General features: G+C 44.4%; 3 protein-coding genes across 6 annotated transcripts; 1 reads left to right on the top strand and 2 right to left on the bottom strand.

Moving 5' to 3' along the window:
• The first annotated feature begins 37,713 nt into the window (after nucleotides 1-37,713).
• On the top strand, nucleotides 37,714-59,250 carry NAA30 (N-alpha-acetyltransferase 30, NatC catalytic subunit). Its single transcript, XM_052783535.1, is given in 6 exon segments — nucleotides 37,714-37,824; nucleotides 38,124-38,372; nucleotides 38,374-39,060; nucleotides 46,513-46,636; nucleotides 48,680-48,735; nucleotides 55,934-59,250. Coding segments are annotated over 5 exon segments (1,251 nt in total). The 5' UTR covers nucleotides 37,714-37,824; nucleotides 38,124-38,126; the 3' UTR covers nucleotides 56,072-59,250.
• A 17,818-nt stretch (nucleotides 59,251-77,068) lies between these two features.
• Nucleotides 77,069-89,246, bottom strand: CCDC198 (coiled-coil domain containing 198). The gene is made up of 6 exons (XM_052783765.1): nucleotides 88,935-89,246; nucleotides 85,693-85,769; nucleotides 81,574-81,660; nucleotides 80,802-80,900; nucleotides 80,208-80,373; nucleotides 77,069-77,804 (listed from the first exon to the last, which is right to left on the bottom strand). Exons 1-6 carry the CDS (start codon nucleotides 89,131-89,133, stop codon nucleotides 77,557-77,559), a joined length of 876 nt encoding a protein of 291 aa, XP_052639725.1. The 5' UTR covers nucleotides 89,134-89,246; the 3' UTR covers nucleotides 77,069-77,556.
• A 7,860-nt stretch (nucleotides 89,247-97,106) lies between these two features.
• On the bottom strand, nucleotides 97,107-226,024 carry SLC35F4 (solute carrier family 35 member F4). Of its 4 annotated transcripts, none has more exons than XM_052783531.1 (8): nucleotides 225,719-226,024; nucleotides 120,875-121,063; nucleotides 116,460-116,757; nucleotides 108,633-108,852; nucleotides 101,741-101,866; nucleotides 100,301-100,493; nucleotides 98,536-98,625; nucleotides 97,107-97,558 (listed from the first exon to the last, which is right to left on the bottom strand). In XM_052783531.1, the coding sequence occupies exons 1-8, from the start codon at nucleotides 225,819-225,821 to the stop codon at nucleotides 97,317-97,319; spliced, it is 1,461 nt and encodes a 486-aa protein (XP_052639491.1). In that variant the 5' UTR covers nucleotides 225,822-226,024; the 3' UTR covers nucleotides 97,107-97,316. The 4 variants fall into 4 exon arrangements, with proteins under 4 accessions (XP_052639491.1, XP_052639494.1, XP_052639492.1 ...); XM_052783534.1 differs by lacking the exon at nucleotides 225,719-226,024 and adding an exon at nucleotides 121,387-121,570; XM_052783532.1 differs by lacking the exon at nucleotides 120,875-121,063 and having other exon boundaries at nucleotides 225,719-226,020.
• Nucleotides 226,025-254,917: the final 28,893 nt, after the last annotated feature.

Genomic DNA, 254,917 nt, shown 5'->3' with positions numbered 1-254,917 from the left:
GAAAGCTTTCGGTGTCTCACTCCTGGCCTGAAGTCAAAAGAATCTGATTAGACCCCAGATTAACAGGACAGTTAAAAGCAAGAGTTCTGGTATTTTCACGAGATGCGTACAGAATACATACGGGTCAATAATTTACAAGAATTTTAAGAGAGGGAGTATGGCATGAGTGATGCTTCTAAAAGTGGAGACGTTACAAGAGTCTTTATTGCCTCTGTCAGCAGAAATAGTGAGTTCCCTTTCATACATGCACATGAACTGCATGCTCTGAAAGCTAGTGTTAGTGATGATCCAGAGGTGTGAACCTAGTTTTTCAAATCACAAGACTAGCTTTGAGCAGGCAAAACCAGCTAAGTTTGCTGGAGATTCCAAAAACATCACTGAGCCGTTTTCCCTGGAAAAATAGGTGGAAAAGAAAAGAACTCAGTTTACAGAGGCAGAGCTCTAATTTTGAGAAGAAAATTGGTATCTGCAGGAACACAGGAAATGGACTTTAAGAGAGTTATCAGGAAATGAGCAAATTCTGAAAGGCTGGTGAAAAAACTGAGAGAACCTGGAGAGCAGCACAAAAGAAAAGAAGAATGCTGTCTAATAACTGAGCATGTCAGCTGCTCCTGCCACACCTCTTGTTTAACTGTACGCTGTGTGATAAATAAGATTAGTGATTATGTAAGGAGAAAAGTTTTAAGCTATAATTTAAAAAAACGCTTAGATTGAGAGAGCAATCTAATTGGTTGGTTAAATGTTCTAAAGGGTGGATTAATTCATGTGAAACATGCCATTCAGCTGAAACGGCTATGCAAATGTATAAAACAGAGCTATGCTATGACCCATTTCACAGAGATGATGTGTCCATTTTGATTAGCAGGCAAAAGGTGAATTAATGATTTTGCCCAGAATCCAGTTCCTACCTGTTACAGTTGTCCGCATGCCTAGACACCACAGTGTGAGTGGGGAGATGGGGTGTCTCTATTGGAAGAGTTTAGATCGTGTTCTGTAGGCTGGGCACCCACCAGAGGATTTCAGTGTGCAGTGTTTGCTTTCCACCTACCCATGAGAAAGATGGGAGCTGTCTATTCTGCGCAGCAGCACCGTGGAGGAATGGCTTTTCTTCTTCGCAGCATTTCCCCAAGAAATGCTATGAAACAGTGGGACTGTCAAAATTCATAACATGTTAGAAGAGAATCCCCTTGCGCTTAGTAGCAGGGTGTCCTTCCCAAATCGTGTTCCTTTTTGTTTCCCTCTTGTCCATGTCTCTAACTCTCTCAAGTTTAGGAGAGCTGCAGTATTCAGGAATGGGAGGGGGCTGCTGCTTTAGATTACTTTGTGCACACCTATCAATGCAGGTTTGGATGGAGGGAAGGGGTGGGTGATGTTTCTCTTCTAGCCCTGAGCAGTTTTCTACAACTTCATGCAAGCCATCACCTGTTTCAATTTATTATAAGGGCTTGCTCCATAAACCTCTGGATTCTGACTCTAGCATGCTTTTGCTGCAGCGCTCTCCCCCTGCTCAGGGATAGCTCTATAGTAAGAAGTGGGGAAAGGAGGCTGTGCCTGCTTTTTTTTTTTTAAAAAGTGCAGCTAAGGTCTCTCTGGCAGGTTTGAGTATGCAGCATGCCCTGTTCTTTGGAAAGCACCCATGAATGAGTCAGCAAAACAGATCGGGTTAAACTGGCACATGCCTTAAATCCAGCAGTCTTGTGCAACAACTGTGAGACACCTGTGCTGGTGGAGAAAGAGTCAGATGAAGCCTTTCTCCTGGCCTGACAGCTACACTGGTCTTCTGGGAAGGGCCCATTCTCATGGGTGCTTCATAAATCTTAGTAAGCTAGTAAACTAGTAAAGTAAGCCTAGTAGTAAACTTAGTAAGCTTAGTAAACTAGACAGCTAGCAACTCAGGTCTGTCACAACTGAGGTACCTTTAGGCATGACCTGCAGAACACAAGGCATGGAGAGAAACGAGTGATGTGTGTAGAGGTTTCAGGTGCCTCCAGGGCTGGGCAGCAAATGGGGACACTGGGGAGATGACACTGGAAGCCAGAGTTCAAGGAGTTACAAATGACTAAACCCTTCTGTGCATCTCTGTGTGTTCCCTGGTAGTTCCCCAGACAATTCCAGTGTTTCTCTATGTGCTCTGACCATTTTTCCTGCTTTGAGAGGGAGAAAAAACACTTCAAAAACTCAATCAGGAAAATATGATTGAGAGCTCACGTGAGCCTGAGGACTCCATGGCAGAGGTGGTTCTACTAACAGTAGTTCCTGTGGGCTCTAGAAGTGATTAAGCCCTGGGTCAGTGGTATTCCTTTAGCTCTTTAAAAAAATCAACAAGTGTTTAATGCAGTAGTTTATTTAAAAATACTCTGTGTTAAAGGGAGAAAATAAGAATTGTCTTTTGGTAGAGTGCTGTCTCTTCTAGAAGAGTGCTTGCTGCTTGAAGTGCTTATATTTATAATTTCGTCACAGGTATAGACTGTATGAGATCTATGCAGGTAGCTTTGCACAAAGACTTTCAAAAGAGGTAGCCAAAGAGTTCTCCAGACTTAGTATTGCATTTCAGAGGGCTAGAAGAAAACTAACATGCAAATAGTTTAAAAGAATAAACATAAGGACTTTAAATACTGGCTTGTCAACCCAACATTTTTCCCAAACAAAATAATGGGTATAAATAAGAAGTTAATATAGAACTCACTTCATTAATAGAATGAACTCACTTCATTTCATTAAAATTTTGGGGTAATGTAACTAATGCCAATTAACATGAATTTAAAGCAAATATGTACTGTCAAACAAACTTTCTAGATGAGACTGCACATTTAGTTGGCAAAGAGAATTGATGTTAACGGACCTCCAAGAATTAAAATAATCCAAAGTCCATGTATAACCCATTAAACAGTGAAAACTGGCTGACGTTTCCAAATGCAGTGGCAATGGGGAACCATCATCAAACATGTTTTGGATCCCAACTGTGTTATTTAACACTTTGTGGAAGGTGTGGAAGGAAGTGGGGAATTTGCATTAATGAAGTTCATAGTGGGTGCAATGGCTGAGAGGCAGTAATTACTGAAGGTGCTGAAGCCCTCGTTCAAACCCCGATGGTTTGAATGTCTCAGGAAAAAAACCCAAACAAAACAACTAAAAAAATAAAAGTAGATGTTCCAGCACAAGCAGGTGCAAAGGGGTGGATCTGAGAACAGATGCCATCAGTACAGGGTGAGAGAAAAAGGGGACCAAGGAGTGTCAAAAAGACCTAGTAAGTATGTGTCCCAAGGTATTTGGTGACAGCTCCAAGATGGTATATGCCAGTTCCTCAAGTGCTTTGGGGTAAATCCTGCTGCTTCAGATAATTTGTAAGCAGCTACTTCTTCAACATAATTTAGCCCTCCCTTCCTCTGCATTTTTATCCTGTTTTTACCCGTGTTAACTACTTTGGCCATTTGTTAACAAGTAAACATTGAAACAACAAGGCATTAAACATTCAGTGGCAGTTCTCCTCTGTTTATTCACACTGTCCTAGAAATTTGCCACATTTTGTCCTATTTATACAAGCCCTGCTGAGTTTTAAGTCATAACAGAGCTTGTGAGTAAGTCCATGTTTGTCCTTCACTACTTTTGCTGTCTCCTTCACCACCGCCTTGTTCTCTCATCCTTTAGAGGATGGCAACACTTCAGAAAATACCCGCTCCCCTGGGCAGCCTTGTCTCTTTGACTTATTGCCTACAGGCTCCCACTTAGCAACTTTCTGAACATACTGAAATTTGTTCCCATTCCCCCTCTTTCCCATGGCTGGAATTCTCCAAGCTTTACTTTACTGTCACCATCTCCCAAATTGCGTTCTGCTGCCCCGTCGTCTGTTGGCTCCTCAGTCCTCAGGCTGGGATCTGAACCTGGACCACGCTATATCTGCAAGAATTTACTGAATAGTCAGCATGGATTAAATACAAGGTATTACCACCAGCATCTTTTAGGGTGGAGAAAACCAAGCCCACCTGAAGCCGTGTCCATCCTTAGAGTACCATGGCAGGAAATCCCTGCAGCCCTCAATCCCGAAGGAGCCGTTAGATGAGAGTTTTGTGGATCCTGGTTTGGGAAGTGCAAGCTTCCTTGGAAAAGCTGCTACAGCACTGTATGGCTGTCAGTGGGAGTCCCATAGGGGCATCTTGGGGTTGTTCCTAAACTTTGTTCCCTTCATGCCACCTCTGGTGGGTTGACCCTGGCTGGAGGCCAGGTGCCCACCAAAGCCGCTCCATCACTCCCCTCCTCAGCTGGACGGGGGAGAGAAAATGTAATGAAAGGCTTGTGGGTCGAGATAAGGACAGGGAGAGATCACTCACTAATTACCATCACGGGCAAAACCAGACTTGACTTGGGGAAAATTAACTTAATTTATTGCCAATCAACCAGAGTAGGGGGATGAGAAGTAAAACCAAATCTCAAAACTCCTTCCCTCCACCCCTCCCTTCTTCCCAGGCACAGCCTCACTCCCAGATTCTCTACCTACCCCCCCCAGCGGTGCAGGGGGATGGGGAATGGGGCTTACGGTCAGTTCATCGCACGTTGTCTCTGCCGCTTCATCCTCTTCAGGGGCAGGACTCCTCACACTCTTCCCCTGCTCCAGCGTGGGGTCCCTTCCACGGGAGACAGTCCTCCACAAACTTCTCCAACATGCGTCCTTCCCACGGGCTGCAGTTCTTCACGAACTGCTCCAACGTGGGTCCCCTGTGGGGTCACAAGTCCTGCCAGAAAACCTGCTCCAGCGTGGGCTCCTCTCTCCATGGGGCCACAGGTCCTGCCAGGAGCCTGCTCCAGTGTGGGCTTCCCACGGGGTCACAGCCTCCTTCGGGCATCCCCCTGCTCCGGCGTGGGGTCCTCCCCAGGCTGCAGGTGGATATCTGCTCCACCGTGGACCTCCCTGGGCTGCAGGGGGACAGCCTGCCTCACCATGGTCTTCCCCACGGGCTGCAGGGGAATCTCTGCTCCAGCGCCTGGAGCATCTCCTCCCCTCCTTCTGCACTGACCTGGGGGTCTGCACCAAGGGTTGTTTCTCTTACATGTTCTCACTCCTCTCTCCGGCTGCAGTTGCTGTTGTGCAGCAACTTTTCCCCTTCCTTAAATCTGTTATCCCAGAGCATGACCACCATTGCTGGTGGTCTCAGCCTTGGCCGGCAGCGGGTCCGTCTTGGAGCCGGCTGGCATTGGTTCTGTCGGACATAGGAGAAGCTTCTAACAGCTTCTCACGGAAGCCACCCCTGTAGCCCCCCCGCTACCATAACCTTGCCATGCAAACTCCATACACCACCCCAAGTTATTCAGGTGCAGGGAACAGAGAATAGAGTTTTAACTCTCAGTCTGACTCCCATTGACATCAATCCTAAAAATTTGTTGGGCACAAGTAGGACCCTATACAGGCCCAGCATAGGCCACTTGGATAGGTGCATCTCCTTGATTATCTGAAATTTTTCTTCCTTATTTCCACAAATCTCACGTTGCCCTAAAATGCACCAAGATGCCAATTTTTGGAGGAATAAGGTGATGATTCATGAAGGGGAGCAGGTTCTGAGGGAAAAAAAGGCTCTGTTCTCCTCAAAATGTGAATTCGCTCTCTTGTGAGCAGACTGGCAATAAAGCCACCGGCTCTCTCTACCCACATCCAGATCCAAAGGACCACAGGTTCGTTGCTTACTGCAGCCCTCCAGGAGACAGAACAACTAGCGGCGTGTTCCCAAGAGGCTTTCAGAAGAAACCCAGCATCCTCAGAACTTGAGTGTTGGTCCATAAGGAGCTGCTGCACGTGCGGGATTTCTGGAAGGACAGCAGTCCCACCAGTCCATCCCAAGTCAATGGGGCTGGTGAGAAGCTGGAAAACAGAGGAGCTGTGCTTCTCCCAGGAGAAGGGATGGCCCCCTGTGCCCCAAACCTCACCTTTCCACCCACAAAGGGGCTGCAGGGCTCTCCCAAAAGGCTTCCCATCCAAGATGTGCCCATTCGCACAGATGCCTCATCCTCAACAAATCAAGCCAAATGCTGATGGGGAGGTCTCAACCCTCATGGTTTGTTTGTTTTTTTTTCAGGGACTCACAACCCACAATTCAACTAAAAATCAGATATTTTAAGGCAAAGGCCTGCCCCTGTTTCCCCTTCTTGCTTTCACAGAGCCTTCTAGAAACCTGGTTGAGCTCTAGATAATTTTTTGAAAGCCTGATGCCATCTCTAGCAACACGTAACAGCAAAGAACTAAACCCAACCCATTTTCTTCCCAATGCGATCAGCTGATCGCTTTTGATTTTCTCTAGAAACCTATCTCTTCAGGATCTTTTTTTTTTCTTTTTTCTTTTTTTTTTTTTTCTGAAGTCAAAGTCTGTTTCCCGTTTGGTAGGTGACCTGTTTAATGTTTTCCCTGTGTCTGGGAACTCCTTAGTGTAATTAGCGACCTTTGAACTCCACAACTAATCCTGAGCTATTTTGTATTCCTTACTCATCTTTAAGGCTGGACCTTTCTTTTCTTTTGAGTCCGCTGCCACAATTAAAGAAGAAACAGCTGCATTTCAAAGGGATTCCAATTCCAGAAGCTTAATCGTGATTGACATGTTCTTATTCTAAGCTATAAGAAACTCTAAGAGTCCTTTCTTGGGTTAAAACTTCAATCATTTTCTAAAAAATTATCTCAATATGGATTTTATTCATTTTCTTTGATAACCATTCTTTGCGATTTTTTTAACTTGAAAGATGCTTTGAGTTTGTGATGAATATGAACTGCGCCCACTGAAAGAATGAATGGTGTCAGGCGCAGGCTAGATGCAGAAGTGGCTAAATTCCATTTATTGTCAAAAATCTGATTATAAAACCTGACGTCCGCCATGTAGCTTGACATCCTTCCATATGCCCAAAAGGTAGGAGAGGTGGAAGCGCTTGCAAATGAACCCCAGGAAGGCTGGAGAGGGAGGCGGGAAGAAAGCATTCTCCAGAAATCTACATTTTTTTAACTGTTTTTCCCAATTTTTATAGCACAGATTAAAAAGCCGTTGCCTTCCAGCCCTGGAATAGCCTTTCTTTTCTCTTTGAGAAATGAATTCTCCATGAAAAGTCACAGCAAAAAGCGACTGCCATAAAACAGGGATAATTCATATGGTTTAAAATCATTGCCACAACCGCACAACAAACCCTGAACAAGGCTACGGTGCTTAAATCTCTTCCGAGGGCTGATCCTAGAAAATGATGGCAGCCTGTTGGGTCCCGTTATTTAATTATCTCCATCTCACTTACACTCACATTCAGCGTGACCTCCAAAAGACGGGCTTAAAAAGAAAAAAAAAAAAAAAAAAAGCTTGAAAATCTGTTTGTGTGCGTGTGTTTGCACAGATCCACACGCGCCGTGGGCACACCGATCCACGGGCATCGCTTGCAGCCGCCGGTATAAACCTGTACGAAAGGGTCCCAAAGAGCCCCGGGTAAGGCAGCAGGCAAGACCCGGTGTTTCTAAGACAAAGGTCAAATAAAAAAAGGATGTTAATAAACAGCCCTCTGGTTTAAAGGGACTTTTTTTTAAGGATTACATCTTAAATTCCAACAAATCAGATTTAGGAGTTACTGAAAGTGAAATTGATCCATCCCTCAGCCAAACTTTGCAATACTTTCCTGTTCTGACATCATTTAGATAGTTAGCTGTATTATCAGATTAAAAACCATTGTACAGGGCCGCTGAAAGGAAAAGGAGCCAAAAAGCTAAACACTGCCTGAATTCTGAACCTTTTAACCTGGCTGAAGTACGTTGGTCCCTGTTATGCAAATACCTTCAATCCTCTGCTAAGTTCAGTGGAAATAATTTTCTTGAATGACAGGTTTATTCAGCAAGGATTCAGTTGGCGATTAATCCCCCTTTGATCTAAGGTATTTCACTTAACTACCAGTTACCTCGTCCTGACAAAGTGCAACCGAGATTAGGGAGATCACTAGAACACGACCAGGGTGTGCGTTTATTCTCCCCAACCGTTCAAAGCAAAGGGCCAAGAATGCAATCTATTTTCAGTATTTGAAGATGGAAAGTCCTGTCTCCTAAGTTAGAAAGTCAATTGAATACCAAATGGTGTTTGGTCCTGGCGGAACACGACAAACGGCTGAGACATCGTCTTCAAAACTAAGATATTCCCACTAACCGTGATTTTTGCTATGCCCTAACCCAGACCCTGTTTTCCAGCCAGGCTTTTCCTTGCCATTATAAAGCTGCCTCTTTATTTCAGATCAGCGCGTGGCGCATGTAAAAGATCTCTGCTTTTGAAAAAGCAGATAAGGCACATCATTTTCCAGTTTTAATCTGTTCAACATTATTCATTGGGATTCACCTTGCTTTTTGCTAAAAAATCCCTTTTCTACTTCTCCAGCAAGTTCAGGCGTGGTGCAGTATTTTTGTGCCAAAACCTGCTCATGAAGGAAAATACATCATGACAGATTACAGAAGTCATTCACTAAAAGAAAAAAATTCAGGCAACTGATCTGTGGTTGTCTGACATCTGAAGTAATATTTTTTTTCCTTTGCTTATTCATTCGCCAATATGTTGTCCTTTTACTGAATTATGACATCATTTTGTAGAAGCGTAAACTGCAAAAATGCTGCAGCGACCCAGATGGCACCACGGGAGCGTAGTCCTGATACAGGGCTTAGCTGGGTCAGCCCGTGAGAAGCTGATTACAGGATTGGGCGTAAAGCTGTATTTTCTTATTGCAAGTGGAAAGGCGGAACAATATAATTTGTGGGATTTTTTTTTTTGGTTAAAGTGGCCGCCAGGATTTTCACTCTAAACGTGCTGATTTGAGGGGAGTTGTTTGTATGTAAATATGCCTGAGAGAGGGGAGAAAAATTATTTTATTCCACTTTTAGGACTTTACCCATCCTGCGATATTAGGCAGTTACTTAAACAGATTCCTTGTCTGTAGAATCTGTTAAAATCAATCTCCTAAAGCAAAACCGTGTACATACGTCCTTGCAGAATCGGGGCTGTATTGGGCATATCTACATTCCACAGGCAGCCTTTAAACCATCCTTCAGATGTGTTGTGGGGTTTTTTATTCCCTTATGTTAAATACTTTGAGTTTTTAAAAAGCTGCTCTGCAGGGTGAGTACTTGCATGTGAAGGGGCTGTAGCCTGCACTGGGGTCCCCCCACCCCGGTTGCGTTCTCTCCTCATATACTCCCATTTCCAATGAAAATTTCCAAGGCGTTTCCTTGTGGGACTCCTTGCCCACAAGAGCCGTAAAATCCCCCCAAAGGCTCATCGAAGGCCCCCATCACACTTGATCAGGTCAATAATACACAAACTAAGAAGGATTTGCACTCGAGACAGTACCAGCTTCTTAAGAGCCATTACAGTGTAGTGGGTTTAAGAAAGAAATCCCTTTTAAGAAATGCCAAAATCTGGAGTAACGTGATAGTCTGTAAGGCTTTAGGGTCTTTCTGGTAAATATAATGTTACATGTACTTATGAGTCAGTAAAAATAAAAAGGGAGGATTTAAAAATATTTTCTTTATTTACTATATGAACTCCACAACAAGCCAGTGAAGAAAAGAAATTAACCTTTGAAAATAAGCCCAAACTGTTGTCTGCCTAATGTTATAGCATAACAAATACAACACAGTGACCACAAGCAATCAAAGCAAAGCCCCGCAAGCCCCACGCTGATCTCTGTACTGCCTCGTTGGTGATAGATAATTGATGACTCGATTTAGCTAATGACTACATTGAATTATTTAGGAAGATTGGGTTGTATTTATATGAGGTATAGAAAATACCTCTACTGCATCACTTGCATTTTAAGCAAAAAGAAAATGTGGAGGGGGTGCTCTTTCTTTGCAGTGGTTGTGTGAGTCTGTGTTCATGTATATACGATATATATGTATATAAGTATGTAGTATAAGTAAGATGGGAAATATCTTAAAGCAAAATATCTGTATGAGATTTATCAGTTTCCCTGGGTATTTTTCCGAAATCGAGCAATAACAAACTTTCATCAAATACGTAATATAGGATGATATTCTATTCTGATTACATTAAAAGCTATTTCCTAATTAATCACAGTAATCTGTTGCTTAATTTCTTAAGAAATAGGGGTTTGTTCAAAACCACAAGGCATCTCCAACATCCCCAGTGTGCAGATATTTTCCCTTTTCAGCCCTTAGCAGCATTTCTAGAGGACAAATACTTTAAACCACTGCACAGAGCTCTGTTTTAAATGTAGTGTACAATAGGTCAACCTCCTAATTTCAATAAAGGGCAGGGATATATTAATAAAGGAAGAACTTTACTTCAGCAACGCTGCAGTTTTCATGGGAAAGGCTGATATTCTTCAAAGGCCTTTTCTGCCCCCCGGTGGTGACATTCAACCAGCACTTCAGCTGCAAAAACCAGTCTTGCAGGAAGGGATGGCTTCTTCTGTTTCATTTATTTATGTTGCTTATATACGTCGTGTGGGTTATCCGGCAGGTCACTGGTGCAACTGGTTTGCTGCACCCTTATACCGTGTGAGCATTGCAAACTCCTTTGCTCTGCTGCCTTGGATTCGGCCATCCTGCTCTTCACCCTTTTTATTTTATTCTTCCATTTATTGCTCCTCTAGGTAGAGGTGTCCTCAGAGTCTGCCTGGGGGGTAGCTTCTTTTTAGGGCTGGGAGAGGGCTGGGAATGACTTTGTTACTGAAGCGTGGCCTTTGCAGGTATTTAGGCTCATTCTCAGCTTAATGCCGCAGCAGATGCCATCCACTCCGAGCCCAGAGCAGACCCGTCTTCAGCCCGGACCACCGCAGCGCTCCGGGACGGTCCAGGTGAGCAGAGGTGCATCCTGCTGGGAAAAACCTCTGATGACTGCAACAAGCTGTGCAAAGCTTTGAAATGGACTCAAGACTGTATTCTCAAATTGCTATGAAATCACTTTGCCACTTGCAGGACTTCTCCACGGTTTTTTCCAGGTGCCACACCTGCAAGACTCAGAAGTGCAATATTATGTGGGTTTCACCCTTACACCCCATTAAAAATGCAATAGCAAGCACGAACTATGATTTTTTTGTTTCCATTTATCTATTTACTGGCAGACAAAGTGTGTCCATACTTAACCCTGAGCTTAACTGAAAGCCAGTAGAAACAAGGTCAGACTCCAGTTGGTACCATCGTATTTATTGATAGCGGTGGGTGAGCTGAGATTGCAGACTAAGCAATTAGAAAAATAACGCTTCGCGTTGCTACAACAGACACATTTGGCCTCAAGTCACAGAGCAAACAAGCAGCATGAAACGACATCAATCCATTCCTACAAAATCACTTTTCAAATCACTGCACTCCCAATCCTTGCGCTAATGCATTGATTATGCTTCTCAATCTCATTTGTGTTTGTCCAAGGAGCAAGCTGGAGAATAACCAGTGCCAGATGAAGGGAGTTTTATTGTCTGACCAATTTGAGAAGAGAATTGGGGGCTATCACCGGGGGAATAAGTCATCTCTAGACATTTCTTCACCTTCTCAACAGGTGCACATATCTGTTTCTGCAGCCGAAGGGAGCTGCTTTCCTACATGAAACTGTAGATGTGCAGGCAAGCTCCTGGTGGCACTTCTAATTCAATTAACTTACTCACTGGAACTACCGGAGAAACTAAATATGACGAGAACAAGAGGGGAAGCTGGGCCAAATTAATAGGACGAGATCCTTTTACAGGCTGGCCAGCAATCCTGATCAGCAGCCCTGAAAAGCAAATTGGAACAAGCAAATTGCTGTTGAAAAATTCTTTCAGCACTCAGCTGTTGCTACTCAGCCGGTCATTGCCGGGAGTCAGAGGTTGAAAAATCCCGGGTTGGTGCTGACAATGGAGGCATTATTATGACAAACATTTACATTTTATTTATTGAAATGTTGGAGGTAGATTAGTCTCATCTTCAACTGCTCTGGATGGACTGCACCGTTCTGAGGGAAGACTAGCGGAAATAAGCATTTTATTGTGGGGAAAAAAAAATAAATCATATTTCCCACTCCCAGCCTAATGAAAGAAAACTTGGGTTTTGAAGATTACACTCAGGAGAAAGCTTTTGTCCCCTAGGACTCCTTCTTTTTAGGAAAAAGCACAGTATGGGGGATTTTTCCTGATTCCAAAACAAGTTCTCTTGAAAAGTAATGTCATTTTATGCATATGGCTGACTTGACATGTGCTTTATGTAAAAGTCCTGCTGCTTTCCTTCATGGAGACCAGGGTACACAGCAAACAATCCGTTCAAAGTGTCCAATCAAAGCTTTATACAGATGCAAACTAGTGTGTGGGTATTGTTTAAGTGGTTGTGTAATTGAATATAGTGATCACATATGCATAGGATATTCGTTAGCTTGTAAAAAGAATAATTGCATGTTCATGGCTGCAATTTCCACTGAACCTTTTGACTTTAAATAAGCAGTGGAGAAGGAGAGGGAGGGGAAGCTGAGCTGAGGGAGCGGGGACAAGTAGCAAATCATATGCTCATCATGCAACATCCTTCTTCTGACTTATGTCCCGGATTTTATTTTATAGATAATAAAACACCAATGCATCTGTAGCATAAAATATTGGGGGAAAGAAAAGGGAAATATGCCCAGTTAGAGCCCAAGTGAATGGTTTCAACTGGAAGAATAATTACAGCGATTAAGCTGTAAGTTCCTCTCTCTCGTGGCAGTGCTGGCTCCGACGCGGCGGGTCCCACGCCAGGGCTCGTGTTTCTGGGGAGGGCTCTGACATCAGATGTCCAAGCGGGGGGCACCATCTCCGGGAGTTTGACCTAAAAATCTTGGGGCCTGCTGCTATAGAGGAACAATATCCATTGCCACTTTCCTCCTCGGCTCTTGTGTGACGGGGCACACAGCAGAGAGCAGGTCTGGTGCTGATGCTTTTCGCAGTAATGACCTCAAATCCAGCTCTGTCCTTGTCAATTATTTGGGAAAGCTAAGCCCCAAATCCTTTTACTGTCTCCTGCCATTCGTGCCTGCTGGCCCACAGACAAGAGCCAAGGGAGCACTTGTTCATAGGAAGATTTTTTTGATTTTTCTGAGGTTTCCTCCTCTTCTCCTTGACATTTGGGGGCAGAGTGGAAGGAAAGACAAGAGGGCAGCAGCCAGTCCTTGATCTTCATGTCAAGAGAGTGCTGGCCCCAGTGCCAGGCTCAGCACAGACCGCAGAGGTAGGATTTGTGCGTTGGGTGCTCATGGCCAGCAAGGCTACTGGTGACCTGCATGCCCAGGCCCTGCCTTTCTCTAGAAAACTGTGAGCCTCCAGTGCTCTTCTTCATGTCATGGCATTTTGGGGGTGACCTTTTGCCTGTACATCCCAAAGAGGGACACTCCATGGGCCACAACATCTGTCCTGCCCCACACTCCAGAAGCAGCAGAAGAGTAAGTCCCAAATCAACCCAGCAAGGTGCAGCTTGCAGCAAATACGTGTTTGTTCACTCTGGCTCTTCCTAGGCAGCAAAGGCTAGAACAAGCTGTAAGAACTCCAACCTATGCTGGAATTTTGATGCCATGCTCAGCCAGCCCTAAGATCTGGAATGATGGCCAAGGTCCATCTTGATCTCCAAAGCTGCACCAGATAGAATTGCAATGAGACCACTCTGGCCAGCAAAGCTACTGCTACAAGACCTGCATGCCTACAAGGACATGTTGCTTTTGTTTTCCTTCCGATGGCCCAAAACTGGCATAAAACATCCTTTCTGTCATGCCCTTCCATGTTCCCTCTTCCCCTCCTGTGTCTGGGTGACGGTGCAGCCCCAAAGCAAGGACCATCTTTGCGTTGTGTCTTGCACAATGCTACCAGCAAGTTTCACAAACGCACAACCTAAACAACTTGCTCAAGCAAAAATCTACAGGTGCTCCTGTCAGTGTCCAGCTAAATTGTATTCTGCAGTGAAACTTGGAGCATCATCATGCACTAAGGAAGGATGGAGAGGAAAGGTGTCCACTGGCTTTCTTTGCAAAATCATGACCATGTATGGAAGAAACTGTTCCACCTATTTTAGATGGGATTAGCAAGAAATCTTTATTTATCCCCAGAGAAGGGGTGTAGGATCCCTTTACACACCCTTGTAAGCCTAAAGCAACCCTAGCAGGGTGAATAGTTGGACTACTGACACCCAGTCCAGAAAGTAAGGTCACTGTATTAAATTCTTTGCACCTTTTTAATTCCAATGACTTTATTTAAAGCGTTCAATATTTTCATTTTTTTCGACTTATTTTTAGCCTTTTTTTCACTGTCAAAGGTATTGAAGCTGACATAATTATCGCTCTGACTTCCCCAAAGGCATGTATTTACCTACTTGTTAAAAGGCTTTTTCCATGCTGCCATGCTGTTGCTGTGACAAGATGACTTTGAAGGCACAGTAGGTAAAATAATATTGTATATTGCACAGCAACCCCAACAACGAAATGTTAATTTAACCAATAAAGTAACCACATCATAATTATAATAATCACTATTCCTTATCTCTTAACAGGGCTAAAAGTGGAATTCAGATTTGCCATGTAGTGCCTGTCAGCTCTGAAATTACTACACAAATCACTCAGAGCAGTGAAGTTTTTAGCCGCACCGCCTCTAACGCAGGGAAAGTGAGGAAAGGATTCTCTGGAGGAGACTGATGTGGTCTCATAGCCATCATCTTCCTCCTCCAGCTCCCTCCTGCTCCAGCTTCCCATCCTGCTGTGATTTTCCTTGTCAATGAATGGGATATTTGGGTGGATATTTGAGATTTTTCCATCTTAGTACTTCTCCAACTGCTGTTAATGCAATCCCTCTGCTCCATAGTACTAGGAGTCAAGCAAAAGAACCTTCTCTAAAGCAACCAAATTCAAGGTATTAACCCTGAGGAGCAGGTGAAGGGCAACACCGTCACCCACAGAGCAAGGGGAGCTCTCAGTTTGGCTAAACCCAGCTGATTTCACAGGTTGGACCTACACTTCCCCATGTTCTGTGCTGGGCCATGCTTGCTGTGCTAGGGCATGGTGACCCTCGCCATCCAGACTGGACCAAATTGGGGGAGCATGTGGTTCCTGTCTCTTTTACACATTTTCATCTTCCTTCCATCAAAATTGAGGTTCAAGAGTAGCAGTGCTCAGGCAGGTCTCACTCTGGTAGCAAGTCATCCAGGGGGTGTGCCGGGACATACTCTCTGATCAGGTAATTTGGAATCAGCCACAGGATTTAGCTATCATTCTTTTATGCTTCTAAACCTCTCTGCTGGCTTTGAAAGTCCCATCCTGATTCTCATTCCCAATGTCACATAAATGATTGGATGCCAAGTTCTCTTTTAGACTCAGAAATGAGTTACTGAAAATATAGTAAATCTGTAGCAATGATGGACATTTAGGAAGGCAGAGAGCTTACAGTGGGAAAGAAAGGGAGAGAGAGAGATGGAGAGTCTTTTTGTGTTTGTAGGCATGGCAAAGAGATATGACAATGCTGCAAAAACTGTGCTTGCCCTTTTGCTGAGCAGCAAGTTAGAAAAATTGTGGTTCAGTGTAGCTTGAGGGAGGATGATCTAAAGCTGTACAAGGGAATTAGCATGTCTTAATCCATGGCTGCTCCCCAAAATGGCAAGGCAGGAGCCATCTCAGCGTGGTTATCTCAGCCCCAGTGAGGAAGAGTCTGGCACTGAAGATCTCACTGCTTGGACTGGCAGCGAAGGGGCAATTGGCCCCAGCCTGTGCCCAGGGTCCCACATGTGGTATGCAGAGACCCACAAGCAGACCCGAGAGGTCCAGGGACTGGGCTGTGCTTGGGAACCGTGTCCAGCTCAAGCAAAAGGGGCTCATTTTCCTGCCCTTACAACCCCCTTCTGTGGCAGAGACGGGACGGCCGAGCTGAGCACTAGCTCAGCCCTCAGCAAGGACAAGCTCAAAAGCCTGCGCTGGGAAAGTGCCACAAACCCTCCTGAGATGCGGGGCAAGACTTTTAATGCAAATAGACCAGGCTGGACAGGAGGCAGCTGCAGGCAAAAGACCCCACAGATCTGTCAACACAGTGCTAAGCCTGGACTAATATCTGCTCCTGCTCCAGGACGTGGCTTCCAGACCAAAGATGCCCGGGGTCCCGCTGGCCAGGAGCCCCTGTGGTACAAGGGGGGCTGTTGTTCCCCTGAGGGAACGGTCTGTAGGTGATCCCAGGAAGGTCTTGACATCCTCTACAGAGGGGCTTTACGAGGATAATTATCTTACAGGCTGAACGGCGTTGAGATACTCTAGCACCACGAGCCTGTGTGGGGTCCGAAAACAGATTTTTCCCTTCTCACTTTTTATGGGGTGTGGAAAGAAAGCCAATCCACATCCCAGGCCAAATCCCCCAGTCAGATGCCAATCTGGCTCCTGACTGTGATCCTCAAGCTAATATTAACTTGTCACAGAGGCAACAGCAGAAATGAAAAATGTGAAGGGAGGGCCTGGGTCCACGTTAGCGTAGGTTTCGAATTTTGCTCCAGAATTTTTGACGTGAAAATTGATCCATGACTTTGCAACACACCTTAGGAATCACCATTAAAAATCAGCATACCTAACACTTGACACAGGCAGGTTTTCAAGATACCATAGTCTCTCCCTTGCCTTAAAAAGCCATGGAAACAGCAGTATTTCAGGTAGCAGAGTGCAGTAAACCTTGGTAAATATTGGACTGCAGTCCTTAAACTGCACTGACCAAATCACCCCGCAAGAAATGAAGCAGCTCTTGTTGAGGCCAGTGGATGATGTAAGCCAGGGCTCAAGCTGTCCTTTTGCACTACTAGCCTATACGAATCCAGCAAGATATTTCCTATATTTCCCATTGCTACTTCCAAAGCTGATCTTTCTTCTTTCTTCTCCTGCAGGGATATCACAGGGGCTGAACACCAGAAAATTACCCACAGCGAATCCATCCTTTCCTCCGGCTAATGAGGAAATGTACCAGTAACTCTTTCCTCTGTGTTAAAAGAGAGGGGGTTTAAGCCATCTCCGCATGCCTTCTCATCACCCCAGTGCTCCCAAGAGCATTTAACACCAAATCCGCAACACACATGGCATTTCCCAGGTCTCAGTGGTGAGAAACCTTCATTGTCACTGGCAAATGCCACATTGTACATTCTGGGGACTAACGGTGAGAAAATGTAACCGTGCCTCTTTTTAATTTTCTCATCAGGTTAGAGGCATGTACATCATAGGGGTTCATTGTCAGAAACTTTAATTGTTACCCTATGACTCCTGCTTCCCTTGTGTGTTAGTGGCACGCAGTCAGGGCTAATAGTGAGAAAATTTGACTGTAGCTTTACCACACTCTCTTCATTAGGCTAATGGAACATTTTCCTCTCATTTTCTCCCTAGGGTAGCTGTAGGAGTGCTACCTTATAATTGTTGCTCTTACTGTAATTGGCAGTAGTAGGAGGATGTATAATCTCATTGTCTTTCCTGTGCGGTGGTAGATTTATTTATGACCTATTGACAATTCCCAGCCAGCAGCTGTAGCGCAGTGAGTATTGCATTAGCCTTTCCCCCCAGCAAAGGGAAGACTACAGAAAGGCTGTTATTAACTAGAAAAAACATGAACCCAAGATGTCCCACAGGACCAAATATTAACATCAGTAATGGCAAACAAAGGCGCTGCTGACCCCGAAGATACATTGGTATCTTATTCCCAGGAGTAAGACCAACCTTTGTGGATTCACTTTGTTTCTGGCATGCCTCACCTCACCAGTAAAACACAAATAGTTAAATTAATCTCCAGAGTTTCTTCAGCACATTAACACCAAAGATGGACCAGGCTGTCTTCATGCAGATGACACAGTGCACCTTGCACCATAGTTTGGTGAGCAAATGAGGTCTTGATTCAGCAGAGCCTGTACGTGAGGGGGGATATTCCAGCCCCACTTGGCAAAGCACATAAAGACGTGCTTAATTTTCAGTTCCTGCTTTGGGATTTTGCTGAACAGAGACCTAAACTGGTTTGGCATGAATAAACCTGATCCTTCCTCCCAAACGTTACTGTTAGGATCCAGAAGCAGCTTGTAGGTCACAGCTGCTGTTGCCAGGTTGCTGAAAGATGCAGCTTTCCTGTGGATGACACCCTGCAAGCGGCTATTTCCATCTGAGGCTGTCAGTGAATTTATTTATGTCTCTGCGCCCTTCCTGTCTCGAAGTTGCTGATCCTCTTGTCCCCAGCTCCAGGGGAAGGCTCTTTGTGCTTACTCACGGACCAGCGTTTTCATAGCAGCAGCCTCAGACCTTTAAAAAAAGCTGGGGTCAGTGCAAGCCGTGAAGCTCTCCAGGCTGGAGGACCATCCTCCTGCAACAGCCTGTGGACAGGCGCTTATCCAACGGGCCCAACAGAGCCAGGATCAGGCCCTGAGCCATAGTGTTATACTGTGTTATAGCAGCCACTGCATTTGTACTGCTGCTCCATGACCACTTAGGGTGGAGAAAATAAATAAAGGGAAGCAGTGGTGTAAGTCAGTGCAGGATCAGAGCCTGAATGAAGCTAATGCGGACCCCTACCATTACCTGTTTTTCAGAGGGTGAAGTGATGCTCTTTTTTCCACCTCTCAGCCTCAAGGCTGAGGCAATCAAAGCAACATCTGGAAAATCCCTGTGTCTCCAAAATAGGGAGTACATGAAAAGCAAATCTCTTTCCTCCACCCTACTAGCTTGCTTTATTTATTTTTCCATCTTCTCTCTGCTTTTCAAAAATGCAAAGAAGGGAACAAATAAAAAAAAAGAGGGAAGGAAAGAAAAATAATACTGACCTAGATTCACTGGCAAAGCAAAAACAAAAAAAAGAGGAAGGGAACCACAAGATGTTTGCATCCCGATTCTGCGTTCATGCCTACGACAAGGGTCCTGCTCACCTTTGTGCTGCTCAGACGGGTCTGTCTGTGCTCCCGGCTCTTCACAGCCCAGGAAAATCAGGTTTAGAGCTGGGCAAGGGCATTTCATAGCAGGCAGAATTTTCTCTCGCGGAGGCACTTGCCAGCTACGCCCCAGAACGTGACCCAGGTAATGAGCTTTGCCATTTACCACATTGCGTGCGGGAGCTATTTTGGGAGCTGAACCAGCTTTCTTCTGCTGCTGAAATGCTTTGAACTCGGAGGGGTTGTCTCAGGGACACCTCTAACGATGAGAGCCGTTACACTCACCCTGACGTATTTAGTGCAGTTTGCGGTAGAAGCTCTCCCAAGAAAGGCTGGGATTTTCAAAGGAAACCTTGTATCTTTGGGTAAGATAGGAGAGCTTGCCCATCCAGAGGCAGAGATGCTGGAGACAGGGTTGCCCGTGCTCGGCTGGAGCCTGGTGTTAATGCAGTGGGGAACTGAAACATGTAGATGCTTTGCAGGAGCGAGACCCTGGGCTGTCCCACGAGAGCAGAAGCCACAGTGGCCCTGGGGAGTCGTACCCTGAAAACAAAATTTTCAAAGAGAAACAGGCACATGGCCCATCCAGGAGGAGAGCGACGCAGAGCCTATGGTCTTTGCGAAACCCCTCTTGAGCCTTGCGTAGCCCAACACAGGGACTGCCCTGCCGTATTTCTTAAATCCCACCATCGATCCCACTCCTCGCTCTTTGTCTGTGCCTGGGCCCGAAGCTGACTGCTTGTCCTTCCCACCACTGTAACAGGGTCCAGTCCTCCCAGTCTGAGCCTCACTGCGTGCCAGTGGAAGTTTTTCTTGCACAAGAGGGAAAACCAGCCCTTATCAGCACAGGATCAGCCCCTACCAACAGCAGCACACACGTATCGATAGACAGGATGGATTTTTGGTGTCAGAAGAGTGGTTTTGCTTATCTTTCACTGCACACAGATGAGCTTATTAAAGCAAAGTAGGTCAGGCACATGATATAACAGTATGATCTATGTAAAAGGCACTGGGAGGTGTTCATTGTGCTGAGACACTCCACTCCTGACAGATTTATTCCTCTTCATACATAAAGACTCAACCAGAGTCAAATCTCCCCAACAAAGCCAGTAGCAGACTCCCCACTAACTTCAGTGAGACCAAGATTTCAGCATCATTCACTGGTTTGTGCAGAGAATATTTTAATGAGTCCACAAAAGGAATTTCTCTGGAAAGTATGGAAAAAAGAAGAAACACTACATAAAATACTTTACATACGGTAAATAAAAGCTAGAACACAATGGTGACTTCAGAAGGAGGATGAGTTTATTTCCCCAAGCTGTAACAGTTCATGTCATCATTGAACAGAATCTCTGTTGCTCTGCCAGACCCAGCCTAGCAAACCAGAGATGAGCCAGATGATCATGTGTTTCAGACTCACACCTGGGAAAAAAAAATCTAACAATTTTACAGGCTCCTGAATCCAGGAAAAATGATTTTGCAGTACATGAGACTCATCTGCATTGTGGCTAGGCCTTATTCTTCCCGGTGCAGCTGCAGGGATGTGAGCAGCCACATCTGCCCCCTCATCCAGCTGAAAACTAACCAGGTTTTCTCCTCCTTCCTTTCTCCTCCTGCATCTTCTCCCTGACCTGGCTGGCCAAAGAATGGATGCTGATACAAGCCTGCAGGCTGGATACAGCCCAGGACTTCATTTTGCCTCCTAGATAGAAGATTATTCTCATTTAGGTATTAGCTAACCCTGACTTCTCACTGGTGGGCAGCTGGAAGTGGTACCCCCTTCAACTGGTGTTAGATCCAGCAGAAGATGCCTGCCTCCGGCTGGCAGAGATAATCTCCCTCTCGTGTGCTCCCCAGCGACACGCACCGTCCAACGTTATCAAATCCAGCTGGTTTGCGTGACTGGCTCTTGCTCAATCAGCAGCTTATTTAGAAAAGTCAGTTTGCTAATTGAGAAAAGTTTAATGAATTTTTGGTGTATGAAAAAAAAAAAATGATTACTTTATATTACCAATGTGTTCATTTGAAAAATTCATTACATTTATGTATTGTGTTTTCATGTAAATACCTCTGCCAAAATGTATTAGCAAAGAATACAATATTATGGTTCATGGTTCATGTGGTATCTGAAAGGAATAATTGTATAACTAATCAGTGAAAACAAAGTAAATGTTCCTCTTGAGCTTGTACAATAAAAAACTGAATTAAAACTATTCAGGCTCAAAAATGCAAATATGCCATGTTTCCCATCAGCAAGAAAATAAAAAATTAATATTTAGAAACCTTATAGGAGATCCAGAGTCTCTGGGATTTTCTGACAGTATCATCAGAAGGCACCGGTCCAGTCTTTGTTCAAACCACTTCGCCGTAACACCGTCGTACAGCCCCACCAAACAGTCCAGGGCTGGTTTGGGTTTGGGTAGTTTATTTTTGGGGGGTGATTTCTAACTGCAACTTTCTCAAATGATCTCTCCAGTGTCAGGAAAGAACAGGAGAAGGTGATACAGCGAAACAACCTGGGGGGTCTCTCGGGGAACAACGTGCTGTTGAAGTATATATTTGAATATATTCAAAGCAGATAACTAATGCTGGCATTTGTAATTCAGAGTCAATCCTAGGGGAGGAGAGCTGGGGGAGGTGACTCCAGCCCGAGCTGCAGTCACCATGACTGGGTCTGAAATGGGGCAGAGCTAAGGGAACCCCAAATTTTCCCTCTGCTCTGGGCACTGCTGCATCTCAGCCCAGCTCCGATGGCATCTCCGAGGAGCAGTGGGACTTCGGTGATTCTCTTTTCTCCTTGTGACAGCAAGTCATCTCAGATATGGTATGGCACCAGGGCATGACAGTCTGTCCCGTTACCCGCACAAGTCCTCACCCCAGACCCAGGAGGGAGCGGGCAAGCAGAGGGAAGGGCTTGGGAAGGATTTAAACTCCCCGCTAAGAGCACAGCAGAGTCATGCCCACTGCTAAGCAGCTGGTGGCAATGGCCATTCGCTGGGGAAGAGTTGGTGCAGCTCCTATCCAGACCCTCAGGGGTTATCCGGGGTTACTGTAAAATACAGATAGGAAGCAACCAGCAATACCTCTGAGTAGGAATATCAATGACTTAAAAGTCATTTCCCAGTTGTGAAGCCACTCATATATACCTTTTCATGTATATGTAGCTCAGACTGGAAGCATGAAACAGCCTTTCTCATTGATCTCGCAGGGATCCCTGTCCTTACACAGACTGCTCCAAAAAGTCACAGATCAGAGAGCTATACCAAGATGGTTTGGGGGAAGCAGAGAGGCTGGATAAGCAGCACAGCCCATATAATTGGTACAGCAAGGGCCACAGCCTCCATGTTTTCCAGCTGATAGGGAGATGTAGCAAGCAGGTCAGAAGGAGGGAGCAAACTAAGGGGAGTCCTCTTGACCCTGGGCACTCCCAAAAAGTAGGAGAAAAGGAAGTTTTGCTCAGACTACAGAGAACTCAGTGTGGCCACTGATGCTTTTCCTCTGATGAACCCCAGGCAATGCACAGATGGAGCCTCCTGTATGGCGGCTGTGTGTCCTGACAGCAAAGGAAAAACAAAGCATGAAGCAAAGGAAAAAAAAAATCCACTTTCAGCACCACTTTGGGACTTTCTGATTTTCACAGCCAAGTGTCAACACCTTTTTCATCACTCAGGTACTAGCAGGGCTGATGGGCTTCACCCAGGCTGCCAGCGAAGAAACAGCCTCTTTCAACAAAACCACAAAAAGCAGAGGTGAAAGGAGATGGAGCACAGTGAGGCCAACTGCCAAGGCCACGGGGCATGAGATGGGAGGATGAGTAGGCAGAGCTGCCTGTTCCCAAGATAAATAAAGTCATCCAGGATGCCCTATGTGGGGTGCCATGAATCCCGACCCCCTTAATCGAGTGGAGACCCCAAACCCCCACCCCTCGATCCAGCAGCTGGGGTGTCCCATTTCCCAGAACCAGGCTCATTCCTGCAGAAATGTTAATATCCGCAGTGCTAAATTATTAACCACCTCACGGCACACACCGTGGTCTGAGCCGAAGGTGGATAAAAGCATTCATGCAGGCTTTTAAAGCATTTTGAGGGCTACCACAATAGCCTTGACCATTACGGATGCAGTGGCTGAAATGTGTTTGCTGGTGCTTTCTCGGTGGGGCGAGTTCAGCGCCGGCCGCCAGCCTGGACCCTGAGCAGGCAGGACAAGCCACAAGGCCACCTCTGCTCCTCTGGGCTGCTGTGTGCAGAAATGGCCTGGTTCAAGTGTGCACTAGCTCTCTCTAACCACAAGAGTGTGCCTGGACCACAGTTTTGGGAAAGTGTTAGCATTTTGCTAAGATGATGTTAAAACCTCTTCTCCTCATCTGCAAGAGAAGGGTCCTGACTCTACTCTCCTACCCCCACGGGATCCCCCAAAATATCACTGTACTCCCTGGAAGCACCCTGCTCCTCCCAGCCCCCAACCATTACTGTTCCCCCACCCCCCCATCTTGCACCCACTCTGCCCCCAGCAAAAATGGGTTTTGCCCAAACCACTAAGACGAGGTCTAGCTGTCCTGGGAGAGTCTTGGTCCTCCTCTCATTAAGGACCAGCCACGATCCCCTGTAGGCTTGGAGAGAAGAACTGAGATCCTGGAGCAGGCACTGTCTTTTGTGACTTGTCTGGGTAGGGGGTTTCTGCCCCAATGACATTTTTATTTCCAGGCATATAGCACTGGGCATCAGTAATGTTCCTTAAAGCTGTAAACTCTGGAGATGAGTCCCTGCGTCTGCAGAGTGGGATTCTTCTCACCAGTCTTTAAGGGGTGTCCTAACTGCTGACTTCATCTGAGCTGGTTAGTCAGGTTCTTTATTATAAATAGGCATTTCTAGGGCAAGACCCATCTGAACTGCTTCAGTCGGTGGCTGTAGGATAAGCATGGACCGCAAGATTAGAAAGCATGTTTTAGCTCAAGTAAAGGGAGCCAAGGGTGCCTAGTCCAGCTCTAGGTGTCGGCACTTGTAGACATTGTGTTTGGTCAACAAATCTCACCTCCACTGTCTGGATATGATATTTGTTTGTATGACACTTTGGGGTAAGGTATCACCTGGGGGATTCTTTTAGGGGAAGCCAAACTGATTTGGAAATTCATTCCTGCTTTTTGAGACCTGCTTTCCATGCAGGACTGTTCATATCCATATATCACTCACTTATCTGGGAATGACTGCTCTGAGCATGGCTTGATCACAGATCATTTGAGCATCATCTCCGACCCCTTACTTCAAGCGTTCTGTTCTGCCACTGTCCTCTGAATCAGCTCGTGCCGGTTATTGCCAAAAGTAGGAGGTGGTGGAGCAGTGAGTCAGTGCCGCACGGCTTTGCCTTCTGCACAGATGGACAGCCTTCTGCAGCCAACACCAGCTGCAAGGCCCAACACATAGGCAAGAGGTTTTTGCCTGCAGAGAGAAAATGGGCTTCGGAGTAAAGCTCTGTGCCTTTAAATTCACAGCAATGTATGTACCAGACCAATAAAAGTGATTGCTGACCTCCATAGGGTTGGGAGTTTTCACAGCACCCGGCTCCATATGGTGGGCTCACACTGAGGATCTGAGGTCTGATTTGGAGCTGAACACTCCCACGTCCATGGGGATTTGGATGGAGCTGTTCGGGAGCCACCGCAGGAATCAAGCCAAGCTGACAAGTCTTGGGCTTGGTGCAAAGCCGAGCTCTCTCAAAGCAAGGGTGATGGGGAAGATGGATTCGGGTTGGCAATAGCTTCCTGTCATTTTCCATTTGCGAATGAAGACCAAACTCTGCCGGCAGTTGCCATCTGTATCAGCCTACTTGGACACAGCCATTTCTCTGCATGAGATCCAGGCAAAATAAGACAGCCAAGATAAACATTTGGTTCAAAAAGTGCTCACAGCCTACCAGGAGTAAAATGACATATTGCTCATCTGAAGGCCAGGGTACCTCCCGGTCCACTGTCTAACCTCTCCAAAATGGGACTGCTGGCCTGCCCTATCTATTCATTGGTCTTGACATCACCTTTTCTTACGCATATAGGTGGGAGGATTGAACATAATATACATGCTATGAAAACATGAGAGCAGAGAACATTTTGCAAGCTACCTGGCTATTTCATCAGTGGTGGTTTCCTGGCTCTCCATCTAGCAGGCTTCTCGAATAAGCTCATTTTGAACAGCTTTTGTTGTATTAATTCAGCAGAGTTGTTTCTGTGGGCCCTTCATGGGTTGAGGTCGTTGATGCCCTCTGTGCGTGTACTTAAATGTTTTCTCCCTGTACTTTGGGGTGCAGCAGACTTGGGGAGCATATTCTGACCAGGTTTCCCAGATCCGATCTGCCTCTCCCAGCAAAGGATGGATTTGGACAATTTTTCTTTCCCTCATCCCACTTATACAAGACTGAAATATTGTAGCCAATAAAACAAACATGGTGAAAAAAAATTCTTCCATATAAATAAGCATATATTACTTTCAAATGTCCTGAATTACACCTTACAAATGAGGTAGTGCTGTCAACAGCACTGGACTAGAGCAACAGTTATATTCAACAACAACATCTGGAATATAAAGTAGGCTGACAGATAACTGAGTGTTAAATTCCTATTAGTTACTCTGATGGTCTTTTAAAAAAATTTGTGGATTATGTTAGGACACAGATTCTGCCTTCTCTTTCTCTGCCTAGTGTATTACTTATCTGCTTGAGTTTTTCTGGGAATTGAATTCGTGTTTCCATAGAATTATCAATACTGCCACCCAGATTTCTTTCCTGAGCAGGTAGTAGCCATTGGAGTCTATCATTACATATATATTGTTAATTACTTTTTCCTGTGTTTATTATTTGGTACTTACCAACACAGAATTTCCCTAGAGTTTACCCTGCAGTCACCAGGTATTGGGATCTCTTCTCTTCCCTTGACACAAATCTTATCTTTGACTATCCCAAGTAATTGTGTACTACCAGCAAGCTGTGGCACCTCAGAAATCCCCTTCTTTTTTGGTCAGCTCCTGGACAGTTTGACTACACCTTTAGGGGACCCTGCTTGATAACCTCTTTGTGGTGAAAAATGACCATTATTTCTGTATTTTCTTTCCTCTCTTTAAACAACTAGTAATTCCGGACAGGGCTTCCCTCTTACCCCACAATAATGTCATTTCTTAAAAAATTTATTGCAATAAACCTGCTAAAAAGCTTTCTGTAGTGACTGACCTTCCCCAGTCTCCAATATTTCCAAGTATCCTACTGTAATATTAGATGATATGTCTTGCCAATTTGCCTGCTACAGAAACAAGACCTGCCAGCCTGTGGTTTCCAGGGCACCCCTTGCATCATAACCACACTGAATCAGACTGATTCAGCCTACACCTGCTTTTTATCTTGTCTCCAGTGCTGGCCAAAGTGAACATCTAGGAGAAGTACAGGAATGGGGTGAGCATAAATTGATGTTTCCTCTAATACTACCTCAGTCTCCAACAATTGGCTTCTTGGCAACTTCCTGAGCCAAAGATGCTTGCAGATAGTTAGAAGCCCTCAGTGTTTCTCTCTGGCCTCTTGAACCCACATAAGCTGTTGTCATTCACAATTCCACTTTATCTGTAGCCTGTTGCCATCCCCCTATACATACATACATACATATATATATATATATGTATATATACCCCCCCCCCCCATATCCATAAAGGAGCAAGAACTGAGGTACTCAAGATGGAGCGAGTCATAGATTTACATCATGACATAACAATGTTAAAATCTGGTGTCACATTTACCACTTCCCATTCCTCTGGTAAGCATCACTGTGTTCATAAGATTTTTGGTTACATTTCTGATGCTTATTTTTTCTCTTTATAATATTCAAATTCAGGAAGTTTGACATTTTCTACCCTGAATGTTTCAGAGGATGCTGGAAAACATCCAGTACTCATTTTATCACTTTACTTTTTGGCCAGATTTCAGTGTAGCCTTTTTTCTTTCATGCAGAATTGAAAGTTCATACAACAGGTTAGTTTTTCGTATGTTTTATTGTTTTAAATAATTAGTTTAATTTAGGCTCCCTTTGTGTTCTCTTTCACAGACTTTGCAATCAATGTTTACTAGCAACTGAAGACATCATGAATATAGGTGTGTATTAGCAGATAAATGCAGAAATTACATTTTGAATTCACTGACACGAGCATTCACCCCTACAACACGATTTTGAGAGTTTAATCAAGAAACAAAAACTTGTGAGCCCAAACAAAACATCTTGACTTTCTCATTTCAATTGCTAAATACTCAGCCAGGCTGCATATGAATGAATTACCGACCCGAAATTATGTGCATAAATCATTTGGCAAACAAGTCTGAGTAATGAACAAATGTGGGTGAATTGCTGTGTTGGGGAAGAGAAAGCAAGGCATGATTCATTCAATCACCTACTCGTTATGGCTGACTCCCTAGGCTCAAATTAGGCAATAATCAAGGATCCTTCAGCACGGTGGCTGGGGCGAGCTCGGAGGGGCTGTGAGCCTGCAGACACAGGATTTGAGGGCTTCTGCGCAGCTGGGGCCGCTGCCTCTGGCATCTGATGCTCCTTCACAGCACTGAAGCACCCGGCCAGTTCTGATGCAGACACTTGGACACCCCCCACGTCAGGAAATCGCAATTCCTGATCTCACTTCAAAATACTCTCAAGTGTCTCTGTGCCAAATTATAGTCAATACGTGGCCTAAGCCAGACCGACTGCTATCTTGTAAGTGTAAGCAGAGTTATCACATAGGCACAGGTAAAACATATCTTGTGTTGTATCTGAGTTTCAGTACTTACACTGGATACAGAACATGCACTGAAGCCTCACGAGGATAGCTCCTACAAACTCTGCTTTCGGCACATCCCACAGGATAAACCCCAATGAGGATTTGTTTGCAGGAAGCCCTGTTTTCCAGCCTTGGACGGAAAGGGCCACCCTAAATATCCATCCATAATCCTCATCCTTGCAGAGTGGTGGGGCAGAGGGATGAAGGGCTCTCACTGCCGCTCCCAGGACGTCAGCCTGAACCCTTCTGAACGCTCCCTCCAGTCAACCCAGCGGTGAGTACCGAATCACACAGGCTCAAGCAGTCCCACCACCCTGCCACCACGCCATTGCCTGCAAAGGTCTCCCCTGTGCTCTATGACAACAGGCTTCCCAGTAAGCTGGTTATATTGCAGGATAAATTATCCCTTGTTCCGCTACCTGCTGCGTGATGACTTCCTGCTATGCCAAGGAGCAAGAGGTAGTTATCATTATGCACATCCACAGGGCGGAATAGCCATTACCTGAAAATGTGAAAATGATGCATAGACCAAATTGGATCCAAATCTATATACCCAGTTGTAATTACAGAAGAGGTTTAAGAGTGATTTAGGAGATCTCTACCTCTTGAATAAAGCTGTCTTCTAACCATTTCTTCAAAGGCAAGTTCTTTTTCCATGCAGAATTATTGGTCACTTGGATTCTGAGGTTTGCATGGGATGTCTGGAAACCTTGTTCTTGATGAAGGATCCTGACAAACTTGTACGCAGCTTACACATTAAGCATGACCTCTAACCAACAGCTGCTCTCCATCTAACCATGCCCTCAGCCCCACCGCCTGCCTGCTGAGCCAACGCAACACACAAAGTTCAGCTTCACAGCTTTCCGGCTGCCCTTCGGCCTCACCAGGCACATGTTTTATAGCTCTGATGTTCTGGGGAGAAACATTGCACCACTAGCTGTGCTAAGTGGTTACTCTGTGCATGTACTAAACACAGCCGGTATCCAGAGATCACCCAGGAAGCCAAGGATCAACAAAACATCCTCTGTTCTGAAGATTTTTGGTTAAACACCTCCCCAGTCAGACTTTTGGCTACTTAGTCTTCTGCTGAATTACTGGACGCAATGTACACTGTAGTGGAGAGCAGTAGGTGGAGGTTTTCTATGCAAACACGGGGCTAAATAGATTATTAGCATGGGTCAAAATGAGCTATGTTCTCTTTTTGCGTGTCCCCACCACATTTTCAGGGTCTGCCCCTGAAATGCCCGTGGCTTTGGTTTTGGCTAGCAGTGCTCATTCAGTGCCTAGGCAAGGTGGAATGTATGTTCAAAATACCTTGAATAATGTAGAAGCTACTATCCCCATTTTAAAGGAGAGGAGAAATAAAAGCAGGAAGGAGATTAAAACCAGCAGTCACGTAGTGGAGAAAGTGGTTTCCTCTGTACAAGTCCACTGCCATGTTGACAGCTTTACCATTAAATGTCATCTGTTTGTTGCAAAGGCTGCAGCAGTCGTTTTTTTTCCAATGCACAACTTTTAGATCAAGACCATAATTGTAACAGTTTTGTCCAGAGTTGTGAGAGGGCAACAGTGAAAGCACAGAGTAAAGGCATTCAGAGCATCAAGGGTCCTGTTATTTTCCTTTCAGGGAAAATATACAGCAAAACAAGATTGAACATTCAGCTAAATCTGAATTTTTGTTCTGCTGACCATTAAAACAAGTGCAAAGGTGAGATTCCCACGCAAATTTTACTCCAGCCGTCCTCCTCCAGCTGCTCCTGCCTTCCTGAGTATCAGTAGCAGGTGGTGCAGGTGATACTGCCAAGCTCACTTGGAGGATAGTTTTGAAAGCATTAAAAAAATTCCCTTGAACTATTCTGAGCACTGCAGGCAGCACTTTTCTGCCTCAGAAAGGAATGTGGAAACTTGTATTTCCTCACTAAAAGCAAAATACCACTGCCTATCTCTGGCCCTGCATGAACCAGCTAAGCCTCAGTGTAGAATAGGCAGTATGAGTTGAATTCTTGCCCTGGGGAAATCAGAGCTGAGTTATTGTTCAGTGGCATCAGGATTTGATTCAGTGTGAATGGGAGAAAAATCAAGGCAAAACTATGAGATCCCAGCCAGCAATACACTTAAACCCACATCTAAGCTTAAGGTCATGAATAGTCCCAAATCAAATACAAGTACTGGATGTACTGGTCTTAAGTGAATAAAAATGGGTTTATGCATGCACAGTAATACATTTTAAGAAGGATGATGTTTTAAGTTGCCTAATTCCCTGCAGCATTTTGGAGTTTCTGTTTCTGGTTATCTTAAATATCTACACCATGATGAAAAGAGAGTGACAAGATCAGCATTGCTGCAGTGTGGTGTGGAGCAAGCAGGAGTTTTGCTTCCCAGGCCAGCTATTCTCCTTCTCTGCGCCCTGAAGGAGTGCTGTTGAAGGGGAAATTTGCCCCTGTAGTGTCATACAAGAGAAGCGAGCAACAGTTTCATATGCCACTTTACACTGAAACATTTGTTTAATACTCAGCATAACGTAACTTTTAATATAATTAGATTAGCAGTCACAAAATACTTTGCTAGATCTGTTCTCAGTGCCCTGCCAGTGAAGTTAATAGAATGAGTGATATGGCGTTAGCTTCCCGTTTGACACACGTGCCTGTGATGTAAAATCCACTTTTGACAATAAAAGATTATTATATTGCTGGAATTTTAATAAAAGCAGAGTACGAAAAGACCTCAGGAACCTTCTCTAATCTATTCCTGTGTAACAAGAAAGGATCAGCTATACATTTTTTGTTCTTAAAAGCTTTCCATGGTAACCTTCTCCAGGAGCTTATTGCAAGACTTCATTGTCTGCACAGTTAACATATTTTTCAGAATTCTCTTGGTCGGTACTTCTTGTCCTGTCTGTCATCGACATGAAGAAAAGATGATGGTGTCCCGTGTTAGTTGACTCTTCCATAAGCTGAAGAAGCCCAGCATGCTCACTTTTCCATCACAGGTCCTGTGTTTGAGCCCTTTGCTCACTGCTGTGTGCTACTCTGCACACTTCTGAATTAGCCCCCATTGTTGGAGCAAAGCGCAAAGCTGGGCTCCAGCTGGTGCTTCCTGACAGCTAAGGGAAGAGATAGGGTTCCTCTTCCTGCTCTTTTCCAAAGAGCTCCAGCTGTTCTCCAGTTCTTCTCCAGCCTGTATCTGTGCAGCTGTTTGTTCCTTCCTAAGCCTAGCATCTTGTGCTCGTCCTTATCAAAGTGTATTATTTCTGTACTTCTCAAGATCCTTTGCAACTTTGGCCCTGTCTTTGCAGCCCATCCTTGCACAGCTTTGCCCCCAAATATAAAAAAATATCCTTTCTAGTCCATTGAAAATATTGAATAATACACCAGATCTCACACAATGTCTCTCACACTTTACTGGTGAACCACTGAGAATTATTCTCTGAAACATTTTCCACTCAGCCCTTTGTAACTTCATATATACCACGTTACCTTGGCTTGCTTATGAGAATGTCCCATCAAAAGTCCAACTAATGTCAAGACTTACGACTTGAACTGTTTCTCCTCTGTCTCAAAGCCTGCTACCCTGCCGTGTAAGGAAATGAGATTGGTTTGACATGATTTGTTCTTGACAAATCCATGTTGACTGTCACTAATCTCCTTGTTTTCACTTAAATGCTTACAAATTGTTTGACTACTTGTTCCAGGATTTTTCAGGGAACTGAAGATAAGCTGATGTGTCTATAATTCCCTAACTCCTCCTTCCAACCCTCCTCTTTTTTAATAAGTTTCCATCCCCCCCTTCTACACCCTCCACAGTTTTTAAAGGTACTTACTTCACCAAATATTTCATACCATAGGGAGTCTATCAGCAAAAGAAAAAGAGCAACTAGCAGAGGACTGTCTAAAAAGATTTTCATACTTTAATGACCATATATGCTAGATGATATTTTAAACAGTTTTAGGTAGGTTATTACTGGGCTTTTCAACAGACTATGGTTTTGGTCTGTGTCTATTGTACAGCTTTCAGCAAGCTCACTTAAAAAGATACAGAGTCACATGATTTTTTAACATGCTGTAACTACATTCTCCTTTTGCTTGACAGCTTGCCCTGGTTTCAGCTGGGATAGAGTTAATTTTCTTTCCAGTAGCTGGTATAGTGTTATGTTTTGGGTTCACTAGAAGAAGAATACTGATAACACACTGATGTTTTCAGTTGTTGCTAAGTAATGTTCATACTAAATCAAGGATTTTTCAGCTTCTCATGCCCAGCCAGCAGGAAGGCTGGAGGGGCACGAGAAGCTGGGAGGGGACACAGCCAGGGCAGCTGACTCCAACTGGCCAAAGGGGTATTCCATACCATGTGATGTCATGCCCAGTATATAAACTGAGAGGAGCTGGCCAGGGTGGGGCAGATCGCTGCTCAGGAACTTACTGGGCATCGGTCAGTGAGTGGCGAGCAATTGCATTGTGCATCACTTGTTTTGTATATTCCAATTCTTTTACTATTATTATTGTAATTTTATTGTTATCATTATCATTATTTTTTTCCTTTCTGTCCTATTAAGCTGTCTTTATCTCAACCCATGAACTTTACTTTTTTTCGATTCTCTCCCCCATCCCACTGGGTGGGGGGGGGGAGCGAGTGAGCGGCTGCGTGGTGCCTAGCTGCCGGCTGGGGTTAAACCATGACACAGCTATAAAATAAACCCAACTGAAGTGGTCAAACTGAGCCTAAAACTGTTGACGAGCGTTATTGCAAGAAAGTATGCCTGAATTTCCTGCCAGTATGCTCCTTTCACACAATAAAGTGGGATGGGTCAGAGTGTGTGGGTGAGCAGTTCATGCAAGAAGATCAACATTTCGACTTGCTCAAGTGAAAATACCTCCTTGTGCAATAGTGAGAGCACCAAACAATGATGGAACAAGCAACCAGCTGGATGAGAAAGCCAAACATGCGTAATTCTCATAGCACTTTCCCTTCTGTGCCAGGGACTGTTTTCAGTGGAGTTGGGTCTATATACACCAGCTGAGATCTTAGCTACCGACTTTAGCTTTGCAGCCATACATTGAGCTTTCCCGTACATTTGCAGCTGTCCCCTGAACCCTTCCTTCTCTGCCCCTTTCCGATAAAGGGTTGGGAAGAGAAGAGCGGTCTCCGGCTATTCACACTGCAGTGCATCATTTTAAATTAATCATTCCCTATTAGCTTCACAGGCCAGATGCCAGGCATAGTGGAATCAATCCTCTTGTATGAAATCACCTCTAAATAAGCCTCTCTGCTCTTAAGTACATTTTCACTGGGTTTCTAAGCACACATCAAGCCTGGGTTCAACAGAAAGGTGGGGAGATTCCCTTTGCTCTTTCCGTTGTTTCTTCTAATACTAGTGAGGGCTGCTGTGTCCCCATGAGACAGACAGAAGTGAGAGCAGTCTTGGCAGGGTAGCAAAGACAGAAAGAAACTCTTCCTGAAAAGCTCAAGAGCTCCTTATTAGAAGGAGCACTCTTGAATGCGGTTACCGACACACCTTTTACTCTTCCTGCTGAGTCATGATTTCTTCCTGCCATTGACAGTAGGCATGGGAAAGAGAAGTCAGCTCCCAGTTAGTTGTTATCAGACCCACATGATTTCACCTACAGTAGGAAAAAAAAAAAAAGGTAAGGCCAAGAAATGGAATAAATATTGTCATGAATGACTCATCCTTCACAGCTCTCTGCTTTTTTTTTCAACCTGTCAAACTTCTCTTATTGTCATTTCACACTTGGTTTCAACGTAGCTACAAAGGTGGAGATGGCAATTCTGCTGCTGTATTGATCTTGACACTACGAGTCCTTGTCTCACACGGAGAAAAATGTTATCCTCCCAGGGACTGCTGTCAGAAGAGATGCAGGCAGTGACTTTGCATCTTCCCCTGGTAAAATAAACTTGGTTTACGGCACAGGGTCACTGCTGTGGGAATTGCAGAGAGGCTGGCTGGAGTGCTGTACAACACTACCCCCTTGTGATTTCTCTTGTTACAACACTTTCTAAACCGCGGTTTTTCCAGATTGACCATTTTACATGGAAGTTCCCTCACTGAGCACGAATCCTACCATTAAACAGCCAGTTTCCTCGGTGGGAACTGAACAACACTACTTGATACATACACACACATTTTGCGTTTACTGATTTCCCCTTTTCCTGTGCCTACAACCTTGTATAATTTTTATATGATTCTGTATTTGCAGCTTCAGGAACTTGGACAGTCCTGGTATTTCCACCCCTGCCAGCACATGTTGCATTTCCCCTCTTACTGCAGAGTTCAGTGCAGAAATATCAGACTTGCATGTACATCTTTGCTATCATCTTGTATTTATTTGAGCTGCAGAGGACCAAAGCCAAGCTGCTTTAGTTGAATGACACCATCTTTGCCCACACAGTTCATGGCTGGGCACTGAAGTGATCACAGCTCAGCTACAGCAGCTGGTGCAGCACTGGGGACATGCTAGTTCAGCTCCTGACCCAGTACCGGTGCATGAGTACAGCACCCAAAGTACTAAAGCTGAGGACACTTAGTAGTAGCCCCACTTCAGCTGGGTTCACGAATCTGCATACCCTGGGCACTTGTTCATACCCTCTCTTTATCCTTAAAGCATCACAGAGAAGACAAGGAAATTAGCACAGGGATCCCTGGTCTCCATCACGAGGTGCAGGCATGCTCTTACATATGGCTGTCAAGGAACAGCAAAGTTGGATGCTGGTCCAGAAGTGAAGGGGAGCCGGAGACTGAGCGTGACAGCAGGGTGGGCTGGGTGGAAAAGGTGAGGACAGCAGGGTGGCCTCGCTGCCAAAGGTACAGTCCAATAGTACCTTGGCAAGGCAAGCAGAGACGCTTTGGTGACAGTGACCAGGTTCAGCTGAGAGTCCAGATCACCAGACAAGTCCATGGCGATGGGGCAAGTGCAAGGTGAAGCAGGCATGGTTGCACCAGTCAGCCATCAACCGCACCATCTTAAAGCTGTCCCTGAGCCCAAATGGGCAAACCCCTGGGAAGGGCGGTGCCCTCAGGGGCTATAACACTGACAAGGCCCATGAAAAACTTTTATTTGCCTACCGGAAAAATCACATTGCAAAATATCTCATTTATTTTTGACTTGGACAAGTGGAAAGGAAAAAGAGACATAATTTTATTATTGATTTGCTGCTGAACTCAGAATTCAAGTAACATGGTCACTGTTACATGCTGGGTAACTTTTTTAAAGAATCGTTGATAAGTGAAGAACAATGGAGAACATTTTAGTTGGAAGGAATTTTACTTCCATGTCAAAAGCTCACGTCAAACTACTTCCCCTTCTTTGAGGAAAAAAAAAAAGAATGCTTCTTTGTTAAGCATTGACCTGCTCCTACTGTTTATTGCCCAGATTAAGTACCTCTCAATATTCTGTCTCCAACATCCTTATTTCTGGTGCAGCTGGGATGTCACCTCTATTATGACAGGGAACACAGCATGTTTAGATGTCCATTTTACACCAAGGTTTCCTTGAGTTCAGATCTAATGTCGAGCAGCTGTGAAGCTAAATCAATGTGTAGGTACTTGCCTTAAATACTTAAGAGAAAAAGAGGAAGGCCATCAATAGCTCCCTTTCTTTTCATAGATAACGGAACTAAGTTTCCTAAGTGTATGCTGTTTTCTTAACAAACAAATAACCCACAGAAACCCCCAAGGTCACAGAGTTACTGAACAAGGAACTAGAAGCAATGAGGCTTGTGTTCAAGCCACATCCCTACTTCAGAAGGTGAGGTTCCCAACAGCATGAGGGTGCTCAGTGCTGCTGGAGGTTCAAAAAGCAGTGAGAGGAAATCTAAGGAATAAAATGCACCTAAAGCTATTTAAAAAAAGGTGCCGCTTCCGGTTCGGAACATTAATTTAAAAAGCAGCTGTTGTCATAGTAAAGACAAGAAATAAAGACAACTAAGAGGCACAGTAGGCACTCAGACTGAGAACATCTCAACAACAGCCATAGGACACCTTCCACCTAACTTCAGAGAGTGACGGTGGGGGTATCTGCCCGAGATGAACTAATTATGCTGAATTCCCTTTATTTAATGGGATGATGGTACCTTCAAAGCAGAATTCACCTGACCTGCTTTAGAAATCTACCTGAATCCCAGCCCAGGAGTGCCCTTTCCTCTCCACTGACATTAACGGGATTCAAAGGCACCAGCTCAGAGGTGTCTGTCCTACCCTTGTCCACCTTTGGTCTGACAGATCCTAACTATGGACAATGAACTGTTAAGATCAACATCAGAACTAGGACCTTCTGAGTTTGGAAGCAGTTCAACAGGTATTGGAAGTGGAACACAAAAAGTTACCAGGGTGTTAGAGAGCACACAAGAAAGGCTTTTTTTCCATGGTACCTGTAACCTCATTGTAGGTAACAGAGTGTTTTCACGATAAGTTAGATCATCTTCACTCTAACAATGTTTGCTGGTGCTGGATCATCTTCGTAACACAGATATCACCCTAACACATGGCTCAGACACTCTCAGTCACACTGCCACAACATGGCAAGTGAGAACAGAATTTGGGCCATCCCTACACTGACATTTGTTAGCTCTTTCTGTTTAAACTACCTGAGGACAGTGAACATAACAGCACTGCTGCTGTGCCGGAGCAGTTCTGATCAGGCCCACAAGCATCCTTTGGTGCCTGAAAACACACACAAAACTCCATTAAACCCTTGAACAAAATTATGTATGTGAACACCTCTGCACAGCAGATAGAAGTGTCTAAAAGCAAATCTGCAGAGCGACTGCAGGACACATAAAGCCAACATGAATAGAGATAATATGCATTAATCTTTCTGAACAGAGTCTTGAGAAAGAATTAATAAATCTAAAAGGATACAGAGACCCATTTCATTCTCAGAATGTAAGTATTTCCATCAGTGATTACATAGTAAAAGCCTTATAATTCACTCACTTTCAAAAAGCTATTTTACTCTTTTCCTATGTTACTTCAGAACTCAGCAATCCGTAAATGGAAGCCTGTAACCCCATAGTCTCTTTTCTTCCTAATTAAAGAATCCTGTTAGGACACGTAGAATAGTTGGTGGATTTTCCTTTTAAGTCCAGACCTGTCACTTCCTTGAAAAATAACTGTAGCAAATAAAAACGAGAAAGACTTACAACAGCCCTGCAAGGCTTTCATGGGAGAAAAGGAAAAACCCACTATTTCTCTGCATTTTGAGGGGCCACGTGTGCATGTTAATAGAATCCTCACGTCTAAAGGCGTCGTTTGTTGCTGCGGTATCTAGTAGCATGTTCTTAAAACAGAGATTATCTAACGCAGAACAGCAGCGGAGATCGCTTGAGACTGCTTCTTTCAGCATTGCCAAGTTTCTACTGTTATCAGTTGCACAACGCAGTCCAAGGCCTGCCTTCGCCTATCCAGACGAGGAACGACATCCCTCACGCTGCCTTTGAAGGAAGAGGAACAACTCCTGCGCTCTTCTCTCATCTGCAACAGAGCGTCACCAAAACGCTGCTGGCTCCTGTCCCTAGACTAAACAGCGTGGCAGCGTCCTCGTGGGCAGCGCCCGTGCCCGCTCAGGTTTGGGCTGATCAAATAAAGAAAGCGCAGACGCTAACGTGAGCCTCGCCTGGGGCGTGAGCGAGGGCAGGGCAGGCAGCCAAGGCAGACGTTCGAGGGCAACGCCGCCGTTGCCGGAGCATTCATTGGCACAGCTGGCGAAACCTGCGTCCGCCGACCCCGGCGCCCAGGCAGAGCCCCAGCACCGGGGCACCGGCCTAGGCCGAGCGGGCCCCAAGGCCCGAGCCTCACCCCAGGGCCGGCCTCACCCGGGCAGGCCGCGACCCCCACAGCGGCCCCGGGAGCGGCTGCCCCGAGCCTCCTGGGTCTGTCAGCGCGGACGACGTGCCCGCCGGGCGGCAGGACCCCGTGAGGAAAAGACGCCGGGCTCCGGGCGGCGGGGCCGGGCCGGCAACGTGAGGGCGGCCGGGTCCCGCCAAGCGTCCGTGTCCCGCCCGGCTCCGTGGCGGCTCCGCCCCGCCGTCGCTAGGCGCCGCCGCCAAGGGAGGAAGTGTCGTAAGGGCTGACAGGAAACTTGGCGGCGGGTTACGGCAGCGGCGGCCGCGCTTGGCGGCCGCTGGATGAGCGGAGAGTGGGAGCCGCGGCGCTGAGGAGACGCGGGGGTGAGTGGCCGCGGCGGCGGGCGGGGAGGCCGCGGCGGCGGCGGGCGGCCGCCCGGGGCCCGCAAAGGACCGGGGAAGGGCCCCGGCGGCGGCGGTGGGGGGAGCGGGACAGCAGGAAGAGGCGGCGGCGGGGCGGCGAGGCGGGGCCCGGGCACCGTCTCTGCCTTTGTTCGCGCCCCCCCACACCCCCCACCCCCACCCCCGACCGCGGCCCGTGAGGCCGCCACCTCCCCCCCCCCCCGTCCCCGTCTCGTCTGACGCCCTCCTCCTCGGTGAGTTTGTGTCGGTCTCTCCCGTAGGATATGGCCGAGGTACCGCCGGGGCCTAGCAGCGTCCTCTCCCCGCAGGGGGACACGCTCTCCCCCTTCCCCGGAGGAGGAGGGGGGCTTGCTTCCTCCTCCTCCTCCTCTTCCACCTCCGCTGCTGCCGCCGCCGCCGCCTGCACCGGGGCCCAGGACGAGGAAGCCGAAGAGGAGGAGGAAGAGGAGGGACCCGCGGGCGGACGGGAGCGGCAGCAGCGAGGAGGAGGAGGCAGCGACGGCGGCAAGGGGGGGGCCGCAGCAGCACCGCCGCCACCACCACCATCCCCCGCACCACAACCACCAGCTCAACGGCCTCATCAGCCCCGAGCTGCGGCACCTGCGGGCCTCCCTCAAGAGCAAGATCCTCAGCTCGGAGGCAGGGGCAGCCCCCGAGGGGCTGGAGAACAAGCGAGCCAGCAAAACAATGGGCTCCGGACAGCAGCAGCAGTCATCGCCCCCGACCACAGCACCGTGCTCATCCCCCCTTACCAACCACCTCCCTTCCCAGGGAAGGACTGCACCCTCTCCTCCTCCTTCTCCCCCAGCAGCAGCAGCAGCAGCAGCAGCAGCAGCAGCAAGAGAGGACAGGAGCCAGCCTGCTGCCACAACTACGACTGCTGCTAAGACTGCAGGCCGCAATGGACTGGCAGGAGAGACTGGCTTGGAGGAGGAAGAGCAGGAGGAGGGGGATGAAGGAGGGGAGGAGGAGGAGTCCTTGCTGCTACTCTCCGGGTCCTTAGCAGCAGCTTGCAGTTTGAAAGGCTCGGGAACGGACTCTCAGCCCGAGGAGGACATAACGATACGATACGTCCGATATGAGTCAGAGCTGCAGATGCCCGATATCATGAGACTGATCACCAAAGATCTGTCTGAACCCTACTCCATTTACACATATAGGTATTTTATCCACAACTGGCCACAACTTTGCTTTTTGGTAAGTGCCAGAGGGGGCAGGGAGGGCAGGAATTGGGAGTGGTTTGGGGCTGGGGAGGAGAGGATTAAAGGGTTGACGGTTGTGGAAATACTTATAATAATCTTTTTGTGGATAAGGCCAAGCTTTTTTGGAAGTACCTGTCTTCCTAATGAAGTCCCCTTGTGACCTGTGCATGTATAGGTAAAGCATATGCCTGAAGTTCCTACATTTTTTAAGTGGTGGGGAAAGGGTTTGAGCACAGGGCTAGGATCCAGGAATTCAAGGCTTCTAATCTTGGTTTTGACATTGACTTTTGTGACCTTTGGTAGCTCATTTTATCATTCTGTCTCAGTTCCTAGGTTTGTATTTAAAAAAGAAAGTACCTAGTCCACTAGTGTCTTACAAGTGCTTAGTAATTCTTGCACAATGGTTTTAAAACGGAATTCAGCATGGCTAGCATATAAATGTTAGGTGGTACACGGAGAGACACTGTAAAAGGTTTTGTAGACTTTTTATCTGTGAGCTTGCTTTGAAAAAGACAAGTACAACTGTTTTGCTTCTTACAGGTGTGATAGTGTACGCAGCATGCCGAAATTCTTGTGCTGCTTAGATTGTCTTGCTGTACTAACGATGTGTTTAGTTTTATATGCTTCCTACAGCACTATTGGAAAGACTGATTTAGCTGTCACCCTGTCTTTCTAAATCTTTAGCACTTATGGAGGAACTTGTGTCTCAGTTGGAAAGCATGCTTTTAGGATGATAATCCGTCCACAGGTATATGAAACTGCGTATAAGTTGGCCTGAGGGGAGTATATGTGTATAGTGGGAGCTTAGGTGTGTTTGATTTACTCATAGGAAAACTTACGTCTGCAAAACAGAACACTGATGGGAGTGTATGGCACTTCCTTGCTAAGGTAAATGATGGATTCTTCTCTCTTGATGTTTTAATCAAGGCTGGACACCTCTCTGAAAGGTATGATTTAGCCAGAGCCAAGGCACCCTTCAATTCTAGAGTATCTCTGTAAAATTTTAATAGGATATGAGTACAGGAGGTGAGGCTAATGAAATCCATCTGGCCTTAAACTTCCTGAATGTTCTTGGTTTAGGGTCTGGTATAATTTATAGTGGGATTTATATGATTTATAGGAGGATTTTCAGAACCGTGCCTCTTAAAACCCTGAAGAGGGAATACAGTAGGATTATAGGAAGTTGAGCGAAGCATTGCCGTCTGGAACAAAATAGAGATATGAAAATATTTGAAAATGTTGTTTGATGCAAAGTCATGTTTGCCATTGTAAGGGTGCTGATCAGAGCAGAATGGTATTTTTCGAGCACTGAGCTATGTGTATGACTGATTTACCTCATACTGAAAATAAATGCTTGTGAACTAGAAATGTCCGTACTTTAAGCACCAAGTGTATCACTGGTAATGCCAAGGTAATGTTGGATACTATTAGATCACAATGCATTTGTTTAGACTTTAAATCTTTATTTTTTTGTCGGGGACTAACTTGAGAATTTTGTTACAAAAAGAACAATGGCAAGTTGTTTGACAGAGCACTAAAACGGATGATTTTTGATAACTGCATTCAAAGAATAAGATACCACTCAAGGAAAAGAAAGTGTCTTAAGCTTATTTTGTAGTGACAGCTTTTTTTTTTTTGGTAGCCTTGAAGAATCAACAAACCTTTACTTGAATTCTGTGTATTTGCCTTTTTTTGAAGGGTGGAACAATGTAAAGTACATAAAACTGCAGAGAAGACTATGTGTCTATGAATGTTTAAAGCCAGCAAGTTGTTATCTACTTAATGATTTGAAGGTCTTGCAGTATGTTGAGTCAAATTTGATGGGGTTTTTTTGTGACTGGTTTTAGTATTTTTAAGGTTTGTTTTTTAGAGGTTGTCTTGAAGACTTTCTGTTCTATAAAATTTAATTTGTTCCTGTGGTTAGTGGATTACTGAACTACTTCTATGTATTAAGTCTCTTTAAAATATTTATCTTCAGTCAGGGACTGCATATTGCAATTAGCAAGAACAGTGTCAGGATGGTGAACGGAGGCATAGTGCCTGATCTCACAGAATCATTTGTCTTTAATGCCTTACGGCCGCACACCCTTCTGGTTTCAGGTTTTGTGTTGGTTTTGACTGGTCTTGGGGAGAGGGATTAGACTGCCATGTGATTGTATTTGAAAAAAATATCTGTAGGGGTTCAATCAATTCCTTTACTGAATTTCACCATCACCGTTTTTAAAAATCTTACAATGCATACTCACCTGTCTTCATTGCACTGTCATAGACTCCCTTCCCTTTCTCAACATGTGAGGGGAAAGTACTAACACCATTTCAATTGAAGATGGGATGTGTATTTTCCATGAATCGTCAGCAGTTGTCCCTTGCTGGTATTTATTCAGTAAACCATCTTAAACACCATAATTTTGCTACCTAGCATTTTGGATACCTGACAATGCAGAGCTGTTTTCTGGGGGCATTATTAACATTATTCCTGATGATGATCATCTTGTGAGTTTGAAACTTGCTGAGTTTTGGCTTGGCCTTCCCAAGGTGCACCGTTGCTCTAATGGCTAGTGCAACCAAAAGGCCTGCTTGCTTTTCCTTTCTGTTCAACTACCTCTTCCTGGCTTGTGCCAACCCTTGTGTTTCTCTGATTTGGGAAGCTAAGATAGCCCTCCCACCACCACCATATATTTACAAGTGTGTGCGTATGTATATATTTTAGGGTCAGGTTTCTATTGGTTTAGAGCTCCAAATATATTCATAGTAGGATGTCACAGGCACTGGTGTTGGTGCAAGAGAAGAGCTGGAGGGAAGGTATAGGACCAATCCTAATTAGTTACTAGCATGGTTTTGCCGTATCAAACCATTTCCTAACTGTACGCTCAAAAAAGTGGTTCATATTCCACTTTAAAAGGACCCGGAGATACTAGGAATCATCAAAACATGTTCATTTTAATGTCAAATTCATCCGTGTAACTGTCTTCCTGACTTTAGGGGTAACAAATTGGGAATACTTGATGATCAGTTCTGATGTGTTACACTGCAGCGTTATGTGACTGAGCTGTTGCAAGGTAATAACCTTTTCCTCCATAAACTGCAACTGTCTGCTTAAACGCAGGTTTTGCCTGTCTTTGGAAGAGCAGGTTTGCACTGTGTGCAGGGTGTGGATTCCCTGTGAATGCCTGGTTTTCACTTATTCCCAGGAGCTCTGTCAGCCCAGTTTCTCTTCAAATGACTTATGATAACCACTCCTCTGTCAAAAAATAACAGAGGAAAGGGGTATCTTTTGTTTCACGTGAAGCATTTTTAAGCATTGCTACAGCTTTGTCCCCATATGGATTGTAAATGCATTTTCAAAGTTGTAGCTTCCTTTTAAAGTGTTTTTGCAGCTTCTAGTCTCAGCAGTGTTAAAGTTCTAAAACTTTCATTTAGAACTGATACATTAAATATTTCAGAAAATTGTTTTCAAAATACTTTAGCATGGGAGAGGTGAGCTTAGGAAACCTTTCTGTGTGCCAGAGTTGGGATAAGACAGGATGTAATAAAAGCAGAGTTCTGACTGAGTGTTGTAACCTCTCCTGTAATTCACAATACTGCACCGCTCAGCTGCCTTTTAAGAAAAATCTGGAAAAATCTGTGCTTTTATGGGGTTCTTAACTTTGCCACCAGCTATAGCAGCATTTATAATTTAAACTTTCACAAGTTTAAAAATAACCTATTAATTCCATGTAAGTGGTTTTAAATGTGTTGTAAATCCTAAATGACTGCAGTTCAGATCTTGTTTTATACTAATGCTTTGCCTTTTTTTCTTTTTTTTTCTAATTGTATTTTATTCAAGAGTCTAAGCGTACTTCATGTTGAAATTAAGACTTGTAAGACATTGTCCCTGTTTTTCAGTTGCGGAAACTTGGGGCATAAAAGAACCAGAAAAGTTAGGAAACTGTCTGGGAAGTCTTCCTAGCTTCATGGCAGACGTAAGAAGAAATTCTGTAACATCCATTCCCAATTTGCAAACTCTCTCTGTATTCTGGTTTCCTCTTAGGAGTGATCGTGGTTTCAGATACGGGCTTGCTGTGCTACTTCTCACTGTTAGCGGCTTTGTGAAAACTTCAGTCATTGCAGCATCTGAGTATTTAACAACAGCTAGTGTAGTTATTCTGGCAGTGCCCTTGCACAGGAGGGAATTACTCTTGTCCAGTTTCATAGAGTGGGAACAGAGCAACTTAGTGATTTGCCTGGTGTTGTAAAGAGCTCTGACTGAACTGCCAGACTTTAGGTTAAAACCATTAGCCTAAATGTATCCTCTAATGGCATTCAGTAACATGATCGCTAAATGTAAGCCAAAAGATTCATACAGAGCTGTTTCTGTGATACTTTGGGATGGATTTTGGTGTGAAAGGGAAGCTGTATTGCAGTAGCACAGGTTCTACTGCATTTGAATCGCAAAATATTCCTCTTTCAGGGGCTAGTTGGTTGTTTTAATCTTCTTTAAATGAGAACAAATGTCACAGGATCTGGGTATTAAATGCATACTCAGACTGTGGCTGACAGACTTAATGCCATCTTCACTAATGAAATTAATGCCAATTGTTTAATTTTGTGAAAAGTAATGTTCTTGCTGATTTACAGACATTTCTGTGCTAACTCTTCTAGTAATACATGGTTGCAGTACAAAGATACTAAAATCTAGTTTGTTTTAAACATTTAAACTTATTCATAAGAACAAAGTTGATGCAAATATTGGATTTGAATTCATGTATGTTAATCCTGCTAATGACTTAGATTGAAGTAAATCTTATAGTACTCTGTGGGGTTGTTATATATAATAGTAACTTGGGCTGAATTCTGTTTGTAGAAACTTGTATGTTTAGAAGTACTCTCATATACCTGAAAAGAAAATTTGGCCCATAATTGTCTTTTCGTAAATGGTGTTGTGTGGGAACTACTTTTTCTCTCTCCTTCCCACTGTCCCTATTTCAGCCTGGCTTTTTTTACTTACACAGTTTAACCTTCTCCAGGGATTTAAATTACAAAGTTTTACATCACATTTTAGGTTCATTTCCAGCTTTAGATGACGTTGGAGAGAAGGAGAAAGGAGAGGCAAGGCAACAAAAAAACATCAAATTGAGGGGGAAATGCAGCACTCCCTCTGTAAGTGGAACAACAGTAGATTAACTGGCAGTCTTACCTGCCTAAAGACAGAGAAATAGATTTAAGTGTTTGGGGAACTGCTAATAAAGTCATACTTTATTCAGCTCTCTGGCAACAGTGGTAAAACCAGTGGGTATTCGCTTCTTTGATCACTGAAACAAAATTCTTTGCTGTTCATTTAGCATTTTAAATATATGATTCATGAACATAGCTTTTCTGCAAAGTGCCCTAAAGAAGGAAAAACACAGATATGCAATGTCTAGAATGTCACTACTCTTGAAGTGTGTAAAAGATGTATCTTAAAAAATTCTCCACATGATGGTTACAATCAACAATTTGCACGTGTTCACTTCAGGGCTAGTTAGTGGTGTGCTTTTTTTTTTTTTTTAAGTGAGGTATAAGATTACATCTAGGTACTCTGCATAATTATAGCAATGTTATGAACAGTCTGTCTGATGATACTCTTTATTTAACTCCCTGGTTTTCTCAGGTCTGAGCTGAGATACAAAACTTGCCTTGAGCTGACACTTTGCATAGACAATTTTAGTATAAGTACAGCTTTTCTTTTCTGTGGAATAAACTGTATTTTAGAACAAATGAAAGACTGCTTAGAGGCTGTGTATTTCAGTCCATTTAGATCATGCTACAGTTTTTGTTTGCTGTTTTAAAACCCACTTGTTCAGATTGTTCAGGGTTGTTCTTGGATACTGCTAAAAAATGTGTTTTCCTGCCAAATAAAAATTTAGCAATAATTGTATTTGCCTGATGAGCTTAAACTATATTAGAAATGGCGTTAGGATCATGCTGTATCATAGAGCTTTGGAACTCCAGCTCGTACATTTCGGGCTGCTTCATTTCACCTTTGATACAGCTCCTGGTTGACAGCTAACTTGGTTAATAACCCGCCATCCAGGCAGAGATGCTAGAAGACATTATTATTCTTGGGGCAAAAAAACTGTCCGTCTGTGCCTGCAATATGATCTGCATGAATATATCTTCTGTCCATAGAGTCTTAGCCTACAAGCTATATACAAAAAAGTTCAGGTGGTTGGAGGCTATGGAGTATATACCATAGGCTTTGGAGAAGCGAGCACTGGGTTCACAGGTGGCCTGCGCCGAGGCCTGGCAATACTGGCTCTGGCAAGGCCTTTTCATTTGACGTGTCTTACTGTTGTAAATTTGGATTATCCAGAAGCACTTGTGCCGGCACATGCTTGTGCCAATCATGTGCTGTAGTCCCGGTTTAGTTGCTACACTTGAGCCGAAGGCTAGTTCCCCCCTGCAGATACAGGTCTATCAAAGTCTGTGGATCCACTTATACACCCATACGTACAATTATGAGTTTCTCTTTTATCTCTGTCAATCTTTCCTGAATGAATAGTAATTCATTCTCCCCTTGGATGCTATCCTACTCTGCAGCATTATTCAGTTTTACTGCTGCAGGTTATAATGTCGTTAATCTCTCATGCTGCCTAATCCTTCAGTTAACTTGACTTAGTTTTTCTTACACTCTTTCTCTAATATATTTCATGGTAAAATTTTTGTGAACACAGTGGTTGTGCAAGTGGTTTGATAAGTGTTTGGGGAGGAGTTAGGTTCTTTTCTTTTTGTTTTTTTTTTTTTCCCCCAATATTTCAGAATAACTACATCTCCTTGACCATGCTTTTTGCGACAATACCATTGGGATTAACTGTCAGTGCATAGCTCTTAACAAATGAAATCTCCGAACAGTTAAAATGTGTGAAATTAACTGTGTGCTTTTTTTGTTTGTTGTTTGGGTGTTATATGACTGAAAATGACAGTTGCTAAAGATTAAACACAGCAACATTTTTCTCTGATCCTTTGTGGCCTTGACATTAAAACCAGACAAAAATTAAGCGTGTTATCTGCCACAGCCCTTGTACATGAAAATTCAGATCACTATAAAACAGGAATGGACTTTTTTTCCCTCTGTGACAGCCCATACGAAAGGATGATTTATGCCTTAACGTGGTCTTCCCCCCCGCCCCTTTTCTATCACACATGTTCTTGCCTGTAGACTTCATGGAGTAATAACGTGGTTCTCTCCAGGACAGTTCATTGGTTGTTAATTGACTTGTAACTTTGTTTGAATGTAATGAAGAAATAAGAGTCCTTTAACCTTATTTATACTTTTGGAGACGTTTTTAAAATTTATTTAGGGTTTTTTTAATAGCTTTATGCAAACAAATTTTGTGTGGCTGTTTCACTTAAAATGAACTGGTTTACTACTTTTGGTAGCACTGTAGATCACAAACTGAGAATGCATACGTGTATGTTTGTCTTTAAGGCCATGGTAGGTGAGGAGTGTGTAGGTGCCATCGTCTGCAAGCTGGATATGCACAAAAAGATGTTCCGCAGAGGTTATATAGCCATGTTAGCAGTGGATTCCAAATACAGAAGAAAAGGAATTGGTAAGAATAGCCTTTTTTGTTACTTCTTACTTAAATCCTGTAGTTGGGATAACTGTAGCTGTCATAAAGATTTAAGCAGAACTGAACTTCTAGATGTGGTGGTTTGTCTGTCATCCCCGCCTTACTCAACCACACAAGCTCCCCAGTAGCTTTTTTTATTTTGTTAAAATAGCCTGAAATGCCCTATGAGATTTACATCAGGGATATGATAAAGCTAAAAAGAAAGGCAGGCAGCAGCCCCTTACCTCTGCCTATTACAACTGTCAAATAACAACAGTAGGAATTGCTTTGCGTTTTTATATGTGCCCTCATCACTGTATTTCTGTGTTGTGTTCAGTCTATCTTTTTTCAGTGAACTTATCCCCTGGCTTTCCCCTATCAATTACGCATATATTGCCCATCGAGGAGAATGTATGTACCTCATTGTATTAATAAGTGAAAAAAAATAGTTGTGTATTGCTACCTGAATGACTGCAATGGAGATCTGTTTTGTGGGAAGTTACATGACAAAAGAAATCACTCTTGGCAGGGAGTTTGCCCTCCCTCAATCAGTTTTGCCCTGATGAGGGGATTTTCATTCTAACACCAGTTATTCCAGTTGGCTTAATTAAAAACCTGTTCTTATGGAACTTTATTTTTTTGTGTTGGTTATTGTGAAATTGCATCTTGTAACATTTTTAACTTAAAACGTAGACATCAGCTTTAAAGGCTAGAAATGAGCTTCACCACTCATTCACACTGAACAGCTCATACTTTTGTGATTGAAGACAGAAAATTACTTGCAATGGAAAAATTCGGCCATACATTGCAGAATGGTACCATTGTGTTTGTTCTCCTCTTCAAAAAGAAAAAAAAACCTCCAAAAGACTTGAAGCACTATGTATTATCATGACTATTCAAGCATGTGTGGGTTTTTTTTTTTTTCTCCAGTGCAATTCAAAAGCCCTTGTTGGTTTCTATAGTGGAGCAGAGGGAAGAGGATACTGAGAAATCACTGTCTCCTTTCCTTTTAGCTGAGTCATGAAGGAACCTGCCATAATTTAATTGCAGGTGCTTGGATTCATAAGTAAATAAGAACTAATGCTGTTATTATGAAAGTCTCTGCAAGATTTTTCCCTTGCTTTAGTCAGTTCATTTTTTTAGAATAATATAAATAGATTTTATATTTAAAGCCTTACTTACTTTAGCATTATGTATGTTGACTTTTTCCTACATTTGCCACCTTGCTGTTTCTCAAAGTGTGCTGTTAATCTGAAGATTTGTTTTCTATGTAGTACGGTTTTGTCATATGTTCAATGAAAATCTTAATTTATTAAAGTTTTGAGAATACTTTAAAACATTCTCTAGATTCCTTGGGGTTTTTTTTCCTTTTCCTTAGCCTTCTTATGGAAGTGAGATTTATGCAATTTCATTGAACAGCAGTTTTTTCCACTAATAACTTTGAAATCAACTTTCAATTTCACCCCAATTCTACAGACAGGTAGGGATATTACATTTGTAGAACTGTTGTGAAATAGATGAAAAATAATGATAAAGAATTAAATTAATGCTTGACTGAGGGGAAGGGATGGGCTTCAACCATATTATTAGATACTAGCAAATCCAAATGGGAGTGAGCCACAAGAAAAGTGGTTTCATAAGTTCTGTTACTAATAGAAGTATTTGTTTTAGTAAGAGGAAATTCCCTTGGAAGATGAATGTCCTTCAAGTACGTGCCAGCAGATTTTTACTTTAAATGCAACAAAAAGGAATGAATCACATCTTGGAAGGCTATATATAACACTAAGTTAAACATAGAAGCCTGTTTCTAATATCCTTGTGTTAGAAGAATCTTGCGCTCAAGCTGAGTCTCTGGATAACTTCACAGATTATTTTAATGTTCAATCTTGAGACTGCAACTTGACTGCAACTTCTTGTTTCTTTCTTTCTTTCCTCCCTGCTTTCCCCAGGTGTCGTGTCATGTAGGTAGCACACATGTTAGTCATATATAAACTAGCATCTTTTGCCTTGCAACTCTGACACTTACTGAAATCTATATTACAGGTACAAACTTGGTTAAGAAAGCTATTTATGCTATGGTTGAAGGAGATTGTGATGAGGTAAGATTTTATAATCAAAAACTTTCATAATGTAAATGGTTTGCATTCTCCTATATGTGGATTCATTTCACAGGTTTCTCTCCTACAGGACTTTTTTTTTTTAGGTGGGGAGTGGGTTGGTAAGAAGCTGTTCCTTTTATAATAAAAGGAAAAATAGCCTCAGAAAAACGTATGGCACAAATAGGAGAAGGATTTTCTAACTTTGTCATAAGGGCTCAAATTCAGTGTTTCAGGTTTTGTCTTACTTTGCAAAGCTGCCTCAGCCTTCGGTTGCAGGCATGTTTTCCTCCAAAGACTAGTTTAAGGTGCTACTGACTAGTGTAACTTGCATGTTGTGTGTAATACTTCCGTACTTAAAGGGTACACAGAGGTACTGGAGTAGTATGTGCTGTAGTATTGCAGAATGTGGTTTTATCACAGCAAGTCATCAGGCTATTCTGACAGTGCGTACGTAGCACTAACAGAACTCTAATGATCTAGCATGTCAATGAAAACTTGGAAGGAAAGTGACTGAATCACTGTCAGACTTTCTCTGGCCTATGTGTTAGTAGTCTTTCCTTTTACCAGATTACAGTCCTTTTTTTTTTTTTTTTTTAATATATATATATATGAAGCAACTAACTATCTTTATGCGCTATGTTTAACTTCTGAGGAACTCTCCCTACATCCCTTAATCTGGTTATCTGTCCCTTTAACTTTCATCTCCTTGGTACAATGCAATTGTTAGCTTGTTCCTGATAAGTGAGCACTGTGTTGTTTCAGTGTATCATAGTTAATGATCCTTTGATCTCTCTGTTATCTTGTTTCAACTGCTCCCTCAATTGTCCTGCTGCGGTGCGGTGAAGTTTCTTATGCAAAACTACAATTTTTTTTGCAGGGCTTCTGGCACATAACCTGTTTATTTTTCCACTTGTGTTATGCCTCTTGAAGCATCACTGCATATGTTCTGACTTCATTCATTGTTTGAGATATTTGTTCTTCCCTTCAGATTCTTTCATGTCTCTGCTTACTGGTGTCTTTTTTTTTTTTTTCCTCTCTCTAATTTATGCTGTACTCTGGCAGTATACTGCAATCTGATAGTTCTGTAATTCTTCAAGTTCTTTGTTTTGGCTTGTTGCATCTGTCATCGTATGTAATATGCTTTGCTCTAATCTGTTTTACTACTTGATACATTGAACTAATCAAAAAAAGAGTTTTTGTTTGGGGTTTTTTTCCATTGCTTTCCACTACAGTCTTGAATTCATTTGCCATTGCTAGAGTATTCAAGATTAAAAAATAATTGAGGAATAGTATCACACTGTTCACATCGCAGTTGGAGAATTGAGAAGCAGAGAAGTGAAGCGAATTGCCTACTGTTGTTAGAGTCAGCAGTAGAACTGGCTATTTCCACTCAAGCTACCAGAGTTTCGATAATTACCATATGATTTATGAGTGTATGTGTACTACTTCTCATGTAACTTTATTTCGAAATTGGACTATCTAACAGGTATATGCATAATGATCTCTCCTGTGTCTGTCTTTTTTCCTACCACTGTTGTATCAGTCCAAGAGCCCTTCTTACTCTTTGTCTTCATAAAAATGAAATAAATGTGATAAGGATTGCAGGCTAGTCTGCAGTGAGACCTCATTAAGTCTTAGTCACAGATGTTCATCTATGGTGCTGTATAAATGCTTTGTACTAAGCGCAGAGGGCATTTTTCAGAGAGTGTTGCTGTCCCTCTTTAATGGAGGGTGCTACAATTCAAGCTCCTTGAACTGTGTGCTGGGCAGGTGCAGGCATGTTTCAGTTCCAGTTTGGAAACTGTGTAACTGTGTTTGTGGGATGATGACTCTGAAGTAATTACGCCCTGCTTCTTGGTGGCTTTTGCATCAGCTGAGTCTTGTGCTGGCAAAGAATTTTGAAATGGGAGCTCATGCCTGGGCAGCGTGGAGAGCAAGCAGAGTTTATTTCTGACTTTCTGCTTGGTCAGTAGAGGCATACCCACACTGATTTGATATATTTATGTTGTTCTTTTTCACATACAGGTCGTCTACAACCAAATAGCCAATGTTTTCATGTTTTCTTCTTTTCTTTGCCACCAAGTGTAGGCTTCTTCCAGATATACGTGGTACAAAATAATGATGTTGGTTACTTGTACCACATGGTGGATCGCCGAGTTTTCAGTCATGACCAGAAACTGAAAAATCCAACCAGCCACCAATTAAAAGCTCTGTCTGACAGAGCCAAGACGCTTGCCCTCATCAGTTTTTGCAACAGTTGTTGGGAGAGTGGTTTCTGGCTGTCTAATTGATGCCTAGAGCTGATAAAAAATGTAGCAGTACATCACAGTAATTTGTCTTCGTGAGGTGTGTAAATAGTTTAATCATCTCCGCTGCTCTTAAGATATTTTTCTACATCCCTTAATAAAATCAGAAGCATGATGAAAATAAAAAGATGCTGCTACTTGATATAAGATGAACTGCAATTAAAAAAAATGCTATTTTCTGAAACTTGCTTGGAATAGGATTAAAAACATGAATATGCAGCTGTGGGTGAAAATTTTCAAAGGCTGCTTGGAAACTCCTCCCTTCAATCTAATTATGGAATAGATGCAGTAAGTGTACTTAATTTTAATAACTTGTGGCATATAATCTGATAAATGTTTCGTTCAGTGTATTACTCTTCAAAGTACTGTAGATTGGACTTTTGAGGTATCGACATTGAGTCCTGAAAAATAAAGGATTTTTATACAACACCATAGATGAAAATCTTGAAAAATCATTACTGATGTGCTGGCATTTTAAAGTATGCTGCAATATTTTAATGCTTAAGGAAACTTTTTTTCCTATAAACTAATTTTGTGGGAATAAACTAAGCCAAACCTATGGAACGAGTGATTTACAGTGCAAGTTTCTGTGGTCAGCCAGCTGCCTAAGAGGTAGTTTATGCTATATGCAATGCTTCAAAGCTGAGAGGCAATATCCTTCTAGCCAGGGGTTGTTTCCTGGCTTGAGGAAGCTGTGGGGTGAGTAAGTGAAGAAGTGAATTGTCTGGAATGGAATCTGTGTGGAGAGGAGGAGCTGGCCATGGCGCTGGCCATGGCCTACATTAGAATAGAAACAAGGGAAGTGATCTGATGTTGGGGGTGGGTGGTTGAACTAGAAATAACCTTCAAGCCTGAAGAAAGTACTCAACAGCATGCTTTGAGCTGGAGTGTCTGGATATAACATTACAAAACTTGAGATATTGGTTTTTTGGTTTTTTGGTTTTTTTTTACCTTGGTGACTTTCTCAGACATTTGATGTTAATGAATTCTAATATTTGGGGTAGTAAACTGAAGGTTTTCGAGATTATAATGGCCTGAGTGTCCAAAGTTTCCAATAGGTCACAATGATTTAGAATAACTTTATGGGCTGGTTGCATAGAAGATGCGAACTATGGAAATAAATGAGGTGAAGGTGAATAGTTTTGCTCCCATCTCCAAAGTTTTGAATAGATTTTTCTTCCAGTGTAAAAAAGGAAAGCATGTGCTAACTCCAGCAAGTTGGGTGTCTGGTTGTTTTTTGAAGATTTGCTTAGTTTTTACTGACAAGCAATTTTCAAAAACTATACTGCTTAAGACCTTCATGTGGAACTGTTTCATCCCTTAATCACAATTAGAAAGGAGGAGTTGTTCATTCATATGTAGGTTTTCCATCCGTAACAAAGGACTGCAAGTAATCTGCATACGATTCATTCACTTTGTATTACTGAAATAATGTACCACGTAACTGGTAACTAATCAAAATAAGGCTCTAGTAAGTGGGACTTTTAAAAGCTTTTTTAAGCAAAATGTAGAATGTAAAAAGGAGTTGCAACTTCTCATGAGAATTTCCATTGAAACTTTAGGGTGATTTAAAGTGGGGTTTTTTGACCACACCAGTAGGTGTGTCATTTTAATTCAGTACCCCGCTTGTAAAAATTAAATGTCAATAGTTTATATAATCCTATTTGAAATGGTTAAAAACATACATCTTAGCTTTTTATTAATCTACAAATCATCTAAGGTATTAAGTGTTATATTTTGGGTGCTAATTTTCTTTAAAAGTTAAGGCAGTTAAACTGATTAAGGACACTGGAGAAGCAGCCATAACTTGAGTCTGATGATACACCAGACTTAGAAGTAAGAATAGCAACGTCTTCTGTGAGTGCCGAGAGAGTACGTTCTTCATTTGCTTATTTGATCTGGCTGTATTCATTCTATGATTTGGTTTTTAAACTTGATTCATTTACAGTTTGAACTGAAGAAGCAAGAAAGCTTGACCTCTCTATTTTTCTTCAGTTTATGAAAACATAATAACAAGAAACATTGCACTCTCACTATAGAAGATTTCTTGCTTCTAAACCCAGTTAAAATTAGACGGTTGAGATAAAATGTTAGGTTTATGAAATTTAAGACATAAGAGAAAATAACAGCCTTCAGAAAGTTGCAACTTGTTCAGAAAATGCTGTTAAATCCGATCAGACCTTTGCTGGTCTCCAGGGGAGGATGTGGTTGTGTTATGAGAGGATTGAACAGGCATATGTGTACAACAAAATAGACCCTATGAGACGAGAAATAAACGTAAAGATTGAAGGTTTGCAGCTTGATTGAAAATCTCACACAGGAAGAGATGAATCCCTCACAAAATGAAGCTAATGGAATTTGGATAAAATATGACTGTGTTTCCCTTTTAGATAATAGAAACGTGTCTTTAGCCCTTTGAGATCAACATAATATGTTGAGATCAGGGAATTATTTTTCATTGTGCAGAGCCTTCCTTAGAAATGCCAGAGCAAATCTCTTGCATTTGCTTTCCAGACGAGCATTCACTCAGGTAGTGGGATTCCAACAAACCTGATTTTCAACATTTAACCACTCCCTTAAATTCAATGATCTGCAGTGTTGGAAGTCTTTTAGCATTGCAAGGTGTTCGAGCTTGCAGTTGAATACAGACTTGTTATATCACTTTGCCAGGTTACTGAACTTTTATGTGACTGAATGCCATTTGTAGCTAAGAGTTCAAATAATAGTCTCCTGCACTGTGGATTTACATGGGTCAGATTTCCTCTTTGGTGTAATGCTTTGTTTTAATTTGAATTAAGAAGTTGTACAATGCGCATAATTGTGTAGAAAATAGCACTCTTCAGGAAAATTATTGCACTTCCATAATTCGTTGGAAATAATAGTTATCCATTTTAATGGATTAAGGATGCTAAGAGTACTCGATCAAGTCACAAGACTTGATAGTAGTAGTCTATGAGGTGCCAGCTAGAGAAATTCAATCTCTTCATTCATGCCATAAGACTAAGAATTGAATTAGGTTGTCTTAAGTGTGCAGGTACAACAGACTGTCCTGCTGTAATTTAAGAACTCTGACTGTTAATATTTTAATGCGTGACTCTTAGTTCCTTTTCGGAAGACGAACTACTTCTAAGTCTTATGTTGTTCGTTGGGTTGTTAGCCCAGGTTTACTATTCCTTCAACATTCTTACACTGAGAAGCGTAGGGGGAATTATCCATTGGAATGTGGTTAGAGTGGCTTGAAACTTGAGTAATGGTCAAATATATACATTAAATGGATTTTTAAATCTTATTGAAGGTGACCAGTCTAACTGCTGGCTGCTTCCCTCTTTTACATTGGCTTAGCCACTCCTCAGACTGCAGGAAACAAACCTGACAGAGAAAAAGGGAAGGTTTTTTTTACCAGGTTGCTTCTTCAAGTAGCTCAGCAACAAGCCTAGTGAGCTGGCAGAAGAGGTGAGGGGGGATGGAAATGTGTGCCTGAAGGCAGGGGGGCCACAGAGTCCTTAAAGTAGATTGATTTAAACTGCTGTACAAATACAGGCTAATATTTTGTTCCTGGTTTTCAGGGCGGGGGGGGGGGGAATGTTAACCAGTTTTCCTGCTTTTATGGAAGAGAAGAGAGTCCTGGGTTTTGAGGTGGGGTAGATGACTCTTTTTGGACTTGGGGAGTTTTATATATGTAGTTCTGACTACACAGAGTGGGTATCAAATGCTGGTTTAGAAATAGCCACTAGTGGACTTAACACCAGCAGTGATCACTGGTTTGCTGCAGAAATTGCTTAGGCTGTATTTTCATTGTGTGGTCTTTCTACAGTGTCCATCAGCTCTTGTTTAATATGTGAATGTACATTGTCATGGGACTGTATGTAGTCTAGTCAGCTTATTAGTTCAGCCTGTGTTCTTGCGCAACCATGATCTGTCCTTAATAGCAGAATCCTTAAATAATTGAGTTGGACAACAGTAAAGAGGCAGAACAAGTTTTTATTATTTGGAGTGGGTGCACGGCTTACCAGTTATGGCAAAGCTCTGTTCAGTGTGTTTGGAGAAAAGAGGGGAAAACAATTCAGAGGGACATTCTTCAGCAGTTTTGTAATTAACTTCTTGTTAGCTCCAGTGTAGTTATTTGCCTGTACTTGAGACTTCTGGGACAATTTTGAGTCTTTGCTTAATTTGGACTACTCTTACACTTGAGTTTGGTCTAAGCTCTTTATGACAGGACTTATAAACACGGGGGGGAAAAGATGGAAAAAGCTGCTCTTTCTTCCTGGTGTGCACTCTGATTTGAGGTTGGGATACTTGTGTTGAGCACAAATATTCATTGTAAACATTGGGTCTGACAGCTAGTTGTAGAATGCTGAAGCCTGTATCTAGGTCTAAATCTATCGAATTAGAGGTCAAAGATATTAAATGGCTAAAGAAAAGCTCATGTGCCAAGTTCTTGTGACATGCAAAAGTTCAGTTACTCATTCAAAATTCAAAGTATGTTTTGGACCCTGACCTGTTTGGTAGGTTGGGGTTGGTTGGTTTGTTTAGTTTTGGTTTGGGGTTTTTTTTTGGGGGGGGGGGGGGGGGGGGGGGTGGTTTTGTTTTTTGTTTGTTTGATTTTTACCCTAGCTATTAAGTAATGAGTTGAAATACTATTTACAGCAAAGAGCTAGAATCTTGATGTGAATGAAACTTATTTACAATTATGATTGTTGGTTAACTGCTATTTTTTTTTTAAATATTGTAATGGAGATGGGTTGCTTAAATAAGTCAGGACAAGAAAAAATTAATTCCACTCATTGCTAATAAGTGTACCTTTAAATAAAAGCTTTGAAATTGTTTCAGTAGTCATGTAACTGCAACTGCTTTCTAATATGATATGTTTTTTTTCTTTTTTTTCCTTAAAGGTTGTATTGGAAACAGAAATCACAAATAAGTCTGCTTTGAAACTTTATGAAAACCTTGGTTTTGTGCGAGACAAGAGGCTGTTCAGATACTATTTAAATGGAGTTGATGCACTGCGTCTTAAACTATGGCTGCGTTAAAAGAAACCATCACATCAAGCAACTGACGTCCCAACAGCGCAGAGTTGTCCTTTGCATGCAATGCAATTTGTACAAAATTGCTTTGCAGGTGGACTTAGTAATTTCCATGCAGCTCTTAATCTGTCAGTGTCTCATTGAGTGTCGCACATATTTGTTGCACTTTGGCATGGCGCATTTGTTCAGAATTAAAACCGATTGTTTCAAACTTCCGAGTTCTTTTGGTACCAGCAAGATGTGCCAGTTGATAGCCAAGATATGTTCATTCATTTGCAAGTCTACTGACTATTACATACACAGTGAACATTTTATCAAAGAACCTGTATGTGGAACGCGACTTTTGGTTCCAGAAAAAAGCCAATGTAGATTGTAAAATTCTATAAGTATACTAACATTTCATACAAAAATTGCCATAGTTTTCTGGAAAAAGGCTTCAATTTTAGGTTTTATTTTTCAATATTGAATTTTCCATTCTTAAATATTGGTACCTCAGTGATTAGTGAATGAAAAAAAATGTATTGTAGGGTGGGGTGTGTGTTACAATGAGTAACAGTAACAATTAAATTGCGTCTGCCAGTGCCTGTATAGATAAGTATATTTGTCTTCACCTCTAAGTTTGGAGTGCATGCTTTTATTCTTTTACTTTCTTCAGTTGTCTTTGCAAGAAAATTTCTGCTTTTATTTAAATTCTGGATTTGATAATAAATTATTTCAGATTTTTATAATTTGGATACTTCTCCCAAACGAGAGTTTGGAAGGCCCTTCTTTTCTTATAGCAAGAAGTGTAAGCTATTTTGAAAACCTTGAGTAGCTGCTAAAAGAGAACCTGATGTCACCAGTAATTCTCTGCTGGTTTTGGATGCACTTTTTTCATTAAAAGAGTGAGGGACTTTTAAAAGAAGATATAGGAAATTACTGTAAATTGGTATGATTTTTATTTAATCAAAATTATTGCTAGAAGCTCTGAAAAACAGCTATTTTAAGATAGTTGGAACAATTTTTTTGCAGATTCAGATTGCTTTGCTTCAGTGTTCTAAAATGCTTCAATCTTTGGTTCTTGGTCTTGGAAATAAATTTCAAGGTGCATTGTATCCATTTTTAGCTGCTCTCATTTTCTCTAAACTTATATGAGCTAAATTATTGGGGGATTTTTTCCCTCCAGAATCAAAGCAGTGGGGAAGGACTTCTTTCTTTCTTTCTCCCTCTTTCTCGCATTCACTCTTGCTCCGTTTTTCTCTATTTTTTTTTTTCTCCTTTCTTTAATTGGGCTTACATAGGTTTTACCAATACCCATCATTTTTTTTCAGTAATTACAGTGTCTAGGCTTTCTTGTTCAGTGTGATTATATAGCCCAGTTCTATGAATCAGTTGGGTTTTTTTCACTTTGGAAAAAAAAAAGTATTAGTTGACTTGTGGAAGAACCTATGTAATCTGTGAAAAAAGGATGAACTCTCAGTGAATCTGCTCTTCTGTAGTTGAGCATACTCTTCAGATTTGCCTTACTACACTTTTTTTTTTTTTTTTTTTTTTAGGGTTTGGTTTGAGTCATGGGTTTGTTTTTTTTTGTTTTCTAATTACTGTACATTTAAAAACAAAACCAACAAAACCCCTACCTCCAGTAACATTTGGAAAAGAGCCCTGTGCAGGAAAACTGGATTTAAAGGAAAGCCTTATTTTGCACAGACCAATCGCACATGGTGATGGGCATTTCTTACCATGTACAAATTATGAGTTGTATTTGAAAATAAAGATTTTTAATGGAAATTGGCCCTTCGGAGTTTTCTGCTTATAGACACCATTTGTACTTTTGAGGGGGTTTGTTCCCCTCAGTAAAGAAAACTCGTATTTAAAATGGTGCCCAAGACAAAGCGTTACAAACTGGAGTCCGTTATTCACAGAACACGTTGGAGTTCAGCGTAAAGCCTGTATGTTGCCACTACTGCCTTGTGACATGATAAAACCTTTTGTTCACATTATCCCAATGCCTCAGGTTTGCCAGTTGTTCTGGGCAGCTTTTCAGGAGGTTTAATTCATTGTTAAGACTTAAATGTTGGTAATGTTAAATCAATCGAAAGAGATTTCTCTCAACCATGTTCCAGTGGTCCAGGACGTAGTGACTGCTCTGGCTTGCTTGAACGAAGGAGACGGATCAGGGAGGTTTCATACCTTGTTAACAGCTGCTGGACTTGTATCGCAAATTGCAAACTGCTATCTTGTGTGTCTGCTGATGTTTAAAAACTGAAAAGCCAGACAGGCAAGTTTTCTATTGGTTAATATTTAAGCCGTGGGTGTCTTCAGATTCAAAAGCCGACTCGGAAGTTAGCTGAAATCACTTTTTGTGAAGGCACTGCCAAAACATCGCTTCTGAGCAAACTTCAAATACAATTCTGTTTGTTTATTGTAAGAAGTAATTGTCGCCATGCACGTTTTGAAAATACTGCGCAAAATAGGTGCACGTTTCTTTTAAAAGAGCACATTGCCTGAAAGGTTCTGATATTGCTGCTGTGTAACACACAGTTCACTACAGAAGATACTGAAGCTGTATGTGTTGGTTCGTATTAAAAGAAACAGATTTGCTCTCTGTGTTGCTTGGGATTTGGATCTCCAGTGGGAAGTTCCGAATTTGCGAAGAGATGAAAATACGTTTTCAAAAGAAATCTAGCAGTGAAAAGTTGGTTATTTCTCATGTCTGTTGCTAAAACACAGTCCTCTCCCCCTCACCTTTTTGCATTGACAAATCTAAGGAGTTGATCGCTTTTATATTTAAATTTGCCCAAATGTTGCTATTGGCTGACATGTCGGTATGGATGTTTGCATTATATTGTGTTTTTAAGAACTAATCAGGTTGATCACTTCAAGAAAAGTAGGCATAATCTAATTGGCGTTGCATAATACGTCACAAACTATTTTTCAGGGCACTGCAAGACATTGCTAAAACTGAGTGCTATGATAAAAAAATTTCAGGTCTTGTATAAACATTACAACCTATATTGGAGTTCAGGTATCAGGTGGGCATCTATGAAAATATCAAGTGTATCTCAAAATACTGGACTGCTGTTTTGAGTGGATTATATTCTTCTGTCCCTTTATCCTTTTTGATGAGAACAAAAACAGTGGGGTTATGAAATGTACAAGCTGTCTAAATACAATGCAGTCAAATAAATGGTTAAGTTGTTTATCTATTTCCTTTTGAATGGAAATGTTCTAATGATTGTTTTGCTTTGTCTACAAAATATGAATATATGCTTATTCTTGAGAGAGAAATGGTGGAAAAAATTTTACAAGAGACTTGTTTATCACTACTTGATTTTCATTTCCATGCCTGTGTTGCAAGCATCTTGAATAGCATTTCAGTGAACATCAGTGTCATAGCTGAACTAAAATGGATCCTTTTTTCATGTCTGTTAAGTTATGACTAATGTAGTCATTCTGGACTTTCCTGGGAGATAAGGAGTGGGTTTTTTATTATTTTAGTTGTAATACGCAAGAGTCAAGAACTGCTCGCAGCCCTTGCAAAGCTGAGAACTCTCTCTCCTAAAAGCATACGGGGGATCCTATGGCTTTTAAAAATCCTTTGTGCTTTATTCCCTCTACAATTATGTTTAGGCTCCTAAAACTTTCTGAGAATTGGCCCGCAAGTGGTGTGCCTGTTTGGCTGTGTATTTGTAAGAGGTGTGCAGATCAGAGTTGTAGCCAACTTCTGCTAGAAACTGCTGGTTGCCTGACAGCAGCTCCAAGTCTTTTGTTCTTCCAGCTTCTTTTCTGATTCCTTACAGCTAGCCTGGCTGATTACTAGAGTTCGTTATGAATTAAGGCTTCACAGGTGTTTTACCACTTCTTACACTTCTTTCTATTTGTCCTCATAGTGGAAACTGTTGCAGGTAAATAGAAATTTCTTTCCAACGTCAGGAGCTGGATGCTGGGGGTTGCATGTAATTTTTTTATCTGGTCATAAACCACTGACAAACATCCCTGCTGCTTATTTTACTCCTCCAATCCCTCCAAGTATTGAATTCTGTGCAAGATAAGGGTTAAATTATTTTTCTTTGTCTTGCACTGCAGTGTATTTATAGCCCTAGTATATCTAGTTAGTATGCATGGGCTAAAATAGATTTGGAGAGGCCTAGCATTTCTTTTAATGTGAAATTATAAGAAGTATTTTTCTCACAGATAGTCCAGACTATGCAAGACTGGTTAGGTATTATTTTTAGGAATGAGCGTTTTATGTGTTGCCCACCAAATGCGCACTTTAAAAATCTATGATTTCTTTCAATATGCAGTGCAGAGGGATCCTGAGCTATGACTTGTACAGGGAAAAGAGAAATGTCTCTAGGACTGCAGAAAGTTTTTTGGTAAGGAAGCTGAGGCTTTTCTCTTTCTATTGCTATCTGACTCCCCGTGGGTAAGACAGGACTGTGACTACACTTTAGTCTTGATCATTGCTCTTCATTGTAAGGCTCAAGGGTAAGGTAAAAAAGAGTGAAATTCAAAAGAATTTAGAGTAGATGAAGTATTGATCTTCTAAACTTTATGTCCACCACAGGAGGACAGTCCCCCTTCAGTGAAGTCTGTGTGAGCCCTCTTCAGAGGAAATCGTGGATACCTGCAGTTTCTGTGGATTCAAGGAGAGAGTGAGCAAATACTCAAAAGAGGGATCTGCTGAGAGGTGTTAAGTAGACAAACCGCACGAGGCTCAGGAAGCTTCCAGAGCGGAAAAGCCCCAACAGCTGGGAGACCGCTGGGTGAAACGTCACCCACTGTGGATACTTGCCCCATCTTTCCTTTTCCCAAGACATCTCCTTGTGGCAACTCTTCCTGTATTCCCGTTTTATGGCCCATACTTGAGATTAGAGGCAGGACTGGATGGACACTTGGTCTGAGCCAGAGTACCAGTGTAGGACAGCGATGCTACCACAGGGTAGGGAACTGGCCGGCTCACAGGGACTGCTTTCCATCTTTGCAGGCATTAGAGGCTGGAAAGGCTCTTGATTTGTAGACTTTGGATGTGGGGCTCTGGAGGACAAGCGGTGCTTTTGTTCAGTAATATTCCTTTGCCCTAACACAGTGCCAGGAAAGCTGCCCTGGGGATAAATGGAGTTTTCTATGCATTTTCCTACTGGACCGGGGGTCTTTCCTCCTGCACAGTCAGAGAAGAGTGCAGTATCCTGTTACAACTAAGAAGTGCTTTCTGACCTTGGATTTTTCTAAAATGTGCCTCGTTAAATGATGATCAGTTCTTGCACCTTGCTAGGATCGCGTTTGGTGCGAACCGTTGCTAAAACACAATTGTTTTCTTCCTTCCTTCACTGAACATCTGTTACCATTTAGAAAACACAGCTAAAGAAAAGAAACATCCCCCTGTCTCACTGCCAGCAATCCCTATTGATCTTTCTTCAGCTACATAAGATAGGAAAAAGGTCAAATTCAATGTGTGATTTATGGTTTGCACAGTCCTCTGCCAAAGCTCGAGGGCAGGTCACTGCACGATTTTGTCATATGTATTTGTATTACCTATAGGCCTTAGGTTGATGATTCCTTGATTTTAGGTGATTGAGTAGGAAATGAGAGATCTTGGTTTTAAAAAACCTGAGGAGAAGCAATAATGTACTGAAAAGTTTTAGTAAGACTTTTTCAGAAATTTTAAGGTCACTGGGACACACACACACGTATGACCCCTCAGATTCAGATTTTGTTAAATCTCAGTATTTGACTTCCTTTTAAGCAGGGATGGAGAATGATTCCCTGAATTTTTAGCCATTGCCTTGCAGGTGGCTGGAACACGTAACCTCCAGGTGGGAGATGTGGATTTAAATTCCGCCTCTGCATCCATCAGGAGTTCCATCCTGGACCTAAGAAATTCTCCAACAATCAAAACTGAATCCAAAGAGCAACAAAAAAAAAAAAAAATTGTCCAAAATGTTTTTTGGACTTTGCTGATAGACGTCTCCTATTTTTTTGTACCAGCTAATGCCTTGAGTTTGGGGGTTTTCTTTTAAAAGAAGATGCAAAATCAGGAAAAATCATTTCTGCTAAAGTGAATGCTTTTTTCCAGGTGCTGGAGAGTGGGAGAAGCTAATAAAGAGGAGGTAGTGGCTAAATATGTAGTGTGGCAGCTTACTAGTAACTGGTTTCTACTTTCTTGTTTCTGTCTGTAAGAAGATACCACCTGCTGCTTCCTTTTTTTGTTTGTAAAATACCAATAAAGGTGAAGGTTGAAATAGTAGGTGACTGAGCAGCTTTGCTAAGGTAAGAAAGCTTTATGCGAAGCTGAAGTTATTACTGATATTATAAAGGAGGGGGCCAAAACTGTTAGCTGTGCAACCCCCTTCCAGATTGGACTTTGAAAATACATGTTCTGTCCATGTGAATGCACTCCTTTCTATGAGTAATTTAGAACAGACAGAACTAATTGAATACTCTTGTGTTGCCACGGCTCCGTCCTGAGGGATGGTTGCACTAGAAAAGGCTCTTAGTCTAAATCAAAATTAGTCTTTAATATTGGAAAGCACAAACAAATGAGCCCTCCAAGTTTGAGGCATTTGATGAAAGTGGTTGATGTGTCACTTCTGAATTGCGCTAAGTGTGCTTCAACCTCATTGACTCAAAGCATAAGGGCTTGCTGGAGGAGCTAATTATATTAAGAAGAAAACCAGCAGCTCTTCAGCCAAATTAAGGATGTCCTTCTTTCTCATCTCCCTCTTCCGTGCAGCGACATGCTGATTCTGAGGGTCCTGCAGCTTTCCAGGGAATGAATGGCAGTTTCAGGTGTGCAAAGCTGCCTTTGCCTAATTAAAGGCTTGCACCATCTGTGCCTAATGCTGCTGTTCAGTGATACAATTGGCCAGAAAATGTGACTTTTTTTTTTTTTTTTTTACCCCCATTTTTTACAGAGATGATTTGATCCAGGAGCCTTTCAGTTGCCTTAAGTGCGAAGCCTCTCTTGTGGCTGGCACAGGGTGCATTTTTGCAGCTCTAAAATGAACTTGTTGGGGATGAGTGAGCTGGGCTGTCCGAAAATGTAAACAGCCTCAAAAAAGTAGATAAATTGGGAAGTGGTTCAAGCTGCAAATGGCAGTTGGAGTCCTTTTCTGCAAATTGCAGAGATTTTTATCTTGCTATCTGAAAGTGACATTCAAAAAATTGCTCTCTCGGGGCTGGAGAAGAAGTTCTTCATTACAGAAAACAGGGCTGGATATGATTAAAAAGAGAAAGTGTTCTCCTTGGGGTTTTTTGTTTTATTGAAGTGCAAATTGAAAAGCTGGCAATCTGTGAGCTGTCAATGAACCAACAATCACTTGAACCGTTTCGTATATAAGCTGACAAATGGAATGTGTAGAAGGCATCTACATATGTGCTACCTTGCATTGGGCAAGTTAAGAGACTGCTATATAGTTGCAGTATACTCAATCCTCTGTACCTTATAAAAATATGCCAAAAATACATTTATTGAGATGTAAAACTTCAATCTTTTGGCTCGGTCCGTGTAGAAATAGCTTTTCTATCTCTTAACAGGAATTCTGTAGTTCTCTGTGAGAGTGTTTTGCAGTAAAGTATGCGTTCTTGGAAAGTCCTTCGGAAGAAGTGCGCTCTGAAAACTTTTCCAGCGTCAAAATCCTAGGAACGTTTTGCAGCCTACAGAAAGAACCCTTTTTCTTTCACAGATCCTGGAAGTGACTTCTGTTTTTTGCTCACCAGCTCTTTAGCTTAGTAAATACTTTCAAGCATGGAAATAAAAATCAAAGATTTGGAAAAACATTTTTAAAATATCTTTTTAAAGATCTTTTGCCAGCTTCAGCACTCTTCCACTCCTGTTTGAGCTTTGCAAGCTTCGTTTTCAACCTCTTCTAATGCTGAAAGAACATAGTACTGTGAGTAAGTTTTCTTTGGTAAATAGTTTCCAGGGAGATTTAAATTTAAGCTGCAAATTTCTGATCCTTGAAATTCAAAGATAATTTTTTAAGGTTTCTTTCAATTGTATCCAACCCCCAAACTATCTTCTGTTAGTGTGCATCAGAAATCTAGCAGTATTGCTGGGCTATTTTACACCGGGTTGCTTCTAAAGCATTCCCTGTCGTCTCAACGGTGCTTTTGGAAGCTCTCGCTGATGCTGCACGGGGACAGCGTTCCCGCAGACAAGGCAGTGAGCACCCATCCCACCTCGGCCGCGAGCAAAGAGCGTGGTCCAGTTGTGCATTCACTTGGATGCCATCAGGATCCGACAACTGGTTTAGGGCGGGTTAGGAAAGAGCTGCAGTCCGCAGACAGGGAGAAAAAGGGGAAACTGAGGCAGGAGAGTCTGGGCGTGCTGGCATCCTTTGGATACACAAATTCTGAAAATTAGAACTGCTGCTTCTTTGGTGGTGAGTGCTGTCATACCTTGGAGTACGTGGATTGTCTGAGTCTTGTACAGATGGGAGGCTTGGGATACACTGTGGGTGTGTATCCTCAGGAAACCTGCAATTTTCATCCTCCGTGCTTTTCTTCTCTTTGTACAAGAAAGAATGACTTCAGCTAGCATCAGCCTACTTAAAACACCGGATCATACGTTGGTGGGGGAAATGCACGAAAAAACAGAAAACAAGAGTTTGGTTTGGGAGTTACTCTTTGTCGGTGCTTAGTTATTACAGGAGCCTGATCTCATGGACTTGCACCAAAGCAGTTTTTGCTCGGGACTTCATGCAGCCATGGGGATTAATCCTTAAAGCTGGTCCTGACACAGGATGGGGCCTCTGACTCCTGTGACTCAGATGAGGTCGAGGGTTAGACCGCCTCACTTCAGCAAACAGAACACAAATTTTTCTTTAAAATTAGGACTTAAGGGAAAAATGGTGAACTGCAGTGAGTTATAACTAACAAAACAGTAATAAAGCAAACCATCCTTTCGTGGTCACCTGAAATAGCAGCTACGTCAGAAGCTGTCTCAGCCCTAGCAGCTCTCAGAAACCTTTCTGGAACGGACAATACCTTTAGTTAGCACTTCTAAAGTCCTGCTGCCCATCACAGCCATCCTGGCTGTAATCCTGCATTGGGACGCTGCTCCCCTTTACCCAGCACTGATAGCAGAAGGACCCCCTGGCCATGAAACTACAGCCGCAGTCGTACCCCCAGGTATTTTGGCCGTTTTCCCCATTTCTTGCCGTTGTCCAGCAAGAGGTTTCACCGAGGTGCCTGCAGACCTGGGCGGTGAAGGTGGTGAAGGAACAAAAGCTAAAACCACCTTTCCTAAACCTCAGGGTATGCACGATTCAAATGGCGCTCACAGCCCGCTTTTCCATAGACCGGCCCAACTTGCTTAGAAATGAATAGAAAATTATTATTTTTTTAATTTAGAGGCTAAGGGAAAGTTGTGGTTCTCAGACACAGCACCGTGTGTTTGCTGGTCTCCAACTGCTTGGCTTACTGCAGATGTATGAGTGAATTTTCAAAGTGTTCTTTATCACGGGCTTACGTGTTTAACTTGGTTGATTTAGGCTTGTCTGAATCCTCCGACCACAAGCACGCCGGCATCAGTTTGGCTGTAAACACCTGGGTACAGGGCTGGGGGACTTCAGACTTCTCCACGTCCTTGCTCTGAATTCGTGGTGGTCACTCAAAAATCTCAGGATACAGACCCTGTACAAAGGATTTTGTCCTTTCAAGAGAAAGGTTTCATTCAGAGTAGCCAGTTTTTGCTCCATGTTAACATCTGGGCACCTTTTAAAGACAAAATTTACTGCAGTTCAAGATTTTTCCCCTTGTGAAAGGCTCTGTAAAGCTTCCAACTGCTTTACAGTCTGCTGGCTCCCACGGCTGTGTCCCACACCGCTCTTTATCTGGTTCAACAAGTATTACCAGGCTGCTTTCCGAAGATCTGGAGTATCTACGATGCGTCTGGATTCTGCTGGGAGTCTGCTCCACCGCTGCCTGCACGATCCAGCTTGTATGTGTTAGGTGAATAATCTGCAGCAGCAGCGGTTTGGGCTTGCTGGCACGACTGATAAGAGCTTTACATAGAAATGAGGCAAGAGAAGGTTGGGATACACGGGTCTAATCTCTCTGCTTGGTTTTTAATAGGAAATAAGAGGGAAAGCAGGTAGGCAAGGCTGTGCCGATGGATAAAGCAGTACCACAGGGCAGAGGATAGAGAGCAAGGACACATAAGTCCCGTATTTTCATGTGCTTTACACACTAGGGTTAAACCAAACCTGGTTAAACAGATTCTTCCTCGACAGTGAGTGCTTGGTTACCCACTCCTCAAATTACCCTGCGGGGATGGGGAAAAGGGATAGGGGCTGGGGGGTGATTAGGGGAAAAAGGCGGCAGCGATGGGAAATCAGAGGCGTGGAGTCATGAGCTGTCTCCTGCGTCTCCCACGTGTATGGAGACAGGCGCTCTGGCTGGCTTGCAGGGGGATTTTGCAGCTAATCTGGGAGTGAAAAGCAGGAAAATGTGATGCCTGTTGCAGAGGGTTCAGGAGGGTCTGGGCTGAAAGGGCAATGCTTAATTCCCCTGAGGGGCTGTGTGTGGCCAGGAGATACCTGAATGGGTCGGGAGGTGATGTCAGGAAGACTAACCCAAAAAATGGAACTCTTGGTGCAGAATGGACCACCAAACCCTATGGAAAAAAACAGAAATGGGGTGAAAAAGCAGTCCTGACTGCAGATCAGGTGTGTGCCCTCCTCCGAGAAAATTGTATCCCTTGGCAAGGATATATGTCTTGTGATGTATTTCTGCCAGGTTAGTGAACTGAATCAGCTCCCGGAAAGGTTCAGCTAGCGGAGGAAAGACTGAGAGTGGAGGAAGGGAGAGGTGGACCTCTGTATATCAGCTGTGAGAACCAAGAAAGCAGCTCAGTCATCATGAGTAACTTCCCACAGAGACAGTTCGGCTCGCAGCTGAATGCTGGGAGCACTAACTGCCCTCTCTGGGTATGTTCCCGTTGAGTAGCTTCCAATTCGGTTATAAAATAACGCAGACTTTAAACTGAGATTAAACCCTGCTCTTGTGTACATCTCCTGTAAGAACAAAAATACCTGCCCTTCAGCCTCTGGGTTTCCAGCCCCCTCTGATTAACCTTTCTTCCCCCAGCGTAATGCGGCAGCGAGGACTCTCCCAGAGGAGCAGGAAGGTGGAGGGACTTCTCAAAAAGATGCCCTCAAGTTCTGTGTCCACCATGTCCCCCACCCTGACATGGATGTGGCCAGAGAAGGATCACATCCTTCTCCTACAGGCACGCTCTGGATGCACTGACCTGTGGCAGAGAGCCGAGCCTCCTCTGGGATGGTTTAAGCAGGCAGATAAATGTTTTCACGTTTAAGAGCAGGGAATTAATCACACCTGCCAAATCCTTCTTGGTAACTAAGATTAAGCTTTACCAAGGAAACCTGAAATTACAAACCCTACTTTTTCATTTGAAAATTCCCTTGTTTCCTTTTAGTAAAGCTTTTTCTTTCTCAAGCACGCTTTTGGGGTTATTGTCTGGTTCTGACCAGTCACTGAGATGGGAAAACTTCATGAAAATTTGTGCAAGAGCCCTTTCTCCTTCAGGTAGGAAGAGCCACCGTAGGAGGTGTGGGCTGCGTCCCCCTGAGCCACCTGTGTCCGCTCCAAAGCATCGCACGGAGATGGATGCTCAGGGCTCCCTCCTCAGAGCAAAGGCCACAGCTTTACTTCGTCTGCTTCAGTCCTGAAATACGGAACTTGAGCAGAAGTCCACGTACACCTCTGAAAAACCACCGTGGGGAGAAATGCGTTGGCTATAAATGACCGAGGAGCTACGACTCTTAAACATTTAGGAAATGTATTGCTGCAGCAGAAGACGTTGCAGGTTGGGAACCTGGGCAGAAGCTGAACAGCCTAAGAAAATGTCACCTCAAGGGATGAGGAAAAAGCCGTTGTGCTTCTTTCAAACCAGGCTCTGCTCTGCTAATCTTCCAGCACATTTAACCCGAGATGTCTATCTGGGAGAAAAGGCTGGGTTTCCTGTTAACAGGCTTTAATTGTGTGGGTAATGCTCTTGCTTCTCCAGGTGTTGGGTTACTGGCTGCTCTCTGAAAGCAAGGACGTTTCTCCTCAAGGTTAGGAGCATCATGTGCATTTATTTGTCTGGTCACCGAAGTAAAACCTTTCTTCTCCTGACAACAGGAAGGCAATGGTGCTTTCTGTGCTGTGAAAAAAGCATCAGCAGAAAACCTGAGACTGTGTTGTTCATGCGTTTGGGAGCGGTTGTTTGTTTTATTTTTCCATCCGGGATCTTTTTGTTTGTCTTTTTTTAAAAAAGTCATCTTTCTTGGGCTCTTTGAAATGCACCAAGTGGATGATTAAGTGCAGGAAGCATCCAGTCTCTGGGCGTGATTTGTATGCTAATCGATGAAACCGGCACCGCTGAATCGTATTACGCTTGGACATCAAAGCGGGCCATTAGGGAATGGCTAGAAGATGACAGCCATGGGCCTGGGGAACTGGCGGCAGTGGCTGGAGGCATCCCCGCAGGAGTGGAAGTCCCGGCAGCGAGCGGAGTAAGACTTGACTTTATACCTGACTCACCGGTGTTGTCTCATAGGGGAATCTGCATATGATTGGCAAAATCCACCACTGAAGGGAAGTAACTTCAGGGAAAATGTTGCCCTAAAAGCATTTCATTATTTTTCTTATGACAGAAGCCATCTGATTAGAAGCACTTTGGTACGTTGAGCCAAATTTTATAGTGCCCTCCTCCCCGACTTTGTGAAACTTTCTTTGCAAAAGCAGCCCAGTTTCAAAAACAGCCCTTAAGGACCATCAGTCCCATGAACCCCAAAGGCAAAGGACTTCCTTCTATACAAACAAGCAAAACAAATAAGTAGGGTTGCCATAGGCAGATGTTCTTTTCTCAGTATGGGGCCTGAATCAGAACACATCTGGGTTAAGAGTAATGATTTTCTTTGGAGGTTTTTGTTAGCACAGATTCACTCCCTGCTCTGGATCTCGGTGCCCCTCTCCAATTCCTGGTGTGAGTACAAAGGCAGGTCTTATTGTGCTTAACTAGAACATCAGTTACAGAATCCAAGCGTTTGAAAGCTGGGAAATGAAGAGGTAAGACCTCATTCATTTTAACTATTTCCACATCATAACCACTTACATGACTTTTGTTGACGATAAACAAAAGCCTTTTCCCTCTTTGCAGCTACCTAATTCCAACTCAGACAGATATTTAGCAGTCGTCTTAGATTTTTTTCTTTTATAATAGATTTTTTTTCATTTTTTAGTGTTTTGTAATTATTTTTTTTTCTTCTTACACAGATGAAGACCAGGCTCCTATAATTTAAACACCTGGATCAGAAAACTCATCAGTGCATTACATCAAAAGAGTGAAAACAGTGGCTAACTTTTATTACGTGTAGCTGAACATCTGTTTTCCCACAGTAAGTGAAGATGCATTGCACTGGCAATGTCCCAGGTCCTTCAAGTCCCCTGTCCAGAAGGGACATCTTTCTCTAGAGGCCACAGTCCTACAGAGAGAAGACCAAACATCTGATCCTACAGCTGCAAAACCATAGGCTCTTCCACTTTACTCGAAGCGAAGCCCTCTGCCACCTTCACGGACTGACATACCCACCAGGACCACCATCAACCCCTACAAGCCACGTGCTCCCACGAGGCCACAAAGCTCATTCCTGCTCCTGCACATCATTAGCGACCTCCCATTGACGTAAGCCGGTGCACGCATTCGCCGTCTTTAAGAGGGATGGAAGTTGTGAGAATGGAACTGATGAAACGGTACCTCAGTATCACTGTCTTGGAGTAAAATCCCAAAGAGATTGAAACGTTTCCCCAAGTTCTGCAGAGCCACTGTCCTTTGCCTTTAGCCTAACTGTGGATTTGTGCTCCTGGCTGTTTTCCTGCCCATTAGCTGAGATGGAGGAAAACCTCAAGTTTGATATACCAAAGATGTGGGGCTCAGACAAGGGATGGTAGAAAGGAAGAAAACAGGGCAGAGCTGGGAAAATAAGTCAGAGCAGTGAGCACCCAGCTGGCAAAGGAAAAGCTGGGGCTGCCTTCAGCCACATATACCCTAATTTTTGAGCCTCAGCTGCCAGGCTGTCCAGGTCTCCAGCACCAGCAGGACCACGGTAGCTTTGCCTCCTCATCACGCTCTTTCTCTAGGAGATGGCTTATTTCGTCTATGCCTGAAGCCATCCCTGTACAGTAGGTTTCAAGGGGAAATCTGGTTGCTTAAGCATGGAAAAAATGCTCCACTTGTCACAGCGCAGGAGTCGGTGCCGTGGTGTGAGATGCTGCGAACGCCCGGGCAGGACTGGTCGCTGCCGCAGGGAGGTCGGAGCCGGCTCCCGGGGCCAAGAGCAGCGTGTGGGTGTAACAGAGTCAGAACGGGAGCAGCCCCTCGTCCTTAGAAACCGTACGAGGCTGGCCACCTTCAAAGCAATTTCCGAACGTTAACTGAGCTGCGCAAGATCCCTGCAGGTAGTTAATTAAGTATCATCTTCTTTTGAAAGATGGGAGGGAGGAGAAAGGAAAAAAAAAGTGAGGGCAGAGCAACGTAACATGCCCAAAGGATGAAGGAAGCGGTTATCAAAACCCAGAGTAGCAATGGGCTGTTCCCAGCTCCTCGTCCTCGGCTTCAAAAGGGGGCTGGGCAATTTGGTTTTAGCAGGTAATCCTTCAGCAAAAAAAGATTTAGGGGCTGCAGGAAGATTTTAATCATTTTTGCTTTATGGCCACTTCCAGTCCTTCTGTTCGCAACCGCAAAGCGGACCTGGAGAGCCTTGGGAGTGAGAAAACTCAAAATAAGGTTGAAAGCAAGGGTTACTGCAAAAATTGGTTTTGGAGATCCAAGGGACTTCTTGGGTTTTTGCCTTTTTTTTCTGCTCTAGCTTTAGCACAATACTTTCTTCCACATTTTTGTGATTATTTTTAGTAACATGTAGCTAGATCATTGTGACAAATTAGCTTTACCAAAATAGCGACAGTAACTTGTTGTGGCTAAAAATTGGGGTTTCAGTAAATCAAAACCAGATAAAAACCCCAAACCAAAACCCTGCTCTTAAGCTTGTTTTGTTTGGTTTTTTTTAAGAGTGGCCAGTTCTCAGGGAAAAGTGCAAGTTTTTAAATTATTTTTTGCAAAGATTTATAAATGCATTTTGAACAAAATCATACCTACTTCTCTAAGTTTCAAGTTTGGAAAAACATCCAGAACGATGTCAGCACCGTATGCTAATTCTTCATCTGACCTTATAAAAAGCTTCAAGCATGTTATTTTATCAATCCCCATCACACTGAAGCAGTAATGGGCTCACAGTCACCATATAGTGCGACGTAGCGAAATGAAGTTTCAGTAGCATTTTTTCAAGACAGAGGAACTCTGTAAGAGAAATCAGCTCCAGCAAGTCTCACAAGGGAGGCTTTGTGTGGCAAAAAGCTGTATTTTTAGGTCAGCTTGGCTAAACTGAAGGAGGTGATTTGTGTGTTAAATAGAAAGACCGCCTGGCTTTTAAGCTCAGCCTTTTTTTGCGGTGCAGACAAAAGTCGTGAGCCACGCTGATTGCTTTTGGGTGGTGTTTGTAACTGGGATCAAGTGGCTACCAACAAGAGGCAAGTGCTTTGTTCTCAAAATTTCATGAAAAGGGTGTTTATGCAAGGAGTGACTGCAAAACTGGCACTTTCTTGCTCCTCTTTTCCCCCAGAACAGTTGTTATCTAATTGAGTACCAAGTTAATAAAGTAATTTTGGATGTTAAATCATGTGCTGCATAAAACCTGGTTTGATTAAACGGGTCATTTTCAGTCTGCCTGGACCTGGACCACCAGTTAATGCCAGCACAGGTACCTGCTGTGTCTCAGGGTGACTTAGGAGGAACAGGGAAATTCGAGGCTGGATCAACAGCACAGCAGGGTTTTGCTCTACCCCGTCACTGAGGGTGTGCGTTAGCAAAGCACGCTGCTGCTGGGACCGAAGGAGAAGGAAAGCTGCATGGCCCAAAATGGGAGAACCTCTGAGCAGATGAAGGATTCCCCAGATTTAAGGCTTCCCAGGACCAACATGGGTATCTCTTAATACTGAGGATACTTTGTAAAGGCTCAGATTTCTGTTAAGAGCCTTTGGGAGGCCAAGGGTGAGCATGCTTGTTAAGGACTGAGAGGAGTCAGCTCAGCTGAGCTTCACTGCAACTCTACGAGGGGACGAGAGCCGCATCAAAACTGCCGCTGCAGAGACGACACCTCATTCAGCATCTCGGGCAGGAGACACGAATGCGGGCGCTCAGCTCCCTGACGGAGGCTGAAGTCCACTCTGAGCAATGAGTTAGCACTATTAGCTTTGTGCATTGCTTAAGCCATCAAAACAGGATTTAAATGAAGCTTAAGCAATGAGCAGGATCCTGCAGAGACCTTCTGTCCTCTGATCAGAAGCCCTCAGCAGAGCTAAGGAAGAAGGAAGGTCCCTTGGGTAAGGGCGAAAGCCAGGCAGAGACTTCAGGGGGAGGTGAAGAGGAAAAAAATAGATGAACTGAGGAAAGATAGAAGGGGAAGAAACCAAGGCTTTGTTTTGCAAGTGAGATGCATGATTTATCCCATATTCCTGCTCTCTAGAATGATGAAATGAGGTGCTCAAGGGATGGGGCAAGGAGGGAATTATAGCAAGGAACAACTGATCAAATACGTGTTGCTCTCCTGTCAGTGTGCCAAGTGCTGTATTTATTTTCGTGGACCGCTCAGCCCATGCTGGATGCAGTAGGAGACAGAGCCAGCGCACGATTAAGCCTTTCTGCAGAAGTTCACAGGATGAGCTGTTCCCACAACATGTCAGTAGGTGGCAAAAAGCTACAACCCTTGTGCTAAGCAAGAAATAAATATTTTTCCTGCTCCTGCAAGAACAGGAGGTATCTGTGGGCAGCTCCATCCCATCGATGGAGATGGATCGTGTTCCCCCTGCGCCAGAGATCCTTGCGCCAGCACTGCTGGGAGGGAAGAGACATCCCAGAAAGGGCAAATCCCATATCAGGAGCAGGTAAAGAGGCTCAGAAGAGGAACAGGAGCTGCCTCCCTCTTAATTCATCAGGAAACCCTTGTACCATCTCCTGACCTTGCTCAGGAATTATTTAAAGCAAGCTGGAAACCACAAGGGTTTGATTGCTGTTTCCAGCATTGACCAGTTTAGGGCTGTGCTATCGCAACACAATCTGAGGATACCTAGTTAGACAAACCAAAATGCACCACGGTTGATATTTTTCAAGCTGATGATAATACTTTAATCTTCATGTACAGCCTGAAACGGAGCTGCTCAGGTCGATGTTCTTGGGCGCTTTTCTCTCGCGGCTTTGTGTAAGCAGATTGAAGCAATCCCAGTTGCCTGTCACACACCTTTCAGTGAGGCAGGGCAGATAAAGGATTTAATAAGGTTAGTGGATACATCCCAGTGGCATTGATGGTGGGTATTTTTCTGCTTTTGAATGTGTGCACGTGTTGGAGAAGGGAGGATGCTGTATGATGCTGAAAACTTGCATTCCTGAGGAGATCAAATACTCTGAGCACCAGGTGGGACAGAGCCCAGGAAGGTTAGAAAATAATATTGGTCCAGACTACTCAATGAGATCCAGTTACAGTGTGGTTTTGTTCAACTTTATTTACCTAACACCTCTCTTTACTAAGTGTAAGTAAATAATTTTTCTGCTCGGGAACAATAACAAAGATATTACAGCAACCCTGGCTGCAAGGTCTCTGAAATACCTTCCTGCTTTTGTAAATACATTGGTAAGGTTCATTGACATTTCTTCTTACAAGTTTTACGTTTAATTGCTAATAATTTTGCCAGACATTAACTGCTGGTGCTGACTTTCCCCAGCTCGGTTGTCTGCTTCAGGCTGAGCATTATAATTTTGTTTTAACATTTCAGCAAAACCTGAGCTGGAGGAACTTGGGTTGCTCTGGCCATGTTGATACCACCACTAAAAAATATCCTATAAACATTTCACTGGGAACAGCAAATGTCCTTGTGCTTTGGGGCAGGGATCTATCTGACTGACATCTATCTCCTCTTTCTTCAGGGCTGTGCCATTTGCTGCTACCCATAGCCACATCATTAACTGCATAAAATCTCCATTCTGTGTCATTTTGGTGAAAACTGATAATGTGAACTCTCTGAACGTGCTGAATCTGCACTGAGCAGCTTCTGCCTCACCACAGCTCCTCTGTGGAGACACATTTAGCCTGCAGGATGGGTCCCCTTGCCTCAAAGCTGGGTGGGTGGTGTGAGATATCCACAGAAACTTTTTAGCCAGCAGGTAACTCCTCATCCCAGGATAGACAGGGGGAAACATCATTCCCTGGAGATGTCTCTCACTCCTCCTCTCCTGCTCTCAGCTATAAACAGAGTAGGCGACTGTTTTATATCAGCTTCACAGCCCTTAGATAGCCAGAATTAGGTCAGGCAAATCCCGGTCTACTTCCCGCTCTGAAATATCCCCTCTTGGCTCTTCCTCCTCTGACTACGCATCGCTCCGCACCACCAAAATCAACCCCCACACAGGTTTCCTTATCGTCGTCCTTTAAAACTCATCCCACATCCATGCCTGCCAGCCGGGATGCAGCAGCGGTCCAGCCTCTGCTCCCCAGGGAGGCAGGCTGGGGAGGTCACGGCCAGGGGCTCTGCTAAAACACCGGTTTCTGCGGTGCGGGATTCGGATTGAAGCTGTGTGTGCTCAGTTAGGGTGAGCGGCAAGTTTCGTCTTCTCCATAGTTGGCTGTCATGACTCAGCCTTCAAATTATGAGTTAATATTGAGCATTTGGAACTGGGAGCTATTCAGAGAAAAACACCTTTGTAAAGTCTTTCTTGCTGAGTTGCAGCATATGCATTGTGGGTTTTTTCCATCTTCTGTAATTTGTAGAAAAGTCTAAGTTTCACCGTTAGTAATAGAGATAACATTTTCATTTCCAGCCTCTGGAAGGATGTTAGAAAACATGAGAAAAGGATGATTTGTCATCTGCCTCTCTACAGGTTATGATGAATTAATACAATCGAGATCAGCACAGTCAAACAATTTTGAGCACCAGAAGTAGAAAGTGGGTTTGCTGGTTTTATCGCCTCCATAAGAGCAAATTTTGCACACTGTAAATTGATAAATTAATGCTCAGAGTCTCTTCTCTGCACAGTCTGTGATATGGATTGACTGGTCCACATACACTTCTCCGTGGGCAGCACTCTTCCCCAGTGCTGGCAACATGATTATTGGAGAACTAATCAGCTCTATCTGAGATAAATTGCATTTCCACCAATTATAGCTTAATTGTTGACAGATGGAAACACAGAAGGGAGATGTGTCACATCATTAAGAGAACAGGTGTATAGACAAGTGCCAGATTAATTGTTCCAGCCCATTAAATCATTGACCTTTTCAGCATACCCTCAACATTGAATTCAAGCTCTCACGATATTTCCAGCTCACACACGATGACCATGTTTATCAGCAAAGTTCTCAGGGGCGTTTTTAAAACGCACAGACTCCAGACACAAACCCATTAGCCACGAGCAGTTCTCCTTTCTCATTAAAATAATTTCTCTTCTTCCTCCTTGTCTGTGTTGGGGTTTGTTTTCTTGGCTTTTCAGTGAAATCACGCATGGTGTGTGGGCTTTCTCCAAAGAGCAGTTTTCTTCATGAAGCATGTAGACATGCTGTAATGGGCTATACATTTAGGGATGTCAAAAAGAGAGAGAGGTGAAATCAGGACAGAGAAGCTCAGTGCTGGGCAGCTATGCTGGAGGCTCCACCTTTGAGTTGGGGCTTTGGCTGTGATTTCCAGCTCCTGCTCTGTCTGGGATTTTCAATAAAGCTTGAGAGAGACAAATAGCTAAGTACCATTGAAACTAAGTCAGCCATGGGTGTCTAATTCCCCTAAATATGTGTAAAAATGTGTCTCCTGCTCTTTTTCTGGCTATGTAATCCAGGAAGCTGAAGATGCAGCGCAGACACATCCAAACCAGCTTTCTGGGAGGTAGCAGAAGTTTGAGACAGTGATGCAGGACATGCTTCATCTGTCCTGAGCCACCCAAGCCCTGCGCTGTCCTGGATAATTGAGAACTGACTCCAGATGTAGTTATTCTGGATGTCCTGACTTGAAAAATAAGAGGATAAGATTTCCAGCTGAAGGAAATGAAAGTCGCTGTGATGATAATCATATTTGTTACTCCTGGAGTCTCTGCCCTGTGGCAACGAGCTGATTTGAAGATGTTTTACCCCCCGGTAGTTTTAAAGAGACTGTGGAAAGCAACTGAGGGATATAAGCAGGAGGTATGAGGAAGAGTTAATGCCCTTTGTCAGCTCTGCAACTTCAAACAGAGACAAAACTGATGCGGGGAATCAGGCAGGTCTTCTTGCCAGGGCTGGTGGTGGGCTCTATCCCTCCCTTGTGTAGCACCAGTCCCCTACATATCCAGTTTGTCATGTTAAAATAGCTACATGATGTGTAACTGAAATTTTATTTTATATATGTGCTTGACTGACTTACTGTGTTCCACAAAGCTGATGCACCTGTACTGCAGTGGCCTTTACGGACCTACAAAACCAACCAGATAGGAGACAGGAGAACTGGGTGACGTTCCCTCAGATAACAAATAATTTTGTAAGGAAAAGCAGACAATTTTATGAAAAAAATACAGTTTAGGAGAGATGGAAACCGCATGGCTCTCTGATAGACCTGGTACCCTTCATATAACCATCTTTTTCAATATACTTGGAAATGTCAGGTTGCAACAGGGCAGCTTGGTGGATGCAGCAGCCTTGACCAGCACCACTGGAGTAAGTGTCTGCAGAACATACTGGAGATCCCTCAGCTTCCACTGTTCCCTGTGCAGCACTGAACCCTGGACAGAGAAGGCAAGTGAATGAAAGGCAGCTTTTTCAGAAAATTTTCCATAAAACTGGAGGTTAGTACTGAAGAAAGTATATGTATTTCTGTGTCCAGGGCAGGGGAGGAGAGGAAATTCCCCAAAACATCAAAAAGGAATTTTAGATATGCAGGAATATTTATTTTAAATATTTCCTAAATGAATAATTTTATCTTGCACTTTTGAACTGGGTTTTTGTGGTTTAGAAAAGGATATAAGGTTAAAAACAAGTTAAACAGAAAGGTTGAGTAACCCAAAGGCAAGCGAAACATTTCATTGCAGCCGGAACTTTAGATTTGGGGTTAACCCAGAATATTTTCCAGCTTCCGCTTGGTTTTTTTGCCAGCCTCCTCCTCCTCCTCCCTCCACCCCCACTTCATTGTTGTTCAGTCCAAGCCATTTTTTCCTCAGATATTTTGATTCAGCCGCAGAACCCAGACAGTCATTATTCACTCCACGTCAGTGATCTCCTCATTTCCAGCTGTCCTTTCCACCAGCCCGTACTCCCAGAAATGCCATTTACTGCCAACACCATGTCTCCACCCTCAGCCCATCTATCCGGGGGAGTTTCAGCCCCACCAGAGCTGTGGCTTTTTTCTTCAGCACATCCCTCTCACCCCAAGCCGTGCCACTAGAAATCCCTATCAAAGAAGTCATCGAAGAGAGAAACTCTCTCCGTCTTGGTTCTCACAAGCGTAGGTTTGCGGTAAATCTTCTTCTCTTCCCTTTCCCACTCGTCGGAGCCTGTGCTGGAGGTGTCCCAGAACAGATCCCTCGTCCGTGGCTCCCTGCAGAACCACAGGTCAACCTTCCCGCTCCTGCCTGGAGAGAGTTCAGCCCCATCGTGCTGTGTGGAGAGTCCTCCACCCCACGTGTTTCCTTGGGGGGAAAAAAAAATAAATCATAATTTTGCAGAGCTGCATGCCCATTCACCTAGCGTTTAGCTGGAAATGGCTATTGGCAGCTGGAGGCATGTAAAGACGACCCTGAGAGATCCCTTTAAGACCAGACCCCAAGCTCAGGGCTGGGCAGGGTAAGGTATAATATATTCAGGGTTATATTTAGTGAAATTACAGAGTCTGGCAAGAGGCAATATGGTTTTATCCCCGAGCTGAGGTGAAGAAACACAAGGGAATAGGAGCAGCCAAGTCTGTTCTCCTTCCTCCTGGTGAAAGTTCACTGTCAGAGAAGTTTTTCACCCATTTAAGCATTTTTACCCTCGGCGATATGTTTCCAGCCTGTGCCGAAGGTTGTCACATGCAAGCAAAGCAGAACAGAGCTCGTGCCTCGGGGACGTCAGTACGAAGTGGCGGCTGAGATTCGCTTCGATTTCCCCTTCGTTAGGGACAGTGAGGTCACCTTCTGTGCCCTGGCATCTCCACCCCCCCCAGCTGCTCCCCCAGCCTACATCAACCGGTGCAAATACAAAGCACCGCAGGTCAGCCCTCCAGATTTACGCTACGTCCCTTCCCGCTGCTCGCCCGTCCTCGAGGCGTGCGGGGGAATGGAAAGCCCCTGCTCAGCGGTTGCTGGCATCGCAGTCGTGCAGACCGTGCCGTGCTCCATCCTGCGCTACGGCGTGGGCTGCAGCAGGGAGACGTGCCCAAGAGAGGCTGAGATCTTGTCACCGTGACATGAATTTCACCTGATGCGTTTTCACGTCAGACATTGAAAGTAACACGGAACCACGGCTGGAAATTGTCTAACCGGGAACATCTCACCTTAATTACACATCACCCAGAGGGATGCAAATCTGCAAGGGAAATTGGCTGGCTCTGGGCAGTGGGAAGTGGTTTCCATATAAAACTAGTCCTAAAAAGTGAGTAACCTCAGTGACTGTAATGTTTACCCCATGGTCATTTAAGGATGGCAGGAGTCCAGAGGCTACCCTATACATATGAATGCAACATATTGGTGGACCGTGCAATGATGAAGCCAGGAGCAAATCTCTGGCAGCTGTTGCTTAAGCAGCTCATTCTCCATTTCTTTCTCCTGCTGAGCCCGGTTCCAGCTTCCCAACGTGCCCGAGGGTGCTTTGCCAGGGAAGACTTACTGCAAGGTTCAACACCCCAAAATGTACGTGGGTACCCTCCGTCAGTCCTTCATGCGTGTCAAGGGGGAGACACGAGGCTGACTCTTCTCCCAAAAAACAGTCTCACAAGGTCCCTGAAAATAACCACTGATCTCAAATCATCCAGCTTTCCCTTTTGTTGCAGGGGAACATCACACTTCCTTTCTCCAGAGCAGAAATATTTGAGATGTAGCCAACCCGGTGCAGTAGAAGAGCTCTTCTGTAGCCCACCCTGCTTGACCCCAGCTGAAGATTTGAGCTGGTCGGTTGCCCGTGTGCCCTGGTATATTTTGCCGGGGAACCACGCAGTTGTGTAGCCACCGATGCCTGCAGCTACCCGCGGTTCAGCCCTCTGCTCCCTCCAGGAAGGGACCGGCTCCGTGCCTGCACGGGGCAATCGCTGGGTTAGCGCGGGGCTGGGGCTTGGCTTCGGCTGCCCACCTGAGAAAGGATGCGTGTTGTGGCGGAGACTCTGCCAGAGTAACTCGTGTCTTGTGCTTGAAGGAAAGCTGGCAGGGCACATTTTAATCGGTGCCTGCCAACCCTGCCAGAGTGACCACTGGGATGCTGTCACAGCCTACATCCACCTGAGCACCTCCGGGCAGGAGGTGTCCCGTGCTAGGGCAGAGGCTGGGGGGCAAATCCTGGTGTAAAGGTTGATCTTCAGGCAGTCGGTTTCCATTTTTTTTCTCCTTTACCCCTTTGGCTGTCATGTTGGTGGAGCTTCAGATGTTTCCCTTAGCCCGTGTATGTCCACCTATGCAGCAGTCTATACGGTCACCTCCTGGGGCTCTTTTGCCTGATGGACCCCCTGACCCTCCAAGGATGTGGGACCCTGGGGACATCCTCTGTCCTCACGTGGGACAAGCTGAGACTGTCCCACCAGTGGGAACCTGCTCGTGCAGGGGCCTGGCCCTGAGGACTTTGGTTTTATGCCCCTATGGCTAGTCCATGGCTCTTAATTCACATCCACTCAGGTCTGTTTGGATGCTATCAGAGAAGCAACCCAGAGACCCACGTCCTGCTCTGAGGCATCCCAATGCTTTGCATTGCGACCACATCTCACTGCTTTCCTCCCCTCCATCTTTTGAACTTGCACCGTGCCACAGCAGGAGATGGAGCAGTGGAAGCAGCTTCCATAGGGAAACTTCTCTGATGACACTTAAGAGGCTGGCGAGTTTTACATCTCCTTGGAAAATTATTCTACTTACCATGGTCATCTCCATGAAAACGCTGATTGTGCTCAGCAGGGACGAGGTCTCGGCTTTCAGCGCTGCCACCTCTCTGGAGAGTGTCAAGGACTTTCTTTGGGCTGAATTCCTTGATTTTTTCTTTATTGATTTTTGCCTCCCTGGGGAGATTTCGCTTCAGCTCTGCCTGGGTTTGCAAATGAGTCGTCAACAGAAGCAGCAGAGGAGAGAACACGTTTTAACAGCTCGACGCGGCATATCATTAGGGGGTTGGCGCTGAAAATAATTACGCAGTCGAGTAGTTTAAGCCAGGCAAATGGTATTCGCCAAACTGGGTACGTGACAGAACATGACCCGGACAGAGAGTTTTGGTTTCTTCATGAGCCACGGCCAAATGAGGGCAAAGCGTTGGAAAAATCAGAAGTAATTACTGATCACAGGGGCCCTGGGGATGCTCCCCACCTCTCCTCTGCCTGAGCCACTGGGAAAGATTCATTTGACATTCCCAGCAACAGGCTTTAAGCCTCCTGGTCCATGGGAGAAACACCAGGGATGGGCAAACCCCTGTCCGAGAGGCGAATCCCCAGCCTATCCCCAAATCCGTCTCAGCGTTACCTCTCGGCGCCTGCGGGTCAAGTCCAGCATCTGCAGCTTGTGCAAGTGCTGCCGCCTGCCCGGGAGGTGTCTCAGGCTTTGCCCCCTCTTCTCCAGAGTCTACAAGGTATTTAAAAATGTAAATAAATACACCTGCACTTTCTGAAAGAGAAAGGAACAGCCACCAGCTCGCAAACCCACACCTGGCCCCTCGGGCACTCCCCAGATAAAAGCAGTGAGTTTTTCCCTGCATAGCCAACTTGCAGCAATTTATCACAGGTTTTCAATGCGTTTGCAGTTTATTTCACAGCTCTGAGGCATGACGGAAAAAAAATCTTCATTAAAACAATGTATACATGTTTCTGGCCCTCGAGGTGTTACTGCTTTGAGTCGGCTGTCCAAGATAATCTCATGATCCAAAGGGGTTGCAGGGGATGTTTACGGCACACAGCACTCGCAGCCTTCTCCCTGCCGACTGCAAGCGATGGGTGCTCAAGTTGCTCAGCCGTTTAAAAAAACGGTCCTCAAACCTTTAGCCTCAAAAATATTTAAGGTCCTGGCTTAGCAGGTCCGCCTCATCCAGGGAACTCTCATGCTGGAGATTCAGAAACTTTCCCCTTATTTTGTATCCTTTCACCCACACGCTGGTGTTTCAGCCAGTTCCTGGGCTCAGCCAGGGACAGGAGCGCAGCCGGTGTAAAACAAACACCAACTTCTGCTCTTCGGGGTGCCCGAACCGTGAGAGCCTGCAGCCAGCAATGACCCATTCACAGAGCTCAACCCATGCCCTTACCTTCATTTTTGGGGTTGCAACCGCATCTTGCTGACTCCAGGGCTTTGCAGGAGCGTTTGCTTGTGGAGGGCCAGCAGGTTCAAGCCTCTACAAGTCCAATATTTATAATATTCAGCATTGCTTGTTCCACACGATCATAAAAGCTGATATGAAACTGCCTTGACATTTTTCCAGCTCCAATTCTGGCCCAGCTGCTTGGGATACAGGAAGGAGATTGGCATCTCTAGCAGATGCACAGGGAGATGAACATCCCCTTAGGTGCTTCAGGAATGGACAAAACTGGGGGAATCTCCTGCATTAGAGTCAAAGCAGCAAAAACCCCAGTTTGCCATTAGTTTCATCCCTGTAGGTATTTCTCTTTGAGACTCAACAGTGCCCAAAGCTCCAACCAAGACCAGAGTGAAGACAACCCCCGGCCCAGATTGCTTCATGTTGAAGCTGAAGCATGGAGAGGTATCATAATTTAATGTAATGTCTCCTAGTAGGTCATCCAAGGGCAGAGCCCAGATACCTGAGACCCAGAGCACCATTCCCTCTGTCCAACCAGTCTCTTTTATGTTGGCCTGAGTTCAACCTTTCTCTGCAGGACTGCATGGGGTACAAAGTGCCTTTCCTGGTGGCTAATGGAAGTGGGCAAAGACTTGCTTTACAGACTGCTCTGAGCATGGATTTTTATCTTAAGGAGCTAAGTTGCCTCCTTAAATCATGCCAAAGTACTAGATGATACAGGGTCATGTCCCCTTCAAGATGGGAGCTCCGTACAGCTTCCATAAAAATTAAGGGGAGCATCATCAAGGACATCATCAGTAAGACCTGGTTTACTCTTTATGTGGGACATCATTAACTCCTTGAATATGAACTAGTGTCGAATAAATGGCAATATGTCTCTGACTGTCTGCACTGAACTGCTGCCAAAGCCTGACTGTACTTTTGAAGCATCCTGTAAATCAATGCAAAAACACAGGAGAAAAAAAGTCAGCAGCGCCACGTAAAGGGGGAATTCCCCATCAGCCCCCAACACCAAGTTCACTTGTCTCTTAGCATCAAAAAAACCCCACAAAACTGAAGATAAAGCTTAAAAAATGGCACTAGATGGCAGCATGTGACACCACAAACTGCGGTCCGGGTTGTGCATCACTCCCAGATGCCACCAAGGCAGCCAGCGTGGGGTGGCTGAAGGCAAATAAACTCCTGCATCAACCGGCTCATCTCGCTGGGCGCAGTGGGGAAGCCAAGTTTCAGGATTTCAGCTAAAGTTGTGTCGCAGGCTGGAAAATTACTCTTTAATTTCGTCTCTGTGAACCTCACAGGATTTTTCTCTGGAAATACTCTCTGACTGAAATCCTCTAAAAGTCCTTGAGAAGGCCACGTCATCCTGCTCCGCTGTCTTTGAAAACATTCCTGCAGGGAAAAGGGCTTTTGCTGGTGCGGTTTACACTCCCTAACAGCCATGGCAGAAGCACAGGGTAGGATTAACAGTGTCATTGTCCTGCAGTGAGTATTATCAGTGTTTTAATAATACATAAATACAGCCATAATGGAAATAAGATCAATGACTAAAAATTACACGCTGGTGGGAGATTTTTAAATGAGGCTGTAATTCCATGTGAAAATTCACAGGATGTAGCTGGGCTTATTCCAGGTGCTGCTGCCTCATTCTCCCACCAAATCCAGGGTCACATTCTTCAATAGTTGGTGGCTGCCTGTGCTCTCTGAAGCCACCAGTCTCGGCCAGAGCCACAGCCCGGCATGGAGGGGGTTTAACTGACCCCGTCTGGTGCCTTTTCTGTTCTTTATTACATTAAAAAGACCTTAATCACAGCAAGGAAGGCTTGAGGAAAGCAGCCCTGCTTCAGTGGGTTTGCTGTTGTGGGACACGTGCAGAGCGTTTGTCACTGAATTTTTGGGAAAGTGGAGATGCTCTCAGGGAGGAACAGGGGAGTCTGAGAGCAGTGCAGGGGGATGAGATGTTCACCCAAGAATTTTAATGGCAAGGGGCTATATAGGTGCCCGGGAAGGAAGATGACCAGTGCGGGCAGCTGAGGGGGCAGCTCGGTGCTGGCGTAACCCAGGGCAGCCCCAGGGCTGCTCCAAGCTGCACCCAGTGCTGGGATGACCCAGGAGCACTGGGTAGGAGCACTACAGAGAAGCACATGGCCAGTCCGGGCAAATACTTCTTTTTCATGGGTTAAACAGCCAAGAAGTGTGTTTGCCTCTGTTTATCCCCAACCACCCACTGCTGAGGACTCTCTCCAGCCACCTAATTAGGCTGCTGATGTGCCCAGTGCAGCTGGGTTTTCTCTTAGAGGGGTCTCAGCAGCAGGTACAACATTGATCCTTAATTGCTAATTGAAAGTCCTACCTAAATGAGAGCATGGGGGGGGGGGGGGATTATTTCCAGCAGCTGAGCACTTCCCCAAGAACACTCTGCTGCACCTGTGCTTGGAGGGGTCTGGTCAAGTTGTCCCCTTTCCCTGCCTGTTTTTATTCCTCTGAGCCCTGTTTGCTCTCAGTTTTGGAGTCCCCAGACCTGACCCAAGCAGCAGAGAAGAAATGCACCCAAAAGTCTCAAGCAAGGGCTCCAAAAGAGAAAGATCTGAGGAGCAAAGTGGGGGAGATGCAGCTCTGGGGCATCCAGAGCAGAGCTGAGCCTGGTGACCCCGATGCCCACCCCTGACCCTCTGTGGGCACGCAGGGAAGGAGGGAGAACTCAATCTCAGCCAAACACCGGCAGCTTTGCATCCTCCGTGGTGAGCAGGTAAGAGATGGGAAGTTGGAAGTATTGCTGGCTGGTTTGGGAGGGTGTGGAGAAGCAATGAAAATTCAGGTGGAGCAGAGGAAGCAGCGTGCTGCTCCGGGTTGGGGTTTTAAATAACCTGATTTATGGCAAGAGTTGTACAGCCTTGGCAATGCAGCTCCGGCTTAGGCCTGTGCGTACGTGATGGGGGCTCTCCAAGGCCTGACCCTCACCAGGTTTTTTATTGTATGAAAGCATCAGTGCAGAAAACTATCAGCACAGAAAATGCATGTGGAGGGATTCTTGTCAGCTTTTTCTTTTTTTTTTAAATTAAATAGTAACTCTTAACCCTTGTGCAGCATGGTACACTAGTGGTGTTTCCTTTCCTTCTGTGCAGTAAATTATATGGATGTAAATATAGTTTTTTGAGCTTTACTTGTGTTGCGATAACTCTTGCGTGGGGAAAAACCTGATTGCCAGGTCAGGCAGAGTCATGGGTTTCAGGGCTTGGAGGGGAAGAGATCTGGGAAGTGCAGGAAGGGGAAGGAAGGAGGTTGAGGAAGAGTGAACAAGGGTGTTTTATGTTTGTTTGGGGAGGATTTTTTTTAATATATCTAGATATATAGATGTGTGTGTGTGTGCACATGTATATACAGAGCTATTGAGGGGAGAAGGTGAAGGTACACAGCGTGCACAGCATTTCTCAAAACCCAAAATAATTGGTCTGTGCTTTCACCAGCCCCTATTGCAAAGCACGTCTGCCTGCTTTACCTGCCTCTCTGCCCCTAAGCTGATGCCAGACCTTGATGAGATACTTGACCTGAAGAGCCAAAACCAGTCCCACGTGATGCAAGTTGCATCCCTTCTGCAAAGGGCTCTGTCTTGGCCACATCAGCCCCACGGGAGCACTAAGATTTGGCTGCAGGTACCCAGACACCACTAAGGAAAGTGGGTCCTCACAGGAGAGGTGGCCTCAGGGCCAGCGCTGGGACATGTGTCCTCGTTGGATGTCTCCATAGCACACGAGGGCTGGCCAGTGAGGCACGGACCCATGGAGACAGGCAGGAGGGCAAAAGCAGGGCTTCGCTGCATTGGCCCCTCTTTGGCTGTTCTTAAAAGATTAAGTCCTCTCCTTTGTGTTAATGAACCAAAAATAACCTCTCTGCAGTCAACGTACCTGCTCTACCCCAGGTATCAAACTTGGGCTGGTGATAAAGCTCATCTAGGGATGATCTTCTAGAAATAGGACCTCCTACTTGCATTGGTGTAGGATATTTGTTTCCCCCACCGCGGTGCTGTGACATATGCCCGTGTCCCCAAGAAAGCCCACGTCAACGGGTCAATCAGAGCAACTCATAGGGAGCTTTTCAAACTCGTCTTACTTGAGGTCTTCGAGGTGGGTGCTGTTTAATGATGCTGGTTTCTCCCCTTTCCAGCCCGGTATTGAAAGAAAGTGGCCCTTAAAGATTAGAGAAGAAATGGATGGAGTTAGTTTTGGGTGATCATCAACTGCTAGGCTGTACTCAGCAATAGTTTTCTGCCATATTTTTTGGTTGGCATGTCCTACTAATGTCTCTCTTGGTGTACCACCGTAACACATGGTATAAATTATTCTATTAGCTGCAGAAATGAAGTGAGGACGTACCTGTGGTTTTGAACAACTGTGTCTGCTGCATACCTCTCCTACTTCCCTCTACAACCCCCCATACATCCTATATGTGACAATAGCCATCCTCCATGTCTCCTGTGGAGTCCCTGGGTCCCCCCCGTGTGACCAAGGGTCCTCTTCTCCTCCCATGGCCGGTGACCATCAGCTGGCCAAGAAACCTGTGACTTTTGCTGCTTCCTCGCTGCCTGCCCTTTTAAAGTGGGGAGCAGGCAGCAGTTTGGGTCTTTTCTTGCTGCTCAGTCCCTGAGACTTTATTATTGTTATTTTTTGGTGGAACTGACAAATATCTCTGATGCTTTTACTGACCTCGGCAGAGCTGGGCTACAGCCAGCCAATGGGTTCAGAAGTCAGTGGGTTACGGTCCGATAATCTGTACGATCACAGACCGACATCTTTGGAAATCAGCCTGAAATAACGTGCTACGCACTAGCTGTCCCCTGTTAGTTATTAAAGCTGTGCTTTCGCTGGGGCCTGAACGTGATCTGAGCTCGGGTCCGTTCTGCGCTGGTGCTCTCGGGTGGACACTGCCGCCTTTTGCACAAATAAATACCCGTATGTGCAGTACGTATTTCTTTTGCAAAAGAGTTTCTTTATCCCACCTGTTCCCCCCAAAAAACTGTCTTGGCGCATTCAAATGCCATTTTATACACGGAGCTGAGCGAGGTGTTGCTGAGCAGCTCCTGCTCCCACGTGGTGGGAGCCCCGAGGTGGCTGCGGGAGAGGAGATTTGGGGATAAAGTGCAGGAACTACATTATAGTTGATGCCAAATTTAATAGTTATATTAAAAAGAGGAATAATAATTTGGAGGTCACCTTATGGGAGACTTCAGTGGTCCCTTTAAATGAGCCCCATGGAAGATTGCCAAGGCAGGGCTCTTCTCCAAGAGGGAGAGAAGGTGATGGAGGGAGGGTGGGCGCTGGGGTTTGGGAGGAGATGGTGACTCCATCGGATAAATGATTGCTGGGCTTGCTGAGCACTGGCAATGATTAACTGCTGCGAAGCTGCAGCGAAGCACGTGCAGGAATGGGCGCCTGAAGTGAAAATTTCCAGCACGGGAGGTTCCTCCGGAGACAGACTTCAGCTGCTGGGGAACACAGGCTGAAATAGCAACTTGTAATAGCAAAAGGGAGGTTATTAAGTTATTGCCTCTCAATCTGCAGGATGAATTAGCGCATAAAGAATTTTGAAGGGTGAAGTAAAATGTAAGGAGGTGGCTCACGGTGCTGGGAACGTGGGACCTGGCACAGGCAAGGGCTGGGGCTTGGACTTAGGAGAAGCTTGTTCTGGCAAGGTGTATGGCTTTGGGGAAGTTATTTCTCCCTTATGAGTTGGGGGTTTTTTGTTTGTTTTTTTTAATATATTTAAATTATTCCCTCTCATCCCATCCATGCATGTGTCTTGTAGGAGGTTTGCCCTTATCCTCTACAGATAGAGAACTGAGAGCCGAGTGCTCGCTGGCCCCAAACCTGCTCGGTCCTGGGGCAGGAACGGTCCCTGGCACACCCGCGTGATGCTGGCAGGGAGGGATCATCGTCCCACCACACACCCATCACCGAGGGAGCACGGGCTCCAGCCAAAGTCATTCTCGTGACTTTTATTTTTCACCCTTGCACTTTAGTAGCAGCAGATTCTCCCCACTGGAGGAAGCGGGATTTAACACAAGCCAAGATGAACCCTCATAAACCAAATAAAACCTATTCTCTTGGAGGCTTTGCTTATTTAGACAGCAGCTCAAGTTAATACGTCGCTCAAGTACTCTTGAGCATACTCTTTTTATTTCTGAAAATGAAAAGTAATGGAAAATGACATTTATTAAGGGGGTTTTTAAAGTTTTTTATAAAAGTGCACATTTCTTAGAAGCACTTGTTAAATGCCCAGTGATGATAATTTTCCAGAACAGGAATATTTGGTTGTTCTTGCTGTCACTAAGTACTTGAAACCCCCTGTTGTACAGCCAAACCTGATCTGTATTCTCCCCAAGACCTCCAGCTCTGGGAACATCACTGCTATCATGCCAGAGGTTTATTTGCTTTCACTGTTTCCTGATGCCTCTCAGTGGATGATCCTAAAGGAAATATCCAGCTCCCGGTGAAGCAGCGGTGCTTAACGCTGCTCGGCATGTGTCAGAAATTCATTTTTGGAAACAGAAGAGGGGAGAAGGGTGCTAGGGCTGCAGAACCTCCTTCTTCTGCATTGCCCTTTCTCAAACCATGTTGGTGTTCATGGGGATTTCCCCCAACGCTCACCTGGCGTGGCTGTGGGAAGCCGTTTGTCGCCATCCAACTTTTTGTAGAGCTATGCATCCACTTTCAGATGGGTGCAAACATCCTTCCTCGCCTCCGGGAAGGGTTTGGGTATGGATGGAGTTTAATCCCCGCTGTGAAAGGCTGTGGGAGAGGCTGCACGGTGCCACTTGTAGAAAAACATAGCTACGCTATTTGCCTTCCTCTGCCTCTCGGCTTATAAAATTAGCCCCGTGCGAGACATGGCTATAATTTATTTTAATGCTGAGTTTTACCTGCTGAGCACGTTACCCAAAATCTAATGCTAATTTAGCTAATGATATCGATATGCCCAGTGGTGGCAGGTGAGCAGAATGGGTGTATAACTGGGAGTTACGGGGCTGCTGCACGAGGGCTTGCTGGGATGCAGGCTGGTGTCGTTGCCTGCCAGGTCGATGTTGGGGAGCGGGGCTGTTCCCAGGGGGATGACTGATGGGAGTAAGGAGCCTGGGATCTGGGCTCTGGTGACCAACACGCTTTCCAAAACAGGCTGGGGGCAGGAAATGAGTTTTCCCAAAGCTAAAATGTCCTGGAAATGGCAAAAAGGTACTGACACAGAATGGCACACACCTACACCCACCCCACACTGCAGCAACCAAACCCGCAGCCCCAGCTGTTGCCCCGTGGGTCTCTGCCCTGTGCTTAGAACTAATTTGTTAATGACCCCCTTACCTGCAGAGGCTCTCCCATACCAGGTCTCCCGGAGAGGTGGAAGTTCCGCATAAAACGTGGATTTTCCCCATTCTGCTGTGGCCGGCGGATGCACGCCGGGGAGCTGGTACGGGGTGGTGAGAGCAGGCAGGTCCTCCCTGGCACGCATCGGTGCCACCTTGGTCACCTTGGGGTGTGCTTTGGAAGAGCTCAGACCCATTTTGCAGAGCAGTGGCTTTGAAAGGAGAAGGAAAACCCCTCATGCACCATCCTCCCTGAACATGGAGGGACCTTTGCAAGCGACGGCGGTTCCCGAGGAGCTCCCTGCCAGCCGCCGAGGCCGGGGCTGGCTCCCACCAATGTTCCCACGCTTCCTTCCCTGCTCGGTTAAATATTGACCCGGCCCTGGCCATTCCCCTGCGGGGACAAGAGGCGGCTGCTGCTGACGGAGAAGTGGAAAGCGGCTTGGGGAGCCAGCGCCAAGCCCCAGGGAAGTTTTGTTTTTTTACCTACAAGTGATTTTTCAAGCAGGAGCACCACCTCAGCTGGCTGTTGGCTGATGTGGAGGGATTTCTACAAGCAGCTCTTTTGCTAAATCTTCAGTTTTTGGAAGGAAATTCAATCCTCGGAGCACCAGAAGGGTTAAAGGGTCTCCCACCCTGCCTGGGAGAAGCAGCCTGGGGACAGGGGCCGGCCAAGGAGCATCCTCTGCCCTTGCTCCTGCTGGCTGGGGGAAAAATGCAGCTTTAGCACAAAACCACCTGAAAACATCAGCCAAAGTGAGTATATTCTGCAGTTTTGGAGGTGCTGCAGGATTTGGGCCAAATGCAGCAGGATCTGTACTTTTCCATCCATTCCCAAGGTGTATGAGGGGGTTCAGAGGGCACGGTTTCCTCGGAGCTGTAGAGAGCCATTCATTTCCAAGGTGGAGCAGTTGAAAAATATGTAGGGAGGATTACTTATGCAACAAGATTAATATTGCAGGGTGGGTTTTGTGGCAGGAGTAGGGTTGCAGAAGGTGGTCAGAGCACCTGTGGGCTCTACTGCAAAACACGTGGAAACCAGCAAACACCAAGAGTGTGAGGGAGAGCCCAAGACAGTGTCAGAACTGGGGTTCATTTAGTGGAAGCTTATCCCACTGGGATTCCTGGAGCGATCCTGTAGAGGTTTGGAGTGACTGGAGCCTCTTCGGGCTTTTCTCCTGGGAGAAGAGGGTTGCAAAGGGGAGCGAGGGTTATGGCAGAGCCAAGCGTCTGGCACTCAAGGCTAGTAGATCCATGGATGAACCTCTCAACTCCCCCTGGATGGAAACGGGGAGGTTTTGAGCTGCGAAATGCCACTGGCCATGGGTAGCACCTCCCAGAAGAAATTATTCATCCCTGGAGCAACCCAACCAGTTCATGTTTCAGCCACAAAGCATCAACAGCATTCGTGACTTTGCTTTACAACAGGTCACACAGGGCATGAGGGAGCCGAGTAGCTTAGTCTGTATTGTTTTTTCCTTTTTCTTTTAAAATGAAAACAGAAACAACACCCTGCTTCTCTCCTGAGTTTCTCAATGCTTAATGTCTATTTTTTCCAATTTTTTTTTTTTTTCCCTCTTCCACCTACCCTGCTGAGAACAAGGTCATTCCTGTTAAGCAGCTTGGGAAAACTTTGAATTAAATGCAATGATGGATGTGTCGGAGCAGTGGAAAACCCATGTGGATGTTAAAGCTAGTGCCCCTTGTGCTGTATCTGGGTGTTTCACCTGGGTGCCTTTACTTTGTAAAGCAAAGAGGGCCAAGAGCAGCAGCTGTGGGTTTGGGGTGGAGGGAGGAAAGCAGGCTGCAAAAAGATGCCCTTCTGGCAGGTGGCTGGGGCAAACCGAGAACAAGTTTGGGGTCGAACTGGGTTTCAGAAGGGCCTAATGGTCCTGGAAGAGGCTCCCAAATATTACCGCTTGCAACCGCTGTGCCAAAATTACCCCTTCACATCTTTACCCGGGCTCCCTGGACTGTGGCTGTGCAGGGTGTTGTGTGGATGCTGGGGGGTTTGCTGGGTGAGCTGTGCAAGCGCAGCAGTGGAGATCGTGGTTATCGGCATCGTTTCGACCTGCTCAGCTCGAGACTGAGCGGTGACAGCCCCTGCTACAGCACAAGTAACCTTGTGCTAACCCCCTCGCTTAAACCTGCCTTTAACACCAGCCGATGGCATTTGAAGGGGGGAGGGATGGGTTGAGGTACGCCTCAGCTTCAGGCTGGCTTCATTGCTGCCCTCCTGGTGACGTGAAGCTCATCCTTTTCTTTAACTGAGGGGTTATTTAATGCAGCCTTTTACCTGTATTTAAGGTTCAGTTCAACTCCCAAGCGCTGTGCTGTAGAAACATGGGGCTGGAAGGAGCTTTGATCCCATACATTGCCATTCGGGTCAGCACACGGTCCCTCCCAGGAGAGTTGGAAGCTCTCTGCACCTTTCTACCATTTCATTTATTGCCTGAAACCCTCCACCAAATTCAGCTGGAACCTATAATTGATACTGGTCTTGCCAGAATTGGATGTTCCAGCAAATTTATTGTAGTCAAAATGAAATCATTGACCCCTAAGTGCTCTGATGCCCTTGTTCTAAGGAAGAAACAAGGAAAAGCTCAAGGGTAGGGCAGTGCCATGACTTGGGGCAGAGCATTTTCCCACAGAGGAGCAGAGTTTGTTACTCATCCACACATGGAGCAAAGGTGAACCAAGGGGAGGATTTGGCACAGGGCACCTGTCTGATGTCCAGCCACAACAGAAGATTGCCTCTGCCTTGAAACTTCTCCTTGAAAATGTGTTTTAAATTACTGTCACAGCTGCATGTGCTGTGTGTTGCTTTCCGCAGTGCACACCTTGTGCCAAACCACGGGGAAAGCAGCCGCTTGTCAGAGCATCATGGTTTGTCACGGAGATTGGGGTGAGGGGAAGTGTAACGTCCAAAACCCTGGTCAAAAAATCCCCAAATGCCGAGATGTACTGGTGCAAGTGTGCATGGTCGGGTAAGCATTTCCTATCCCCTTTGTGTTTACCTTCCAAGAGAGTAAATGGAAGAGATGGGTCATGACAACCCAATGTGTTGCAGATACTGATGCAGGTTTTGCCCTTGAATCCCAGGAAACACGGGCACAGGAGGAGATGGAAAGTGGGCAGCACGGATTTTTGCCAAAATAATGCCTGGACTTTATGCAAATCTCTGGTGAGTAAAGCAGAAGGAACCGTAACGATGCGAATAGGCTTGTCATTTGTTATGCTTGCAGCACATTTAGCTAGCGATAGCGCAAACAAACGGAGCAGCAAAGAGAGGAAAATAATCCAGCACTGTTTCACCGGCTGGGATACACACCGGTGCGGCTAATAGATCCTGTTATTACACGTCTGTGAAGTTAAGAAATACGGCTTGTTCCTCCCTCTGCTGCTTGTTGCTTGTATTAACAGGGGATGTTCATCTTACCCTAGGCAAGGCTGAGGATATCGGTGGTGCTGAGATAACATTGTCCACGGTGCCTGGTCGCTGAGCCCTGCGGAGGCGGCGATGCTTGAGGCGGGTTATTCACAGCACGTCTTGTTTTCCTGCCAGAGACCTGGGCGTGAAGGAGAATCTGATAACGCAGCTGCCAGATCAAAACTGGCATTTTCCTTGGGGTGCAAACGAGATGGTGCAACTGAAATGAAACGCTCAGTTGCTGGAGATGGTAGAAGGGCTTGTCGGAGACACCCACGGTGGCAGAAGTAACCACATCTGATCAGTCACTTGATGGGTGTGATTATTGGTCTGCATTCCTCTGATGGATCATCAACACCATCATGCAAAATAGCCTCTATTTATTGTCTGATTTCTTGGGTTTAATGGGTTTTCTCCAGCTGAAAGGCTGGGCTGCTGGGCTCAGAGCTACACGTCTTTTCTCCTTGTAGAAATGCAAGGGTGATCGCTGGTCCCTGGGGATGGGATGTGCACAGGGGGCTGCTCGTAGAGAGTGACAGGCTGGCACAGTAACACGCTGTGCCCCTGGCCATGAAATATCTCAGGTAGGGGAAAACTGACTCAAACATGGGGATTTCACGTGATTTTCCCTGCTGAATGCTCAATGAGGTTCCTTGAAGGATCCAGTCCTGGGCCTGAAGATGCTGCCATGAGGCTGCTTGCCAAAATGTACTCATTGATGCGTACTAAAAGGAACTGTTTGTTTTTCCCATGTGTTCAGTTTGGCAGGAGCTAAAATTTCAGTAAAACTCATCTCTAAAACTATCTAGTAATGTAAATGAATATATCAACCTCAAAATCAACTTGGGGTGGTGCCCAAGCTGCCATATGCTATTTGCTCTCAGCCGTATCATCCCATCAGTATCTCCTGTTCAATATAATTCACTTTTTTAGAATATTTTTAATGTCTAGCTCCTTTTGAAAGCAGCAGATGAGGAGCTGAGCCCCTCTTGTCAAATAGAAGAGAATTTCAAAAGATCGTGTGTGTGTACCCAAACCTTACAGCTCTGGGTTTAGTGCAAAGGGGATGGTTGTTTGGGTTGGTTTCTACAGCCCTAATTCTGCAGCCGTGTGGTGAAAGTGCCCAAGTTTGAGGGGTTTTTTTTAATATACACAAGTATTTTGTTAGCTTCGCTGGTTGCAAGGAACAGTTCAGACATGAATGTTAAAAGCTAAAAGACATCAAATAGAAAAGAATCAAATAAAAAGGTGCTTTTGTTATTATTTACATGAATTGCTTTGTTTACAGCAGTAGTAAGCCCTAACGGCCACGGGGACACGCTGGCTGCCCTCCAGCCCCATCACTGCCACCTCCGCTCCTGGGACCAGCGATGCCCCAGGGCACTTCTCCAAACCGTGGGGCTCCCACAGCCCCCCGATGCATCAGTGCAGTCCGAGGGGTTCGTTAGGACTCGCCAGCCAGGACGTGCTTGTGGAGAGGTGAGCTTGCAATCAGCCCTGATATAAATCGCAGCTTTGTGCTGGGTGTGCTCTTGCTGTTATTTTTAATAACAAATCAGTTGTTGCTATCATATAACTGGTGTTATTAATGACAAATGCTTCCTTTCTCTAATACTTTTTTTTTTCCTGGCAGAAACACCATCAAAGAACCCCCTACTAGCTGCTAATCAAACTCACAAGCAGTGGGCAGGCCAGTAGAGCTCAGAAATCTGTGATACTTTCTAGCCGTTTCTATTCTTCCTTTAAAAAAAAAAGGGAAAAAAATGCTTGTCTGCATATCAAGTGCTCTCAAATAAAAGTAATCTTGCATGGTCGATCCTAGGAACACTGTAAGAGAATGCAGCCAGCCTAAATTACACAGTGACAGGCTTAGGGAAGGAACTGGGTAGGTTGGTTTGTTCTGGCTTTTGAAAGGCTTTTCCACGGTGGAGGTTAAGAATAATATTTGTTTGGCCCAAAGCTCTCGAAAATAGGAACTGACATTTCCCGGGGACATTGGTGATCCAGGGTGTTCAATCTCACATGAGAAGCCTGTTTTTCAGCTGGGAGCACAGCTTTTCTGGGAGAAAAAAGGATAAATAAGGCTATTTTTGGCTTTACTAAAGGCACCCAAAATCCAGTGCCACTGCTAGGAAGCTGGTGTTGGAAAGAGGCACAGCTCAGCGTGGCGCAATCAACGTCAGCTCAATTACTCAGTTGGGGTGAGAAGGGCAGCTAGAAATCCCTACAAATCTACAATCCTAGCAAAACTAGTTTGAACTGTTTTAATTGGCAACAGCTCACGTAAACACCCTGTTCTCCCACGTTCCGCAACGGATCCAGCTGTACCATTGCCCCCGCTGGTATGCTGGGTGTCGCGTGGGTTAGGACACCAGTACTGAGCCATGGATTTCCACTGGCTACAGGCGCGATACGCAATGGAGAGGAGACAAGCTTGCAGCGCTGTGTCTCTGGGATAACAGCACTGTAGCATGGCCAGGTTACAGGCGAAGTAGCTTTCAACACAGATTTCACAATAATGTAACTTAATGAAAAATTAAGGTTTTTGCATGTCACAGAATATTTATTCTGATAATAATTCCTAATATCAATGTGAACATCAGCCTCTTTCAGAGATGAATTCTCTAAAATGCCGGGAAAGTTTTGAAATGGCTTTCCAAAGCTACTACCTCACTGAAAGGTCACTTTATTGAAAGTAAGTCAAACAAGGAGCTGCTGGAGAAACTCAAACACAAAAAGAAAGCCTACAGAGGGTGAAAGCAAGGACAGGTAGCCTGGGAGGTATACAGAGAAATTATCCAAGCAGCCAGAGATCAGGTTAGGAAAGCTAAAGCCCTGATTGATTGATAAAATTAAATCTGGCCGGGGATGTCAAGGGCAACAAGAAAAGCTTCTATAGGTACGTCGGTGATAAAAGGAAGGCTAGGGAAAATGTGGGCCCTCTCCAGAAGGAAACGGAAACCTGGTTACCTATGAGATGGAGAAGCTGAGGTACTCAATGACTTTTTTTGCCTCCATCTTCAGCAGCAAGTGCTCCAGCCATGCCGCCCAAGTCACAGAAGGCAAAGGCAGGGACTGGGAGAATGAAGAACTGCCGTAGGAGAAAATCAGGTTTGAGACCATCTAAGGGACCTGAAGAGATGCATCCACGGGTCCTGAGGGAACTGGCGGATGAAGCGGCTAAGCTACCATCCATCACATTTGAGAAGTCGTGGCAGTCCAGGGACATTCCTACTGACTGGAAAAGGGGAAACATAACCCCCATTTTTAAAAAGGGAAAAAAGGAAGACCCGGGGAACTACAGGCCAGTCAGTCTCACCTCTGTGCCTGGCAAGATCATGGAGCAGATCCTCCTGGAAACTATGCTAAGGCACATGGAAAATAAGGAGGTGACTGGCAACAGCCAACATGGCTTCATTAAGGGCAAATCGTGCCTGACAAATTTGGTGGCCTTCTACGATGGGGTTACAGCACTGGTGGATAAGGGAAGAACAACTGATGTCATCTACCTGGACTTGTCCAAAGCATTTGACACTGCCCTACATGACATCCTTGTCTCTAAATTGGAGAGACATTGGTTTGATGAATGGACCACTCGGTGGTTAAGGAATTGGCTGGATGGTCACACTCAAAGTACTGCAGTAAACAGCTCGATGTCTGAGTGAAGACCAGTGACAAGTGGCATTCCTGAGGTTGGTATTGGGACTGGCACCGTTTAACATCTTTGTCAGCAACACAGACAGTGGGACTGAGTGCACCCTCAGCAAGTTTGCCAACAACACCAAGCTGTGTGGTGCAGTCAACATGCTGGAGGGAAGGGATGCCATCCAGAGGGACCTTGACAGGCTGGAGAGGTGGGACTGTGCGAACCTCATGAAGCTCAACAAGGCCAAGTGCAAGGTCCTGCACATGGGGCAATCCCAAGCACAAATACAGGCTGGGTGATGAGTGGATTGAGAGCAGCCCTGCGGAGAAGGACTTGGAGGTATTAGTGGATGAAAAAACTGAGTATGGGCCAGCAACGTGCATTTGCAACCCAGAAAGCCAACTGTATTCTGGGCTGCGTCAAAAGAAACATGACCAGCAGGTCGAGGGAGGTGATTCTGCTCTGCTCTGGTGAGACACCCCCTGCAGTACTGTGTTCAGCTCTGGGGTCCCCAACATAAGGAGGACATGGGCCTGTTGGAGCAAGTCCAGAGGAGGGCCACAAAGATGATGAGAGGGCTGGAGCACCTCTCCTATGAGGACAGGCTGAGAGAGTTGGGGTTGTTCAGCCTGGAGAAGAGAAGGCTCTGGGGAGACCTTATAGCAGCCTGCCAGTACCTAAAGGGGGCCAACAGGAAAGACAGGGAGGGACTCTTAATCAGGGAGTGTAGTGATAGGATGAGGGGTGACGGTTTTAAACTGAAAGAGGGTAGATTTAGATTAGAGGTAAGGAAGAAGTTCTTCCCTGTGAGGGTGGTGAGGCACTGGAACAGGTTGCCCAGAGAAGTTGTGGGTGCCCCATCCCTGGCAGTGTTCAAGGCCAGGTTGGATGGGGCTTTGAGCAACCTGGTCTAGTGGAAGGTGTCCCTGCCCATGGCAGGGGGATTGAAACTAGGTGGTCTTTAAGGTCCCTTCCACCTCAAATCATTCAATGATTGTATGTTCAATTTTGAGATTTAGCTGGAAATATCCGAGATCTGTATCCTTGAGAATGTCTCTACTTTTGCCACCAGTTCAGTAAGCCACAAGCTGAAGTGTTTTTTATTACAAAACATTTTATTGTAGTTATTTACACCCGTTCCTTGATAAGTGTATAAATGTAAACATTTATTATAGATGTCTTTCTCTTATCTTACAGTTCATCCCCAGTTCAGAGTAAATGTCATTTTTAAGCATACAAGTAGTGAGGAAATTTAAGCTATATTCACAGAATATACATCTGCGTGCAGTTAAAGTCCACCAGCCCTAAGCTAGTGGTATAGACACTGTCCCATTAGCTCTACTTCTGCTTCTCGTGTGTACGCTGGAGTCTGTGATGTCGTCGACGTGATCCTCACTTTTTTTCTCTTTCAAGCTGTTGATGAACCTAAGGGTTATTTCATCCCATTCCTCAGGGAGCAACATCAGCAGAAACCCAATGCAAATGATGATGGTGGCTCCCAACCTCACTACGCTGAAGATCATTTTGTGCTTCAACAGATCCACAGCTGTAAAGAAGAAACAATGCCATCAAAACTGCAGCAGGATGAACTACAGCATCAGACCAGCCTGGCACATCTCCGTAACCTGTGTGTCGCACTCTGGCCGTGATACTGGCCACATCACTCTCAATCCTCTAGAGTGACCAGCTCCTTGAGTTCAGAGAACAGCTTTGACCTGAGAGCGTGGTACTGGAAGTGTCACATTTCCTCACCGCCTTCATGTAGGCTCTGAGGAAGCCTTGTAGGGGCCAGTCTAAGCCTCAAGGTTTCCATTTCTGCTCTGAGAGGGAAGGTACTTTATGGTAAGCCTTTATCTACAGCAAGTTGCATCAGCATAATGCTTCCTTTGGCTGTATGGACCAGTGACAGGGAGAGAGCAGCGTGAAGGTCAGAAAGCTGGAGTCAATGCCTCCAAGCCCAGCCTCCAAAGTCAGCAACAGCAGCCACATCTGAGCCCTTCAGCAGCCTCTTACAGGTACTGACTGTTTCGCAGCTCTGACCTGCACTCCCCTAAAAATAGATGTTGCTTTGAAAACATGCTCAAATACCTGGAGTGGCGAGGCTAAGAGGCTGGAGGAGGAGACTGGAAGAGCAGAGACAGAGGCTATTCAACAAGACTCTAGCGTAAACTTCCACATATACACCCTGCATCTGCTGCTGCATGGCAAGTCACCAGCAGAGTGCTGAGCCACAGCAGCAGCATGCTGACCCCACCATGTCTCAGCAGCAACCAGCAGCTTTGGGCTGCTGGCTGGGGATCAGCCTGCCCTCTCCTCTGTGTGGTATGGATGCATCCCGTCACTCCCAGAGAAAGGAGGCAAGACCAAAAAAAAAGGCATTCACCAACTGAAACACCATCACCAGGAGACTGAACTGCTTTTGAAATATGTGACAACAGATTTTGACTACTTAGACAATAAACTGCTGCTGCTGTCTGCATGCCCGTGTGCTTATTTTTCCACCAACGATGTTGGTACCTGTACCTGCATTTCCAGGGACGCTGAGCACTGTGCCAATAGAGATCAGAATGGGGTATGTAAGCACGACGCCGACGTTAACCAGAATATTGAAAGCTAGGGAAAAACAGAGAAAATAATACATGATTATTAGGAAAAACACTAGAGTGAGACTTTTCTCCTCTACCTTGACTCTACAAGTATGATATATGCTCAGTATGCACACCACAATGATGTAGTTGTCACAAAGTGATTGATTTTTACTTTTTTTATATGAGTGTGACATGAGGGGAAGTTCTGCATGGGGGAAGAGGGAGGGCTGTACATCTTTACACAAATTGTAATACCAAGGTTATCACACTTGTATTTCACAGCTTTGTCCAAGCTTTAATCAGATACCAACAACCTAGTTCTGCTGCCACAAGCCATCATTTCTCTTCCTACCAGAAGGATGGTAATCCCAGCTTCCCCTCTTAGCTGATGCTGTTGTCCTTGTCTTAGTAGGACATTTCACTGATGAAAGGTCCCACACCCCTCTAGCTGGACCATGCACCCAAGGTGATGGCAGCAGGAACTCGTACTCTGAAGGACACTAAATACAACTAGCTGATGAAGTTAGCTGCAGCTAAATAAAAGCTGACAGAAATACAAATGTTCCAGAACCTTTAATTTATGGGGTGGGTTTTTTTTACGTGACAGCATTCCCAGCCTGCTCCAATTTCCCTGACAGACCAAAAGCAAACTGCAAAAACTTCCCTTTCATACCATTTCCTAGGGTGCTCTTCCAGCCAGGAGCTGGTGCTGTGGCAGGACCCCAGCTCCCCTCCTCCGATCACCCATCACCCAGTTCTGCCATGAGTCCCCTACGTAAAAGGAGCAAGTTTGTCTGCTCCACAAGGTTATTCCCTCCTGGTTAGGATTACACACTTGGGTAGATCGCTGGGTGATAAATTATCCCTACTTTTTGTCCCTTAGGTGCTCATAGACCAGCTGCAATTCTGGTTAGAGCAGTTTCAAGGTGCTTACAGCACTTCAGCTGTCAGCCCGACCATGTCTCAGGATAGCTGCGTGGATGAGCTACGTACCGGGCAATGCCATTCTCTTTATTTCCATTTAATGTACTTGTAGTGGAGACAAAAACCTCTTCAATTATGAAATAATAGAGACTTTATATCTGGAAATTAAAACACCCCTGGGCTGAATCCAACAGATATTCTGCCTGGCTAGAGGATAGCAATGGTGGATCTGAAAGAGGGAGCGTTGTGGAAGGGCGGAGAGGAGGTGAAGACTGCAGGCAATGAAACAGCACCAGCCTTTGCAGGCTAACGCAGCCTTAACAGGCTCTGCCCAGAGCCCTGCAGCACCCACAGGAAGGTGCCCCAGCAGTGTGGGTCTCCGTGTCAGTGCACACACACCCCACAGAGCATGCCAGGAACTGACTGGGTACATGCAGCCCTTTGAAATGGGATTTATAGCAATCAAGCTGCGTCAGAGACAGAGAAATACCAATGAAACTACAGTAGGAATGTAAAGATGAAAAATGGACAATTAGTAGGACTGCTTCATGTTTATTCTCTGCTATTAATGTTAATATTAAGGCTTCTTATGAAAAATACAAATAATTTCTCAAGGAGTACCTGTTTTCACTGGGATTAGATTTAATCTGTGAAAGAGCTCTGCTGCTTAAGGGAGCGGGGAGGAATTGTTTGTGCTTGAGGCTAATTTTGTGTTGGGGTGGCAGGGGGGAGAGGGAGAAGAGCTATAAAAATGACTAAATTTTTTTATCACATACCTAACCAGAGGCCGGCTACGCCACACAGGTAACCCCACGGCACAGCAGAGAAGGGGGACCAGTACTCCACTTTTGTAAAATACAGTATGATCGGGGTAACAGAGATGAAAATTAAATTGAAGAAGCCCAGGGTAGAAACAAAATGAGCCGCTTCCCCAAAGTTTGCACTTCCAAGAAACATTTTGAACAAAACCTGCAAAGGAGAGGAGAGAGGAGGGGTTTAGACTTCATGCCTGTCATGGGAAGCGAAGTCCTCCTGCACAGTTTCCACTCCCTTTGGGAGAGCGGGGCACAGGACAGCCCTGACCAGGACAGCATGCCACAACCTGGCCCTTTCCTACAGAAGAGTTTTGCAAGGAGAGCTTTGGTCCGATTTCTGTCCTTTCCTGCGTTTTAGCGCAGAGGGGGATACCATGTTATTACCGTGGGGACGGTTGAGTCTGTATAACAAAGCTTAATACAAACTGCCATGAGGAGCGTAACTAAGAACCCAAGGACAACACCATTCATGCAATGAAGTTACAGGACTTGGGCTGTGTTTGGCACTGTTAGGATTTGTGAGGGGACTCCAGTGATTTCCACAGCATGAATCTGCTGTGAGAGGAAAGCCTAGCCTGGAGGGACTCGCTTCAGATTCCCAGGCAGCACAAGCCTCATGGAGGATTTGTCCTACATGAGCCTAAATTCATGCACTTTGAGTGACTTGTGAATGGTCACAACAAATTTATTAGCGAGACAAGAGAAGTCTAAAGCTGGGAGGAAACTGCTTATCCCACTACAACTAACTCCAAACTTCTGCTCCTCTTTACACACACTTCACCCTCCCCGAGCTAACAATAAATACAACCACATTTAGCCCAACCTGTTTCTAACAACTCAGACACATCCCTGCCCTCTTCATCCCTCACCTTCAAGGGCAGCCCCTACTTTCAAGCAGGCGGCAAAGCCCTGCACGTCTCTAATGCACTGCCTGCACCGGGCGCACACACACAGGCTCCAAGCCCAGCACGAGCGCGGAATACACAAGAAAGCTGCAGTGCAGACCAGGGATGAGCCGTCCGTCCTCACTCAGAGAAAGCAGCACTATCCGCATTCAGGCTCTCCTCCCTGCTGCATATGGCAAGCCCCTTTGAAATAGTGTCGATAAACTGCGGTGGCAGGAAATGATTAAAACATGATCCTAAACTCCTTGCAGCATAGTAACGGAGATTTCATTAAAGGAACATAAAGCAAAGTCATTCTGAATATTTGGCAGCTAACAACTAATTACCCTCATAGTAGATTTCCTGACATCATGACATTGCCTGGTCACAATATGAATGATACAGGAGGGATGAATAAAATAAAACATTTCTTTTATAGTGATTCGCTTTGTACTCATGCATTTTTAACATCCAATGTTAAAGAATATAAGAATACTAATAAACAGTTATGACCTACCTTATACAATGCAGATGTAGAGGCTGATCCAACAGCATATGCTACCCCGATAATTGAATCGCCCTGGAAACCATCTGCATATGCCATCATTACGATTCCTGTGATTGCCATTATTGCTGCAACTATCTGCACAGACAAAGCAAAGCAATGTAAAGCTCAGTGCCATTTCATTACGTGGAAAGAGATTATCACTGTGTGGGGTTTTAATGAGTGTCACTAGCTACTTTCTCTGACTTGAAGCTTTCTTGCTTTCCCTTAAATAGGGAAAATTATGTGCAGTTGGGAGAGATGTAAAACATAATGAAAGTGTATGCACTGATAGCAATACGGATCTATAGCATTGCAAATTCTCCTGGGACCCACTGACAGAACATCCATCATTAAGTACTTTGTAAGCTAAACATCCACTTTGGAAATATGACTCCAAGATCAAGAACTTTTAAGATATTATGATCTACTATACAACAAGAGAAATATTTAGCAATGCCACCAATTTGACTTGAAATGCAGATATTTAGATGGCTGACCTTCCTGGACATCACTGCAGGAGAATGACCCCTGTATTGTGGAATACCAGTGTACCACTGGGAGCTCTTTCAGGCTGCTCTGGCTGTGCACGGTATTTCCTAACAGCCCTGCCAGCTTTCTTGGACAGACAACCAAATTTCTTTATGAAGCCTTTACCTTTGTGCTTAGGTTTCTGGCCTCATTTGAAAAACCCAGACAGAGCTTCTAAGGATCTTCAAAGAAGAAGAACAGAAATAATTAACTACACTGTATTTGAAATCCTGGGTCTTGACTCCAAGGACCTTAAGGAAGCAGTAGGGATCTCGACATGTATTATTCTTTGAAAAATTCTCCCTCTACCTAATTGCCCTCAGCAGGTAAATACGGAGTCTGAATTTCAAAGACACTAAATACCTAGCTTCCATGAACTGCAAAGGAAAAAGTGTTTCCTCAGACCTGTGGAAAGTCACAGCTCCATTTCTGAAAGATAGGGTTTTTAATAGAAATTGAAGAAAAAAAAATATCGGTATGACGTTAAACGTCTTATCATTCTAAAAAAGGTTGTTTGTGTATTAGAGCTGGGTGTAGAGCAAAAGATGCGCAAATGCCGATACCCAAAGCTGGCTGTTACAGAATCACCAGCAACATTGAAGGTTCAGACCCTGTTTTCTATTCCCAGATATCCACTGAATCACACAAGTCCCCAGTGGATGGGCAAGGCAGGCTCTCTCTGTTCATACAAAGGAAGAAACTAATGTGGTTCACCTCAACAGCGCTAACCTCTACCATCACTGCCACGTCAACTGGCTCCCAAACTCAACTACTGAGCCAGGCAGGGCTTTTTACCTTCTTGCTCCTGCAGCTCTAGTACAACTCCTGAGCCAACACCAATGTGAGATGGACACTTGCTTCCTGGAAAATGTCATTAAACTTCATTTAAGAAATATTTACTGCTAGACAAACCTAAGCTTCGTGTGCTTCACACCGCAGACTTTAAAGGCATCTTGACCAAATCATGTACCCTTCTGCAGAGAAGCCTGACTTTCAGATCTCACATAGTTTTACCAAGAGACTCAGAAAACCCACTGATACTCATACTGAGCAGACGTAAGCCAGGCTGAGGCAATAAGCACAAAAATCCGACAGAACAATTTCAACAGAGCCAGTCAGTAGAGCAAAACCATGTCTCAAGGAACACATGCCTGACTCAGGTAAAGGTGTCCACACGTGGGACATGATGGAGAACCAAGAATCAACTCCCTGGGTGGAGCCAATCTCTGAGACTACAGGTAAAAACAGCGCTCCTAAATCCCATAGGTATCTAGGCCAACATCTTCACTGGGGAACTCATCTCCTAGGTGCAGCTTTAAGTACTTCTCTCTCACCATTAGCCCCGTTTTGCCAGTAACTGAGGCACACAGGTACCTGCCTCGCATTGCAGTTGCAGTGCCGAAGGCAGAGTCACAGACCACAGTGCATATCTATATCCCACCTTACTTCTATTTAAAACATCCAGGCTCCAAGATACAGTTCAACAAAGCTGCCCAGCTGTCACCTAAACCTGAAGATACCATTGATACCTCCAAATTCACCATGAAATGGCACTTGAAATCCAGGTCCCCCAACTTAATGACAAGGGTTGGAGTCACACATGTACTCACAGTCTTTCAGGTGTAATGCAATGGTTTCATGAGATCTGGAAGGGCTTTAGCAAGAGGGGACCAGATGGCTTCCCTCCCCTCCTTCACAGAATAACACATCCCAGCAGTCAGGCCATCCCAGGTGGAGGGCTTGAGTCCCTTCATCCAGAGGAGGAACGTGGATCCAAGAGTATCTTCTCTGGACTTAGGGCTTTTGCCAGCAGGCTGCTGAGGAGGACAGGGGAGCACATTGCATTTTCCACTGCCGAAATGGGAATCTGGCCTTCGCTCCTTAAGTGAGTTGGGGTGCTGGAGGACATCACCCTCTGCTGTTCACCCTGCTGAAAAGTCAGGGCACATCTGGCACAGGACGCACATACCATCACCCAAGATGCAGCAATGTTTATTTTGATCCCTCACCTTACATCTATACAAGGACCGGTGAGCAAAAGAAAGTTAAATTCTCTTAGAAGAATGCGTTCCAGCCCCATTCAGCGGGAATGGTCCCTACAGAGCTTCTCCCTCCTACCTTTAGTTTAGTGAGTAGTTCGTTAGCAATATAATTGTGTAACACTGCTGTTCACCTTACAGCTTATCCTAAGATACAAATACCACAAAAGTCCAGCCTTGCAGCAATGCCGAATTACACCCAGGACCTCTCAGACATCAGCATGGCCCCTCCTATCAGTTTCCAGAAGCCCCCCTTGCCCTGCTACACTGCCTGGCTGGTTTCATCTCAGGGAGCACTATACATCTTGCCTCGCACAAATTCAGATGTAGCATTTCAGCTGTCAGCTGGAATATTTCAGCTGTAATGTTTCAAGCAAGGTCTCCCACAAGGCAAAACAGAAAAGTCCAATGCAGTTATCCCCTCCTTCCAAGGGAAAGGATTGAGATTTAACTCTTAGCGCACTCATTGCTCCCAGCAATTGCATCCAGCAAGTGAGTCCTTTCCTTGTATTAGTGAAAATGAGTAGATCCATCATCCCCATTAGGAGATTCTTCCTGTTGGGAAAAACATCTTCCCAGTCTGACTACACCAAACTCAGAGAGCCACTTTCCTAATTTAATCAAATATTTAGAAAGCCAAACACTTTTTTTCCTGAAACAACTAAAATGATGGACACATATGGAGCAGCATCTCATGAGACAACAGATAAATAAGACCTGACACTAGAAAACAGCAAGAACATTATTTAAGTTTCATGGTCAAAGCTCTTCCCGCAAGTTCTACACCACTGCATTAGCACAGTTGACCTCTGCCTAACAATTGTCATGTGTTTGCTTTAGAAACCTGAGAGCACATCCTGCCGGCTTCTGTAAGCTGACAAGAAGCAGCAAGGTCACAGTGAAGCAAAACTGGTTGTTGTAGCTGACAGCTCGTTAAACAAGGCTTTTAATTAATGGAAGAGGGTAGTAACTTTCTTCTGGAGCGTCCTAGGTAAGGAATGAAATTAGCCTGCTTTTTTTTTTTTTTTTCACCCCTGGAAGAGAGCAAGGCCAACCAACATTTTACTCAGGAACAATTTTTCCCATGTGAAGCACAGCAGAAAATCAGGTGCTGTACTGCAAAGAAACCTGTTTCCAGGCTAGAGTCAACCTTTTGGGGGGCAAAAATATCCCCAAACCACTCCATACCTACCTAATAAACATTAATTCAACTTCACAGATGAAAAACAACCAAGGGCTCAAAAATTCAAACATTTAAGCACGTGGCTAAATCTAAGCAACACAAGCCAACGGAACTACTCGAATACGCGAAGTCTTAAGTGTTTGTGCTTGCTCGGAGCCAAAGCTGTCTGGACTTCCAGAAGTCCCAGTGTAACATGGATACATTATTAATTTGTGAGATGTTCAGAAGTGTCCAAGCAAAGAAGATTACGGTACAGGCAGGGATTGTGCTATGTTTCCTAGTGCAGGGCAGTAGATACTTCAAGTACTAAGGTCTACCTGCACTACTTTTATAGGTAAATAGCTAATAGTCATTGTTGTATATGTCCTTCTCATATGAATACTCTTTCTCCAGCTGGTATTTTTCTCTCTTGAGTTGGGTGCAAGCTTCTTCCCAAGCTACAGCATCACCACTGAGGACACGTGGCTCTCACTGCAGAACACGCACTCCGTGTAGCTCAAATGCAGCCAGGGCAGCTGAAACTTTGCGTGCAACCCCCGGCAGCCCTTCTGCAGCTAGTCAACACTTCTACGGGCAAGATTATGCCGTACCATAAGGTGGCCATCAAGACCGGTTTGTCTTTAGACAGCCCATCTGAAAATCCAGCCCCGCAGCCTGGCCGGCGGCTGCTTTCCAGAGCGGTGTGCCGGCACGCAGGCGGGGGATCGGAGAGCTGTCAGGCAGCTGGCCGTGCGGCTCCCGGGTACCCACGGGCATCTGCGGGCGCTTCGGAGACTGCCTGCAGCAACACCAGGCGGGCAGGGAACTGGCGATGCTGGGAATCTGCTGCAGAGCCGCTGGTTCTCAAGCCCAGGCAGATGAAAGCTGTCTCGGGTACACAAGCGCCGGCTGCATCCCCATCTCTCTCTGAAAGAGCTGCTAGGAGCTGGGCTCCTTTGAAAAACTGGCTGTGCTCCTGGGTGCTAAGTGCTTTTGCAAAAACACTGGCTCAGAGTGTATGATTAAGCCCTTATTTCTTTTTGTCTCCTTACTGTCCAAATAACCTAATTACACTGGTTGTCTGAGAGGCCGGAGGGTGAAAGCAGTAAAGGCATTCAAAGCACAAAAGGCTGGGTCCGTGCTGTTTTGTCATATTTTAGTTCTCAAACACTCTCCTGCGTGGTTATTAACATCATTAAATGTTCTTCTGGCAGGAGGGCTACAGGAAAATGCTGCTAATTACCTTTCCAGCAATGTGCATCCAGAATCTGCCAGTTAGCAGCAAAAACCAGTTTCTTGTATGTGCAGAATTTCCTGCTCACTTTTTCTGCCAGGTTTTTCTTGTGCAAACCTCACGGTGTTTACAGCATTAATACTAATGCATATTTACTGCAATGTTTTTTTTAAGTCAGTGAAAAATAACTAATAACTGAAAATAGCTTTAGTATTTTCAATCTAGGCTTCTTTAAGAGAGTAGGCTAGGAAAATATGAGAGTTATGCTTGCTCATCTAGAATGAGGTTGCTTTGACACAAAAGTTAGCTTAAAGGGTACAAAATTTCCTATTTTTTCAGCTGGAACCCGAGAGGCGCAGAGGAGGCAAGTTACAGTTCCTGTTAATTTCTGTAGAGAAGAGCTGAGGATTTCAAACCCTGCTTATTCTTTGAGTTAGTCATCAGCAGGCTGAGGGTAGGTCACATTTAACTGATGCTTCTATATTTTAAGTTGTAAATGAAACAGATATACAGGTGTCTGGTTTTAGAACTGCAAGATAAAATGTCCATGTCCTTACCATCAAGGGCGCTATGGCTGAGGTCTGTGAAACACAGGTTCGCCTCCTTGACTTCGCCTCGTCTGGACACAGACCCTCCACTGAGCCAGTCCAACAAAACCCTCCTGGAAGATCCCTGCCCAAGAGTTCACTTGTGTGATGGCACGCATGTCTTGAGGTGCTTAGGCCCCATACCGTTACTAACTGCCCAGCCAGCCCTGTCTCACCTGGAAATTAGGGGAACTGTTTTACTTTAAACAATTTCCTCTTCCATTCCCAAACCCCAAGCACAGTGCTCTCTGTTCAGTGTGCTGGTGGCTGCTCCAAGAGCTAGGTCAGATGCCTGTGAAAAGAGGATGCCTTTTCCTTTCATTTCTGAACCCTTCTATCACACTATTAATCAAAAAAGGTTGCTGTGCTCATTTTTTAAAAAACAAACTCACTCAGGCGAGTGTCCTGATCCAGCACGCTTTCCATGGAACTTAGATGCAATCACTGGGGGCCCCTTCTGGTCACAGGCACCGCGCCTGGCCCCAACCACTTCCTAATCAAGTTCAGGGCTCTTGATAGTTCAAATCAGGATTGTACCCAGCACGACCATTAGGCCTTGAGCCATTTCAACAGGGAAATCTGCATCAGCAGAACTGGCAGAAGGCCTAGCTACTCTTTAGCCAAGGTATAGAGTCAACAGTTTAAATTGCTGCATATTAGGAGATTTGTGTATGTAAAATTACAGGAAACATGCTTGCTTTCCCCCAGATCCAGGCACATATCATTTTGCTCAAGTTCTTTTTTCCTTTTTGCAGGGTTCATATTACTGCCAGTGAGTCCTATAACACTTCAGTGCAAAATACACCTCCATGCAAAACAGTTGCTGTCCCTTTTAAACTATATTTGGCACATGCACATGTGTATTTGTTTATGTATATGTAAAAAGTAATAAGGTGGCATAAGAAAAATACATTACATATTGAAAACAGCTATCTACCCAAACAAGGAATAAAATTGCTTTGGTTAGAACCTAAACTTTTATCACTAAGTTTAAAATAAAAATAATTGACTGTACTTCAGCACTGTAACCCAAGACAGAACAGGTTTATATGAAACTAGAAGTTCTCCTATTCTAATTCATCAAATTACAATTAGCTGTAATAGCTTCTTGAAATTCCCACATCAAATTACCTCTGGAGTCTGAGATCTCTAACTGATCTTCAGGCTTAGGTTTACATCATAACGTTAAATGAGAAATGGTTTCACGGTATATGTATACCATAATGCAGCTGTACTATGGCAGCACAATAGCTTATGGATTTAAGGGCAATTATGAAAACAAGAAAGAGTTGAAAATCAGGCATGTCATTACCCTTGCTCCCATGAACCTGTCTTTCAGCACAATCCAAGAAAGCAAGAAGACAAAAGCTTTGTTACAACAGAACAGGGCAGAGACGTCTGTGGCTGTCAGCTTCTTTAAAGCCAGTAAATACAGGTAGTTAGTCAAAGTCCACAGAATAGAAAAGGGAGCAGTCCTTTTAAGAAAGAGTTTCAGCGTCAGACCATCTTCACCAAAAATCCGACTGCATTCCCTATGAAAAGAAGAGAGTTTAAAACTCAGCTAGGATTTTCCTTAGCATTCACTCCAGCACAACAAACATTCATTAGACTTTTATCACATTCAATTAGGTGCTTTTCCTAACTACTCCACACACCCATAAAAATCTATTGTTTAATTCACATAGAGAAAATACCCTACAATCTTCTTAAAACAGCGATTTCACAAATAGAAAAGAAGTAACTTACCTGGAATAATCACACTCTACGCAACCATAATCCCAGGGACTCACACACAGAAATGAAGGTTATCTATAATGCACTGACAGTTCTCAGACTCTGCCTTCAAGGCCATGAACAGAGAGATTATAACCGCAATTTTTTCTCTGTAGCTTGACAATTTTTTCTTGCTTTGCTCCAAAACCTGTTTTTATTCTTATTGAAATATATTCTCATGTACGGCCAAGCAAGCTTCAAGAATTGCCTAAAGATACTCAAAAATACTGCCAGACACATCACCATGGTGGGAAAGTGAGCTACCAGCCAGTGGACCTGAGCCAGTCAAACAAGAATGTAAGAAAAGGGGAGGGAAGGATATTTAACTATTTTATTATACAGTGAAAAGTGCTGTTCACTTAGAGACATTTCCTTGTGGATTAAATTGCAAACAAATCTCTAGCTTCCCAAACACTGTGTCACACACAAGTGAGCTGTTTGCTTCTTAGGATTTCACAAAAGGGAAGGGTCAGTTCAGAAAACACTGCTTTCGGGGACAGCACTCCAGTGCAAAGTGGTACCTGTGTGGGCTAAGGGGAGACTGAGTACTCAAGCATGCAGCTTGATTAAAGGCCCATCACTGCACCCCTCCTGAAACATCTCTACCTTTCCCAAATTTGGAAGGACGTTTTTTAGCAACACCACTGTCTGCATTCTTGGTTAAAGGTATTCCTCAAGATATTCCCAGCATGCTTCATTTCTTGACATGACAGGCTCTCTGACACATCTATTTAAAACATGAGAGGTCCCACAGGTGAATGCTTCATACAACTGAAACACCAATGGAGTGAACCAAGGTACCATCAATCTGCAACACATCCTTACGAGGCAACATTAACGGACTAATCTAAATGCCACGAGGCCTCGGAACCCCAAAGTATTCACAGCCAAATATAGCTGTGTTTGGAAGATTGCTAAAAAGTGTATGTAGAACTAAGCAGTAACTTCAAAGAATGCACTGCAATACTAAGTCAAAACCACTTGTTATTTTGGGGGGGGGGGGGGGGTGGCGGTGTAATAATCATCCTGATTTGGCTTTGCCTTTAAAGATAGAATTGTTTTCGGGTCTCCTAAACCATTTTTAGGAATTCTGGGGAATTCTGCTGTTAAAAATATTGCAGTTTTTTACTATTAACAATGGAAACCATGACTCTTGTTTTGAGGAAAGTAGAATAATAACATCTATGTAATACATGAGATCAGCTATGTCTTAACCTAAATGATTCTATGATTCTACTTAATAGCCATTCATTCCCTGCTGCTACTAAAATGACCTGGGGTACAAAGCAGTCATTTCTGGTAACAATAAATTCCTTTCTCGAACTCTGTGCCAGGGTGTCCAACAAGTTAACACTCAGGCAGGCAGATCTGCTAATCATCTCCTTCACTCTAGTTGACCTCAACGTTCTCAGAAGTCAGCCTGTTCTCCAATGATCAGAACAGAAACGTTACACATAGAAAGAGAATAGCTAGTGGTGTGTATCATTTATCTGAGATGCAAAGTAAATACTCAGTGAAGCAAACAAATTAATGCTCAAGTTTGACTGTAGGCTTTTGTATCACTGATTTCAACAGGAGTTAAAGGTGATGAGTTTCCTCGTGTGAGAATGGACTCACCGGTAGCACAGACTTGAGTGTTTGTTGACATACAGGTATAGCAGTTTACGTTTAAAAGATGTTTTTCTCCCCTTGAGACTTAAGTGGCTGCAGAGGGTGATTCTGAGCTCAGACTACATCTCACTTCAAGACAGGTAGCCTCTGACCTGGATGCACCGTGGCTATGTCACCACTACAAGACACCAGAGCCAAGATGCCCTGTCTCCTGGCAAGAACAGATCTGCGTTGTGAACCACAGACCTGTACAGAGTCTGCTCTCTCCAATCCAGTGGGAATTCTGCCATTGGTTTTGAGGCAGGATTGGATCGTTACACAGTTGTAAATCCAACCTGTCTCAGAAGCTGTCAGGACCTGTCTTAAAGGAAACAAGTTTGTGCTGTGTTAAAACAAAGGAGAAAGGTGCTTGGACTGCTCACAGTAACGCAGGGCACAGTTAAGTACCCCAGTGCTATGCTGATAGTGTACAAAGGCAACAGCAAAACCATCCAAGCCCGTCACTGATGGAGTCTGCAAGGCAGCAGGAAAAGCTCTTCCACAAATGCACCATGGGATATTATACCCCTGTCATCCATCGTGGCCCCCCCACTGCCAGGGAGATGCTGGGAATAATAAGGCCAGCGCTTCTGCTCCTCCATCCACAGAGAGGGCGGGTGGCTTCCAAAGCCAAAAAGGGTGTTTGTGGGGGGGATGCCAGAATGGGTTTTGTTGTCCTGCAGATCTCTGGGATGTCTGGACACAGACAAACTCAGAGCAGAGTCAGGAGGATGGAGTCCAAAGTGCCCTGACCGTGAATCCTCGCAAGGAGGAAGACTCAGTGATTATTGTATTATTCTGGGTTGGACTCTGTGGGCTGGTCAGCTATTTGGGAGAGGCCATTGTGGCAACCCCGCAAATGTCACTTATCTCCGAGTTCCCAGAAGCAGTGGGAGGGACGAGCAGAGACTCACAGTTCGGAAATCTGGGAACGCTTCACAGGCCCCAGGCAATGGGCTGTTTAAGCAGATGGAAGAGCCTCCATCACACACAGCAACAATGACCAGACAAAAGAGGGTCCAGTAGTTCCTCACCTCTCAACTAAAAAAATACAGCAAAGACTTGTGACAGGGTCATGCTGAGTGAGACGGAGACTTGATGAATTCTCCATGCCTAGGAGAACTCTGTGAATAATGCTCAGCGAATGAGAAGATAATACTTTATTTTCCCAGTCATGGCTACAGTAGATTGCCTCGGGCTTTGTGAGGGCTGGTTGCTCAGTGGTTAACTCAGCCTCTTTGGCATGCAACTAAAATTAAACTTGCAGGAGTCATCAGACATGACAGTGATTAAAACCCTGTGCTCAGGAGAGAGGGCTTCATGGATCCCTCCCCATACAGATAATATCTGTAGGCTGTTGACTTAAAGGCAGAGACATATCTAAGGGCAGCTGACCCTGGAACTATGACACAAACTATTTCCAAATGCACAAGAAGTCTATTTAAAACCTGCCCTCTAACATAAATAGCTCTTTTTATTTGCAGGTAGCCCTCAGCCATCAGCTCTGGGCAGTGTGCCATGCTCTCAGGAATTACAGCACCTCAGGCAGTCATGTAACTTTGCCTCTGGCACCCACTAAATAGCTTGCGTAGCCTCTTAGTTATTCTGATGCCAGCCCCTGCCGAAGAATGGATTTATTCACCCCTGACACGCAGCAGCCTCTGGAGTGTAAGGCAGCAGCTGGTTTTAAAACAGCTTACAGAAAAAGCAGAGCTAACAGACGCTACCTGGGGTAACGTGAATACGGCGAATGTAATTACATCAGCCAGATTAAAACTTGGCAAGGCCACCAGTGACATTATGGTAGCAAGAAGCACCACGGGACCTTTTGTGAGCACAAGTTGTTACTATGTCATTTAGTCCTTCTATCTAAATGATGGCATCTGCTGCAATAAAATACCTTCCAGCTCCATTTCAGGAGACAGGCACCGAACAGAGTAACGGTGGTTGAGCAACTGGTGAATTGTTTTCCAGGACTGACCAAGTCTGAACATTAAGAAAGAGAGCCTGCCCAGCTGTATTTGCTCAAGAGCTGGAGCAAGAGGAAAGGGAATTGTGCACGAACCTCTCACATAAGCAGTGTCTGGCTCGTGGGGCAGCACCACAGGAACGCTGTATCCCAAGAGGAATGGTCCAAGGGAAGCCCTGGTTTTGTGCTGCTGGTCTTCCTCCCTACTGTTGAGCCATTTGGGGTTGGAGCAGCTTCAGGCAATGGAGATCCTCATCTCTTATCTGAAAAGCCCATCTGAAAAGCCCTTTGCAGTGAAGATCTAGATTTGCAGTGCAGACCTAGATTTCTGTAAGTGGCTGAGGAAGCTGGTCTGAGCTACTGCTGCAACATAGATGGAGAGATTTGTAGGTGACAAACTTGCAGATGACAGATGACAGCAAATATCAGCTACTTATGGCTCTGTTTTTACTTTAAGTGATGCTCACATCTTGTTATCCTTCTTGCTAGAAAAACCAACTCTTCCCAACATGTTCATATTTATTAAACCTGCACCTACCAACACTCTTCCTAGCCAGTGCCTCAAGGCTGCATAGCGCCTGTAGGACTAGCCTCAGCTATTACATCGTGGATATATTCTGGCAGAAAGCTGCTGAATGTCACAGTGTTTGTCCTTGAGAAGCCAAGACGGTGGATGGGGTGGCAAAATTTATTGACATTGAAAATATCATCCACCTATTCCAAATCATAACTCTGTTAGGATCCTACATCAAGTCTGGAGTATCTTCTGCTGTGGTAAATACTGGCAGGGTTAGATTTCCTATTGCTGAGCTTACTGAGCTTCAGATCATTTTATCTACTGCTAATGCAAGGAGTTTCACGCTCCTTATGTGGGACATACCTTTTATCTACAATACCAAGGGGACACCAAAAGTTGTGTCTTCTGCCTCAAGACAACCCAGATACTTTACTGAAACGCAGCAGGGAGGTAATAACCATGAGTTAGTTTCTAAGACCACAAAATTTGATCTCTAAGGTGAAATGTGAGAGGTAAGAAATACACAATTTACAATCTCAAAGATTATAAACCTTTCAGAAAGCCAATCTAAAGTTGAAGATTTAGACTTCTATCCCTCCAAGTGGGATTTATTAAAGTAACAGTGATTCTATACAGCTTTGCCAGCCCGGGGCAGCACTCTGCAAGTCACTTGCATGATCACTGATCTCTGCCAAGATATCACACAGACACTGTTTGTTCTGATCCACCAGGAGTATCTGCTGGACAAAATGTCATATGTCTTTAAAGCATCTAGTAAATAACTACGTACTCCAGAAACACAAAGACAAATCACCTCTGGACTCTGAGGTAGGCCTGGAATCACTACAGGATGGGCTTTAAAGACAAGAATTAGCTACTCCACGAAAAAAACCAGCAAATGAAGCAACAAGGAATCTTACAAAATGTAATAAAAAGCCCTGTAACAGGAACAATACCAAGAACACAAACCAAACAATTATACAAGCAATTGATCTAGCTTTGAAAATAATTCTGTTCTGGGTAGGAGGCTGGGTTAAATGACCTCCAAAGATCCTTTCCGAACTAAATCTGTCCATAACTCTCTGAATTTAAAAACTACAAATGATGCTTTTAAATTCTTTAAGTCATCAGAAAATCAAGCACTCATCCTGAGGAGATGTCCATCCCCATACCCAAACCGAAAGAGTTTGGCTTGTCAGGTTATAACATGGCGCAGACCAACTAGTTGGTCCCCATCATGAAGTCAGTATTTACCAGCAGTTACCTCCTCCCTGGGATGTGAGTTCCCGATATATCTGGAGTAGGAAATAGCCTGGGAAGATGCCTTTCCATTGGCCCATCGGGTCTCCTGTTCGCACACATTCACAAAACTACTTCACATCTCCGTGTATGCAGAAATTCCTCTGGGCGTGTTAGTATGTGTCCTCAACTTTAAAAGCTGAACTCCTAACAGCTTGGGAAATGTTATCAATTATTTAAGCATACTTGTATTATGCATTGCCACAAATGTTTTGCCCAAAATTTTGCTCTGATGGATATATAATCAACCAACTAACTGCAGAGGATCTACCTGCAGGGATATTTATTCTCACCTTCTCCCTTATCTGCTGTGCGTTTGTTATTACTTTACCCCATACCCAGAAGCCAAGCTGACACTGTTAATGTTCTCACAAATACTCCAGCAAGAATCTGAATGAAGGCATCATTAACGTACAAAGCACTAGGGTTTTCAGAAAAGCAGTTAATTAAGTGCAACTGTTCAATTTCAGTCACGCTGATTTGACAGAAATGATAATTTAGGACCAAATTACATCCCAGATCCTGGCAAAAGCAGCCGAGGGAAGAATTTGGCCCTGCTACACTCCAGCCTGACAGTCACAAATTGAATTCCCTGTGTGCTCAATGACAGCTGTGCTGAACCCTCTGTCAGCGGGAACAAGGTACAGGCCACATGCTGGTTAATACTTTGTAGAACAGACAATTCTGCTGAAGTCAATAAGATTGTTTTCGAAGCAAGTCTGCACTGGAGTTACAGAACTGGGTCCTAGCTCAAAATTATCCTGTGAATTTCTTCCCTCCATGGGCAAGCTGTGTTATCTCTTGGCAAGCTGAATTTAGTTCCATCCTTTAAAGCAGCTTCTACTCCACTGTCAGATCAGTGGAATAATGGAAGTAGAGGAGGAACTCCGAAATGAACTGTCCCAGAACATGGTGGTACTTCCAAGCCCTGAGGACCGGTTAGATACAGCTTTCTTAAGAATTGGCTAGGGTGAAGCTAAGCCAGCTTGGTCTTGCTGCAGTGCGGGTGGTTGGACTGGATGATCTCTTTGGGTTCCCCTCTAACCTTGTATTTCTATGATTTCACAGCGGCTACTGAAGAGGGATTTATAAATTTCCACCCCTGCAGACTAATGTTATAGCTAGTACTATGGACTCCTTTGCACTTGAGGTTGAGACTTAATTACAGCATGCAGCCATGTGGCGTAAGGAAAGGCTGGAGTCAGAAGGAGGTTTTCCCCTGGCTCTCGCAACACAGAGGAAGAGGTATTTCCATGTGGAGCCTGACAGAAGATGGGACAAAGCCTTCATGTCATTTCCTCAGGATGGCAGACACTCAGCTATGCCAGCTTACCCCTCAGAGCTACAGGGGAAGGAAAACCAAGAGTCTGCAACCTGCTATAATTCCTACCCCACACAAAAGAGAGCAGAGAAGGCTACTAGGATGCTCATGCTCCATGCTATGATCCAGCAGGAGGAGGAAAGGGCAGTTTTCACCCTGCTACACTTGCTGAGCATGGAGAGTAAGCCATGGTCTTCCACATGGAAACCATTTCCTCAGCTTTGAACATCTTTCTTCTCAACTATGAGTTGTTTTGGTTGCACTTTACACTACTGTTCTATGATAAGTGGACCAGAACAGATTAATTAATGGCCTGATCCAGACAAGAACACAAAATATATAGAGATTAGATAATATAATAGCAAGATTATAAGCAAATTACTGGCCTTTACCTTTACTGGTAAAAAAAAACCCTCTAACAATCAATTATCCATTAATTCAAGCATATATCACTCATCTGTTAGCCTTCTGTAAGCTATTTATGAATGAGATTTTCTGCAGCATGACCTTTATTCTGCTGTCTGACACCATGGGTCAAACTGAGAAGAGCAGTGATCTCAGTCCACAGAAATCAGACTGTTTAAAGGGATATTGCCATGATAAAGCCTACCTGAATTTTCTGATTGGAGACTGCTTTTCCTGTGCAGTTGCAAGGTGCCCAGAATAATAAATGGGAAAAACCATAATGTTCCAGTTTGTTGAGAACCAAGTCATGAAAAAAGGACAGTCAAATGTCTCATACGTGATTTTGACAAACTGCGTGGTCCCGACCCAGGAGGAAGAGACGGACAAAATTATCAGAAATCTCCAGATAAGCTTGAGAAATGTGGATGTGCAAGACTGGCATCGTGTCTGTCTTTCAGCTTCTTGGCTGCTGCTCTCTGTGTGCGTTTGTGTTCCTTCTTCTCCTGAAAAAAAAAAAAAAAAAAAAAGAAGAGAAGAGTTGCACACATAATGAATGCATTCAAAACAATTCTTGGCAAAATCACCTCTTCTGATCCAGACACAAACCATCCCTTGTCTTCTCTCTATAATTCCTCTATGTCCCACAAACACCGAAATCCTGCACAGAAATACTTCAGTAATACCGTCTCTGTCATTTCAAGGGGATAGGAACAAAATACAAACACAATACCAAGGCCTGAGGTAACAGTGTTACGGTTAAGCTGTTTCCACTGTTTGCTTTATCAGCCCTTCCTTCCTTCTATCAGCCAAACCTCTAGAACAGAGCTACATCCTTTGGAAACAATTACATTATAAAGTCAATTACTGTGCATGTGTGCAACATAAGAGCTATCTGAGCTTGTACATCTGAAGCCAGGAACTAGTTCTTATCATTCAAGATTTTAACTAAAGAATCACTTTTTTATTTGCAAGCTGGGAGGGGAAAAAGAAACAGTTCGTTGGTTTTATATACCCAAGTGGAGCAAGGACTTTTCCAGTCAAGTTAGTGTATTTACATTTTTGAAGTTAAAAAAGGAAACTGGACAAAACTGAAGCTTGGCATACCTAGAAATAAACCTCTACACATAAACAAGGAGGAACTGGAAAGTTGTCATTTCCTGTTTTAGTACAGTACTTTTCAGATCTAATCTGCAGACCACTGCAGATTTCCTAACAGAAGCACAGAGCATTTAATCTTACTGACTGGTGACTTGCTCTCCAGACATATCTTCCGGAGACGCAACCCACGAACTCTATTTGATTTCACAGATCCCAGCTGAAAACAACGGATTGAACTGCATTGGATACTGAGAAGCACTAACACTGTTGCCCCATGAGCTCATGTGGCAGCATTGAGCTTCCAACCATTTACCCCGTTAGACCATATCACATCAGTTTGATAGAAGAAACAGGAGTTCCTTCTAAAACTCATGACCTGCAGCTATTCTTAACTATAACTATCAATTATCAGTCGCATCAACACATGATGCAGTAGATGTAAGAAACGATATAATTATTGATGTTACGAGGAGCTATACATCTACTGCAGTGAGAGCATACACTGTCCTACACTCAACTTAAATGTGAAAAAGGTACCCTTTCAGACTCAGGTTTACTTTCCTTTTCTATTACTGTTTCTGCTAGAGCCATAAAGAAATGTCAAACTGAGGTTCCAAGTTATTACATTAGACCAACATTACATCTAAAAAACGATTCATCATAGCAGGGAGCGCATTTGCAATCAAGAATTTTCCTAACCAGGACATGGAGCTTTTTGTGATTGCAATTGTATGGTATATTTTTTTCCTAAAAATAATCAGTATTCAGTGGCTCCACTGTTTAGTAGTGAATCAAGAATTTAAGTAAAATTACAGGTTTATTAAACCATGCAGAGGATAATCAGACACAGGTCTGAAAAGGCAGCATCATTTTAGCATTCTTTTTGGCTGCTGAGAGAAAATAGGTATTTTTGTGGTACTAATAATGACTGACATCTTCTATTAAAAGGTAAATTACAGTTTATTTGCAAGTTAGAATGGCTTAAAAAGAATATATTATGTAACATCCACTTGCAGGTTTTCCTGCTAAGCAAAACTACCATGCAATTAGTCCTTCAGCTAACAGTTAAAACAATCATACAATGATAGAAGACTACAGCACCTTTATCCATGCATTCTACTTTTCAATTACCAAATAACTATGTAATTGCTGTTACTATGCATGACACTACCGTTAGCATTTGACTTGGATTTTATAGTCCCAGGTTAGCATGTTAGGCAAAGGCACAAAAATATACACTTGTTGCAAGTCCTACCTTGGATTTAAAGACCTATGTAAGTTTTAGCCTGATTAAATGTAGAGTGGGGAGTTTTCATAAGTGCTTAATGGGTAGGATTCATCCCACGTAATGTAGCTAGCAAATAATTGTGTATGCAGACTAAACATGTTGTTTAGGGCCCCTTTATATTTAATGATAATGGACAGGCATGGTGAGAAGGTAGCTGATTTCATCCTCATATATATCTAAAGTCTACTGGAGGCGCTTATCTCTCCCTAGACTAGATATTTACATTTAATTTAAGTGAAATTGAGATGGATTCCCGGCCAAAGACACATAGTAGCTTGACGGTTGATTTCAAAATCCATGGGATGTGCACACCTAAATCTTGGCCAAAGAATCAAAAGGACAAGATAAGAAATATCTTTTAAAATAATTACAGGGCTTGAAGTCAAAGACACATGGTGAGCAGGCACACAATTCATACTAAATAGGTTTAAGGATTTCCAAGTCATGAAGCTGGGGCTGGACTAAGCTAGAAAGTAGCACTTGTGTTCAGATACCAAATGATATGTTATAATGAGGAGAAACCAAATTGATCAGCCAAAGTGGTTGGTAGATAGCATTTTAAAATTAGCAAGGTAGTAGAAATCCTTGGTGTCTGTGTTTAGTTCTATCTGAAACAAACCAACAGACTTACCCTGTCAAGAGCACAGAAACAATCTGAGAACTCAACAAGGATGAAATGACAGGGAAAGAATGCAGAAGACACCGCAGGTGACACATGGAGATGATACTGGTCAACGGCAAACTGTGTTGAAAGGCAGCTAGCAGAAACACCCCTGCATGGTCCTTTTGTCTATAATATAATTCTTGCTTGTGATGTCTCTGTGACAATATGGTAACAGAAAAGCCTTTTGCTTTCATTTTTCAGAAGAGTGAGAAGAGGAAAACCAAAACCTACAGCTTTTATTCTGAACTCTTTTGACTATTTGGCAACTACATTCTAGAAAATAATACTCTTTATATTTGTTTACCTACCGGTCAGGTCAGTCCTACTTAGACCTCGCTGATGAGGAAGAGAAGATCAGGGTAAAAAGGGAAATTAATAAATGCGAAATAAATGTTTAGAAGAGTATCATGTCAAGGCACTACTCTTTTCTCAAGTGGCCTAAAGTCCTTTCTTAGAGAAGAAGGATTCTGATTTTGGAGGTACCCTAGTGCCAGCATGCAGAGAGTTATTTCAACCTGATATCTGCAAAAATGAGTATAGATCGGTTTTCTGGTATCTTACATATGATCTTTACTGCAAGATGCTGTATCATCCACTCTTTGCAGCAATAATCACCTCCAATATTTTTCTGAGGGTTTCCATCAAGAGAGTACTCCTGGAGTACGAGATCCCTCCATTTTCCAACACAAGAAGAAAATGGCTGACTCTTGCTGCCATCGGTGGTGAAGTGACAAGAGGAAGATTCATCTCCCACAATTCCAGTGTGCAAGGGAGATCCAACCTGTTCTTCCTCCCCTTTTTGCTCACAGTATCTACACAGACAGTCTTCCAAAGAACTTGAACAGTTAAATTATTTCAGTCATTTAACATCTCTCTCCTCAACAGTACAATTCAGCGGACTCAAAGGCCTGTGGCTGCATATTGTAATTGCTCCCATTGCCATCCCTGCTGGTGATGGATGGACATCATGGTGAAGAAGTCAGTGTTCACTGTACCTACAGGTTCATTTGAGCTAAACTTCTGCAGTAAAGTGGGCGACACATTCCTGATGGAAGCCCTGACGTGCAGCTGATCGATGGTCTGAACTGTGATGGTCTTCCCTAGATATCCTTCCACCTGTTGCTCCTTCTCTTCCTCTTCATCAGACTGTCCACGGTATGAGCTGAGATTGTCATTGTCTTTGAGAAGGAACACGGCTGGCTCTTAAGGGTCCTGGTCTCTGGCCAGGCTGAAGCTGAGGAAACATAACCACTTTGTAAAAACTAACTTGTGTGCTAACGTTAACCATCCTTTCAAGATCTTCTGTGCCTACTGGCCTTATGATTTCTCAGATATCTAACACATTACATGTACCTACTGAGGCCCAGGCCTTTTCCTCCCATCCTTGCTTCCTTCCCACCTAACCCCAGTTTGCACACAGGTACAGGAAGGACTTTCACGTGGCTTTGCTTTTCGCAGCACCATAAACCAACGTCAACATGCTCGGACTCTGCACCATCTTTCAAAAGACAGACGAAAGAGGCCTTTCGCAGGCATGCTGTGACGCCGGGAATGCGGCTGTTATGCCTACCTGATCTGCTCTGCCTCTCGACTCTGCTGTGCCGACAGATTCCCGAGGGACTTCGATTCTGCAGCTCAAGAATGGGAGCAGCAGAATCTTCAGCAACAGTTAGAGGGGAGAGCTGCCTAGTCATGCCTCTGTGTCTGCTGGGGCAGTTGCCTCCTGGCTTGCATTGGATGACAGATGATCGTGAGGCACCTGAGAAGAAAGAGTTTGCATCAGTTTGGCTGTAAACTCCCTGGAGGAAAGCGGGGCTTTGAAACACTCTGTCAGTGAAATGCATACAAACGATTCAGCGGGAGAAAGGAAGCACACTGCAAAAATCAAGGTTTCAGCTCTGGTCAGAATAAAGTAAATAAGTAAGTAAATAAATACTTAAGTCTCTCCCCCCTTATAGAAAAAAAGGTGCTGTATGAAAACCAGTCTTTCCCCTGAAGAAATGAGAGCCCTATGCTGCAGTATTTTTTTAGCCCCACGGCTCCATCCATAGGGTCTGAACAGGCAAAGGAATTTGTACTCACGTGGGCCCCTTCCTGAGCACTGACACTGAATCAGGCAAAAGGAGAGGTCACCATTCTCCCTTAGGGTGGAAAGGAGGGCTGAGGAAGCACTACCTCCCAGGGTCAGTGGTGACAGTCTCTCCAGAGGAGAGCTTCCCCTTTCCATCCTCCAGAACGATCCTTGAGACTCTTGTATGGAATGAAGCCACAGCCACTGACAGCTCTTTTGGATGAAGACTTCTGCTAAACCATTGAAGACACCAGTTTTAAGCCTTTACATGCACCAAATCAGAATCTCCACATCTTCAGAGAAGTTGCTTTTTCTTCTTCTGCTAGGTGCAGACAACACCGAGATGCTGCATTTCACACAGAGGCTGTATAGACGCACAAGGCAGCTGACAGGACCCAGGTCCCAGAAATACCAGTGGTACCAGATGAAAAGTTTGCTAGTGAGAAGGACACCACATTTTACGAGTAGGAGCTTGAAGGACTGGATTAAGAACCAGCAAACAACAGAAAAGATTGCAGTGCTGGAATCTGGCAGTGTGAGCCTGGTGATCTTGCATGTACTCCTGAATTTATTGAAGGTGTCTGTGTAAGAGGTCAACACATGAGCAGCGTAAGAGAGTCCTCTTCTCAGAAAGTCATTTGACAGGCCGTTTTGGTAAGTAAAAATGTGTGTTCGTGGTCAGCTGAGATCACCAACCGCTCGTTTTGCAGCTGCTACTTCAACTGGTGACCATCTTACCTAAACTTACAGAAGACGCATATACCCAGGGCAGCCACTGACTTTGCCATGACTTGGAAGGATTTAATTTGACAATCACACCTATTTCACATTGTAAAGAATACAAAAATAGACACAAAACCCATGTGTAAGGTGCCAGATGTGCAACAAATACAGCAGACATCTCAGAGGGCAACATTCTTCATTGCAACATGAGCCATTCAAGTACACCGTGCAAATAACTCCGTGCCAAACAACAACATAAAAGTATACTCTAAAGCAAGGACTGCATTCAAGATTCAAGAGAGTGCATGAATCAGGTCAACACTCTTTTGCCAGAGGAAGTTCAGAGGGTTCATATAACCTTCAATTAACTTAAAGCTATGTTTGGTTCACCAGGTCTAACTATAAAGATGGCAAAGGAAGACAGACATGTAGAGAACATGGTATTATACAGAAAAATCCTCTCTCAGCCTATTTAGAACCTCCAAGGTCAGTTTTTACCTACCAAGTAGACAAGCAACTGAACCGGCAGCTAAACCCCTTGAGATGATCTTTCTCAAAGATGCTCTTCCCTTTTGTCCTCTGTCCAATGACGGATCTCTGACACAAGAAGGATGCCCAAGTCCAGGTCCCACCTTGCCACATAGTTCTACAAATTTCAATCAATGCAGTATACAAGCCACAGTCTATGACAGTAGATCCACAAAAGTCAACTTTGAAGGATTAAGACCCATATGATGTCAGCGCCATATCATCTCTTTCCATTTTTTATGAGCATTACCCTCTACAGAGCTTTTTAGAGCCTACTAGATATTTTCAGACCTTTAAAAAGCCATTCACCTTCATATATTTTCTTTTTAATGGAGAAAATAATGATCTAACAGCCACACAACTCCCCCCATGATTTTGTTCTACTTCTTTCATAACTCCAAGTGTTACTCCTCCCATTCGTAAGGAACAAGGATAACATTACCTAGTTAGTTTGTAAACATCTTCCAAGTCACTCTGAGGTTGAAAAGTGCAGTAGAAATGGCAGCCCTGGGCCATTCGCCCCATTAGAAGCAGCATAACACCTTTATTTGACAGCTGAAATTTAGTTCCAGCCTCCACGGGATTAAGACAATCAGTACTTTTGGGGCTAAATATTCAAAAAGGCACTTATGAATTTTCAGGTCCCCAACTTAAAGAAGTTTTATTTTCAGAAAGCATTTGTTGACTGCCTGTCCTCAGAGAATCAGCCACCAAGGTGCCTCGACCCAAATCACTACTCACTTTGATATGCATCATTTAAAGAGATTTCATTAAGCTGAAAGACACATGCTACATCTCAATTCAGATATAATTTAGAACAAGATCAAGATTCACATCACACTCGGCAGAAGTCTAGCAGATGATCCGCAACCAAAATTTCAAGGAAACCTATTTTTCCTCACATGCAAAAAGAGCTGAGTTATTTATATCTGGTACAACAAAGCAGCATCAATCTTTTCCTGTACATTGAGAAACTCAGCAGTTGAGACCAGAACTGCAATTCAAGAGATTGCATTTAATCGACAGTCACTGCTTGATTTACTGAATTCTTCTTCCCTTATGCTTGAAAGTAATCAGATAGCAGGGCGATTTATCAATATTTCATTGTTACAGCTAGAAAGCCCGGGCCAGCTAATGCTACTGAATCTGAACATATTTTAAGGATATACTTTGACAGGCAAGGTGAACAGATATATGCTGGGCTAACTTACCCAAACCTGGTATCCGCAGCAAGGACAACAAATCACCGTTTACACAGCACAGCAATGAAACCTCGCACGCGTGCAATGTCACCCCACATAAGAGGAAGGGAAGGCAGAACTCATATAACTCCAGTTCTTTGTCTCACACAGCCATTATCAGCTATCAAGCAGGGATCCACCAAGACCCTCCAAATTTAGGGGGATCGAGAGCAGCATTTTCCACTAAACTTCCATATACCTTCATAAATCCCACACGCTTATGGAGACCTCATGGTCTTAGACAGTGAGACCATGTCCTCTCCAGAGAGGACAACAGCAGGGTGCTGCCACAACTTGCCATGTGCAAATGGAGAAGCAACTATGCGCTAAAAAGGTACTATAAACACCTCCTCCACAGCAAAGGTGGAGTGACACTGCCTGGGTCAGATTCATTTGACTTATTTTAGATGTCAACCTTAGGATGAGAAAAATAGTGCCCTGGGACCATCTGCATCTCCCTATGACTATACAGGGAATAACAGAATCATAGAATGATAGAGTGGTTTTGGGTTGGAAGGGACCTTTAAACACCATCTAGCCCCACCTCCCTGCAACGAGCAGGGACATCTTCAACTAGATCAGGTTGCTTAGAGCCCCGTCCAACCTGACCTTGGACAACCATCCTGAGCAGAGATGTTTACACTGGGTGGGACTTTTTACCTGACCTTCTTTTAACCTGACTACTCCATGTAAGAGGTTGCAACAGATATCTGTAACTCACTGTGCACCGAAGCCTCATCCAGTTTCTGTAGACCGATACAGTCAATGTCGAGCATGAACACAGTTCATGGCTTTAGCAGAGATGAATCACAGGCTGAGCATGAATCTACATTTTGGGCATCATTTGATATTTTAAGGGAATGCCACCGGAAGAGATTGGGAAAAAACTAACAAATAGAAAAAACCTTGCCAGACTGCCAGATCTTGCTGCTAGAAGTGTTCCTTCATTACTTGGAGGTTATAATCGAGTGTCAAAGCAACACTCAGCTCATGGGATTGACAAAGAAGGGAAGGGAGAAGTGGAAAGGATCACACATGATTATATCAAGCATGTCTTAAGAAGTCAAATCCATGTGGATGATTTTTCATTATTGGATAAAAACAAACCCCCGCTCTTTCCCATTTTTAAAGATTATTTTTAGTTTATTATTCTCTTTTAACAAATCTTTTTCCTTGCCCTGCAAATGCAAATGCTTTATAGCATAAGAAGTAAAGCCATTTCTCTGCACATGGAGACCAAAGGGAAACCAGCAAGGGGAACCTGTGGCTTTCCACGTGCTTCTAACAAAGTCTGTCCTTGTCTTGCATTAACTATTATATACTTATCCCAGTGTACTTCAATTTAGCAAGGTAATTATGCTTGTGACTGAACTAAACCACATGATTAATATCACTGATGTCCATGCCTTTTCAAATTCTTGAACACTGTTGTGAGTCCTGGCTGTGGGAGGAGGCGACCACCACATGCTGCTGCTGCCGTGTCCATTCAAACCAGGAACCTGCAGCACATGCCTTGTCCTGACAATCATTTTCATCATCCATCTGTAAACTCTGCACAGCTCCCTTGCCCCTTGACCCTCTGAAAGATGCAATACATGACTTGTGGCTTTTTGTTCATATACAGGTTTCCACATGAGGCTCACACAGTGAGAAAATATGTCCTCACCTTAGCTAGAAAAATCTCTTTGTTATTTTGAAGGGGGCTTGGAGAGAAGGGATTATGCTTTGAGGTTCAAACCCAACTATTTTCAGATTATCTTCATGTATATGACATATTTAGCATGTGACAGCAGTGCTTGGAATACAAAAACACCCAATGCCATTTCATTTGTGACAACTTTTCTTGTCTCAAAGTTCTTACTAAAAATGGATCAAATGGACTGCCAGTAAAATAATCAATGCAACATAAAAATGCAGCCCTAGAAGTCATTTTTATGGCTAGGTCATCACAGAATTGATTTTTTTTCTTTTTCTCTTCTTTTTTAACCAACTGCCCTGATGGAAATTTAGAACCTCTCAAACAGGTAACTGAATTCCCTTCTGAAAGCCATCCGTGTATTCATGACACTGGATTACCGACACAAAGTGTTGGCTTATTTAGAGCAACATCTGGCTTGCTGGTATACGCCAAAATACATACTCTTTTTTTGATTACACAACTAAATTGATGGTTAAATAGGTGATGCAAATGAGCTGGACAGTTTCTTTGTATTATGTTCCCAAAGCCCTGCAGAGCAGCGGTCACCTGTGGCTACCACAATAGTCAGGAGAGAGACCAGCTTTTCCAAGAAGTCGGTCAAGGCATCTACAATCTACCTTTTACTCATTCAGTATGCTTATTTTACTGTGTCCTCAAAATCTCAGCTCCTAATATGTTATTGTTTTTGCATTGACAAAACAATGTCTTCATACTACTGCCGCAGAAACAATTGCTAGGTTTTGACAGATGGATGGAGGTAGAAGTCAGTCTGGTGTTATGTGGAAAGTACGTCAATTGAATGTTCCTGCTAAATTGGGCACCGGTGAAAGAATTGACAACATTTCCTTTACACTGCAACGTTACCTGTTAGAGTGAGCATCCACAACGATGACAGACTCGCTCACACATCACAAGCCTATTGTTTCCAGCAGCCTGTACACGTGCGTGCATTGATACCAGTCAGTTCACGATCGTGAGGGCTGGAGACTTCCGCAATGAAATTCTGGTTTTAATGCCATGCAGTAGGGAGAAGATGATGTGAATTTTGTGGCCAGGGAAATATCAGACGCACATGGCCCTACAGGAAAGGGGACTGAGTTGCACTGCTATTGGTAGAGGTGAAGAGAGCTTATTCTGTCCATTTTACAACAATAAAACCTCATTAGGTTGGATTAGCCATGGCTTTAATTGGATTGTTTGCTACTGTTAGCACACAACTGGAGGCAGGCCTATCCAACACTATCAATCCAATGGCGAGTTAGGTCCATAGCTTATTTTATTTCAGCCAGAGGGACTGCCTGTAAAATCAAATCCTGCCCTTCCTTATGCTGGTGTAAACCCACAGCAACTGAGTACAATCAGCAAAGCTGTTCTGGGCATACACTAAGGTACCTGAAGATAATAGCTGACCCGGGAAGTTAAAATTCAAGGGAAAACTCTCCCCAACTTTTAATGAATTCAGAACCAGCAGTTTAACTCAGGACATGAAGCTGTAATTACATTTACTAAACCCAAGCAAACAAACAATAGGAAGGGTGTCATTGCAGACAGTGTGCTCCACAGGTTTGAGGAATAAGTATCTCTTGTTAAATGAAGAAAAAACATTTCATCATGTCTCAGGCATTTGGAGACAATGTTCTTCATTTAAACACATCCTTCCAAGACACTGCAATGGTCTCTGTGTATTAGAGTTATGCATGTGTGTCCCTTCAGAGCAATGCCTTGTTCATTTACTATTTGCTTGTTCTGGAAGTTTTTACGTTTGAAGGGGATGAGAAGGTTACAACAAATTTTTTTTGTCCTAGGGGAAAACAAGATTTTCAGATTTTAATGAAAAACAAATGACTCAGTGATGGTGTACAGCATTTCTCTTGTACTATGATTAACTATTGTCAAGAGCAGAAAGCAAAAAAGCAGATATTTTTGTTGTAGTTTAACAGTGACATCCATCAGCAATTTCTGCCAATTATCCCTTCAGTGTCTGTACCCAGCCCTTCACTTCAAATCAGCAGACGGCAACTTCACTCACAATTAGCAATCTCAACAACTTCCATGTGCCCTCCTATCCTTGCTATAAAGTGAACAAAGAGGCAGCAAAGGGAGTAAATAACTTAAATTTCACATCTTATAACGAACTTAGTTCCTGATCAGGGATGTGTCACTCCAGACCCTTGCACCTAATTACCCTTGCAGACGACCAGTTGCAGCCTAATTGTCAGGGGAGGAAATCAAACAGTCAAAAAAAATCCCCCCGTACACAAGAGTCATGTCTCGTGCTTAGGTACGAAACCTCACCCACGCGGCTTCCCACCTCCCGCTCCTCTGACCACCGCCAATGCACTGCGCTCCGGATCGAAACACACACTGCAATGGCAGGGCCACCGTCTCTCCCTGTTGCACCATCAAATGCCTGGGGAAACAGCACCTTCACGTCCCATGTCCCACCTGGGGAGAAGGAAAAATCTGACCACAGTGACTGTTCAGTACCTGAAAAATGGTCTCACGGCAGAGACAAATGACAGAGATACCTGTCAGGGATGGTCAGGGTGTATCTGACTCTGCCTTGGAGGAGGGATGACCCAGACAACTTCCTGAAGTCACCTTCCAGACCTGCATCTCCTTGGCTTTATGATGGTAACTGTGTTGGGACCTAGTCCCAAGGTGCTAACTTCTCCTGATTTAAGATCCAGACCGCTGAACAGTAAGGCTATGCACCTTGATTCCACTTATAACTAAGATCTGGAATAGAAGCACAACAAACTAAACCAATATATAAACAGCAAGAAAACCTGACAATAACCAGATAGACTGAGGATGCACCATTAAATGAAAAAGAAAAGAAGTGCCCAACTCTGCAAACTGCAATACCATAAGTCAGTTTTGAGCAAAAGAAATATAAAGAGCTAATGAGAAGGAGTTGAGTGCATCCACATCTAACACTATGAGATCTGGCAACTTAAGGAATTCAGAATTAAATTAAAACAATCAGAATCAGGCAGGACCATCTGTGTATGGTCCATGTCAGTTGTGAAAACAACCTGTGATTCTACTTGGTCCTGGCACTTCCAGTGTGTATTTGCTCCCAGCTTTTTTGGTTGCCACACAGAAGGTGGTTTTGGACTGCACTGCCAATACGGAAGCTACATCATGCTACTGTCCCAGTGCCTGATATGATCTGCTAGATGAAATCTGCAGTCAGAGCATTAGTGACATCTGTTCATATAAAATTCAAGGTCTGTGAAAGGCCCCAACAAGACAAGGTGTAGCATTTGTACACACTGGCTGTGCTTGGAATGGAAAGAGGGTGAGATCTGTACACAAAGTACATGCAAATGCACCATGTTATTGTTAGAAGAAGAAGTAGTAGTAGTAGTAATAACACTGAGATTTAACACGTATATTGAAGAGGGAAGGAGCTTCCATTTATGCTCAATACAGCCACGTCGTATGGGTAGATACATATATGATTATTCACCCTTTGCAGATGAGGAAAGTGGGAAATAGTTGCTAAATAAGTTGCACAAAGGCATCTACTCATGCTGTGGTTGATTCTCATCTCCCCAGATCCCCACAGCTGCCTGCTGAAACTGGGGTTCCCGTATTAATTGCCATATGCTTGATGCCTTGGCTTCTGCATGCAAACCTGATAAACACTTGCAAGTCTGTAAATCCATCTTTCTGTGCATCAGCTACATGTTCTTCTTATGAAGAACCTGCTCTGAGATGGATGCTTTCTGGGCAAACCAGGGAATATGATGTGCATGGTCTGTATCCAATCCTGTGTCCTAAAACTTCCGACTGGGGACTGCAGCACAAAATGAATGCAGACTGCAACATCCGTTGTGTTCAACAGCTGCAACCACTAAAACCCAAACAAACAAAAAAGACCTTTGCAGGAAGCATATAAAGGCTTTGCTGGGTGCAAGCAACCTGCAGACCGACTTTTCGGCAGCCCTGACGCATGAGCATAATGGCCAGCTGTCTCTGGAGGACTTCTCAACTTGTTTCTTACTGAAGTAAATGGCTCCTCTTTGTATTGCCCTGGATCAAGACCCTTCCTCAAAACACATAAAGACAAATATTAAAAACCCCAAATCTCTGTTCAAATCTTTGTACCACTTGTTCATCCACCTACATTTTACTGAAAGTATATTTAAAAGCACGGAAATATTTTTTCCCTGGCTTTTTTTCCTCCTTACTCACTTTAAGCCAAGATGACTTTTTTCCCCATTCTCATTTTAACATAACTCAAACAAATTTATCACTGCCTCTGTTTAAGCACTGACAAGGAATTCCATTGATTTGACACCAAAAATAATACACCAGCACCAGCGTGAGGGTATCAGAACAGATCTTGGGGAAAAAAGTTTATTTGAGAACATCTGTAGTGGAACTGGCAGCTGGTGTATGTATTTTGAAACATACTAGCTACATATATTTTAAAGTTACTGGGCACGACATAACATATTTAGAGTTTGAAGGAACATAGAAGAAAATGCTGCAAATGAAGAATTATTTTTATATGTTGAAATCAAAACTTCTACAACTTCTACACAAAACACACATTTGGAGTGGAATATTTTGGACTGAATTCTGCTGTCGGAAACGTTGTTGACATCTCCATTTGCCTTGAAAAACAAATGTGGTGTCAAAATCTCATGCTTAGCTGTGACAACTCTGGAGTTAGAAAACACTTACCTCCAGTAAGGTTATGAATATCTCCTCCTTCAGCACAGAACTTTTCCCATGCAAAGAGCCTCTGCTTATTGCTCCTTCCTTACCCATCAGGACACTGTACCCAGAATGAAGCCTGGGAAGGGCAGGACCAGGCACACTAATACACTCCCTCCAGTACCTATGCAACTCGCAAAGAAGTCACATGAAATATTTTAAGACCCTTTCACACCATGAACATCTCAGAGGGCAACTTTCTGGCTAAGTGCTGCTGGGGAAAGCCAAGCCAAGCTGCCCTGGTGCTGCGGAGGAAGAAGAGTGCAGCGTAGAGGCATCCAGAAGTATGTCTGCACCCCGGTGTCCAGCCAAGCTAAGCCCATGCTAGCAAATGACTCTAGATCACAGGGACAGATCCAAAACCCAATGCAGTTCCTGGGAAGACCAACTGATTTTAGTGAGCTTTGGCTCAGCCTCTGAGGACGACGATGCGGGTACTTCCACACCACACTGCTCTGTGAGGAGGGAGCTGGACCATCAGGTGTTTTTATTCGGGTGAAGCCAACACATACCTGTCTGAGGGAACAACGCCCAGGGACTTACAAGTCCCCTTATTGCAGCTCCAGAGCAAGGACTTTATTTTAAGCTTTCGCTTACATAAACAGTCCCTATGAGACCACTTCAATAACAACTTCTGAATGAGTCCTTCGAACATACATTTAAAGGGATATCCTTCGCTGCAAGAGACCTATGAGACTTTCTTTTCCCCAGATATGCTTGACCAGACACCAACTCAAGCCAATTGTAGGATTCACTGGCCTGGGATCAGACCAGCTTTTCACCACTTCGGCACTGACTGAGCAACAGATAAATGCAAATCATTTCATTCAAAGCTGCACACCATCCCATTAAAGAAAACCTCTGTTACAAACTTTGTAATAAATTAAACCAGAGGCACCTCCAGTGCTTTCACAATTTATACACTTTACTCCGAAAATAACAGGTTATGAATCTCTATGAAACAATTCTTTGAAAATTAATCTTGTCATTGCTAAAATTTAGTGACATTTCCAAAAAGAAAGACATTCTGAGTTAAACTCTCATTTTTACTTTCTCTACAGTAAATCAAGAGTAGCTTCAATGAAAGCCATGAGGCTGCTTTGACATAAAGTTGTTGTGAAAGGAATTTAGACCCAGGACACTCTGGAAATCACTCATATGCATCTCATTATTAAATAATTATGATATAGCTTCTACTTTCAAGAAACACTGCAATAAATCCAGGCTGGTTCACGGGTCTCCTAAGATCCGAGTGTAAAAGCAGTCAGCACACTGACACACAACTCAATATCAAACTGCTTGTACTTATCTCCTACGCAAACTATTGCCTCTCCTGTTTGATGGGTGCCTCCAGAGAGTGATTCATTCCAGCTCCCTTAGATACCAATCTTAGGAGATGAATCACCTCTCAGAGGTGTCCAGCTCTCCTGCTGACTCCAGGAAGCTCAGACAACTTTCTTAGTACTTACCAAGGCTGACATTTAGATGCATCTAGATAAGTCCAAATCTGACTGTCTCAGGCTCAATCCATAGCAGCAGCACTGTGGTACATCGTTAAGCACATGCTTCGATTTCCTTGCCTGACTTAGAGCCTAATTAAGCACATTTGAGGAAGGGTGGGTTAAAAGAACATTTTACAGGTAAGCAGCTGGGGCAAAAGTAAGTATTTATCACTGTATTGCTGCATTTTGTAACCCCAGGAAATAGTTCCAACTGGTTTCTCCATTGCCCTTGGGATAATAGCTCCAACAGGTCTCACCCCTGCCTTTCCATGATGGCACATTTGGGATAAGTCTCCTCCACGCAGTGTCCATACAACCCACCTGGCTCAGGCACTCGCGTACATAGAGTCCTCTCGCTGTGGCAGATGCCATGCTGGGGAGTGAGGGCTGGCCAGACTGAGATGAAGACATGTTCTCAAAAGTATTTGGTGGCTGTGGTCTCAGCTTGATACACACCTCCCATTCTCCAGAACCACTTAGCCCACATGCCAACCCTTTTCGGCAGCTGTCTCTGCTCCGTTTCTTTCCACGTGAACAGCGTTTTCTGACCAGTGATTTGCAAATGTCTGGGTGCCTCTTCACTAAGGAAGGAGTCTTCTTGCCTGGATTTCACTCCACCATCCAGGAGTCAGCAGTTTCTGTGGTTCTACCAGAAGATAGCTAGGAAGCCACAAACCTCAACTGCTTGAAAACTGCCAACATAGAGTGCACTGGTCCCCTGCTCTCCTCCCAGCACACAGGCCCAGAGCCCAAGTTGCTGTGGCATCTCTTCCACATGCTCTCCCCATGCCTGGGAAGGAAAGGCAGGACAGGCGCCGTGCTCTTAGGAAGGTGGCTGCCCTAGCCCATTAGGATTCTTTGGGAATCCCTGCTAAAATCTTTGCTGATCTGTAAAACTGGCTGCACACACTCACGTTTAATGTATGCGTCCAGTATTAGTTCAGCTTGGCCCGCTTCATCCCTAGCAAGAACCTTTCCTTTTTCAGCCTGTCAGATATGACAAGCGCTCTCAGGTAGTCACTTCCAGTCTATTGCCCTTTCTTCCTACGATGACTGGATTCTCCCTCCCTGAGGAAACAGGCAGTGCAATATTTGATGCTGCTGCTGCAGCCCAGCATGGGGAGAAGGTTAAGACTGGACTAAACAGAGGCACCTGACAGCAGTTGGACTGGTTAAGTTGGAGGCAACCACAGCTTGTGAGTTGTCTTAGACCCTACAGGGTAGGGACAGTCTTTAATCCTCCGCATTCACAGCCTGGTGCAACGCGAGCCCGGTCTGTGCTGGGAGCTCTCGGGGAATAAAGAGCAGCAAATCACCCTGTTAACCAGCACAGCAAGCCAGCTCACCTGGCCGTAATGCTGCTCCTTTAAAAGTAGGTGAGTGTAGGAATTACAGTATCACACATCCTAAAATCTGGTGCTATGCAACAGCAATGGACCGACATAAGCAGCAGGTCTATCAGCTCCAACTTTCTTTAATGCATTTTTCCCTCAAGAAAGAAACGCCAGGTAACTACCAAGACTGCAGAATTCTCAATATCACACATATACTCCCAAGAAAAATGACACAACCTATTGCCTGCTCTACCAAAACCCAGCCCCATTTGTAATTTAAGCCAGTCTGACCTGGGTAGATTGAAGAATTGGAAGTCACACTCTGCTGACAAGCACTGGACTGTGTCTCTTGCTTTGTTTTTATCCTGGATGTAGCACTGAATTTAACTCACACAAAGGAATCACATTTTCATTGCTGGTTGGCATAACAAAGCTCAAACCAGAGACAGCACACACCTTGCAATTTTACAGCTCGAGCGTTCTTAACAACTTACCACACCTGGTGGGAAGAGTTCATTCTGGCAGAACAAGCAACTTCGGAAAGTACCACTCAGCTCTTTAAAACATCCGACACTGAATATAATAAACTTGCAACAGTGCACTGAACGCCTGAGATTCTACAGACATTTAGAACAAAAACTTGAACCTGAACATTAGGAATATTTTTAGAAAAGCTTTCCTTTCGACCTTTGATTTATACTGCACATATACCTGCTGTACATTTTCAGCATGCCGAGCTTTATATCTGCATCACAGCTATCAGCAGAGTCATATCTCACGCTGGACAACATCACCACATTTCCAGTTGACACAAAAGTGTGATGCGAAATTGGTATACACTCTTAAAGGAATGAGGCTGTCATGTCTGATCAAGAGCATACAACAGATTTCACAATTTCTATCTTGTGGTTTTTGTATTAAGGAATTCTTTAGAGCTGACACTTCTGAAAGTAAGGGGGGGAAAAGCAGTTTAAGGGAACAATTGCTATCTCAAGCTGAGGGACAGCAAGCACAAAAAAGTTGGTGCCTCTATCTTTAAAGCAAAAAAGATCGATCTAGAGCACAATATTAAAATACTACAGAAAATTCGATAACATTATACGGACCTAGTTTCACATCATTTTAAAAGCCAGAATTGAAGTACAACAACTTTATCGGTTGTTCACATTTCAACATTAGTTTCTTCAGCAGAAATCATTCACACAGCAGTTGAACACAAGCAACAGAAATTTAACTGCACTTATCCCAGATGATATTAAAGTGTTAAAAATGCTGTCCAAGCATTAGTTACTTTAAAAATACACATACACGCACACACATTCGCATTACTTTGCATGGAACAGAGCAGGAGGAGCACGCGAAGTAAATTCCTGCCTAGGGTTAGATATACAGGAAAAAAAGCATTTACCGTCTGGCACAGGCGAATTTAATTCAGAAACATTGTAAGACGGTAATGGTGCCACTCTTGCCGAATGTTTCTTCATCCTTTGAAATTGCTCTCCTACTCACACGCTCACTTCATCTTTAGTCTGCATCGCTTTAGGTCCCGAGTACTATAGTAAACACTCGGCTATGGCTGGTGGCTAGATGTTGTTCTGGAGATGCTGCAGTAGGCTATGAGTACTGATTTGCTGTTTCCCTGGGAAACCATTTGCAACACATTCAAACAATGCTTGACCTCTGCTAACACTTTTCTTTCATTCAATTGTTAAGCGCAGCAGATAAAATATAAATATATTAGCTATCGCGCTTCGTAAACTTGAAAGTGCGGCAGCCCCTTTGCATGAAAGCAAAGATTTCACATCAAATATCTGCGCTGTGTTAGCAAAGCAGACGGGAGATTTCTCAGACAACTGCAAGGGAATTATGCAACGCAATTTTCTGGTTCCTTACACTGTGACAATATATGGATGATTACAGTAATTATTTTAAATAAACTTTGAATAATGTAACTCCTACAGAGCCGCTAAATCAGGAATGCCTTGGGCAAAAGAGTCGGTAACATCCAGCTCTGTATCTGATAAGGAAGCAATGGTATTGCAGGAGTCTCTTCGCTTTTAATGCCCTACAAAAATTGTCACAATCAGGAGACATATATAGGCCATGGTTGGTCTACATTTCTTCCTCACTTCCCTTGAGGCAGCTAGGACATTTTTGTCCCTCTTTCCCTGACACCTTCTCTCTCTTCTACTCCCTTTTTATTACTATTATTCATATTATTGGAAGTTGTTCACTTGGAGCAATGAGAAAGTTTCACTGAGGAAACCGGTGACAGCCCATATAATGTCTGTAACTCTTAGAAAACCCCATCCACTTGTGTAACCCGGCACTGTGCTGGGAGCTTTCTTTGCCAGGACGTGGCTACCAACACATCTTAAGAGCCCTGCCTTCAGAGCTCTTCACCAAGAGAACTATCAAGTCTTACCCAAGAATTTGTAGGTAGAAAGCTTTACTGTTGATATTCAAGGTATTTGCTGCAGGAACTATGGGAAATAAAAAGGCAAAGGACAGAAAGGTAGCTTAGCTCTACCAGAATCTGCTAGCAAAGCTGCTGAATTTTTATGGGCGACAAGTATACACCTTTCAGCTATAGTCTCTGTGCCTTTGATAGCAACTGAGAGTGGGGATTCCTGGCCTGGAGCTTGGTCCTCCATCCCCTACTATACCACCAAACAGGGAGAAGTTATTGGCTGTAAGGAAGGCCACAAAGTGATTTGAAAAGGATCAAGAATCACCAACCTAGGATGTCATGTGCTGGGCTTCCTAAAGCAACCTGCCTGCTGGGATCTCACGTGTTTTACACACTAACAAGTACCATGCTTGGGGTACGTGTGCAAGGACTGTTCCCTTCACTCACCCGTAAGGAGCCAGGACGTACGGAGGAGCAGAGGGGAAGAAGCAGAGTCCCAGCCGGATCATCCTTCAGATGTAGCCACAGAAGAGCCTGGTACATGCAGAGAACTGACCTACAGCATCCTAATGGATGAGGCAGCCTGTGACTCCACAGTACCCAGAGGGGTAGGAAGGGTCTTTGGGGCAACCAAGCCAGCAGCAGCATAGGACATTACCTTAAATGTGTGATCTTGCCCTGCACGTCCCTTTAATGCTGCCCTCTTATTCCTCTTTGGGAGACAGAATGGCCTGCACTCTTTACTATTAGGGTGCGGTGACACAGTAAGGAAGAGAGAGTGGTTAACCGTATGGAAGTGAGGGAGAAAGTACCTCATCACCCCCTCTCCCAACGCCACCCCACTCCAGTGTCAAGTACCTGGGACACACTACAGAAGTACAGGAAAGAGAAATGGTTGCAGCTGCCTGGTCTTCCACCCAGCATGTCCCCTCCTGGAAGGCTTGGAGCTCTCCTTTAGGATCTTCGTTATATCCCCTGTGACTGATAAGGCTTTCCATCATGACAGTCTTTTCCAAAGCATTACACTGCATCGCATAAAGCTAACCGGCTTTTACTGCTTATCTGCATGCAGAGGATTTCCAGCACTGTGTAACAACTATTCCAAAGAAAATTATCTTCCCAATTTGTGGAAGGAATTTTATTCTCCCCTCAAAAGTGCTGAGAGTCAGCAGACTTTGTGATAGAGTAATCACCACTCAAGTAATTGCCAGCTCCACAATCACAAGGCTATCTATTAATACATGTCTAGTCCTTGAGCATTTATGTAATATAAACAACATAATAATATAACACAGAGATTGTTTTTAGAAAACCATTTCTGCAAATAGGAGCTTATAATGGAATCATTAACGAACCTTAACAATGGTGAGGATGAAATGCATGAGACAATGTCAAGCAATTCGAGATGTTTCTTTCAGACAATTTCAACATTAACAGCAGAATGGGATTGCATCTAAAAGTTGCTGCATTTTTTTTCAAAGGAAAATCAGCCATCATTTTAACTCTGCAACTCAGAAGCCATATGCAAATCCACAAAGCACTCTTTCAAATACCTACCATAGCAATCTCCACTTCGTACAACAGTTGCAAGAGAAATGAAGCAGATACAAAACTGTTTTAAAAATATGTGTGATTGGTACCTATAACTCCCATCAAAGATTGCAGCTTGAAAAGCATCAGCTTCTCTGGCTACACAAGCAAAAGCTTTGGCCATCTGTTTCTGCTCCTACTATGAATAGCTGATTTCTGTATTTCTGTATGAAATGCTATTCATGTAAGTCCTCTGATCCTTCCTATGTACCCTCTATCTGCTCTCTAAGTGTGCTGAAGAAATTAATAAAATAATATGGAGTGGAAGTGAGAGAAGCAAGCTCTGTTCCTCTCTCCTGAGGTATGTCAGACACAAATCCATCCACAAGTGGAATGTGATGTCCATATTTACCAGGATGGCATGATAGTTACTCCACAGACTGCAAGTCAACATGAAATCTGTGGTCCTGTGCCATCTTACTCACCTCATGTTTATGCAAGGCACCGCAGCGGGAAAATATGGGGGGTTTCCCCCCAAAACTGTACAGTAAACTAGTTTCCAGGTACCTTTAAAACAGATTTTCATATGTTGTTGCTTGTCTCACATTCTGCACTTTCAGTCTGCAACATGTTAAAGTTTTCTTATTTGCAGCGAGTGGAAGCTGTGTGATACCTGGAAATCTGGCTTACGATTTCCTTGACCATGAGCCCCAGATCACTGTCAGCCACTGCTGAGTGTGCTGGCTCAGCAATCTAGAATTAACAAAACCCAATACAAGCCAATGCTCCACATAATCAATCTACATATCCAATTATTTTCACTCAGGGAGTCCTTATTTGTCAAGGAAACATGCAGTATGAATTATAGCAGTGTGAATTATACAGCGTGTAACTATACAGGGTAAATGACAACCCAAGCTGCAGGCTCACACCTCCACATCTGTTCCTAGTTAAGGCAAACACTGTCAAGACACTAACCAAAGCTCTCAAGCCAGACAAGGTATCTATTTCCTTGCACCAGGTTTTATTTTAACAGATAATCATTGAATGAGGTCTCAGAAGAGATCCCTCATCCCCAGCCAAGAGTCCCAGCGGTCAGAGGCCTCCGAACCGCATCCAGATTGCTTCCTACCGCCCTCCTTGTGCAGGCACGGTACACCCTGCCTGCAGCAGTCTCTGTCCCCTGGCTCAGTAAATATTAATCCAGACGAGAGCACGGGGAAGCTGTGAGTTGCTGACTCACTAACCAGACAGCAAACCAGCACTGGAAGCGGAGTCAGAATTAGAGCACTGAATCACATCCACTAACGAGTACTCCACGCTCACAGCAAAAAGGGACTGATGCCGTCAAAACATACACTGTCCTCTTGGCTTACAACATCTCTGTTTGCAGTAGTTAGTCATACATGTTTAAGGGACCTACTGCAAAAGTAAAGGCTATTTACTCTTCTCCACTGAAGTTGCAACCTACATCAAAAGCTGTAGTTGAACTCCAGGTAACCACGGGTTTATCTTAAGTGTCAGCCCTGCATGGATGGATGTTTGCAACAAACTGCGCTCCAGCCACACGTTTCTGTGCCAGTTTCTGCTGACAAAACTGGCAAGAGAAAGCAAAATCATTTGGAGGTTTACCTTGTGGTAAGACATAAAGGATAAGGTCCCCATGAAGGACACTACACCATCTCATGTTGCCAGTTGGTTATGGTGTCTATAGTCCTAATCAACGAACAAATTGAGCTATGTCAGGTTCAGTTTGGGGAGCTTTTTTTCCCTATGGGAAACAATTAATAACCAAAATTACAATATTAATATAATCCTGATGGGGAGTGACAGAATATCTGATCCAGATGACAAGTGTGCTATGGCCACAGGGAGACAGAATCATCTCAGCTAAAGGAAAACAGCTGCACAAGTAGATGAAACACTGAATTTCCACAGTGATAATGGGATTCATCTCACTTCACTATGGACACCGAAGTCTGAACCAGCTATACCAAAATCTTTTTAAGGTGAATGGTGGGAAGCTGATAACTCTAGAAGACAACTCGCCTGGTCTCTCTTAGATGTCTACTGTAAACTGAGATTAGTAACTCTCTGAAGGCACCCACTTCTTCCCACTGACTATGATGGAGGCGAGGTGACTTGCTCACACCTGGTCATCTGGCTTTTAGACACCCTAGTTAGGGCAGATGCTCCCAAAGGGAAACACTCCGTATGAACGCCTGATAAAGACATGAAAGGACTTTCTTTGACTCTAATCGATTTTGGAACAGTGTTCAGATCCAAAACTGTAGTTTTTGTTTGTTTTGAACACCACTAGTTACACAATCCATATGAAATCCACTTTGCATATGTCCCTGCAGCTGACAGGTCAGTCCATTCCCAATCACTAGACCATAAGACTCTCATAAACATGACTTTTATTAGCTCTTCCAGGCTGAGCATGTGTTTTAAGATGACAAGCTAAAAGGCCATTATCAAGTTCACTTTATCCTGTTGGAATATAAATTAGAAGCAAGATGCAGAAGAGACAAACAGTCAAACTGAGATCAAAACAGACGTATCCTACAAAAGGGATTTTTATGTATAGCGAAGTCAAGACTTCAGTTTGAACTTTTACCTTGCTTCTAGCAAAATTAGAAGCATACAGAAAATGTTACTTGATTCAAACAACAAATTCAATCCAAAACAACTTCCAAGGCTCACAGAAAAAAGAACTGTACATCTTGCTGCTGTGCCCAGTCATGCCATATGGATTTTGAAAAATCAAATCCTGAATTCCTTACTCTGTCTTATCTCTCACTGGCTTCAATACTGTTGGATACCCCTGTTCAGCAACCTAGAATATCAGCTCTGTTCCGCTAAGCATCCCATTAACATCTAGCAGGCAGGTCACAGTCCTTCAGCCGCACCAGCATGTGCTCACACATCATGTAGTGTGGACATGACTGCACACACCTTTTCTCTTGGTACTATCTGCACAAGCGACAGCTGTCTCTGCCCACACGTCCAGTGGCTACATGACCAAAGACACAACTCCACCACAGAGATATGGCAATTAATCATTCCACAAGTGTAAATTAACCAGCGTCCACAAGCCTGTACTCAAGTGGTGAACGCTGGATTCATACACCCACAGGAGAAGCAGGGCTGCGCAGCGCAGGGCAGCCCCAACTTAAGAGTATTTAAGTGCTTAGAGGGTCCCACACGCTTGTGTAAAGCCGTGGTGTTCTCCATCGCCTTACCGATGGATGGCATAAAAATCACCACATCAGCAACGGCGAGTTCCTGCCTGTCTTCTCCAGATCTTCTGTCCAAAAAGCAGGAGCCAGGCAATTTCAGCCTGGGAGCCACCGCTCCCAGCCATCACTTGGCTTGTGGTAGAAAGACTGCCTTAACCTCGACTTCTGTAATGAACAGGTATGATTTGTTTGAGAATATTCATACTGAAGGCACACTAAAGTCTCATGCGTTTTGTTCACTGAGGCAGAAACTGAACTTTATCCAGATTTTCTGGTATTCTGCAAATACCAAGAAGCAGAGTACTCATTACCTGCTAAAATCTCACCTAATAACTGCAAGAAATACTACTAAATCTGAAGGGATTTTAATTCCCTTGGGGGCTGGATGTTTATATACTGATCTCTAGTTCATGTTAACATGGGTTGCTATTTTCAGTAAATCAGCCCGGGAATTCACTCTTTAATACCCACCCTGTTTTGCTAACAGAAAAATGCAATGTGCTCTATTTTTAGGCTTCCCAAGCAGGGACTTTCCAGAAATAAGATATAAGGCACCAGCTAAACATCCACTCAGAGATGATGATATGAAGATTTGCAGTGGTACTCAGCTGTCGTCCAGGACAGGAAAGCTTCTCCCTGCTGCCACAAGAAAAGGCCTTTTCAGTCTGCCATGTCCCACCAGACCTCGAGGAGCTGCTGCTAACAAGCTGACGGTTCGACTCTGCTGCTGGCTCCCACACCACTGTGAAACCAGTTCAAAAACACTCAGATCACTGACAGCCAGTTGTGTTTTGGCTACCAGAGGCCAGATCCTGTACGTACCTGAAAAGCTCTTAGTAGTTTTGATGCTACCAAGTGGGTAAGATGTTACACAACATCACAATGATATGTTGCTTACTAAAAAACCCAAAGTATCTGAAGACTCCCCCGCCCCAATATCAGCACCACCACCCCCAGAAGTACTCAACTGATTTGAAAGTACTAACATCTTCTACTGCAGTGCTTTTGGAAAGCTTTTTATTTGCTACGAGATTTTATAGACCTGACAACCAGTGCTTCCCTTGGATTAAAATTTCAATTAAAATAAAGCTCAGATTTTCCTTAATCATGCGACTTTCGCAACATAAACAGCCCACCCGCAATGACCAGGAGATACACGCTAACGTCTCCAGAGCTGGCAATGCAGCTTCTTAGGCTTTTTATTCTGTAGTAACGTGAAAATATCATACAGTAAGAAATATTAAAATTCTAATGCAATCAAAGATATAAGGAAAATGTATGAATTGTGGGCATAGAGGGCTGTTCTTCAATTTTAATAAAAGTCATTCAGTGTTTCATGGAAACAGCAAATATATCAACTTAGATGCATCCTCAATATTTTGACGTTATAAGAAACAAGACATGGATTTCAGGTTGACAAAAATAGTAAAAGTTACCTCCAACATTAGAAACTCATTCATATTTACAGAAGAATAAAAAAAATGCTGCTCAATAAAAAACCAAAAAGGATTCTAGAGGAACTTTGTTTCAGCTGCACCGTGCACACGGTGTTCCTGGCCTCAGAGCCTCTGCCAGGTTGAATGGATCCTGCTGTCCTAATCCTGAATCAACAAGACAAAATGTGTTTAGTCCTCCATCAAAAATTTTAGTTTAGGGGCTTTAACAACAGCCAGGTATGGTAAAGAGCAAGAACCTCATGGGGAACACAGAGAAATCTCATCTGTAGCATGCACAGACCTTGTTTGAGAAACCAGAGCTCACCAGACTCCCTACCATACAGCCTACCTGCTTGAGATGGAAGGAGCTGCTCATCTGAGAAGCAGTACTGGCAAAACGGTAAGGCTATGAGATCATGCCATGAGCTTCTGAAAAACTGCCTGGGTAGCCTTCAGCTACCCAGAGTCTGGGCATCCCCCATCAAAAGTCACCTGAATTTCAAACTCGTCCCAAGTTCAAGAGATTGCAAGAAAGGTTCCTACTTCAGCCTGGCCACTCCGAAACTCCCTGGCAGTAAAACACAGCACAAGCTGACAACCAACACACAGTCTATTCAACAACAAAGAATAAATCTGGTATCAATTTCAAATATCCAATACAGACTTTCCAGACAGAATAATAAAATCAGACGCCCAACATTTATATTGGTTTTTTCCCGAGGAAAATAGCTTAGATGTAATTGCATGCCAGATAATTATTTGCCTTCCGAATGTTTTATTAACAAAGCTGCCACGAGTGACATAAGCTGTCTCCATTTTCTGGTTCTGCAATTATGAAGTGCCTCTTCTTTACCACAGGAGAGCATTTGAATTGAGAAAACTTCCATTTTGTGTTTGTCATCGTAACGGTGGAACATGTCAGTGAGACAGTAAATCACTTCTCATATTTGCTATCTTTTGGGTAGCCAGCAGTTAATTAGATGGCTTAGGGCTTTTTTCAATACTGTAATCAGAAGAGCATAGCAGGCTAGAAATCCAGGGCTAGTTATTCCCAAAATGTAGTTACCAGCATGTTGCTGTCTAGGCAGGTTCTGCGGTAGGGGTAGGAGCTTGCACCATCCAACACTGCAAGCCCTACCACCCCAGATGGCACCACAGAGTTCCTTGGATGAAGAAACGTAACCAATTTTTAGGACAAATTACAGCACGAGATAATGTTTGTTGTCATATTAGTGGTGCTGCATTACATTTCATAGCCCCTCTAATTTTAAAGGCTGGGTGCAGAATTCACAGAGCTTTTGAAGCAAGATCTGAAGTTTCAGAAAAGATCTGAACAAGGACTAGAGCCACCCGGGGTCTCAAAAAACCAAAACAAACACCCCACAGTCTGTGGGTGAAGATGGAAAGAACTGGGGTCAAACAACTTAAAGAAAACAGAGGGGAGACAGCAAGTCATCTTCCTGCATGTAAAAGGTACCTGCACAAAAGAAAGGATTAATTATGCACATCTGTGTTGACAGATCCAGGAGCAGGAGACTTTAACTGCATTAATGGAAACTTCAGTGGGACAGCAGGCCAGCTGTTAAACAAGGAGAACAGTGAACCACTAAATGAGATGATGCCAGGTAGAAAATTCCCATTGCAGGAGGGTTTTCAGACCAGGCTGTCCGGCATGGATGAAGTAGAGCTGACCACCTCAGAGCATGAGGACAGAATAGGTCCGCTTTCTATCATAAAATGATTGTGATAAATAATTTTACCTGCCACTGAGGAACAAATGTCCAGAAGGTGCTAAACATACTCAGAAATACCAGTCCTTCAATGTGACTACATTTGGGTACTTAAGCCCTCCTGAAAGTAAAGGCCTTGCATTTCATTTAGCTTGTCCCATTCATTCCCTCAGCCTATATTCATCAAGCAACACTGAGCTAACAATAAATGGGTACTAATAATAAAAAAAGCTATTATTAGGTGAGCTAATAGTAAAAACTAGGGTGAAGGAAACATACTGTGAGCTCAGAATGGGTGTCAGAAATAGGATGCTCTGCAGCATTCCCAAATAAGCATCCCATCACCACATCCAAATCATTGCAAATGGTGTTTTCCAACCTGTATACCACAGGCAACTCAGGACCACTGTTAAGGACAGACATAAAATATTAGTAAAGCAAGCCTGCCGCCAGCAAGTACCGTTTATTATTCATGCCTTCTTTGGAAAAAATTTAGATCTCTCAAAGTCAAAATAGCTTGACACCCACTACCATCAGACACTGGATTTTAGAAGATTCCCGAGGCAGACGTGAAGCCTTGTGAAAGACTCCTATGGCAGAGCATCAGGGCTTCACAGGGAACATGAACAAGCCAGTCTGTGTCCCAGCTGGCCTTCAGGAGCTGACGTTGAACACACAGTGTTGTAGCTTTTGAAGGAGAAAAAGTGACCAAGTCCTGATTCAATGGATGATTCTGGCGTAAGGCCCTATGGTAAGATTAATTTCCAGTAGCTCTGACAGTTAGTCATAAAATCTACAACCCCTTGGTTTCTGCTATTTTATTTAAAAGCATTTTTATTTTCCATTTTAAGTGCTGATCTGATGCCAGGGTGGCTTAGCTTCTGCAAAATTCCAGCTACATTTATTTATTTACTGATGATGAAATAACAGCCCAAAATCTCAGCTGCAAGACATCAGCCTTACTCCACCGCAGCCAGTCCTTGGAGTTAGCAGTTAAGTAACTGTGGTTGTAAAGGCTCAGCACAAAAGGTCTTCCAGCACCTGCAGAGCTCCTCTGAAATCAGTGATCTCTGCTGAGTGTCAAAGTCCATCTGCACTCATCAGCAGGGGTGCCACAGAGGATGCTCATGTATACCTGGTCCAGCAGAAGAGAGATCACATGTGAGTTTAATTTCCCCTCTTTTTTTTTCCCCCAAATTTGGGTCCACATTTAAAAACAAACAAACAAACAAAAAAAACCCCTAAAAAAACAGATGACAATTTCATCTAGTACTAGTCTGAAAAATAACCAGTGCTGAAGTTCAAGAGAATTCTTTTGAACAGTAGCAACTTTTTGATTTTTCTAGCAGAAATTCTCTACAAATTCTTTGGAAAAAAAAAGTAAAATCCTTGCACTATAGAAATTTAAGAATTTTGGTACTAAGAAATCTCCAACCTTTTGTGAGTACTTCTTGTCTAATCTTCATATAATCCTCCCTAATACCTTTCAGTGTAAATCTCTGTTAGGTGCAACATCTTATTAGCAAGACAATGAAGATAACACAAGAAAAGTCTACTGAGCAGCATTAGGGGATTAAGGAAGGATTAAACAGTCGTGACACAATGAAAATGTTGAAGCTGTGTATTCACCATAGTAGTCTGGTTTCTAATACTCTCCCTAGGTCAGTTAGTCAAGTCCCTGGACTGTCCCATGGGACTGTGCTCGGTGTGATGAGAAGTGGCAGGACCCAGCCATCATCTCATGACTGGGGACAGTTTTCAAACGCAAGAAGAGGGACATGGACGCTGTTGTTGACATATACGGAAAGCTGAGTGCATATGCAACAGAAAACAGTTAGTAAAAGTGAAACAGGCTCTTCCTAGAGAGAACAGCTTTGCATTTCTTCATGATGATGATACCCTTTCAGTAACATGGTGTTACAATTACCTGAAGGATCTCTTTCCCAGAGAGGAACTGGCAGCCCCATGCACCACGAACCTCTTTCAGGGATACTTTAACAGCTCACCCTCCCGACACGTCCCCATCACAGGCCGGGGAAGCAGACACAGCACCACAGTGGCAGGTCCTGGGGTCCAGGCCCACACAAACCTGCTTTATCTGATGGAGTTATTTTTATGAGTAGTCTCCTCAGGTCCTCAATCCACTTACAGAATTGACTGGTGGTTCAAAACAAGGTGGTTCAAAGTGAAGTTGCTGAAGGGTACCCCGAAATCTCTGCCGCCTTCCAGTTCCCAAGGAAAAGATGCACCCCTGCTTTCACCAGCTCCCCAAGCAAGGCTTTGCAGGAGCCAAGATCTGGAGCAGTGGGGGCCAGCAGCCATCCAGACTTGATCTCCTCTTTACTCGAAAGACCAGTGCGCTCTAGCCTTTAAAAACCAGACCTTACTCTGAAATAAATTATTACTCAATACTTAAAATCAGGCCTATTTACTGCAACAGAGCATGGTATTGATCTGTCGCTGGTTTAACTTGTCAGAGGTAAATCAGAGCCCGCAGCAGGATTCTATTAAGTTATTGGAGAGCTCATCTCCTCATTAGGGAATGCACTGTGCTATCAGCACGCAGTCCCCAAAACAATTAATCTGGCACCCAAGCATTCCCTTATGTCCCTTGCTGGCTAGCGGCATCTTCAAGCCCAAGATAACCCTCTGCTTACAATAACTGTGTGTCAGCATGGCTTATTAATGGGTAGGAACTGGCGGGTCTGGTGAGAGCAGGTCCAGCACACAGTCTTTGAGAGACTCAGCAAGTAGGAGCAGTTTTCCACAGCCTGTGGGACACAGTAACCCACTCAGAGGCTTATTTCTAACACCTCAACATTCCTCTTCAATACCTGAGGAGGGGTTGCCCCACTTTTCCAAAATCTTTCAGCACCTGGAATCCATGTCAAAGAAAAGATGAGTGTTTTTTTAGACGTTTTTTTCCCCCCGATGACTCTCGCGCAACATTTTGCCCCAGCCATGCAACAAATCAGAGCACAACAGCTGATTTCCAGCATTTTTGAATAGTCACCCCATCCTGCCCGCTGCACCAGCACACAAAAGGTCTCTTCCCAGTAAGTGCTGTCCAGGGAATAGAGGAACCATGATTACTCCTGGCTCTTAAACTTACACTGTAAGATTCCCGGTGCCATGTGGACCACATACAGCAAGCACCAGCCACCCGCTGGCCTTAACACACAGCTGGTGGGTGTATTTGCTGGCACTCATGGGCACTGTGGGCTCACCTCCCTGGCACATCCCACCAGCTCTCCTGGGCTCGGCCTCCAGCACAGACAGCAGCTTGGATCTCTGCAAACTGGCACTATAAACCAAGGCTGGCCCAGCACACCTGCAACTAAACTGAAAACTTTGGGGGATTAAAAATGCAAGAGTCCAACACCCGGCAGCAGTATATCAGTGAGGAAATGTGACCTTGAAAAGAAACCGCCCTATTCGGCAAGAGATTAAAAAGGCCACAAAATTGGGGTGCACCGTAGGGTGCTTTGTGGCAAGCTTCCCAAGCCTCAGGCTAGGGACGAACAGATCCAGATAAGGGCAAGGAAAGAACAAAAAAACCCACTACTAGGTGTGGCATGCTTCCTTCTGGCGTGCTGGGTATTAGGGAAGGAGTCACCCCTGAGATCCAGCAGTACCAATGCTGCTGGCTTCTCCATGGGGGCCTTTTTGCAGCTGGATGTTAGGATCTGGCAGAAAGGGTCCTTTGGGAACAGCACTCCAGGGATAATGGGAACGCAGCGTAACGGTGCAGAGGCCCTGGCAGAGCGCACAGGCTCTTCTGCTTCTTACAGATGCTTCTTGACAGCAAGAAAACTTTGCATTAGTTTTTCATGCACATAAAATGCCTGTAGGCCTCACTCTGCAAGAGCTTTGTACAAATGCAGTTTCCTGGGAGACCTCAGTTGGACTAAGAACCTTTTTTCCTCTCTCCACCAAAACTTCAAGAGTTTGAAGGAGGGAAAAAAAAAAAAAAAAAAAAGGGGGAAAAACAGATTTCCATGTGTCATGCTCACCCAAACCTCTCCAGCTTGCAGGCTTGCACTGCTGTGGCTTACCCAGCAATTCAGGTCTGCATTTACTGACCACACAAACTGCTGTGATGATGTGAAGTATCCAGTGAACTTACCCTGGGGAACCGCACATACCCCTGTATTGCTCGAGCTCCATTACAAGTGGAGATAGCCTGACCTCTCTGACAGTATGCTCTCATTTGAGCAGCAGCTTTTCCCTCAGGGATTGTCCCACAACCGGTATTTTGAACCAGTTTTGCTCTGCAATACGCCACCCAGGATGGCTACCCCTGCTCTGAGGAACCCTATTTCAGGAGAGCTTCTCCAGCTACTATCTCTTGGGGTTTGTAATGGAAATAAAACTCAGCATTAACCTAACTAATTACTTCAAAAGGAGGTTGCAGAGGGTTTCATTCCACTTGTTCTTTTCTCTCTCCTTTCTCTTTTAGATATATTCCCCTGCCCCTGCTCTTTCCATTGTGGGATTCTGGGTGTTTAGTATGAATCTCATGAATGCCAAAAGCAATAAAAAAAAGTGTAAAGGGAGAGAGGCACAGGACAGCCCACCCGAGACAGGGATTTTATGCACATTAGCAAGTGGTCTTTAAAGTGATCTGGAGTAGCGCTCTAGCTAATGAAGTTTTGGCTTCATTTTCTTTGGCCTGTGAGCATGCCTGTGCCATTGCGTGTCTATATATAGAGGATATGTGTATAGCCGTATATATATACACACACACACGCATGTACATATGCATGTAGGCTCTGTGCTCTGTCATTGTAGCACTATGAGGCCAGCTGGCATGCAAGGACACCAGCCAGCAGCCCAGGCCAGCCGTCTCCTGCCATTGCTGGAACAACACAGCATCTCTCCCACAAGCAGCCAGGGCAGAGGGACGTACTGGCTCACAGAACCACTCTGCCTGTCATACAGCAAGGAACAGGCACAGGGTTCAAGCCAGCCCATTCAGGGCTGGCAGTGCCAGTCAGCCCTAGGGCTTGGCTTATGCTGTAGACAGCACCCAAGTGTTGTTGGCGTAAGCCTGGACAGCTGAGATTTCCCTGCCTGGCTCAAGTATCCCCCAGAGCTGTGGAGCGCTGCTGAGCCAAGCTCCGACGTAGGCAAAAGGAAAGATAGTTTTAACCTGGTCCCCAAATGACCTTGTGATGGTGAGGAGCTGAAGTGAGGAGCTGAAAAGCAAGACAGAAACAAATGGCTAAGCATGCACAGGCCAGGGATGAGGCTACACCAGCCTTTGGCATCATGGCCTAAGTTTGTAAACTGATCTCGAAACTTAGTCCTCATTCCTTTCAGAGGAGCACAAGCTACTGAGCTCTGGGCTCAGGAGCTCCTGGTCCCCACCAGACCAGGTACTACCATGAAGGACCCCAGAAAGATGCAGCAGGAGGGGGCTGGCAACAGAGGAAGCAGTGCAGCATGGAGGCAGCTCTGGGGCGAGGGATGGGAGGCAGCTCTGGGAAGGCACTGGGCACAGGGAGGATTGAGAAGACAGCTACGAAGATAAAGGCAAAGGGCAGGATGGAGGGCAGCAGCCCAAGAGGAGAAGCAAGGAGGCAATAAGGAGGGAGGAGGACGGCTGGCTGTGAGCAAGCTTGAAGCCACTGGTGGTGTGGCTTCACAGCACTCATAGGAGACCAGCTCTCCAAGATAAAGCTTTCGGAAGTCACATAAGTCAAATTCAGCTTTAACCTCCTCTTCCTGTAATCCCTGCTTGCTTAAAGTAGCTATTTAAACATTCTTCCCAAAGAGAGAAAAGCTGTGTTGGGAGAAGGCATGGAAAACGTAGACTGAAGCAGCTGCTCTTCCTCCAGCAAAGCTCCGAGCAGTGGAGCAGGATGCCAAGTACTCGTCTTGGCATACGAGCACACAGGAGGCTTTGGAGGGAGAAGTTGGAGGCTCTTGAGCTAACAAAGAAAACCTATTTTGGATGCTCTGCATGGAAACATCTTTCTGCTTGCTACTCTACCTATGTTTTGGTTTTGTAGAGCAGAGCCCTGGGTTACCTATCTGTAGAAATGAGAAATCCAGCAACCACATCATCTGCAGCTTTTATCATCTTCAACCCGTGCCTTCCTAACCAGAGGCTCAATTTAATTACAAAAGCTGTGCTATGCACACCTGCCAAAAACACAGTCAAAAGCCCAAAATTATTTTCCTGGTGGCAGGTGAAGCAACTATCTCTCTTTGCAGTGTCAACAAGCACCTATCAAACTAGCCCTTCTTCTGTCACTCCTTCCCTTTGTTGCTGCAGCTCCCTCTTACTCTGCTTGCAGGCAATCAATGCTTGGGGTTTTTTTCTAAAGCACAAAGCAAATTAAAAGACAAAAGAGATGTCTGCACTCTAGTGAGATCTGTCCATTTCTCCCACTTGTGGAGCCCCTGTTTTCCCAACTTGTCCTGGAGCAAGGAGACATCATAAGAAAACTTGAGCAGAACAAATGCATCATCTCCCTTGACGATGCTCTCTTGCATAAGCTACTGTGGCATGGGTAAAGTAGCCATGGGGTCCACTTCCTTTATGGTCTTCCTGCTGTATTTATAGGTCTTCATAAACTAGAAAAGATTAATTGCTTCTCTGCCCATTTCCCAACGCCTGCCTCGGTCAGCAGGTGTTGTAAGAGCGAAGGCTAGGGCAGGCTGCAGAGCTGCTAAGCAATACATCCTTTGGTTCTCAGCGGCATGTGCTGAGTGCATAGCATGGCTCAAAAAAAGGCTGAAAAGCACCGGGCAGGGTCCCCAGCATCCACTCAATCTGTCTTAGCTTTAAGATGTGGCAGCTGCACTGGCCACAGAGGCAGCTCCAGGAACCAGAGCACGGAACAGGGCAATGGCAGCTGTTTAGATGGCATTAGTGAATGCCTCCACCCCAGGAAAGAAAGACACATAGCTGCTATTTTCCCCAGCAGTAACAGCTGTATTTTGGTTGTTTTACGGCAGGGTACTAGCTCCTTGATACAGGAAGCAATCCATATGATAACCTGCACCTCAGAAGTATTTTCCTTTGCCTTAGTGGAACACTGGCTGGGAACTATGATCTCAAACAGCTAAATCACTGGGGTAATGCCAGCGTGTTACACACTCTTAAAACACAAACCGTGTTATTTAGTGAGCAGCACCCCAGCAGAGTGCATTTTCAGAGCACAATCAAGTTGTCCCTGTTCCAATTTTCATCAGTTCTTTGCGTGCCAAAAATCAAAGACCAGGAAATCTATCTGTGGGCATTTCTAGTTGTGCTTGTTAGTGTGGTAACTCAGTGCTATACACACAGCTGGGTAATCTAATTCGATCTGAAGACTAACCACTAACCTGAGAGCTGCCATGATATACTCAGACCTGTATTCTTCCACGTGCCTAAATTCCAGATTTAATTTTCTTATAAAAAAAATTCTCACTCAGTCTCCTAACTGAATCCCTGTTGTACTCCCATGGACAGCAACGCTTCCAGCAACTCTTAAAGAGAACAGAGCTGACACCACATTAGGATAATTACAAAGAGACAAAGTTCTGCGGTTAACCTCCAGCCATAACTCACCAGCAACGTTCCTGCAGCAGATCTGCAAACGATCCCCTTTCGGCAATGTTCAGATCAGGGTAATGGTTCCAGCTTTGACAAATGCCTACAACCATATTTCACGAAAGCCAAAGTGAAATGATGGATGTGAATTCAAGGACTTGCAAGGTTTTACTGTGGGGATGTAAGTGAGTCTATGGTCACTCATTGAGAATCTCATATTATCCCTCATATACAGAAGTAGCCTCCTTCCCCAAAATACCCACTTCACTCTGCTGCTAGGTAAGGGACTGACCTGGGACAAGCTTCCAACCTCTCCATGACTTAGTCTCCCCACTGATAACACAGTGGTGGAGATCAGGCTCCTCCATCCATGCTCAGGACCCAAATATAAAAGTGACCTGATTTCCAGGAGTCCTGAGCATCAAATTCCCATTGAAATCAAGGATAACAACAAGATTCAGCACCTCAGAAAACGAGGACATGTACACTCTGAGGTGGCTAGGCACAGATTTAGATGCGCGTTTGAAAATCTGGCCTGCTAATTTTACTTTCCAACAAACTGCTTCTTATTTATAGCTCAGACTGTATCAAGTATAGCACATAGTATCCACCCAGGAACTGGGGTGAAAGGCAGGAATGAGGACAAAAATGCAAGAGGTGTTTAAAATGCTTTAAAGGAGAGAGGGGGAGGGAAAGCAGCAATTTTGTTCATGAAAAAATACACTGGATATTTGAGAAGAGGCACAGCCCAACACACAGGACAGGGAACAGACCAATGGTCAAGGGATGCTGACAGTGCTCAGACCTACAGACCACCTGATAACTTGAGCAATGCCATTATCCAGAAGGTGGGGTTGAGCCAGGGAATGTGAAAATTGGATATCTGCAATCCTCCCTTGCCCATCCATAATCAGATACCAAAAAGCCTACAAAGTCCAGCAGAAAAAAGCAACTTCTATTTTTTTGAAAATCAGGCCTTGAAAAGGAAGGTGAATTAAATACAGATAAATAGATATCTTCATAATGCCCAAAGTCTCATATCTTGAGCGGTCAGCTTGGAGGAAGTCATTGAGACAATGACTCTTACATCTTGGGAAGTGATCTAACTGCTACGCCACAATGCACGTATGTACGCTGCCTCTCCACCCTGGCATGATTTTGAAGCAAAGCATTGTGCTGTGTGTAAAGCATGCTGCTGAGACGAGCAGGCATGTCCCTGCCCGCTCTGAAGATGCTGGCTGGCCTTACGTGAGAGACTGCAGAGTACCAAGTGGTGATGATAGCCCTGGACTTGCCCAGCAGCTGATCTGAAGCCTCTAGGAAGCTCTGCTGATGAAACTGGTGCTTACAGAACTAGGCAAGGGTTTGGAGGAATCCCTGCTTAGGTTGCCATCTTAAATTCCCCCTAAGTCTCATTTCCAGGTCGAGGCCTGAGCAACATACCTCACACAGCCCACAGCGTAGCCCACACAGATGAGTAGCGAGACAAACTTCATGCTCCTGTGTCCAAGACTAGCATTTGCCCCCAGGGCCATCCTTTGCTTTGCAAGACAAAGGCAGAAAAACCACCTCACATAAATGGTCAATCCTTTAAAATTTGCTTTATCACATGGAATTACAAACAGGTGTAATTTAAAATAAACAGGTATGAATAAGCAATGAAGCTTAACATTTGGATAGCAACTATAATTCCCCACACCTAACTCCTAACTCACATGCCCACAATGGCACCAGATTCAGGGAACAACCATCTCTTATTTTTTATCTGTACTCCCCAGGGAAGAAGTCTGCCCTTCCAACTTCCTCTCCAGGTCATTTAGGGTTAACTAGGAGCAAAGTAACCCTAGAAGTACAAGCACAACAGATGCCTGGTCTGTCTTTCCAGAGGCTGCTGTACTCCAAGATTTCTTCTGCCCATTCACATGTGTCTTTTATGCCTGGGTGAACCTTGCTGTATCTCAGGAGAGTCCATAGCTCCCTCTTGTGTCACTAAAGCATTGCTGGTACTTGCACCTATGAACTCTCGAGCCACCCTTTGCATCTGGACACCTCACCTCCAAGCACAAACTCACCCCACTTGCACCGTAAATTCACTGGAAACCTGCAATGCCTCCAGCTCAAGCTGCAGTCTTCTATTTTTCATGCCTCCTGCTTGCACACGATGCTTTCCAGGCTGCAAGGTCATAAATCAATATCTCAAGGCAGTGCCAAATGGAGCTGGGCGAGCGGATGAAGTCAGCTTCCCACAACATGCTCTGGGGCAGACACTGTATCTGGATATATTTGCAGGAAGACAAAAAGTCTGCAGTGACATACTGCTGTAATTCTGCACCTGATGAAGCAGTTGGGTTTGAGGTTTCAAAATACATTTGAAGCCAATCTGGGAGAATAGAGTTTCTTACATTTTATGAGACTAAATTATTCATTATTCCAAAGAAAAGAACAATTTAAAAGAAAATAATTTAAGAGTTAGGAACAAATTCAGAGAGAAAGAAATCAAATACAGAAAGATGCCCCAAAACACCCTTACTTGAAGGGAAACGTGCTAAGCATCCTGCTTTTTGCAGTAGAGAGCTGTCGGATTGCCTGACCACAGCTACATTAAGACAGTATATTTTCACTGGCACTCTCCCGATGAGGCTTTTCACACACTGTCCCTTTCTAATATTCCTCTTCAGATCCAGAGGAAGTAAAGGACCAACCGAATCAGAGCCAAGATACATTTGTATCCATTTTTGCCCATTTCCTTTCAGTTTATATCACCAATTAAGTGTTACCATTATGTATTAAATGGAATTAGCTTGTTGTTGAAAGGCAGGGACAGAAGGAAAAGAGATTTATACACTGTGCTGTTCTCCGCTAAGCAGCTTGACTCTGATGGATGTTATCAGATATTAGTCACCAAATGAACCTAATTGAATCACGTGGCCATGCAGGTAATGAACCCTGCAGGAGGAACTACTTTTCAAGGTGACCCCATCGCAGAACAAGTAGGGATCACTATGGCAAATACATTTGAAAGAATCAGTAGCTGGCAAGCCAACAGTGGGTTTCTGCCTTTGATCTCTGCTGCATCAGGAGCCGGTCACTGCTAGGACACCGTGCCCTGAAAGTCAACGAAGGAGGACATGGAGGTGCCGGAGAGGAACAGCCACATTGCCGCTCCCATCAGCCCTCTGCAAATGGTTGTCCTCGCTGCAGGAGCTGCTCTGCAGCATGTCATGGAGACAGCAATGAGTGGAAGTACAAACCGCTTCCTTGCTGTACCACCAGATCAAGCTGGGATGCCAGGTCTGCAGCAGGGACACCATGTCCTCACGTGGACCAATGCTCCGGGGGAGAGACCCTCTGGTGGGTCCCCACAACGCTGCTAACAGAGAGCACGCCTGGGATGACAGGGCAGGGCGTGCGGTAGGAGCATGGGTGTGGGCAACTTCATTCACCGACCCCCCTTGGGAGCTCACCCCCTCACTGCCCACAGCCTGGCTGTGGTCTCCTTTCCATGTCTGCTTTATTGCTTCTCCCTTACCATCTATTCCTCACCCCCCTCTCCAACCCACGAGACACTTCACAGCATAACCCAGGCGCTGGCTGGCCCAGGCTAGCTGCTCATCCAGGCACAAGTCCTGAATGGTAACCTACCAGTTGGTCCCAGACACCTCAGGCCAACTGGGGAGAAAAGCTACCAAACCAAACCAAACCCTGCTCAGACCTCCTTCCTCCAAGGCAGACCCTACCCAGGGCTCAGCACCCTAGCAGCTATAGGGGAGTCAGTGGACGTACACGCAGGGCACAGGCACCTAGCCCATCTAAGCACCAGTGCCAAGATGGGGAACTCCTGAAAGGAGATTTGAGTCCATGGGAAACATAATCCTTGGGTACATCTCCTGCCTTCACACAGGCAAGTCTCTCCTTCACTCTTCCCCCTGTGCAGAGATGAGCCAATCTCTAGCTGAAAAAAATGACTTCACTAATGAGGCTAGACTTGCAACTGATATTAAGTGACTTTATTTTGTTCCATCCTCTAGAAGCTCTTCTCAAACAGGGATTATTCTTGCCAACTCTTTATTACCATAAGCTGTTTGTTACGGTTCTGGAGCATTTGGAAATTTCATCCTATTTCCAGGGGTTTATCACCTTCCAAAACTGCTCTCTTTCAAGCCAATTTTTCTCACATTGGCATTCAGCCTGGAGGTGAATTTCTTCAGAGAGTCTAAGTATTATCTGTTCAGTATTTTCTTTATGATAATCAGCACGCACAGCACTACAATATTCTGATGACATATTTAATCCAAAACTGTGTTCTTTGTTTTGCTTTAAAAGGAAATCTATCACAAAAGACAGATAAGGCTTTTGGTGAAAGCAAAATCAAGACCTTGAATTGTACAACATCAAGAGACGGAGATGCAAAGCTGCAGCACCAACTCCGACTCTCTCCCTTCAAGTCTAAGTATTTCATCCCTATGCAGTAGCACAACAGAAGAAAATGATGCACACTCAGAAAAATACTACAGAATGGGAAAACATGGCTACTTCTCCAGGAAAGGTAGATATGACTTCTAGCTTTTATACTAAATTTTACCTTTAAACTGCACTTTCCTTGGAACTTTCTGGGTACACATGCAGCATTTTGGGTCACTGCCTTTAAAATGTATAATCATGAAAGGAGATGAGTGTAACCGGGGAGACACAGCTAGAATTTGCTCTGGGAATCTTAACTGAATTTCCCAGTTTTGCTGCAATTAAAAATCTTTAATTGACTTAGACGGAGGCTGGGTTTTTTCTCAGTCATTTCAATGGCAGATTCTGACTTTACCAGAATCTCAGGGGGTTAGGTAATTATTTACCTTTCCTTTTCCCTTTAGGAAATTTTAAAGGGTGATTTTTATTTTTCTTTCTCTGCACAGTGCTTAGTCTTAGCAAGAGAACTGCTGTAAACTGATAGCTAGTGTTAATTATTCATACACCATGTTAAAATTCCCTTCAGTATTTAGCCAACATTGAAGTATAAGTTTAGTTACTTCCAGATTTAGGACTTTTCACTGGTCACTTACCCACTAAAAATACTGTGTGGAAATTGCCTGGCTCTGAGGCTGGACACAGACACAGACCGTGCAATCCGGAACATGCAAGCAACACTGGATTTGCACCTAAAGGGTAGAACACCAATACTACAACTCACCTAGACCAGCTTTGCTGAAGGCTGAGAGCCAGCCTTTGGGCAATATTAGTGTGATGGTTTGAGCAAATCCATATGGCAGTTAAATTTGGACCATTGAGCTTGGATGTTTGGCCAAAGCTCCAAAGTAAATGAGCATAACCTCCCTAATATGAAATTTTCAATAGTGATAATATTGGTTTGACAGACATCACACTTAATGCTTCAAGACCCAATCTCAGCTCTTACGAATCACCATAAAAGTGACATGAAACACATTTTACCTTGCCTCTGCTTTCTGCCAGCTCTCCAAGACATATCTGGTGGTGGCCACCAATGCTGAGAGGGTATGGAGCTACAGCTTTGAATCACACGAAACAGGACTAACAAGACACCTCCAGAGGTCACTCGATCCATTTCTCTAGCACAGTGAAGGATCCACTCAGCCTTGCCGGAGGATGATGTATGCCTGACCTGCTATTTAAACCCTCCGGTAACAACTCCACAATCTGCTTGAGAGATTCACTGCCCTGAAGAGATAACGTAACTCTGCAGAACTGCAGTTTAAGCCTTTTACTTCTTGTCCTGTTCCCAGTGGCCACCACAACTAATTCAAGTTGACCACCTCAGTCTGGAAGAGTCTGTAAGCTTTTCAAGCTTTACTGTCTGCTCCAACATCTTTCCGTGCCCTGAGCTACTGAGTGTGTATCAGATTAGAGCTACGGTAATTCTCTCACACATGGCCACGGGCAGGCTATAGCTGTTCCCCTGACAGCAGCAAGGGAGAGATTTTCAGCTGCACTGCCAGTAGCACTGAAACAGATGTGTGCAATGGTCACACCGCAGGTTTTGAGGGCAAAATCCAGGAGGGAAACTGCTGCCCTTACATAAGCAAATACGGTACTGAAGTTTGACAAATGTAGCTCAGCTCATCTTAAAAGGTATTTCCCTGTAAATTAATTGACGAGGGAGGGACACATACTGAGCAAGATTTACACAACTCGAAGATGGATTTTCCTGCACATAAGACAGCCCTGCAGGCGGTGCTTAGTCTGCTCTGGTTAGAAATAGGGAGAATCATTAGTATTTGAAGGAAGAAGGGTTGCGAGGTTTCCCAGTAATTCTCTTTGCCATCTGGCTATGCCCATCCAAACATCTCCAGACAGTCCCACCGAGGCTGCCTATGGAAAGCGCAGTAAAGCTGTGTCACCCCCTCCACCAGCCCTGCCGGGCACAGGGCAGCTCACACCATCCCGCTGAGGCACCCTTTCTTCGTTGGCCTTGGAGGGAGACGGGTTCCTCTAGATGACCCCTTCGGGATCAGGTCTGGAAGGGAATCCTGTCCTCACTCATTTTCGTGTGTCTGATTAAAAGCATAAAGACTCCCCTTTCCATGAACAGCCAGCTCCCAGAGACACCGTATTTCCTTGCCAGCACAATTCTCACAAAGCCGTTAGACTATCCTAATAGTCTCCGACATCTCCCCTCCCCAACCCTGTGATAATATATATGTGTGTTTAGGAAATCAATCCCACGAGGCAATGCAACTTCCCATGTGACTTCTCCAAGGAAAACATCGAAGTGGTGTGCTCTGCTTATTACCAGAGGGTGGTGCTTCACTCTGCCTTTCATCATTAAGGTTTGAAGGGACGTCGCGGTGCTGCTGCACTGACATGGATACCTGATTATGGAAAGACTCCATCCGATGGCAGTCAGCATCAGAGAGCTCGCCTGCACAGCAAGGATTGAGCTGAGCTCGGCGGTTCGAGGCACTGACCGCTCCTCTCTCCACATAGGACACCGGATCTCTGGGTAGTAAATGGTTCAAACTACTCATTGTTGTCTTAAGCACAGACACTCCGATAGTCACATTACCTAAATTAAGTATCTGTTGTAAGCAGCCTATGTGAGACCTCCAGTCCATATGTGTAAATTGGGACAATTCAGCTGGGAGATGTGCATATGGTATTTATCTGCCTTGTATGGGTGTAGGAAAAAAAAATCAGACGACTAATTCCTAAGAACTGTTCTGAGATCCACCAGCAGAGAAAGTCAGAAAAACAGTCCAGCACCATCACAGCTCAGTCCCTTGGGAAGGAACTGAAAGTCAGTAGGTTTATGGAGATCAAGGTACCAATGAAGTTATAAAGCACCATAGACCTGATCTTTGAAAATATAGCTACTGAATGATGTTAACCACATTCATCAATCAACTAATGTGTGTACTGGCCCACTATTTACCCCTGCTCTAAATGATCTTAACAAAAGTCAACATGAACAGTTTTTCTTGCTGATTTTGCCAGCATTTGGGGAGCCAAAGTTTGTACTGTTTTCCTTCCAGTTTTCCAGAGTAAGAAGCACTGGTGATTGCAAGCCCTCTAAAAGCCATCTCCCCTCTGGCCATCCTGACCTTCTGCACTCCAGGGACCTGGCTCAAAAGCTTTTCAGCTTCTGGACTCATTTGTTTCACTTCTCTCTGTGCAAAGAGTGCATCAGGAGCGTACGAAATGGTGCCAGGTTAGGAAAGTGTGATACTTCACGTGCTTTTTGAACAGGTATCACAAACACCAGCTACCAGAGAATAGAGAACAAGACTCTGGTCCAGGATAATTTTAGTCATTTAGGTTTTGTTCCTATGCAAAAATTTAGTAAAACTCTGCCCTACTGAAATCGATGGCAGTTCTAGTATTCACCTTGCTGGGTTTAGAACCTGAGCCCAAATATGCTTTTGTCTGCCAGCCAATGTACTGCAGCAGGCAGTATGCACCCAGGCAAAACGTAACCTCATCTTTAGATTCTGTTTTTCAGGAAACTTTGGGAGTGGGAGGGAAGGCAGAAGTGCCTCACTACAATTTACACATCAGTCAGAATGACAGCCAAGCTATCCTGGGTCTCTCAAACCCACAACGCAAGAGAGGACATCATGAGGGCTTTGTGCCCAAGGTGCCTGTTTTGAAGAAACCTCAGAGGGTAACACAGGCAGCACAACCCAGCACCGTGAGCCCGACTGAGTGCAGTGACCCTTGGCTTGCACGCCTACAGTACAAGCAGTAACATTAAGACTTGAACATACTCTCTCTTTTCTGTTTTTCCTAGAAATCACACCGGCCGCCATGCTTTAGGGCAACGTATGTCAAGGCCAAATCTTTGTCAACAGAAAAGAGCCATGAAGCTCTGCTTCACTACTGCTTGTGTAACGGGAGCCAGCCCTGACTGTATCTGGCACTGCAGGTAAACAAAAAAGAGCTGGTTCCTGGCCCAAAGAGGCTGCATGCAAAGAGGTACCAGAGAAATACTTAAGATGGAAGAGAAAGGAGGTATAACTGTTTTCATGCACCCCCAAAGATATCCATGCACTTTATTCTCATCAGCTGAGGTACCAAGTACAGTTGCAGATTGGAGTCCACACATCCTTTTCAAGGATGAACAGGTCAAACCCCAAACTGAACTGAGACCTCAGCTGCTGCCCAGTATCTTCATCGCAAGCCTGTCCTCTTCCTCCTCCTGCTCTAATGATTCAAATTAAAAAACAAACAAACAAAAAACCAAGAAAAAACAACAAACTGCACAAAAAAAATCCCCATACTAGTTAGTCGGTCCCCAAAAGATGTTTACAGTTTAAAGGTCAGTGTAAAACTTAAAATTGCCAGAAGAACACTACAACTACAGTGACAGCAAAGCGAACCCTGTAAAGGCTTGAATTAAAACCAACCTGACCCTCAGCACTGCTCTCCCGTGCACTTCATGGCAGGGGAGAGAGACAAACTGCCTCTGCCTTACTCATACACCCTTTGTTAAAGAGGGAACACATGCTCCCTAGAAGACTGCAGAAACTCTAATCACAACATCCAGTTCCAAAGAAAATCCAAATACAAACACCTTGTATTAGGAAAAAAGGAAAAAAAAAATCCTTTATACTGGAGGCATCATTGAAATAATGTGATTACACTAATTAGAAGCACATCAGTAGGTAGCTTTGCAAGCAAGAATCTTTCACAAATGTCTCAAGGGACATTTCCCAAGCCGGGCTTTGTTAAAAAAACACATCTGATTTGGGGTCTATGCATTGTGAAAGCTGAAATGGGCCTGATTTTCAGAAGATAATGGGACTTCACCTCCAAAAAAGGAATAGTCTTTACAGTGCAGCACCCCAAAATCACCAGGCAGTTTGAAAACTATTGCCCACATCCAGTCCTCTGCTGTCTGCAAAGCCATAATGAGCATGTTCTACTCCCACGACCATGGGGAAACAGGACCCATCTGTGCCCCAGCCCCACATAGCAACTGCAGAGCGCTGAGGATGCTGCTCATCCGTTCCCTCCAGAGACCTACAACGGCAGGCACCACAGCTAGGGCAGGAAGAAGCAGCACAAACCTCAGAGCTGTTCCCTTGTTACACCCCTGGCCCCAGCCTGCCAGATGCCTGCAGCCAGAACTGGATGCATTTTTAAATCAGCTTACCCAGTGCTCAACTCAGAACAACAACAGCTGACAGGGAAGTGCACAAGGAACTAAGGTTTCAACTGCTTTGAGGGAGGAGGGGCAGAGAGAGGAGGATCACTGGGTTGGGAGCTTTGGGGAAAGGGATGGAGCCGGACGGCTCAGCTCGGCAGGTCAGGCAGAGGTGATTGGCAGGAGCGGAACTGGAGGACTCCCATGATAGCCACATCCAGGCCACGCTCCGCTTTGCAGAGTCAGAGCTCATTTCCCAGTCTTCCTCCTCTCTTTTCCCCCCTCCCCTGCTGCTTCGTTTGTCAAAGTTTCCTCCCCAGCAAAATTTGATGCCAAGGTTTTCAGAATCTGCATTGCCTTGAGTTAGACACCTTGAACCACATTAGACACCTCAAACCATGTTCTGCCAGCATTCTGAGGGCACCCACCGGAGCCCTTCACAGGAGGAAAATACTAACAGACTCTGACTGCTTTGACTTCAGCACCTATTTACCAGTTTCAGAGACTCAGATGAGGTATCTGAGCTCAACAAACATGGAATATTTCAAGTCTTTTTGATATTTTTTTCCCCTGCATTTATACCTGTGGAAGCACAACGAAGCATATCAAAAGCAGGCTGACATGTCACAGGATCAGCTGCTGCCCCTCTCCTTGCTGTGTTATCTACCATAACATTTACTCTAGCAGGTAAAAGATAATGTGGCGGAAAAAGACTTAACTGCAAGGTTCAAGCAAATGATTTATTTGAACTTCACTTACAGACTTAACACACCACTATTGCAGGTTTTACTGATACAATGGAGGAATGCACTACTGCAATTTTTAAAGCAAGAGTAGTACACTATGACAACCACAAGCAACTCAGACAACCACAAGCACACACATGTTTACAAACTTAAAGCATAAACAATATTCGCTTACCCCTCCAGGTAAGGGCTCTCAATCCCAGGGAAGCTACCTCGACTGGCGTCCCAGTCAAGGGGGGGGGAAGGGTCTCCCTCACAAGCCAACTGTATAGCTGGAGAAGTGACTCCCCCATTTCCAACCTAAATCTTAGGGGTTTTATCTGCTGACTTGCAGAATGGTGTGTATGACTATTGTGAAATGTATATTGGCTTTCACAAAACGAGAACACAGAAATTTGCCTAACTACTGCATAAGTTACATCCCGAAAGGATGTTTGCCTCACTGCCACTAAATTGGGCCTTAACATGGGAAATATGTAGTTAATATATTCCAGGCATCAATTGTATTTTATAGTTTGTAGGTAATAAATGGGTACAAGCAGAATATGTAGTTTCTTTTGATGAGATAAGACATCCTGTAACTCAAGTAATTAAAGGATGTGTAGATAGATTTGTGAAAACATAGGAAAACAGACATATGGACTCAAGGACAAGTAAAATTGAGAACACAAGTAAGAAGATAAGGAGTGATTTGTTAGCATGAGAACAGCATTTTGGGGGTCAAAGATTATTTGACATGAAAGATACGAGAAGAACAAAGGAAAACCAGGAGTTTAATGTGAAAATATTAAAAAGTGTGACTAGAGGAAAACAACAGGGTGAAAAGTGCAGCCAGAGGAAGACTACTGACTTCATCCCTTGCAGATCTCCGAAGGCCGCCAGAGGAAGACTACTGACTTCATCCCTTGCAGATCCCCGAAGGCCCCTCCGAACCACAAGAGACGCGGGCAAGGGGGGGTGGTCTGGGGTGGAGTTATGTTAATAGATACCTGAAATATTAAAATAACCCCTTTGAAATACCACAAACACAGTGTATAAAAAGGCAAGTTTGGGTATAACCGGTGCGCCTCTGGTTTTGACCATGCGCCCAGCACTGTTTGCCTTTGTTCTATAATAAACTTGTAAAATTCAGGAAATTCAGCATGAGTGCATTTCTCACACTATGTCTGAGTGGATTATGATATATGCCTATATGGATTATGTATATCTGAGTGGAGTTTCCCCCTATCTTTCCTTTGCGGGTCTGTGATTGTTCAAATACACAAGGTTGTCATTTGAAACTGAAACCCTCCAGCTTTTTTTTTTTTTTTTTTTTTTTTTTAACCTTGCTTCCTCAGGCAACTGAAAAGTGGTTGGATTGAGACTCAGGGCATACTATTTGTTAAGGGATTTCAAGGCTCAGTTCAGGTTTTGGTTCTTTGAATGGTGCAGCCACCACCCTGTTTAGTTTAGGGTTTATCAGACAACCCAGGGCTAAGCTGTCTACACAGCTCCTGTGAGTCATCTCTGCAGAGAGACAGGGACCTCAAGGCAATCCAAGGCTGGGTCGCTTTTGTAACCCCCCCCATGAGTCGCCTGTGTGCACTAGACATGGTGAAACTCGTTTGTGAACTACGAGCCGGACAATCCATACAAAGAACAAAGAACATTTTAGGGTGATTATCCTGGAAACAAGAGCCAGCATGCTCAGGATCTTGTACACAGTGGCGATCCGGCTGCAGAGATGTGTGGGTTTGCATTTAGCAAGGCTTAGACCTGCGTTAGCTCCGCCTGGGTGTCACTATGTTGTACCTGCATTGGCGTTGTGCATCCAGTGGGCAACGGCTACAGCTTCACTTTGAGAACAGAGATGCCGTGTCAAGGAGAACAAGACCCTCTAGTCTGCAAAGGAAGCTGTTGGGTTTTTTGGGTTGTTTTTTTTAGAGGGATCGGGTGGGTTTTTTCCCCATTATGGCCACGCATGCCATTTGGGTCTGTACCGACCATTACAACTGACCAAACCCACCAGGTCTCTGCTTCACCACCTTTCACATACAGTACAGTTCAACAGCATCCCAGGACAGGACTTTTGTCCTGCTCTGGATGAACTCCAAACTCCAAAGCAAGGGCGGTTTAGACAGACTGTATGACCGCATATTACATTTATCGGTCCGACAAGCCAGCACCCCACTGTGGTAGCCATTGTCAAAAAACTTAACTGGAAACACTTTCTCTTTTTGATTCAAAGAGTTTTGCATCAAGGGAGAAAGAGTATTTCATAGCAAGGTTTTCCCAGGGTGCCTGATGAAAAGCAGGAGTTTCAGGACACTTCTGCTGACATAGAGTGAAAATATTCAGGAAAGCTGACTTTTTTTTAACACAACTGCTTGCTGTGGAAGTCACCCAGCTTAGGGCTTCTGTTCCCACAGGCAGTAAGAACATAGACACAAAGCAGAGCGTCTGGTCAGTCCTGAGAAACAGTCCCATGAGTTTGCCTTTGGGTATGAGGTGACAGGTTACAGGACTGCTGTGAAGGTTCGAAGGCACAGCAAGGGATGAGATTTTTAAGCAGAGATCTGAGAAACAAGCAGAAAGGATGTGGCTGCTTAGAGGATGTCTCCCTCATGCAAAGAGCAGCAGAGGTTAAAGTGTGAAGGTACTTGGTGAGAAGTTGTCTTAAACAGGCAATGAAGAGCAGCACCGCAGACCAAAGACAGCCAGGAGATCACAGACAGGACATGGATAGGTCAGCAGAGCCCTTACAAAGGCAGGCACATAAGTTACATCTGAGGCGGTAGAAAAGGAAGGAGCTAAAAAGAACAAAGATACAGTAGCTGCACCACTCCAAGGCAGTGAGCCTTACAGCAGCACTTGGATGGGTATAAAGGAGGCAGAGGGGAATAGGCACACAGAGGGATCTATCAAGGCTGTCCCTAGATTTAGCTCACTTACTTTCCATCTGAGCCAGAGAAGACAGGAATGGCACAACAGCAGCTGCTGCAACTGGATTTTCTTATTCATACAGTTTCCCCTATATCTCTCTCCACTTGCAGAGCTATAACAGTGATGGATTTCAGCTCTAGGCACATAAGTTGTGACCAAGGTTAACCATGTTCTATACTGTTATTTTTTTCTTCCCGTATGCTGCTCGCATTGGCAGAACATGACCTTTCTGCACCATAGTACTATACTCCTTCACATGTATTCCCCAGTTTTCCGCAGCTTATTTGTTCATGATGAACAAAATACTAATGTATCAGGCATCTGGTGACTAGTTTCTAAACATTCTTCTCTGACAAATCTGAAGCCGAACCCAGCTGAAGACAAATCACAGGTCTGATCTGGTGCGCCTTCTTGTCTATACAGCAGTTAAAGCTTATTCTGGTCTCTGACTGCAGCTCTGAAGAGATAAATAGCGACAACTCCTAAACTGCAGTGCAGAGCCCCTACACAGACTAACCCTGGCTCTGGCTGCTCGGTGCACCTCTGCTGTCACAAAACAGCCACGGAGTGGCAGACGAGGTATCCTGCGAGCACATCAAAACACCCTCAGACAGCTGACAGCCTCACAGCAACTGTCTGCAGCACAAATCTCCCTGCCCTCAGTGCAAGGAGCCAGAGCAAGGAGTCAGCAGTGTCCCAGCCTTGCTGCGCTCCCCAGAGCTAAAAAGGATCATTGGCAGCCCTGGGACAGCTCTAGATTTTGCAAAAAGCACCTGCTTGACTGGGCAACTAGCCTTGTACAATGCCTCCTTATAGATGATAGCGTTAGACTATCCCATACTTAACTTTGTAAAGCCTACACAAAACAACTCCACTGTAATTAAACAGCAAGGAATTACCACACGGAGGCCAGCGCTGTGGGCAGCATACCCTAAACTTCCATTTAGCTGAGATCCAGCGACTATGTTCTTCAGAGAGCAAAAGACAGGTGATCTCCAAACAGGGCTCACAAGTAGGGGTCAGCGGCTCCCCAAAGGCTTGTTGCTCCCCACCACACTACAGGATGATCTTGGGCTGGCCTTACTGTTGTGGCCCTGGTCAACAGTGTCTTATCTCTCCCTTCATCCCACAGCACCTCCTTCAGCATAGATCCACCTCCAGCTGCACAAAGCCACCCCATCTGTATTGTGCTTAAGCCACATGTGGCTCAAAAGCCACAGGTTGACCACACCAGCTGCAGGATTCAGCCCTACATAATACCCAGAGCAGAACTGAGCCCCTTTTCCCTATTACACTGAAGGTGATTCGCACATATAAGCCCATAACCCAAATACCCTGGCTTTCCACCCGGAGTCAGCAGAAAGAGCTGGCTTCAAATAAAAACCACATTATCTTCTGGGAAATATCTGTGCCATAATATGCATGAGCCAGAAATAGACACTTCAGTAGAAGAGAAACTGCCTCTGGTACCAGCCAGCTATTGTCAGTCCCCTGCTCCATCTCTGCTGCAATTCTCTGCTTACCCACTAGTACTTCCCTCCTCAGCTGTCCCACCATAGAATCATAGAATGTTTTGGGTTGGAAGGGACCTTAAAGACCATCTAGTTCCAACCCCCCTGCCATGGGAAGGGACACCTTCCACTAGACCAGGTTGCTCAAAGCCCCATCCAATCTGGCCTTGAACACTTCCAGGGATGGGGCAATAATAAGAACAGGCTGGAATGCACTTCTTACCCACCAAACTTGATTACTTTATATGCTTTAAATCACTGAACAATAAATATTAGGAAAGATGCGTGAAATCTTACCTAGCTCACATTTCAGTGCTTGTCTCACTATGGGAATTTAATAGATGCCTGAACTTCTCTGTTCAAGTCACATAAACAGAATGAGAGAATGCAGGCTGCTCGTTTCGACACAACCACCCGAAAAACACTAGCGAAGAGCCAGATTGCAAATGTCAAAACAAGTGATTGGTTTTGAAATATGGGGAAAAGTTCATTCTAATGATCCTTGCAGCTGACATACTTATATAACGTAAAAACAGAAAGCAACAAAAGCATTCTCCAACTTCCTTTCATTTGGTGGGGTGATGGCAGACATGACATGCCTGCAAAATGTATCCCCCTCAGCCCAGCCTGACAAAACAGCAGCCTGCTTACAAAAGGTACCACGGTCTGCAGTGGAAGGGAGCTTGTGAGGATTTGGTTTAATATCTGTCTCTGCTACAGACACCCTCATGACTTTGTCCTAATATATTCACCTCTCTGCAACTTCCTTGTCCGCTTGAATTGGATGCTCTTGGGGCAGGATCTGTCTCTAAAATTCAAGCACACGAACAGTGCTTCAGCGCAACACACGTCACATTTCAGAGACAGCCTCTCAGGTGCTACCACAATAGAAAGAAGAGTAAATATTTGCTGTAATTCTTCAGTACTGTGGGATTTAAGCCTGTCAGATACTGATGCAAAAGCAGGTCAAAAAAACTGAAAACTGTACAGCCTACTCAGCTGATAGGCTCCCAGATTTGATCTCCTGTCCCTGTGGGAAGCCATTGAGTTGGCACTTCCAAAAGGCATTCAAACCTAGAGATGGCCCTGGCCTGAAAACATCACTGGCAGCAGTGATGGGCCAAGGAGGAGAGCCCAGAGGCCAGAGCTGGGTTTGGTTCAGGAGTTGGGTATGAGGTCTGGGGAGCTAAACTGGGAGTTGACCAGTGCTTCCAGTGGGAAGGACCTGGCTCCTGCTGAAGGGCCACACCATGCTGCTGCCACTGGAGTGGTCTGGAGAATCATTCCTGAAAACCAGCCTGTCCCTGGTCAGTCACATGCCAAGGAAGAACAAACTAACCTGAGCACTAGAGGGAGCAGAGACACTTCAGGATAACACAAATCCTGGGATCTGAGAAGTGACTCAGTGACCACTGACGACAAGGTCACTCGTATACCTGGGACCAAACAATCTCCAGATGGCCAAGGCCACTCCTTGCACAGCACATTTTTTGAGGTCAGGGTCTTACCCAAGGTAGGTCGTGAACTTGAGGGCCTTGAAACCGAGGCCAAGAAGATCAAGAAGCTTGTAAGCCCAAGCTAAGCATGGGGAGATCTGAAAAACTGATGCCTTATCTACACTGGGACAGTACCCAGTTGCATACCACAGCAGAGCCACAAGACAGGAGGAAGGGAGCAGATCACAGATAAAGAACAGGACCTACTTTACCGGGTAAAATTCCAGCACGTTCTCCATTGTTTCTGGTGAGCCTAGTAGCTCCTCAAATTAGGAAGTGGTCTGGGCTCATATGGCTCTGTAGAAATAATAATTATTTTCCAAAATTATTTAAACTGATGGGAAGATTTATACTTCTTTATACACATTTTTACTTTATTCACTTTTCACCCAAGCAGTACATTGCTTTTTAAAACAGGACTTCAGAATATATTTAATTCAATGATTAATAAGGGAGTAAATTAGTCTTTACTTACTTTTTGCTTAATGACCTAGCAAAGGCCTCGGAATTTGGCTTAATAACAGTGCTGCAAGATACTTCACCTAATGAATTATAGCATAATAATTAACATCCTTGCAGTTGTCAGGCACAAAGCCCAGTGATGTACAGAGCCTCTGCATACACGGGATATAAATGATTCCAGTAGCCACAGTTTGATGTGTTTATTGCTGTCATATCATAGCTGATATTCGACGTATCTGTAAAATACCCTGAGACTATTCTTTCTTTCAGTTATAGAAGCTGTAAACATATTTAAGCTCCAGAATATCAACAACAGATTTAATACAAACTGTTAGGAAACAAGCCCTCACCTAGACATTTCTGTCTCAAGAACCCATTAAAAATATCAATTCAAATTTTGCTTCCAGAAGAATCTTCTTAGCATAAATCAGAGAGCTTTTCTCAGAGCTGTACAGTTCTCTAATCATAGTTGATCTCAGCCTGACCTAAGCCAGAGCAATTTACAGCAGTTAAATGGCTGCTCTAATTTATGGGACCTGGCGTGGCTCTTCGGAGAGTACCCACCAGCTCAGAATACATGTCCACTCCCTGTAGGTCCTACCCAAGCAGCACACTGTGCAGTATTTCATCTCTTCCAGCTTTTAACCAAACAGCTTATAATAGCATGGAAAACTCAACTTTCAAAAAGAAAGAATAATTCAATCTGGAAAGAGGGAAACAATATAACACACTTGGAGGACAAAGCCACCTGAAAACACAGCCTGGAATCTAATTCTCTACACATGGCATGAGCAAACTGTGAAAGGAAAAGGCAAGCTACTGACCTCCCTAAGCATTAGTAAATAACAGGGCAGGAAATTCAGGTAACTCCCAGTACTCCAGCACTCAGATACTGCTTTGTGAGAAATACATGTGGGAGCTGTGGGCAGCTGATGATGTCCAGAGCTATAAGTTACCTGTCAAAGCAACGGACTTCCCTGAACAGCTCCTCCATTCTAGTTGTGATGAGGATTGTAGGAAAGTCCAGTGGGACCAGAAGGTCCTCAGCTGGCACAGCAAAGATGCACCTTGGTGTTTCTATCCTTTTGCTAAACAGCCCAAGTAAAGCCAAAGATGGCCCAAGTTCCACTTAAATTGATAAAGACCACAAGACTTATTCAGTCAATAAAGAAAAACTAAGGCTGCATTGATGTTGCTGTGTAAGTTGTCTGGATACAGCCATAAATATTAGAGCAGGAACTTCTCCAAAGCCCTTCAGTTTGAAACAGGCACCTTCCACTCAGAAGCCAACATGACAATCATGTCTGTTTGAAATCTGCTCTTAAACAATCGATAAATGTGTCCATCTTCAGAAAAAGAACAGCTTATAAAAAACATCTCAGCTCATTTAGCTGTAAAACAATTGTGTATGTGCAGTTGACTGGGCTGCTTCATCAGAAGCTGTACATCTCTGAAAGCTCCAAAATGCTGCTCTGATGATGAGTCAAGGGCCAAGGGGCTTTTTGCATGGGCTGTGCAAGTTGTCTGAGGTCTTTCAACCATACTCATCTATCTTCTCTGGGGAAAAGAACCTGTGAAAGTGTCTGTGGGGTGGGGGAATCTAGAGCAAATGCTATACCAAGGAGACATTGAAACCCATCTGTTTTACCAAAAGCAGCAAAAAATGAGGAAGGCAATAACACACTTCCTAGAAACTGGTTCTGTTACAGTGTTAAGATACCAGTCAAAGCTTCAAGACAATGCTAATAGAAGTGAAGGCTTGAGCTGCGACTTTAAAACCTATTCTTCTGACCAGGTAGGTTTAGCAGTTTTAATCATCTGGTTAAAGGATTTACTCCATTGACATTGGTGTAATTGCCCACCTTGACTCAACAGAGCGGTACCCATTCCCATCAGCAGCAGTGCAGCTAGCAATTGCTTGCACCTCCATCTGCCTTTGCCTGAAGAAAGATTTAAATTCAAGAGTGCAATTTCTGTAAAAACAATTAAAATGGAAGCTTTGCAGCAGCTCAAGACGCTGGGGAAGTTGTCAGCCCTCATGACATCCAAGTACAAGTGATCTCTCTGACTGCCAGACTGTCTAGCCAATGTGGAAACAACTGCCCAATTCTTGCTTCACTTAAACATGACTATATTGGCATCAGCCAGAATCACAAACTTTCAAGGGCAGAGCATAAACTTGCTGTGCAGGCTCCACCATGTACCTGATGCCACTTTGTTTTAGCCACTACTAAATTTATACATACTGGATAGCAAGTGACTCTTTCATGAAAAGGATCAAGTTTGGCAAAATTCAGCCAATTTTGAATGCTCAAGACTGAGCTTAAATAGGCGCTCTGATTTCTTAAAAGAAGTCTTAGGAATGAAAAGGATGTTTCAGCAGAGAAGATGATCCAGTTTTGGTAGCACTTGCTTCACTGAGCACACTCAAGCAGAACATTTAATCAATCCATTTAACATAAAGTGACTGTTTGCCTGCACATGCAGAATTGAAAGCACTTTATTTTTAGGCTCAAGTGGTAGAACTTCAACCTGACAATTTAAAAATCACAGGGATTTAATGACCACATCATTTTGGCCAACCCAGCAGTTTGCTGACATTCTGTCTGTAAAAGCAAAGCAGATGCTCCTAGGCTTTCTTGTAATGATTTTTAAAACCAGAGGTTTTAAGTATACCACATGGCAGACTTCAGGCCCAGGACTGACTTTAAAGAAAAGACAGGTTTACAAACCCCACCCCAGTGACTGTGGATGTAGCCAGGAAAAAATTGCAAAAGCTAGTACAAAGGTCACAGTACTTGGTCAGGAAGGAAGGAGATACTGGAGGGTACAAGAAGGGAAAAGCAGAGATACCACAAAAATTCACTAAAAGGCAGGTGAGAAACAGTGGAAATTGGCATGGAAGAAGAATACAGAATGAAAGAGGGAAACTGGAAAGGAAGAAAAGCACTGAGGAGAATTAGCTTGAAGAGCAAGAGCTCCAGCAGATAGTGCATTTGCGCAGAAGCTTTGCCTGTGAAGATCAGAGGCAGAACATCTCAGAGCCAGCAGGGCAAGAGAGTTTTTTCAAGACCAGTTACAGTACCTGTATGCTCTTTCAAGCCACCCAGCATAGCACGGCAAACAGAAATCCTGTCAAGCCTCAAGACACTGATCGGCCACTGCCCTCTATATGGTATAAATTATAATATAATAGTGACACTGCAGGCAGTTTTTATATGCCCCAGAGAAGATGCTGTCAGAGACGTCCTTCTGGAAGAGGATTTGCTACAACCATACAGGGCACCATACAGATTTCTCAATAACCCTGAAGCCACCGTTCTTCCAAAGATGTAAAGACAGACAAATTTTTAAGCCTGTCTCCTCCACAAGGGCAGTAAATTCTGAGAAAGGGTTTTCTGGGTTCTGATGCACTCCAGAAGGTTCCAGCAACCTTGTGATCCAGCATCTTTCCCATAGAAATCAAGGAGCTTTTCGTGAGACTTTTGCTCTGTTCTTAACCCTCCTGATCTCAGTCCACGGGGACAAAGCAGCATTCAATCGCCAGCACTGCTCCACGTTACAAAGCAGCACACAACAGCCAGAGATCACCTCCCTTGCTGAGCACAAAACATTCTTGCACCGGAGCTAGCCGGCACAAAGTTCAACCAGATCTCTCCCAGTCCATGACAGGACAGCTCGAGAGGTCTCACACCACTCCAGTTACTTGGCTAGAAGATGTAAGAATGCTGTCTCCTGAGGAACACCATGTCCTGCCCTGGGGGACAGCTGAAACACAGCTTCGGCTCTCAGGAGAGAAAGCTGTGAAGAAGGGTGGACAAAGGAGTTTGTCCTCACAACACCTTGTACTCCAAGGCTACCCTGGTTCAAGTGTCCCCAGCACGCCTAAGAGAGCTCTCTGCAGATCTGCCAGAAGGGACGGGCAGGACAGAAAAATGAATGACAGCTAGCAGGGACCCTCTTGCTGCCAGGATACAGGGCCAAGCCATAAGTCCACAGAGGAAGATCTTTGCATCTTCTAATGAGGTCTCAGAGGAGATTAGCTGTGACTGTCTTTTGGGAAATACATGAGATCATTCTGCCAAAAGCAGACTGGCTAAAATGCCACAGTTTGAAGGCTTTTGAAAGCTCTAAGACCACAAGTGGCTTTGGACTAAAGGGCTTGGTGTCTTTGAAGACAATTATTTTGGCAGGAAGCTTTGTAAGAAGGGACAAATTGAAGACCCAAAGGCATGTCCCAAAGAACTGACTGGTGATCAGAGACCTCACAGCTCTATCAGGTGCACTGCAAGAAGTCCATGGAGAACACTGTGACTGTAAAGTTCCTGTAAACCTCCTAGCAACAACTCTGGCTCAGGTGTACGTTGGGTTCAAAGTGGAAATAATCACCAAGCTGCAGCCACTGATAGTTAAACTCCTCAGAGAGAAAACTGCAAAACGCTTTCATGCTGCAGCACAACAAATTACAGGACTCCTTTTTCAAGAAGTAAATGCTACTTTGCCAACAGCAGGCTTATCACGTGCAATTAAGGGTAAAAATTAGTGTAAGGTGGGCTGCTAACATCATCACTCAAATCCTTCCTCAGAGATATGCTGTAGTATAATAGAATTTCTCAAACCCAAGATAAGAAGAGCGGGCAGACTCCTTTGCATGAAGATTAGCTAAAACGATGGATTAATCTTTCTTTTGGACTGCTTAAATCCATGCTTCTCTTCAAGCATCCAGAAGGCAAAGTTAAATGCAGATAAGGTCACTGTCAGCATAGGCAGGACCAGTGAAAAAAAAAGCCACAAACCCTTGAAAGTGTCTCTATTAATTATAAATCACTGAAAAGTGTTCAGCAAGTTAAGGTGGTGCAGATTATAGCTGGTGCAGAGGAACAGCAGAGAGACCTTTCCTGGCTGCCAGCGCAGAGTTGTTTGAGTTCATATTGACAATTTACAGAAATGGACAAACCAGGGCCTTTTGGCCATGACCAGCGAGACTCACAAAGACGTTTAGCAGCCCCTCTGATTTCCCACCTTAAACAACGGGAGTAGATAGTAGCAAGCTCATACAGCAGCTCCAGTCATTGAACGATGAGACACCATCATCAAACCAAAACTGAGAAAGATCCAAGTCCACCAGCAACAAAAGGAGATAGACTTAGTTGAACTCGGTCATAAACAGAGACTACCAGCCCACAATCACTCCCCATCTAAATGAGCAAAGCATGTAAAAAGGAGACATGTTGCCTAAACTTTACAGAAAGCTTAAGAATATTCCCAAGGTCACATGAGGAGCTTGTGGAACAGCAGAGAACTAAAACCAAACCTGAGACCCATTTTCTTAACCCCCAAATCACCCTTTGTCTCCTCTGCAAAGGCTCAGCTGAACAGACTTAACATCATTCACAAGCTCTAAATAGAGTACAGAGAATGGAAAATAACTTTCAGCGCTGACAATATTGTCCCTATTTAGCTAACAAGTATTGATTTTTTCCTCAGCCACTCCAATGCAGATGAAAGCAGCACAGATTTGGTTCTTTTGTTTAATTCCCTGAATCCAGTCAGTGTTACTGATGCTCCCACCAGATTCTGAGGAGTGATTACCCATGTGCTATTTAAAGTCAGAGGTGCTTATATCTCGTTTTATTTAGGACCAGTGGGAACTGCAGGTTATGCAGGAAGTTTTAACTTTTCTTCCTTTTTTTTTTGTTGTTGACAAAGCTCTTGGATGTGAAGGGACAGATCTCTGAAAAAACAAGCTGTTCTCAGAGCAAGAGAACAGATGATGCCTTGTTTTCCTACAGATTTATCCCTTTTCAACACAAGTGCAGAAACCCTGCTTCCACTTCTGCCACAGTTCCATCTCTCCATGACATTCTGGAAAAACTATTATCTTCCATGAATCGCCTTGTAAAGCTCTTTCCCTGTCATTTCATACTGAAGGAGCTCAAGTGGTCATACACAACCTACAGCTGAAGTTTTCCACCTGTGACTGAGAAAAACAGAAAGCAGTGAGGGAACAATTAGTCTATGTATCATTTATTCCTTCTCTGTAGGTAGAACTTCCTGCTCTTAATTCAGATGCAATGAGCACTCAAGCATTTGCCTACAGTCTCACCAGTTGTCCACATCTGTTACGAAGATGAGCCGTCTTGATTGAGGGGACAAATAAAGATGGTAATTTATCAACTGCCAATATTTTTGCCAGGTTTGCATTAAGAAAAAAGCCCCAGAGTTTGCAGGCAGGAGGATCACAAGGCATCACTCCAAGCCTCACAGCTGTCTAGCTGAAGGCAGAAGCAAACTTTGGAGATTTTTACAATCTTTACAATTCTTTGCCTTTAAACCTGTCCCATTGGAAAATCCATTCTGCCTGCTCACACAAAGCAGAACCTCATTCAGGGCTTTCTGCTTTGGTTCAGCTTTGTTTCTGTGTTGCCAAATTGAGGACATCTAGTCTTGATGTCAAGATTGCAAGTGATCGAGGATTACAAACTGGGCAGGTATGTCTGTATTCCTGCCACATACACATCCACCTGGTATCCCCCATATCCTATACAGGCTCATGTATCAGCCTCATTCACTGTCTGTCTGCAAAAATCTTCCCCCAAAATCCGGTACAGCAGTACCTGTATCTCTCAAAATGACTGCTAATCTGTTTCTCACTTCCAGTCAAGGGTACAACCACAGACAGGGTCATCCTGTAAGTAAATACATTAAGTCCTCAGAGACAGCTATCGCTGCTGCTGCATCAGCACCCCTGCATTTCTACAACATCCTTAAGAAACACGAATATGAACCACATCAACAGTGGAGAGCCATCTAAATTCTATGCCTGTCGCCACACTTCTTTCCCACAGTTGTAAATCTATTATCAAACATACTCTCAGACACAATCTGGGACATGTGCCTGGCACACATGGTATCAGGCTATAAATAGTCAGATATAGACAATCATACTAGATATACTGAAGATTATTTGATTAAGCTGGGACTCTGCCCTGCTGAACAGCCTGTGATCAGTAGAGACACCTTGTAGAAGCTGGCTCGGATCAGCACAACCATCTCCCGGGAGCACAGAGATGCTGAAAGACTGCAGTTATACCCTGTGCCCTTGCAGTCTTATGTTCTTTTAGCCCACATGACCAAGGTATTTCTAGTAAGTGGAAAATTTCTGTAAGCAATAGTTGAAGAGTGTAGGCTTCTCTAGAGTCCACTAAAGCCTATATGAATTTTCAGTGGTGTTTTCTACTGGTCCCTGCTAGTTTTATTTGGGGATTCAGGAGTAAGCAGATGCTCACTGCTTCATTCAGAAAATACTTGGCTGGCAAGCACCAGTAGAGACCATTTGAGCATTTGCAGCCGGACTGCCTAGAAGGAAGGCAGGCAGCAATATAAGGTCAAACTACTCTAAATACACATTATTTTCACCTTATCCAATATCTCCATATAACCCACAGACATTGCAAAATGTTTAGCATCAGGGGAGCTGTGTTACTGTTTTAGAGCTGCCACATCTCATATGCTGGGCATGAAATTGGTGCACATTCCCACAGCAAGAAGACAATGGGTCCTGCATTGCTGAAGTGCCGTGCAAAGCTTTTCAGACTGCACAAGTCCCAGCCTCACCAGGGCCGTGGAGAACAGGACAGCAAACACTGAACTACATGTTTACGTGCAGACAAATCTAAGCACATGCACTGAACCCACTCCTGTATATCATACCTGTGTGCTCATCTTCTAAGAAACACTGAAAAACAGCAGGATCGATTCTCCAGTGCTTTGTGTTTGGCATTGTCACCCACACCCTTACAAACCAGCACTGCACTTTTCCTCAGATTAGACTCTCCAGAGCACTTTAACCCTAATTTGTTCAGATGTGACAAGTTTTGCAAACCACAGGTAACAGTCAGACCCAAAGACTCAAGAAACTAGTTTGGATTCAAGGCAGAAGAGGAGCATTCAAAACCCATGTTCGAAGTCCAGAGTGAAAACTCCCAGCATGGAGCTGTTCCCTGCTGCAGCTGACAGGGCAGCAAGCTGCCTGCAAACAAGATAAATTATATATAAACCAAACTACCTGCTGTGAACATCCGAGAGGTGTTGTGACTAGTGCTACCACAGTCATTGTTGCGTTGCTTAGCTCAGCTGAGCTCTTGGCTTGCTGCAGCGGTGACCGCACTGGGACACAGTCAAGATGAGCCACGGCAGCTTGTGGATCTGTTTTCCACATCCAGCCCAGCCAGGCTGCAGAGATCTGACTCATGCCCTAGGGACAGTTTGACAAGGTGCTGGTTTTGGCAGAAAAGCCCGTTTCAAGTGTTTCCATCCCTTCCCTTCCTGTACATTTATTCATGCCATGCTCTCCCTTCTGCCTGCTTCCTCCCTTCAGCTGCACCATGTTTGTGGGCCTGTTTCATAAACTGGATCACCAAATTGACCAGGAGTAAAACAGTGCCAAGCCCAAGCAGAGAGCTGTTTCTGAGAGACAAGGTCAGATTGCCCCTCCAATTGCCCAGTGACCTGACACTCACATTTGAACTGCTCCACAATGCAAAGCTCAAGAGGCCCAGCCCTCAGCAATCCAAGGCTGAACTGTTCTCTGGTTCACAAACACGTCTTTGAAAGCTACTTGCATCCAGTTGGCCACATGCAATCTTGAAAGTGTAGAATGTAGCTGAAGAGGCCGAAAAAAAAAAAATTAAAAAAAAAACTTGATCCACATATGTATCTTATCTGCTTACACAGGAGGGGAGGAAAGCATTGCTAACTCATTAAAATACCTTGAAGACACACAATCCTCATGAGGCAACATTTTTCTGCAGTCACAGGGCCTCCTTAGGAGTAAAACACTGTAGACAGTGACTGGACATTACCATAAGTCCTGGTAAAGCCAAAGGTATGGGGAAAAAATTTAACTATGCTACAGACAGAATGAAGAAATGCCTTGCAAAAGGGCATTTGTGAAATGGGCTGTGCAGGAAGCAGTTTCCTTGCCCATTGGAAGTTTTCCCAGTCTACACCAGGATAAGCAAAAGACCATTCGACATAAAAAAAATAAAACAAAGAAAAGCAAAGAACAGCCAGTCACCATGAGGTCAGAGTATCTGCTAAGACCAGTGTCCAACTGCATGTATAAGGAATTTGCTAGAAACACCAACTGGGTGGAAAGCCAAACATCTGTTCACACAAAGTACTTCCATTTCTAGGGATAAACCCTTCCCAAAAGAAAAAACTCCTGTCAGGACATGTCCCACAGCATCTCCAAAGTCTAACAGATCTTCAGAGCTCAAATAAAAGGTGACAAGGTCATATGGCCTGTAAAAGCTACACTCTCAGCACAAAACTACTTCTACCCATTACCACTTCTGTTTAGCCTATTGTATGGTAACACTAAGTGCATCTAGCAAAAAATAACATGCACTGAACAAAGTGGCAATTAAAACTCCAAAACATTTAAAACCCTGTTCACAACAGGCACTAACATTGCCTTGGGCAAGTGAAAGTTAATACAACACCAATCCTGCCATGTCAAACTAAAGGTCCATCTAGCCAGGAAAGCCATCTTCAATGAGGGCCAACAGTGATGCCCAGCAGAAAGCCTAAGACCAGAGGTAAGCACAGTGGAATATTCTCCCAATTTCGTTGTTCTGTGGCTCAGTGGGTTCCTGGTGGATTGCCAGCAATAGCTTTAAATATTAGATCCCAACCTGCATTCAGTCCTTCTTTATTGCTACAACAGAAATGTGAAATAGAACTGAAGTTGGAGTTGTTACATCCTGCATGAAGAAGAACGCAGAGATGACTCTGTGCCACCTTCTCACCAAGCAAGTGAAAGGGAACCCATAGGCACCACAACATGCTGGAATAACTTAAATCCACTTAAAGACTTCTCTGAAATCTGTGGGACACGAAGCAGATCCCAGGTACTGCATGTGAGTGTGTGGTGGGGGAAAAACTACTCCTGTTGTGCTGAGCACAGCTTTGGGATGCACCCTGTTTCACAAATCAGAATTTAAATTATTGTTTGACTTGAACCATTCAAAAGCAGCACAGCATCATTCTGATATGGTTCCCCTGACTTTTCCAAGCTCTGCTAAATAACTAATTCCTCAGCAGAACACCAAAGATGAAGAATGCAAATATGAGGCACAAAATAGAGAGCCCCAACAGTTTCTCCCAACACAGCATTCACCTTGCTCCTCAGAGAGCAAACAAACCAAGCTCCCAGTTTCACTTAACCCCACATAAAGCAGCATGAGCTCTGCTACAGCACTGGCTTCAAACTGGTCCCTTCCAGGCCTACATTCTGAATCCAGAGGAGTGCCACTGTGCCTAAATGTCCTGCTGAATTTTTAGCAGCCCCATCATCCCCATTAATCACACTTACCAGTGAAATCCCAATCAGGTAGTGAATCTAAAGCCAGCAACTGTCCCTTCTTTGGAGCAGGTAATTTTCAGAGCTTTCAGGATACTTGAGAAAGTCTTGAAAACAAGATGCCATCATTCAGGAGGAGGGACACCATACTCAAAGCTGATACAGTTAGGTTAATCCGAGCTAAATATTAAAGCAAATGACCTTACAAAAGAAAGCAACAGATTCTTCCTCTGGCTGTGATTTCACTCAACATCCCTCATTATCTGCTCCCACCTTCACCTCTGCTTGACAGAAGCGGTCACAGGCAAAGCAATGAGATGTCCATGACAACCTGATGAGTCACTGTCATTAAGGATCATGCCACAGCCATCACCCTCGTGTGCCAACCATATGACAATGAAAGCACCTCTCTCCTCAAGCTGATATAGCTCTGCTGACCACGTGTGTATATACAAGCAGGGTTCAAGTCAGAAACAACATCCCCAATCAAATCCAGGTCAGCTCTGTGGTGAAGAAAAGCTCATCCATAAAATGACTTTAAAGCACCAACTTGCACCACTCTGGACTGTTACAGCGGGGCTCAGAAGAGGCCTGATAGGAACAAGGAGAGCACTAGCCCCAGGAAACCCATCCCTCCTCCCCAGGCTTACACAGACGCTCCTCCACACAAGACCTGTTCCTGCATCCACAGGGATGGTATCAATCTTTGTGCTATAATCATTCAGAAACTTCAGGAGCAACAGGATCCTTGCTCTTCTTCCTGGACAGAAATACGACCCACCTGCTTTTCAATAACATCAGTATTTCTTTGCTATACTGCATACAACAACAAAAAGCTTACACACATAAAACTAACATAGAAATAACTGTGATAGAATAAAACAAACGATTTAGGAAAATCAGAAGTGGTTTTCCCAACAGAAATCCTAGTTTTCTGCAGTTTTGTCTCCTGCAATTATTTAGCTTTGGTATCCAAGGTGATGTGAACTCAGGCCATAGCGTTCTTTGTCATTAGAAAGTGGATAAGGACTATCTGCTTGTTCTTCTGATGTCTAATAAGGGCTGAGCTCACACTATAGACTTTCCCACAGCTGGGTGCTGAGGACTTCTCTCCTCACCCTGCCTGCTGTATGCACAGAACAGCAAAGAGACAATCTCTTTGAATTTGAATCTGAATTCAACTAAGATTCCAAGAGATTCAAAATTCTGATGGTGAGCCGAGCATCATACACACCCGTGCGATGACAGCAACATTACTTCCTCATATCCTGAGAAAATGAGGTTGAAAGAAGCATTATTGTAACTAGTGTCGGAAACATGGGAATGAACAGCCAGAAGCGTACAGAACAAGATTCCAAAGAAATTCAGTATGAAAGGGTTAATAAAGGCCAAACCAGCACCTGCTAACAACAAAATGAACTTCTGCGAACCAACATCAGGTAGCTTCCACCATCCCTAAACCTTGGAGGCATGTGTCAGAATTGGCCTCCATCTTCTTATCATCTGGCAGCAGCGAAACAAGAGGAGGGAAAGGGACTGACATCACTGATACAATATTACTTGTCTTGCAGTAAAAATATTCATTAGTCTCAGGAGAGAAGTCCAAGCTAGCAAGTAAAACAGGATTTTCTGTCCCCTGGAGAATCCCAAAGCAGCAAGCAATATCAAACTCATTCAGCAACATTCCTCATTTGAGATAAGTCTACTTTTTAATAAGTTGCAAATCTCCTGCAAGCAAAGCTTGCTTTTAGGGAGAGGTACTGTCTGTCATTAGCCAAATTGATATATTGTCATTAAATCTGACACTTAAGCACTTCAGCTACTGAGGGCCAGGGTTATTTTTAAAAAGTAGCATTAACCAGAAGAAGTTTCTCTAGCAAACCACAAATGTCTTCAGGTAAAGTGGCTCACTGCAAAGAACAAATCCAGCTGGAGAAGTTTCTGTTTCAGAGTCTTCCTTAGTGATTAATTAGTTTATTAAAGGCTTAGTGAAATTTTATTTTTTAAATTGCATGCAAAGAATTTTCTGGCTTTATTGTGTTCATGATACGTTTGTGCAGCTCAGCAAAGCCTACGTCCCATTCTCTAAATTAACAGGTTGTATGCTCTCCTTCTAAGAACAACAAATTGAATTAAACTGTCTGGGGGCTGTATTCTCTTGAGAATTCTCACTGGGGATTTAATTTGAAATACTGATTTTTTTTTTACAAGTAGCTCTGTTTTTGTTAGAAGTTGAAGAGAGAAGCTACATTCTGGAGATAGAAATTCAACTGTAGACGGTCACAGGCTAATTTGAGTACAATTCTGAAAAACCAAGCCTTTTTTTTTTTTTAAATGAAGAAAAAAGGTTTGGTTCAAACACTTGGTATGGGAGCCCCATTAGGCAGAATTGCCTGGTCTTGGTTATGTTGGTTAGCTTGGACAATGTCTACCTCAGTTTAAAATCTCCAGGACAGATCAAGTCTTATGAGGAGCGGCTCAGGGAGCTGGGGTTGTTTAGTCTGGAGAACAGGAGGCTGAGGGGGGGGGAGACCTTATCGCTCTCTACATCTACCTGAAAGGAGGCTGTAGCAAGGTAGGGGTCAGTCTCTTTTCCCAGGTAAAAAGTGATAGGATGAGAGGAAACAGTCTCAAGTTCTGCCAGGGGAGGTTTAGATTGGTTATCAGGAAAAATTTCTTCACCAAAAGGGTTATCAAGCATTGGAACAGGCTGCCCAGGAAAGTGGTGGAGTCACCATCCCTGGAGGTATTTAAAAGACATGCAGACGTGGTGCTTAGGGACATGGTTTAGTGGTGGACTTGGCAGTGTGAGGTTTACAGTTGGACTCGATCTTAAGGTTCTTTTCCAACCTAAATGATTCTATGATCATTACTAGTGTTTGTTTCTACTGGTGTGAAAATTATTAATAAGCAAGTATCTGCTATAAGAATCTGGGAATTCCTCCACAATGAAGATGACAAGTGTTGGACTGTGACAAGTACTTGGAGTTTTATTAACACAACACCAGTTTGCCCTTTATTTGTACAGCACCTAGCACACAGGTCCCACCCCAACGGTGGGTTAGCTTGGTCCATCAAACAATCTGAATGCTGCCCTTTTGCCAAGGGGTAAGTGAAGCCCAGAGGTTTTTCATTGATGCTTCCCCCTGGAAAGAGATGAAGATCCCTGACAAGCCCTGAAGTTTCTTTATAGCTGCCTCAAGTGAGATGACAGACGTTTTAGTACAGCCTGTTAGGGGTCATGGACAAAGGGGTTATGGTTTTAAACTAAAGGAGGGTAGATTCAGACTAGATATAAGGAAGAAATTTTTTTTACTCTGAGGGTGGTGAAACACTGGCACAGGTTGCCCAGAGAGGTGGTAGATGCCCCATCCCTGGAAATATTCAAGGACAGGTTGGATGGGGCTCTGAGCAACCTGATCTAGTTGAAGGGGCTGGACTAGATGACCTTTAAAGGTCCCTCCCAACCCAAACCATTCTATGATTCTATGACCAACAGCATGAAGGACCATTTCTTCTACTAGACACTAGGGCCCAGTGCCAGCACCTGCTCTTGAGAACTGATTGCAATTAGAAACCAAGTCAAAGGAAAAAACCCCACTCTATATACAAGGCAGGAGAGAAACCACAACCATATACAAGGCAGAAGAGAAACCACAATCTCCAGCATTACATGGTCATGGTCCTTAAACAACACCAGCGCTGTACAACCACCACAGACATTTCCTTTGCAATGGATTCACTTGTGCTCTACTAATCCAGAACTGGCCTCTTTAGCAGCTGGCAGTAAAAAGAAAGTGCTAAGTCATCTGTTTCCACATTTGGGGATGATGAAAAGCACTCAAAAACGCTCAGCACTTCTGCAATAATTATAACAAGCACAGTACTTGTTTTGGGAAAGCATAATGTATTCTGGTGAGCAGAATCACATCAAAGAGGAAGCTTTCAGACACTTCAAGGAGCAGAATATGAAGACATATATAGCGAGATATAATTATCACCACAGTACCAAGTCCCTCTTAGGCAAGGATCATAGGAAGGAGAAGCAGATGAGTGAAGCATAGTGGACATCTAGCTGAGGCTGTAAGTTGGCATAACATAAGTTCTCATTACCTGGATACAGTGCAAGCTGGGCTAGTACTGCAGCAGTGCTGCTCACTTTGCATGATTTTTGTACCTGAGTATGAGCTATAGCTGTTCAAAAAACCCAATCTTTCTCTCAGGACAGTGCTCCACAGCTGTCTGCTTCCTCTAAAGGGCTCAAAGCTGGTCAGCAGCTCTAACACAACTAATCACAGCCTTTTCAAAGGTCTCCCTGCAAATCCCTGTTTCCTCCCCCCAACCTCCATTTTGCTACACCTGGATGTTTAGGCATCTGTGCATGTCTGTCTGAAAGATGCCTCCACCCCACCAGCTAATGGAGGTGAGTGCACATGAGATAAAAATTCATGTCTGCAATTTGCCTCTGTCTATCACCCCAGTCTGGCCCATTGCAAGGGAAAGGTGGCTGAAACCAGTAGAAAAATCAAACAGATTCAGCTAACATAGCTGCTGGCTAAGCCAGGTTTGGGAACTTTGGCCATGTCTTCATTGTTTAATTGGCAACCAGACTGGGGACTTCATTTAATCAGTTCAGCCTCATCATCAACAACAGCTCAAAAATCTCATGCAAAGTAACATGCAGCATGTCCTAATCGTAGATGCAGAGTGGAATTACATGAAAAATGACTTTTCTTTCAAGCTCCAGCAGAATCTAGGAAATAGGAAGATATGGCCTCATTTGGAGATAGGGGAAAGAAAAAAATCTAGTGCACCTGAAAAAAAGAGTAACACAAAACTGAAATGCATTTGAAAACCTCCCTTGATATTTTTTTGCCTTTTTTTTTTTTTTTTTTTTTTGCCTCTTGACTTCCAGTCATTGCTAAACATGCTTGAGTCCCCTTGGCTCTGTCTAGCATGGAAATAAGCAAGTCCAGAACAGCAGAGCCAACAAAGCCTGGCTCTTAAGGATTTCCCACTCCACACTGGCCTCTTGCACCAGTTCTCTGACTTCCAATACTAACTAACTACTCATGGAATTTATAGGACCTTAATACTAATCATTAATTGTTATTCCAATAAGAATAATTTGTAAGATCAAGTAACCCCAAGATCTGTATCTAGCTTGCTTCAACTGGAGCAACAGGTTCAAAAGTTACTGAGTAAGAATAAAGAGAACCACACCAACACACAATCTCAACTGTCTCCCAACAAATCCTGCTAAAATACAGCAAGGAAAGAAATTCTTACAACATTTTTCATCCACCTGAAGCCAGGATTTATTGAAAACACTGTGCAGTTTCTCAGATGCATTTTCTCTGCAACATTTCATACAGTAACCTGTTATTTTCAGTGAAGAAGATTAAGAACTGAGGTCTTTTGCTGAACACTGAGGCTGGCAGCTTTATCTTGTTAGTTAACCACAGAAGTCCTTTGCCTGGCAGGGTGCAAGCATGTGAGTACTAAAAATATACAGCTGAGATGGGGCAGTGTTATCTTATTTGAATAAGAGGAAGGGGAAAGTGAGCACAGAAACTACTTGCACATTTCAATAGACAAAAAGCTCAACCCACCCCCAGCCCCTTTCCTCAGATACTCAAGGGGCTTCTTTAGAGTGTTTATTCAGGGATTCTTTTTTTTTTTTTTTTGCCATAGAACTTCAGCCATAGAGAAGATGAAATGACCATGGCACTGTCCCAAGCTGAGTGCAGCAAAGAGATGCGTTCCTCCCTCCTGCCTAACCAGCAGCTCTACTGTTTCCAGAGGATTTACAGCAAGGCAGTGTATGACCAGCTCCAAGATGAATCACACCTCCCACCCTCACCTAATGGCTCTCCAAAAGGCAGGAAGGCAAATCCTGCTCCCCAGACTGCTGCCAGTACTCTTCACTAAAATTTTGCAACTTTCTGTTTTCTGGAAGCCTGAGATGCTAGTGCAACGTGCTTGTGAGACTCCCTGCTTGACTTGTGCAGTTAGAGGTGTATTTTGCCCTGTGACTACTATTAGGAAAGGTCTCTCCAAGACCACTACCTGTCCTCACTCTTCCTTCTGTAGCAATCCTGGTTTTGCCTCCAGCCACCCAATCTCAGCTCCCCCCTGCACAGCTCACAGTGTTCAAAATTGCTAGTCTGGAAAGATGGAAGAAATAAAAAGAATATTCATGGTGCTTTTTTCCTCCTCTGTGTTTGCTTTCTGCTGTTTTAGTGACTTAAATCAGCACAGTGCCAAGTCAGACGCACCCAGAGTCTGTGCAAAGTAAAGTGGGAGCACGTAGCTCAGTTTCTGCAATCTGACTTGCAGTGTTTCAGTGCTACAGGCTGATAATACAACAAAAGTAAATCTCAGACTCAGGATTTTTAATTTTGGTTTTTCCATAAGAATCTGCTGAGGATGAGAAATGTCCCTTTAAGCCTAGATGTTGTGCCTCAGAGACTCTTTACTCATCATGTGGACAAGCAGAAGCAGGGCTGCAAGCTGGACCCCTCCAAATCCCTTAAAATTTGCCTGGAGACCACACTGCCCATTCCATCCTCTGTCATTCAAAAGCCCCTCAGCCCTCATTATCAAACACAGACACTGCAAAGCCCATCCTGGCTGGTAACATACGCAGCATGACATTCCCCATTGTTCTCTACCTTCCACTAGGGCAGCAGAGACCCAGCATGAACAGCTATTTGCATTAGAAATGAACATCAATGTGCACTGCTGATTCTGCTGAGCCCAACTTGGCTGTCACAGCATCCCACAGCAGGAGCAGAGGCGAGGAAGGGCAGAGGACGAGGAAGGAGTTCAAACCTGCACATAGCAAATAAAAGAAACCTGCATGTTTTCTGCAGTGACAATTCCTCCTTCATCATACTGTTCCCCATGGGAAGATCAACAGCATCTTCTGGGTCCCTTGAAACAATCCTTCTCCACAAGTCTCTTCTGCTCCAAAATCCACCTGCCTCTACAAAGCCAGAAATCATGAAAGACAGTGCTGGAAGGGACCCTAGGAGTCCTTTATCCTTCACTCAGCCTTAAGGCAGACTCTGCTGTACTTACCATTGCTGACAAATTACCATCCATCCTGTTCACAAAAAAAGTCACCAGCAGTGGGTACTCCACAGTCTCCTTCTCAGTCAGTCCCACTGTTTCATACATTTTTACCCTCCGAGTCTTGGGAAAGTCTCTCCTGATAGAAAGCCAAACTCCCTTGCATCATCTTAAGCCAAATTACTTCTTGCCCTACCCATAACAGTCCTGGAGAATGGTTTGATCCTGTCTTTCTTTCACACATTTGAAAGTTCATATGTGTTCCTCAGTGCTGTCTCACCTGGTCTCAAAAACCCTGTAGATCATGTTCACCAGCCCTCTGAACTGGTGAACCCCTTAATACTCCTAGACAGTGGTGCCAAAAAGTGAGCCTGATGCTCCCCAAAACCTTCACAGCACTCCCCCAGTGTAAAAGGATTCCACCACAGGGCTGACGTGATGCTCTGTCTGCACAGCAGAGCACAGGACAGCTTTGCTCACAACAGCCACGGACCACATAGATCAGTGCACATCACCGATCCCTCGGTAGGCGTCACATCTTTCAGAGCCCACACAAGCTGACACACCAGCCCCGTACTAATCCCCGAGTGATGTACATACTCAGAAAGTTTTTTACTGCACAGATATGACAGTTTAACCTAATGGGAGGTGTCTCTAACGGGGACACATGGAAAGAGAAGAAGGAAAGTTCAGTCAGCCAATACTCAATAGACAGGGCAGGTTGTTAACAGTGTCCAAGCTCTTACCTTGGATGATGCTACCTTCTCCAGCCTGCTACTAAACTGCTTTGCTGAATGCTCACAGGAAACCACAAAGACTGAGGAATGGGTCTTTTTTAAACCTGCTACTGAAGATGAACAGCAGGGAGCAGCTGCTTAGAAGATAACAGGGAACACTCAAGCTTGCACATGGAAATGTGTTAAGATATCAAACAAAGCAAGGCCACAACATCCATGGGACTGCCATATTGACCGTTGGCTTGAAAAGCGTGTTCTCTTGCTTTGTGCCCCAGTCGTAACACAGGCAGGCTGTGTGGTCACAGGAGAAACTGCAGGGATGTGACCTGCTGGGGCAAGGATGCTGAAACAGCCTGGGGTCACCAGGTTGAGACTACGTCAGGGGGACTGAAGACAGAGCCTTACTCTGAATGGCAGCACGCAGAGACCAAGACTGGGATAAACACGTGGCTGGTCCTGTGATCACCAACACACTGGGCCTGCCTGTATTTACCGGGGGGGGGAAAAACCCACCCAAAAGGGAAAGCAGAGAGTGATGACCTTCAGCTGTGCCGAAACTCCTTCATCAGATAACCCAAACATAGAATTTCATATGATTACAGGATAGCACCACCTCAAAGAGGGACAGAAAGTACAAGAAAGAGTAATTTTTCCTGCATGAATTCTTACATTTCAGTCATAGCAGGCTCCGCCAGCATAAGGAATAACGATCCAAAAGGTGTTAAGAGACAAGTTTGAATCCCTGCCCTGCCCCAGATTGCCTGGGTAACCTTGGGCAAATTACTTCATCCATCTGAGGTGCAATTCCTTATCTGTAAGGTCAGGACAACAGAGCTTGCTCTATGGCATATCCTCAGAACATCCCAGAAGGACAGTGAGTCACCAAAGTAGCAGAGGCCAGTTTTGATAGATGGTATATCCACAGCATCAAAACAGCCACAATGATTACTGGTATCATTGCACTCTTAAGATAAACGAGGACCTAATCAGAGGAGAAGAGAAATGACCACTACAATAGCAAGCCAACTCTTCTAGGAGGAAAAGCAAATCAAGATTTTTCACTTCCTCACCTCAGCCATCCATCAATAAATAAGTCTTCTAATTGGGAAGCAGCAGAAGCAACTGCCTTTGACCTGATGCCATAAATTGGCTTTCAAATCAACCAAGCAACAATATTCCCTTCCAAAGCAGAAAGTTTCTCAGCACTTCTCTGCCTCATACTTGTAACACCTTAGTCATCAAAACAGACAGGCCTCGGGTAAAGCCATGTACTTCATTAGCATTACAGAATCAGCTAGATGAGTGACAGAAGGGCTTCTCATTGACAGTGCCATTTTTGGGCCTGTCACCAGCAGAAACACTGTCCCTTTGTGGAACCACCAGCACCCCCCAACCCCCCCAGATGCCAGTGAGATCTAAGGAGCATACTTCTCATAAAGACACACATCTGGAACCAGTCCAGACCAGCTGGCACATCTGCTTTGTATTTGCATCACTTCACAGGATCTTTCCACTGGCGGCTTTGCTGCAGAGATGCGAGCAATTAAAAAACTTCAAGCTCATGTCTGTGGTTCTACCTGTCTTATCTTGGCTCTCTGATTATCACTGAAATAATCACAACAAAAACTGGAACAGAGACCTAAACTCTGCTCCCAGTGAAATCATCTGCAGGCTCAGAATAAACTATGGGCTTAAGAGCTTTACTGTACCAAGCCCTAAATAATGGAGGTGGGAAGGGAACAGAGTCCACAGCTACTATAGCACCATGAAAAGCTAAGTGAGACTTTGCATGAATAACTCAGACAAGACAGAGAATCCAAACATAACCGCCTTGACACATTCTTAATCAAATCATAAAAAACACTGCAGAGCATGACAACACTAGCAATACAGGCAAGAGCACAGGAACGAGAGTGCTGTGAGCACAGCACACCAACCCTGTCAACCTGCTTCCACCTAAGCAATCAGTGACATAAAAGCACCCTGAAAGAGACCCTCTCTCTGTTCCTTAAGAAGCAAGAACAAAACAAGTGAAAGCAGCCAGACGTTTTCCAGTCTCGGGTCACAATCCTGTTGATATGTTTATCAACTGCAGTGGGGGGAAAAAAAAGAGAACAAGTTGCTCATTTTAGTCTCTCTTTTTGACCATATCCTGGATGACAAAGTCACAAGTTAAAAAAATGAGGACAGCTACATTTTAGCTCTCAAAGAAAGGCAGAACTGAAGCATCTCTTTTCCTGCCTTCATCTTTCAAGAGCTTCCAAGATATTTTCACCCCACACAAGTCCTACTTCCCATCCACCACGGGCCAGCAGCTGGTCCATTCCTCCAATGCAAAGCACATAGTCCTTGAGAGTCCTGAGGCACTTCAGATTTGAGGATTGCTCACCCATGTCTCACATTTCCGAGGTGAAGCAAATCAGGTACATGTGGCTGGCCACGGTAAAGGTGACTTTAAGATGCAAAGCAGAAGGGGATTTACACAGATGAAACTACAACAGGGCCTTCAAACAAGCAGGCTGTAACTGTCTAGCAAGGACAAGGGCTTCAGAGGTGACTTTTGCATCCATTAAGATGAAAATGAAATCATATGGGGAAGTCACGGGACAGGAAAGCAAATTCTGCTGAAGCATCAGCACCCGTGAGGGATATCTCTTTACCAGATCCTCTGGTAGAACGACTTTGCTCTGGGACCAGAAGTCAGGAGGCCTTTTAAGGCTACACCATTTCCAAACCTGAACACTTATGGCTGGGTTGTCAAAGTAGCACTGGGCCAGAATTTCAATAGGGGTTCAAAGCCAGCATAGCAGGGACTTGCCAGGCTCGAACATCAAAAGAACAGTGAAGACAGCTGGCTCCTGTCTCTGAGGACACCTTACTGAGCCATGTCCTGACATCACCTGGGCCAAGGCTGCCGTGTACAAACTACCCCAGGATGTATAAAGAAGGCATGTCAGTGAATGGGTGTGTGGCTCAGTTTGTCCAAACAGAGGAGAATAAGGAAAAACGGAAATAAATTCTAAAGGGGAACAACCCCCACCCCGCCCAAAAAACCCAACACCCAAACCCCAGAAATTTCTTCTCAGCTACCAAAACAGTATGTCCAAAATACTGTAACAATAGTTCTTCAATGAGGCACTTGCAACAATAAATTCAAAACACACAATCCCCTGAGCAAAGAGGCTACAAGAACACAGATCATTAATGGCAAGCCAGCATGCGTTAGATGCAATTCAATCTAGACTGCATTGTGTTTAAGTAAAAGGAGGTCATCATTATTTCCAACTGTGTGGGTTTTTATTATTATTTTTTTTGCTTTTTATTAGCAGCGTGGGACAAATGAGAAACAAACTCCTATTTTGATATGATCCTTGCACATTGCAGAGGATGCCAGTACAAAGGCAAGAGGCCAAGTGACTGCCATGGGGCCAAGAGCTAACAGAGATGACTTCAGCCTTTCCCCATTAGATCTACAAGGGGGAGCTAATTAACTGAGGATGGAGTGTGGTCCAGAGGCACAGAGCAGTGGCTGGGGATTCAGCTGCCCTCAGGCTCTGCTGCTGGCTAGCCTGCACAGGAGAGGCAGTCTTTCACGTCTTTGTGCCTCCCTGCCCCTTCCCATCCCGTACAGAGGCTGAGGAGCTCCCCTCTTTTGTACAGGAAGAGTTGAAGCCATATCCCCAGTCTCTGTAACAGCAGAGAATTAGCTAAGTAAAATAACAAAGCATCAAACCCTAAATGTAGGGAAAGCCTAGCCAGGAAAAGACCTTCTTCCAGCCCCATCACTTAAAACCCCACAACCATAGAGAGCGGTTATGAAGCATTTAAAAGAAAAAACACCCTGGCAGGCTGAGATCAGGAACAAGAAACCTCGTCTCCACAGGTAATTTTTTACTAAGTTACGAGCAGGCAGAACCGTGACTTTGAATGAAAGAGCCAACTCAGCTTCCACTGGAGCTCCAGTACTGCCGTGCCAGCATAAATTTTAATAAAATAGCAATATAAATGTAGTCTTTTTACCCCTTGAAATGTTGCTGTATATAGAATGAGACTCTCAGGCCTTTAAATAACAGTCTATTCAAGCACTACAATGAGCTATTTTGCCCACATAAGTAAGTACTCTATTCCAGCAACCTGAGAGCAATTCAGAGAGCTGCCTTTCCCTACTCTAAGCCATAAAGCCATTCCACATACTGACAAACTGATTTGTCAGGTCTACTACCACTACAGGGTTTTTTTGGCCTGTTAGTCTATGCCCTCATCACCAAACAACTCAAAGTCAGAGAGCATAAAATTTATTATTATTTTTTTTTTAAAGTAACAGCCTCTTTCTTGTCTGTCACAGCACTGATTTAAATTGAGATCAATGGGAGAGATCAAAGATAGTGTAAATACATAGTGTTCCTTGTAGACGCTGATGCACCATAATGCAAACCAGCCCCTAACCAGCACAGGATGCTGAGAGAAATCTTCTTCCTTTGAGGTAGCAATTATCATGGCATTCCTTGCATGCTGCTTTGACAAATCCATTCGCAGCTATTTTCAGACACACAAGGCTGGGCTGGAAGGATAGACCGACTAAAGCAATCATCACATTCCTTCATATACAATGCGTGCACAAGGTGAATTCAGGTACAGACCAAAGAGGCTCTGCAAAGACCCTCCATTGCCTGCTACAGCTGTAAGCAAGGCCTACGCTACACAGATGCATCTTTATAAACCTATTTAATTTTATTACCTTTAAATTATGGCACAACCACACTGATTTCACAATTAAGGTAGGAACTAACATTAACATTTGTAAGAGATTTATTTCTAACTTGCCCCAAAAGGCTGCTTTCTTCATGAATTTTCACTGTGTGCCTTTCTAACCCAAGTAGAACTTGGCTTGCAAAGTCTACCATAAATCAGGCACAGCAAAATAGAGGTGAGATTCCCTTTTGCGCAAACATGCTACCCTCCGAGTGCTGTACCTCAAACAGGTCAGCCTAGAAAACCCAGAGCTGCCTTATTTATAACTCCTGTGTGAGGGCCAGTATTTGAGAATTTAAAGTCTTGGGTGTCAAAGGAAGAAAATAAGTTTCCAAACAAAAGAATCAGCTGGTTTTGCTTCCTGCTGAAATATTTCATTTGTGGGATTTACATGTTAGACAACTGCAATAAAAGTCGGCATCACCCCCATTGAGAACGTGCTGAAAATACAGAGTAAAGGAAAGAAGAGACCATCACTGAGCAGAACATGGATAACTTCTCCCCCTCAGATCAGGCACACCAGTGATCTGCACCCAGAATGGGAAAGTGAGATACATAACATAAAGGTGCAGGTTTTTTAATATCCTACCTCACTTTTCTCAGCAACCCTTGGGGTCCTTACAATACCAGCATCAACTGCAACAGAAACAGGAAGAAGCTTCTTCGGACTTTACCCCAAAACATGGGAGGGAGGGGAAATAATGCAAAGGCAAACAACACTGTAGGGAGAAAAATTATTAGGAAGGAAACTCCTCAGACAGGAAACTGAAATTATTCAAGCAACGCTGCAACTGGAGTCCCTCAGCAGGAAAAGGGACAGGACCTTCTAGCTACAAAGGTCACCTGGATCAACCACTGCCCAGGGCAGACAAAGAATGCACCCGTCTTGAACATCCCTATGGCAGAAAGCAGCCCTGGCACCTTCGCTTTCTGTGAAGCAGCAGATTGATTTCAGGACAGAGCTGGCTTTTGTGCCGACATCACAAATCCACTTCAGAGACCTGAAGCAGAACAGCTTGTTCTCCTGTCCATGTTTTTCACAACCATGCAGCCTCAGGAGCTGTCAAGCTGTCTTGTGACGGATGGCCTTGTGCCCAACACAGGCTTTCTGGAGGACAGCAGGAGCCATGCTGTTTTCACCTGGACAGCTGCAAACCTGGAAAAGTGATGATACAGAAGTGGTGGTTGTAGCCCTGCCTCCTGCCCACTTCCACCTTCTGCTTCATGCCATAAAGGCAGGAGCACTCAGGCATCCCTCTCTAACTTCTAATGCCTCTAAAACAAGGAGTCCTTCAAGCAGATGAATCAGCTCCACGGATTTTAGGGAAGAATACTAATGTGTAATAGTAGCATAGTAGTCGCTGCTGTCAACGTATTCTGCTCCAACATATGTAAAACAACCAAAGCATGCATAGAAATGTGGTTGGCTCTCAGTTTATCCTCTCTTGGTCCAACCAACAACCCAACATAACCAAACAGAGGTTTGTCTAGACTGGTCTGGAAAACCATGACTCGGAGATCCATCCCTGCACCTCCAAGCACTGACCCATCCTTCCTGAAGGGTAAGCTAAACATCTCTCGTTGCAGTCTCAACCCAAACACTTCTTGTCCTTGCCTTCAAGGAAGATGGAGAACAGCTCATTCTCTTCCTTTTAACGTTTTGAAGACAGACACAGTTCATGACCTCAGTCCTCTCTGTCCTGTACTGAATAAGCCTGTGCTTTCTGTCTTTGAGGACATAACCACACACTCCACTCAACCACAGAGGTCATTGCCCATCTCTTTTCAGAAAGGCATTGGAATGACCTTGACAGGATAGAGGAATTGTGATACTGGATCTAGATGACTGGCCCAAACAGTTTAAATTTGAGTCTCCAACAGCTGGGATGTGATTCTCATTTGCTGAACAAGGAACAGATCGCAGCTTTTGCTGAAGACAAGCCTTGCCAAAGGCTGCCAAGGTCGGAGGTACACTCCATTTCCTCCAGATCACTATACTTTCCCACAACAAAACACGCGATGGAAAGATTTCTTCCAATTTCAGGCCCAGCGTGAGCACCAAGTTTATTCCCATTAACTTGCAGAATGTCTCGGAGCAGCACACACCTTTATGATGAGGCTCCTCCCTTCCCCTACAAGAGCCCTACAAGCTGTCCAGGTGATGACTGCATGGCACAGAGAGCACGTGGTCAGCAGGCAAGGACTCACAGCTATGTTTTTCCTCTGGGCACAAGCCATCTGCATACACAGGGCCCATGATTATTCGTTCATCACCCTTCCCTACCCACACAGCCCAGGTCTCTCCTCTCCTCCATAGCCAAGGCTAATGTCAGAGCCTACAGGGCATCCTGCAAACATAAGAGCTGCCCAAAAAAACAGACATTAAGATTTTCACATTAAGTTTTTTTTCTACAGAGAAAGCTGAGAGCCTACATTTATCATGACAAAACAGGGAGAGGAGCCCTGCTCTTTTGGAGCAGGGAGCCCGTCCTGCACTCCAGCAGCCCAGAGAAGGGCCCTATCTCTTCATTGACAGGCTGTTCAAGCACTAGAGTAGAAAAGCAGGCTCCCCCTGCTCTCACAGGAGAGACACAACCTCACTCTACAACAGACATCACCACAAAGCTGGGAGCACTCAGCAGGACTTGGAAGACCTATATTTAAATTACAATGACAGAGTAACTGAGGTTGGAGGAGATGTCCATGTGCTTGTCCAATCTTCTGCTCAGGCCAGGACCACCCATCACAGTTAGGTCAGGCTGCCCAGGGCCTCATCCAGTTAAGTTCTGAATGTCTCCAAAGATGGAGATTGCCCAACTGTCCCCTATTTCAGCACTTACCTGCTCTCACAGTGGATTTACCACCACCACCTCCCAATATCCAATTATTTTTCTTGCTGCAACACACATCTATTACCTCTTGTCCTTCTCCTGTGCAGCTCTGAAGAGTCTGACTCCATCTTCTATATTGCATGTCTCTAACTAACTGGAAGACCACAACTACATGCTATGCCCTGGCCCCCTGACCAACTTTGTGACCTTCACTGCATTTTCTCCAATCTGGCAACCTCCCTCGAACTAGGGTGCAGAGGGTGCAAAACAGAGCAGTCCAGATGTGGTCTCACCAGTGCTGAGATAAAGGAATTAATCACTGCCCTCCGTTTGCTGGTTACACTCTAGCTAATGCAGCCCAGTATTCTATTAGCTTTCAACACCACAAGAGCACACACCAACTCATGTTCAACACGTTGCTCCCTGGGAACCCCAGGTCCTGCCCTGACGAGCTACCACCTACCCAGCCTGCACCAATGCAGCAGGTTGCTGTCACAGAGGCATGATTTTGCATCTGTCCTTGTTGAAAATTCCTGCAAATGACAAGTTTTCAGCCCCAAGCTCCAGCAGCACGGCCCTAGCGCTGGGGTACTGGTTATTCCCTTTGATCAGAATTTCTTCTTTGACCTGAAAGGTTCCTCATTTGTCAGTTCAGACGAAGCATTCCCACAAGAATGCCATCCCTCCAACAAATTGCCATCTTCTAGCATCTGTCAACTGGAAAATTCCCAGCTGGGTGTTATGTGATAAAGCCACTGCTCACATCTGAGATCTGTCCTGCCTCAGTTGGCTGCTCTTCACACTGTACTGCTTGTTGCGCAGAACATATTGATAAAAATGCATGTCTGATACAAGCTGGAAAAGGAGGCAAAGTCGCAGCATTCAGTCAACAATATGGACACCTTCCAGTATCAAACCAATGCCTCTAAACAGTGATGGATGATAACCAAGTAGAGGCAGCTTCTGATTGCTTTTGCACTCACTAAGAAAACAGTACCAATAACAAAAAAAAGTCATAATTTGAAATTGGCTTAGGCTGTGTGGTGTTTCTTATGCGAACGCTCAGGCAAAAAGAAAAAAAGACATCAAGTTAAACTGAGAGTGCACATCAATAAGTTAACAGTCAAGTACAGTCAAGTTTTAACATTTTTGCCACCTAGAAATAGGATGTGATCAGTATGAGCAGCTACTCTAAAACACGTTCCTCAGTTTCAGGGCAATATTCACTACTCACTCATATTCATTACAGGATCAGATACAAAGCAAGCATAGGAACTGCTGAGTTAAGACACCAAATTCAAACCAGTGATGGATATGCAGTTTTGTGCACTAGCATAACCTTAACTCTGCCCTGCCAATAATACCGAGCAAAAGCTATATGAGCAGAAAGAGCATACTTCAGCAATGTGACAGCAGAATAAAATAAATTGAGAAGTTGGGTTTAGACTGCCTTAGCTCTCCAATTCCTCTCCCCCATTTTTTGCCTGCCGTAGTGTCATACAATGGGAATATACTTATTCTGCACAGCAAAAATAAGAGCTGTAATCCCGTGGCTGATGAGCTGTTTTCCAAACATAGCAATACACCCAAAACCTGGAACTGAAGTATTTAATTCACAAGATCAGCTGAAGAAATCTGAAGTGTTTAGGTGGTTTAGGAAAAAGAAGCCTAGCAAGAGCACAACTGTTTGTAATTCCTTTGGGCTGACTAAGTATTTAGATGACTAAGAAGCATGGACAGCTGCCAAACCCCTCCCACAGGCAGAACCCTGGTATTTGGGCAAAACTACCACACAACATTCAGAATTGCCATAGGTGGAGGATGCACTGGCTCTGCTGTCAGGGAACCTTTGGAGAGAACCGTTAAGCTCCATTTTGCTCCGAGGAGTCAGACACTGCACTGTCTTACTCAAGCAGGGTAAACATGACCCAGCAAGAGCAAAGCTGGGGTGCAAGCCTCATAGCTTGTCCTTTGCCTGATGAAGAGTCTTCATCAGATTGCACCTGCTTTTTCAGTAGTCTTTAGCACTTGTGCTATTTCACTGGATTTGCTTTGGAGTATGAAAGCCTCCACTAAAAAGACTGAACAAGCCAAATAAGAGGCAAGATAATTTGCACAGTGGATTTAGTTTACCAAGCCTATCTCCTCTGCAGAACTGGCAAGTAGCCTGTGCACCAGACAAACACACAGGAGTGATGGAGAGCTGTCCTGAGCAATACCGAGTACCAAACAGCAGCAACAAACAACCACGGCGGGCTAAAAACCACATGGAGATCCAGTGGTTTACACATTGCCACATGCAGTCATGGCTGGACTCCCTCAGTCTGAAACTTCTCTCCGTTTGAATTATGCAAGTTGCTGTCTGGTCCCTGTACTCCCTTCTCCTCAATGCAGACGTAGGTAAGGGCTAAAAGTTGATGTTAGCCTCAAGTTGCCATGCTCTGATTTGCTCTAGGAAAACCCCAAGGGTAGACATGGACAGGAGTAACCACTGCATGAAAGTATATCAGAGACTGAGCTGGCACAGAAGAGCATCAGGTCTGCGGGACACAAGGTACAAATGACCTAGCTATGCTCGTGAGCATGCGAAAGGTCCTGAAGTCACTTGAGACATTTCTGAGTGCACCAAAGTCCTTTATTCCATTAAAATCAGCACACCCCGCGCTCCACAGGCAGCATCACTGTGCCCTTCATCATGCAATAAAAAGGATCCCAAGCAAAATGGGATGTGCATTTGTTTTACTAACAATCAAAAGCAGGAAACTACAAGTCACAGTGGCAGGACCAGAGCAAAGCCTGCTGAAAGGATCACTGGAAAACACTGTTACCCTCTGCAAAATCATCCACGCTTCACCAAAACCTTTAGTGCAATTATCTAAGGATCAAAATTACTAACTGTTCCAGGAAGACCTTGGATTATTGTGCTGTTGTGTCAACAAGACGGAGATATAAAGTATCAGAAAAAATACCCTTCTTACAAGTAAAATGAGGATTGTGCTCTCACCTGCCCCATTACTACACCTCCAAGTAATCAAACATGGATATAATTTTGCTGTTTGTTAAAATGAAACAGTTCAGTCAAAAATAATGGCTTCTGCTCCAATCCAATGTGACTAAGCCAGCAATGCACACACCAGGCAATCTACTTCATTACTGTTTTAATAAAAAATGATTTCACGGATTCTTTTTTTTTTCTTCCCCTGAGATACCAGCATATTGGTGATTACTTAGGATTATAGCAGTGCTCATTCCATTAAGCAATCCATTTCACAAGGCATCTACAATTTAGACATGCAATTCTGAAAAAGGCTTGATGCTGCTGCATATCTCCTTGGAAATAAGAGGCTCAAAGAACGGGAAGCACAGACCGGGAAGTTCCCATTGACTGGAATGCCCACACAGTCTGAGGATAGAGATCTTGGGAGCAATTCTCTGCTGGCATTGACAGGCAATTCTGCCAAACTCCATGGAAATGAGTAAGAGGAATTTGGTTTTACCTGCACAATTGCGGTCCACCAGAAGCACATTCCTATCATCCAGGTGTGAAGTCCAGATTCTGCACCATACACCACAGCAATAAGCAGCTCAGATTTGTATTATCACCAGAAAGGTGAACACTGAAGCAAAAAGATACTGCTTTCCTCTTTGCCTTCACTTCAGAGCACAGTCAGCCAAAATGATCCCACTATCCTAAAATCAGTGCAGATCCTCATGGCAAGCATCATCTGCTGCATGGACATCTGGCCGCATCAGAGGAAGCAGCTTGGTTATAGCTCAGCAGCCAGAACAGTAAAACAAGTCTGAGGAAAGCAGTCTCTGAAATAAATGCCAGGCCACAAGGGAGTATTTATAACCACTGTTCACTGCTGCTCATATCTTTTTTTTATTTTTCAAATGCTCAATACCAAATCAAACTCATTGACAGAGGTGTTGTTCTTGGATCAACGTACATTACTGCAGAGTCAGCTCCTTCTGAATATAACCACAAAGTTCCCACTAAAGGGTCAAGCAAAGCAATGCTTTTATACTGCATTTTATTTCCTTTAATTGCAAGGCAAGAACAACTCCCCCAAATTCAGTTATTTTCTAGAAAGCGTGCCTGGCTTTTACCAGCTTAGCAGGGCAAATCAAAGGTTTGTATTGACCTTAGTATCTGTTTTACAGTCTACGGGAGATTACCTGCATCCAGCAGTTAAAGAATCTTCCTAAAGAAAGAAAAAACTCATCTTTGATAAACAAACATTTTGCTAGCGTTCCAGCAAAAGCGTAAGAACCTCACTGAGGAAGGGTGATTGATTATGTAAGGCATTGATTCCTGCCTCACATATTTTTTACTCTATAGTAAAGATGTTTGAGAGCCAGAAATCCAGCAGCTGCAGTAATATGATGCAAGAGAGGTTGCGGTAACTAGCAGACAATCTGATCCCAAATTTGAATCTTGCACCCTTACAAAAACATAATTAAATACTAGGAGGTGAAAAAAAAATTCTACTTAATACACTCCAAATCATTTCACACCAGTATAAAGCAAAATTCAAGGAAGTTAGTTGGGAGGAGATCAAAACAGAACCTTTGCCTGTATCAACCAAAATTGACAGCAAGACTATTAAGGAGAAAAGCACCACAGAAAACCAAAGCAATAGTCTTAATTTACTGCTGAATCTTTCAGTTCTGTTTCCTTCCTTTGCCTTCCTTGGAAAGTACATGTTTTATTTATGATTAGAGGAACTTATCCCTGAAGGGCATGTCTCACCAAGCTGATCTTTTAGGGGACAAAGTAAATTTAATATGAACTTTGTCTGCTTCAGATTGCCAGAATGTTAAATGAGCCTATATATTTCTATCAGGTTCTCTTATCCAGTTGCTGTGTCTCAGTTATAAAGGAAGGAGCAGGCTCTACTGCTAGAACTAGGAATGGCTCACTTTCACTTGATACCTCCTTTTGCCATCAAAGACTTCTTACAGGCAAAATAATAATAGAATCCAGAAAGACAGGAAAAGCTTCTGCAAAGCCAAAGTTCCACAAAAGAGCTGAGCAAAAATAGTTAAAAATCCATGTACTTGCCTTTGTCCAATTTCATCCTACACAGTATTTCAAGAGACAGATCATGGTCGAAGGTACCCAACAAATTTTGAAAATAACAAACAAACAAAAAATAACCCACACAACACCACACACCTCTAACCCTAAAAACACAACCTCTTGCTGTGGAAGTTTCCAAGCACTCATAGTTCTTTATTCAGCTGACCTAAAACCCTTTCTAGAAGTTATCCTAGACTTCCTGGAACAACTGCTGGTCAACTTAGGAAGACTGGCCTTGAACGATGCACCCACCCAGACAAGGCACATTCCTGTTCCACCACTGGAGATCACACGATAGCCTTCTCCCCACCCCAGCTTGCACGTTACCAACAGGGGTAGCGGACATGGCCTCTTGACCAAGCTCAGATTTATATTTAGCTCAAAAGTACAGACTTAACAAGTGGTTAGATGGAGAGTGAATAAACTTCACTGAAGGATGTACATTTGATTTAATTAGCACAGTTTGCACTCATTGTAGTGGGACTTTTCATCACCAAGGGCCATACCTAAACAAATGTTACAAGGTTTTAACTTCTTTTGCTCCACACCAAAGAGATGAATATGGAAGGAAGGATGACAGTATTTTGCTCAGTACTTCAGTTCATTTGTTTCCTGCCTGCAGCAGATGAAAGCAATCTTACCATTGGTTGATGACTAAGTAGTTCAAGGGAAAAAAAAAAAGCCAAGGATTAGTCCTATGAAGCTGGCCTTTCTGGAGCTAATCAAATCTTATTTGCTCTAATTTGATCCTTATTAGACTTTGCAAGGAAGATTTTCCTCAGGCCATCTAAAAAAATTCCTTTTTCCTTTTTCATTGTCATGCTGTTTGTAGGAAGAGAATACATTTACATACAAAGAGCAAACTATCTGCAGATTTTCCAGAAACCCTGAGATGCTGTTTGCACAGGAAATCCTCTAAAAGAGAGCAGGACTGAGAACACCTGCTTATGCCCAAAGTGCAAATTTTTGTTTAGTTCTTCCTTCGAGTGTTTGTTCATCCCATTAGAGAACTCTTACCACTTCCAAATTATATTAAGTCCCTGCCACAACAATCATGCCGGTCAAATGCTTCACTATACAAGGTAATTCTCTAAGTAACCCTCTAGCTACTTGCATCACTTTACCTCCAACTTTCTCATCTTTATCACATCATCCTTAAGTTCTCCCGGCTCTATCAGAACTAAGTTAACAGGTGTCACAAAATGGCCCAGAAGGACAAAATGGAAATGCCCGTCAGAAGCTACAAAAAGTTTCTTATGGTTGCTTCTGAAGAGCAAAGACAGCCCAGGTTTTGCATACTGCTTCAGTCACAGCAGCAGGGAGTGGACACAACAGCACAAGCAACTCTTCCCCCCAAGGACTACAGACGTTACAAGACTCCACTAGTATGGAGCTCCAAGTTAATACGCTGGGGCATTTAGCACTGTTACGGCAGCTCTCATACACACAAATCAAAAGCAGTTCTGCCATCGTGCAGGCTTTCCCACATTACACAACTCAGAGGTTAGATCTATGGAGCTGAAAGATGACAGTTCATCCTATCTCAAACTTCTCATCTCAGGACGGGGCACAAATACTTGTGGAATAAGGGAGAGCACAAGTAAAGAAAATACTCCGAGCGTGAAGAATGAAGTCAAGCTCAGCTCTCCAAACATGAAGGACAAACAGAGGAAAAAGCGCTTTGTTCTGAATCCTAGTATTCTGGATGCACGTATGTGCTCACACAAAGTCAGGTGCAAAAGCTAAGCCTACAGAATATATTCTTGATACAGTAGCATTTCTTCTACCCAGCTGCCCAATGCCCTGTGCAGAAAGAAGCCAGTGAAAATCAGAAGAAAAAAAAAACCCCACCACAACACAAACACACTATCTCTCAACAACAGCAGTGGTATTCCTGGAAACCCACAGTGCTGGGCCCTAATTAAACACTGCTCGTTAATCAGTTACAAAAAGCAGCTGTTCTGCAACACAGACATAGAAATGTTGGAGACATTCAAAGGTCCCTTCCCAGCAACCTCTTACTCAAAGTGGTACCAAGGCCAATATTGGATCAGGTCAGCCACGGCTCTTCCCAGCTGAATCTTGAAAACCAAGGATGGAGTTTCTGCCGTTCCTCAGGATGAACCACTCCAGTACAGCACTACCTCTAGTGAAAGTTTCCAGAATGAACCTCCCAAGCTGCAACTTGAAGGACATTGTCCCTTATCATATTGTTTGTATTACGCTGCAGAGTTTGCCTCTGTCACCTTTGCAACACCCTTTCAAACAGGCTGTTAGGACTCACAGTTATGTTTATCTCCAGTTGAGGCAGCAAGATGCAAGGAACAATTTTAGAGGTTCTCAAAAGATGAGATTGTAGCTTGTAGCGAACTGCAAAGGTTAATACCAATGCAACAGTGGTCAAACAGAACAAGCCCATGGAGCACTGAGTTACTTCAGGTGCCTTAGCTTTGAATGAGTGCTGAGCGACAGAGGGCAGATTTTAAAGTTCTTGGTAGCATTTTGCATCACGATCAGGAAGAAAAGCACAGAGCCACTGTGGCAAAAGACTTCAACAGTCAAAAATCAAGTCAATTCCACTATTATTCACTTGCACACATGCACAGTGAATGGTGGAGCCAAACAACCCCAAAACAGGCCAAAGCAAAAGTCTGGATGGCCACATAGAGAGTCTAAAACATACTCTCCAAAATGAAAAGTCACAGTTCAGGGCAGACTCAATGCAATTCTTGTAGCTATCTTTCAGGTCTCATATCTGGGGCAGGGGAACACCATTTAGTTAACGAAGATGAGAAGCTTAGCAGCATAGATTAAGCAAACAAGATGTTAGAGCTGGTCCTGTTCCTATCCTTGCTGATGACAGATTTGTGACTGTGCCCCAGCCTCCTTCCTAGTCTCACCCTCTAGTGCCTCAATAGAGGGGATGCTCTTTTGTATATAGACAGTGTCTCTCGCTCTCTGTGTGTGCATAGTTGGATGAAGCCCTGATTCCAACTGGAGTCTTTAGGCACTTCTGAAAAACAAGTAACAATTCATTACTGCAACAGCAAAATATCCCCAAGACTCCATGAAGAGCACCAGGTATTTTTCCTTCAGTAAGTTATTGGTATCACAAAGTGCAAACTTCTTTTTTTCTCTCTTAAAATGAACATTTCTTAGGCTTTGAAGCATGAAATAAGTAAGCCCCATAGAGAATGGTATTTTTAGCTTCCAGGATCACATGATGTGCCAATGGCTTCTGTCAGGATCATCAGTCTTGCAAATTTAAATTGACTGAAGTAATAACGGTGCTTGGCAAACATACCAAGTTGAAACGTATAAAAGGCCAAAACTTCTAATCAGACAGCATGAAGTAAATGCAGTCCTCTTTATAAAACTCCTAAACAATTCACATTAGCAGTGCTGGAAAAAAGCTTACTGTGTTGCAAAACTATAAAGCATTTTTAGTCTTATTTTTTAATTTTATCATAACTAGTTAATTTTTTTGTCATCACTCTGTCCTTTCTTTCCAAGTGTTTACATAAATCAGTCTCATCCACAGTAAGAACTAATTAATTCAGTATCGCACAATAATTTCTACTACAAAAAAACAGCTGGATACTTGGAGTTATCCTTGCATTATTCTTATCCTGGATGGATGTGTAATGCAGTATGCAAAATAGGCAAAAATATATGATGAAATACTCTTACAAGCCTGGATTTATACTGGTCAAAGACAGAACAGCCAAAGAAAAACTTCAGAAATCCTCCTCAGTTTTGGTGTGTTTGGTTTTCTTTCATTGTGATCAGACATTAGAATAAAAACCCAATGGACAGAGATCTTCCAGTCCTGTGGCCAGCCATCCACCACCACTCTGACTTTAGTTGGGAGATCAACACCTGCTAAGCATCCACCAACACACATACACAAACATCCCTCCTACAAACACTAGAAGATTAAGGGCAAGAAAAGCTAAAGTAACTGAGGATGACAGAACAACTTGTATTGGTCAATGAAATTACAAATGAAAATCAGCCAGCCTGCATGGTTTTCTAGGATTTTGCATTTCTTTCTGTTTTAATGGTTTCATGCTCTGGATATGATGCATTAACTGAAACACATAAGATGTTTGTTTTTTTTCCTAAACACAACACATGGGCCAGATTTTCTCAATTGCACCAGGATAAATCTTCCAACAATTCCAATAAAATCTGTGGGTTTCCACTGGGGTAAAACAGGTGGAAAGATGTCCCCTGATTGCCACTGTTATTCTTGAGTTACACTGGTAAAGGTAACTAGAATTTTTCATCAAGGATGGTCCCTTTTTATATTTAGAATATGAAAAATCAAAACTTCATTCAGAGATACAGTCTGTCAACTAGAGCACATAATCATGGTTGAATCTAATTGCTAAAACCAGGTGACTTATGGGCAAGCTCCCCTGACATGAGCTTGAGCTAGAACACACACCAAGGATAAGATGTTAGAACAAGCCTGTACACTACAAAACAGTTTGCATTTGCTCACATGACTAAAAATAATTGTACTCCCTTTTTCATTGATTGCTGCCTATAAATATTCACTTTGAGCTTGAAATGACTTTCCCCTGAGCAGGAACTGACCAATTTATGTCCAAACATGGGAGGCCAGGAGCTAGGCACAGTACCCGAGTTCACAGCAAGCTTGAGGCATAAATCTTCATGTTCCCTTGCTAAGATCCAGAAACTCTGAGTCCAGCTACAGCCAGAGACTACCCTGACTCTCCAACGATTTCTCACAGCTTAAAGAAAAATTAACTGACTGCTATACTATGGTTTTAATACACATGCAGTAAAATTATATTACATATATGTCCTGGTTCATATATTAAATGTTAGACTATATAATAATGTGTATTTGCATATAATGTAATCCAAAAATAAAGGAGATCAGATTAGGCAACCTTAACTGTCCCTTCTGGCCTTAAAAACATCTATCAGTCACAAGGCTTTAAGAACACATACACAGAACCAGCTGATCCAGCTGCCAGGCAAACTCAGTCAAGGGAGTCTGACCAGATAAGCAGCTCCCTGGTTCAAATGTCACTGAAATCTAAGGATGCCACTGGTGGTTGTCGACAACCAAAGCTCATGATTCACAACGAGCAGATTGCCTCCACAGGAAGTATTATATAAACATGGTTGCCTGTGATACTGCTGGGTGAAACCCAGCAACTTTGGAGGTCCTTCTCAGCTTGCGTTTCTGCCAGGAAATTTCCAGTCCTGGTAGGATTGCTTTCCTCTGATGGTACCGTGGATACCTGCAGCAGGCAAGCACCAAAAGTGGTAAAGGTTGAGCAGAATTTACACCAAAGGCATTTTAAACTTCTACTTTCATGTTTCATCTCAGTAAACCACAAAGCACACCCATGAAGGAGACCTCTGTAGCCAAAATACTAGAGAGAAGAGAATTCCTTAAGAAGTGGTTCCAAGGCACAGCTGTCCTCACGAAAATTCAAAAAGATCTCAGAGGATCAGTGATATCTAGGAGGCTCCACTACTTGTTCATTTCAGGCACTATCAAAACTTCTTCTCTCACATGCTTTCCAACCAGACACAGTAGGAAATTCAGATGCATTAGATCTGGGTGAACTACATTTGGGTAGACTTGTAGGGAAATTGCACAGAGGAGAAAATGTAGAGCTTTTATTTATTTATTCATTTATCATGTTTTCTTTAATGTATGGCAGATTAATGAGAAGAGTAAAATCATTAAGAGCCATCTACAGAGCTGGAAGTGTGCAGAATACTTCCATTTCCCTTTACTAGCCACCCCAGGACGTTCATCTGTAAGTCCACAAGAATTGCAAGAGCTATTCTAACTTCAATGTTACATTTGAGTCATTCAACTCCTCCCCCCAGCAATTACACCAATTTGATTTTATTACGGTCATCTTAAGCAAAACAACAACAAAAAGTCAGACTGTACGGATAGCAGACTATACTTCTGTTTAAAGTCAACTTAAATTCCAAGTTACCACAAAGCACTCTGAAACTGATCTCTGCTTCTGTAGCATTTGCATATCCACGGGGCTGGGCAGCACTCTGATCCTGGTTACATCAGTGTAAATCTGAAATAAATTCCTGTGTTGTAAAGGAGTTATTCGTAAGCAGTTACTTCAGATTGAACCCAAGCTCGCAAATGGCCACATTTCATATCTTGGAGGGGAAGGTGACAGCTTAACAAGGAAGTATTAAAAAAAGAATTTTCAACTTGAGCAAACTCTGTGTATTCTGTATTTAAAAACTACCTCGACTGTCTACAGGAGCTTATGTGTCAGATGATCAAAATCTGTGCTATAAATAGACTCCAGCAGTCTTCTGAAAAGCATCGAGACATAAGAATTGTCAAACACAGACAGAGCGCCTAAATATTCAGTGATCTAATTTTGATCTCACACAAGGTATACACTGGTGTAATGCCATATTTTTTTTAATGGAGAGAGGATTCATCTAGATGTAAGATTACTACCCTATATTTATTTCTATTTTTAATCCTTGTGATTAATTATTAATGTTACATGCCATGTTTAAGATACGAACATATTGCTGCTCTAGAAAAACTAATAGAGTAGGCTTTCTTCCTTTTCCTGATAAAAGAAAATACCAAAGACACAATCTTCTCTAATTTCACACAACAGTTCTGTCTTCCTGTGATCACTAAATTAACAGTGCTGCTATCACTTTGAAACAGTATATAACATTTAAGATTATTAGTCAGCTGTTTGCTTTTCTACAAAAAACTCAAACATACTCCACAAAGTAGCAGACAAAACCTGAACATATCACAAGCGATCTGCTCTCCCAGTTTGATTCTTTCTAGTTTGCAAGCTAGGATCTGCAGAAATTATCACGGAAGAAGGCAAAAGAAACAATTACAGGCATAGTGCTGATAGATGAGTACCTGCAAATAAGTACAAGCCAAGATCAAAATTAACTCACTTTATGCACCAATAAGTACAGTCTATTTGCAAGCAGATTCAACCAAGACAAAATACTGCAATGGGAAAAAAAGATTGAGGGCTGACTTCTGCAGCCCTGACTGAAGGCAACATTCCCATTAACTGCAATAGTTTTGCCTGAGTCAGGACTCCAGCTCTAGAACCCTAATTACAGCTGAATAACCAACCCATAAACAACTCTGCCAGCAAATCAGTACCTCTCTCTAAATCATGTAACAGAGAGCAAGGTTTTTCTTATCATTAGCATCCTCTCCATTCCCCACGACACCATGAATGCTCGGTGCCCACCAGCTCCAGCCAACGGGAAAGTCACAAAGGGTTTGTCATCAACATGCAAAACTCAAGCTTCGGGGCTCAAGTTCATGCAAAAACTAGATGGTTCTGGAGAAGACAGTCAGCGAGGCAGCTTCTCCAACAATGCAGATGAAATTGGGACACTCATTGCCAAAGGTTGTCATAGAGGCCAAAAGCAAAAAGTTTGAAGTTTTGGTTCTGAAAGTGACTGATGGCCTGACATTACTCAGAAGTATTTCTCAGATGCTGGTTCCAGGAGCCCCACAACTACACCAAGTTCTTAGCTTTAAAAAGACAGATTTCTAGCTTATAATTTTTTTTTTTTTAAACAACAACAAAATAGCTGACAGTTTGGTCAAAAAATATCAAATACACCACACACTTTTACAGTCTCCAGAGATACAGGAACAGTAGTTTTAAGACAGCTGAGTCATCATCCCCCTTTGAGCTGTATGAGGATTTTGATGGTTAAAGCAAAGTTAGGCCACCAGGAGTATAACACTTTGCAGGAGACATACAAAGCACTAGGAAAAAAAAAAAAAATCTTTAAAACATTAATGAGAGTCAAACTAACAAGTGACACACTGACATTTATGAGCTCAAAAAAAGAGTTTCAGGAATTTTCAGAAACTAATGTGGTCATGACCTATCCAGCCAGGGCTTGGTATGTGGCAAGCGATGAAGAGTTCAGCTTATTGGGCCCTTTCCCCTGGGTGGCTATAGGGACACACCTCCTCCCAGAGACCATTTCTAGTGGGCTGGGGCTGGAAAAGAAATCCTCCTACCCAAGATGGGAACTAACATACGGATTGTAGATCTGCCAGCAGCCTGCTCTAACCTTATCCCCGTCACTGCTCCCTGTTCAGATGTCCTTTACAGCCTACTTGCAGATATTCAAATTTTTCAGCCGTGGGTCAGATGTTAGTTTTGAATTCCAGCTCCTTTAACACTCAGGCCTCCCACAGATACACCTGCAACTCTTGGTCCAACCCAAGAGCCTTTTCATGCAGTAATGAAGTGGGAGATGTTTGGCCGGTGGACACATCTGCTATTTTAATGGATATTCTTGACTTCCCAAGGCTGTGGGTCAAAAGGCAGTAGGCTAGATGGCCTGGATTGGACAATCCCAATCAATCTCCTAAACACTCCTACAATTTATTACTTTATCGGGACCATTAAACACATTTCTTCTGATATTTAAACAGTTTCTGCATCACTACTCATTTGGCCTCCTATAATTTGTTATGTAGGTGAATTTTTCAACCTGTGCAAAGGTCAGGGTGATGTCTACAAAGCACTTAAATCTACCTCCAAATGGTACCTGAACCTTTGTTTATCGTATACCACATCTAACAATATCACCATCTGTGAACAATATGCCGAGATGACTTCACTTGCAAAACGCTGGCAAAATACTGGAGAAAAATATCACAAAATAAGTTACAAAGTTCATTTCAAAGTCGCTGATAACCTTGCCAAAAATTCTGCCTCATTATCTGCCCAGCTCTGGCTTTGATCATCTCAAACATATGGGAAAATTAGAATTTCATCTTAACATATAAATTTTAAGTTCTTAATAGAATAATGAAATACTGTATCTTAAACGTGCCTCAGCAGTCACTGTTCTGTGGAACAGTAAATTCTGAAGAGTAACAAGGTGGCACCAAACCAAGGTCTGTCTGGAACTTCTGTATCTAGAGGGATACATTTCATATCAACAATTTGGTCTCCTATATCCAGGGAAAAAGCACTGGTCTCAGTTCTGGGAACTGACTTTAAAAATGTTACAGGGACCTTTGACAACTTTAGGTAGGCAAAAGAAATTCTGGAAGAGTGGAAAAGACCAAACTTGACTAAAAAAAGAAATATGAGCAGCTGGATACAATAGGCAGCCGGTGTCCTCCATTCCCATAAAAATACCAGACCAAATAATCAAACAGGCTACATGTAAAAAAAAAAAAAACAAAACACCAAAAAAAACCAGGAGAATGACAGTCAGAGGTTCATCAAAACTGAATCTCATCAGATTAACATCGTTTCTTTCTATGACAGAGTAACGGGTTTGTGAATAGCGAAGGACAGGAGACATTACAGATCTGGATGCCAGTATGGCTGCTGATACTGCCCAGCACAACAAGACAGGGAAACAATTTCACTGGGTGGAAAAGTGCTCAAGAGCCAAACCTGGGGTTGCTATCAGTGGCTCCCTGTCAAACAGAAGGATGTTAAGTGAGGGTCATTTTAACATTTGTTATTTTCAGAATGGGGAGCTTAATCATTATGTCTAAAATTACATTAAACAAGAAGGCTGCAAGTACTTTGGAGGAAGAACTGGAATGATTTTAACAACCTGGAGAATCACCTGGGAAAAGGAATTATTTGCAAAAGTGAAAGGTAGTAACCTTTCTCCACCTAAGTGGAGAATCAGCTGTACAGACACAGTTCACGGAATAGTCACAGGTTCCTAGAAGAGGACTGGGAGTTTAGAGGAAAACGCAAACTGAAGCTGCATCACTTCTTATACTGTTGCCAAAAATTCAGACACAGAAGTGAGATGGATAATCCATTGTACACTAAGAATGTGAAGTAATTCTTCTCTGCAAGGCTGCACTGGTGAGACCTCAACTGAAGACCTGTGTCCAGTTTGAGGAACCAAATTTTAAGAAAGGGATAGGCTTTCTTAAGCCTAGATAGAGTCCAGAAGAAAAAGAAGATAGGCAAATTTCTAGAAAGTATGACTATACAGAATGAGTGGAAGAATTTGGTTTGTTTAGTAAAGATGAAGGAAAACAAGAAAAAAAGGTCCCAAGATCTACAGGATATTGCTGCAGAGGAAGAGGCCAGTCACAAGGTGACTAGGACAAGTATTGGGTCTGAACTACACCAGGAAATATTTAGCCATGAGGAAATAACAGCAAGTGAAGCACTGGAACAGACTGCCTGGAAGGATGGACAATCTCCACCACCGATGTTTTAAAAATGGATTAGATGTGTATCCATTAAGAGCAATATAGGTGACCCCGCTCATTAAGACACTAGTTATTTCTCCATGCCTCTGCCAGTTCTGCAATCCTCTTATTAGAGGACCACTGCTCAAGCCTCGGAGCTCACCAAAAAAATTCTTTATAAGTGGTGAAATCCCAAACATTGTAATCAGACAAAACTTCCCCTGACTCTGGAATCTGGATCAATGGCAAAAATATCAAAGACCATGTCAGGTTCTGCCACTCTTTGCCACATAACTTCATTTAAGGAACAAATCATTATTCAGCCTGGGTAACATCCCACTTGAGAAAGAAGATCATAGCAGACTGACTCACAATTTGGATGCCTGTCCATGATTTTGTAAAGTTTTAGGACTACCTTTGTGGTTTTACACTTGCATCCGATCTCCACAATTACTTTAAAATGTTCTGCTGTAATAGAATAATCAGAGGCAATTATGGAAGGTCAGAGAAAGAGCAGGCATAATATATTATGTTAGCTCCTTCTGATAGTTCATGATCTGGAGCTTTATTAATGTGTCTGGGACACATCCCCCAGCCCACTTCAGAAATGCCAACACTCCCTGGGGGATGGCACTGAAGGGATTCACAGCTTTCAGATCTCTCTTCAAAAAGATAAAGATGATGACTTTCAAGGAAGTCAAGGGGAATTAGAAACCTTTTCCCCAAAAATCAAATGGGGGCATGCATAGCTGTAATAGGTGCTGTGGCAGAAGGATTAAGGCATCCTTTCACCAACCCAGAGAGTCAAAGGTCAGCCTCAGTCCACATTTACAACAAAGGCTGCATTTCCAATTAATCCAGCTCTGAGCAGCTCCTTGCTCACTCAGACCAAGTGTTGAAAAGCAGCTGAATATAGTATTACCCACTTTGTAACCTTATGTAGTGAAGATTATAGACACTGCTATGCTTTAACTTCACTCATCCAACAGGACATAAGGTTTGAGTGAACTGTCACCATGGCCAAAATCCCCAAACATGGTTGAATAGGAAAACTCAGGACTTTCTTCTCTGCTCATCTCACACGTCAATGCCAGGCAAGTGCAAGTTCAAATTTATGGGCTGGTTGCGCTTCTCGTCTGATCCACTCCAAACACACAACAAGTTATTTCCCCTGCTTCTTGCACTTGTATGCTCTGATGGAACAGACATATGCCTTTGCATCTCCACCACTGGAAGATCTTTCAGAAGGCAAAGAGCTAAGCTTCTGATACTCTGCCACACTTCACATTAAGGGCACATTTATAAAGAATATATAGAGTGTGAATAAGTTGCTAGGTATGTGTGTAACAATCAAAATCAAAAGATCACCAAATAATTTATAAAATCTATAGTTACCTAGTGATGTGTTTCCAATTACCTGTTTATATTTCTGTCATTATAATAAGACTAATCATCCTGACTGTCCTTACATTAAATTCTTACTCTGTTAAGAAATGGAAGAAACAAACATTTCTCCCTCGGACATGCCCTGCAAATGACTTCCCCTGTTCTCGACACCCCTCTCTGCCACACTACAACTGACAAGTTACATATGGTCACAGTTAACCTACAACTTCTTCCTTCTGGCTAGTAACAAGAACACATTTACAAAATTCAGTGAGGAAACCAATAAATGCTGACACACCTGCTCCTTAACCTCTTCTTTCTGTACCCTACTTTCTCAGAGCAGTACTGAAATTACAGGTACATCCCCACAGTCTTTTACAGGCAGACATCAGCAAGTTGTGGCCCCATTCAGAGCCCACCACACACAACATGGCTTATTAGGGCTAGCACAGCACAGAGCTGCCATGGCACCACGGTTTCTAACCGTGAGTTGCCTGACATCCACACGGCTCACAGCATGAGCAGAGCAAATCCACCTCTACCCAAAGACTAAACGTACACAGCAAGAAGCTAAAGCCAGTCACTCTAGAGCCTTTCGCTCTGCCAACAAAGCAAACTCATTAATTGCCAGTGCTGTACCTCTCCATCAATCACAGGACCCCTACGACTCCACCACAAACTCTGCTCCAGTATCTGATGTTGGTACAGGAAAATGAAGAAAGCTGGAGTGACTGAAAAATGCTTTGGGACTACTCTTTTTCTCAAGCTATCTAGGCTTCTCTGCAGCCTCTGCCAAAGCAGAGAAACTCAGCCCTAATCTGCTGTCCAGTTGGAACAGTCACTTCCCAGTTCCCATCAGCAGAGAATCACTAGGTAGCTCCAACCCAGCCCTCTCCCGGCACTGCAAGGGCTGTGAGCAGCACAGTGAAACAGCACTGCGAGCACTTGACCCAACTCCATGCACGTAGCCCCCAACTGCCCTTGTTACGCAGTTTATGTTTAAAACAGCACAGAAATGGGATAACTAAATTAGTTTCGCTGATAACTTTCAGCATCTCTCTTCTCAGAGCTCTCTTCTTGGGGGTCGCAGCCTGGTTTTTCCTATCATGCTCCTGGAGGTCAAGAGCCAGTCCAGAGTACTCAGCTGCCAGCTCTTAGATATTAGACCTGCTTAAATGGTCTCTGCCCTCAAGGAATCTCTGCAAACCCGTAAGGTAAAAACAGGAGAGAACTTCATAAACTACCTTCCATAGGTTTGCAAACATCTCATTATCAGCCGCTTCTTTGCACTTATGCTTATGAAAGCAAGACTGAACTTTGTCTTTTACCTCTACAGCAGAGCAGAGTCCTCCAATCCGGCAGCATTACATAAATGAGTTTCATACCAGTGGGGAGAGCCTAATAGATTTTGTAGGTCAGTGCTTCTGGCAGATATTTCTCTAAAGACTGTGTTTTGAGTTCAAGGAAAGAAAAAAAAAACCTATCCTTCAACTAGATTTTCGAAGGCACAGTCCAGTAAAAGTTAATAAGAGTGGGGAAAAAACAGAAGAGTAAAGAGCTCAATTGATTTGTTGCAAGCTGATCTGAAAGTGTTTCGAAAATTCAGGGCATGCGAGGACAAAATTTAAAAAAAAATATTCTAGCAGAGAACAACTCAAAAATAAAAATAGCAGCAGCAGCTAAGAACAGTTCTTCAAAGGGATGTCAGACTTTACAATACTTTGCGCAGCAGCAGTGACTAAAAAGGCTTCATGTTGTTGCTACATGGCGATATCAAAAACTAGCATTCATTTCTTGGGGGAAAAAAAAAAAACAAACAACAAAACCACATACAGCAGAATAATAAAATGCAACCATAGGAAGGGTGCTTTAAATCCTATTTATAAAACCCTGGGGCATTTTACCTTCTTCAGTGCGGTCACCACAATGCCAAATTCTGATTTTCAACACAGGTCAGAAATGTCATAACTGGCAATGCAACGGATGGCACAGGTGACAAAAATAATTTCTAGGAACTTAGCCTTTAGAATAAACAAACAGAATTCGTAGCATTTCTTTATTGCCTTTTTTAAAGCTAAGAGTTACACTGAGTATTAAATTTGCTAACAGACAAACTCTTATGCTTTATATGAGTCCTCTTGTGCAGCAATGTTTTCTTTCCCTGGGCTCTTAAGGAGCCAAGATGTCTGAAATGACTGCAGAAGCCTCTATCTCACTAACCTGCAGGAGAAAGAGAGGGAAGCTTACTTTTCCTTCTCTGGGCACCATGACATATTTGTGAGCCTAATAACACCCTCGCAAAGTAGACAAAATATTAAGATTACCTCTACATTAGACCAGCAAAGACATAGAGGGCCAATAGTCAGCCACCAGTTTTCTGCAAGTACAAAATTAACCTTGGATTTATTATTTCAAATAAGAGGAGATGATCATCATGAATATTTTATAACATTTTCTGTAGCCTTAATAAAACAACTACATTCTCTCCATTTTTTAAAACTGCACAGGGTTCACAACCATCGTCTGTGACGCTCTACAGACCTTTAACAATAGCTGTGGTTCTGGAAATTAATCTTTTATTCATCAAATTTCAGACCAAAACCTGAAACTGTCCTGTAGAAATATTTTATGGGTTTTACTGCATCATCTTAAAGTCATAAAGGCAGGTGTACCCTGTGAGACTCCTGACATCCCAATACAGCCTGGAGAAGTAGCCAAACAGCATGAAGCCAACATCTCTCCTCCCAGGCTGGTATCTTTTCTGTGTGCTCGAAGGAATTATGAAATAAAAAATGTGTTAGCTTCACAGGATGCTTATTCACACCGAACAGGCCAATGCTTTGTTTTCTTTCTCCTCCTCTGTCTCCACATATATTGGGGGGTAGGAGGGACCTGACTCCAAGACTTCATTGGAGTTACCCTCATTTGTCAGCTGAAGAGCTGTATCCAAAGAACCAGCAGCAACAGAAACAAGCAATTCTACAACAGCAAAATGGACAAAGTCACTTTCCTACAGAATTGTGTCTTCTAGCCAGATTCTCCAGTGTCTAAAAAGCAATTAGACAAATTCATGGAAGAAATATCCATCAAAAGCTACTAAAATATACATACACCAAGGACTTCCCAAGGCACAGGTCAATGAAGGATGGAAGCGCACCAGGAACCTGCATTATACTCTTCTCTGCATATCTCCTGTTGACCACTGTCCAAAGCTGGATGTTAACTAGATGCATCTTTGATAAGACCCCCAAAATTGTATGCAGTACATTTCATCTTCAGGAGTGAGCTAATTCTACAGCTTTCCCGCCACAGGAGAACCAAGAGGGCCCCCATTTTCCAGCAACCTGTTTTATAAACATCAGGGCTCTGTGCCTTTCACACTCTCTGACTCCTGGTAGGTTTGCTTGGATTCGGCCAATAGATTCAAAAGTTACAGTGGGAGGGAGTAGGGACAGAGATACGATGTTCACATAAGCCTTAAGAAACCAGGTTAAAAAAATCAACAGATGACGAGTTACAAGACGTTCTGTAATCTGCTTTTAAAACACCCAGGAATGAGGTGCAAAGTCCTAACATGGCATACGAGAACGTGTTTGACAACGAGCAAGCGCTTACATTAGGCAAAAAAACATCATCCTTAAAAAACGATTCCATGATAAAAGAGAGACCCAGTAGTAACTCCAAAGAGCAGGAACCTGCTCACTCACAGACCCACCACAAGGCACAGGGCTGTTCTTTCCTTTCTAAATCATCCCTTTTATTCTCTTTCAGACCTTAACAGACTGCTACAAAAATACTATAAATTATGGAGTATGAGTGATGTCAAAGCCTGCTCTCAGAGGGAGGCTGGGAACAGCAATCATGTATTCTTCAGTTTGGGAATACACAGACATAATTTTTGTTCATAGCCTATAAAAAAAGGCTCTGCACATCAAAGGCACCAAATATATTTCCTTTCAGATCTTCCCTTCAACCAGCCCAGTCCGACGCCACAGTCACAGGGAGAGAAGGAAGGCTGATAGGATGAAAAGGGGAAGTCAGGACCAAGGAGAACAGCTTAAGCCACTGAAATACACATGGAAAGCATAAATGCAGCAGAAGACCCAGTATCTACAAACTCTGTTCAAACTGCACTGCATTATTCCAGCTGGCTTCCAGAGAGACCTGCTTCTGAATACCTGAATGTGACAGGAGATAATGACCATAACCCTCAAATGAAGACCTATGAATCTTCTCTTCATGTGCATTAAGGATATTTGGCAATTCAGGCTGCTCTGAACTACAGTACCTGTATACCAGTCCCACGTAGGGAAACAGAAAAACTTGGGGAACGTGAACAAAATGGGATGACTTGTTTTACCCAGCCACACACCATCCATCACCCACAGGGAGGATGTGAAGAGCAACAGTCATTAAACCACCAGAGGATTCTCCTGCTCTAAGGTGATCTTTTGCCAGGTAACACATCATTAGGACTGCTTCACTGTGGGGGAAAAAAAAAAAAAAAAAGCATAGGAAACGATCAGAAACTTGATGCTGTTCTCCAAAGCTGTGTCCATCAGAAAATCCTAAAAAAAGGGCTTAACTTTTGTTTGCAACTAAACCAAAAACATCCTCAGCTATGAACGTCCCACAATTGGGAGCAGCTTTGGAACTAAAGCAAATCGGAACCCAGAAAACTGAGGTCTGTCCCTTACTATTATTTGTATGGCAAATCTGAGATCCCAGCTAAAATAAGAGACTGAAACCAACGTCTGTTAATAACATGCACAGTGACAGTGATAGATTTCCTCTACCCAACATTCCCCTACATAGGGTAAATCTGAGAGCTACACCTCCCATTTTGTTTGCCTCCTTAAAGCAGTAAACTATGAGGAACGTCTTACCTCCACAAAGTGCTATGTAATTTCACTACACTGTATAAATGTTTTACACCAATAATAATTAAGTGGCACGTTTTCAAAGAAGTGCCTCTAAAAGTTACACACACAGAATTTGAGAGCACTGTGGCTAAAACACATGCACACACTCACCAGAGTGGTGTTTCCAGGTGCCTGCCTTAAAAACTTTGTCTCTCAGAGGAGCCACTGCTGCATCTGTGCACAGTGTGAGTACCTAAGTTTAAGCAAGTTTTCAAGAGTCTGCCCACATACAGACATCTTTTCTTCTAGCTGATTTCTAAGCCCATAGCCGAAGATGCCTGTCTTCACAAGGATGCTCAAAACAGTTGCTCTGAATTCACTTCAAAGCAGATATGCACAAAGACACCGCACAGAACCTAGCTAGAAATAGAGTTGCCCTAATTTGATCTAATTAACCTCCTTTCCAGCACTGAATATGTGGAAACAAACAGGATGCACTGGAAAACCCAGCTAAGCAGCCTCTTCACTGCTTTCGCCTGCTGCAGTGCATCTACAGGTGAAGTACAACCTCAGCCTTTTAAGTCAACCCTCCAACCAACCAGTGAGGTCCCCATCTGAGAGCAGATGGCCTTCAAAAGGCATATTCCTGGACCCACACCTCTGTGAAGACACTAGGTCAGATGACAGTTGTGCACATAACGACACACTGAAGTCAGTCCAATGTTCCCTGCAAGCGTCAAGCTTTGTGGCGCACAACCACAGATAAATCCATGCCCATTGCCAAAGGGTTCCCCAAGAAGAGTGACAGAAGGCAAGCCTTGTACTGGATGAATCACCTTGACAGGACACATATGGCTTGGCACACCAACAACAGCTCAACTAAGTTTTTCAGCTGAAAAATGCCTTTTGTTCCTTCCTCCAAGGTTCTTTTTTCAATGCATGTGAAAAGTGGCACTTCTTTAGTGACATTCCAGACACTTCACCAGTCTTAATCTTTTTCCCCAGAAGAAATGCTCTCAAAATGTTTAAAGTTTTCCTCTTAACCAATTCCTCACTTTTTTCCCATTCCATCCCACCCTGGAAAGAAGCAAAAATTGATAGAAAATCAGGAAACTTCATCAGATGTGTTCTTCTTTTTCATATTCCCAGTAAATGCTAAGTTCAATCACTTTCCACCTGCTCTTTTTGTTAGCAGCCTCACTACGTACTGAGAATTAAGTGCTTTCTCACACATAGAACCACTCCTTCTCAGATAGAAGTCCAAACCGTGATACAGAAACACCACAAAGAGTTCACCTTCCTACCATCCATGCTGTCAGCATTGAAGAATTTCCTCTGGTGGAGCACTGCAAAGCATCCCACTTGCACACAAGCTGCTACAAATTCTAGCCCCTGTAACGTATCACACAACAGGTTATTTCTGGCACTGCAGAGAAAAACCCCAGTCTGCACCCACACAATTCCAGGAATGCAAACTCCACATGGCAAGCTTTGTCTAAGAAAGGATTAAAATGTCCCAGGTTTCAGACATATAAAAGAAAAGGGTCTTATCAACTGCACTATAACAACTATGCCACCTTACTTCAGGATGCCAAATGTAAATCACACAGTGCGAACTAATGCAATCGCCTTTCTGTCTCAGAGCACTCTGACAGAGAACATGTGTTCCAGCCCTGTTTCACGCTTATCTTACACAGGCACAGCAGCACATGGTTTCAGTATTGTCCTTAGACATTCAGGTATATGATGCCCATTAGCTGAAATGGACCTGCACAGTTGTGTTCCTGTGAATCATATGAAAAATTAGTCCCCAATAGGAAACTATTTTTTAGCGAGGCGCACAGCATCTCCAACTATACCATTAATAATAAAGGTGTGTGTTAGCCCTCATCAAAAATGTCCCCCAGAAGACTAAGCCTCTGCAGGAAGAGAGATAGCTGTACTGTATATTGCTTCAGCAGGCAATTGCTCAAGCAATACTGCTTCAGTGCCATAAACAGCCACTTCCCAGTCATAACGCAAGCACAAAATGCCCAAAACAGGAAGGAATAAAACTGGAAGGGTCACCAGGTTGGCCTCAAGCTACAATTTCTCACTCTGGATGCAGAGATCACTACCAGGTCTATAACTGGTCTGGTAGTGGATTTGGTGGAACTGTTTTGGTGGAGTCGTATTGACCCATGAACTGCCATGCTTGTGCTTGCCTCTCCCCTCCTCTCCTCCCAAAACGTACCTGGAAACTTCAGTGAGACTCAAAGCAGGCATGGGAGCTCTTCTCGCATCAGACAAAATAGACCAGACAGCTTTGAGACAAGGAACAGCCTTAAGATTGCCAGAAACAGTAGGAAACATCATCTTCCACCCTAGACCTGAATCATGCTCCTTTGCCTTAGCTCATAAAGAAACCAGAATAGGAGCAGATCAGCTTCTCCTTGCCTCTGCAAAAGGACAGCAGAGACGCCTTTCTCACTCCCTTGTTCTGCTACCCTGATCCAGGCCAGCCCCGCTGAATGTAGGAAAGGGCAAGTCCATTTTATCAACAGTATTTGCAAGTGAAGTCTAGGAAGAATCAATATGGTTTTAAAGTAATAACAGAGAGGTCTTCTTTGCCTGTAACACGAACACATACTGCAATGCCTTTGAATAAATTCATTGTTGCCACTCAAAGTGCCTGGGATGCTCTCACTTAACAGCTCTGCCATCACTGTGTAAGCCATACCCTGGGTATTAGCTAGGCATAATGTTACAGATTCCATCCTCGTGCAGTGAAATCTGCCATTCTGCAGAGGGCCAGCCCAAATTGTAGGCCACCAGGGAGTCCTACTTCACCCTACCACAGGAAAAGATTTTCAGTCTCACTACGTAGAGCTGGTCCACTTACTTTTGGTGACTAATTTAACCAGCCAGTGAAGCACTTCACTTTTCCCCCCACCCTATTTGCACATTTGCCATAAAGAAAGAGTCACTTTTTTTGCAGGCATTTTCATTATTGAGATCATCCGGCAGCAGGTTTGTGTGAAAAAATTCCTGCCACCAGTTGTTCCATAACAGCAAGCCACAAATTCACTTTCATGGGTGAATTCCCATGCAGGTAGCTGAGCAAAAGCCCGTCAAGTTCCAAATGTGCAGAAGAAATAATTGCAGACTTTTAAAACCACTAATAAAAAAAGGAATACAAGCATTGGAAGGATAAAAGTGTCCTCACAACCATCTGTAACTTTGGAATATTATTTTACCACATTTAACCAAGACCAGATATGCAGCTGCCGGCCTGAGTGGATGAGGAAGACAATGTAAGGGAGAGTGCTGGAAGGACAGTCAAAATGAGGGATACCTCCTCTGTGCACTCCAGAAGAGTACCAGGAGCTCATGGCATACCCAGGTCATTTCTTAATAAGCTATACGCAGCAGCAACTCTCTTAGGGAAAAAAAGGAGAGAAGGCAGCATGCAGCTCCATGCTGCCACAATGACACCAAGTTATGCAAGCTTAAAGCCACCCCAGGTGAATCGGTGTGAGGCGAAGCAGCAGGCTGCCAGAGCTGTGCCACCCAGGAGCATGAAGCACAGCCCAGCCATCGCCCAGGAGGCCAGGCAGCAAGGAAGCCTTTCTGCAAGAAGGGCTGGAACAAATGAGCATGGGAGGGCAGAGGAACTGAAAACCAAGCAGAGAGCCCATGTAGAAAGCTACGGAGTTATTGAAAGCACCTCTACCAACCTTAGAACCAGGCCAGGTTCAGCACAAGACCTGCTAAGCAGTCATAGAATTATAGAATCATAGAACGGTTTGGGTTGGAAGGGACCTTAAAGATCACCTACTTCCAACCCCCCTGCCATGGGCAGGGACACCTTCCACTAGACCAGGTTGCTCAAAGCCCCATCCAACCTGGCCTTGAACGCTCCCAGGGATGGGCCACCGCTGTCAGCAAACCCAGATCATCACCCAGTCAGCAGTGGAGGAAGAGATTGCTCCATCAAACATTATGGCTTGTTCTGCGCAATCTCTGGCAAATTAACATCCCTCCCCGCCACCTTACTGTCTCAATTTTCCCCTGCCAAATAGGAGTAATTTTTCTCAAAATCTTGGCAAACTTCTTTATGAGGCATCTTTAAAGCTTGGGAAATAATTCTTATTTAGATACATAAGACTGGGAGAGACTTTTTGGCCATTAATTTCAGCCTCCTGCTAATTTCCAGCCTTAATTTATTCATGGCTTGTTCATACCCATTTGTCCGTGTGCCAACATGCCGTTTCAGTTTAAATAACCCGTCCTTCCTACATTTCCCTGTTCATCCTCCCAAGATGTATTTGGAGCAGCAGCCATGTTCCCATCTTGGCTAGCCTACACAAGCCAAGCTCCATCAGTCCCCTCTTGCAAGGGTACGGTCCCCATCGCCCTGGTCCCCAGGGTGCCCTTCCTGATTTAAATTCATCCCTGCTGCCCCCAGTAGTTCAGAACTGCACCCATATGCCATGGCATAGTCAGGTACTGCAGTTTCATGGCTCAGCTCCCCAGAGATTTGACTCAAAGAGACCAAAGCAGTCCCTGACAAAAGGCTGAGGACTGAACCAGTTCCCTCTCCTGCCAGCTAATGAGACCCCTCATCCTCTAAAACACTTTGAGTCCCCAAGTGAAGGGGAGATGCCACTAGTGCAATGCTGCCATACTGTCCCTTCCAGCACAAACAGAAATCCAAACAAAGCCTGGCCCTACTCCATTAGAGAATATGTACCTGGTCTTGCCAAAATTAGCGGGCAAAGGAGTATTTATAAAATCTGTTTTGCTGAAAGAAATTACTTCATAAGTTATTGCTATTCCTGCTGAGACACAGCCATACCGTGGTTTTGTTTTTTTTTTTTTTTACCTGAACAGAGAGACAAGCCTGCGAGGAGAAGCAACTACAACAGGACTGCATCCTATGCTATGACATCCACTCATGCCCCCAGAGCTGGTGGGGAAAAAGATTGTTAAATCTACAGTTTGCAATCCAGCCCCCACTGCAGCACACCCTCCCTAAAAGAAAGGCTGGGAATAACTCTCCTATGGAAAAAACCCTGTCCAGTAGGGAAACGAAGGGCTTTATAAAGCTTATTCCAGCCTAGGCCTGCATATGGAATCCTTGCAACCCAAACACTATCAGGTGGCACAGGGGCAGCTGCCACAACTGGTACAAGCAGAAACAACCCGAGACTTCAGCTCACACAGAGGCTGATTCAGACACCACTGCCTCCCTCCCAGACCCCCTCAAACACAGCTCTATGAAACCAGCCTCATCCCCCCCAAAATTTCAAAGCACCTTTCCTCAACTGTTCCTTTCCCAGTCTTTCCCATTGTGCGTGCTCTGCATGGAGAAACCGGGGGCTCTGCAAACTGTTGGAGCAGCAGCTGGGTACCTCCAGTAAACAGACTGAGACTTTGTTCCTCTCGCTGGAAGTGACAAGCTACCAGGAGGGCACGGTGTTCAGTAAGCACAGAGATGATCCGGGTTTGCCATGTGATTCGTACTGCAGCAGAGCTGCTGGCACAGCTGCTGTAATAACCAGAAGAAAATTCCCTCCAATGTTTCAGAGTTAGATTTCCCCTCCACAGCCTTTTACTCTGCTCGGAGAGCAAGAGAGCCAAATTGCCAAGCCACTGATGCTGGCTCAGCATGCCCGTAATCCCAGTCTTATTAAGCAAAGCAATTAAGAGTGGACTTAACTTTAAACACATTGTCAAAGCCCAGTGGCTTAGTGCAAGTTCAGACTTAAGCAGATGCTTAAGTTCATTGCCGACTTGAGGCTTAACTTGCCAAATTAAACCACAAAACCTTGCCTGAGCTGTTCTACGGAAGTAAGAAAACACAAAGCTTATTCTCTACAGCAACCGTGCTAACGTTAAGGACAGGTTCAGCATTTCTTCCCAGGCACCAAGCACCGCTGAGGACACGCACTGCTGCAAGGGCTTTCCAGCTCCCTGGCAGGCATGTCTGACCATGCAGCTGCACCAGTGTGCCCAGTAACACAGCTGACGGTCCCACTGCTGCATAGACATGAGACACTACCCTCTGCTTCTAGGAGCTTACACAACTCCAGGGTTTCAAGGCAGGTCTGAAGGAGAGGAGAAAGGGAGCTCGAAGCAGCATGGGAGAACGTACAAATGTTTAAAAGTCGAGCAAGCGCCTGCTGAAGGTTGGCATTCACAGCCTGCTGCGGTGGGAATCAAACCCTGCAGATCTGAATGAGAGACAACAGAAGGGTAGAAATAAGCTTTACATATTAGGAGAAGCTCTCCAAGCATGAGGAAAAAGAGAAAGTGATGGAGAAGCTAGGAGAACGTGAAGAGCTAGGAGAACAAGTGCAGACACTACATTTTCAGTATGGTTATGCTGTTCTCGTCCAGGCCTGAGAAAACAGCATTACAGAAATGCAGAACTGCAATGCTGAGAGCCAGGACAAGACATAAGACTTTGTGGATGGTGGAAAGAGCTCCATCAAAAAGACATTAGACAGGCAGAAACTGCTTGACTTGGAGGTGAACTTGAAGCTGATGAAGACAGAGATGAGAAACTTTGGCTAGAGCAGTTTTAATTCAGTGGAAGGCACAGAAAAGGTGTTAGGACAGACTTGAAGGAGGGGAACTTTGTAGTGTGAAAGTAAAAAAGCTTTCAGTACTGAGATGAAAGGCAGATGGGCTGGCAGTTGGAAAGAGTCAAAAAAGAAAGAAAAAAACTCCAAAAACAAAACCCATACATACTCTTGAGACTGGAGACACTAAACATGGTTGTATTACCAGCAAAAACTCAGAGAAGAATGAGTAGTTATGGCAAAGATCAGGAGAGGGAACAGGGTTTGCCACTGCTTGTGTAGATAGAAAAGCTGGATCAGAGCAAGTGAAAACACACACATTGCAACATGAAGCCAAAGGGGTGACAAACCATGGGAGCACATTCTGCAGCCCCAGGTCAAAGGCTGAAGCCTCTGTTCTACACCAGTACCATGCCCTGGGAAATTATGGAGTAACTTTGAAGAAATTTACTGGAAGAGGGACACAGCCCCTTTTCCTTTCCACAGAAGCCAGAGACCTCATACATACTCCATACATTTTAAATGCAGAAATTGAGGGATCAAGCCATGTACCCGAAGGTACAGGATGACTGGGGTTGGGAAAGGCCCTTTTCATCTCAGGAACCAGTGGCGGAGGGAAAAACCATCATATCTTGCTCAAATTCCTGTGTCTTATTATGCAGGATATGTTTGGGGTTTTTTTTTAATCCATATACATGGATGCAAATACCAGACCAAAATACATGCTTCTGCTTGTAATCAGATGACTTAGAAATAAAGAAGGTGTTTTCCTTCCCTAACAGCTTTTTTTAAGGATAAATAAAATTATAAAAGTGCCTGACTTAAATTTAACAAAAGAATCATCATATGCACACTCCCAAGTCTGAAGTAGGTTAGTGCACACAAATATAGAAGATGAAGCAAAAGTCTCCAGAAAATACTGCAGTTCTTTGTAATAACAGCTCCTGAATACTACAGATGTCTGACATTAGATTTCATGACCATTTGTGACCAGTCCTTAGTCTTTACACACAGAAACCTAGGCATGATCTCCTGTTAGAGCATGAAATACTTGCCAATCCACTAATGGAGGGATGTACATCACCAGCTCAATTCACAGAGCCTTGGGCTGGCTTTTGCCATTTTCCAGAACCCCCCAGGAGTGAGCAGAACAGTAGCCACCCACCCCCCTGCCCTCACCTTTCCTCATCAAGAGAAATCTCCCTGTCCCTAGCTGGGCACAGCAGGCTGGGGACAAAGAGGAGCCTCAAGGAAGGTGGTGACCATCAGCAGGCTGTCATCATCCAAATAACATCCCCAGCTGGTGCCTGGCCAGCTCTCTGATCAGACCCAAGGGGTACCCAAGAAGCAGACAGCACAAAGCCATCCTGGGGACAACAGCCCATCCTCAGCTCCCTCTTCCTCAGGCACCCTTCAGACCCAGGCAGGAGCAAGGTGAGAGCATGAGCAGATGACTGCACATGCTACAGGTTTGGGCATATGACAGGACAACGGCTCCTCTGCCACTGGGGAGGGTAGGGAAGAAACCTACCTGAAATTCTGAGCACATTGTATGCCACCAGCACACTTCTCTCCAGGAAAAGGCACCAGCATTGTTCAGTTGCACTAAAACTGTATTTGGATAGTGATGACAAAAATCGTGCCCTCCCCAAAATAAACTGAGATATCAAGTACATTAATTAGTTGTACAAACTTCCCACCTTGAGTGTTTACATTTTGACAGTGCTGTAGCTGTACTGAACAATTAGCTAAGAGAAAAACTGTCAACAGCACTTAGAAGCAACACCACTTGAAGGCAGTATTTCAGCCTAGACACAGGAACGGAGTAAGATCTCCAAGCGAGGACCTCCAAGAGCGACTCTCGCTGCCTCACTGCCAAGAGGCTGTATCTGTTCAAGATGCCTGAAGGATGCCTGTTTTTTCCCCAGGTAGGGGCAGAACATCTTCATGAAAATCCTAACACATTAAAGTACTTTATAAACCCAAAATACACAGCCACAAGGATAAGGTAGTCATTCACCAACTGCAAGCACTCCAAAACTTATGAAACTGCTTTAAAAAGCATTCATGGCTTAGAAGGGCTACATGCTTTTCATTTACCCAAGGGCATTTAAGTATTGGGATACCCCTGGGTTACGCACTTTCAGTTTTCCTCTTTAAGCATGATGACCACAAATTTTGCTTATTTTCTTCAAACAGAAAAACCTGAGACACTAATCACTTTTGTTTTGCCTCAGCACCCAGTCTTCAAAGGTACAGAAGGCTAGGAGATTGGCAATAAGATCCCAAGAGTCAGCACTTTTGAAAGCCTTGGCCTCTCCCAGCATGCTTTATCCAATTTGAAGCACATGCCATCTGTAGCATCTATAGAACCTGGTCCTGGACTAAGAAAGCTTTTCTTTGTCCGGACAGTCCTCTCCTGGCCTCCCTGATGCACCCGTGCAGAGCCACTTGCATTGCCAACACTGAATTCAGGTCTACATTTCGATAGAGAGTGGGAGTGTTGCTGCAGACTGAAAAATTGCATTCTGCCACTGAAGCAAACTTGTGACAAAGTATTAAGCCAGTATTCTCATCCTTCTCTGGTAAATCACACTGTGTGATATCACAGGTAGAGATCCTCTGGAGCCACTGCAGAAGTTGGGACACAGCTCAGATTTAAACAGTCGCTGGACTGTCACGCAGCCATTCCTCCAGATTGCTCTGAGCTTCTTCCCAACTCCTCTGACTACAGACAAACCAACTGACCTCACCAAATGATCACAACACCTGCCATGCCATTAGCATGCTACCAATAACAGCTGAATAAAACCCCTGGGCTTGACTGTTTGCTCTTTCAGCTGACCATTATACAAAGGAATTTTTTTTAAGTGGTTTCAATGCATGGCTTTCCTCTGTCATAAAAAGCCCACAGACATGTTTGTCTGATATTAACAGTTCATTAATTGAGTTTTGGTTTATTGTTGTATTAGAGCTGGAGAGTACTGCACTGCCTGTTCTGGAAAGCAGTTCACCTCCTCTGATTCCAAGGGGAGTTTAAATATGCAAAAGAAAGTCTGCTCCTTAGTGCTCACCTCACTAAGGTGGGTTTTTTGCCTTTCTCCCCCCCACCCCTTGCCGCGGTTCCCCTTTTGTTTTTTAAGCTGTGGCATGTCATAGCTTTTGCAAACTGCAAAGCAACTATTAGACAATAAAACCCTAATGCATCCATTTCCTTGGTGGTAAAAATGAATCATTTCTTTCATTAGCCTAACTTTCCCCATTAAAGAGCTCTACAGAGCACTGGGACAGCCACAATTTCAGAGAAACCCGCTAAGGTTCTCCCAGCTGCTAGAAACCCGCTGCTTCTTATTAAAAACTTCAAAAGCAAAAATAATGAAGGACCAACTGCTTTAATTTCAGCTGCTTCTTTTAAGGGGAAAAAAAAAAAAAAGAACAAAAAACAAACCAACACCAAACCTCTAAATCTCAAGCGTCTCATATTAAAGTGGCACGAAAGAAACCCCCTCGGTAACTCCCCACTTTTCTGGAAAAATCTAATTAGTTTTGTGAGGAAGATGAATAAACCCGGAGCTTCACACTGAAGCGGCCGCCCGGGGGGGGGGGGGGCGGGGACGGGACCCACCGGGACCGAAACTTTCCCGGTGCGGCGCGGAGCACCCGGTGAGCAAACACCCCCCCCCCCCGCCTTCCCGCGGAGGTGGGCGGTAGGGGGTAGGGTGGCAACAAAAAATAAACCTCCAAATGGCAGCCAAAGGTCCCCGCACCGCTCGCTGGCTGCAGGATGGAGCCGCGGGCGCCGAAGTTACGCGGCGATCGCCCCCCCCCCCCCTCCACCGGCCCCCCCCCACCTCCCCGTCCCCGTCCGCAGAGCCAAGGGCTCGCCCGGCCCGCCGCGTCTCCTCAGGGGAGAGCCGGGCGGGCAGCCGCGCTTGGCCCCCCACACGACCCGAGGGGTGGGGAGGGCATTTTAGGGGGCCAGGGGAACCCTCGGGGCTCTGCCGCCACCTCCTTCCACACACACACACACACACACAAAGGGCCGGGAGAGGCGGGAGGGCGCCTTACTTTTCTGGCTGGAGTAGCCCGGGTAATATCCATAGTAGCCCGTGATCCGCAAGATCCTGTCCTCGATGGTGGCCACGCCGTTGGGTGCTGCCTTCCCATCCATAGAAGGCGGGAGCCGCTCGCGGGGCGGCCGGGCGGGACGCCGAGCCGAGCGGAGCCGAGGCGGGCCGGGCCGGGCTGGCAGGAGGAGGAGGAGGAGGAAGAAGAGGAAGAAGAAGCGCGGGCACGGCCGCCGCAGCTTGCTCTGACTCCGCCGCCTGGTGCAGGACGGGCTCCGCAGCGCGGCGGCGGCAGCGGCGGCGGCCCGCGCCCAGCCCGGCCTCCCCCCCCTCCTCTCCCGCCTTGCCCAGCCCCGGGCGGGAAGCCGGCGGTGCGGGGGAGGCGGCGGGCGGGCGGGCGGCACTTCAGTCGTTATTTAAAGGCGGGGCGGGGGGGGGGGGGGGGGGCAGGAGGAAGGTGGGGATGGCGGGCTGGCCCCTCTGGGTAGCTGCTGAGGTGGGAAGGGGCTGTTGAGGGCTGGCTCCGTGGCCCCGGCACGCTGAGGGGGGGGGGGGGTGTCTCTCCTCAGAGCAGCGGGCCCCGCGTGAGGTCTGTGTAAAGAAACGCTGGTGTCACCCCGTTCCCCAAATCCTCCCCGGGCGGGTGACCACCCAAGGGACACAGTGGTCCGTGGAGTTGAGGGGGGTTACTCCGGGCGGTCAGCCGGGGGCTTGACGTGAGGTGAGGAAGGTGTCCCAAAATGGTACCTGCGAACCACGGACCTGCGGGTCCACCTCCTCGGATCTGTCCCCCCAGGGGCTGCCCACAGGCGTCCGAGAAAGGACAGAGGCCAAATTTGGCCTCAGAAGACCCCGAGGGGGGAAGGTTTCACCACTCCGTGCTGCCCCGGCTCGCTCTCTGCCTGTCGCCCCGAGCTGTCCCACGCCGAGGGAAAGTTCAGGGGAGCAGAAGGGATATCTGTCCTCTGCCACCCGGGTGGGCTGTACACCTGCTCTAACTGAGGTCGAGCCATAGGATGTTCTCTAAAGCCTTGCCTCCGTTTGAAAAAAAAAAAGAGGTGAGAAATTCACCATTTGGCTTTGTAACTCATTCCAACGGCTAATTCTCTCTTTGGTAACAATCGGGCTTTGAATTACTTGACTCTTCTGCTACTGGTCCTTGTTACGCTTCTCTGTGCTAGACTGTGCTAGTAACCAGCCTTTTTTCCTCCAAGATGTATTTCCATCTAGTAATCAACGCACTTTTTTCCAGCCCTTTCATTGTTTTGTGGCTCTGTCATACCTTATCTTCACCTACTCCTTTTTCACCCGGCCATTTCCATTAACTGGTGCATGGGGAACCCGGTCAAGACATTTCATATCCCTTGCTTCCTTCTCTGTTCACATTCATTCTTCTCCCTTCTGTGCTTGGCTAAATAAGCTGATGGCACAAAACAGCCTTTTACGAGCACAAACAAATAATAGATGTATTAAAAATAGCCGTTGCTGTGGCTTTGCATGGGGAGTCATTAGCTGGTTAGTATTCATTTGGTGCTTTGAAGATCAACGTTTTCTGGTGTATGAATGCAGATATAATAAATGCATTTAAGATATTAAATAAATACTCTTTTGATTTTGATTTCTTGTCTCCTGCCATGCTGCTAGGTAATACTAAGGGCAGTTACAAATCAGTGACAGATCAACCAGCTACAACTCAGGAATTCAAGGCACAGCTCATTTCACAGCTTCTTCATCCCCTTTTAGGCTAGCTATGAAACAAGATTAGTGACTTTTAATGTTTTTCAATGTATAGATTTTTTTTGTATTTGTCCAATGGAAGCACAGACTCCTGCGTGACGAATTTACACCAACTGACAACAGACATTTTCTTTTTACTTCTGATCTGTGGAGTGTTATAAGCAGCCTGCACCCCTCCAGGTTTTCACAGACTGGGACAGAAGCGGCTGAGAGCCAGACCATGTATTAGTTGGCTTTGAGAGGTGCTGGGTCAGTAGTAGTTGGTAAGGCTCTAACCCCTTCTGCAAGATTAAAATTCTCTGTCCTAGTTAGGGAAGCACAGTTGATGCAAAAATCACTTGCCTGGTGTGTTGTGTGGAATCTCTGAATAAACCACAAGTCCCCCCCTTCCCAATTTCACCTCCAGTGGGAGTTGGTGTTATGAGAACATTACCAGCATTGATCTCAGCTTCAAAGTCAAATTTCGGGACTTAAAAGTGTTACTTTGAAGAGAAGGAAAAAATGACTGGTTCATTTGAAGGTTAAAGTAATGTGCCCAGGAACAACTCTAAGCTTCAAATTCTTTCCAAACACCTTAGTTCTGGCTTAATTTTTCATCTCCTCTCTTCCTTTTATCCCTAGGCTTTCAAGGACATGCTGTTCATGTTTAAACATCACTAGATGATAATACAACCAAAGCCATTCCTGAAATTGCTCCTGACTATGGTTCCCTTCCAACATCACTCTATGCAATAGATGCACAGTGGTACCCTCTTGTCTCTTTGAAAGCTTATAATGAATTGCAGCTTTGTATTGTTTCTGAATTCTTACTACGCTAACAATTTTTCTTTTAAGAAAAGTCAAGCAGATTGCTTTTTCTGCAGTTAGGCTTTTTGCAAGTTACAGTTAAAGGAGTGCAGAGGAAGCCTAGCTGAGTAAGATGTATGAACTACCATTTATTACCAAGAAAAAGACACTTATATGATTAGGGGCACATGGGGACTTATTTGTTTCATCTTTTCAAGTTAACAGGCCCATCAAAGTCACGAGCTGCATAAATACGCTAAAGTGATTTTTGCAGAGAGATTTGTGCATTTACCACTCTGTGACTAAAATCTAAGGGTTGATCCAGAAGAGAGCTCTAAAAGCATCAATTTAACCTGGAGCTTGTTGTACAGGTTGAATTTCCCCCAGACTCTACGAATGGGTATCTTTCTCTAGAGAAAGAAAGAGACTTGCACTACTAATGGCCACAGAATTTGGCCACAGTTTTTCAAAAAAAACATATTTAACTCCAGGCCGTATGTTTGCAAAAATAGCCTCTCGAGTGAGAGAACAATGTAAATGTCTCCTGATCATCTTGCTGATTCTGCGGACAGACAGTCCCAGTGTCTTTTTTGCTGCTCACAGCTTTCCCAGACAGCCTCAGATAGAAAGGAACAAGAGTCTGGGTATATTTCACAGCTGCCTTTCAAATCCCACTGGATGGTGGTGTCATGAAACAGCAAGTATCCTCACATGAGTAGAGCCTGAAGAAGCAGACCTTTCCTTAACTGCCTGTTTTCTGACCGCGTCGACTCTGGTTCTTTCTCCGTGAGGCAAGAGGCATCATTTCCTCCCGTTCAGTTCCTTATCTATGTTGCAAGATACCCTAAAGACCCAACGGTGACAGCTCAGTAGGTCCCCATATTGGACAAAAGGCCCAAAGGCTTTAGGAGAAGACATGGGGCAAGAGTGATAGCAAAAATGCTTAGACTTGAAGTGATTGCCTGAGATCCTAAAGCAGATCAACCACAGGCTTTGAGGAATGCAACCCAGTTCTCCTGTTTCCCATGCCAGTTCCCTGTCCTTCTCCTTCGTTACTTCATCCTCCTCCACGTACCTCCCCAGTCCACCTGAGGTGAGAGAAAGGGGTGATTTCTGTTCATGAGCAGAGGTTACTGCCAATCCTGCTGTCTCATCTCTTTGAGGAGGTTCTGACCTAAGCTGTTATCGGGAGCGAGCTGTAAGAAACACAGGCAGCTTTGGTCTGTCAGTGCCCATTACTTTCTAAATGCAGCTTACCTATGAGCCTCTGAACGTGTGAAAAAAGAAAAAAAACCAGCTACAGCGAGGAATGTTTAATGCCAAGTGACTCTTTTAAGTGACAAATTAATTACAAGTTGATCATTCCAAATTAACTGTTTTTATTCCAATATACGTTGGGGCGGGGTGTGTGTTTGTTTTTTTTAACAAGAACATGTTGCTTTGGCTTGGACTGCAAATTCGCAAGAATCTTTAAAAAGTCATGGCAAATAGGACTTCTCTCATGTCATTTGGAGAAAATTATTTTGCATGTTATGGGCTCAGTTCTCCTCTCAGACACATCATGCTGGTGTAAAGCTAGCATAAACATGAAGAAGCTGGACCCACAGATAGGGAAAAGAAAGTCTGTAGCATTTAAAGTTCCTCTAATTGTCCTCTTAAGCAGTAGCTGTGAAAGTCGCTGGAGCATAGCCAGTTCCTGCTCACTCTGCCTCACACACACTAGGCATGAAGGATGGACTAGTCTCCCCATTGACATCAAGGTCAAAAAGGACTCATTGAGAATATGAAACCATTTAGTGTAAAGATGCCTGAAGCTGGCAGCTTGGTTTTAAGAGCTTTTCCCCTGTGTTTGAAAACTGGGGAGATTCCAGCTTGGAACAAAATTTGAAGTCCAGTTCCAAAATATTTCAGAGCATCACCAGATATTAAAAGGTTTTGATTTGGCAATGAGCTAGGCAGCTTTTTTAATGCCAGTTGATTTCATTGAAGGGAGGAAGAACAAGAAACAATCAATTCGTTCTGAAACTAAGACACAAAGACGGTATTAAGGATGGAGGAGAAAGCTGCTAGAAAAATAACAATGTTGAAGAACAAGGAACAGAAATGGGAATGAGCGGGAAAGGAAAGAACAGAAAGAAACAGAAATTTTGCAAAAGGAGGCGGCTGTCAAGCAAGATGTGTCCATGCAGACACTGGAACAGTGACAATCTGAGCAAGACAAATCCCAAACCAGGCTGTGGTTTTCACTCCTGGAACGGGAACAGCTTATTCCCAGCCCTTAGAGCTCACCCACGCTCTGAGCCTGCAGCAGGACAGCAGGTGAGAGGAGACACTGCCAGGGCTGAGCACATCCATTCCATGGGCAGTGCCTGAAGAAAAGGCTTATGCACAATTTTTCTTACTGTGCACCTGTAGTCCAGACAGCAGTGCAGCTTTAAACAGTCCCCATGCTACAAAGCAATTTGTACGAATATGTCCATGCTCTGGTCCACTTGGGGCCCTAGGAGACAGAGGGGTAGTTAGCATTTGCCCCCAAGATGTATAAAAATGCAAGCCCCCAGCTCTCGACATTTATTCTAACTAAAGCTAGCAAGAAAGGAGCTTTCAGGGCACTCATCATTTTTGTTTCCAAATAGCAAAGGGAGGTAGTTATTCCTCTGAGCCCATGCTCTCAAACATTTCCTGGAAACATTTATTTAGCAGTAGCACTGCCAATTTATTGGTGCCTGTTTCAAAGAGGGGAAACAGACAGAGAAGAGACTCAGTCCAAATTGCAACTGGTTGTTGCAGGTATGCGCTCCCTAAAGGTCATCCAAGGCACCTCTCCTCAGTTTCAATGACAAAAAAAGAATAACAGTTACAGAACTCCATACAAATGCAAACAGTACATGGCTACTGTGTTTTACCTCACTTAAGATGGGCTGAGTCCCATTTTTGCGAAGTACTGACCATGCTTTTTGTCTTCCTTCTTTGATGGCTAGAGTTCAGCTGATAGACTGGTTTACACGCATTGCTCTACTTTTTCAAATCCCACTTCTTCAGCAAGGTCTGAGAATGATGAATGGCCACAGCTAGGTTCTTACACTGCTTTCAGTAGAGCTGTGACCATGTACACCATCAGAAGATCTTTCTCGGGAGCAGTGAGAATTGGGGTGGACAAAGTCTGGCTGCACTTTCAGATTCCAGTCTGACTGCAGTGGTGGGATTAGGGAAAGGAAATCATTATTTGCACAGAAAACAAGGTACTTTTTGGAATAAATCTATGATGGTATTTCCAAGGAACCACTTTCCTGCTAATGCCTGCCCTTCCCATTCTAACCAGGATTTGATCTCTGAACAGTCTTCAGCATTCAGGAGGCATGGAGGAACTGGAGTTCTACACTGTGACTCAGGACTCAGCTGTGATGAGACCCACACTGATTTCCTGAGCATCTGGTAAGATTTTATGTGCTTTTCCCTGTCCCTGGATTTGGAGGCTGGTGTCATTCGAAAGTGAACAGGCTGATGCACTGACATGGAAGTGTCCGGATGGCTGGTGGTCAGGACAATACTGAGCTCGTGATGCAGTGTCAGAAACCTCCTCTGCCCTGCGGTCGTCTATGCCAGTTTTTCAATTGCTTTTGACATCAGCAGGAAGCACAGCAGGACCCACAATGAACAACACTCTGTGCAACACACACAAGAAATCTGCAACACTGGGCAGTTTTACAAAGCAGCTTTCTTGCAGATAATAAAGTCCTGGCTCTTTCAATACATCTGCACCTATGAAGTTTCCCAGATGGTGTTTTGAGGAGATAAGAGTTCATGAAAAGTGGCATGAAAAATTCAAAAATCTCTACTACCTCCTGGTGGCAGCGATTTGCTCTCTGTGTACACAGAAAAGATGATGATGGAATGAGGCCTGATAGTCTGACATCACCGTAAAGATTTTGGTGTCTTCAGATCAGTTCTATAACCCCTTAACACTCCCAGTGATACATTAAGTATTATCTGAGCAGCAGCTGTCTAGTCTGTCTTCAGCTTTTCCTTCCCACACTTCTCCCTGCCTACATCAAATCAGTTCCTTTAGGCTGCTCCATGCTCTGCCCAGTTAAGCCAAAAAGAAAGATCTCCTCCTCTACCTCCTTCCTTTTGACATATCTTGTGCTGTTGGAGAAAGTGATCTCCTCTCCGGACTCACTCCCAAAAGCACGGAGATTAAAACAAGCAATGTGACTTAGCCCCAGCAATAAATTCAGTCCTGTCCCCTGGCTTTCACAGGTCCTTCAGATCAATATGCTATAGAAGCATGGAGGTTCAGCTCCTTCTGGTGTCCTAGACTGAATCTGTACCTGGTGCCTAAAGAGAGGAGTAGCCTTACTGATCATCTCCAGCTCGGGAGTGAGCAGCTGGATAATATGGCCGTGTGTGCCCCTCGGACTCTCCAGTCCCAGCTCTCAAGAGAAGAGCTCACAGCTACTTGCCAAGGACCCTTTTTGCCCAGTCTCCCATCACACAGGTTGCACTTTCACTCCAGAAGGCTTCTTAATGTGAGTCCTCTCCACTTAAGGTGAGTCAGGGCTCAATTCATTGACCTGAACATCAACATCTGGTGCCATTTAAGATGCCATGTGGCATTCGAGAAAACTGCAGAGCACTGGTAGGTATACCAGAGGATCTAAGGAGATGCTATGTTTCTGTGCTGGCAGCTGGAGGCCATGAAGCGTTTCATAGCACATCCCAAATGGCTCTGAAGTTTTGTGTGAATCAAGCCCTCAGTGTCGCCACTAAATAACTCTGTGCCTTGACTTGGGGAAAAAAAGTCATCCTGATGCTTCTAAAAGCAGGGATGTTTCATTCTGAGTCACATATACTTCCAGGAGGCAGAAAGGCAGGCTGTTGCATTGTCCCAAGGCTGAGGGATTTGCTGACTGCATGCTTTGAGTTATCTGAATTGCACCTGGGAGGGTATAGGGCAGCACAACTCAACAGAGCCCAGCAGCAAGCACTCAGATTAGCTGAGTAAGTGTGCGCATGTGTGTGTGCGTGCGTGCATATCTCCCTTGAAAACATGCTGGCCAGTCAGAAAGGTAAATTAAGTGGAGAAAGCAAGGACTCCCAGGCTTGGGACAGGACCTTTAGCTGTGCTCTGCTTTCTCCACTAGCCTCAGGAGGCTAGGTACATCACCATTTGGAGGAGTACAACTGCAAGCTGAGCCTTTTTGCTTTTGGGAATGAGGTTTTTATGGTGTGAACTGTCTGTGAAGGTGAGGTTGGTTTTTTATCCTTTTCTTTCCATCTGTTTACCATGCTGGGCTAAGTCAAGCAGATTGCGATTGGTCTTCACTGCCCAGCCTCAGCATGCTGACTTTGTCATATCGCCAAGCAGCATTGACATCCCTGACCCCTCTCCAGAAGGACCTCATGAATTCAGATTCCCTGGATTTCCTCCAGTCAGGTTTGTCATGTTTTTGCACCTTTATCTTGTGACAGATCTGGCTGGAGATCCACACACCCTCCTCTTTGGGCTCATACCCACCACATTTGTAGCCCAGCACTGTGAACTCTCTTCTGCCCCACAAATGGACACGTAGGACTTGTGAACTGATGCTGATGCTGCATATGTAGTCCCTGCAGCAACACTGCATCACGCCCAGAGACCCTGCCGAAAGATTCCAGCCACCTTCCCCCAAAGAACACAGTGAACTTGACCTAGCCTCCTTACCCAGGTCTCATCACATATTGCAGCTCCATTACCCAGAGTATTCAGTCCTGTTTCTGTCATATGGCTCAAATCTGGGATCTCTCATGACAGGACATTAAAAACACAACTGGAAGGGTCTGGCCAGTACCCTAAAAACATTGTGAGCTTCTCCATAATATTTGCTGCAATGCATATTTGGAGATTTTACTTTTCTGCCTTTGCAGCTGCTTCATAGTCGTGGGAGAAAACTTACATCAACTAACACTTTCTCTAAAGGATCAGTGGGTGAAGTCTGTTTTTTAACATCTGGTTTCTCTCTGGAAACTCCTTGGATTAGATACATATGTAGGAAAAAAAAATCTGGTGTCCCGCTCCCTCTGCTGGTACAATTTTTCAGCCATTACTTTGTACCAAAGGCAAAGCCGTTCAAGTGCTCTGTTTTCCAACACCTAGCCTGGCTCTGCTATTTGGAGATAGATCTATCATTGTGTCCAAGGAGAAAGCTTGGGAGGGACAGCAGATCTCTTTTGCAAACAGTTTTCTAATTAAATCCAAGTTGTTCCCAGATGGCACTGCATGTTTTATGGCCGCCTCTGAACTTTCTGCTTGAGCTCTGCTATTTGGAGATTTATTTCTGTATCTATAAAGAGACCTGCTGCAACCCAAACTTTTCTGCTGGTGTTTTTTCCTGCTTTCAATAAGCATTTAAAAATTCACATGTATCACCACATTTCTTCCTTCAAGATCACCTAGCCTGCTGCTTGTTTCATTTTAGTGCTTCCACCACTAGAGGTAGGATCCCAGTGTACACATCTCATTCTCCCCTTCTCCTTGACATTGTATTTAAAGAGCTTTCCAGACTGCTAACAAGCACAATCCTTTCGGTCTGATATTTTTATTTGTAACAAAGCCTCTTATGCCATGTTTGTCAAATGCCACACGTCTGTTTAAAATCATGTAGAAAATTAGGTATGTTGCCCATTACCACTAAGCACAGGCATGGATGTCTCTTCCAGAGACCTGGACCAGGTGTGCGTCTCCGGATACTAGCGTGCCAGAGGATTACTCCTGTCTTCAAGATCCCCAGGGATCATAAAACCATTGAAAGCTGCACCTGAAACAGCATCTCAAGAGGTCATGGCAGCCAAGTCTTCCTCATGGGTTGGACAATCAGCTCTATCTGTAGCCACTCTGTACCTAAAAAGACCCCCACAACAGAGAGTCCACCCAACAAGGAGCACCAAGGAATTTGTCTTAGATGCTGTGTTGTTAAAAAAACATCTCCTTTCTCCTTCTTTACCACAAAACCCCATTCCAATTCTAGTTACTTCAGTTTTGTTATGCAAGATGTAATCAAATGTGACCTATAGGGACAGAAGGAAAATGGCAATATGGTTCTTCCTTTAACAATCCCACATACTGCATTGAAGTAATTTAAATATGGTCTTTGGTGTTTACCTGATCAGTTTGGCTTGTGTATCTAACAGAACTTGTCAAATATCAGCACAGACCAACATATTCTGCAGCCAGAACGAGCTGTCATATTGAAATACTGACCCAGGTAACATCAAAACTATTTGCTATTCATCACATAAATTATTAAATCTTTCATCAGGAACAGAGCCAGCTGTTAATGTCTTTAGCTAAATATATTCTTTTTAAATTGTAGTACTTTTTTCTGTTTTCTGAAGTACTACAACTTGCCATGAACAATGTTTTCAGTGTCTGGTGGTGATTAATTTTCTGCTGCTCCCTCTTGCACTATTTGAGTCTTTACCTTTATGAGAACTCAGTATTTTTCTTTACTCAAAAAGAAGAAATACTCAATTCATATGAAACACTGCTGGCAGCATCAGTTTTCAATGACAAAAATGGTATTTGGGGTGGCACTGAGATCTACTTGAAAGAGTGCCACAGAACACTGGCTCTATAGAAGGGCTTTTTTTCTTTTTTTCCTCAAATATATATATGATAGCCCAATGGTATTTGGCAGAAGTCACGCTGCAGGGCAGGAAGCCTTCTCCTGTCACAGCCAGGGCAGTGCTGGGTTTCTGTTTGAAGTGTAACATGGAACTGACACATTTGCTATCATAATCTCTAAAAGAAATAAATTTACTAATCCCAGGGCTGTGACTATTATACTATTGAAATTTAGAGCAGTAATAAGCATTTCCTATCATTTGGTGTGAATAATAAGTCCTTCCAGTCATTTTCCTTTGTTTGTAATAAATTACCTCCCTGCTAGCTATTTGATTGTGGTATAAATCATACGTTTCTATTTCAAGGAGATGTCATGTGTATCTGAAACTTCTGTTGCTACCTCTCAATTTATTACATTGAAAACAGAGACCATTAATGTTAAGGTTACAAAGTCAAGCACTAAAAAGTTCAGAAACACCAGACTAAAGGTTGTCTGTACAATCGGGACTGTGCTGGGTGGCTTTTAACCACCCATTGAAATCATGCCCCATACCCAAGCTGGCTGTGATGAAATGGCTCTGGCAAGCTCCCCTTCCCTGCACAGCTGTCCCACTTCTGAAAGCTGTATTATTTACGCCTAGTTCAAAGGATGGCTATTCCTCCTCATCATCATCATCTCCTTACCCCTTGACTTGGACACAGAGCCATCCCCATTCTTCCTACCACACACATCCCCTCTCACCTCTCTAGGACTTACTAAGTAGCACAACCACAAATCTAGCTGTAACTTATCCCCTTGAATTCAAGCCCATATTCCATGAAATGACTGCATATTATTTTTCCTGCAAGTCTTTTACCTCCTGGAGGTGCTGACACAGTTGGGACAAGACACCAAGTCACTATTTTTCCACGCTCATTAGTCCGTGTGAGAGCTGAGCCCCTATTTTCTGCACGGGACCAAAACTCTGCACTGAATAGAATATGAATAATTCCCTGTGGGACTTTTCTGGGACACTCATCACAGGAGAAACCGGGAGTTTTGCAAAGTGCAAAAGTCACTTTTTTGACTTCATCTTCACATCACACTGCTAACGTCGAAAGGCCTCGCTGCCCTCATTTTATACTCAGGGAAGTAGGTGCAGAGACAAAGACACCAATTTTCCAGATATTTAACTGTGTTTTAGCGCTTTATATGTTCAAAGCACAGCTCCCAATGGCTTCAGTTGCAGCTTGGAGAGCTCAAGGCATCCGAAAATCAGGCCCAGAGGGTGTCTGAGTGGACCTCACAAACTAAATCACTGATAATCGCTAACTGCATGGGAAAATGTGGGATAAGAAACTTGTCCATCCTTCCTCCTCCTGCTTTGATTGCCTTGCCATGGCACACTTGGCAATGAAACACTAACAAAGGTTTTGCTTTCTTAGAGCAAATCTCAATCTATGTCCTTAACAGAACTGCAGCCCACTGCTTAGTGCACATGCTCTCCTGTTCACCTGAGAGAGCATTTGCTCTGCAACAGCGTTACTCAGTGAGATACAGGAAGAACAGGAGAGGCGAAATGATACGCTACAGACAAAGACACATCATGACTGTGTCAAAAAAACCCCAAACCAAACTACAAATACAAGCAACCACTTTGGAAAGTAGCCTCAAAATGCAACTTAAGAGGTTACAAAAACACCAAAACAAACCCAGTTGAATCTGTAATACGCAGAATTATTATCACAGGTGAGGGAACACTCATGGCTTTCAGCACTTTTAATTCCCTTCCAGTGTAAGCAATGATCAATGCCAGTTGTGTACTGAAGGTCTGGACTGTCTCTCCTGCCCCTTCTCCACTCTGAGCAACCCCATCTTGCTCCGCTCCCTTCTGGATCTGCTTCTTATTTTTTCAGGACACCGACTGCTGTTCCTGAGCTTTTCCAGCACGGAGCCAGAGAATCCAGCTTTTTGCTGACTTGATCACAAGTCGGGCTCATCACCTTGTACCTGAAAGAATTTATCTTCCTACAAGCCTTGTGCAAGTCAGTTCCAAGGAGAACTTGTCAGAAAGAGTAAGAAGAATTATCACACCTTCCTTTAGCTTTCCAAAATGTACACATCTAGCCTAAACTGAACTTTCACATTCCTGCTGTAATCAATGGAGAAAAATAACCAGTTCCAGAGGGTACTTCATCCCATCCTAGTCCAAATGCCTCAGACGGGTGGCAAGACATTTTTCCATATGATTGATAAGCTGCATCTAAAGGGACTTTTCTTCCCTGATTATTTGAATGTCTGTAGGCTTTTCTATAAACGATGTCTTACAACAATAAGTTCCTCACATTAAAATGCATATTGTGAAAGGAAATTTATTTTGTTACTTTAAAACCTCCCACTTGACCACTTGTTAGTGCCCCTTAGTCTCTTCATTATGAGAAACAATGTTTAACTGCTCCCTTAAATCTCCATGCTACTGCTGCTTTTACAAAACACAATTATATCCTCTCCCTGCTAATCTCTGTTCCAGGTTGAAGGGTCTTATTTATTTCACTTTTCCTTGTACAGAAGTTGTTCCATATCTTTGGCCATCTCTCCACTGTGCCTTTAGTTCTGCCTGAGATGGGGGAGCAGCACTGCGCACAGTGTAACTGCAGACACACTGTGGATCTGCAGAAAAAGCCAAGTGATAGTTTCTCATTTGTTATTTACTCCTACCTAATAATCCTTCCCATGCTGTTTTCCTTTTTGAGCACTGCTGAGTCTCGAAGTGCTTTCAAAGATGTTGCCACAGTTTGAAGATCTCTTTTCTGGATGGTAGCAGCTAACTTAGAGCTTCTACTTAGGAATATTTTGTAAGAATATATTCTTCTGTATTTACTACCTTTGAATGTCATCTAACATTTTACCACCTCATTAGTATCTAAAGATCCTTTATTTACCATTTGCACTTGCTCTGCATTTTTACCACCCTGAAGAGAAGGAGCCTTGATGACACCTTTAATAAAAGCCTACCTTTTAGGATCATATCCTAATAGGCACTTGAAGGAAGATTAAACAAAAAACTTTCCAAACAAAAATCTCTGAAAGCAACACAGTAATTTCCATGACTTGTGACACAGGGGAAACGTCTGGCTGCCAGTGTGACTTTAGGCCAAATTTCAACTCCTCTTGCCTCAGGCTTACTCAGCTGTAAAAAAAAGATGCATTTAAAGTGTATGGCAGAGGCCAGAAAACTTCTCCCAGCCATTTCCACCTTCAGCCTCACAGGGTGCCAGATCTTAGGATGATACCGTGTCCCTGAGATTTCTCCTGATGGAGAAAACCAAACTGACTTGTCCAAATAGACAGTTACTGTCACCATGGAAAAAAAAAAATCTTTATATAAATCCTCAGTTTATAAACTCCCTTAAAAGTTTATTCTCCTTTGTAAGTAGCTGTAGGTCTGCAGATCCTTTTAAATGGTCTGATGCATGGACAGAGAAGGTTAATCAGCTTTCCTTGTAGGCAAATACTCCCTCCAGCCTCATCCTCAATGTGTTACAGGTGATACAAGTACAAGTATCACTGCCAGCTACCCAAAAAAAAAAAAAAAAAAAATTCCACATTTCCTCTATAAACGTCCCACATTTTTTATCCAAGAGCCTCTTCAAGAGGTATCCCATTATTTGTGAATTCTCCTTTCATAGCTCAATCCTACAATAAAGCAAGGCAGACACTCCACTCCTCTACATACAGAAGTGTTTAGTTTGGGCTGTTAGAATGCAGAGATTGCCAGGGGCATGGGCAGCAGATTCATATTCATTATAGGTTTTCATTTCAGATCTACAGGGAGTAAGCTACCTACTCCAGCAGCCTGGACAGCAAAGGGTGATGCTACATGAGCCGGGGATGCGAAGACAGGAGAGACCACTGGATCTCCAGGCCAGCTCCAGCGAGGATCCTTGTCTAGCTGACACTTTGTATTGCCCAAGAAAAAAATTCCTTGTGCCAACCACCACCGAGGCTCCTAGCAGCCGATCTGCAAAGCAGCTTTAACATCAGCAGCCAGAGACTGTCAGTTCCAGTCTGCCGGCCACAGGACATGCCCCGCGAGCGGTAGATGAGCAGCAGCATAAGGTGATCAAAACCAGTAGCCGAAGGCACAACAGCCCCAACTGCTAGACAGCCACAGCCCTGGTGAAGACAGTACCTCTGAGCAAGGGGAGGAGAAGGGGACCTCGAGCTCCATTTTAACCCTGATTTTGTCTGAGTGATCAAAGCTTCCTTGTCATACTGCAAAGCAGGGGCTGCTGTCTGTTTGTCTGCATCAGGTGATACGCAGACAGCGAGGCGCGGACGTGAGGCTGTGCTTCTTACCTGAAAGATGGCACAACAAGAAGAGGGAAGATCACAGGATCACGCCAGAAAATGGCACCCAGAGAGCTGTGACACAACCAGAGAGACTTCTTTGCTACAGCCAGCGAGTCTTGCCTCTGCTCCAGCAGCTCCCTGGACTAAGTGTGGGGGCTGGATCCTCACTCCTAGCCACACTGCTGCCACACAAAATCCTCATTATGATATGGAGCTCCAAGGGTCACTACCCAGCGCATAGGGAGAGCTGATGCTGAGAGATGGGATGCTCAGAACCAGATGTACGATGCGAGGCTGCACATAGACGAGCAAGCTTGGGTCTCGGAAGCAGGACAGACACATTAGTTCAGTGCTTTGCCCACCCTAATTAGCCCAACATCGTATGGCTGCATCCATGATTTCAGCAAGCTTCACTTAATGCCTTTGCAGTACACTTCATGTATGGACACATTAAAGGGTCTACACTGGTCAGAAAAGGGAAAGAAGGTGTTGAATTAAAGGGATTAAGCAACTGGTCTGGTCAAAGATAAACCACAATCCATGTAGGATATTAGGACATGACCTTTCCCTGCCTGGGATTAATCTGTTGCTCCCAAAAGAGAATAAACTCTATACCAAAACTAGGCAACAAGCTAGTTAATTGGGCTTGGGCATGGAAATCATCTCCCTGATGTGGTGTGAGGAGTTAAACTTCCATCTCCCATGTCCAAAGCAGAGCATCCTGACCACCAGGACAGCGATATGACTCTTGGCTAGTCTCTTCTCTTGGGGCTTTAATGTACAAAAAAGTAAATGTTTACTGGAGCCCAACTTTGGTGTGTTTCTGATCTGAACTAAAAGACTTTATCTACAAATTGTTTGTGAATAGACATAAAAATGACAACTGCTTCTTTTAAGAGAAGGGAAGAGTAATTCCATATAGAGGGTGGCCAGCACCAGTTTAGTGCTCCTCTTGCTTCTCCAACAGTGACTCTGCCAAATGAAGTCCACCACAGAAACTGTCCGCGCAGAGTTAAAGAATTTAGTGTATAACCGAAACAAAACATCCCAGCACTGCTTGGGGAATGATGGAGAACATAAGTAATAAGAAAGGAAAGAGCTATATTAAAGCAAAGCACATGGAGGGAGTTTGTGAGACTGTCTGCAATCAGCATCAAAATTTCTACTAGCACAAGAAAACAAACTTACACTGAAAACATTAGCCATAGTTGAATGAGGTACTTAAAGCAACAGGCTGGACACCTCAAACAGGACCCCAACACGCTCTTCTTACCAGCAATTGTGCACTCCTTACTGTGCCAGGCAGTGTTGTAGGTACATCTTCATCATATCAAACTGGTCAGTCACAGCACACGTACTGTTTGTTGTTTCTATACCAGAACCACTTGGTATAAATACTACATTGTAGTTGTGAATAATATGCTCAGACATTCTCAAATGTCAAAAAAAACATTACTGAAAGTCTAATAGAGATCTAAAAATAAACATAAAAATAATTAAAGAAGTCTCACACTTATTCCCTAGCTACACGATGCAGTTCAACAAAGCCAATCTTTCTAAACCTTTGTTTCAAGATTCACTTGCACTGAGGGAGATTTGGGACCAATTACAGTGGCTTTCACAAACTATTAATTTTAATATTTACAGTTCAGATACTGATAGTAAATATGACAAAGGGGCACTAAACATTTAAGTAACTCGAAATATTGCTGTGCTCGGAGTAAAGCAAACTGAAAGAAAAGCCAGAAGAATACTTATGCAGACTATGTTATCGGAAACATTTAAGGAGACTGCATTTATAAAGAAAATTCTTACAGTCAGTTATTAGCCAGTAAGTGGAGCAGTTCATTGGCAAAGACACAGTAATACACAGCAGGCTGCTGGAGCTCTTAGGGAAAATACAATTAACTTGGTAACAAAATTAAATATAGTAGATCTATAATAAGTGTGAGCAGCTTATAGTAAACCCAAAGGGAGTATTAAGAATTCAATCCATCAATCATCACAGCACGTAACCACCCCCAGACAATGTTTCTAAAAACCTGTTTGTAATTTTATGTCTGTTCCAGTTGCTATATGAATAAAGCTGATCTTTGACTGCTTTTAAATACTGTGGCTCCTTGAATTTCAGTACGGAAATACTACTTCACAATAGCCTATCATTTTGATATTCTTGATCTTTATACACATATTAACTGTTGCAGTGCTGTAGCTAGACCACTGGACTATTTCCACCTCTGCCAAATTATCTTTGACAAGATTTTCGCTAAAACGTGACTCACTTTCTCCATCTATAAAATGTGGATAATGACATTACTTTCCATTATGAATTGACTGGAGACCTAAGGCTGCTTAATGGAAATGTGTTGGTAGTGCTGCAGCCAACTGTCCTTTTACCTAACCTAAAGTAATCATGAGTAATGCTCCAAACTTGGTGAAGTTATTATGGTAAAATCCCAGTACAAGAGAAGACTGCATCTCCAATCATTCTAAACAAAAAAGCATCAAGAATATTATTGCAGCTTACAGAAAACAATCCTGCGTAAGAAATTGCTGCCTGCTCTGTCTTACTATGATAATCAAGTTTAGGCTCCGCAGCGGTGATTTGAAATTACAACACATTCACTCAACAACTTGTCATTCTTCACAGCCTCCCTTCTCCATCGCAGGGACAGAAAACCATGCCCTGTTTCAGCCCTGCAAGGAGGACCCTGCTCCCAGCACACCTCCAACCGTGATAGCAACTTCAAGGCAACCTCAAAATACAGTTCAACTAATGCCCTCACAGGCACGGAACAATTTGCTTCTTTCACCCTGGATGAAGCTCAAGACTGACGAGAGTGCTGGCACATGAGTACTCTGGTACTCCTGCCAGCCCAACCATTCATGACCCTGGCTAAACTGAATTTTTCCGTAAGTTCCCCTGGACAATATAATCCTCTCTTCTTCCTTCTGTTCAAGATCACATTATCCCAGGTAGTCAGAAGTGTCTTTAAGTGGAAATCTCAAGCTATGCTTCCAAAAGGTACTGAGACACTGGCGACCATTCATAAGATCGCCTTGTACTTCCAAAGCCCCTCCTGGGGTCTGCAGCCCTCGTGTGTGCTGGTTCCCTTGCCCCGAAGAAACCTGGAGAAACTGCAGTTCCCAGGAATTCATACAAAGGTGGGGGAGACTTGTTACGACCCACGACCTGCAAAACTGCAGAAAGCAAGAGCATGCACTTGAAAGCGGAGGAACACTGGTTTAAGATATCAGCCAGTGAAACACTTGGTGCGAGCCCTGCCTGAGAAGCTGTCACTGCCTGCCTCCCCAGCAAAAACGAATGCTACCTCCTACTGGAGTGAAATCAGTGCTGGTGGATGCAGCGAGGGCGGGCGAGGACTATCTGTCACATACAGCTCTTTGAAATAGCTCATTGTTCCCCCATGAAAGATAGACAAGCAACAGCTTTTTGTTTGCTGAGACCAACGCTGCCATCTCCCTGGCAGCTCCCCAGGTCCTCTCCGCAAGCTGCGTCTCTGTTGCAGGGAGCAGAATCTGTCCAACACGGAGCAAGAGGAGACTGAGGACAAGGACGTAGCAGCCTCTCGCTATGCCTTGGGCAGGACTGGCGAGGGCCGGGGTGAGCCCCTGCCGCACGGCCAGCCCTGCGAGGCAGCTGCGGTCTGAGAGAGCAGGTTTGGACTTCTTTTCGTACCCATCTCCATTCATAAATCAGGGAAAGTACTAAAGCGAAAATTCCCGCAGTAGGAGCATTTTAAACTCAGACAGTCTCCACCCAAGGCAATTACAGAGAGGAGCTGTTAATCACCGAGCAGACAGGGTAACCTTTGAGAACCGTGTGATGAGAATTTGAGGAGCTGGAGTGAAAGTGTTTGCTTGAAAAATGTTGATTCCAGCACTGCATTTTCTTCAGAAATACCGATCAAAGGTCCACCACTCCACAGTTTCCTCTCTAGGTCTATTCAGCAATCATCCAGAAAAAAAAAAATTAGTCTCCGGAGCCCACTAATCATTAGTATTATGAAAACTCATTTAGAGAGAAAGTCTGCACTAATTGCTTTTCTAGAGAGATGAACCAAATATTTCTAGTCTCCATGCCCTGTGCATTCGGAAAACATGCATTGACTGAGCTCTGCGCAAAACAGAGCTATCGTTTCACCCACAGAGACCAGGGGCTGCTTGTGCCCCAGACCAGGGCACACAGTGAGCAGAGCTGCTATGGGTGACCCTACAACAAGTACTTCCAGGACGAGGAGCATGGCACAGACCAGTGGCAGGACCAATAGGGGAAGGCTCGGACCTTGAATAAGAAGTATTTTTACAACCCATGGGACACTGCTCCAACTCAGGTAATGCAGAGCATCCTCCAGGACAGTCCAGAGTAGTCCTTATTCACCTAAATTGTCCTGTTGAATCACTCTAAGGTCCTGAGCAGACCCTTCACCTTTTCTCTCTCCATTTATACTGCTCAAGGTGGCATGAGCTTGCTTCCCTCAGCAGAATCAAACACTACCTTCCTTCCCCCCCCCCCCCCTTTCCTCCTGCCATCACCATCAACACTCAATCCAAGGATTAGCAATAGATCCAAGGCAAGGGAAAAATTTACAAGCTCCATTCTTTCAGGTTGGCTGATGGCTTATTTCTTACCCAGGTAATTCCTTAATCCAAACACACGGTAGTGGAGAGTCCATTCCCTCCATTTGGGGTGCTCCAACAGACACTTGTTAGCTGGCAGTGTTGGAGATGCTCCTCCATTCTTGGGAGTAACCGGACCCTGAGAGATGTGCAGATGATATAAAACCTGGACCAAAGTGCAATGAAGCATTCCCAGGCACAACAGACCTTCCTTGATCCCAAGCTGGCCACTGCAGTGATGGGCACCGAGATTTTCACTAGGGGTTTGATCACAACCAAGGAAGGTCTATATGAAAGACACTATTAACTTCAGAAAACAGTGGGTCAACTTCATTTTGCTGCCACCCTATGCAGAACTTATTCAAAGGGGTGGGCAGGGTGGATTGGCACATTTGCCGTGAACAGTAATGGCAAGAGGATGGCAAATAATGCAGAGCCTACTTACAGTGAGTGAAACAGAAGTTTGTCACTTGGGACTGTTCTTCAGAGTGCAGCTCAGGTAAAATCTTTAAGCAGAACAGCCTTTAATGTTTAATAGAAATAGTATCTTAATCACCGAGGAGCCCCTGGGCCTTGCACACGAGATGTTCTGATTTAAATTGCATTAACTCAGTCCTGTACCCAGCTACAGAGATTTATAGATGACCTTCCTCTTACTGCCAGTCATAAACGCTTGAGCCAGCGGCCACTTGGAAGTGCTAGCAGAGATCATTCGTGTGCATGTGAGAGAGGGAGTTACGCTTATTCAAATAGGCTTTGGATCATCCCCTAAATACACCTAGTTAAGCTAGCTATTTCATTAAATCACTGTGCCAGCACATGCACGCATGGATCTTGAAAGCTTAGGAGAAGGATATTAATTTTTGATGTGGAGCTGCAGCTTCATTGATGGAGTGCCATCTGTAATATTTAGCACGCTGCTGTGCCACAGCTACCCCAGTAACATATTGCCAGCTACCACCAATAACCTCTCAGATTAGGAACTGGACTGCATGTTTGGTGAATTATTCATTTCACTGCAGAGCAGTGCCAGCAACCTGGGGAACGACAGCCATGGGCTTCGAGTAAATATGGAAGGAGCCGAGACCAACAGCTGCTTACCCTCTCACATCTTATGGCTCTTTTTGTTGTTCATTTTCAGCAAGTTTGCATGTGCCTAGTGCAAAATTCTCAGTCCTATACTAAAAAGAAAATTAAAAGGAAGGGGGAAAGCTTCTCATTAAAAAAATTATTACTAAGCCAGAAAGTCCTTTCATAGCCCAGCAATTGCTGCCTTCAATATTTCTCCCATGTATCCTCTAGAGGCTGCCCCAAAATTCCCTGAAAATTAGGGAAAGCTGTGTGGATCCTCTTCGGCACAAAGATGCTTCATAGATACATCTAAATAAAGTCATGAAACATTGCTACTTACTGGCTTCAGAGAAAGCCTGCACTGCTGCTCGGAGTATTGTGGTGACTCTCCTGATACTTGGCAGGCTTCTGAGAGCAGCGGTTCCTGCAGCCCCGAGAACTCCGTCTGGTTTCAGTGTCTTCTCAGAGATCTCTCTCCTGTTTGCTGGAAGAGCTTGAACTCCCGACAGGAGCGCGCACAAGCTCAAAATAAAATTAAAAGATGATCCTCTCCTGAGTTTATCAGCAGAGCTTCAGTACAGCTCAAGGCACGACCATCGCTTACTCACGTGTGGTTGTTGCCCGAGCTGGGCAGCGCAGCCTCCCTCGCCCTGGCAGCCAGGGCAGCGCATGTGCCGCTCCGCCACGGTGAAGATCCAGAGGTGCGTAGGGTTCATACACGTAACACACAGCGCGGGGCATCTCCAGGCTCTGCTGCCAGCAAGGCTTTTGTGAGGCAGTGTTTATATTTTATATACAAAGGCAAGCTCCCATTACAACCCATCCTTCACACAGGGTGCAGTCACCTCTAGGCCTGCTCTATTCTCAGGGAACGGTTGCCATTGCATCTTTTAAAAAGGTTTTTTCCCTTCAATTCCAGCCCTGCTGTGTAACCAAGATGGAACAGAGCTGTGTTTATTCTTGTCAGGGTTGAGATAAAGAGATTGGTTTGTGAAAAGCTTACCACAGGCTTACAAAAGGGACTTCATAAAAACCCCTCTCTATTTTGTCTGGAAACTAAGGGTTCAGCTATAAGTCCTCTTCATGGAAGAACAAGCACTGGCTGTGTTAGCCAAGAAGTCATGTACCTCTTTAAGCATCCTCTTGCATAACCAAGCACTGTTGATACTCTTTTCCATAGGAAGCTTTCACCATCCACGAACCCATCTGCGGTAGAGGAGACCTGTGATGGTATATGGGCCAATCTGTGCCGCTCTAACCTGTCCCAGGTACCACCTTCCTCCACAAACGGCCCAGCCAAAAGTAAAGGGATGGCTCGGAGGGCAGTGAGCTTGCTGGCACAAAGGCAGAACTGCAATCTGCCCATAAGGCAGTTGAGACAATAATACCCAGCTGGATCTTTGCTACTGTGAATTGGGTCAGCTCCATCACAGCTGATGAAGTGGTGCTGATTAATAATGTGTGAAGGTATTGAGGAGCCTTAGTTGTGATGAACTTAGGGGTATTTTCCTATGGGACGATGCTTCTGGGATTGGGTCCAAGGTGCAGCTAGATATGTGTGTTGGAGGGTACCGAAGCAGCCATCAGCTGGTGTCCGTTTGACTTTTCATGGCCAGACGTGGAAACCACCTGAGGGTATGGGAAAAGGCACTGCCACTACTGGGAGTGCTCTCTTGGGAGGTGAGAATGGGCAGGATAGGCGGGCACCACGCTAAATCCATGCCTGCCCCTGGCTAGGTTGCTGTCAGCCTCTCCCCCAGCTGAAGCTGTGATGCCAGGAATCAGAGGGGACACCAGTGACAGTCCAGCACTTGGGAATTATGGAGGAGAGTCCAGGACTGCTGAATAAATGACATCAGATTCATGGGCCATAGAGACAAACAGCTAATGTCCAAATTATCCTTCATCCCACGCAGACTGCAGGAGACATACAGCCTTGTCTCAGGCTTGGGTTAGTGCTGGCAGCCAGTTCTACCCAGTGCATCATCCCTACCATCCACTCAGTGGCTTATGGGTTACACACTTTCTGCAAGGAGTTATGGGCAGACAACATCTTACATCTGTCAAAACCAGGGCAAAAATCCGGTTGCCTTCAGAGAAGGCATAACCATATTTATTTTAAAAAATTAATACGCATGCTTTCTGGGAAATGTTCAGCTGTCAGAGCAGAGTGGGTTACAGCAGCATTTGATCTATAGACTCTAAAGCTAGTGGACATCATGTTCTTTACAGGCAGTTATATGCCTCTTTTTGTCTGTATCAAGCAGATTATTGCATTATCAGCCATCTTTTTTTTTTTTTTAAGGACTCTGTGCTTTTAAATAAACCATTAAAGTAATGATTCAGGCCCCAGCTTCACCAAGAGCTGCCACGACTGGACAGATGTGCTGCAAGGACAGCGTGAATGGGGTCTGTGGTTGCCCAGACCCACGACAGCATTTGGTGACATCCTGCTGCAGCGTCCCCATCCCAAATGAGAGCCTCTCTGGGAGAGCAACAGAGCATTGCCGATTGAGACAAGCTGCCGCCAGCTCCTCAGCAGCATTTTTTGATCTACATTCAGAACCAGGGTGTTTTCTGTGCCCTGAAACATGAACAGCAGGGATCCAGCACTCATAGCCTCAATAACACCAAAGGTCTCCAGGTCCACAGCTGAAGCTGTCCTATGAAAGCACATAAACCCCAGACTGGGACAACCCCCTTATTCTCTCCTGGGACCTTTCCCCTTCCTTACATTCCACAGATCGTCTCAAGAATCTCTCAAGCAGAGACCATCACTTTCTAGTTATGATTGCCATTTGAATATGTCAGGGTGACTAGGGTTCCTATCCTTCTTCGGTGGAAGGCCAATAACAGCAGCAGATGCTGGCCTGAGCAGTTCATCCCTCGGTAGTTTTCAGCCTGAGAAGGCTCTTGAAGGAAGAGGGAAATCAATTGACTGCCCAGCTCCCACGTGCCAGGCAAAGGACCCGATCTCAGGGGTGTCTCCCTGTTGGGTGCTGGTTACCAGCAAAAGGGTCCAAAATGGGTGGCAGCTGGTGGGCTGCAGGCAAACGGTGCAGCTGAGCCAACTGAGGCTCATTTTATTCACTGAGTCTGGTGGATTTATCAACCAATTTACCCACCCAGATCTTGATGGTTTTCACCCGCGCTCGGCCAAGACCTCTCCAGTTTTTCCTCTCCCACGATGCGCCCTGGGAGATACCATGTCACCACCCAAAGCTTTCACGAAGGGAACCCATCAAGCACCTGCGGCCACCACCTCCCCACTGCCTCAACACCGCAGTGGATCCCAGATCAGCCGCATCTGCAGCGGACTGGGGGATGCCCAATGAGTCGGGTGGAGAAGCGAGAGGCAGATCTGCTCTCCCTGCTCCGTACCTAAGACTCAGCAAGTCTGTGACTTGCACTTCCAATGCACTGCTGAGCAAAGAAAGGGGTCTCGCTTGCCTTGAAGCGGTGGGAGTTTGGGTTATATACAGCCTCTCTTTTTCCCTTGAAAAGCAGCTGTTAATAGAGTTGGAGGGGAGTATCAGACAAAGACACATCACAAGCGTGATCCTCCCCGCCAGTGGAACTGCCACTTGCCAGGAGGGTTTCTCATGCAGCCTATGCCTGTGATGTGCTATTATGTTTTATGAAAAGAAGGGAAAATGTCAAGTTTAGGATGTCTCGGCTACTTCCAGAGAATTAATGCTATTACATCTGTTAGATGACATGCACTGGAGACGGCTGCCTGCTCCCAAGGAGTAATTCGGGGGCCAGCTCTTTGAGAAGGCGTCTGAGCCAAAGTAGAACCAATCCCAGGCTAAGGCAGCAGCTCCTCATTTGGCTCATTTTGTCCATCAGGGCTCCCCAGATCTCTCCTTGAAGTGTCCGTCATCGATCGGGGCACACATTGGGCTGTACAGACCAGGAGGGGATGGTGAAGGGCTCTGATCTCGTGTGATGGTTCCCAGACTCAGGCACCCCAAATGCAATATGCCACAGGGCAGCCTCCTCCCCTGTGACCTGAGCATCTCCCGCTGAAACCCCAGGGAGCCCTTTCAGCAAAAGGAGCCTGACAGCAGCTTCCCGCTCGCTCGTGCTGCCCGCACGATGCCGTTCCTTGGGTAGGTGCATTTGATCATCGAGCTGCCGTGCATGCAGCACCCTCCCTGGCTGGTTGCTCCCAGGGCTTTGCTTCAACTCAAGCCACCACCCCAGCTACTGAATTTTTTTCTCCTTTATTGAACCTCTCATTTTCCTGTTCCATCTGCAGCAACATGAAGAATTGAAGCCTCATCTCCTGCGCCCCAGGTCACTCCTCAGCTACTGAATCATCATTCCCCCTCGAAAGGAGCTTAAAAAAGATCCATTAAACAATTTGCTTTGTGGTTCTTTATTAGATACTCCAGGTTTTCAGTTCAGCATCCAATTTCTCAGGACACCAGCACTGCAACAACTCCCTTCTCATTGGGGATATTATTTTAAAGGGCAGAATAATTGAACATCGCATGCAGATTTTCCTTGCAGCATTTGAAAAGAAAGTCCCTTTAATCTGAGATATAACACATCCTGATCAAGTATGGGGGGGGGGGGGGGAACAGATTAGAAAGATTTTGCTTTCATGTGGCTACAAGATAAATCATCGTCCAGGGCAATGGCTAGTAATTGTAACTCCCCTTTGAGTTTTATAGTACATCAGAGATCTGTGAGGGCTGAGATTGCTCGATAGCCACTGCACCTTCCAGGCTCCAATTACCCTCCTCGCTGCTTTCAGTATCAAAGGCAAAAAATTGCTTTCTTCACGCTAAATGATCCGCAGAGTGGAGCCAGATGGGCAAAGGGACTTGGAGAAATTATCACTGGCTCTGCTGTGCCCAGGTCTCATCTATTTCTTTTAGCTCCTTCCAGTGGAGAAAGTGCTGTGCAGAAGATGTCGGAGTGAAGCTGCTGCTTTGTGCACCTCGCACTCTCCATGATGAGCTGATTAGCTTTAGGCAAAAAAAAAAAAAAAAAAATAATCTGTTCTCTATTTGTTCATTAGACACTTAAATATATCAGAGGGGAGGAATCAAACTGCGGAGAAAAACCTTTTTGTCTTCTGACACTGCACTTCCACTTAGGAGAAACACCTGCCCCTGCACAGTGACCGTCATCGGCGGACGGCCATGAACATTTCAACGGAGCCATTTGCCCTTTTAAAAAGGGGAAAGCAAGTCTGGTGAAATTAATTTGCTAGTGGATCACCCAGCAACCTTGCAGCATGTGAACTTCAGTCTCTAGTGTCCCAGCCAGGGCTCGGTCCGTCACACCCTGCTGCTCTCCTGGAAGCAGAGACATCCCTTTGCCAACTCTCCATCCTGAAATGGGTTTCCCTCCTCCCATGCAGCGCAAAACCTGCCAGGATGCTCAGCCGTGAAGCAAATCACTGTCACACACTTGTGCTATCAAGGATTTGTCCTCCCCATCTATTAAATCAACATACAATGAATTTGGGCACAAGCTGGCTTGGCCCAAGCCAAGTGTTAGCTCCACCACACACTTACGTGGCCGTGCGATAGTAGTCTGCTATGTTGTGTTGGGCTTCAAGCACTTCGCACTTGTAGTGCCCCTTGTAGTTACATGGTCATGCAAATGTTTCCATCACTGCCTAAAATGCTGCAGGTCCAGCCAACTCCATTACGATGGCGTGGGTTTTGCTGGATGCAGACTAATTTATCAGTGGGATTGGCAGTATTTCCAGTGCCTAGGTTCACTTGCAAAATCTAGGCTGTCCACTGCACAACTTCCTTTCTCCAACGTGCCAATTCTTGATGATATATATACTTATTTACTGTTGACTAGATCCAAAATTACATATATTGCTTCAAGCTTGTTTTACAAGCAGGGCCATAGGTCTGTGACCGCAAGAACGGCCAGGCAAGCAAGAGCCCTTCCTTCAAGTTCACCATTCTTCAGATCAAACGTTCAGTCCATAAAATAGCACTAACATTTGATTTCCATAGTGTCAGCTAAGATCCCTCTTCTGCAGAAAATTCTGAAACTGTGGTTTTCCCATGTCCAGCTCTGAGCACCAGCATAAGGGCTTGGGGTTTGCTATGGCACTGGAGCTTGCAAGCAATTGGCTCTAAGATTTTAGCTCCAGATTTCTGCCAGACTTGCGCATCTAGAAGAGAGTCTCTGTACAGACTCTCAGGCTCTAATATTGCTTGACCCATATGAATTTCCCAAACCACACATGCTTAAAGCCCTCTCCAGACCATGGCACTTTTGCAGATTTGACCCTACACTTTAAGTGGTCTGAGCCATCGCGTGCCTGTGGATGTTACCCAGCACTGCAAGCCCCAGCATGGCTCAGACCACTTTGCTTTGTTACATGGTAAATGTTAAATAATAAGATGTTTTCTTTGTTCCCTGTCTCCTCAAAGTCTGTTCTCTGCCATCCAAAAAAACCTGTGTATCTTCTGGCTTAGTGTTTCCACAGCCTCACCTCCTTTCTACACCCAGGTGTGATCATTTAAATGTTTCAGGGCAATAGCATGTGTTTTTAAGATCAGGAGGCTGACTGCAAAACAAACATCCAATTAAATACTCATTTTCAATAGATGCTGTACAGCTTGCATGCAGCCAAATCCCTTTATTAGCCTTTTATTTTTAATGCTATTAAACCACATTTTTCAGTTTCAATTTTAGAGGAATTTCTTTTCTAGCATGTGCTCACCAGTTCATCCACTGCTATTGAGCCTTTAACAATTCACTGCCCTCTCCCCTGCCTTGCTGGAAATAAGGACGGACTTGGGTTATTTCTGTTGGCTTTTTTGTTTTTTTACAGAAGACAAATTCAATTATAAATTATAAAAGTCACCTTTGACTTAGAGCTAGACATGCAAAGTCACCCCTGCACATCCCAGAGTTATTTTGTCAAACTACCTGGAGATGTTAAAAGCACAGCAATGTCTGTGCCGCTAAGAAGACGTGGTCTCCACCCATGCAGCATTAGAGCCACTGCCAGGTCCCCCACTCGAAAACCTCACTGATGCTTCACTGCCAATTTTATGAAGGTTACAGGGATGGTGAAGGTGACGCTCATGTGATGACACCTCCCAGAGCATCGCCCAGACATGGATCCAGCTTTCTGCTCTACCCCATGAGCTCAGCCCAAAGGTCCCTGTGCAGAGATCGGGTAGCTGGCGCATCGCCCCAACGTTACGTTGGGAGCACAGCTCATTCATCAACGAACCAAAACGTCTGACATGAAAGCATACGGATGTGTCATCCCTGTAATTTTTTCTCACTTACGGCACCCTGGAGCTGTAAAGCAGCCACATCCAGGATCTCATTTAGCACCTAAGTACATTACCCCCTGTGGGAGAGATTAAATGTCATCCTCTGGATTAAGTTTGACATTAAAAACAACTACTTTTTGCACCACGGGTTAAAAAGTGCTTTTGTCCCTCACTGACACGCAGTTGATAAAACTGAGCAGGGAGTTTGGTGAGTGTTGGGCACTGCAACCAGCCAGCAGCTGCTTTCAGTGCCTTCACCTCCCCATGCTCAGAGGTGCATGGACCCAGCGCTCCGGTGGGATGAGGTCCCGCGGGCACCTACTTAGCGTTTGCTGAGCCCAGCGTCAAATACGACAGCCATATTACCCAGCAAGGGCTGCTTTGTGTGATCTGTCGCACTTGACGTGACAGGCTCTTCCCAATCAGACCAGGATGCTCAGCAGCATCGGATATTAGGGGAGAAATGCATCAGCAAAGCTCCTCTTATGAAGAGGAATGTCTTCCATAAGGACATGACCAAACAGATGGGTACTCTAGCAGCAGCGAAGGCCATACGAGGTCGGGGTGAGCAGACCCAACTGGTAATGCTGGCCCTGGGCTGGTGAGCGGAGGAGACACCGCAGCCGAGGGCAGGTCACTGGCGAAGGGGAGCGCAGCATTCCCCTCCTCCAGCCCCATGGCAGCGACCTCCTGCCTAACGGCCAGATCCTGTAAGCGACAGTCGTTTTGGAAATTCTTTCCGTCACTTATAGCAAGAACAAAACACCCCGACAAACCTCCGCCACTGTTTTTCTTGCAATCCACCTACAGGCATGGTCCAGGGGAGCCAGAGACCTGACACCGTCCTGCCCATAAATAACTGTCACGTACCTGGCACTAACGCACAGCGCAGCTTTCTCTCATTCCAGCCCTGACTCAGTGATGCATTTTACTACCTCTCTCCTTTTCATTTTAAATCCAAGACTAGAGTATTTTTTATGTAGGTCTCCTTGGCCACGGTTGTGCCTCGAACACGATATCGATCCTCTCTCTAGTTAGTTCTTCATGCCCAACCATGCTAAAGCGGTGGCAGCTCCGGTCTCCCGTGGGATGCAGGGACCAAGGTTGCTGGTGCGTTATTTAACCACACAAACCACAACCCCACCAGCAAACCCCACAGCCCCCTGTGGTCATAGGCAAGGGTTTGTCACCGCAAACTGGTCCTGAATGTTTGCACAGCTCCTGCTTGCAGCAGCCCTGCTTCTGCTCTTACAACAAAAATCCAGTTTCTGGGTATTTCAGTTGAATTTCAGTCTGTATCCAAGTGAGCGGAGTGTAATGCAAAACCAATCAGCCAATGGATTGGAAGGATGTTATTTGCTATTTTTTAATATTAAAAATGCAAAATGTAAATAATCTGGAAAAAATAGATCAGAAGAGCCCTATGTGCTGGTTTTGGCTAGGATAGAGTTAATTTTCTTCACAGTAGCTAGTATGAGGCTATGTTTTGGATTTGTGCTGGAAACAGTCTTGATAATACAGGGATGTTTTCGTTACCGCTGAGCAGCGCTTACACAGAGCCAAGGCCTTTTCTGCTCCTCACCCCACCCCACCAGCAGTAGGCTGGGGGGGGCACAAGAAGTCAGGAGGGGACACAGCCGGGACAGCTGACCCCAACAGACCAAGGGGATATTCCAGACCATACGATGTCACGCTCAACATATAAAGCTGGGAGAAGAAGAAGGAAGGGGGGGGATGTTCGGAGTGATGGCGTTTGTC

This window comes from Harpia harpyja, chromosome 3, assembly GCF_026419915.1.
Source record: "Harpia harpyja isolate bHarHar1 chromosome 3, bHarHar1 primary haplotype, whole genome shotgun sequence".
Taxonomy (NCBI): Eukaryota; Metazoa; Chordata; class Aves; order Accipitriformes; family Accipitridae; genus Harpia; species Harpia harpyja.
Note: the sequence above shows the minus strand (reverse complement) of the source record. Positions and strands in the feature narration are given on the sequence as shown.

Coding starts and splice junctions, on each gene's coding strand:
- SLC35F4 (XM_052783534.1), bottom strand. CDS start 121,531: ATGGAAAGGGGAAGCTCTCCTCTGGAGAGACTGTCACCACTGACCCTG. Junction 116,758..120,874: donor CGAGAGGCAGAGCAGATCAG/GTAGGCATAACA, acceptor TTTTTTTTTCAG/GAGAAGAAGGAACACAAACG. Junction 101,867..108,632: donor ACAGGTTCATGGGAGCAAGG/GTAATGACATGC, acceptor TTGTCTGTGCAG/ATAGTTGCAGCAATAATGGC.
- CCDC198 (XM_052783765.1), bottom strand. CDS start 89,133: ATGGGTCTGAGCTCTTCCAAAGCACACCCCAAGGTGACCAAGGTGGCA. Junction 85,770..88,934: donor GTATGGGAGAGCCTCTGCAG/GTAAGGGGGTCA, acceptor CTAATCTTTAAG/GGCCACTTTCTTTCAATACC. Junction 80,901..81,573: donor TTGCAACCCCAAAAATGAAG/GTAAGGGCATGG, acceptor AATACCTTGTAG/ACTCTGGAGAAGAGGGGGCA.